The sequence below is a fragment of the Bos indicus genome, chromosome 21, assembly GCF_029378745.1.
Source record: "Bos indicus isolate NIAB-ARS_2022 breed Sahiwal x Tharparkar chromosome 21, NIAB-ARS_B.indTharparkar_mat_pri_1.0, whole genome shotgun sequence".
NCBI lineage: Eukaryota > Metazoa > Chordata > Mammalia > Artiodactyla > Bovidae > Bos > Bos indicus.
In genome coordinates this window covers 33,885,512-34,166,691 of record NC_091780.1, presented here as the reverse complement: position 1 = coordinate 34,166,691, position 281,180 = coordinate 33,885,512, and the positions used below count along the sequence as shown (strand labels likewise).

The window sequence follows — 281,180 nt, the reverse complement described above, 5'->3', positions numbered from 1 at the left end:
AAAAAATCAATGTCTTCTACCACATTAACAAAGCAAATGAGAAATCATGTATGATCACGTCAACAAATGCAGAAAGATAATCTGACAAAATTCAACATCATCCATGATATAAAAAAGGAGCAGTGGCATCTATAAAACAATTATAGATAACATCATATTAATGGTGAAACAATGAATTCTTTCCCCCGAAGACTGGGACAAGGCAAGAATACTCTCACCGGTTCTGCTTCTTATTCAACATTATATTACAGGTGTTAGCTACTGCAATAAGAAAAAGAAATAAAAAGCATAAATATTGGAAATGAAGATGTAAAGTTATTTTTATTTGTAAACTTTATTGTTGACTGTGCATGTAGAAAACCCTAGGGAACGTACCCCCCCACACACACACACACAAAAATCCTACTATATGAAACTTTAGCAGGGCTTCCCAGGTGGCACTAGTGGTAAATAACTGTCTGCCAATGCAGGAAACATAAGAGACACAGGTTCGATCCCTGGGTCGGAAAGATCCCCTGAAGGAGGATATGGCAACCCACTCCAGTATTCTTGCCTGGAGAATACCATGGACAGAGGAGCCTGGTGGGCTACAGTCCATGGGGTTGCAAAGTGTTGGATACGACTGAGCGACTTCACTTTCACTTTAATATAAAAGTTAAAACAAAAGCTACTGGGGTGGGGAACAGAACACCTAAGTGACCTTAGAGTAGAGAAAGATTTCTTAGACAAAACAGAAATAAGTAGTACTAATCATAAAAGAAAAAAATCTGATGAATTAGATTTCATCAAAATTTAAAAGTCCTGCTCATCAAAAATCATCATTAAAGAATACAAATTGGAAGAGGTGTTAAAAAAAAAAGACGCTGGGAGGCAACTAGAGCAGTCTATTTAAGAGACAGTGGTAAGCTGTAATAGGCAGAAGCAATGGAGAAGGGAATAAGTTGAGATTCAAGACCAAGACTGATACAGGTGATGGTCTGAATTTGGTAATGATTTAATATAGTAATAGGTAACAGAAAGGGGGGGGGGAATCACCCTTAAGAAAATAAAAGGTGAATGCAACACATGTAATCCCACAGCTTTTACACACATACCATCATACTGTGTAACAATAGCAGCAGCTAGTATTTATTGCTCATTTACTATGTCTCAGGACTGAGTTAAAACTTTAGGGGCCTTCTTTAGGGCCCTTCAATCTTCATGACAACCCTATGAGACAGCTACTTTACTAACCCATTTTACAGATGGGGAATTTACAACAGAGAGATTATAATGGATATTTACACACTTGTAATCAGAGCAGAAAGGCAGCTTCTTAGCATATTCTCCACGTGTATGTGCTATTCCACCGCATTCACTTATCAGTTTTTCTCTCAATGGACATTTAGATAATTCAATTTTTCACAATTATAGTTAATGCAGCAAAGATCAATTTCATTCAGTGCTTACCTTGAATAATTTTCTCAGGATAAAGCCTCAGTCAGTCAAAAGGTAAAACCACCTAGGTTTGATTACAATATACCATAGTAGAAAACTATCTTTTTTCCAAAACAAATCATTTTCAATTTTTTTTCAAACGAAATCATGCTCTGGATGGGTTAAGATAATCATACATTTAAAACAAAGGTACTGTAAAAAAAAAAATTTAGGGAGGTATTCCATATAATCTAGCCCCATTTCAACATCATCCCAATGAAGGCTACCTCCAAGGATCAAGCATTTCAAGAAAACTCCCAGATTTTTGATGGTAAAAAGATGTTTCTGCCCTCTATTATAACCACACCAAAACAAGAAAAGAAAAAAGGAAAGCCACAGTTAAGGAGAAAATATTCCCAACAGATAGGATCCAGAATATATAAGGAATACTTACAAATAAATAAAAAGAAAACATCAGTTTTTTAAAGCAGGCAAAAGAAGTTATACAAATAGTCAATAAACATACGAAAAGCTGTTCAACATCATTAGTTTATCAGGGAAATGTGAATTGAAACACAATGAGACACCCAAATGTCCAAGATGGATGAATGTATAAACACTCCATTAAAATAGAGTATCATTCAGTCTTAAAAAAGGAAGGTTCTGATATATGTTACAACATAGAAGAACCTTGAAAACATTAAGTGAAAATGAAATAAGACACAGAAGGACATATCTTGTATGATTCCGTTCACACGAGGCATCTAGAACAGTCAACCTCACAGGGGCAGAAAGTAGAATGGTGGCTTCCAGGGGCTGGGAGAGCAGGAGATGAAGTGCTACTATTCAAAAGGTACAAAGTTTCAGTTTGATATGATAAAAAAGTTCATGATGGTGATGGTTGCATGACAATGTGAGTGCACTCAATGCCACTGAACTGTACACTTAAAAACTGTTAAAATGATACATTTTATCATTTTGTATGATAAAATGTATACTTTATCATACAAAATGATAAAATGTATACTTCATCATACAAAATGATAAAATGTATACTTTACCACAATTTTTGAAAGTGTTAGGTTGGGAAAAGACCACCATAGATACTATATCCACTGCTGCTGCTGCTAAGTCGCTTTAGTCATGTCCGACTCTGTGTGACCCCATAGACGGCAGCCGACTAGGCTCCTCTGTCCCTGGGATTCTCCAGGCAAGAACACTGAAGTGGGTTGCCATTTCCTTCTCCAATGCATGAAAGTGAAAAGTGAAAGTGAAGTCGCTCAGTCGTGTCTGACTCTTAGCGACCCCATGGACTGCAGCCTACCAGGCTCCTCTGTCCATGGGATTTTCCAGTACTATAGATCAAAAATGAAAGCACCAAATGTCTGTGATAATGCAAAGCACTGGAACAACTCTTAACTGCTGATAGTGTAAAATGATACAAGCACTCTGGAAGAGAGGTTGGCAGTTTCTTATAATATTAAATATATATCTGTGACCCAAAATTTCCTTTCTAGGATTTACCCAGGAGAAATAAAAACATATATTAACAAAAAGACTTGTACACAAGTGTACAAAGTACCTTTATAACAGTCAAAAATTGGAAACAAGGAGAAGAGAGGAAACAAATCATGGTATTAACTACACCACAGAACACCACTTAACAATAAAAAAGAACAAACTACTTACTCGACTAATACAAGGTAGATGATACTCAAAAACTGAAAGTCACACAGATACATTTATATGAGTCTATTTATAAGAATTTCTACAAGAGTAACTATAGTGAGAAAAATCAGAAGTCTTCCACCTATAGGTCAGAAAATTGACTAGAAAGAGGCAGAGGGACTTGTGGGGTAATGAAAATGTTCTTTGTTTTTACTGATGCAGTAGTCACAAGATTATACACAGCTAGCAAAATTTACTGAATTGGGCATTTAACATTTGTGCATTATTCTGTATGCAAGGTATATCTTAATTTTTTTAAAAAAGGAGGGAAACTACATGCAGCCAACATAACCTGTATAGTATGACACAGAATATTTAGTCATTCCTTCAATAAGAAGAGGTTAATTTCCCAGAAAGGTTTTCCATAAAACATAAAGACGAAAACTCACACACTGGATAATGCCGGCAAAGATTTCTATTAGGCATCTCATAAATGTCCAAAACCAAATTTTTAATTTCTTTAGCCTAACACTCAACATCCCCCAATTTGTTCCTTCCCAAGCTTTTTTCACTGCTTTTCAGGTGGCTCAGAAGTAAAGAATCCACCTGCCAAGGCAGAACATGTGGGTTAGATCCCTGGGTTGGGAAGAGCCCTTGGAGGAGGAAATGGTTACCCACTCCAGTATTCTTGCCTGGAAAAAACCCATGGAGAGAGGAGCCTGGCTGGCTAACAATCCTTGGGGCGGGGGGCGGGGGGGGGCGTGTCACAAAAAGTTGGACACAACTGAGCCTCAAGCTTTTCCCATCTCAATAAATGGCATCAACATATACTATACTGCTTATACAAAGGGGAAAAAAAGTCAGGAGTTTTCTTGATTCCTTTCTTTGTCCTTCGTCCCATACATTCATCAATAAGTCCTATTGTCACTACTTCAAAGATAAGTCCATCTCTCTCCATCTCCACTGCTACTTACCTACTCTAAGTCACTATCATCTCATAATTGCAGCAGTCCCCTGTTATATCTCTGCTTCGACTTCTGCCCCTCTAATTCTTTCTCTACACTGCAGCCAGAGCAAATTTTAAAAGGTAAATCAGTTGTCATGATTCTGCTTAACTTCCTTTCCATAGACTGCAAGCCCTACACAATCTCATTTCTACTAACTTCTACAGACAAATTCCCTGGTGGCTCAGATAGTAAAGCGTCTGCCTACAATGCAGGAGACCTGGGTTCGATCCTGGGTGGGGAAGATCCCCTGGAGAAGGAAATGGCACCCCACTCCAGTACTCTTGCCTGGAAAATCCCATGGACGGAGAAGCCTCGTAGGCTACAGTCCATGGGGTCGCAAAAAGTTGGACACGACTGAGCGACTTCACTTTCATAGACAACTTCATCTCTCACCACTCCTTTTCCCTGTTCTCCAGACAAATTGACCTTATCACTGTCCCTTAAATACATCAAGCTTGTTCCCTGCAAAATTCTGCACCAGGTATTTTCAGAACACTCTTTCCCCAGTTACATGAATGGCTAGTTCTATCTCGTCTTTCAGTTGCCTTCGAAAATGTCACCACACCAAAGAGGCCTTCCCTGGCTACCCAATTTAATGTGGCTAAACTCTCTATCACTCTCCAACACTTTCTGTTATAATTTCAAAATGACTCACCATATGAATTATCTTATTTATATTGTATGTGTCACCCCAATAGAATGGAAGCTCCAGGAGGGCAAGGGACCTTGTCTGTTTTGTTCAGACAATAAGATTGCCTAGAATGGAAAAGGAACTCAGTAAATATTAATTCAATCAAAGGAGACATAATAAACCTGACAGAAGTTAATCACTCAAAATCTAGAGTTATCTAAATATCTATATCTAAATGCCTTAGCTCTCCTTGGAAATGGTTCCAAAAACACAATATCCCTAAGCGTATTCTATGTGAAATTCTATGTAAGATATGAAACCTAACACTGTTCTACACACAAAAGGAAGTCAGCAAGCAGCAGGTGACATAGGGGCTTCCCTGGTGCTTAGCGGTCAAGAATCCACCTGCCAATGCACCAGACCCGAGGTTGACCCCTATGTCAGTAAGATCCCCTGGAGAAGGAAATGGCAACTCACTATTCTTGCCTGGGAAATCCCATGGACAGAGGAGCCTAAGAGGATACAGTCCATGGGGTCGCAAATAGTCAGACACAACTTAGCAACTAAACAACAATAACATACAATATTAAGCATAAAATGAAACACTGGCTTAGCTGTTCCACAAAAAAAAGAAAAGAAATAGAACAGCATTTTAAACAGTTTTCAAATATTAATTTCAGAAATATATCTACATAAAACATAAGTCTAAAAAAAGAAAAATAGTAGAAATATATTTAAAGGAGCATAAAAAGCACTCCTTCAGTTAAAAAAAAAAAAAAAGAGGACTGTCTCATTAGAAACACAAAAATGTAAAGACAAACTCCGGTAGTTCTCTATTTAACTGAGCAAGTATCACAAAACTATGCTGACAGAACAGACAATAAAAGAAACACTGCATCAGCAGGGTCATCCATAATTTTTTTTTTTACTACAGAGTATTTCAAACATATACAAAGGTAGACAGACCAGCATAATGAACCCCACATACCCCTCACTGAGTTGCAACAATTATCAATTTATCTCAAGGAATTTAAGAAATCAAATGAATTTCCAATGCAACACAATTTCCATGACACTGATGACAGAAAAAGGCACAAAACACCCATGATTTTATGCTTACTTTCCCGTTCCTGACTGACCTTTGTCTACTTAAAGCCACAAAATTATGAAGTTCCTTTCCTATCATTTATACTCCACCATAATCCTACTCTGATGCTTACTTTAGATTGATGCAAAACGAAAAGCTGTAACTGGAATTTTAGAAATGCCAGAAATCAATCAGATGGGAGAAGACTTCTATTTCTCCATTCAACATATATGTTTAAGACACTCACTACACATACAAGTTTATATTATGTCAATAATAACTAATAAGTAGGATTTTTAATAGTTTTAAAGAAAATTTCTTTATTAACTGAAAACAGTAAATCTAAAACAAGTGGAGTGCCAACATATGGATTTCTAATCAGATGAACACACTAAGGGAGAACACACCCAAATCAAGACACAGTATTTTGGACACCCCAGAAGGTTCCACTGTGCTCCCACAAAGGTAGCCATTATTCTGATATCTATCACAAAAGAGTCATTTACCTGTTTTTGAACTTCATATAAATGGAATCATAAAAGTTCTCTCAAAGCGTTGGCTTCTTTTGCTCCATGTTACATCTGGGAGACTCACCTTGTTGCATGTAGCAGCAGTTCATTCTCTCTCGTGGCTATATAGTATTCCATTACATAACTATGCCTCAAGGTATTTATCCATCCTGCTCCTGAGAGACGGACTATTTCCAGTTTGGGGGCCATTATGAATAGAGAATTAAACAGTTTTGTATATGCCTTTGTAGTGGACAAATGTACCCATTTATGCTGGGCATATTACGAAGCAGTAAACACAGGTTCAATCCCTGGGTTAGGAAGATCACCTGGAGGAGGAAACAGCAACCCAGTCCAGTATTCTTGCCTGGAAAATTCCATGAAGAGAGGAGCCTGGCAGGCGACAGTCCATGGGTCGCAATGAGTTGGGCACGACTGAGCAATAAGCACACTAGACACAGGCTGATCCTGCTCAAACACTATTAGGATTTCCAGACTACCAAATGTCGCACTATGAGACACTACCGAATCACTTTTCTTGTAAGAAGCCTTTAGATAACAAAGTCAGGTAGACCGAAATGGTCTTCCACTCATCATGCAATTCAAGTAGTTGTCAGAAATGATTCAAAAGCAATCAGCTGATTACAGAGCTACAAACTTTCATCTCATCCACATCTGACAGAACTCTTCAGCATTCAGATCCAATCCTTTGATCTGCTAAGGACAATTAAATCGACAATTATGGATAAGTGGTTAGTTACGGATTTCTGAAAAACTAGATATCTATGTAGAAACGTGTCTATAGAATCAAAAGCTTGGAAATGACAGAGATCTTGAAAGAAAACATCTACTAGTATAATCCTAGTACTAAGTCCCTATCTTCCACAAAAGGCAGCATAGTGAAAAGCCATGGACTTCTGAAGTCACACATTAAAGGCCAGAATTATGAGCAAATTATCCTAATCTGAGTCTCAACTGTCTCAATTATAAAATGGGAAGTAGAGTTGACCCTCGAACAACATGGGCTTGAATGGTACAGGTCCACTCAAAACACCTATTTCCTTCACCAAATACAACAGTACTACATGATGGGCAGTTGCCTGAATGTGAGATGCAGAACCGCAGATACAGAAGAACCATGTATAAGGAGGGCCGACTATAAGTTATTCTCAGATTTTCAATTTTGCAGACAGTTGGAGGCCCTGGCCCCCAATTGTTCAAGAGTCAACTGCATACCAATTAAATGATCTCATAGAACCATTGTGAAGATTAAATGAGATAATCTATATAATTTTTACCATATACCAAATTTTATTTCAAATGTCTCTCTCTCTTTTTTTTTTTTGGTGTAGCTTGCAGGATTTTTGTTCCCTGACCAGGGATCAAACCCATGCCCCCTGCAGTGGAAGAGCAGAGTCTTAACCACTGGGTCACTAGGGAAGTCCTACAAACACCTCCTTTTCACAGAAGGAATACTGGCCAAATAGGGGATTCAAGTCATGGCCCTAGAAAATTATACCATGAGGGTCACCTTCCGTCTCACCTGAACAAAACTACAAAAATGCCTAAATTACCTCTACAACATCTTGGAAATGAAGTCTCAATCTTCAAAGTGGAATACACACATCTTTAGGAGTACACAAAGACATGCAAGCAAGGGAATCAACTTCCACCCTACTCTATCATAAAGCTGATCTGCCCAGATATCAAATAAAGACTTTCAACCATAAAATTTATTACTTTAAAACTGGAGTCAGAAAACTACACCCATGTACCAAATCTGGCCCACTACTACCAAAGCAGTACTGGAACAGAACCTCGTACAGCTCTCTGCTTACCGTCTGGGGCTGTTTCTGCACGTCAATGAGAGACCTGAGTAGTACTAACGGGGACCGCATGGCCCACAAAGCCTACCAGCAAGCCCTTTACAGAAAAAGTATGCTGACTCCTGTTTTAGGATACAATTCTGTGGGGTGCATACAAGTTCAAGAAGAAAAATAAGAAATGGACAAATTCCAAGAAGGATAAAATTACCAAAACTGACTCAAAAAATTTAAAAAAATCCAGACAGACCTACACCAAGTAAAGAAATTGAATAAGTAGTTTTAAAACCTTCCCACAAAGAAAAGCCCAGGCCCAGAGGACTTTGCTGGTAAACTCTATCAAACGTAAAGAAAGAAATAATTACCAATTCTACATAAATTCTTTCAGAAAACAGCAGAATAACATTTTCCGACTCATATTATGAGGGTAATTTTACTCTTGATACTGAGTCCAGTCCAAAGACATCACAAGAAAAGGAAACCTCAGACGAATATTCCTCACAAAAATTTTTAATATCAGCAAATTGAATTCAGTAATATACAGAAAGTAGGATACACCAAGATTCAACAGAATCCATTCTAGGAACACAAGACTGGCTTAACATCTGAAAATCAGGTAACGTAATACACCATTTATACACAGCCATATCTTCGAGGGCTTTTATATATAAAAAAGGTTATCTATATACTTTTAAAGCGTCAAATTACTATTAGATTTAGAAAACTTTGTATTTATTTTTCAAAAGTCAATATTTACAACCTAACAGAAATTACATACTAAACCATTTTCAATTAAATGTTTAAATTACTTAAATTTAAGATGACCCTTCCATTTCATTAAACTACACTGGGCAAATATTGAGATTAACCAGATGATACTCTCTTCACTTCATTAGGCAACAAATTTGATAAGAACACTCTTCAGATAAGGCTTCAAATACATACTGCATATAAAAAAGTGACAGACCCTCAACATCGATCACCAAATTCCCAGCTGTAATTGTATCCATAAACAAATTCCTACACACAGATGCCCAAAGTCATGACGTCACCTAATTTAACCACAATAGGGCAAATCTCCCACCCCATCTCACCCACCAGGTCACCAGAAAAGACTCAAATGCCTTGCCAAAATTCGGACACATTATCATTACAGATATTGTACTCCTTTCGGATACTAATATGGACGTCGTGTCCTGTTGTAGTTGATAACAGAAAAATGCCGTATCTTCCACCTTGCATTACTTACGAATCTTGGACTCTCAAGAATCTTAAACTTCTAGTCCAACGTTTTTCAAACTACAGGTCTTTAGCAGTCAGACCCATTACAGGTCAGAATCAGTTTAGTGAGTTACAATCAACTTTTTTTTTTTCTTTCAATGAAATAGAAAATGTCAGAGGGTACCACATACATAGAAGGCAAAATTTTATTTCCTGTGTACACACTCTACGCATGCAGGGGTCACAAAGAGTCAGCATGCAAAATACATTAACTGTGGGTCATAGGTCAAAAAAGTTAGAGACACTCTGTTAGTCCCACAGTCCTCAAGAAGGCTTCAACAAAAGATTCTTAGTACTCCAAGAGTTATGTTTTTTGTAACCATTTCCAATTCATACAGAGAAACCAAAAAATAGGAATTCTGTGCTCAGTACACTTAATCTTCCATTCATAAATAAAAGACTAGAATCTATCTGAGGTTTCCAGTTGAAACAGTGACCTGCTCAGAGGCAGTCACTTAAGTTTTGATGGGATTACGACCTTTATTTGACAGAGCGCAAACTGAAATCAGTTCAGTCTGTGGCTAGGAAAGAGAACAAAAACCAATCTGGTTCTCGAGATCCACATCTGTAACGGCAGGAGAGGGCTGTTTGGACTCCTTCTACCTCTGAAATTGGGAGGTTTGTTGACAACCAACTGGCCAAGCAGGTGAGGACTATGCCTCCCCCACACCAAAACACTTGAACCATTCAACAAGTCAATTACTGATCAACCAATATCACACAAAGAGTACTGATAATAAGAAACTAAGACTTACACTAACAACAGTAAAGAATCAAGGGGAAGTAAGTCTCCAGGAATAGCAGAAGCTGCCCCCTGCCAGTTATCACTAATTTCTCAGCCACCCTCTCCTCTCAGACTCCAGTTCATCTCCGCCCGCCCCCCACCCCCACCCCCGCTATCTGTCATGGATGTGGTACTCGCGTTCTTCCCTGCCACCGTTCTCTACTGTGCAAAAGGAAACACGCAGGGAGCAATGAGGGGGTGGGCTGCAGGAGCCATTAACGAAGCTAAACTAAGAGCCTAGGCCGCTAATGCCTCACACCTCCCACAATTCCTCGACTGCTGAGAGTCCCGTTCCCTCGACCTCCACCTCAAACCATACCCCGGAGGCAAGTCCTAGTAATGGGTCCCCGCGCACCCGAAGCAGCCCCCATCTCGAACCCACCGCTCTAGAAGTCTGCAAGGCCTGGAAGCACGAAGCCTAAAAGCAAACTCTCCGGCAACCCCGGAAGACCCCTGCCACGAGCGCCCACCAGCCACCCGCCCCCCCTTCGCGCCTACCTCTACGCCACCGAGCCTACGCCTCCTCGGTTCACCACACCAAGCCTGCCCCGAAGCACCGCAAGACCCTGAGACTAAGGGTCTTCTTCACACCCACCCCCACAGCCACGGCCGCCGCCGGAAGCGCCTTGCGTCTCCACGCCACCGTCGTGAGGTCACTTCCGGCGCGACGCTTCAGAACCCGGGGGCGGGACGCCCGGGAAATTTGAGAATTTGGAAACATTAACTACTGGGACCAGCTTTGTGGCCTTCCAGAACCGCGCCTGCTGGGCCTGGTTCCCTGTGCCCCGGCTACCTATATCGGGTGGAGTCTGGGTTCGAGTTGGAGTCCTGCCTGCGTCCCAGGCTCGGTTGCTGGGGAGCTCTCTTCCCTCTCGTAGTACTGATGGAAAGCTCCGACTTTCCTTCCAGTTCCTCTTATGCTAATCGCCGAACCAGAGCGGAAGACTTTGGCTAGGAGACTGCCTCTGTTCTCATGGCCCCTATCCTCGATCAGTTGCAGCTGTGGGATGCAATTAGTAGGCCCCCGTGACGGATTAAAGGAAAAAAATATTCCCTTCGTGGTCTTCGTGGTTGATCTTCAAAGTTTATCAGCTTCAGCTCGTTTTGGGCTTAGTGTCAGTCAATCTGTGCTTGAATACCTTTCCCCACTCCCATCCCTAGTACTCAGTACATGGGAAAGTGCCACTCTCCTTCCTGTGGCATTTTAGAGTCTCGGTCGCCTTGATTTTGAAAAAAGCAGCCGTTTAGGATCAAGACTGAATGTAATGAGGAAGTTTATAGTTGGCAAGGTCGTCTTGAAGCCTGACACCTGGTTTAGGAACCACTGCTTGAGCAGGCAGCATAGAGGAGGGCAGGGGTTCCAAATTTGGCTGTGCAAAATAAGTCGAAGAACTTTAAATTTTTTTCTGTTTTCAAGAACTGTCCCTTTCCTTCCTCCGACACTGAAGATTTTGTTTTAGTAGGTCTGGAGAGTCCATGGCATCTGTTATTTTAAAGGTTTCTTCCAGTCAATTCTTAGCAAACCAAAGTTTGGGAACCCCTGGTGTATCAGACTCAGAGTTGAGTCTTTGCTCTACCTTTTCTTTTTAATTATTATTATCATTTTACAAAGGAGCTGTACCTCTCTGGAAATAATAGCTAACAGTTACTGTGAAATTAATGAGATTTGCTGACCATGATTGATATTCCACATACACACACCCAAAAGTTTGTTAATTTTCTTGTGCCTCCCTTTGGTTATGGTTCTATGCACATGTGCTACGTCGCTTCAGTATAATCCACTCCAAATTATTTTTTAAACGCACAGGAGAATCAAACTTTCATCTTGTTCTCTGTAGCAAACACTGCTGTAACCCCAGAGGTCAGTTGGATATTATGCCTACTCTTGCATCCCCATCACCTTGCACTGCTGCTGCTAAGTCGCTTCAGTCGTGTCCGACTCTGTGCGACCCCATAGACGGCAGCCCACCAAGCTCTGCTGTCCCTGGGATTCTCCAGGCAAGAGCACTGGAGTGGGTTGCCATTTCCTTCTCCAATGCATGAAAGTGAAAAGTGAAAGTGAAGTCGCTCAGTCGTGTCCGACTCTTAGCGACCCCATGGACTGCAGCCTACCAGGCTCCTCCGTCCATGGGATTTTCCAGGCAGGAGTACTGGAGTGGGTTGCCATTGCCTTCTCCGATCACCTTGCACAGTGCCTGCCAAATAGTAGGTGCTGAAATAAGTGTGTATTGAATGAATGAAAGGATTGTCCAGAGATCCTCTGTATAGACTTTCCCTGGAGTTCAAACTGGGAGTCTCTAGTCAGATCTGAGTTTATCAGCCACTAAACTTTGGAAAAGATCAACAACTGCCTTAATTCTACTAAATGAATTGCTCTGCTTAGAGAATTCTGCTGTATTGTTTTGGAACTTTGACCTCATGGAAAGATCAATCACCCAGACTTTTAAGTTTCTTAAAGCTTTTAAGAATTATTGAGTTTCTCCTTTGATCTACAGAGAATGGCAAATACATTCAGAATTGGAATGGAGAATCATTGTTTCACACAGTTTTACACAAATGGTATGTTTTCTCAGCAGAATTGGGGATGTTCATTAATTGCACAAAAAATTCAGATTAAAGATCAGCATCTTATAGAGTTAGGGAAGCCAGGGAGTCATGCTATAAAGTCCTTCCAAACTCCTTGTCCTTGCTACAACCACCATGTATACAGACTGACTCAGTGTGTTAAAACTGAACGCTAATTGGGACAAGAAATACACATGATGTGCCTGAAACATACTGTTGTACAAGATAGCAAATAAGCTATCAAAGACAACTACATTTTTGTTAAAATAACTCAATGCCAACTTGAAGAGGCTCCCATTGGTCAAAAGTAGGACAGTTTGGACATCAATAATAACAATAGAAATTCATCAACTATATTAAGATCCATGTGTCACTAATGATAATTTTTGAAAACTTAATTTGAAACATATTTAACTGTACACCTGGTGCTCTCACTCCTATTCAAAAGAAATGAAAAATCTATATTAAAAAAAAAAAAATAGTACACGAATGTGCTTGGCAGCCTGAGAGTGGCAGTAGGCATTACCATCCCAGGACAACATTTTGGCATCCAGAAAAAGTTACATAGAGTTTGGAAGAGGAGGAATCCAGGCTGATTACAACAGAGGCACTTTTTATGGTTATACCCATTTGAGGATTATCATCTGCAAAAACAATGCTAGAAATTGATTTCAGAACTCCTCTATCTTATAGCAATTGATAGCATATAAAATTGCTTATTAATAGCATAGAGAAACAGTATTTTTTTTTAAGTACAGAGACTTTCCTGGTGGTCCAGTGGTTAAGAATCAGCCTGCCAATTCAGGAGATAAGGGCTTAAATGATTCCAGGTCTGGGAAGATTCTACATGCTGTGGGACGACTAAGCCCATGCACCACAACTACTGAGCCCACATTATAGAGCCTCATGCTCCACAGCAAGAGAAGCCCACGCAATGAGAAGCCCACGCACTGCCGCTAGAGAGTAGCCCCTACTTGCCACAACCAGAGAAAGCCCACACACAGCCATGAGGACCCAGCACAACCAAAAATAAAATTAAAATAAATTTAAAAATATAAATAAAATTTTCATTCCATAGTTCTTTGATTGGTTCAGTAAACATTTGTAGAGGAGCTGCCTACTAAGTGTCCTGCACTGTGCTAGGTACTGGGATAGGAATAAAGCACTGCTTTCAAGGTGCTTACATTCTAGAAGGAAAAACAAAGAATTACAGATGAGCATGATACAAAAGCACAGAGCACCAAGAAAGCACATAAAACAAGGAAGTGGGAGAAGCAGACACAGACAGGGGAGCACAGGGTTTCCTAGATGTGACATCTAAGCTGATGTACAAAGGATGAACAGGGATTAATTAGGTGAAACTTGGAGAAAGATCATTTCAGTAAAGGGAGAGTTACATAGAAGGCCAAGGAAATGTGCGTTAGCACAGCCCACCAGGGAAACACAAGGAGTTCAGCTTGGAAGGAGCATAAATGTAAAGGGAGGAAATGATGATAGATAGATCCAGAAAGTTAGACAGGAGCCAGATCCAAGAGAGCCTTCCATGCCATCAGGAGCTTGGATTTATGCCAAGGGCAATGGGAAACAAATGCAGAATTTTAAGCAACGAAATACCCTGGAGAATGGAGTTATGGAGAATGGACTTAAGAGAAACAAAACTGGTGGGAGTGATATCAGATGAGAAATGGCAATAATTCACACTAAGGCATTAGCAAGTCAGGCTGATAAGGAGAAGACAGTTTATAAAGATGTTTAGGAGAAATAGAATCAATGCCTAGGTTTATGGCTAAGACAGAAGATTGTTTGATGGTGCTGTTTGCTCAGATACTGAACAGAAGAGGATGACGATCTTATAGATAAGCAGTAAAATGATAAATTCTGTTCTGCTTATGTTGCGTTTAAGGTACTGTGGGAGCAGCTGAAATCCTTAGATTTGGGACACTGGCGGCCTTGTCCTTGACTCACTCTGGAGGTAGCTTCCACTCTCATTTTCCTTGAGCCAAGACTTTTCTGTGGTGTTCAAGTGACAGACTGCTCAGAGCTCACACCCCTCCTTCCAGACCTGCTTCATTTTGCCTTCGTAAAATTCCCTAACTGTCTCCCAAATGGCTCCAAGCCCACTTTCAGCCTGTAGACAAGCCTCTTCCCCAGGCCTGTCCTCCTGATTGTGAACCTCACCATCATACAAAGTCCCCAAGCCCAAGGAGTAGCCAGAAATGGGACTACTTGGGAGGAGTGAGGCTGAAGACTGGAAATTCAGGCTGAGATGAACACACCTGTGAACCTGAGAAACCCTCACCATAGAAGGGAGCAGGAAGGAAAGAGGAGGGGGATAGGGACCTCTGTGTGTCCTCTGGCCCTGGCCATGCGCATGCCAGGAGTAGGTCATTTTACAGTCTGGAACGTGTGGCCATCTGGTGGGAAACTGGATATATAGATCTGGAGCTCAGGAGAGAGATACGAGGTTTAGAATTCATCAATAATCAGGCAGTAATTGAATTTCCAATAATGGAGTATCCAAGAATAACACATAGCATAAAGAGGGTCAAAGGCCAAAGACAGAACTTCAAAGCACACCAACATTTACAGGATACACACAGGAAATAAGTGTTTGGGGGATAATGTTTTGTAGGTAAAACCAGTGAACAGCACCCACTTGCCTTTCCTGACTATAGGAAGGAGAGATTGTTTTAACAAGACTCGCTTCTGCCTTAATGTGCTTTTGGCCACCCTAACAGTCTCTATCAAGGATATCAACCATCAGAGAATTAAACAAAGTCTTAGGTCAGTAACAGCACAATACTCATCTATAGTTCTTGACTTGACAGTACCTGTCATGGAGTTCTAGAATGGTAGAGATGAAAGGAAACCTTTGAAATTATCTACTTCATCCCCCATTGTATGGGTAAGGGCTTAGCAAATTAATGGTGGATTCAACATTGGAACTCAGGTCTCCATGACTTATATGTAGGCAGAACATGTCCCAGTCTGCCTAAAACAGTCCCAGTTCACCCCTGTTACTCATAATAATTATTATCACCTACCTTTATCCTTAAATATGTTCTGGTTAGACAAAAAATTCCATAGTCACCTTATTTATATAGCATAAATTTTAGGGCCAAGCAAGCATTGCTATTTATTTATATGATTATTTATCTTTTATGTGATCTCAAAGGTTTAAGTGTCTTAAACTCTTACACATCATTTTATAAGTGAGGTAACTAGCATGTGAAAACAGGTTCCAGACCATAAAATGCCAAACAAAGATCAAGATTAAAAATAAAAACCTTAGATTAGGCAAGAGTTTCTTAAATATGACACCAAAAGCCCAACAACAAAAGTCAGTCAGTTCAGTCACTCAGTCACATCCAACTCTTTGCAGCACACCAGGCTTCCCTGTCTATCACCAACTCCTGGAGCTTGCTCAAACTCAGGTCCATCAAGTCAGTGATGCCATCCAACCATTTCATTCTCTGTTGTCCCCTTTTCCCCCCGCCTTCAATCTTTCCCAGCATCAATGCCTTTTCCAATGAGTCAGTTCTTTGCATCAGGTGGCCAAAATATTGGAGCTTCAACTTCAGCATCAGTCCTTCCAATGAATATTCAAGGTTGATTTCCTTTTGGATTGACTGGTTTGATTTCCTTGCAGTCCAAGGGACTCTCAAGAGTCTTCTCCAACACCACAGTTGAAAAGCATCAGTTCTTCAGTGCTCAGCTTTCTTTATGGTCCAGCAACAAAAGTAAAAATAGATAAGTTGCACTTCATCAGAACGAAGGGAAATTGGGGCTTTGACGGACATATCAAGAAAGTTAAAAGATGTCCCATAGAATAGAGGGAAATATTTGCAAATTATATATCTGATAGGGCTATAGTGTCCGGAATAAATAACTCTCACACCTTAACAACAATGAAATGAACAACTCAATTTAAAAATGGGCAAAGTACTTAATAGACAACATCAAGTCTATCATGGAAGTTAATGGGAAAATGGATTTATCTCATAGGACTTTGTCTCACCCTCAAACTTGTAAATTCCTCATTTCATTAAACAAGAACTCCCCAAAGAAATGAATCCAGATTTGACAAGGGATAGTTTTGCATTTTGGCTGAAATCATCTAAGAATTGCCTTCCCCTTCTATCTCATTCTGATGAAATAAACTCAGGAATCACTGCAGATGAGGTTGGACTTGGAGGATCATCCCAAGGAGTCTGTAGTCAACCCCTACCACTAGAAACCTCTCTCCCTCAATGCAATGTCCTCTCTCCTCCTACACCTCTCCCACCACACCCTGTAATCCTTACCATGTCCTTGGTTTTCTCTTTTAAACTTCTTTCCCAGTGTCTAAATTAGAAAGAATTATCTTAATTTTTTTAATGAGTCAGGGATAGATATTGAGCAAAGAACAGAGGGCATCTAGAGCTGTGGTGGATAATAGGGGAAGGTGTGTTGCCCATCTGAAAAGACGTTCAAGAAGAGAACAGGCAGCAACTGTCGCTGGCCAGGCCCCAGCTTCACCTGAGGCCCCTCCTAGCTCCAGCCGTCAGCCTCTGTGTCCTCCCCTTTCTTCCATTTCTGGGATCCTCAGAGAGAAACCAGCTCAGCAACAATTGGCCTTTTCAGATGCTGCCACTGAGTTGCCACTTCTTCCTCCAGTCCTGGGGCTTTCAATAGCTTCAGGAACATCAGCTTCACAACTCTCAGGTTCCCAGGCAAGACTAAGGGTTGCGTGCAGACACACTCGTGATTTTCCTCATCTGGTCCTGCGAGCCAACTATTAAAATGTTCAGGAGAGGCAATTTCACTGTGCAGACACATAGGTGGACCCAAAAGAAGTAGGGGAGGAGGTTGGATGGGAAAGCCTCCCAGCTCACCAGGTCTAACAGTCCACAGTCAGGGCTTCCTTCCAGGTTTGTTGAGCTCCTGGGGACTTAGAAGCTAGGTGTCCTCCCCAAGCATATTTCAAGAATCAGACTACTGTGCAGAATGTTTACGAGTTCAGGACACTTGTGCGTGTCCCCCATATCTCAAATAAGTGAGCACTGCAAGCTGTCTATCTTCTTGCTCTCCTCCTCACTACCACTCACCTCACAGCCATATCCTGACACATCTGATGCTCCCCTTGCAAGGGAAGTGTTAGGAAAAGAGGGAAGTAGATGAATAATTTCACATACAGGGTAAAAACATTTGCAAAAAGTGATAAACCCAAGAATGCTCTGTTTCACAAGTTTGCAATTTCTTTTTTAAAATGTATTCATTTATTTACTTGTGTGTGCCAAGTCTCAGTTGCAGCATGTGGAATCTTCAATCTTTGTTGCAGTATGTAGGATCTTTTTAAGTTGTGGCATCGGAACTTCAGTTCCCATGCAACTTCAGTGGCAGCATGTGGGGTCTAGTTCCCTGACCAGGGATCAAGTCCAGGCCCTCTGCATTGGGAGCATGGAGTCTTAGCCACTGGACCACCAGCGAAGTCCTTCTTTCTTTCTTTTCTTTTTCTAAAGTAGATTGAGAGTATTCTGTGAAGGAACCACCAAGAGATGCTCAGGAAAAGTCCCAATAGGGAAATATATCTTTACTCATCACCCAATCCTTTGGAAAGATCAGATAGAGGTGTGAACAAGAGAAAAGTTAGCCCAGAGAGGAAAACAAGATGCTCCAAATCACCCAAAAAGTTATCAGAGAGGGTCTGACTAATGAACAAGTATTTATGGTATGCTAACCATGTGCTCAGCCCCAAAGCTAGAAACTGGGATGGAGGCAACAAAGAAATAGGCCTGCCCTAAGGAAGCTTATTGGAGAAGGCACTGGCGACCCACTCCACTCTATTATATTCTATTATATTCCTCAAGTCTTCTGTCTGCTTAGCCCATGATCCTGGTATATTCCTTGCCAAAACATAGACCCCTATACTCTCAAGCTTAAAGAGAAATCTGATAGAGGTTAATACTGTCTGTGCCATTCTAAAGCTTAGTGGACATTATGGAGGCAGCTGTCTTAGGTCGGTCAACTCCAGGGCCCCCCTGGGAAGAGAAGCATCCACTCCCCAGTGCCTCCTCCTTCTACTCTCCTCCAGCTTTCCACCACAACTTTCTGTCTTGTGTCTCCGACACTACAACTATTCCTACCCCTCCTCACATACAATACCACTAACCTTTATGTTTACTTTGCTAACTTATCAGATCATATCCTCCAACAACATGACTTTCATATCTACCACTTTGAACTCGGCATATTTCTAATATACTCCACAATACCACCAAGATATTGCTACAAACTCCAAAAAGTTCAGATCTGTGTTTGGCTAATGCTATATAAATGGGAAACTTAGTTATGGCCAGCCCACAAGGATTCCTCTACCTGTGTTCCTCCTTTCTTATCCCCATAATAAAAGGCTTTCTATGCTGCTTAGCAACTCATGCCCTGCTCTCTAAGGTTTCTATTATCATTACTACAATGTTGCCTTAAAATGATGACAAAAAGCCACAGAATCAATTGTTCTGCATTTTCTTAAATTCCGTATCTTTCTATTTGGCATCCATTGGTTAATTACATTAACTGTGTTTTCTTCAGAGAAGGCTATGGCACCCTACTCCAGTACTCCTGCCTGGAAAATCCCATGGATGGAGGAGCCTGGTAGGCTGCAATCCATGGGGTCGCTAGGAGTCGGACACGACCGAGCAACTTCACTTTCACTTTTCAGTTTCATGCATTGGAGAAGGAAATGGCAACCCACTCCAGTGTTCTTGCCTGGAGAATCCCAGGGACAGGGGAGCCTGGTGGGCTGCCGTCTATGGGGTCGCACAGAGTCAGACACAACTGAAGTGACTTAGCAACAGCAGCAGTGTGGCCTCACCAGCTTTACCATAATATATCCAGTATACACATTCTTAGAATAGGTAAGAAGTATCTCATTTTGTAGTTAAGAAAATGTAACATGAGGGGACTTAAGTCACTTACTGAGGATCATACAGTAAGTGAAGGAGCTGAGGTTTGAACTCAATTCTCATGACCTGATCTTGGAAAAACCTTAAATTGTAGTTTAGAGGTATTTTCCAAACCCTCCTTATAGTATCATTTGACATTTTTACCTCAGAGTCTTAAAAGCTACTGTACAACCACTATTTTGAAAACTGATTCATCAAATGACATTGCAGAGATAACAAAAAGATCAGTTATGGGATCATCTCCATATAAATACACCTGATGACACCTGGACAGACAGAAGGAATATACAGAGCTGTGAAGATCTGGGGGCCTAAAGCAGAATATTGTGGTCTTTTCTTCTGTTAGATTAAAAAGGTTCAAAAGGGAGACTTTAAGGCAATTCCCTGATGGTCCAGTGATTAGGATTCTGCACTTCCACTGCCAGGGGTCAGGATTTGATCCCTGATTGAGGAACTAAGATCCCACAAGCCACATATGGCAAAAAAAAGAGGGGGGGGGGTGGTTAAAATGGACAGACATGGTGCTTCTTATCAGTCTCAAGGGTATGATATTAGAAATCATGTTCCTTGAAATTATATCAACATCAAGTACAGTGCTAAGGAATATTGTTCTTTTAAATAATAAGACCCTGAGAAATTTTGCTGTTGAAAGAGATGGTTGGATGGCATCACTGACTCAAACTTTAGTTTGAGCAAACTCTGAGAGATGGTGAAGGACAGGGAAGCCTGGCATGCTGCAGTCCATGGGATCACAAAGAGTCAGACACAACTGAGCGACTGAACAAAAGCAAAATCCTATCAGGGAAAGAGAAAAATAACGTTGGAGGAATTACAGTTTCCAATTTCAGTACTTCCTATAAAACCACAATGATCAAAACCGTGTGTGCTGCCATAAAGACAGACATATAGGTCAATGGACTACACGTGAGGGTCCAGAAATTAGTCCATACATCTCTTGTCAATGGATTTTCAACAAGGAAAGGGGAATGACTACTTAACACACCAATGTATCTATGTGATACATTATCTAAAGCAATGTAATGCTTCAATAATAAAGCAATGTAATTTGTTGGAACTATTACAACCAACTAGTCTTATTTCCTCAATATAATCAACCTGTATTATATACTTTCTTACATTAAAGTTATTAATTGTGCACCAATCTGATCCAGAAATTAATTTCCATGAATGAGCCTAATCATAATGGCAGCTGGTAGCAAGTTTAGTAGAATACACTAATAGAAGAGACCTCATCAGTATATTTGGATAGACAAATGAGAAATCCAGCAGTAAGTTACATTTCCTGAACTAGCTGCTGAATCTAAAAAAAAATGAGCTATCTCTATATAAAAAGTCAAGTTTTCTGACCATTAAAATGAAAAATAGTGAGAAAAATTAAAAATAGTTAAAAGAATTAAAAAGCTTCCCTGGTAGCTCAGTCGGTAAAAAATCTGCCTGCAATGCAGGAGACCTGGATTCGATTGTTGGGTCAGGAAGCTTCCCTGGAGAAGGAAATGGCAATCCACTCTAGTATTCATGCCTGGAGAATCCAGTGGACAGAGGAGCCTGGCAGGCTACAGTCCATGGGGTCTCAAGAGTCGAACATGACTAGCGACTAAACCACCACCAAAAGATAGTGGTGGCTACCAAAATCAGTAGCCCTTTTCATAGGCATGATCTTGATTGAAAGGTCTTGCAGTTGAGGTGTCCACTTCCATGAAGTCCCTGCCTCTGGACTACAATGGTCCTGCATATCCTGACTTGGTCATTTGGTATATTCTGACAAGTGTTTGTGATGAAACTTTTTGATGTTCCTTCAAGAAGACTGAGTTTTGATCTATAACTTGGAGCTGGGACCTTTAGGTAAGTGCAAGGAAACAAAACAGAAACTACTTGAGCATGATAAGACTGAATGGCTCTAGTTCATTTATTTTAATACTCAACTATACTAGGATGAGGAAAGCAGAATCTCTGTTGAGAATAATACACATAAATCTATAACGCTTTCATCAGCCGTTTATGCCATTAAGTATTTTCATGATTGTCCCCCTTTACCGGTGTTGTGTTATTATTGTCACATGTTTTCATGTTACTAATCGTCAGGGAACGTTCAACTGTAAGGAATCCAATATGTTGTACTTTTCTTTCTTTGTGTGTCGTTTCTCCAGGATTCTCTGTTCCTTATCAGTGCCTATTCCGGGAACGAGTAGAGCTGCATGCAGTTCTCAGGACTGAGATCATGGGAAAGGGTACCTGCTTGGATTCCTTTCAGTAACTCCCTTCAATGACTCTTTTCAACATCAGCGACCTTGTATGTATTAGACTATTTTGTTTCAATTGATGGGATTTCATCCTTTGTAATGGCTGAGTAATCATTTTACTAAAGATATATAAGCCTGCATTTCTGCTAATAAAATACCGTTGTTCCACTAGAGACTTGGGTCCCCGTGTTGTTCTTTCTTTCTCTTTCTCTCTCTCCCTCTGGCTAATTTTCTAGAGCGTAGAAACCTGCCAAGCTCACTTTCCTGCCTGGGTTTTCAAGACCTCTTTGAAAGGACGCCCTGTGCCTCCGTGAGCAGTACAAGCCCTGTCCTAGGGCTTTATTGGTTCTCTGCATAACCCAGGGAATACTAGTCTCTTTCTTTTGCTTTCTTATCATTGACTCCGGACCACCAGGTTCCGGTCCATTAGAGGACCGCAACAAGTGGTGCCCGAACAGGAAGGAACCTGGTATACATGACATTTTGGACGGAGTGACTCGGGACCTGTTGAGGTTGGGACCTATTGAGGTCAGTAAGTACTAAGACAACGGTCAAACGGCTGGAAAGCCCCATCATTTTTCTACTTTACTTCATCATTTATTTAAAGTTCAAAGACTTTCAGTTTCATGCAAACAAATAGCGGCTTATCTCCAAATGGTGGAAAACTATCTTGACTGTAATAATTGTAGTCATCTTATTCTTGCTGTTTGCTTTTTATGTCTGTAACTATTAATGATTAACTATTATATTATTAAATATTATTTAATAAATTATTATTAAAATAAACATATTATTTATTATAAAACAAATAAATTATTTATGTATTTAATAATATATAATTATAAATATATAATTATTATATAATTATAATAAATATACAATAAATATGTTGTTTATTATAAAAATAAATAATTGTTAAAATAAATATATTATTAAATATATTATTAAATATTAACTATTATATCTAAATGGCTTAGACATTTAAGTTACAAATGATTATTCATGCTCCTGCAGTTTCCACTGCCTCCTCTAGCTATTACTCAGGGCCCCTAGATCAGAGACCCTCTATATAAAGATAAGGGGAATATATTGCCTCAACAGTTTAAGGCCTATGCCCCTTCCCAGCAGGAAGAGGTTATAAAATGATTTCTCCACACCTTTCCCTGACAACCATATTCTCCTAAAAACAGGAGAAAATGAAAGAGTCAAAGCTTAAGCAGACAGGAGTCCAGGGCCCTATAAAAAAGAAGCAAACACTCTTACTCCTGCTTTCCTTAAGCTCTGTGCAACAATGTATCTTACGAAAAACTGACCTTTCTTTAGGTCCAGAACTAATGATTACACAACACAAAGTCTTACTCATAAAAATGCTTTTCTTAGGCTCTATGTTAATGATTATAATTGTAACAAATCTTGCCTAAAAACTTGTATCTCAAGACTTGTACCCCTGATTGCATAGCAACAATATATCTTGCCCAGAGATTATCTAGAACCTGTTCTCCCTGGCTAATCTTATGCCAAAGTTGTCTCTGGATGTATGTCTTGAGAAAGGGCCTAATAGAACTCTTACAGCATTGAGGTATTCTTTTTACCTATTCTCAACAACTAATTAAAAAATATATAAGGTCTCACTTAAACTAATGAGACAAGTACTCTTTCTACCCCCTTTTTGATATCTATGACAGAAGCTTTCTCTGTTCTTTGAGACGATAGAAGCTCAAATACAATGCCCTCCTTTATTGCATGAACAATTAAAAGAAGTTACCCGTGAAGCCTGAGATCAAATTACTCCTCAAGGAGAACCTAAAGGTAGTTACACTAAGATATTACAAGGACCTAATGAAACCTATTGGAGAAGGAAATGGAAACCCACTCCAGGGTTCTTGCCTGGAGAATCCCAGGGACGGGGGAGCCTGGTGGGCTGCTGTCTGTGGGGTCGCACAGAGTCGGACACGACTGAAGCAACTTAGCAGCAATGAAACCTATGCTGATTTTCTAGCTACACTAAAAACTGCTATTTCCCATAGTGTGATTGAAAAAAAAAAAAAAAACCAATATACAACTAGAAAAACTGCTTGCATATGAAAATACAAATAAAAAATGTCAAAAAGCTATAGCTCCAATTTGTGAGACTGGGACTATTATTGATTATTTGAAGCCTTGTCACAATCTAGGATCAAAAACTCAAGAAATGCAAATGCTGGCTGAAACAATGGCTGCTTACTTTAAAAGGGGAAATAAAAGATGTTTTACATGTGGAGGTAAGAACCATTTAAAAAAACACTGCCCTAAGAAGGCTAATAAAAAACCTTCAAAAATCTGCCCTCGCTGCAGTAGGAAAATGCATTGGGCCAAAGATTGTAAATCTAAATTTGATATTAAAGAAAAACCTATTTCGAGAAATTCCAAACAGGGGACCCCCCCAGGCTCCCTTCAACAAAAACCTGGGACAAATTCCATCTTCTCCCTCAAACCCTCAACATCCGGCAGTGCTGCGGTCGATATACCAGCCCTAAATGATTTTCTCCTTTACCCGTGAACAGTCCCTCCTAAAATACCTACCGGACTTTTTGGTCCCCTGCCCTTACAAACCTTTGGTCTTTTACTTGGCTAATCTAGTTTGACTTCTAAAGGAATTACTGTTCACCCTGGAGTAATTGATTCAGATTATAAAGGAGAAATTCAAACTATGATGTCATCTCAGATTCTATGACAATTCAAAAAGGGGGACTTAGGGTAACTTCTTTCAATTCAAAAAAATTGCTCAATTACTTCTTTTACCTTACATTTCTATTAACTCCTCTGATGCTGTACAGTTAGACAAGGCTGTGGTCCTTGTGTGATTAGATGTGAAGAAAGCTGAGCGCCAAAGAATTGATGCTTTTGAACTGTGGTCTTGGAGAAGACTCCTGAGAGTCCCTTGGACTGCAAGGAGATCCAACCAGTCCATTCTAAAGGAGATCAGCCCTGGGTGTTCTTTGGAAGGAATGATGCTAAAGCTGAAACTCCAGTACTTTGGCCACCTCATGCAAAGAGTTGACTCATTGGAAAAGCTTCTGATGCTGGGAGGGATTGGGGGCAGGAGGAAAGGGGGACGACAGAGGATGAGATGGCTGGATGGCATCACTGACTCGATGGACATGAGTTTGAGTGAACTCCAGGAGTTGGTGATGGACAGGGAGGCCTGGCGTGCTGCGATTCATGGGGTTGCAAAGAGTCGGACACGACTGAGCGACTGAACTGAACTGAACTGAGTGCTGTACAGACAGGTGGATTCGAAAGTACAGATCAAAAATAATCGTTATGGACATCATTGGTATCTAAATATGCCTGACCAAATACAAATATCAAAATTAATGGTAAAAGATTTTCTGGCCTCCTCAACGCTGGATCTGATATTACTATTATATCCAAACATTTATGGCCCAAATCCTGGCCTATGCAAAAAATCACTTGCCAAATTGCCGAAATTTCTCAAACCAAAGTACAAGAGGTTTATCAGAGTACTCGAATTTATCCATGTGAGGGGCCAGAAGGCCAACCTGCAACATTAAGACCTTATGTGATAGATACACCCCTTAATCTAATAAAAAAAGATTTACTTATGCAATGACAAACTCGTATATACATTCCACATTTTTCTTACGGGCCACTGCTCATTTAACAAACAAAACAACTATTAAAATAACAAAAAAATGACAAGCCTATTTAGACAGAGCAATGGCCCCTTACAAAAGAGAAATTACACGCTGCTAAAAAAATTGTGATTTCCTGACTTTCTTGTTATTCATTATATAGATGATATATTGTTTTCACCTCCATCCGTTTTAAAAACTCAACACATGTTTGATATAGCTCAACAATGCTTAAACAACTTTGGGTTAATCATTGCCCCTGAAAAAATTCAACCTCTATGCCTTACCAGTACTTAGGATTTGTTGTTAATAGACAACATATTACTCCCCAACTAACACAGATTCGTACTGATAAATTATCCACCTTAAATGATTTTCAAAAACTTTTAGGCAATATAAATTGGATTAGGCCCTCTTTGGACATTGCTAATTATCAACTAACTAATCTATTTAATACTTTAAGAGGAGATCCTAATCTAAATAGCCCTCGATCACTTTCTCAAGAAGCATGAGAAAAACTCTATTTAGTGCAAAATAAACTACAAAAACATTTTCTTACCCGCATTAGACTAGATTTACCTTTAAAATCATTTGTACTCCCCTCTCTTCATTCTCCCATGAGACTTCTTGCCCAACAAAAACACCCAATAAAATGGATCTATACCCATTTTAGAAAAATAAAGTCACTTAACACCCTACATTGATTTAATTGCTCTAATCATTATCAATGAAAAAAATAAGACTAAAACTCCAGTTGGTTCTGATCCCCATAAAATTGTAATACTTATTAATAAATCTCAATTCAAAAATACATTACAAACTTCTACCGATTTCCAAATAGCTTTTCTAAAATATTTTGGGAAAATTTCATTTCATTATCCCTCTAACAAGCTATAAAATTTCTTCAAAAATTCTAAATTTATTATGTCCCACATCATCAGCCCACACCCTATACCTCAAGCTAAAGTTCTCTATATAGATGAGACTAAAAATGCCAAAGCCTCATTCTGGTCTCTCAAAAAATATAAAGTCTTTTATACTAAATTCCATTCTGCTCAACAAAACAAATTATATGCCCTTATTCAAGTTATTTGCCTACATCCCTACCCCATTGATATAGTCTCTGATTCTTTATATTCAGTTTTTGTATTAATAGAACTGCCATACAACCCAGCAATCCCACTGCTGGGCATACACACCGAGGAAACCAGAACTGAAAGAGACACATGTACCCCAGTGTTCATCGAAGCACTGTTTATAATAGCCAGGACATGGAAGCAACCTAGATGTCCATCAGCAGACGAATGTATAAGAAAGCTCTGGTACATATACACAATGGAGTATTCAGTTCAGTTCAGTTCAGTCGCTCAGTCGTGTCCAACTCTCTGCGACCCCATGAATCGCAGCACGCCAGGCCTCCCTGTCCATCACCAACTCCCGGAGTTCACTCAAACTCATGTCCATCGAGTCGGTGATGCCATCCAGCCATCTCATCCTCTGTCGTCCCCTTCTCCTCCTGCCCCCAATCCCTCCCAGCATCAGAGTCTTTTCCAATGAGTCAACTTTTTGCATGAGGTGGCCAAAGTACTGAAGTTTCAGCTTTAGCATCATTCCTTTTAAAGAACACCCAGGGCTGATCTCTTTCAGAATGGACTGGTTGGATCTCCTTGCAATCCAAGGGACTCTCAAGAGTTTTCTCCAAGACCACAGTTCAAAAGCATCAATTCTTCGGTGTTCAGCCTTCTTCACAGTCCAACTCTCACATCCATACATGACTAAAGGGAAAACCATAGACTTGACTAGATGGACCTTTGTTGGCAAAGTAATGTCTCTGCTTTTCAATATACTCTCTGGATTGGTCATAACTTTCCTTCCAAGGAGTAAGCGTCTTTTAATTTCATGGCTGCAATCACCATCTGCAGGATTTTGGAGCCCCCAAAAATAAAGTCTGACACTGTTTCCACTGTTTCCCATGAAGTGATGGGACCAGATGCCATGATCTTAGTTTTCTGAATGTTGAGCTTTAAGCCAACTTTTTCACTCTCCTCTTTCACTTTCATCAAGAGGCTTTTAAGTTCCTCTTCACTTTCTGCCATAAGGGTGGTGTCATCTGCATACCTGAGGTTATTGATATTTCTCCCGGCAATCTTGATTCCAGCTTGTGCTTCTTCCAGCCCAGCATTTCGCATGATGTACTCTGCATAGAAGTTAAATAAGCAGGGTGACAATATACAGCCTTAATGTACTCCTTTTCCTATTTGGAACCAGTCTGTTGTTCCATGTCCAGTTCTAACTGTTGCTTCCTGACCTGCATATAGGTTTCTCACGAGACAGGTCAGGTGATCTGGTACTCCCATCTCTTGAAGAATTTTCCACAGTTTATTGTGATCCACACAGTCAAAGGCTTTGGCATAGTCAATAAAGCAGAAAGAGATGTTTTTCTGGAACTTGCTTGCTTTTTTGATGATCCAGCAGATGTTGGCAATTTGATCTCTGGTTCCTCTGCCTTTTCTAAAACCAGCTTGAATATCTGGAAGTTCATGGTTCATGTATTGCTGAAGCCTGGCTTGGAGAATTTTGAGCATTACTTTACTAGCGTGTGAGATGAGTGCAATTGTGCAGTAGTTTGAGCATTCTTTGGCATTGCCTTTCTTTGGGATTGGAATGAAAACTGACCTTTTCCAGTCCTGTGGCCACTGCTGAGTTTTCCAAATTTGCTGGCATATTGAGTGCAGCACTTTCACAGCATCATCTTTTAGGATTTGAAATAGCTCAACTGGAATTCCATCACCCCCACCAGCTTTACTCAGCCATTAATACATTTGAATCAGTGCTGATGAGGTGGATGAAACTGGAGCCTATTATATAGGGTGAAGTAAGCCAGAAAGAAAAACACCAATACAGTATACTAATGCATATATATGGAATTTAGAAAGATGATAACGATAACCCTGTATGCGAGACAGCAAAAGAGACACAGATGTATAGAACAGTCTTTTGGACTCAGTGGGAGAGGGCAAGGGTGGGATGATTTGGGAGAATGGCATTGAAACATGTATAATATCATATGTGAAATGAATCGCCAGTCCAGGTTCAAGGCCTGATACAGGATGCTCGGGGCTGGTGCACTGGGATGACCCAGAGGGATGGTATGGGTTGGGGGGGGGTGTGGGAGGGGGGTTCAGGATGGGGAACACATGTACACCGTGGTGGCTTCATTTTGATGTATGGCAAAACCAATACAATATTGTAAAGTAAAAATAAAATAAAAGTAAAACGGAATTACCTTTAAAAAAAATAAATAAAAATTATAAAAACCTCCACCATAAATTCCAATCAACCTATTATTCAACAACTTTTTTTTCGAACTACAATCCATTATTAAAAACCACACTTCTCCCATTTATATTACACATATTCGAACACATTCCTGTCTTCCCAGTCCTGTGACTCATGGTAATGAACAGGCTGATAAACTTGTTTCCTTTGCTACTCTGAAAAACAACATGCTCTGGTGCACAACAATGCTGGCTTCTACACCAGCTATGAAAAATCCCATACCGCCAGGCTAAAAAATTTATTAATAATTGCTCTACTTGTAGACCCCTACATCTTCGACCCATTGCACAAGATATTAATCCTCGGAGATTACAACCTAATGAACTGTGACAGATGGATGAAACTCATTGCCCTAAACTTTTTCCTTCTTCTTTCCTACACGTCTGTATTGACACAAATTCTTCTTTTTCTGGGCCACACCTCTTCGTGGTGAAGCTACACAACACATTATAACTCACCTATTAGCTTGTTTTGCTACAATGGAAACCCCTAGTTCTATAAAAACAATGGCCTGCCTATATTTCAAGTTATTTCAAACAATTTTTACAAACATTTTCTATTAAACATATTACAGGTATTCCTTATAATCCACAGACACAAGACATAGTCAAACGAACACATCACACATTAAAACTACAAATAAAAAAATTAAAAAAGAGAAAATACACGGGAACACTACTCTCTTCCTTATCTAAAACAGACTTTACTAGATTCCAACATAAGCTATTCTTTGAACCTATAACTATTTGTTAATACAGCTTTATTTGTTTTAAATTTTTTAAACTTACCACAGGGAGATATCGTGACAAGAGTAGAAAAACATTTTGAGGAACCGAAGGACACTTCTCTTCCTCTGCCCATTTGGTACTAAGACGGGTTAACTAATCAATGGAAATCTGGGAAACTAATCTTACAGGGAAAGGAGTATGCTTATATTTCTCCAGATGGATCCAAAGAAGTCAGTTGGCTCCTTCTTCAGAAGATCTGCCCCCAGGAAACCACTGTTGTTCAAGATAGAGAGGAAAAGACCAAATCCACGGAAAGAAAAAATTCCAGTACAAGCCATGGCAGCTTTAGAGATTTCCAAAAAACCCACTCGACGTCATCTACCTCATGATCTCCCTACTTGGGGACAGATGAAAACCCTTACTAATCAAGCTGAAAATCTGATTTCTCAACAGGGAATACCTCGGAGTCCTGAAAATATTTTTGTTGCTATGCTTGCTTTGCTTGCTTTCGCTTCCCCCCTTGAGCTGAACTAACTAATCATACTTTCTGGGGTTACATACCCAACCCCCCTTTATCACATGTTGTAGAATGGACAGAAAAGGGACTGATCGTATCAACCAATGATTCCATACATATGTCTTCTCCCTGGAGCCTGAAAGGGCCCTCACACCCTGAGGAGGAGGGAAGACTAATTAATATTTCTTTAGGTTATGAAGTCCTTCCTTTATGCATGGGCCCATCGGAATTATGCATTAACATTAGCCAACTAACTTGGGCTTTCATCCTGCCTCCAAAAAAGGACTTTCGGACATTGCTTGGATTATTTATTGCCCTTTCTTTTTATGAGAACCATGTCAACACTACTGAAACTCTAGGGAAAGGACAAAAAAACATTATTCAAAGGGTTTACTTATAAGAACTTTAAGTATATTCCTGTTCACTGGGACAGGTGTCAAGACAATTAGGAAAATTAATGTTTGTGGCTAAGCACACCATTGTCGATTGGGGACCCCACGGTGTGTGGTTATCTAACTGTTAAGATGATATTAACGGTACTGTGTGTGACTATGCCGCTCAAGTAGCATAGAAAGTTACTAATACTATGATGGAACATTACCATGACAAAGGACTTCTTGGCTGGCTTGACGGTGAAATGGCATCCCCTCATTCTCGAATCATCCTCAATAAACAGATTGGGCCTGAACAATGGGACATCTGGAAACTTGCTGCAAGCACTGAAGAACTTGGGACTTGGACCAGACATTTCACAGGACCAGTCTTAGTCTTAGTAATTATTTCTTTCGCTATAATCAATCATATTTCATACAAGCTTGTGTTCCCCTTCCTTTTGTTATAGCTATAGGAAACTTACAATTCAATAAGATTTTACATTCTGTAACTTGTATAAATTGCAAACTCCTCTATTTCCTTAAGAAATGAATCCCTTTTTATTCTTTGATCTCGAAGTAATTTGTGGTTACCAGTAAATCTCCCACGGCCCTGGGAAGAAGGCCCCATAGCCAGGCTTGCTTCCCCGTTACTTACTAAATTACTCCAACTGTCTAAAAGATTCATTGGATGGCTGATTCTTGGCATTTGGGGATTAATAGCTATTTGCACCACTGCTGCTGTTGCTGGCATTGCTTTACAAACTTCAATTCAAACACACAATTTTACCCAAAATTGGACCAAAGATGCTTATACTATGTGGGTCACTCAGGCTCAGATAGAGGAAGAAATTCAAGATGAAATACAAGAAGTAAAAACAGCCATCAAATGGGTTGGAGATCAATTAATAGATTTACAAAAATGGGCTTTGCTATAACGTGATTCAAATTCTACTCAATTTTGTATTCAGATCAGATCAGTCGCTCAGTCGTGTCCGACTCTTTGCGACCCCATGAATCGCAGCACGCCAGGCCTGCCTGTCCATCACCAACTCCCAGAGTTCACTGAGACTTTGTATTACCCCTGTTCAGTTCAACTATAGTGCCTACAATTGAAAACAAATCAAATTTCATTTGCAAGACTTACATGATAATGCTTCCTTAAATGTACAGTTATTATAAAAAGAAATCTTTGAAGCCTTCTCTAAGAGTCTGCCTTCTTCCACTAATTTGGAAACTTTACCTGAACAACTAGCTGATCAATTATCTGGGCTAGACCCTCGAGGATGGTTACAGAGCATTATACATAGTATTAGATCTGAAATTGTAATGCTAATAATTGTCCTAATGGTTATATGCGTATTATACTGATGCCTTTCAACTAAAATTCTCCAAACTAAACAAACTCATTTGGTCAGGACCTTTTTCACTAAAGTATCTACGGTCACTCCCAATTATGAAAAAGTAAAAGAGGGGGAATTGTCAGGGGACGTTCAGCTTTAAGGAATCCAATATGTTGCATTTTTCTTCCTTTGTGTGCCATTTCTCAAAGATTCTCTGTTCCTTATTAGTTCCTATTCTGCGAATGAGTAGAGCAGCACACAGTTCTCAAGACTGAGACCATGGGAAAGGGTACCTGCTTGGATTCCTTTCAGTAACTCCCTTCAATGACTCTTTTCAGCATCAGCGAACTTGTATGTATTAGACTATTTTGTTTCAATTGATGGGAATTCATCCTTTGTAATGGCTGAGTAGTCATTTTACTAAAGATATATAAGCCCGCACTTCTGCTAATAAAATACCGCTGTTCCACTAGAGACTTGGGTCCCCGTGTCGTTCTTTCTTTCTCTTTCTCTCTCTCCCTCTGGCTAATTCTCTGGAGCGTAGAAACCCGCCAGCTCACTTTCCTGCCCAGGCTCTCAAGACCTTTTTGAGAGGACGCCCTGTGCCTCTGTGAGCGGTACAAGCTCTATCCTAGGGCTTTATTGGTTCTCTGCATAACCCAGGGAATACCAGCTTCTTTCTCTCTTTTGCTTTCTTATCATCGACTCCGGACCACCAGGTTCTGGTCCATTAAAGGACTGCAACAACTAATTAGCATCTTTTTGTTTCAGCTTGAAGAACTCCTTTTAGCATTTCTTTTGAGGCAAATCTAGTGATTATGAACTCCCTTAGCTTTTGTTTGTTATGAAAAGTCTTTATGTCACTTAGGGCTTAATATAAAATAGCAGCGAACGTGATTATATGCTATCTGATAATATAGCCATAAAATTAATAAAATTAGTTAATAACATTAATTGTATTTTTAAATTTAAACTTTAAATAATATTGTCACCCAACATTGTAGTGTATGACTAAATCTTTACATGTATCCATATAATAATGTTACTAAGCAAAAAATTTTAAATATGATAGGAAAAGGGGACTTATAACTAAGGGAAAATTATGACCTATAATAAATAATAATCTTTGTCCTTTGTTTACTATTCAAGCTTAAACAGAAAGATGCTAATTAGTAAAAAATAGACTGTTAAATCTATAAGATGCTCTACGTCAGCCTCATGGTAACCACTAAATGAAAAGCTACAGTAGATTCAGAAAAGATAAAGAGAAGGGAATCAAAGCATACCATTATGGAAAATCATCAATTCACAAAAGAAGGCAACAAAAGAGGGAAAAAGGACAAGGGATATACAAAGTAACCAGAAAACAGTTTTTAAGATTGCATTAGCAAGTCCCTGTGTGCATGCAGGCTCAGTTGCTTCAGTCATGTCCTTCTTTTTGTGACCCTGTGGACTGTAGCCCACCAGGCTTCTCTGTCCATGGAATTCTCCAGGGAAGAATACTGGAGTGGGTTGCCATTTCCTCCTCCAGGGGATCTTCCTGACCCAGGAATGGAACCCAAATCTCTTATGTCTCCTGTACTGGCAGGCAGGTTCTTTACCACTAGCTCCACCTGGGAAGCCAATATCCTTATACTACCTGTCAGTTACATCTCAATAAGGCTGGGGGGAAAGGTTAAGCTTTATAAAGGGTAACTGTGTTTGGATGTAGCCAAAGAATAAGAAAAAGCTCTTATCTTAGTACGTTTGTTCTAACTGTCCTTTAAATGCTAATTTTCTTGGGTAATCATACAATTGTTTGTTGTTATTGTTTAGTCGCTAAGTTGTCTGACCCTTTGTGACCCCATGAACTGTATCCCTCCAGGGCCCTCTGGCCATGGGATTCTCCAGGCAAGAACAAGCAGTGGGTTGCCATTTCCTTCTCCAGGGGATTTTCCCAAACCAAGGATTGAACCCACATCTCCTGCATTGGCAGGTGTATTCTTTACTGTTGAACCACCAGGAAAGCCTTATTTATTTTATAATGAATAGTAACTTTCAAGAGATCAAATCAGTTATAGATCGTAAAAACTAAATTTGTTACTTAAAACAATTAATACAATGTTAAAAAATATTAATAGGAAAAATTACCAGAAAAAAGAAATTTTTAGAATTTACATAGATAGCTCCATTTTTTAATTATTTTTTAAAATTATTTTTAATTGGAGGATAATTGCTTTACAATGTTGTGTTGGTTTCTGCAGTACAACAATGTGAGATGCCTCAAGTTTTTGAATTTTTTTAATTTTTATTTTTTTTAATTATGAAAGTCCGATAACACATTTACAGGAGACTTGGAAAATACAGAACAAGGTTACATATAGTCCCACTATACATTACAATTCTAAGTAGATAAATTAAGATTTTTAATTAGAGTTTCAATATCAAAGTCTCAAAAATTAATAGAATAAATATACAGAGAAGTAGAAGGATATAGTCGGAGAAGGCAATGACACCCTACTCCAGCACTCTTGCCTGGAAAATCCCATGGATGGAGGAACCTGGTAGCCTGCAGTCCATGAGGTCGCTAAGAGTTAGACATGACTGAGCGACTTCACTTTCACTTTTCACTTTTGTGCATTGGAGAAGGAAATGGCAACCCACTCCAGTGTTCTTGCCTGGAGAATCCCAGGGACAGACGAGCCTGGTAGGAGGCCGTCTATGGGGTCACACAGAGTTGGACACGACTGAAGCGATTTAGCAGCAGTAGCAGCAGAAGGATATAGTAGACCTAAAAAACACTGTGAACCAATTCAACATAATTAACATTTATACAGTTTTCACAGAATCAGTTCAGTTCAGTTCAGTTGCTCAGTCGTGTCCGACTCTGTGACCCCATGAATTGCAGCACGCCAGGCCTCCCTGTCCATCACCAACTCCCGGAGTTCACTCAAACTCACGTCCATCGAGTCGGTGATGCCATCCAGCCATCTCATCCTCTGTCGTCCCCTTCTCCTCCTGCCCCCAATCCCTCCCAGCATCAGAGTCTTTTCCAATGAGTCAACTCTTTGCATGAGGTGGCCAGAGTACTGGAGTTTCAGCTTTAGCATCATTCTTTCCAAAGAACACCCAGGACTGATCTCCTTTAGAATGGACTGGTTGGATCTCCTTGCAGACCAAGGGACTCTCAAGAGTCTTCTCCAACACCACAGTTCAAAAGCATCAATTCTTCGGCGCTCAGCCTTCTTCACAGTCCAACTCTCACATCCATACATGACCACAGGAAAAACCATAGCCTTGACTAGACAGACCTTAGTTGGCAAAGTAATGTCTCTGCTTTTGAATATGCTATCTAGATTGGTCATAACTTTCCTTCCAAGGAGTAAGCATCTTTTGTTTCATGGCTGCAGTTACCATCTGTAGTGATTTTGGAGCCCAGAAAAATAAAGTCTGACACTGTTTCTACTGTTTCCCCATCTATTTCCCATGAAGTGGTGGGACCAGATGCCATGATCTTCATTTTCTGAATGTTGAGCTTTAAGCCAACTTTTTCACTCTCCACTTTCACTTTCATCAAGAGGCTTTTGAGTTCTTCTTCACTTTCTGCCATAAGGGTGGTGTCATCTGCATATCTGAGGTTATTGATATTTCTCCTGGAAATCTTGATTCCAATTTGTGTTTCTTCCAGTCCAGCGTTTCTCATGATGTACTCTGCATATAAGTTAAATAAACAGGGTGACAATATACAACCTTGACATACTCCTTTTTCTATTTGGAACCAGTCTGTTGTTCCATGTCCAGTTTCAACTGTTGCTTCCTGACCTCCATACAAATTTCTCAAGAGGCAGATCAGGTGGTCTGGTATTCCCATCTCTTTTAGAATTTTCCACAGTTTATTGTGATCCACACAGTCAAAGGCTTTGGCATAGTCAATAAAGCAGAAATAGATGTTTTTCTGGAACTCTCTTGCTTTTTCGATGATCCAGCAGATGTTGGCAATTTGATCTCTGGTTCCTCTGCCTTTTCTAAAACCAGCTTGAACATCAGGAAATTCACGGTTCACATATTGCTGAAGCCTGGCTTGGAGAATTTTGAGCATTACTTTACTAGCGTGTGAGATGAATGCAATTGTGCAGTAGTTTGAGCATTCTTTGGCATTGCCTTTCTTTGGGATTGGAATGAAAACTGACCTTTTCCAGTCTGCCAAAATCTATCGAACTATATCAAAGTTTTGAGTGAATATAAGTTAGAAATCTAGCATTCTATTCATACTAAGTAACTGGAATCAAAATGTCACATTTTTTTTAGCTAGGCAAAAATTCATAAACTTTCCATAATATATATTATATTCTACATAATATGTGTGTGTGTGTGTGTGTGTGTGTGTGTGTACAAAAGCTGTTTACTACGCCTGATAAAGACTTAAGAAAGAACAACAACAACAAAGAGATGGAGAAATAGGAAAACAAACTAAATGAAATGGGAGCTCTGAATATGAAACAAAAAAGGTGAAACAAACTAGATAAGAGTAAAAGATCATCAGATAGTCCAGTTGTTTTTAAACATGGCTGCTCATTAGAAATACATTTGGAGCTTTGGAGAAGAATAGCAATACCTGGGCATTTGTAGTTTTCAAAGAATTCCAAGATAATCTGCTATGCATCTGGATTTTAAAAAGTGATTACAAGTTTTTCTATTAAATTATAGTTTTACTGATATAGAATTCTATTATTTTCTGTTGACCAATCATGACACAATAGTGTTAAGCGAATAGTTGCATAATCACAGTAGTAAAAGATGTTTATCAGTTTTCACAATCAACAACCAGACAAAAAATAAAAGGTCATTACAATTGCAAGCCATAATGGGAACATGATTAACCTAACAATATAAAATAATTACACACAATTTGGGGAGTTAAGTAGAGTGATGAGGTAAATGAGTGACCTGTATTTAACCCTAGACAGCATATTAAAAAGCAGAGACATTACTTTGCCAAGAAAGGTCGGTCTTGTCAAAGCTATGGTTTTTCCAGTAGTCATGTATGGATGTGAGAGTTGGACCATAAAAAAAGCTGAGCACCAAAGAATTGATGCTTTTGAACTGTGGTGTTGGAAAATACTCTTGAGAGTCCCTTGGACTGCAAGGAGATCCAACCAGTCCATCCTGAAGGAAATCAGTCCTGAATATTCATTGGAAGGACTTATGTTGAAGCTGAAACTCCAATACTTTGGCCACCTGATGTGAAGAACTGACTCCTTGGAAAAGACCCTGATGCTGGGAAAGATTGAAGGCAGGAGAAGGGGACGACAGAGGATGAGATGGTTGGATGGTATTGCTGACTCGATGGACATAAGTTTGAGCAAGCTCTGGGAGTTGGAGATGGACAGGGGAGCCTGGTGTGCTGCAGTCCATGGGGATGCAAAGAGGCAGACACAACTGAGCAACTAAACAACTGACTACAACTTATTAACCAAGGCCATTAACTTAATTATTCCCTTTTTTCCCCTTTGGAGTTCAGCTTCAGCTACAAAGACAAATTTTTTTTTAAGTCTTTAAAGAATTAACGTATTTAAAATGCTGTATGTTAAAATCTTCTCTTTCTTTTAAAAATTCTTTGAGTTTTCTTATTATATATTCACATGAGTCTGTAACAGATAACACAGAGCTCTTACGGATTCTAAGGGACCTTATAATCTGATTTAGTAGTTTTTTTTTCTCTCTCTTTTTTTTAAATGTTAGATTTGTCTAAATGGATTAGATATTCCTAAAGTGTACATTAAATGAAAGCCTTTCCAACAAAAAGACTTAAAAAAACTGAGTTATTTTCGTTTTTGTTTTGAGGAAGATACTTATAAAATAAGACTCCACCTGCCAATGCAGGAGACACGAGCTCAATCCCTAGTCCAGGAAGATCCCATATGCCACAGAGCCCAGGGTCTAGGGCCCACAAGTCACAACTACTGAACCCCTGCGGCTGGAGCCCGTGCTCCACAACAAGAGAAGCCACCTCAATGAAAAGCCCACGCACACAACAAACAGTAGCTCCCACTCGCCACAGCCAGAGAAAACCCTTGCAAAGCAATGAAGACTCGGCACAGCCGGAAACAGATAAATAAATAAGTAATTTTTTAAAATCCACAAAAGTTCCCTAAAATGACCACTGTGATTCAAACAATCTTTTTTAAATTAATTTATTTATTTGGCTGCATTGGGTCTTAGTTTCAGCACATGGAATCTTCCATCTTCAGCATGCAGGATTTTTTAGTTGTAGTATGTGGAATCTAGTTCCTTGATCAGGGGTCAAACCCAGGCCCGCTGCATTGGGAGTGCAGAGTCTTAGCCACTGAACCACCAGGGAAATCCCTGATTCAAACTATCTTTAATGAAAAATTGCTATTTTAACCAAACAGGCTTAGGAATTAGGGTTACAAAGAGAAGTAGCATGAAGCAAGAATTTAACCCAAAGGAGTTTGAGGTAAGCTGCTGACAAACCCAAATAGGTACGGGAAGAAAATAGCATGATTAGAACAAAATATGGATGTTTGAACCTAGCACACAGCTGGGAAGTACCATACTGGTGCAGAGATCTCTGACTTCACTTCCAACAGCCACCATGTTATCCTGTAGCAAGGCTGTGGAGGAAGAAATACCATATTCCTGCCACCAAGGCACTGCTTTTCTCCAGACAAGACATAGAATGCCCAGCACTATTTGTCCATGAGTCTGATGAAGCTACAATCATTAAGATTGCTAGATTCAGCAAATAAAAACACAGGATGCCCAGCTGAATTTAGACTGCTGTAAATAATACATTTTTTTAAAGTATAAGTATGTCCCCAAAGTTATTAGAACTCTCAGGAGCCAGTGTGGAAAGGGACTTATTAGGTCTGTGCCTCTATTCCCTAAAAAAAAAAAAAAAATGCTCCCTTATGACAATCAGAGCAAAATTACCAAGGAATGAGGAAAAATCATTTGACAAATCAAGTAAAAGTAACAGAAGACAAACAGGTTTAGTAAAAGATTGCCTAATGCTTTCCAAGTATTAACCAGAGCGAGAACCACAAAGGAGCCTAGGATATCCTAGGATAACAGAATACAGCAATGAGAACTCAGCAGAAATATGTGAAGCTCAATATTGTCCTCAAGACAGACCCAGCAACAAACCAGAAAATAATCAAAGAAGGGTATACAATGAAGGGCTCTATTCTATCTGAATAGAGGGCTTAAGCATGGAAGGTTCTGTGGAGTTGCCACGATGTGAGGGCGTTCATTCTAATGAAATTTCCAAACTGTTAAAATAAGCAGATCAGCAGAAAGAGTAAGTTGAATTTATTTAACTTGCCAAGCAATAGAGTTGTGCGTTCATTTGGAAATACCATCTTTCCCAAACCTTTCAGCCAGGACTCTAACTGTTAATATTACCCTGAATATGCAGAGAGAATTCTGATCGGCTCTTACACCGAATATGAACAGCTTCAACATTCGGTAAGATTGTTGATTCTGGCCTCCTGGTCCATTCGTTAAATTGAGATATACATAATATGTATACTGTAATAGTCATCCCTGTATTTATTTGGATGAAGTAGTATAGGCTTTTTTCTAACTGTTACATTGAAATATAGCCAATTAACCATGTTGTGATAATTTCATGTGCACAGCAGAGCAATGGAGCCATACAGATACACGTATCCATTCTCCCCTAAACTCTGCTCTCATCCAGACTGCCACATAACATCAAGCAGAGTTCCTTGTGCTATACAGGAAGTCTTGTTTCTGCCCCTTTAAAGTGTGCAATTCAGTGGCTTTTACAATCTATATTCACAAATGTGCAGCCATCACTGCTAATTCCAGAATGCTTTCCTTACCCAACAAGAAACCCTATATGCATTAGCAGTCACTCTCCATTCTTCCCTCTCCCCTGGCAACCACTAATCTACATTCTGTCTCCAGGGATTTGCCTGCTCTGGATATTTCACATAAATTGTATCAAACAATATGTGACCTGCATATAATGTGTGCTCTGGCTTCTTTCACTAAGCGTAATGTTTTCAAGGCACATTCATATTATCTCAAAAATTAGTGATTCATTCCTTTTTATGGTGAATAATATGGATATATCACATTATCTTATCCTTTCATCAATGGTGAACATGTGAATTGTTTCCACTTTTTTAGCTGCTATGAATAACACTGTTATGAACATTTATGTGCAGATTTTTGTGTGATATTTTGTGTAATATTTTCACAACAATCATGTAAAAAATTTTAAGAATGTTAGGCACAACTAAAAATGGAATTTCTGGGTCATATGGTAATTCTATGTTTAATCTTTTGAAGAACTGTTTTCCAAAGCACCTACATCATTGTACATTTTCATAGTGATATATGAGTGTTTCTTTTTATGAACACTATGATATATGGACACAAGCCTCCATAATGAGGCAAGCACAGATTACTCAGGAGAACTTCCAAGAGGAATAACTGATTCCCTCTTCATACATACTCTGCCAGTTACAGTTCCTTGAGTGGGAATAGCACAGCTAAAAAATGTTCAAAACTTGTCTCTGATGGACCAGAAATCATATAGGACCCTACTTCTGCTCTGAAAGCCCACAAAATACTCTAAATCAATTAACAGGAGTTATCATGGACAATCATATACCCCATGGTTTTCTCTACTCCACCAAGTCAACACTGCTACACTTATGCAAATACTACAGGGCAAACAGAGAAAGCAACCTGATTTTCTGAAATAGATCCAGTTGAATTCTGGGATATGTTTTGATTTCAAGTAGTTAATAATCTAGGTCCTTGGCTTCCAGACCTATCAAGAAAACTAATAGTCACCTTGATCTTGATAATTGCCTATGTTCCAATACATAACAAACAGCCTATCCAAAATCTAAGTACCACTGAGGCACTACTAGTAGGGCAGCCATTGTCATATAGATGGGCCAGTTCAATGATTGATTGCATTCAGTGATGTCCTTCCTAATTAGCAAATTGATCTTAATCAGCAAAACCTTGGCAATGATGAAAATCTGAATATAATGTAGGTATGTCCTGAGACCTAGCTTTGTCTCTTCTTGACCAAAAAGGAGGATGGAGAAAGAGCAGCTCCTGACAGCTGGAATTGATGTGATACTCCCAGCTAGGCCACAAAGTATTATTACAGGCTGTTCTGGTGCTCCTAGGCCATTTTGTTCTCCCCTTCTCTGGTTCTTTCCTCACAGAACACCAGTCCCATACAGGTTATTCTGAGAACATATAAAATGAATTCTTCATAGACACACAAGTAGAATGACTTCAGGAAGGAAAGAATAGGGAGTTATTGCTTAATGAGTATAGAGTTTCAGGGTTCTGATACTATGGATATGAATGATGCTGATGCCTTCCTAACATTACAAATGAATTTAAACACTTAAACTGGTTAAGATGGTTGATTTGAGCGTAAGAGACATCAAGATGTGGCCATAAATGCATTCAGTTCAGTTCAGTTCAGTCGCTCAGTCGTGTCTAACTTTGCAACCCCATAGGCTGCAGTACACCAGGCTTCCCTGTCCTTCACTATCTCCTGGAGCTTGCTCAAACTCGTATGCATGGAGCTGATGATTCCATCCAACCATCTCACCCTCTGTCATCCCCTTCTCCTCCTGTCTTCAATCTTTCTCAGCATCAGGGTCTTTTCCAGTGGGTCAGTTCTTCCCATCAGGTGGCCAAAGTATTGGAGCTTCAACTTCATCATCAGTCCTTCCAATGAATATTCAGGACTGATCTCCTTTAGGATGGACTGGTTTGATCTTCTTGCAGTCCAAGGGACTCTAAACAGTCTTCTTTAATGTCACAGTTCAAAAGCATCAATTCTTTGGTGCTCAGGTTTCTTTATGGTCCATCTCTTACATCCATACATGACTACTGGAAAAACCTTAGTTTTGACTAGACAGAACTTTGTCAGTAAAATAATATCTCTGCTTTTCAATATGCTGTCTAGATTTGTCATAGCTTTTCTTCCAAGGAGCAAGCATCTTTTAATTGCATGGCTGCAGTCACCATCTGCATTTTGGAACCCAAGAAAATAAAGTCTGTCACTGTTTCCCCATCTATTTGCCATGAAGTGATGGGACTGGATGCCATGATCTTCATTTTTTGAATGTTGAGTTTTAAGCCAGTTTTTCACTCTCCTCTTTCATTCTCATCAAGAAGCTCTTTAGCTCCTCCATAAATACATTATGGATCAGTAACTCATTGATGTTCACTTCTGCTGCCTTCCAGACCACTGAACTTAGCCAGGATCAAATTCACAATAAATCGCCTTCTAATCTCTGAAAAAAAAAAAAATGGTCAAGATGGTAAATTTTATGCTATGTATATTTTAACAACATTGTTAATGGGAAAAAAAACAAAGCTACTTTATAATTTTGTCTAAGCGCAAATAAAAGCAAGGTCACAGTGCTACCCACCAAATAGCCTATTGTCCCCACTTTCTGACAACATCCAGTCTAGATGTTGTCTAGATGTAGTCCCCTACATCACTCCACAAAGCCCAAATCATTTAATTCTTTCCTAACATCCTTTTATTGAGATCCTCCAGTTCCCCATGATGTGTTTTCTCTCTCACTGTGATGAATAAGAAACCCAGCTTGCCTAACTAGGTGTGTTCTTGGTGGCCTTTGACTGAAGGGCACTGACAACACATATAAATTATATTTCTGTTTGGTAAAAACCAACACAATACTGTAGAGCAATTATCCTTCATTAAAAAATAAATTTTAAAAAGTTAAAAATTCTATTTCTAAAAAGCAATGAGCAATACAAATTATTTATATTATTTCTTTCATTTTTTAAAACAAGCACTCTTAAACCACACTCAGGTTAAGAAATAGAACTTTAGTGAAGGACAGGGAAGCCTGGCATGCTGCCGTCCATGGAGGTCTCAAAGAGTCAGAGAGGACTTAGCGACTGAGCAACAAAAACAAGCCTTCTACATATCCTATTTCAATTATAATTCATTCCCTCCCTGCAAAAGTAACCATTTTCCAAACTATTATAGTAATTATTTCCTCATTCTTACAAGACTTATAGCCAAGTGTGTATTTCCTAGACACCATAGTTTAGCATCGTTCATTTCTAAAAATCCAATATGTTGGGACTTCCCTGGTGGTCCAGTGGTTAAGACCCTGTGCTCACAATGCAGGAGGCCTAGATTCGATCCCTCATTAGGGAACTAGATCCCACATGCTGCACCTAAGACCTAATGCGCCCCCCCCCCAAATTGATGTCTTTTAAGTCGACAAGTTTTCCTTCCATCTGCTTCTTTTCCTTACTCTTTTTCAGTTGAAGACCCCAGGGCTTTTGACCTGTAGAGTTTCCCAAAGTCTGAATTTTACTGGTTATTCCCTGATATTTCCATTCAGCGTGTTTCTTCATCTCCTATATTAATTGCAAACTGGCAGTTGGATGCAGACAGTTGACCAGACTCTGGTTCAGTCCCTTGGGAAAGACCGCGGCAGTACTGGCTTCTTTTACCAGGAGGCACATATCTGGTTTTCTCTCCTTTTATGATGCTGGCATTTGTTGGAAGCAGTGGCGGATGCAAAATAGTGACATTCCAATTCCATTGTTTCTTTTTTTTAGCATTTTATTTTGTATTGGAGTATAGCTAATTAACAATGTTGTGATAATCCAATTCTATTAATTCTTTTTCAATTATCAATTGGAATACTTTCATTGAGAGATGTTTCTTCTTGGGGTGAAAGGTGGAAGGAAGATTTAAGAGGGAGGGGACATACGTATACCTATGGCTGATTTATGTTGATATATGGCAGAAACCAACAAAATATTGTAAGGCAATTATCCTCCAATTAAAAATAAATAAATTTTTAAAAAGAGATGCTTCTTACATACTATTTGGTTATCTGCAAGTATAGTTCATATAGGAAACATAGGATGAATGCTTGATTCTGCTTTTGTTTTTCATTTTTTAAGGTAATGAATTGGTTTTTCTGAAGATAAACAACTAGTCTAAACAGATATGTGTATATGTGCATGTATATATATGTCCTTGTAGACTCATGGATTCAAAGATATTTGATAGGTTTTCATCCAGGGCAATTTTATTATTGACAGTCAAGTTGTCCAATCTTTGACCTGTTGGAGGCTCTTCTGTTGGGCTCCTGCTTGGCTTGATCAACTTGATAGTATTTGTGGCTTCTTTGCTATCTGATATGAACAACTGTTTCAGGTCATCTTTTACATTTTCTGCCCTGGTTCTGTAACCAGCATTTCTCCAAGAAGCCTTGGATGGTAATTTAAGCATTCAGGATGCTCACTGTTGAGTTGGTCATGGTTTCTAACATTTAGAAATATATATACATAAGATATATTATATATAATATGAAATGAAGTGAAGTGAAAGTCGCTCAGTCATATCTGACTCTTTGCGACCCCACGGACTATACAGTCCATGGAATTCTCTAGGCCAGAATACTGGAGTGGGTAGCCTTTCCCTTCTCCAGGAGATCTTCCCAACCCAGGGATTGAACCAGGGTCTCCTGTGTTGCAGGCAGATTCTTTAGCAACTGAGCTATGATGTATAATACATAATACATATTACATATATACAATGTATTTTTTAAATTAACCTTTTGTATGTTCAATGTGTACCTCCTTAACCCACAACACTCTATAGTCTCAAAATAAAAAATACTAATATTACCATTACCAATATAATTAGTGAGAACAGTTCCATAAATTGTTGTGCATATGCTGTCTCCATTCCGCCCCTTCTTTAGAATAAAGATTGGTATAGATTTTCTTTTTTCCACTGTTTCAGCTATTTTAAACTGCATAATTTGGTGGATTTTAGTATATTCACAAATTTATACAACCATCATCACTACCTAATTTCAGAATATTTCCATCAAACCTAAAAAAAATCCTGTACCTTTCACTCTCCCCACCCCCTATCCCCTGGCAACCACTAATTTATTCAAAACTTTCTGTCTCTCTGCATTTGCATGTTTTAGACATTTCATATAAATGGAAACATGCAATATGTAGCCTACTATCTCTGGCTTCTTCACTTAGCATCATGATTTGAAGGCTCATTTATGTTATATCATATAAGCTTTTTTTTTATTGATTTTTTAATTGATTCTTGGCCATGCTGGGTCTTCATTGCTGCACACGGACTTTCTCTAGTTGTGACAGTGGGAGCTACTCTCTGATTGTGGTGCATGGGCCTCTTGCTGTGGTGGCTTCTCTCGTTGCGGAGCACAGGCTCTAGGGCGTGCAAGTTTCAGCAGTTGTGGCGCAGGGGCTCGGTAGTTGCAGCTTGTGGGCTCTAGAGCGCAGGCTCAGTAGTTGTGGCTCAGGGGATTGGTCGCCCAGTGCATGTGGAATCTTCCCCAACCAGGGATCAAACCTGCGTGTCCTGCATTGGCAAGTGGATTCTTATCCACTGGGCCACCAGGGAAGTCCTATAAGTTTTTTTTTTTTTTTTTAAGTAAAAAATAAATCAATATAAGAATGATTGGATGCTAAGTTCCTCATCCTCCTATATAAACAGGGTTGCCCCAGCTGACTTCAGCTCCTTCCTGGAAGTAGCCTGAAACTTTTGATGAATGGGAGTGCTTTCCTGACTGAAAGCACAGTGCATGAATGGCAACCCCTGGTCACTACACAGTGCTTCAGGAAGAAGGCTGGGCTGGGGTCCCAGCACGAGATACATCTCCTCTAGGAGTCCCTTAACCAGAATAGCTCCTGACTATGTAGGTCCAGGGGCTTCCCTGGTAGCTCAGCTGGTAAAGAATCCATCTGCAACACAGGAGAGCCTGGTTCGATTTCTGGGTTGGGAAGATCCCCTGGAGAAGAGATAGGCTACCCACTCCAGTATTCATGGGCTTCCCTGGTGGCTCAGATTGAGCGTCTTCACTTTCACTTTTCACTTTCATGCATTGGAGAAGGAAATGGCAACCCACTCCAGTGTTCTTGCCTGGAGAATCCCAGGGACAGAGGAGCCTGGTAAGAGGCCATCTATGGGGTTGCACACAGTCGGACACATCTGAAGCGACTTAGCAGCAGCAGCTGGTGGCTCAGATAGTAAAGAATCCGCCTGCAATGTGGGAGATCTGGGTTCAATTCCTGGGTTGGGAAGATCCCCTGGAGGATGGCATGGCAACCCACTCCAGTGTTCTTGCCTGGAGAATCCCCATAGACAGGGAAGCCTGGTGTGCTGCAGTCCATGGGGTCGCAAAGAATCGGACACGACTAAGTGACTAAGCACAGCATAGCATGTATGTCCAGTCTCTGTCCCTACTTGTTACCACTACGACTTGAGTGTTGAAATCTGGGCCAAAGTCAGCTTATGGAACCCGATGATCAAACACCTTGTTCTCCATCTGTGACCAGCCATGGGGTCTAATATAGTGCAGGACCTGAGCCCGGTATGGCTAGTGAAGAGCAAACAGACCGTGATTTCTGAGCTGAGACCCGCCCCCCACCCCCTCCAATACAGTGACCATAGTCTACCTCTTGGACTTGAGATCTACTGCTGTGAGACCCAAGTGAGTCTGCCTCCCATCTTTCAAGGAGGGCCCTGTGCATATATCCCCAAGACCTGGTCACCTTTCCCAGCACCCACTCCCCTGCCCACCCAGCCTGCTCTGGCTCTGTGCTTCACCCTCCTGTTGTGTATCTGGCTGTTATAGACCTGGTCACAATGAATTGGGGTCTTCTCAGTTGGCTCTAGTGGTAAAGAACCCACCTGCCAATGCAGGAAACATAAGAGATGTGGGTTCAGTCCCTGGATTGGAACTCTGGAGGAGGGTATGGCAACCCGCTCCAGTATTCTTGCTTAGAGAATCCCATGGACAGAGGAGCCTGGCAGACTATAGTCCATAGGGTCACAAAGAGCCGGACACAACTGAGGCAACTTAGCACGCATCCACGGACAATGAATTGGATGATGTGTTAATGAGTTAGTTCCCCTAACCAGCTTAGGAGGCTCTTGAAGGCACCATTTTTTCATTCACTTTATCTCCCCCAATGCCTGCTTCAGAGAATGTTCTTTATCAATGTGTGATCAGTTAGAGAAGGAGGAAGGCAGTGAAGTGACAGAGTCTTGTGCCCAAACCAGACTGCGAGCTGCCTGAGAGCAGTGGCTTCTGAGAGCTCCTGAGAGCACTGCCTCCTCCTCCCCCTCTGTGTCCTCCCACAGCAAAACCCAACACGAGACTAGGCTCAGACTGGGCACATAGATGCCTTCATTCAAGATTTTAAAAGTATCCACCAATAAGGACTTCTGAATAATATCTTTATTTAGCTCAGGTAGATAGATATTTCCTACACATTTCTGGATACCAGGGTTAGAATTTTCTTCATGGCTCTCAATAAGCTGCTCTTAAGCTCTCGTATATGGTAAATACAAACATGCAAGTACAATACAGGCTAAAATGAAAAGGTCCTTGTATACAAACATTTTTAAAAGACTTTTAAACACAGGGTATATTGAAAGGAGATGCAGTAGAAGGTAACTCGATTACCACCCCCCTCCCTCCTGATCCAGTCCGTACCTGGATTTGGGCCCTCCCTCTGCTCTCTGCTTCTGTTAGACACAAGTCCTCAGCCCTCCCTGGACAGGAACAGGGGCCTCACAAGACCAGGTGACAGCCCCACCCCTGCCTGCAGAGAGGAAGCTCATCTCCCAGGCAGAGTGTCCCAGACCCTAGTGGTCAGATTGCTCAGCCTTGTTAAAGCAGGGAGACCACCTCCATGTCAGTATTCTGGACTGCCTCTCCCCTTCAGTCTTGATGGCTTCCAAATGTCAAAGAGATTGGTCAGGCCCTGGTGGGACCTGCTCTGAATGTTTACCAAGCCAGTCAGCCTCCATGGAAAGCCAACCAGCTTGTGGGCCAGGCCCAGGGGCTTCCCAAAACCTCTTTAGAGGTTTCCAGAGGCCTGAGGACCCTCTAGCCCTTCCAGCACAACTTTGGAAGGGCTCCATCAGCTCCTGTGTGGCCCCTGATGTGTCCACTATCTGTGGTCACTGTGAAGAAGGACAAGTCCAGGGTAGGGGGCAGGTATGATCCCTCAGGCTTGCCCACAGCTCAGACAGCAAAAAAGTCAGCCCGACAATGTCTGTGGGTTTTAGGCTCCCCTGGGCTAGGCCCCTGGCCTGGCTGCCCAGACAGGGACAGGGCTGTCTGTCCCCCAAGAGCGCATGGGCTGTCTAGGCTGCAGGGCTGCCTGTCCCCTAAGAGCGCATGTGCGCCTGAAAGTGCTCACAGCGGGCGTGCTTCATGGTCAGCCCGTACACGGGGGTCATGTCCACCTTCACACCCGGGGTCACACAGAATTCCACCTGATGCAGCAGGATGGCCAAGAAGAGAAAGACCTCCAAGCGGGCAATGGTCTCACCGATGCACTTCCGCTTGCCCAAGCCGAAAATAATCACCTTCTCACTCAGTACTTTGTTGATGGTGCCATCAGCAGTGAGAAACCGTTCTGGCCGGAACTCAGATGGATCCTCCCAGAGCTTCCTGTAATCAGAGAGAAGCAGCTGAAGAGGCAGCCTGGGGACTCAGAACCATCAAGCGGGTTGAGCCCCAGCTGAAAAGAATAGGGTTCAGGCAAGTGGCCCAGAGACAGCAAAGTGTGAAGCTCAGGAGTGGGGGAGCTTTCCCTGCCCCCTCTCAACTTACTGGTCATGGTTGATCTGCCACTGGTTCACAAAGACACAGCGCCCCTTGGGGATGTAAAAGCCGTTCAGATTGCTGTCTCTTGTGGTACTGAGGAGGGAGGAAGCTCAGTCAGGCTCAGACCCACAAGCAGATCTCCCTGCCTCCCATACCCTGTCCTTCCTACCACCCTGATCAGGTACATGAACTGAAGTAAGGCCCAGCATCAGACAGCAGCAGATCCACGGGGCCTCACCTGTGTGGGATGGTGAAGGGGACAAAGGAGGAGTGTCGGAAGGTCTCCAGGATAAAGGCCTCCAAATAGGGCAGCTGGGGTCTGTCAGAGAGCCGGGGCCGCCGCGCCCTGCCAATCACTGTGTCTGCAGAGCACAGAGGACCAGACAGGTCAGGGGCCATGCAGACCTTGGCTGGGCCTCCTGCCTTGAGTGCTCTGAGGGAAGCCACCACCTACCCAGCTCCTCCTGAATCTTTTTTTGCACCCTGGGGCTTGTCACCAGGTACAGGAGGCTCCAGGAAAGGGCAGTTGTGACTGTGTCAAACCCTGGCCAGGGAAGAACAGAGGGAGAAGTTAGGTGCTTAGTGGGTCAGGGCAGCTGGCCATAGGAATGGTATAACAGGGTAATTCATACCGGCTCCAAAGAGGTCTATGACAACATTAATGATCTTCTCATCCGACAGCTGGATATTGGCATTCTCGTCCAGCCTCTTGTCCTGACAGTGCTCAATCAGGCTGTCTGTGATGTCCCGGATGTGACCCTGGGTAGGGAAGGCCCACAGGTAAGGAAGATCCCAAACCCAGAACTGCCTCTCCATCCAGACCTGGTCCCTTCCCATCCCTAGCATCTTCGTCCAAGAGGTGACCACACCCCCCATCCCCCACCCCCCCAGCTTCTCTTGTCTCTCCAAGGCTCTCTCCTGACCCAGAATATTTGCCTCCCCAACTCGAGGGACATTTGACACAGAGTCTAGTAATATTATCATCTGCACATGCCCTTTACACCTTTCTCTCCCATGAGGCCAGAAGACCAACTCTTTAACTCTTCTTGGTTCCTGCCACAACTAGCCCAGGGTCCTGCATGGACTGGCTATCTACAGTAGATACTGCTGTGTAATGGAAAGTTAGAGGAGCTGGACAATAAAAAGTTCTATTTTCCTGCCAAGGATGGAATCCCCTCCATTACTGGCTTCAAAATCCCAGGCTGAAGGCCTGTGAGAGCTTGCCAAATTCCACTCTGCTCCAGCTATCTCTGACTCCTGACCCCTGACTCTACCTGCTCCCTACCACCCACCTGCCTCTCCCTAGTCTATACCTTCTCAAACGTTTTATAGTGTTCCTTGACTATCTTCTGTACAAAGACGTAGAACCTCTGATTCAGGTCCTTGAAGAGGTCCAGGGCAGTGTTGGGCAGGTAACGGAGGACAGGGATGAAGTCAGATGGGTTCCCGGAGGCAGTTATCTCCCCAAACTCATTACTCAGGTTGACGAGGCTAAGAAACTCTTGGTCATTGTGGTCATAGCGCCGGCCAAAGCATATGGCACAGATGACATTGGCCACTGACACCACTATATACCTGTAGGGGTCAAAGCGCCCAGGCCCTGACATCAGCTCTTGGAACTTGCCCAGGAGGTACTTGGCCTCCTTGTTCACATGCTCTTCCAGATAGCAAGAGGATGAGGATGCCGGGTCTGAGGCAGTGGAGAAACTCTTCAGAGCATTCTGGGCCAGGCGTCGTCGGGCAGCCCACACCGGTCCAGAGTCTGGGTTGAAGGTCATGCTCTGGCCGTTAGTGATCAAGGTGAAGCTGTAGAGGTCGGGCCGGCCCTTGAAATCATCGCCCTGCCGCACCAGGGCCTGCCGGACGGTGTCCAGGCCGCTGAGCACCAGCACGGGTGTGCAGCCAATGCGGATCTGCAGCACGTCCCCATAGCGCTGGCTCAGCTGCGACAGGACCACGTGTGGGTTCTTCCCCAACATCAGCATGTGCCCGAGCAGGGGCCAGCCCCAGGGCTCCGGGGGACTCTTCAGGCCTTGAGGGACCCGAGGCCGCCAGGTCCTGACCACCCAGAATACCAGGCAGAAGACGGCAGAGGCCAGGAGAAGTTCTGTGGCCGAGATGGGGATGGGGAGTCCAAACACAGAAAACATGATCCACGTAGATTCCAAGGTGGCTGCTGAGAGGTGAGATGGGAGGAAAAGGTCAATAGATCTGACAGGTGGATGGAAGGAGCCAGTGTCCTAAAATGTCAGCACACCAGTCAAGTAAAGGGAAAACCTTATCCAAAACTGTTCACTGGGCATGAAATGGGAGAGGAGATAGGAGAAGCTGTTTGTGGAGCTGCCAACTCCATACCAAGAATTTCAGTCATTCTTCATTCAGTCCTGGCCACAGCCTTTTTGGTAGGCAGCACTGAGACTCAGAAAAAGTACATAACTTGCCCAAAGTCACACAGCCAGCAACGACAGAATCCAAACCCAATCCCAACTTGTCTAATTCCAGAACACCTTACCTGCCATACCAATCTCAGTGTCAGTCTGTGATTTCCATAGAATACCTATACTATTATTTATTTCATATTTTTCTAAAATCAACTTTAAATCCACCCACTTAGCACCATTTCACACAGTAACATCTGTGTGAAAATACAGGTTTGTTTTTTCCCCTAACATATATTAAAATAAGCACATAATTGATGTGTATCACCCAATTCCCCTTGAGTATTACCCACCCAACTTGGGACAACACTACCAAAGAACTAAGGATCCCCTCTTCTTCAGCCTCATTTCACATTTGGGGAAACTGACCTCCAGAGGAGGCACTAACTTGGCTAAAGGCACCCAGCTCTCAGACAGAGCTAGGACTCAGACCTCTTGGGCAACGTTCCCTGGGAAGATTCAAGGCCCAGTCTTCCCTGTTTCTATATTCCTGTCATAGGCACCTCTCTTTGAAGAGTGGTCAGATCAACTGATGGAAAGGAATCTTCTCAGTACCGTCAGTTCTCTACTTTTCAAAGCCAGGATCTAGGGAATCTGGCCAGACACCGGGACACAGTGGGGAGGGAACAGGGGACTGCCCCCTTTCCTTACTGTCTAAGCCACAGTGCCCTTAGCCCCAGCTCTCTGAGCTCAGCGGACTCACAGTTAAAAGCAGCTGGAGGCCAACTAGATTGAGGCTCCCAGTCACAAAATTCCAGGCCAACGTTTTCACTGGGCTCAATTCTCAATGAATGAATAGTCTGGACCTCCCCCGTTTGCCAGTCACTCAAGAGCTGTGAATAAATGGAAGGATCCTACCAGGCAAAGGCTGTAAGAAAACTCTGGACTGGAATATGAGAAACTAGGAATGGAGCTAAATTTAACTGACACTGACACAATACTTTCTCTCTCTAGGTTCAGTCTAGAAAGGGTGTGCAAATTCATGGACTCCTCTCTTCGAGGCATGGGGCTATGACAGGGGCATCTTACTGATGCCCTGGACTGGAGGTCAGGAGACAAGGGTTCCAGGTTTTATGACATGGCCTTGGATTGGACAGTTAGTTCATTTTACCCTTCTGGGCTTCAGTCACATCACCTGAGAGAAGGGATGGGACATGATCTCTGATTCAGGGTACTCAGCTCATCTCAGATAAGAGAAAACTCAGATCTTTCCTTTGAGGTTAAGCATAGTCTGACTAGTGAAGTTTCCCTGCAGAAGAGCCACCCGAGATGGGGAGGTTTATGGTTCCTACCTGAACTACTATAGCTGTTTGTCTAGGGAGGCTTCCTGAAGGAGCTGAACCCCAAAGCACACTTGAGTCCAGACTCCTTGAGTGAACTGGGGACACTTCTAGGCCTTGGCATGTCATGAGGTCCCCTTCTGCACACTGGGTGCTCCAAAGACCCCTAGCCTTAGTAAGATGATAGGAGGCCAAGAGAGGTGTGATTGCTGAGTTTTCGGGGTCAAGTTTTCTGCAGAGGGCAGTCTCCCACACTGATCCACCCCCAGCAAAGGCCAGAGAAGATAGTGGAACAGGGAAGGCCCCTGGACAACGCCCAGGACTCCCTCTCAGATCAGCCTCCTTTGTCCAGCCAACACCTCTCAGCACTGACAAGCTATGCCTCAGGAGGGTGGCCCCAGCCAGGGGCAGCTTTTGGATAAGGCAGGGTACAGCTGGTAAGAACCCAACTTGCCTCCTTGGACACCCTGACCACGAAGAAGCCTCCTCCTCACAGAGCCTGAAGGAGTGCTGTACTGATCCCCAGTCTCTCACACTTACATCCTATTCCAACCTTCCAGGTGACCTCCATGGGGAAGCCCCCAGGCATTCCAGGAGTCAGTAGGGGATGAGCTGGAGCCTAGTCCTGGAATGCTGAAAGGGGAGCAGTTCTGGTGCTACCCATGGAATCTTGGGTAAGTCCAGCCCTTCCCCTGGCTTCGGTTTCCCCACGTAGTGAGGGAAGCTGGACTGCCTCCTTACTAAGGACACTCATAGCCTCCTTTTTTTTTTCTTTTGAGGTGCTAGACCAGGAAGACATGGAAGCATCAAAATTTTCCTTTTGGCGGAGGGAAGCGACAACCCAGAAACTCCCAGCACTCACCTGTGGCTGTGAGGGGGTGCAGAGCTGGGCTGGGAAGAGTGGTCTCTGGAGCCAGGGACCCCAAAGAAGATCAGGGAAGGCTCCAAGGAATTGTCACCTTCAGAGTGAGGGTGAAAGCAATGCCACCTTTATAGACGGCTTGGGCGTGTGGCCACGCCTCCCGGAGCGCGGGGATGGGGAAAGAGGGAGGGGCAGGGGGGAGGAGAACTGGTCGCTTTTGGAAGCTTTTGGACGGAGGAAGGAGGGGCAAGAGAGGACGCTGGGGGATAGGTTAAGAACCAACTCTGGGGATGCCTCGATAAAGTGCTGGCTCTTAAAGGGATGAAGGCTAGGGACCCTTGGGACTCTCAGTTCCAAGGTACCCCTGGACAAGCGCAGAGCCCAATTGGGGAGGAGTTTGGGGAAGAAATCCCATGATAGCCCAAAAGAGGGTATAGGGGTGCTCCATCCCGGGGCACGGGGACCAGTCACCCTCATTTTTGCACGCACTGAACACTGGGAGTGATTCCTCCTCTCTACCAGCAGATAGGAACCAGGCTGGTATGCAGGGGCGGAGCTGCCCGGTGATGACCTCCTAACCCCTGTTATTGAGTCCAGGCTCGCGTGAGAAGCACGGCGACCCCAGCCCCGAGGTCACTAGGGCCGGAAGGCCAGAGGCGCCGATGGGCTGGCCCCTTTCCCCAGAGCCTCCCCGACCCCCAGAACCTCCAGAGCCCGGACGAGTAGAAGTCCGCGCTCCCTGATGGAAGGTCCGGAATGCGGGAAGGGATGGAGAATGTGCAGCATTGCTGAGAGCGCACTAGCTGGACGCGTTGAGCCGCCCCTAGGATCACTCAGAAAACCAAGGGTACTTCGACCCAGAACCCTCGGGCCCTCGAGGTTCCTGGGGCTATTAGCGCTTTGGCAGGGCAGAGTAATCGTGCGGCGAGCGGATCTCCCAGCGGAGGAGGAAAGGGTTAGAAGGAGGCCTTGGGGGTGGGGGTGGAGGGCAAGAAAGGGAGCTCAGGGACTACTAAAGGGGGCGGGGAGGGGTGGCGGGCGCAGATGCCTCCCCAGGCTAGCGTGCCTGTGTCTGGTACATCCCTCCAGGGGGCAGAGGTCACGCGGCCCATCCCAGCCCCACCTGGCCGGGGGCGCGGTGCCCAGGAGTTGCGTGAGAAGGACCCGGAGGCCGGCGCAGCCACCCAGCAGCCCAACTCCCTGGCCCGGCTCGGGTCCTGGCACAGTCACGCGAGCGCGGGGGGGGGGGGTGGGGGGAGTCGGGGGCGGAGCTCTTAAAGGGCCAGTCTCTAGCGGAGCGTGGGGGCAGAGGTGGAGCAAGACAAGCCGCCGAACCCTCGTGGGTGCGTGATTGGATGGGTGGTAGGGCGGTGCAAAGGGCCTAGGTTTGCGTGCAGAGCTGAGCTTTGGCAAACAAGCGGGCGCCTGAGTGTGTCCATAGTTTTGGCCCACGCCTGTGGCGGGACACGCAGCCCCAGCACCGCCTGGGTCAGCTGGTCTGTCCCCGCCCCTGCCGAGCCTTCCCAATGTAGGATGTCCAGGCAAAAAAAAAGCTTGTTTAGCTCAATCTGTCTCCAACTAACTACATCACCCGCCCTCCGAGCTCAACCGCGCTCCCCAGCCCTACAAATGGCACTGCCATCCGCTGGCCCATGCCAGAAAACAGAGCCTCATCCTACCCACTCACCTCTCACTGCAGTCAGATGCCACCTCGGGCACTGCACGAATAAATATTTACCAAACGCCTACTATGTACCAGACACTGTTCTGGATGCCAGCGACTGATACAGAAGTGAACAAAACTGACAGCCTCCTGCTTCCCTGTAGTTTACATTGTGGGGCACGGGGGATGAGAGGTGAGGCCAGAAAATGCCTAGAGAGTCTCAGAGGATGAAAAGTGCTCTAGAGAAAAATAAGACAGAGAAGGGGTAGGAATCATGTAGGGGCAGATTGCAATTCAAAGGACATTGAGGAAAGGACACCCAACCCAGGCAGAAAGGGCAGACACCCAGCCAAGAATCAAGGCACACAGGTATCTGGAAGAAGAGTGCAACTGGTAGAAGAAACAGCAAGTTCAAGGCCCTGCACAGTGGTCCTTGAAAGAAGGAGCAGTGCCAGGGGCACTGGAAATGTGCAGTGTCCTGTGACTGGGGAGTTCTGGAATTTGGTGGGAGTGAGGATGCTGAGGGTGGGGAACAGCCCTGCCCTAGATGCTGGGAGCACCCTGCTGAGAAGGGACTTCCTTTGTGTGAGATAGAGGCACTGTGAGGTCTGAGTCAAGGAAGATCACTGGCTAACATGCTGGGAACAGACTGAGGGGTAAAGGACCTGTTTCTCCACTTTGATTTCTGTCCATCCTCATGCAGGCCCCCATCATTGCTCCCAGAGTACTAATGACCTCCAGCCTGGGTACCATCTGACTTTCAGTGCCTCCAGTTCCTTCTCCAACCTGTGGCATCCCAAGTGTCTTTTCAAAGATGAAAAATCTCATTCCATCACCACCTTGCCCCTCCAGTAGCTCCCATCTGAATAGAAACCAGAATCTTTTGCAGAGCCTAACAGGAATGCCCACTTCTACTTTGAATCTTTCCTACTTAAAGCCTCAGCTAAGACATCACTTCCTCTGAGAACACTTCCTGGATCCTTTCCACAGCAAGTTAGATTTCTCCTGGTTTATTTCCAGCATTGCTTCATGGTAATTCTCAGAACATTTGATTCTTGACAGGACACGGACCCAAACTGTCACTCCATCCTCCATGCTCTAACACAGAAAATCAGCCTTGGGAAATTGATCTGATAAGCCAAGATCTTGCAAGATATTAATAACAGGTAAAGGAGTTAAATCCATCTGTATTAAGGTGCATGACCAGGGTGTTGAGCCCAAAGTGCTAATGATATAATGGTGGAATTTAGATAACAGAATAGGCAGGAGACAGGGAGGTATTGCTAGACTTCAATTCTGTCCAGCATCCTTCTATTCATTTCATCTTTGCATCTCAGGCTCTGTCTGAGAATTTTTGCAGTACCCGAGAAAGGTCTATCCTTTACACCAAGTAGGAGCTAGAGCCACAGAGAGTGGAAAGAATTTATGTGGAAGCTGTGGCAAGTCCACTTCCAAGTCCATCACCTTGCTCTGTAGCCCAGTCTCTCCTTTGGCTCTCAGAGTCCCCAGCAATTCTGTAGCTCTAGAGAATCATCCCAGAGCTACTCTGCTGGCTCAGGGGTAAATAATCCACCTCCCAGTGCAGGAGACACAGGTGTGATCCCTGATTCAGGGAGCTCCCACATGTGGCGGAGCCTGTGTGCTCGAGCCAGGGAACCACAACTACTGAGCCTGTGTGCCTCAACTACTGAAGCCTGGGAGCCCTAGAGCCCATGCTCCACAACAAGAGGAGCCACCACCGTGAGAAGCCCATGCACTGCAACTAGAGATTAGTCCTCTCTCTCTCCCCAACTAGAGAAAAGCCTGTGCAGCAACAAAGACCCAGAATAGCCAAAACGAATAAATAAATAAAACTTAAAAAATAAAAGAAGACTCATGGCAGCCTGCTCTTCACAGCTGAAATACCATCTGCAGAAAAACTCTTCTCTTGGTAAAAGATATGTTGCTTTCCTCACATTTCCAAGGGATTTTTTTTTCTTTTTTTCTTTTTTTTTTGTGGCCATGCTGGGTCTTCCTTGCTGTGCACAGGCTTTCTTCTGATGTGGCAAGCCTGGAATACTCTCTAGTTGCGGTGCTCTGGCTTCTCTTGTTGAGGAGCACGGGCTCTGGGGCATGTGGACTTCAGTAGTTGTGGCCCATGTGCTCAGTAGTTGTGGCACACGGGCTTAGTTGCACCTCAGCATGTGGGATCTTCCCAGACCAGGGATCGAACCTGTGTCCCTTGCATTGGTAGGCAGATTCTTAACCACTGGACTACCAGGGTCCACCAGGGAAGTCCTCCAAGGAACTCTTGATTCCAAAGAAATTTTAGCTAATTAAGCCAAGTCCTGTCCCACTTCTTGGCTGGAGAGACTGAAACCAGAACAAAGAAAGCTGAAGGACAAATGACAAATCAAAGCAGAGCCCAGGCCCTTGCTTCCAGGCCAGAGCTCTTCCCAATTTGATTTATTGTCCCAGACTACCAGCAAAGCCCCAGGGGGCCAAAGGTAGACAGGCTCAGTGCCTCAGTCAGAATGCCCCCCTCTCCCCATCTTCCTGGACAAGAGTCTAATGCACTGGGGTTATGGGAGGCCCTGCGCTTCTCATCACCAAGCCTGTCTTGGAGAATAGCTCAAAAGACAGAAGGGGGCCCACAGGGGACCGGGGCAGACAAAGAGGGAGACAGGCGGGAGGTTAGAGGACCTTGACCTGGAGTTGAACAGCCAATCCTGGGTCAAAGTTTGTATGCCTTTGCGTGAGAAGCTCTTTGGCTACAATTCCCTAGCAATCGATACTAGGAACACAGAGGGAAGGGTGGGCAGTGCAAAAAGGAGGGGTCTCTGGGCTAGACACAGTTGAGGGTTTTGGCCCAGCCTAGCCTGGAGTCTTCAGTCAGCACTGCTGAGGGCTGTGTGGTCAGGGGATGAGGAGACAACCAGACCCAGAACGAACTCACTACCCAGTGGTGGCAGCAGGAATCACACCCGAACAGAGCCTAGGCTAACTCTGCAAATGCCACAGGAGCTGTGAGAAGGCTGAGGGCCCTAGGGGTGAGCAAAGGAATAGAGAGGCGTCCTGGAGTATGAGGAGAATAGGAAGGGCACCCCTGGCACGAGGCAGGGCCGTAACTTGAACAAAGCATGGGAGTGGAAGGTTGGTGTGAGACAGTTTGAGAAAAGTGGAGTTTAAGTGAATATGGAGAAATAGGATTTGTCTTCCAATGTGTCTTCACCCCACCAAGCCACCCACCACCCTACCTGAGATCCGAGCCCTAAGCGCCTTCCTCTCTCCTACCTGTGCCCAGAAAGACAGAGAGATTCAGTCTGCAGGATCCAAGGCTCAAATGGGGCAACCCCTGGCTCTCTGGCTCTTTGCTGCTCTAGTCAGGCTAATGATACTTATCTATTTAAGGTTCTCTCTTTCATTCTCAAGAGAGTCTTGGCTTGGGGCTTCCCTGGTGGTCCAGTGGCTAAGACTCCAGGCTCTCAATGCAGTGAGCCCTGATTCGATCTTTGGTCAGGGAACTAGGTCCAACCAGACCCTGCATGCTGCAATGAAGATCAAAGATCCAGTGTGCCACAACTAAAACCCAGCACAGCCAAATAAATAAATTTTTTTTTAATGAGTACTGGCTTGGACATACATTATATGGTTACCCCAGTCGATAGTAGAAGACCTGTGAGGGGTTTTGTGTGCCCAGCATCCATTCTCTCTTCATCTGGAAATATCACTTCATTTGTCCTTTGGGGACCACCCCACCCCTACTCTTAGCTGATAGGCTTGGTGGAACTAACCCCATCCCAGGCCCGTAGGCTAAAACATGACTCAGGCCAAGCCACTGAGAACCCTTTATGGGAGTTTTCATGAAATTGTTGGAAAAGCAAGGTTCTCTTTCTGCCAGAAGTGGCTAAGCTGGTTAGAAAATAATTCTGGACCTACCAGTGGCCATTTTTAAGAAGCCCATTAGAGGAAAGCAGAACTGAGGGATGAGGGGAGGGAGGAAAAGAATTGATGACACTGAGCAATGAGATCCAGTTATTCCTGAAGCCAGGGAAGTTCACCATAGAACTTCTCTGTTATGTGAACTGATAGCATCACCACCTCTCCCATCTTCTCCTTTCTCCCCTTTTCCTTCTTCTTTACCACTTCCTCTTCTTTCTCCTCCTTCTCCTCCCCCTCTTCATCTTTCTCTTCTACTAGGAGTTGGGTTTGGGGGCTTGCAACTGAAAGGATTAGAGCCGAAACCTGCAGGCCAGAGAGGCTTACCCAACAGTGCTCTCTGAGTGATTAAACCTCAACATTTGAGGCAGATCCAAGAAGTCCTGGGCAGGTTGGACAGAATCCTAAGAAGTTACTCTTATCTAACAGCTTCTGTGCCAACGGGTCTGCCCCTGTGCCAACAATGCCTCCATCAGCAGCATTGTGAGAGGCTAGTTTTATCTCCAGAAGGCCCCACGATGGAGTTGAGGAGTTGTTGGCTGGGGAGTGTCTGGAAAGAACCCACACTTAAGGCAGAGACCATCAGATGAGTCTGTGCCATCTCACTGCACTAGGGGCAGAGTTCATGCCCTGCTGGCCGGCTGACACCCTCCCTGGCCGGGAGACACCCTGGGAAGGAAGGTGCCCTATTTTCTCTCCCAGCTGCTAGCTGAGAAAGAGATACCATCCTTTCCCCAAGTTAAAGTTTTTGAAGACTCTCAGAGGAAACAGTCCTTATAATGGCCCGCAAGACCTTTTCAGCTGTGGCTCCCATGGCCTCTCTGACCTCCTCTCCTATCCCTCCCCCTTCCCTGGCTCACTCCTCTCCAGGCACCAGAGCAGCCTGAGGTTCCTAAGACACTCCAGGCAAGTCCCTCCCCATATCTGTCAAGATTAGTCCTTTCAGGAAACAGAGGGCCCCCTCAAACTGAGTCATTGAGGAGAATTTAATAAAGGGACCACTCACAAAGATTCGAGGTTTAGGGAAATCAGTAGGACAATGCAGCAGCCCAGGGCAAGCAACAGCAAGGCCAGAAGTGATGGGAAGAAGGAGCAGAAAACAGAACCCAGAGAAGGTGGCTGTGGTAAGGCTATGGAGAGGAGCTGGAGCCTTTGGGAGAGTTGTAGATGGCATGCCAATACCCTACAGGGAGAGAGCCTAAATACTCTGACCTCATTCCATTCATACCCTCTGATGTCCTGCTGGTACCTACCACAGACTGAACCTAGCTAGAAGCCAAAAAGCAGAGGGTCCATGCCTGTAGCCCACGGAAGTCAGTCCTCGGGGACTGAGAGAAGAAGGGTGGAGAGTGGTCTGGAGAGGCAAGTGGACAATATCAACATCCGGCCTTTGCTTCTGCCGTTCCTGCCACCTAGAGACGCTTTCCCCCCAGATCCTCATATCTTACTTACCCGAATATCATTCTCAGTATGCCTTCCTTGGCCATCCTATGTAAAACTGTTACCCTGAATCATAGTCTCCATCCCTCTTCTTAACTTGCTATTTATTCGTAGCACTTGTTTGACAGGTCTGTGGCACTGAACAAACTTTGAACATATTATGTAGGGACTTCCCTGGTGCTCCAGGGGCTGAGACTCCATTCTTTCAATTCAGGGGGACCAGGTTTGATCCCTGGTCAGGGAACTAGATCCCACGTGTGGCACAAATAAGAGTTCACATGCCGCAACTAAAGATCCCAGATGCTGAAAGATCCTGAGTACCACAACTAAGACCCGGTGCAGACAAATAAATAAAAAATAATTTTAAAAAATACAGTAGCTCCTCCCCACATGTGGCTGCTGAAAATTTCATACCTGCTCTGTATTTTACTTCTCAACGCTCTGTATGGTGTATATTCCTCAACTGAATGTAAGTGTCTGCAGAACATGCACTTTTGTCTGCTGTGCCCAATGCTTCATCAACAGCAAACTGGCACATGGTGGATGCCAAATAAACATTTGTTAAATAAATGAATTGCTGTGGTTGTTCAGTCACTAAGTCATGTCTGACTCTGTGACCCCATGGACTGCAGCCTGCCAGGCTTCCCTGTCCTTCACTATCTCCTGGAGCTTGCTCAAACTCATGTACATTGAGTTGGTGATGCCATCCAACCATCTCATCCTCAGTCGCCCCCATCTCCTCCTGCCCTCAATCTTTCCCAGCATCAGGCTTTTCCAACGAGTTGGCGCTTCGCATTAGGTGGCCAAAGTATTCGAGCTTCAGCTTCAACATCAGTCCTTCCAGTGAATATTCAGGGTTAACTTCCTTTAGGATGGACTGGTTGGATCTCCTTGCTGTCCAAGGGACTCTCAAGAGTCTTCTCCAAGCACCACAGTTCAAAAGCATCAATTCTTTGGCATTCAGCCTTCTTTATGGTCCAACTCTCACATCCATACATGACTGTTGGAAAAACCATAGCTTTAACTACATGGACCTTTGTTAGCAAAATGATGTCTCTGCTTTTTAATATGCTGTCTAGGTTTGTCATAGCTTTTCTTCCAAGGAGCAAGTGGAAAATGTCAAACCTCCAAATAGGAAAATATGTCAAGTTTGAAATGGTAGTGACCTGGTAAGATTCTGGGTCTTGTTAGGCAGGGCACCTAGTCCAAAATGGCTGGCTGAATGGATCCCCTCTCCAAAGCCAGGTCCCTTCTTCAGTACCTGCCAGATAAGTGCTAGTCATCCTGTTGCCAGGAGACACATGATCAGGCATGGTCCTGCCTTAAGAAGCTCATCTCAGCCTGGCCCAGCTAAGGCATCTGCCTCATGCCACCTTCACATTAGCCCAGGGCCAGCATCTGGACTGCATCTCACTGTTGACCACATGGCCATGATCACCAGGAGTCCTTGACTGCTTTCAGTTTCGGAGTCGCCTGGTTCCTCTCAACAGGTCTCGGCTCCTCTCCCTACAATCCGGCTCCACCACAAAAATCAGAAGAGACCAGGCACCATAGCTACTCTCAGCAGAGAGAGCTCTGCAGGGTTGGGACAAGAGGGCTCCATATTTTGATGGGCGGGGAAGGGCTGCGACAGTGCAGACCTGGGGACACTGCCCAGAGAAGGGGCTAAGGGATACCCCAGAGGTTCTCCAGGTACAAAATAATGGAGATAAAGGCAGATCTTCTTTTTCCTTTTTCTCTTCTTCCTTCAATAATATCAAATATGATTAATTTAGACCCACACTAGATATCATAATTTGACTAATTCTGCTCTGGTTGGCAGTTGCCTTTATTGTTGGGAAAATGTTTGCTGAGCCAACAAATTGTGAAAACAGCCTTGCAGGGAAATGTTTGCACTAGTGTACTGAAGGGCAAGTTCAGCAGCTCAGGGGACTGTTCTGTTTCCAAGTTAGAGATGCCCTTTTACATATAAACACAGAGGTTTGCTGATAATGAATGTTCTAGTCCTCTCATCAAAGCAAGGTCTCCAAGGACCCTGCTTCATCAGCCAAGTGCTCCTGGACGTGCTCACAGTCTTTGCCAAGAAGGTGGCCCTATTCAGACCTATCAATGCACAGCCTGGCTGTCCTACCAGCCCGTCAGGCCATTTTGTTAACTTTAGAATCCTTTCCCAACTGCTTCTCAACTTGTCAACACCCAAGAGCCCTTCCCTCCACTTTCATTTTCCTCCTTCCCAGCACCCTCCCCACCCCAATTTTATCTAAGTATCCTCCATCTTTCTTTGCAGGGTTATGTGCTTCTGGGGAGGTGGGCCCCAGGGAATGGGTCTTGGTTGGTCTGAACCAGTCATTGTGGCCCAGTTACCTTGGATGAATCTGTAACATGATTCTGGCCAATATTATGTTGTAGAGATCTGGTGGGACTAAACTGAGGAAAGATTTCCTCACTCTTGCCTAGAAAATCCCACGGACGGAGGAGCCTGGAAGGCTGCAGTTATGGGGTCGCAAAGAGTTGGACATGACTGAGCGACTTCCCTTTCACTTTTCACTTGCATGCATTGGAGAAGGAAATGGCAACCCACTCCAGTGTTCTTGCCTGGAGAATCCCAGAGACAGGGGAGCCTGATGGGCTGCCATCTATGGAGTCACACAGAATCAGAGACGACTGAAGTGACTTAGCAGCAGCAAAAGGGATACATGACAAGAGATGCACTCTTGTCTCTCTGACCCTTGTCCTGTCTGGATATTATGGCCGGAACTTTAGCTGCCATCTTGCAATCCTAAGGGAGACAGCTTAGGGGGAAAACTGATATTCCAGGGATGGTGGAAAAGAAATTTGCAAAGAATCATTTTATTATTCGAGTTCCTTGCAAGAACAGAAACCATTCAAACTAGATCACTGAGAAGAGTTTAATAATGGGATTCTTTATAAAGGTGTGAACAGGGTATAGAGAGACTAACACAGGATATTGTGGTACCATATGACTTGTAGCAGAGAGGAGCCTTTACTGTCTTGGACCTGAAGGGGCAAGAAGAAGGATCTGTTTCTGGAATCCAGAGGGAGAGACTGTAAGTAAAGGAGAGCTACCTGACAGCAGCCGTGGCCTAGCATGGTGACTTTGCAGGGAGGGTCTGGAGAAAAAATACCCCAACTTCACTCTCCTCCCACCCTCCCATTTCATGTCAATACCTCCCATTGACAGAACCCAACAAGAAGCCAGAAGATGGGAAGCCCATTGACATAGTCCACAGAGATCAGCCTCTCAGTGTATAGAGCAGGGCGGAGAAGGGGCGGGGGTAGTGAATGTGGAGGTAAAAGAGGATTTTCAGCACAAGCTGGGTCTGCAATAATCTCATTCATCTGTTTGTTCTCTTGTCATTCTCCTCTACAAAGACAAGATCTGTCTTATTCTCTGCTGTAAGTATCCTCCTAGAACAGTGGCTGGCAACATAATTTATGCTCAAAGACTACAGTTGGACATCCACGATGTAGCAGGCACTGTACTGAAAACTGAGTGAATGAGAACACAGTTTGTCTCAAGTTGTTCATAGTCTAGAGAGAGCAAATGAAACCAAAGTGATATGGCACCGTGGTGTTTGTGCCACGAGAGAGCTATGCCCAATGGAGGAGGATCTCACCCAGAATAGGGTTCGGGACACCCTGCAGCAGGTGGACCTGGAGCTGAGTTTTGGAGGATTTGCTTTAATGGAGAGATGAGAATGTTTTGTCATGCCTGCATCATAGTACTGCAATATAAGTAATCGTTTCTAACCTGGAAGCAATTAATTTCCATGACCGTGTTTGTTGGATGGGGAAGAAGTGATTGGGAGGAGGGTAGGGCATTCCAGGCAAAGGGAACAATGCCCAGAGGCAGAAAATTAGGAGAATTCTAAGAGTTCCTTCTGACTGATGGGAAAGATGCGTGAGAGGAAGAGTGTAATGGGAAATGATGTGAAAGAAGTGAGTAGGAAATGACTCACATGCTGACCTAAGGAGTTTGAGTTTGGCTTCTGAATGTCTTAAGAAATCAGTACTAAGGGATTTTACATAGGAATATGATGCTAAAAGAAGAAGAAAGGAGTATGGTGCTAGAGATAAAGAATTCACCTGTGCAGGAGATACAAGAGATGCAAACTTGATCCCTGAGTTAGGAAGACCACCTGAAGTAGGAAATGGCACCCCACTCCACCCCATCCCAGTGTTCCATGGACAGAGGAGCCTGGCGAACTACAGTCCATGGGCCCGCAAAGAGTCGGACATAACTGAGCACACACACGGATTGCTGCTGCTGCTGCTGCTGCTAAGTCACTTCAGTCGTGTCTGACTCTGTGCAACCCCATAGATGGCAGCCCACTAGGCTCCTCTGTCCCTGAGATTCTCCAGGCAAGAACACTGGAGTGTGTTGCCATTTCCTTCTCCAATGCATGAAAGTGAAAAGTGAAAGGGAAGTCACTCAGTCGTGCCCGACTCTTAGTGACCCCATGGACTGCAGCCTACCAGGCTCCTCCATCCATGGGATTTTCCAGGCAAGAGTACTGGAGTGGGTTGCCATTGCCTTCTCTGCACGGATTGCACAGATGCACAATTTCAGAAAGTTCATTTGGGTAGCAGGATGTAGGCTGGGTAGTAGGGATGGGATGGGAGGAGCCTAGAACCATGCCCTCCAATACAGTACTCACTCACCACTTACACTTCAAATTGAACAGAATTAAAACTTTGTATTTCAGTTGTACCAGCCATTTCAAGTGCTCATCAGCCACATGTGGCTGGTGGCTACCCTACTGAATAGCACAAACATAGAGCATTTCCATTATCACCGGAAGTTCTGCTGGAAAACACTGGCCTAGAGACAGTGAGACCAGTTAAAGACAGTGGGAACCAAAAGTGCAGGCAGGAAGTGGCACTGAGAGTCACCTCCAGGCAAAGCCGCAGTAATGGAGAGAAGGGGTGTTCAAGCAGTAGAACCTTGAGAGTTTGGTGGGAGGTGAATAAGAGAAGGAGTCTATGAGGATTCCCAGGTTTCTGGCTAGGGTGATAACCCAGAGAGAAGGTGTCTGGGCAGGGAGGTTGACAGACAGCATCCATGTGGACATGTTGAGGATGCTGGGGCCTCTGGGTGGACACATGCAGCAGGTGATTAGATGTCCAAGACTGAAGCTCCCGGTCTTTATGTAATAGATTATGAGACACCCTCCCCCTTCAGCTTTAATTATTTGCCTGTGTTTCCCACAGCACCTGTGTCCACCAAGGTCTTGCCTCTCTGCCAGGTCTGGGCACAGAGATAAATGGGACTCAGCCTCTGTCTCTGAGGGGCCCATAGTCTGATTTAGGGTTTAGATTAAGTGATGATCTGGCCCCAAACTACAGCTCTTAGTGGCCAGAGCCACGTCGGAGATGAGAATGGAATGATGAGGGTCACAGAGGACTCGCCCACAAGAAGCAGGGGGAAAGGCTGCCAGTTACTGCATTCTGATCATTGGCCAGGTTGGTGAATGTGCACTAAATAAACTTGTTAGGTGACCCACAGGTGCCCATTCCCTCACCCTAACCTGAGCCCCACCCTGTGTCTCCCTAGACTCCTCTCTGGATAGTCAACTCTAAATCACCCTTCTCTCATGATAACCTCCCGATTAGCCCTCTTCCCCACCCCATGCTCACTGAACCGCTTTTCTCCCATACTCTAGTTCTGGGAAAAATTACTTAACATCTTCAGGCTTTCATTTCATCAACTGTAAAATGAAGCCAATAGCAGTACCCACCTCACAGTGTTGCTGTGAAGCTCAGATAGAGATGGCTGATGTTAAGCATAGAGCACAGAGCTTGGGGCATAGTGGGTACTCAGTAAATTTCAACTGTAAGGATTATTATTTACAAGTTCCAGAAAACCAATGCAGGAAAATGCCCAAAGTTGTTTTCACAAAGCTCTTAAACAGGTTAGCATTCTTACTTGAGAACACTAACCCTAATTCAACAGATCTTTTTCAGGATACATGCTGTGTGTCATGCCCTGAGCTAGATACTAGAGATCTGAAGAAAAGCAGAAGCTACCCTGACCTTCAAGGAGCTCACAGTTGAAGGGGGAAACAGCATGACAGGTGCTTATTGAGGAGGGTAGCATGAGGCCTGTGGGAGGTCTGTGGGACCTCAGAGGAGGGGGTTGAACCCAGCCAGCATGGGGCAGCTGAACAGGGTATAAAATGAGGGGCAGGTATAGAATGGATAAACAATAAGGTCCTACTGTATAGCAAAGGAAACTATACTCAATATCCTTTGATAAACAAAAATGGAGAAGAATATTAAAAAAAAAAAGTATATATACGTGCCAGCCTGGATGGGATGGGCGGGCTTGCAGGAGAATGGATACGTGTGTATATGTATGGCTGAGTCCCTTCACTGCTCACCCGAAGCTACCAGAATATTGTTAATAGGCTATATTCCAATACAAAGTAAAAAGTTCAAAGTTTGGAAAAAAGAAGGTAAATGTGTATATAATTGAATCACTTTGCTATACAGCAGAAATTAACACAACATTGTAAAGCAACTATACTTCAACCTAAAAAAAGATGAGGAGCCAGAGAACACAGGATGGGGTGCAGCTGACAAAGGGATCAACACGTGGAGAAAGACAATGGAAATGGGACCAGAACGTGGTGGCAAACAGAGCCAGAGAGGGCGAGCAAGAGCTGCCGCTGAAGCCTTTGGCTGCCAAGCACGGGAGTCTGGTTTTTATCCTGAAATCTATTGGGAACTTTGAGGGGTTTTAAAAAGGGAAGTAGTCAACACACAGTCCAGAAAGGCTAGAGTCAAAAAGATTAAAAGCAATCCAGTAGTGGTGAGCATGAGAAGTAAATTGAACCCTCAGTCACAGCCAGTGGGAATAAAATTGGTTCAACTATTTCAGAAACTTGTTCAGTGCTAGGATCTACTAGCACAGAACTCTAGTGCAAGCCTGAGTTAGCCTAGCCTGTCGTCTAGCATTTCCACTCGTAGGTCCATAGACAGCAGAAATATGTACAAAAATATGTGCGAGAGTGTTCACAACAGCAGGGCTCATCATAGCCCAATATGGAAAACAAGCCAAATGTCAATCGACAGTTGAATGGATATGGATACCTCATTGTGTATTTATATGAGGACTCATTACGTGTATTCATATTAGAACACCATACAGCAACGAGAATTACACCCAACAATAACACCCGATATCGTGGCTGAATCATCTAAAAAAGAATAAATGACAGAAGCCAGAAACCAAAGAGTACACAGTCTGCCGAATCATACACTTTAAAAATGTTTGAAATCATAAATTTCATGTTTTATATTTTACCACAGTTTTAAAAATGAAAAAATTCATGGAATTGTACAACATATAGACTGCATCTTAAATGTATCACACTAATGCAAGAAGTTAATAATTGAGGAAACTGGAGGAGGAGGAGGCATATTGGAGCTCTCTGTTCTTTCACCCAACTTTTCCACAAATCTAAGACTGCTATAAAAAATGAAATCTAACAGGCAACCTTGATAAATCTCAAAAATTTTATGTTGAACAAAGGTAAAACTATTCTATGATTTTAAAAATTCATAAAGTGGTTGCTTGTGGGGGTAGGCAAGGGAGCTGATTGCAAAGGGGCACAAGGAAAGTTTCTATTGTAATGGAAACATTCTTTATTTTGCCTTATATATTGGATTGGATACATGAGTGTACCCCATATCAAAACCTCAGTGAAATGTTCACTTATCATCCTTGTATCTTACTATAGGTAAATTATACCTCAATCAAACAAAAATAACAATAAACTCAATCAACAACAACCAAAAAATGAAATTTATTAGTTTTTATAAAAATTCCATGCCAAAAAAGTACACAGCATGATTTCATTTACATGAAAAACAAAAACAGACACAGCTAATTTATGCCATTAGGAATTGGGGTCATTGTTCCCCTTGGGGAAGGAACATGGGAACGGTTTCTAGGGTGCTCCTAACATTCTGTCTTTTAATCCGAGAACTGACTACATGATTTTTGTGAAGTCTATAAAATGTTCATTGAGTTGTACAGAGTATTTGCACTTTTCTGTATCTTATAATTCAATAACAAGTTTTAAGAAATTACTTAAAAAGATAAATCATCTCTTACGCAGTGGTGGTGGTTTAGTCACTGAGTCATGTCCGACTCTTGTGACCCCATAGACTGTAGCCCGCCAGGCTCCTCTGTCCGTAGGACTTTCCAAGCAAGAATACTGGAGTGAGTTGCCATTTCCTTCTCCGGGGGATCTTCCCGACCCAGGGATCAAACCCAGGTCTCCTGCACTGCAGGCAGATTCTTTACTGCCTGAGCTACCAGGGAAGTCCAAATAATTTACGTAGAGATTCCATCCTCAGGGAGGGGAGCAGAACCCCCAGTCCTTATATGTGGACTACCCATGTGACTTCCTTCCAAACAGCACAATATGGAGACCGAGGATGAGTGATGTTCCCGTGGAGAAATCTGGTAAACTCTGCTTCAGTCAGCTGATCACTACGAACATCAACCTTCCTGTCAGGTTGACAGTATGTACCCTTAATATGATGTGATGAAAACGGCCCTTTTCTCCTGTGGTCTTCCTACCAACAGCCCATAAGCCCAGTCTTACCTTGAGGAAAGCATCAGACAAATCCCAATAGCTGGACATTCTACCAAATATCTGTCCAGTTCTCCTGAAAAAACAATGTCTGAAAAACATTTCAACCAAGGGAAGCCTAGAGAAACAATGACTCTGTGTAACATATCTTCCTCCTTGATGAGATCTGAGAACAGGAAAGGACAAAAGGACATTAGGGAAAAAAATGAAAATCTGAATAAAGTATGACTTTAGATCATTAGAGAGAGAGAGGAAGGAAAAGACAGGAGGAGAGAGAGACAGAAATAGTTGATTTCTACTAAACCTACCCTAACCTCAAACCTCAATCATTTTATAAGAGTGAGCTAAACCCAAAGCAGATACAAAGATAAAACAGCTTTCCTTTCCTCTCAGCCACGATCCTCCAACAGGCCTTGTGCCTTTGTCAGATTCCCCAGCCTTGCCCTTTGACATCATCACAGGTTGATCTCACAGCTTTCTTGTTTTTTAGGAATTAAAAAGTCCAGTCAGTCCTAAGTAAATCAAAATGCTTCTCACGTGAAATTTCTGGTTTGTGGGAAGGGGAGAGACACACTCTCTTTCTGCACTTTCTTTCCCCACTCCCCTACCCCGGTCCCCACCATGTCCCGACCACCCCCCATCATCCCACCTCACACCCTCCTCACCCCCGACTAGGGAGAGGAAAGAGGGAGGGTGCTGGAAGATGAACCAATCTCTTTCTGTTTGGCTGGTGCTGTTTATCTTCTCTCTTAGCTCCAAACGCCCTTGTGTGTAGCAGACATTCCACTGCCAGCTTTTCATCGAGTGCCTTTTAGCCCCAACGTGTCCTCCTCATCAAACAGTTCCTAGCACAGATGCTGGACTCTGGCTGACCTCTTGCTCACCCTCAGCTTATTCTCACAAAGTACTCTCCGTAGCCTGTCACTGCTGGGGTCCCCTCCCCTCTGTAGCCAGGTCTCATCCATGCAGTTCAAGTCCAGCTCCCTTCAGCATGACCACCCAGCCCTTAGGAGACTCACATGCTGGTAAGGTACCCTGCTTGGGCTATGCAGGCTGCCCTCTGCTACCCCTGTCATCACAGGCTGCTCTGCTCAGCCTTCGTGTCCACAAGTCTCCCCCAGATCCAGGGACACATGTCAAGCAGGTGCATGCTGTGGGCTGGGGCACAATCTCCTGAAGGTTAGCGTCCCAGCTCTAATGCACTGCTATGTGCTGCGCTTAGTCACTCAGTCGTGTCCGACTCTTTGTGACCTCATGGACTGGAGCCCGCCAGGCTTCTCTGTCCATGGGGATTCTCCAGGCAAGAATACCGGAATGGGTTGCCATGCCCTCCTCCAGGGGATCTTCCCAACCCAGGGATCGAATCCGGCTCTCCAACCCAGGTCTCCCACATGGCCAGCAGATTCTTTACCATCTAAGCCACCAGGGAAGTTATGTGACCTACAAAAAATTGTATAACTTCTTTGTGCCTCTTTTACCCCATTGTAATCTGACAATAGTATTAATTTGCACTTCACAGGATTACTGGGAATGTTTTCTAACAAATATAAAGCTTTTACAACAACACTGGGCCCATAAGCATGGAGTGCTGTAAAGCGTGTGACAGACACACAAAGGCCATAGGTTCCTCACCCCACTTCTGCCCATCTGCACTTACAGCGGAGGCATTCCCTTCCCACAGGTATCCCGCTCTTAGGGTTTGAGTCTCCTGAACTCCTTCACTTGGCTTTGTGAGCTGGGGGAGGAGAGAACCACCAGGGGACTCCTTACCAAGCAACAGCCCTCCACCTCAAGGATCCCTTTCCTACCGTAGACAATCACATACCTTCTCAGAGAGCTGACATCTGTCCTGTCTACTCTCTCCTCTCTATAGAGATAAACAGATGGTTGTATATTTTTGAAGAAAACCATTTAAAAGTAAACTGCAGAAATCATGCTGACACTTCATCCCCTAAACATTATGGTATTGAGAACTTCCCTGGCAGTCTGGTGGCGGGCCCGTGGCAAGCCAAAAACAAAATGAAACAACAAACACCACCCCCAAAAACCCTTATAATATTCATTTCCTAAGAATGTTAATCTCCTAAGAATATTTTCTAAAATATTCCCCCACCTAATCATGATACTAGGCTTGTACCTAAGAGAATTAACATTAATTCCATAATATCATCTAATCTCCAATCCTTGTTCGTATGTCTTCAGTTGTTCCCCTAATGTCTTTTGTAGCTTTAAAAATACACTTTTTAAAATCCAGTGTCCAACATGTTTCACATACTGCATTTGGTAGTTGTGTCTCTTTAGTCTCTTTGCTCTAGAAAACGCCCCATCTTCTTTTTTTTCTTTTCTTAATGAAATCCACCACTTTGAAGATTCCAAGCTAGTTGCTGTGAAGAAGAGCCCACAGCACGAATTTTCTTCATCCACTTTTACCATCTCTCACCAAGAGGGAGGAGGCTGAGGGAGCTTCTCTTTAGAATATATGATCCTCACCATCTCTTGTTTGCAGATTAAGGACCCAGGCTGGAATTCAGAGGTGGCCAGAACATTGTTGTTCGGTTGCTAAGTCATGTCAGACGCATTGTGAACCCACAGACTGCAGCCTGCCAGGCATCCCTGTCCTTCACTGTCTCCTGGAGCTTGCTCAAACTCATGTTCATTGAGTTGGTGATGCCATCCAACCATCTCATCCTCAGTCATCCCCTTCTCCTCTGCCCTCAATCTTTCCCAGCATCAAGGTCTTTTCCAATGAGTTGGCTCTTCACATCAGGTAGCCAAAGTATTGCAGCTTCAGCTTCAGCATCAGTCTTCCAATGCATATTCAGAGTTGATTTCCTTTAGGATTGACTGGTTTGATCTCCTTGCTGTCCGAGGGACTCAAGAGTCTTCTCCATCACCACAATTCAAAAGCATCAATTCTTTGGCACTCAGCCTTCTTTATGGTCCAACTCTCACATCTGCACATGACTACTGGAAAAACAATAGCTTTGACTATATGGACCTTTGTTGGCAAAGTGATGTCTCTGCTTTTTAATATGCTGTCTAGGTTTGTCATTGCTTTTCTTCCAAGGAGCAAGCGTCTTTTAATTTCATGGCTGCAGTCACCATCTGCAGTGATTTTTGAGCCCAAGAAAATAAAATCTGCCTGTTTCCATTGTTTCCCCATCTGTTTGCCATGAAGTGATGGCCAGAACGTGCCTATGCTTTATTTGGTTTCACAGGTTGTTGGAGGGGCATTACAGGAGCCTGCCCTACTGACAAGCCTGGATGGAGTGCCCAGGCAGGGGCCTTCCTCCTGAGGACAATGGGAAAGTGGTCTGGACTAGCCCAGAGGGCTTTCACTCCTGGCACCCTGTCCTGCCCATGTGAGAAGGAAGCATTCCCTCCTGACTCTGGATCCTGAGAGGAGCTGGATCTTCCTCCCCAGGGACATAGCACCTATCCCCAGAAGAGCTGCCCCTGGGCCCTGGGAGGTAGGTGGAGCTGGGTTTTGTGGCCCAAGGCCAAGAGCTAATTCTTTCAACTTTTTTCGGCCACTCTGCTATCAGGTGACCAGGACAGCAGGGCCAATCTGAAAGGGGTGCTGTTTATAAAAGTCCCTCATCTGGGGCCAGAAGCTCTGGATCAGCCCCCACAATCCTGCTGACCTCCAGCACCTGCCTCTACAGGTACCTTTCTCGGGCACCTTTCTTAGCCCTTGGGATCCCCCGATATATATCCGGGGAACCACTCGAGATAGAGGGATGCAGGGACCCTGGGTTAGGTGTAGGAAGCCTGAGTTCTAGTTCTTGCCGCCCAGTTCCAGACTTCAGTTTCCCCAATGTTAAATGAGAAGCTTAGACTGGGCCTTGTCTAGGGACCCTTAGTGTGACAAGTGGAGAGGTGGGTAGGGCTCCCCACCTGGCAGGAGGATAGCCCTGGCCTGGCTGAAGCGCAGCCTCAGCCTTCAAGACTATGGGAGGAGGATTTCCCTGGTGGTCCAGTGGTTAAGAATCCTCCTTGCAATGCAGGGGACGCAGGTTCAATCCCTGGTCAGGGAGCTAAGCTCCCATACGCTACAGAGCAATAAGTCCACACACTGCAACCAAGACCCAAGGCAGCCAAATAAATAAACATTTAAAAGCGATGAGAGATGTGAGAGACTTCCCTGGTTGTCCAGGGGTTAGGACTCTGCATTTCCGCTCCAGGGGGCACAGTTCAATCCCTAGTCTGGGAACTGAGATTCCCACATAGTGAGCTGCACAGCCAAAAGAAAAAAGACTGGGAGAATGAGGATTTGTCCTCTCTTTTGGGTCTTAATAAGGAATGGCCTAGGGAAGACAGCATCAAAAGCCATTTGCATGAGCCCTGGGACCTTGGTCTCATCAGTGTTGCGAAGAGGGGAGCAGCTCCCTGTTCCCAAGGTATGAGGAGGTATCAGCAGGAAGGGTCCCCAGGCAGGTTCCCTTTGGCACAATGCCCAGCATACACCCTGCACTGGGGTTCGCAAGAGTGCTTCCCCGTTTTGAAGTGATCACACCGGCCTCAGAATTGGAAACAGGTGATGGGCAGAGGGGAGGGCCAGGGCTGGGAGTTCAGACACTCACGTTGGGAAGCTCAGGGCTCCTTTCCAGGCCTCAGATTCTGTGATGCACCATGGATGAGGTCCTGGGATGCAGAACCTACGTAATTTACTGGATGTAACTCAGTCTTTCTCAATCTGTCTGGCTGGGAACCAAGGAAAGAATGTGAGCAAGTGCTTATTGACTGAATAAACAAGTGAATGAATGGCTCCATCTCGCCCCTCCTTCCTCTTCCCCTGCAGTAGGTACAGATGGCATTGTCCCAACTCAGTCCCTTCTCAGCCATGGAGCTTCTCCTGGCCTCTGCCATCTTCTGCCTGGTATTCTGGGTGGTCAGGACCTGGCGGCCTCGGGTCCCTCAAGGCCTGAAGAGTCCACCGGAGCCCTGGGGCTGGCCTCTGCTTGGGCACATGCTGACATTGGGGAAGAACCCGCACGTGGTCCTGTCGCAGCTGAGCCAGCGCTATGGGGACGTGCTGCAGATCCGCATTGGCTGCACACCCGTGCTGGTGCTCAGCGGCCTGGACACCGTCCGGCAGGCCCTCGTGCGGCAGGGCGATGATTTCAAGGGCCGGCCCGACCTCTACAGCTTCACCTTGGTCACTGATGGCCAGAGCATGACCTTCAACCCAGACTCTGGACCAGTGTGGGCTGCCCGGCGACGCCTGGCCCAGAATGCTCTCAACACCTTCTCTGTGGCCTCAGACCCATCTTCCTCCTCCTCCTGTTACCTGGAGGATCATGTGAGCAAGGAGGCTGAGGCCCTCCTGGGCAAGTTCCAGGAGCTGATGTCAGGGCCTGGGCGCTTCGACCCCTATGGCCATGTGGTGGCATCAGTGGCCAACGTCATCGGTGCCATGTGCTTCGGGCAGCACTTCCCCCAGAGCAGTAAGGAGATGCTCAGTCTGGTGGAGAGCAGCCATGATTTCGTGGAATCCGCCAGCTCCGGGAATCCTGTGGACTTCTTCCCTATCCTTAAATACCTGCCCAACCCGGCTCTGCAAAGGTTCAAGAGCTTCAACCAGAGGTTCCTGCAGTTCGTGCGGAAAACTGTCCAGGAGCACTACCAGGACTTTGACAAGGTAAGCCCAGGGTGCAGGTGGTATGAGGGCACCCTAGAGTCTGGGTGTGGCCCCACTCCCCCAGCACCAAGGCACCCACACAGCTGGGGTGTGGCCAAGGCCCAGGAAGTCTCTGGGACACCTCGGACCAGCTGTGTGACCTGGAGCCAGTCCCTCTCCCTCTCTGGCCTCAGTTTCCTCAGGCCTACAGCATCCTTCTCAGGGCTGCTCAAAGCCCCAGAGAGGTAACCCCGTGCATGGGGCCCTGGCAGAGCCCGCAATGTGGGGTGCTGTTATTAGGAGAAGGCTTTTGTTTTACAGGAACCTGAACCCTGACAGAGGCTAATTCCCAGCTCACATGTCACTTTGCTTCCCTGTACTCACACCAACCTCCTCCTGTGAAATTGGACCCCTGGAGTTATTGAGAGGAAGGGTCAATGGAGTATGAAATGATACTTTAAGCCCTACCTAGGGCTGCTACTGAGCTTCCCAGGTGGTGCTAGTGGTAAAGAACCCTCCTGCCAAGGCAGGAGACGTGAGCTCAATCCCTGGGTCGGGAAGATCCCCTGGAGGAGGGCATGGCAACCCACTCCAGTATTCTTGTCTGGAGAATCCCATGGACAGAGGAGCCTGGTAGGCTACAGTCCGTACATGACTGAAGCGACAGCACACACAGCTACTGCTGTGAGCTCAACTTCCTGCCCAGAGGCCAGCAGCTGGGGCCAGAAAGGATGGGACAAGGGGCTCCAGCCTTCCACCCCAGGAGTGCTGGGGTGACCCTAAACTTATGCCCCCTCAGAACAGCGTCCAGGACATCATAGGCGCCCTGTTCAAGCACAGTGAGGATAACTCCCGAGCCAGCAGTCGCCTCATCTCCCAGGAGAAGACTGTCAACCTTGTCAACGACCTCTTTGCGGCTGGTAGGAGCCAGACTCTTGCCCCTCCATCCCTCAGTGCCTGATGCTCACCCCACAGCCCTGCCCAGCCCTGGGGTCCATCAGATAACCCATCAACCACAAGTCAGGTGGTACAGGACGCAGAGACCAGGCCCAGGCTCAAGGTTTGAGCCCCAGAGGTACCACCAACTCCCGGTGAAAACCCAGCCGAGTCCCTCTCCTCCTCTGGGTCAGTTTCCCCATCTAAACAATAAAGGCTTCTTTAGTCTATAAGTCCAGGCCCTTGTAATCCCAGCAGCTAAACTTAAAAGCAGTTACTCAAGTTTGTGCAGAGGAGATTCTGCCTCAGCCCTTAGAAAAGTCAAGGTGAGGATCTTTGGGGAAGGAAGCAGAGAAAGACAGTGCTTAATACATACTTGGTGGGTGCTTGGTAAATACTGCCTTCTCATTCTTGTCTTCCTTTCTTCCTCACCATGCCCCATGTTGTCCAGGGTTTGACACCATCACAACAGCCATCTCCTGGAGCCTTATGTACCTTGTGACAAATCCTAAGATACAGAGAAAGATCCAGGAGGAGCTGGGTATGTGGTGTCCCCCAGCCCTCTGGTGGAGGGAAGCCTTGGGGTCCAAGGTCATCTGTACAATCTACATACAGCTGTTATGTGTCTACTAAGCCCTGGGTATGCGGTGGTGCCCATCCTTGCCTAGAAGATACTGGAGGGTCACTGGGTCTCAGACCTGTAAACTTGCATAGTACCACGTAGGGTGATGCCTGGTATGAACAGGGATGCAGATGCCATGGAGCAGGGGAGACAGCCCCTAAGCCTTGTCTGTCCTCTGTGCTCTGTAGACAAAGTGGTTGGCAGGGCACGGCGGCCCCGGCTCTCCGACAGACCCCAGCTGCCCTATTTGGAGTCCTTCATCCTGGAGACCTTCCGACACTCCTCCTTCGTCCCCTTCACCATCCCACACAGGTGAGGCCTGCTTCTTCTGCCCTCGCATCCCTGAAGTCTTTGCCCTCTTTTCCCTCCTGCTTCTCAGCCCTGGCCTTGGCATCTCCTTCCTGGCTATGACACCAGATTCCTCCCAGACCTTGGCTTCTACTCTGCCCCAATCCAGTCCAAACATGATCAAAGTACCCAGCTCTCAGAAAACCAAACTCTGACCTCAGCTCTCATTCACCTCCACTCACATTCCCTCCTTCAAGTATGCTCAACCCAGCCAGGCTAGCCTAACCACCCCTCACGAACATGAACCGGCCAGCCTCCAATTTTGCTTGTGCTGGAGCTTCTGCTTGGAATACCTTCTACCTCTTCTCCGGCTACCAGAATCCTATCTTATCCTATTCTAACACAAACTTCCCATCCCCTAGAAGCCTTTCTTGACTCATCCAGCTGGCATAACCTCAGTCTGATATTTTGTAAGATTTAGAGCCATTTGTGCTATAGGATTAGGTCCTGGGACGTTAAGAATGTCAAGAGAGTTAGCAAGCACTTACTTCAGTCCATATGTTGGTCTAGTTATTCCCAGAGGAAGAGGCCTAACTCCTCAGCCAGACTGGGAACTCCCCAGGACTGGCCCAGACTCCCTGCTATTTAGCTCCGGAGAATGGCCAACGGTAGAGTTGGCTACAGACAAAAGTTTAATAAACATTTGTTGAAGAGCAGGACCTGAGAAAGGGGAAGAACCATTTCAACCCTTCTTTGCTCCTGATATTCCCTCCTAGTATACAGTGGGGAGACCACGGTGGGCAGGCTGATGGAGTAGGGTGGAGGTAGGCGCAGGAACCTCCTAAGGTGGGGGAGGGGGCCTTCATCCTGGAGACCTTCCTACCCTCCTCCTTTGTCCCCTTCACCACCCCCACAGGTAAGGACTGCGTGTTCTGCCCTCCCACCCCTGTAGTCTTTGCCATGTTTTGTCCCCTACTTCTGGAGAGAGAAATTAGGAGTTTGGGATTAACGTATATACAACTATTATATATAAAATAGATAATAACAACAAGGATATACTATATAGCACATGGAGGCATATTCAATATCTTCTAATAACCTATCATGGAAAAGAATCTGAAAAAGAATACGTGTATATCAATTTACACAATTGATGTATTAGTTTTGGATGTGATTTGTTTCAGCAAAGTTTCAGCAAACTTTGAAACAAACTAATTTGTTTCAATTAGTTTCAGCAAGGTGATCCAGTTTTACAGATAAAATTAGGAGTTTGGGATTCAGTTTTACAGATAAATTGAATCACTTTGCTGTATATCTGAAACTAACACAACATTGTAAATTAGCTATATGTCAATTTTTGGACTTCCTCAGTGATCCAGGGGTTAAGACTCTGCCTTCCAGTGCAGGGGATGTGGGCTCAACCCCTGGTTGGGGAGATAAAGTTCCACATGCCACAGGCATGGGACCAAAAAAAAGTTTTTAAAAGATGCCAATAATTATATGTCCATTTTTTTAATGGTTAAAAAAGAAACCCTTCCAGAGACACACCTCAATTTTCCAGCCCCTGAAACTGACAGAGCCCTCTTCCCTCCTTAGCACAACAAGGGATACGACACTGAATGGCTTCTTCATACCCAAGGAACGCTGTGTCTTCATAAACCAGTGGCAGGTCAACCATGACCCGTGAGTACACATCCCCCACTGGAAAATGTGTGATGTTCAGCAGTCAGGAAAGCCGTTCGGCCCCCTAGGAACTGGTTACACAATAAAGGAATGCTGCCTCGATGGCTAGTTAGCCTGCTCTAAGGCGTAAAATGTAGGTCCATGTTTCTCACTCTAGTGCATTGACTAGGAAGTTGGTTATAGATTATGGTGCTCTGTACCCCAACGTTCTGCATCGGGTGGTAAGGTGGAGTACCTCAGGTGATTCTGATGTGAATAACTTAGGGACTTCTTTGGATAATCCCACTTTAGTCGATAAGTAGAAGAATCATATAATTTACCATCCAAACTAGGGCCCTTCTGAGCATAAAAAAAGATGCTATCGATAATTACTACAAAACCATAAGCATAAACGAGGATGGACTGTTGGTCCCCTTTGTATATTGAGTAGGATAGAGATGGACAGATGTTCCTTCTTTGAACTTCTTTTAAAGTATGATTTCTTTAAAATAGCAAGTTACTATTAAAAAGCACTATTTCCAAGGCTGGTGATTTTAGAGAGAGCTATGTAAAGAAACAAGCATCAGAAAACAGTTTGGCTCCTTTCTCCACTCTCCTTTCCTTGCTCTATTAGATCTATTCTAACACAGAAGTCCCCCCCACCAGGCCTTTCCCCTGAAGGGTCTCCCCAACCCAGAGATTCCACTTCCTCTGTTCATCTTGCAGGAAGCTGTGGGGGGACCCATCTGTGTTCCGGCCAGAGAGATTCCTCACGTCTGATGGCACCACCATTGATAAGACGGCAAGCGAGAAAGTGTTACTCTTCGGCATGGGCAAGCGCCGGTGCATAGGGGAGGTCATGGCCAGGTGGGAGGTCTTCCTCTTCCTGGCCATCTTGCTGCAGCGGCTGGAGTTCAGCGTGCCACCAGGTGTGAAAGTGGACCTAACCCCCACCTATGGGCTGACCATGAAGCATGCCCGCTGTGAGCACGTGCAGGCACGGCTGCGCTTCCACATCAAGTGAAGAAGTTGCTGGCGTTCTGAGGCAGAGGGAAGGGAAGGGTGGGGGGTCACTGAGGAACCTTGTTTCTTTTCCTTTCTTTCTTTTTAATTAACAGCTATATATACCATACAATTGTAGGCCAGCTATACTTCAAAAAATAAACAACCTCATAGAAACAGAGATTAGATTTGTGGTTACAGTGGGGGAGGGAAAATTTGAATGAAGGTGGTCAAAAGGCACAAATTTCCAGTTATAAGGTAAATAAGTACTAGAAATGTGATATATAATGTGATTAATATAATTAACACTACTGTACATTATATATGAAAGTTGTTAGGAGTAAATCCTAAAAGTTCTCATCACAAGAAATAATTTTTTCTATTTCCTTAATTTTGTATCTATTCAAGATGATAGATGTTCAGTAAACTTATTGTGATAATCATTTCATGATGCTTATAAGTCCATCATTATGCTGTACACCTTAAACTTACAGAACGCTATACATCAGTCATGTCTCAACAAAACTAAAAAAAGAAAGGGGCAGAAGACACAGATAGACAGTTCTCTGAAGAAGATATGCAAAGGGACAAGTACATGAAAAAATACTCAACATTATTAGTTATTGCATGCATGTGTCCAATTCTGTGTGACCACAAGGACTGCAGCCTGCCAGGCTCCTCAGTCCATGTGATTCTCCAGGCAAGAATCCTGGGGTGAGTTGCCATGCCCTCCTCCAGGGGACCTTCTCAATCCAGAGACCAAACCCATGTCTTTTATGTCTAACCTGCATTGGCAGGTGGGTTCTTTACCACTAGCGCCACCTGGGAAGCCCTATTAGTTATTAGGGAAATGCAAATCAAAAACACAACGAGGTACCATTTCACACCTACTAGAACGGCTATTGGAGAAGGCAATGGCACCCCACTCCAGTACTCTTGCCTGGAAAATCCCATGGATGGAGGAGCCTGGTAGGCTGTAGTCCATGGGGTCACTAAGAGTAGGATACGACTGAGCGACTTCCCTTTCACTTTTCACTTTCATGCATTGGAGAAGGAAATGGCAACCCACTCCAGTGTTCTTGCCTGGAGAATCTCAGGGACGGGGGAGCCTGGTGGGCTTCCGTCTATGTGGTCTCACAGAGTCAGACACAACTGAAGCGACTTAGCAGCAGCAGCAGCAGCAGCAGAATGGCTACAATAAAAATTAAAAACTAGACTGTTATTTGGGAATCCCCTGGCAATCTGCTAGTTAGGATTCCATGCTTACACTGCACAGGGCCCAGATTCTATCACTGGTCAGGGAACTAAGATTGTGCAAGCTGTGCAGTGTGGGGGGAAAAAAAAAAAAAAACTAACCTATGATCATATGATCACCTCAATAGATGCAGAAAAAGCATTTAATAAAATTCAACATCCATTTTTGATATTTAAAAAACTCAACAAAGTAGATATAGAGGGAATGTACCTCACATAATAAAGGCCATATATGATAAGCTCACTGTTAACATCATACTCAATGGTGAAAGCTAAAAGCATTCTTCTAAGATCATGAACAAGACAAGGATGCCCACTCTCACTACTTTTATTGAACATAGTGTTGGAAGTCCTTCCCAGACCATTTAGACAAGAAAAATAAATTAAAAAGCATCCAAATTGAAAAGGAAGAAGTAAAACTGTCCTATTTGCAGATGACATGATATTACATTTAGAAAACCCTAAAGACTCCACTAAAAAATTACTAGAAATTATAAACAAATTCAGTAAAGTTTCAGAATTCAAAATCAATATGCAAATATCTGTGGCATTTCTATACACTGATAGTGAACTATTGGAAAGAGAAATTAAGAAAGCAATCCCACTTACAATTGCTTCAAAAAGAATAAAATATCTACAGATAAATTTAACTAAGGAGGTAAAAGAAACCCACTTAAAACTGGACTTCTTCCCAATGGCTCAGCAGGTAAAGCATCCACCTGCAATGCAAAAGACATAGGAGTCAAGAGTTTGTTAAGCCACTCCAGTATTCTTGCCTGAAAAATCCCATGGACAGGAGCCTGCTGGGCTATAGTCCATGGGGTCACAAAGAATCAGACACGACTGAGCAACCAAACACACATGCAAGCACACTGAAAACAATAAGACACTGGTGAGAGAAAGTGAAGAAGAAACAAATAAATGGAAAGATATTCTGTGCTAATGGATTGGAAGAATTAATATTCTAAAATGTCCATACTTTCCAAAGCAATCTACAGATTCAAGACAATCCCTATCAGAATTCCAATGGCATTTTAAACAGATACATAACAAACAATCCTAAAATTGGCATAGAAGCATAAAAAAAGATCCTAAATAACCAAAACAACTTTGAGAAGAAAGAATACGGTTGGATGCATCATAATCTCTGATTTCAAACTGTATTACAAAGGTATAGTCATCGAAACAGTATGGTATTGGCCTAAAAACAGACACAATAGAACAGAACAGAGAGCCCAGAAATAAATCTATGCATACATGGTCAATCAATTTTTGACAAAGGAGTCAAAAATATCCAATGGGGATAGGGTGGTCTCTTCAACAACCAGTGTTGGGAAACAGGACAGTCAAATGCAAATGAATAAAATTGGACTGCTATCTTACACCACACACAAAAATTAATTCAAAAGGGATCAAAGATATATCCATAAGACCTGAAACCATAAAACTAGAAGGAAACATAAGTGGTAAGCTCCTTGATATTAGTCTTGGTGGTGATTTTTTGGGTTTGAAACCAAAGGCAGTGGGAACAAAAGCAAAAATAAACAAACAGGACTACACCAAACTAAAAAACTTCTTCATGGTAAAGGAAACCATCAACAAAACAAAAAGGCCGACTGACAGAATAAGAGGTGTATGCTAAGTTGTTTGAGTCATGTCTGACTCTTTGTGACCCCATGGACCATAACCTGCCATGGGATTCTCCAGGCAATAATACTGGAGTGGGTTGCCACGACCTCCTCCAGGGGATCTTCCAGCCCCATGAATCTGTAATTATATACATTATATATATATTAATTATCCATATATTATATAATTAAAATTTGCAACAATATGAATCAATCTTGAGGGCATTATGCTAAATGAAATAATCCAGACAGAGAAAGCCAAATAACATATGAACTCACTTATATGAGAAATCTAAAAATAAAGACAAAGTCCCAATACCCCAAACAAACAAACAAAAAAACAAGCTCACGTATCTAGAGAACAAATTGGTCATAGCCAGAGGTAGGGGTGGGGACAGGGGTTTCATAATGGGTGAAGGATGTTAAAAAGTACAAACTTCCAGCCATAAAGTAAGTAATGGGAATGTAATGTATAGTATTGTAACTTTAGTTAACAATAGTATTTTGAATATTTGAAAGATGCTAAGAGAGTAAATCTTAAAAGTAATCATTACAAGAAAAAATTGTAACTATGTGTGGTGACTTATGTTAACTAGATTTGTGTGGTGATCATTTTGCAATATATACAAATAGTGAATCATTATGTTTTATATCTGATACTATAATAATGTTATATCAATTATATCACAATTTAAAAAATGGACATTAACATGTTGGTGGGGACCTGGAAAAACTGTAACCTTTGTGCATTACAAGGATGAATATAAAATGATACAATCCCCGTGGAAAATGGTTAGGCAGTTCCTCAAAAAGTTAAGCATATAATTACCATGTGACCCAACAAGTCTAAGGTATTTATATAAAAGAACTGAAAACAGGTGTTTGAACAAAAACTTGCATAGAAATGTCCAGAGCAGCATTATTCTCAATAGTTAAAAGGTGGAAACAACCCAAGTGTCCAACAACAGGTGTACGGATAAATAAAATGTGGCATCAACATATAATGGAATGGTATTCAGCCATGAAAAAGGAATGGCATTCTACAATATGTGTAAACTTTGAAAACATTATGCTAAGTGGAATAAGCCTGGTACAAAAGGACACATATTATATGATTCCACTTACGTGAGGTATCTGCTGCTGCTGCTGCTGCTAAGTCACTTGAGTCGTGTCCGACTCTGTGCGACCCCATAGACGGCAGCCACCAGGCTCCGCCATCCCTGGGATTCTCCAGGCAAGAACACTGGAGTGAGTTGCCATTTCCTTCTCCAATGCATGAAAGTGAAAAGTGAAAGTGAAGTCGCTCAGTCATGTCTGACTCTTAGCGACCCCATGGACTGCAGCCCACCAGGCTCCTCCGTCCATGGGATTTTCCAAGCAAGAGTACTGGAGTGGGGTGCCATTGCCTTCTCCGACGTGAGGTATCTAGATTAGGCAAATTTATAGAGAAAGAATTTTAGAGGTCACCAAGGGCTGGGGAAGGGGTTGGGAAGGGAAGAATGGAGAGTTACTGTTTAACAACTGCAGAGTTTCTGTTTGGGATGATGAAAAATTCTAGAAATGAATAGTAGTAATAGTTGCATCATGAATATACTTAATGCCACTGATTGACACACAAATAGTTAAAATGGTAAATTTTGTTATGCATATTTTACTACGGTTTTAAAGGCAAGTAAAACATAATAAAGTATTGTGTTCAATAAAAGAAAACAAGGATAAAAGCCATGAAAAGACACGGAGGAACTTTAAACACATATTGCTGACTGAAAGAAGCCAATCTGAAAAGGTTACCATTTTTATGAATCCAACTATATGACATTCTGAAAAAAGTAAAACAATGGAGACAGTAGCAGATTAGTGGTTGCCGCAAGTTCAAGGATAAGAAGGTGGCCGGGAGGAGGGGGAGATGAACAGGAGGAGCACAGAGCGGTTTTAGGGCAGTGAAACGATTCTGTCAGTGCCATAACGGTGGGTACACGGCATTTGTCTCGACCCAAAGAAAGTACAAGAATGAACCCTGTTGTAAACTATGGATTTTAGTTACTAGAAATGTATCAATACTGATTCACTAATTGTAAAATGATTACGATTATTGCAAGTAATACAAGATGTTAGTAACAGGGGAAACTGGGAGCAGGGAAGGCAGGTACACGGGCACTCTCAGTACTTTAAAACTGTTCCAAAAATGGCCTATCAATTAAGAACACAAAAGGCAAGTAGTCCAACAAAAATATTGCAAAAACATTAGGGAACAAAGGCCCAGGCTGTCCCCTGTCTTCATGGGGCCCTGGGGGAGGTGCACTCACCATGCTCATATCTGTAGTTCCAGAGCCCTCTCTTCCCATCCAATGCGCCAGTGTTTCCACCTGCAAAATGGAGGCAGAGAGCAGAATTACTTCCATCTTATAAGAGCACTCTCTTCTAAGTGCATACTAAGTTTTCTTTGGTCTTCACAAAATGAGAGACCTATGCACTATTTTTTTTTTTAATGTTTATTTATCTGGCTGCACCAGGTCTTAATTTCGGTATGCAAGATCTTTAGCTGTGGCATTCCAGATCTAGTTCCCTGACCAAGGATGGAACCCCGGGCCCCCTGCATTGGAAGTTTGGAGTCTTAGCCACTGGACCATCGGGGAAGTTCCTGTTCATTATGTTTCATATGTATGAACAAGGCCCTTCACACACACACACACACACACACAAAAATGGATACAGAAAAACAGAACTTGAGGATGCTAAGACTTGGTCTTCATCTCTTCCCACACACATCTGAACTGACCACCTGCCTCCTTAATGCCCCTCCAGCCCGAGGCTCTTTCCAAGGACACATCTTTATACTTGAGAGACCGACTGGGTATAGTGTGACTCCCTTGGCGGGTTAGGGAAAATGATGGAAGAATTCTCAGGGAGGGTCCTAGGAGGTAGAAGAGAATGACAGAGAAGAACGGCTGTGCCCACACAGCTATCCTGAAATAGCTTCATCCACATGGGCAGTCGAGTGAGTTCTGCAAAGTGAATCCTCTTTTCCTATTGCCTCTTATCCCTGTATTAGAGATGTATTCTGTAGGAAAAATAGCCACTAAATAGTTCAAATTGAAAATTTAGTAAGAAGATGGCTCAGATGGTGACCAGTCCCTAGGTGTCCTAGGAGGTCCTAGGAGGGACTTTACTGACTTTTGATCCTGCCAGCACCCCTTTCCAACTAGCCCATATACTTGACTGCTGGACCTCACTTCCTACCGCTTCTGAGCGATAACCACAAGGACTACGGGCTAAGCTGCAATGCCACCTTCGGCCAACAGGACCACTACTACCTAACACACGCCATCTGCACTCTTGCTGACACGTTCCTTCAGTTAATTTTTGCCTTCTTTGTTTCTAATCAAGATTCAGCCTTATATGTCCTACAAATTGCAGTTCTCTGAGATGAGATGACCCACTCCAGTGTTCTTGCCTGAAGAATCCCAGAGACGGGCGAGCCTGGTGGGCTGCTGTCTATGGGGTCGCGCGGAGTTGGACATGACTGAAGCGACTTAGCAGCAGCAGCAGCAGCAGAGATGAGATGAAAACAAGCCAGACCTCATTTCCAAAGTGTTCATCCAGTGGCTGAATTGCCCCAACCTTCTGGAAATAATCATGGCTGTCTGCGGTTTTGAAGAAAATAATATAAGAGTAAAATCAGGACTTCGCTGGTGGTCCTGTGGTAAAGAATCTGCCTGCCAATGCAGGGGACACGGGTTTGATCCCTGGTGTGGGAAGATCTCACATGCTGCTGGGCAATAAGCCTGTGCACCACAACTACAAAGCCCGCGTGCCTCGAGCCCATGTTCCGCCGCAAGAGAAGCCACCAGTCAGGAGCCCATGCGCTGCAACTACAGACTAGGCCCCACTCACCGCAACTAGAGAAAACCTGCACACGGAAATGAAGTCCCAGCACAGCCACAGATAAATAAATTAATTAATTAAAAAAAAGAAAAAGAACAAAACCAGCCAGATTCTCTGTTAAAGTCCTGGAGGAAGAAAGCACCTCACTTGAGCTCCACTTGTCTGTTTCCAGGCCTGTCCTCACACCCAAAGCAAACTCCTCAAGGAAACCTCTGAGGAAAGCCAGCTCACCTGTCAGACGAAGGAGGCATAGCTCTGCCCCAGGGAGTTGTGGTCCGAGGGAGAGGACAGTCCTATCCTGGGAACCTGAGACCCGTTCCTGCATGTCGCAAGCTGAGGAAGGAGACAGCAGCCCTACCGGGGGGCTCCAGTCTGAGGGGGAAATGAGCCTGCTCTGCAAGGCCCAGTCTAATAATTGGGCTGCAGCCCAGGCCTGGGAATCTCAAGAAACACCTCCCTGTCTGAGCAAGGAGATGGGCCCTTGCTCTGGGAGCTCCAGTCTGTCAGGGACATGGTCCTATCCTTCTGGAGCCTCTAACTACTGGAAAACTCCACTAAGGCACCCTATCGGCACACGTTCAGTTCAGTCTCTCAGTTGTGTCCGACTCTTTGTGACCCCATGGACTGCAGCACACCAGGCCTCCCTGTCCATCCCCAGCTCCCAGAGTTTACCGAAACTCACGTCCATTGAGTCGATGATACCATCCAACCATCTCATCCTCTGTTGTCCCCTTGTAAAGACCCCCAACAAGCAACAAACAGACACTACCATACTTTGCCCATCCAAGACTCAGTCAAGGCCCAGCGGCGGTCACCCTAGGTCACTGCCCTGGCTGGCTCCCTGTGGTCAGAAGTTGGCCTGAGCTTCTCACGCACACCTGGCCAATCTTTAACTCACTTGGGCTGACTTAGGGTTCCCTTCGTGCCAGGGCCAAAGGAGCAGAAATGGGACGTGGAGACTTTGCCCCCCATGCACCTTCTGCCTCCCACAGCAGGCTGGAGGCAGACTGAAACAGTTCTGTCCTGTCCCTGTCTGGGCAGGCCCTGGACATACATCATCCCAGGTTGTTCTCACAAAAACCTCAGAAGGCAGATACTGTGACCACCCCTTTAGAGATAAGGAACACAAGGCTCAGAATTGGTGGGGGAGGGACTCAGAGCTGGGTCTATTCCCCTGCCTCACCTCCTTAGCCAGGACTGTCTGGCTAGAACAGGGCAGCTCAGAAATGCAATACGATCATTGAACCGTGTGAAGAGTTGGAGAGAAAACTGGGCTGGAGGATTAGGAGCCCTGAACTCAGGTTTTAGGTGTGGTAAATTTGGGCAAGTCCCTCCCTTTCACTGGGCCTCTGATCCCCCATCCTCAGCCAGCTCTGAGGTCTTACCATAAACCAAGATCAGGCCACTGGCAATGATCCCTGGTCTGCTATGGGCAACATCCCACGAGAATCTGGCAAACTGCGGGGTGCAGGGCACTGGGGAAGGGTAATTTGGCAAAGATGAAATGGGGGGAAGACCCCTATACTGGGAAAAGCCCTGGGCTGGGAATTTCATGTCAGCCTAACAGGGGAAATTAAGTGATTTTTCAAAGTCTCCTATCTTGTCCAGTTCAGACTCTCAACTCCTTTTATCAGAGGCATCCACCCCTAACTAGCACTTTCCTTTACATAACTCAGTTCATGGGACTTCCCTGGTGGTCCAGTGGCTAAGTCTCCTCGCTGTCAATGCAGGGGGGCCAGGTTCCATGCCTGGTCAGAGAACTAGATCCCATCCCTGGTCAGAGAACTAGATCCCATATGCTGCAACTAACCGTTCGCATGCCTCAAATAAAGAGTCCTCGTGCCACAGTGAAGATCAAGGATCTCAAGCGCTGCAACTTAGACCTGGTGCCGCCAAATAAAACTTTTTTTTTTTTTAATTAAAAAACAACCCCTCAGTTCAGGTTCTTGAGAGAGGAGTTTGATTGAACCACCCATTTGTCAGTCAGCGTTGGGTCCCCTCAGAACAGAATCTACCTTTGGTCCAAATAGTCACAGCACACCTGCCGCCTTGGCAGGTGGACCCTGCAAACCAGGCCCAGGAAAGACAGTGGCATAGAAAAAAGCTAGCAGAGCCACGTAAGAGACCCCGTTTGTCATCTTCTCCTGCCCTGCCCACTCCTCCCCATGCCTTTAGTGCAAAGCAATCTTACCCTCACCCTCAGTACTCCCTGAGACTCCAAAAGGCTGGGTTTCTTGGCAAATTGGAAAAAAAAAAACACATCACTATTCTTTTTTTTTTTTTTTACTGTGGTGTAGTTAATAAAACTGGAGTAGGAAATAGCAACCCGCTCCAGTATTCTTGCCTGGAAAATTCCATGGACAGAGGAGCCTGGCAGGCTACAGTCTGTGTGGTCACAAAGAGCTGGACACGACTGAGCTCACACACAACCAGTTAGTAAAACATAACTATTCTTATTGTTGGCCCAGCTCAATCCTTCTCTGAAAAGGAGTGTGACACTAGGGTGGGTGGTCCTTCCTGGTTCCTCCTTCTCCTCAGGGTGACCTCTGCCCAGGATCCCCTTGGTCCCTGTGCAAATGAACCCAGTCACTAGGAAACCCTCCCACCCCAGATCTGCCCAGATTAGTCTTAGTCCAAAGGCAACTTGCTGCCCAAGAAAAGATGTTCCAACTGACAGAGAAATCTGAGGAGGGAGCAGACTTCTGAAAGAAGGGTGGTGAGTGCACCATCTGGGTAGGGGAAACCAGAGGCTGGATTTTCGTACTGCAAACTTTATGTAGTTCAAAGAGTCAATCCCTGAGTCAGCCCTCCACCTTAACCCTGGCATTGGCTCCTCTCTATGAGAGGGGGCTGCCACCAGAGGTCATTCCTCCACCCTGAGCTGAGTTCTCCATCCCTTAATGATACCCTCTTTCAAAATGTGCTCCCCAAGACCCTGCACTCCGGTTACCCCTCGACCCATAACGTAACACCTGATTCACAAGATGCCCCTGAAATTGGGGACATAATTCAAGGATCTGTAGCTGTAGCAGCAACTCTTAGGCTGTGCAGGGGAGGGGATATTTTTGAGTGGGGAGCCTGCCTAACGTGGTGCTAGAAGTAAAGAACCCACCTGCCATCGCGGGAGACATAAGAAATGTGGGTTCAATCCCTGGGTCAGGAAGATCCCCTGGAGGAGGGCATGGCAACCTACTCCAGTATTCTTGCCTGGAAAATCCCATGGACAGAGGAGCCTGGGGGGTTACAGTCCATAGGGTTGCACAGAGTTGGACATGACTGAATCAACTTAGCACGCAGCGCACCTGCCCAATGCACCTAACCCTCACTAAGGGGGGAGGCAGCCTCTGGCCTCCCTTGAGGCCACCTGCACTCTCCCTTTAGGTCCTGTGTGCCAGCGACGTTTCTAGTATTAGAAACATGGTGATACTCAATATGCTTCCCCAGGTCAACCCTTCGCCTCTGCACCCTCCCACTCCTCCTGGGCAGGTAATTAATAAGAGTCTGATCTCCAGCAAGGCCTGGGAAAGGGCGAGGGGATAAGGCAGGAGGCTGGCTCACAGAAAGAAATCTAAATCTCAGCTCCCCCACACACCCTGGGCCAGTTGCATAACCTTCCCAGGTCTATATTTTCTCAACTTGCAACTGGAGATAATAATCCTACCCCACAGGGCTGGGGAGGAGATGGAGTGTATAATACGTCAGGTATTAAGTCAGTGCTCCACACATACATGCACACACACACCAGGAATACTGGGAAAGTCTCAGGCAGGACTGAACTCAGGATCTGGATGTGGCTTGAGCAGCTGTGTGTATCCCAGGCCCCATATGAGTGAGCCAGCATTCCTGGGACCCCGCACCCTCTCAGAGGTCTTGCCAGGGCCTGGGCTCAGCCTACTTCCTTCCACTGCTCCCCCCACCCAGCAGCTGGGGAGGGATAGGGGTGCTGGCGTGCCAGGGAACAATGGGCCCCCAACCCCTTCCGGCCCATTGCGTGAGAAGGAGCTGCGGGAAGGAAACTCACCTCCCAGTGGGACTGGCCTCCTCCGCCTTGATGTCTGCCCTAGGGAGGGCTGGAGACCCCCCATGCTGCTCAAGGAGGGGGGGCACCTGTGTACTCCAGGCCTCTCACTCTCAGTACATTCTGTTCCTGCACCTGGACTGGCCACCCCTACCCCCTTTCAGAGGCATTCCTGCCCCCCTCCCCAGGGGCTGGGCTGGGTCCTCCTGCAGGAGTCTACGGCCCTGTTCTCATTCATCTCTGTGGCCGCAGTGTGGCCTGGCTAGAGCAGTCCCAATTGGTAAGCGTTGACAACTGATTGAGTGACTGAACACAAGAAGCCAGCCGAGGGATGGTCAGGGCCCAGGGGCTGAGCCAGGAAAGATGGAAGAAAGAGAAGGCTCCAGCTCAGGGCTCAGCCAAAACTCTTATATTGCAGACAGAGATGAGGTCAGGGCCCCAGAAAACCCCACAGAGAATACAGGGCACACTGCTGGGGGAGCCACGGATGTTCTCCCTGGAAAAGCCCTTCTGGTCCTCGGGGTTCCATTGATGTAGCAGCATCTTCACTCACACCCCTGACTTCTCCTTCACGCACGATCACCTTCACTCCAGTATGCCCAGTGCCTCCACCCTCAGACTAGGAGCCCTCTGATATGGGGGTGGGGGGCTCTTCCACTGTACCTGACCACACCTGGCAGGATATCTCAGAGGGTTCACACCTGACGGGCTGCTGACCAGAGGCTCTGGACAAGACACACCCTGTCCAGGCCTCCGTGTCCCCACGTGGCAGCCAGGGGAGTCAGTGGACTGGGTGGGACTGTCCGCAGAGCTGGGCCCTCCTGGCCTGGCTATGGGGTGGGTGCTATAGCCCAGCGCACAGCTGCGTCTGATTTGCATCTTGTTCCATGACTCCTTTTGGACACCACGACCCACCAAAGCCCTGGGCAAGGTCTTGGCTCCACCTGTCCAGGCAGGCAGCATCACCCAGTCCAGATTTCCATGCTCTCAGGTGTGACCACTGCCAGCAAGGGGGAGGAGCAGAAAGGCACTTTGCAAACCTGCCTGATTACCCCACTGGCCGCCTCCCCACATCCACCCCCACCTCTGAGGACGTGCTAACCTGGGGCCTGAGAGATTCCTCAATTCCCACGGCAGGAAGGACTCTCAAGCATGCGAGCAAGCAACTCCCGTGGCCCTGGGGGCACACCTGCAAACACACGCCTGGCTGCAAGCACGCACATACCCGGCTGGCGTGCTGTTGCAGCTGAACGCACACCTGGCAAACTCAGGCACGCGTATGCACCTGGCACGCTAGGATCGTGCTGGCCCGTGTGCGCGCACCACGAGAGAGAGGGTGCCCCCACACGTGCAGCCTTATACACCCCACAGGGCTAGCTCTGAATTGCATGTCCACCCTCACCCCACTCCCCACCAGCCTACTGGTACTCCTGGCTGGGCCACCCCCCCAGGAACTCCATCTTATTGTGGACCCACACCATGCCCACTTTGGAGGTTCAGAGAATCCTCAGGGTGTGACTTGAATCCCGGTGGGGCCCAGGGATAACAATAGGGTCTAGTGCTGAGTAACACATGATACAGCAGTGAGTTTTTGTGCCCAGAAATGCTACCAGTTCAGTCATTCATTCATACAAGCTTTTACTAAAAACAAGTTTTTACTAAATTTCCCCACTGATTTCAAATCAATGGGGAAAAGATTCATTATTGCATAATTGGATACCTCCCTCCCTTCTAACACCAAAATAAATTCAAGTGGATCAAAACTAAATGCTGATAATAAAAACCATAAAAGGCCAGAAGGAAACATGGAATTGACTTTTTTTAAAATAAACTGGGAGTGAGAAAAGCATTTCTAAATTTGACATAAGTTCGAAAGCTTTACAAGGAAAGATTGATCCTACTACATAAAAAGTAAATCATTTCTATGTTTTAAAGAATCATGAACAAATTCAAAAGACATACAACAAACGTGTGCTGGATCTCTTCCATTTTGCCTCTCCAGACCCCCTCTTTATCCACCTCAACCCTGCTCTCTGTCTTGTGAAGCTGACCTGCAGTGGCCTGGGCCACAGGCTCCCTTGCCCTCTGGTTTCTAATTGGGTTCCTGGAATGGAATCTCCAATGGGAGATGGAGAACCTGTACTCTAAGTCACCCCTCTCCAACAACTCTTTCCCTGGGACTCCAGCAACAGGTCCCTCTAGTGGTATCCTTCAGGTGTCACCCTGCTTATTGAACTTATATGCAGAGTACATCATGAGAAACGCTGGGCTGGAGGAAGCACAAGCTGGAATCAAGATTGCCAGGAGAAATATCAATAACCTCAGATATGCAGGTTGACATATGCAGATGACATCACCCTTATGGCAGAAAGTGAAGAGGAACTAAAAAGCCTCTTGATGAAAATGAAAGAGGAGAGTGAAAAAGTTGGCTTAAAGCTCAACATTCACAAAACGAAGATCATGGCATCCGGTCCCATCACTTCATGGGAAATAGATGGGGAAACAGTGGAAACAGTGTCAGACTTTATTTTTCGGGGCTCCAAGATTGCTGCAGATGGTGATTGCAGCCATGAAATTAAAAGACGCTTACTCCTTGGAAGGAAAGTTATGACCAACCTAGATAGCATACTAAAAAGCAGAGACATTACTTTGCCAACAAAGGTCTGTCTAGTCAAGGCTATGGTTTTTCCAGTGGGAAAAATGTCATATATGGATGTGAGAGTTGGACTGTGAAGAAAGCTGAGAGCCAAAGAATTGATACTTTCGAACTGTGGTGTTGGAGAAGACTCTTGAGAGTCCCTTGGACTGTAAGGAGATCCAACCAGTCCATTCTAAAGGAGATCAGTCCTGGGTGTTCATTGGAAGGACTGATGCTAAAGCTGAAACTCCAATACTTTGGCCACCTCATGTGAAGAGTTGACTCATTGGAAAAGACCCTGATGCTGGGAGGGATTGGGGGCAGGAGGAGAAGGGGACAACAGAGGATGAGATGGCTGGATGGCATTACAGACTCGATGGACATGAGTCTGAGTGAACTCCGGGAGTTGGTGATGGACAGGGAGGTCTGGCGTGCTGCGATTCATGGGGTTGAAAAGAGTTGGACACGACTGAGTGACTGAACTAAACTGAACTACTGGAAGAACTCCCACCATTCCCTGCCTGAGGGAGTGAGAAAAAGGTGCTCAGACACGTCCCACTCTGTGTGACCCTGTGGACTGTAGCCCGCCAGGCTCCTCTGTCCATGGAGTTCTTCAAGCAAGAATATTGGAGTGGGTTGCCATCCCCTCCTGCAAGAGATCTTCCCAACCCAGGTATCAAACCCACATCTCCTGCATTACAGGCAGATTTTTTTACCACCTTAGCCACCAAGGAAGCCCCATTCCCTGCCTATACCTTTGTAAACAATCCCTTATTAACCCTTCCCCAAGTTAACCTAGCGCTAGTGATAAAGAACCTGCCTGGCAATGCAGAAGACATCGGTTGGATCTCTGGATCAGGAAAATCCCCTGGAGAGGAGCATGGAAACCCACTCCAGTATTCTTACCTGGAGAATCCCATGGACAGAGGAGCCTAGTGAGCTATGGTTCCTCGGGTTGCAAAGAGCTGGACATGACTGAAGCAACTGAGCACAGCACACAAATTAACCTAACTTGAGAATTCCATCTGTTTCCTCCTGGAATGCTGCATGACATACAGAAAAGAGAATAGCGTCCTTAGTATGCAAAGAGGTCCAACCAACCAAAAATCCAATAAAAAATGGACAAAAACATGATTAACAGAAGAGGAAAGTACAAATAAATTTTAAACTATAAAGAGATGCTTATAAAGTAGTGTACTTCAGTTCAGTTCAGTCGCTCAGTCGTGTCCAACTCTGCGACCCCATGGACCGCAGCACACCAGGCCTCCCTGTCCATCACCAACTCCCGGAGTTCACTCAAACTCACGTCCATCAAGTCAGTGATGCCATCCAGCCATCTCATCCTCTGTCATCCCCTTCTCCTCCTACCCTCAATCTTTCCCAGCATCACGGTCTTTTCAAATGAGTCAGCTCTTCACATGAGGTGGCCAAAATATTGGAGTTTCAGCTTCAACATCAGCTCTTTCAATGAACACTCAGGACTGATCTCCTTTAGGATGGACTGGTTGGATCTCCTTACAGTCCAAGGGACTCTCAAGAGTCTTCTCCAACACCACAGTTCAAAAGCATCAATTCTTCGGCACTCAGCTTTCTTCACAGTCCAACTCTCACACCCATACATGACCACTGGAAAAACCATAGCCTTGACTAGACAGACCTTAATTGGCAAAGTAATGTCTCTGCTTTTGAATATGCTATCTAGGTTGGTCATAACTTTCCTTCCAAGGAGTAAGCGTCTTTTAATTTCATGGCTGCAATCACCATCTGCAGCAATCTTGGAGCCCCGAAAAATAAAGTCTGACGCTATTTCCACTGTTTCCCCATCTATTTCCCATGAAGTGATGGGACCAGATGCCATGATCTTCGTTTTGTGAATGTTGAGCTTTAAGCCAACTTTTTCACTCTCCTCTTTCATTTTCATCAAGAGGCTTTTTAGTTCCTCTTCACTTTCTGCCATAAGGGTCGTGTCATCTGCATATCTGAGGTTATTGATATTTCTCCCGGCAATCTTGATTCCAGCTTGTGCTTCCTCCAGCCCAGCATTTCTCATGATGTACTCTGCATATAATTTAAATAAGTAGGGTGACCATATACAGCCTTGACATACTCCTTTTCCTATTTGGAACCAGTCTGTTGTTCCATGTGCAGTTCTATACCTCAATAAAAAAGAGAAAGAGAGAGATGCTTGGCCTCACTTATCAGAAAAGAAATATAAATTATATATAATTTTTTACCAATAAGATTGGCAAAGGTAAAATATTAATACATGGTGTTGAAAACAGGCACTCATATTCATTTTGGTGAATTTAAGTTAAAAAGTAAACCAGTAAAAAAGAATTTATTAGTTTCATTAAAATTTTGAAAGAATATATATTCTTTGGCCCAGCAATTCCACTTCTAGAAATTCATCCTTCAGTTAAGTTCACACAAATGACAATAATATGTTCAATATCTTTGTTGCAGGATTCCAGTAATTCTAATAATCTGGAAATGACTAAATAAATTACGATGTGTGTGTGTGTTAAGTCACGTCAGTCGTGTCCAACTCTTTGCGACCTTATGGACTGTAGCCCACCAGGCCCCTCTGACCATGGGATTCTCCAGGCAAGAATACGGAGTGGGTTGCCCTCCTCCAGGGGATCTTCCTGACCCAGGGACCAAACCCGCATCTCTTATGACTCCTGCATTGACAGGCAGGTTCTTTACCACCAGTGCCACCTGGGAAGCCCAAATAAATTATGATAGATCCATACAAAAATAATATGCATGGCATGGAAGATTCTCCAGAACAAAATATCTACTTTTGTTACCATTTGTTTTAAAGCAGTATACTAAGACATGGGGAGAAGATCCTTGAACATCAAGGATGTTCAAGAAAAAGCAAGCCTCTTCTCAAAACAAAGTAACAGATGTCCATCGGCCATGTGTTTGAGAGAGATTTTATCCTTTTGTAACTTTAGAATTTTGTATCATGTGTATAGATTTCCTATTCCAAAAAAGGAATTTATATCATATTGATTGAATATGCACTCGGGGCTGTGCTGGGTAGGGGAGACATGGCTGTGAACAAGATCAGCATGGTTATTTCTGTTCTTATAAAGCTTATGGTCTAGTGAAGAAACAGACACTAAAAAAAGGAGATGCAAGTAAATAACCAATTACAAGTTGCAATGAGCGTTATGAAGAAGAAGCAAACATACTATAAAGAGACAAATAAGGATGATGACTTTAGGTGGGTCGACCAAGGCAGGTTTCCCCCAGAAGACAGAATTAAATAAGAAGGGAAGAGAGAAAAAAAAGAGAGTTCTGGGCAGAGGGCCCAGTATGTGCTAAGGTCCTGAGGCAGGGAGGGGCTTACCATGTGCCCGTGGGCAAATCACCACCCGTCTCAGGGAAGGCACAGCCTCACAAGTGAAATAATCCCATTTTAAGAGATGGAGAGACAGACGCTCAGAGAGGGAAGACGGTTTCCCCAGGAAGGCTGGCGAGACGGGATGGGCACCTTGATCTTTTGAGTCCATGGACTCTGCTATTCTCAGTTCACTTAGGGACTTTTTCGCAGGATCACAGAGACCAAGAGCGGAGGGAAAGAGGGAAAGAAGTTGGCCACTCCCCTATGTCTTTCCACCATCTCAGGGATGAGGGAGGGGAAAATCAGAGACTTCACACACGTGCAAGCATGTACTCACACAAGGCGTGAGCACCAGGCACATCCCAGACAGCTGAGCGGCTAGCCGACCGTGGACCTCAGGCCTGAAGCCGGACACCTGCCTCTACCTGAAATTTGAAATGTGCCTCTTGTAAAACGCTCCTTCTTGGTACTTACCTGGGTGATCCAGTGGTTAAGAATCACCTTCCAATGCAGGGGACACGGGTTTGATCCCTGGTTGAGGAACTAAGACCCCATACGCCACCAGGCAGCTGAGCCTGGGCCTCCATAACCAAGCGCTCGGTGCCACGATGAAAGATCCTCCTGATGAGACAAAGACCCCACATGCTGCAGCTAAGACTCAACACAGCCAAGTAAATATTTTATTAAAATAAATAGAAAGCTGTCTCTTTTGTGCACAAACTTCAGGGCACACATGCACGTGTGTCATTGTGTATTTGTAAGCTCACGTGTGAGTATTCGTGGTGTGTTTGTACTGAGAGCTACTGAAAGACAACATCCAGTTCCTATTTTCCTCACTGTGTAATAATTTAATCAACAATCTTATGGGGCACACTATATTATTTAACCCTTTTACAGATAAGGAAGGGCTTCCCTGGTGGCTCAGCAGTAAAGAATCTGCCTGCAGTGCAGGAGACTGGAGTTTGATTCTTGGGTTGGGAGGATCCCCTGGAGAAGGGAATGGCAACCCACTCCAGTCTTCTTGCCTGAAGAATCCCACGGACAGTCCATGGGGTCACACAGAGACACCACTGAAGCGACTGAGCAGGCACACACAGATAAAGAAACTGAGGCACGGATCATCACATAAATTGTCCAGCAAGTAAGTGACAAAGACTGAAACCCAGGGGTGTGGGATGGCAAAGCCCGTGCTGTTAGTTCAACAGTAGATAAATGTGCAATGAATAAATGAATAAGTGAGCCTTATGGCACAGAAGGGAAAACTGAGGTCTAGATGAGCACCTAGCAAGCTGATGTGTGCAAGGCTAGAAACCTAGCCATCACCTTCCCAGGTGCAATCACCCCCCACAGGAGCCACCTCCCTCAGGACTGCAAGATAGTGTCTCGCTCCTGCCAGGTTCCAAAATAGTCCAGCAGGCAGGAGGTGGGAATGGGCAGGATCTCCTCTTTGTCATCCTGGGATGTGTCTGAGCTCTCCAGTCCCTCTCCTGGACCTGCAGCCCAAGGGAGTCCTGGCCGTGTCTGCCCTGCACCCCCAGGGATGTACCAATGATGTGTCACAAGTGTGACCCTCTCCCCCCTCCTCGCCCAGAGAGGGCCACAGGCCCCAGGCCCCACCCTGAGGGCAGGTGGAAGTCCCTGTGCTTCCCCACAGCTGTGCCTGTGCTAAGCCCGTGCTAAGCCCCTGCAGAGCCCAGGGGAGCAGCTGACCTGGGAAGAGGCCAGGAGCTCTGAAATTCGCACACTCATCACACACAGGCCTGCTCCCTCCCACACCAGCGTCCCCTTTTAGCCTCCATACCGCACCGCCCCCCCTCAAAAAAAGGCCTGTTTCCCTGCAAGGAGAGGTGTGTAAGCCCGAGATACTGGAAAGCCTGTACCATGATCTGCCCTCCCAGGGGATGATGTGAGGGACCCAGGACAGGCTACAGCCCACAGCTCAATCCGGTGCCTGAACCATCTGAGGTCAGCACTGCCCCCCTGGGTTCCCCTCCTCCTGTGCTCCTCCCAGCACCCGTATGCTTACATTGTCTTTGCCTCACGGGAGAAATGCGTCTCTAATGCCAAGCTGGAAGGCTTCCTAGACACTTGCTACAACTGTTTTCATCAAATTCTGCACTTTTCTCCCCAGTAGCTGGACTTACTGTTCAAAGGAAAGCTTCTTACGCTTCCCCATCTCCCCATCCCCACCAAACAAAGTCAGGCTTGTGATCCATTGGGAAGAAAGTTCTCCACCCATCTCACAGCTGTCCAGTTCTGCATCCCTCTTCCTGCCCCCCAGATGTTAGATCGGGTTCTGGCCCCATGTTCCTGCTTGGAGCTGGAGCAGCAATAATGCATTCTGGCCTGACCCCTCGTGGCCACTCTGAGAAGCACATGCTTCCCGAAGCCACTGACCCTCACCTGCAGTCCTGGGAAACCCCATGCCAAACAAATAGAATCTCTCTGGTAGTTCAGACGGGGAAAGAATCTGCCTGCAATGCAGGAGACCCAGACCCAATCCCTGGGTTGGGAAGATCCCCTGGAGAAGGGTATGGCTACCCACTCCAGGATTCTTGCCTGGAGAATCCCATGGACAGAGGATCCTGGAAGGCTACAGTCCACAGAGTCACAAACAGCCAGACACAACTGAGCAATTAACACTAACTAACCAAGTAGGGAAAAGTGAGTTTATTTCACAAACACAGCTTCAAGACAACCCTCAAGTCCTTCCTTCCCAGAACTTGTGGAGGATCCACCGAGAATGGCCAGAGGATTCTCCTCCCCACCACTTCCCCATCACTCCCTGGCCCGGTCTTCAGAGACACCTAAAGTAGAAATTCCTTGTCCAGCTTCCTGATGGGAGTGCACCTCTGTTCTCTTACTTCCAGAGACAGGGAACTCACTTCTCCAAGGCTGACTCATCTTTTCTGATCTGGAGCCCCAGGAACACTGATGGTGTAGACCCACCCCTGACCTCCCAGGACTCACACTGCCCACCCCCCTGGAGCCACAGGTGAGCAAACAAGGACCTCAGGTGCACAGAGATGGGCATGCCCAGTGCTACAAGGACCTGCACACCCCCTACCTCTTCTCAGGGGTCTGGTGGTCTAAGGAATTTAGGCCCGGAACCTTGGAGACATCTGAATCTGGAGGCTAACTGCTCTCCTAATTCTGCTTGAGAATCAGCCGAAGCCCCCTGAGCACTCGCTCTCTGCCAGGTCCCTCCTGAGGCTCTGCCCTGCTTAGTGCTTATGACACTGTGAGGTCAGAGCACGTGTGTTCACCGGGCAGATGGCGGTGGGGAGCAGAGCCAGAGGTTACCTACCCAGGACAACACGGCTAGTGATTTGCAGAGTCCAGACTTGACCTCGGCCTTGCTGGTGGCTCCTGCAGAAGACCCAGCTTCCAACGCATGACACCTGGACCCAAGCCAGGCCTGCTGAGAAGGTTTGGGCCAGTGGCTGCTGTCTGGCTTTTTCACGTGGGGTGCTGGTAAGGGACAGCCAAATCTGGTGCAGGTGGGGGACAGTCAGATCTGGTGCTTCTGGGTGACAGCCACTTCTGGCTGCCAGAATTCTCCAGAGCCCCCCACCTAGAGTGTTCTGTGATTCCAAGGCCATGACCATGTTGGCCCCAGCTGCCTGGACTGACCTGGTCATTGCTGATGCCCCTGAAATTCTCCCAAATAACAGGAGCAACGCAAGGTCAGGAAGGAAGGCATGCTTTGTTGAATATCTATGGTATACTGTATGCCGAAGCCAAAAGTTCGATCCCAGCCTGCCCCCTCATGCTCCTCCCTTCCAGCCCTACCTCCAACAGTGCCCCCATCTTGGAGCCCAAGGCCATCCCACCCAGACCATCCTGCTCTGCACTACCAGCTCCTCCGTACCTCGAGGGTGGACTGGCAGGCAGGATGCAACCATCCCCCCGCCCACAGCTCTCTACGCCTTCACTGCTAAACAGACGCCTGGGGACTCTGGAACTGCTGTCAGAGAGCTCCCTCATGGGGCAGGATAGAAAGCCCAGGCTTTGGGGTGGTTCTGCAAATCACCTTCTGCAGGCCTCCCTTGCCATTCGGATAAGATCTAGACACTATTTTCCTTAAGGATAAGGATCAAATGAAATCCAGTGTACGAACACCCAGAATACAGTACATGTTCAACAAGGCATCCCTTCCTCCTGGTATTTGGGAGAATCCCAGGGGCATCAGCAATGCTCAAGCCAGTCCAGGCCCCTGGGGCCAGCGTGGTCATGGCCTCAGAATCACAGAACACTCCAGATGGGGGTGGCCCTGGAGAATTCCGGCAGCCAGAACTAGCTGTCCCCCACCAGCACCCCATGTGAAAAAGCCAGACAACAACCACCGGAGGAGGTTTCTGGAACAGCTGGATTCTGCCCCTCTGTGAAGAGATAACCAACCCGTCCATGCTTTCCAGACATGGCTTTTTCTCCTCCATTTCTAGTCGCTATGGGTCATCTGTCCTCATCTACTCTGGCCTGCCCTACTCAGAGCCCGCCCTGTGACACTCTCAGTTGGTAGGGGTCAGCTGTGGCTATGGCGCCAGTTGAACCCGGGACAGTGTCCAGCCCAGGCTTCGAGCAGCCAGCTTTTCCATAGCAGACTCCTGCTCTACGGGCTGCCCTGGGGCTGTCGGCCAGAACCTTGAGACTTTGCTCTGCCTGAAGCCCTGTCCCCTTTCCCTTCCCCTTGGGATCTGCACTCTGGCCACCAGGAGGCGCTATTCCCCCTCAGACCGGATAAGACCACAGGCCAGCATCATTAGAGACCAAATTCTACAAGAGGGCAGAAGGCAAGTAGTCATGGCGGGGAATGCGTGGGGAAGACAATGGCCTTTGTCTAATCGCTGCTATGAATCTGGCACTTCCCACGCAGGACCTTACCTCATCCTCCAGCCGCCACGATGAGGGCGGGGTCAGGGGGCACGGGGCAGGGTTCTGAGTCACAAACAACAAAAACCGTCCTCCGGCTAACAAGCAAAAAATAAACGTGTTCACCAAAATAACAGAATCTCAAAGAAGATAACCACAAGGAGACAGCCAGCATCAGGCCTCCAGTGCGGTTTGAACAGGATGCTGTCCCCAGCCTCTTGGCTCCCAGCTGCAACTGAAAATAACCTCCAAGGGTCCCTGGTATTTGTGGTACTGCTCCCCTTTCTGCCACACCCTCGCCCTAGCTGACCTGAAGCCTCACATTCTTTCTGCACCATGAAGGATGTAGCCAGCTCCTCTCAAGTTTTGGTCCTATCGCTCCAACCTCCATCAGGCACTCAAGACTCAGACAGGCTGCCTTTCCTCTGAGATTGCCACACTCACCGCTGACTGGCCACATGGGTGGAGGACTGGGGGAGGCGGGCAGGGCCAGCCATCCTGCCTGTAGCTGAGATTGGAGTTCCATGGCCTCAGACAGGGGGAGAGGAGTCTCTGAAGACAAGAGGACTATCTCTACCAGCTGAACTGGCTTCAGCTGGAAAGAGATGTGACCTGGAGCTCCAGGGGGCTACCTCTATGTCAGAAGAGTACCCCTGGAGACCCAGTGGTTAAGAGCTGGGGTCTAAGAAGATGGGCTTAGGGGAAGGACAACAGGGAGGCAAGCAAGAGCCTTCTTCTTGGGACTGGAACCCTGAGACCTCCAGCAGGAATGGTAGCCAGAGACCCCACGGAGAATTCAGTTGCCCATTTACTCATTCAACATGCATTTACTGCTACAAGCTCTGTGTGCCCCATGGAGAGGCAGGACAGGGACTCCCCACCTAGCCACCCACTCTGCAGAAAAGCCAAAGGATAGGGACATGTCCCTCCAGGTCCCCTGGGGCCCCATCTCGGTCTCAGCTTCTAAAACCTCCTCAGCTCGAGGAGAATCTCCTCGCTGCCCAGTTTCACCACACCCTTTAGTCAGCTCCCTGATCTCAGACACACACACAGTGGTTTATTTACAGGTACAGCACCTGGCAAGATTTGCATGTGATTTGCAAAAGCTTGACCTGAGGCTCACCAGCACCCAGCTGTTTGCAGCCCCAGCCAGGCCAGCCTCCTGCTCCAACTCCTTGCCCACCCTCAATCTAGGCCAAGTTTCCAACTTTTATACTGTGAAGACCCAAAACCCCTTTTCAGCTTTCCCCAAACAGTTCCCAGGAGGAAGCCAAAACAACACCAACTGGGCTTCCAATCCATGAGGCTGAGCCTGGGAACCTCTGGGTGGAGGTTGGTCCAGCTCAAAGACGACACTTGTCAGGTGAAGGGCTTCAAAGATAGCCTTGAAGGGGAAACACCAAACTTTAAGAGGCTTTCTTAGGACTCCGGTTACCAAGAGACTCTTGTTCCGACTCTTTGCCACCCTATGGACTCTTTGCCACCCTATGGACCATCCTCTGTCCATGAGATTTTCCAGGCAAGAATACTGGACTGGTTTGCCATTTCCTTCTTCAGGGGATCTTTCCGATCCAGAGATCAAACCCTCATCTCTTATATCTCCCGCATTGGCAGGCGGGTTTTTACCACTAGTGCCACCTGGGAAGCCCTGGTACCTGAGAAGTAGTAAGTACATACATCTCCAGTATTTGATGAATGGATGCAGGAGGGTTACGGTTCATGAGCCATTTTGAAACTGTAGGCTCGGGAATAGACAAAAGCCTCGGGAAGCTGGATTGAACACTCAGAGGGCAGCAGGAGACAGCCGGGACTACACAGCTTGTTTCCTGAATCAGAGAAAAATATTCATCTCACCACCAGTGAGTGCAAGAGTGCCTGGGGCCACAGCACTGCGCTAAGTGGTGAACTCTCCTTCATCCCTATTTAGCATCACAAGGGAGGTGAGCCTCTCATCTTAGCGATGAGGGAAGTGAGGCTCAGAAAGTTTCTGTGACCTTTCCTTTAGGTCACACCGCTGGGCGGGAGTGTGACCAGGACTCTAACGGAGAAGCTGTTTAAGTCAATTGGGTTAGAAAGGCACAATGGCATCCCGAATTCTCTGTCCCCTACCCAGGGTCTGGTGACTAAGTTCACTCATGGAATTCCCTTCAGTTTTCTTTTCTGCAAAATGGAGAGAGTAATGGTACCTACTTCTCGAATACATCACAAGGATTAATTGACACTTAAGACACGTAAAGAGGCTTCCCAGCTGGTGCTAGTGATGAAGAACCCACCTGCCGATGCAGAAGACATAAGAGATGCTGGTTCAATCCCTGGGTTGGAAAGATCCCCTAGAGTAGGAAATGGCAACTCACTCCAGTGTTCTTGCATTGCTCCCACTTGGGTAATCCAGGATAATCTTTAAAAGGGGCTTCCCTGGTGGCTCAGATGGTAAAGAACCCACCTGCAATGCAGGAGACCCAGGTTGGATCCCTAGGTCAGGAAGACCCCCTGAAATATAGGAAGTGGCAACCGACTCCAATATCCTAGCCTGGAGAATTCCATGGACAGAGAGCGCCTGGCAGGCTACAACAGTCCATGGGATTGCAAAGAGTCGGACACAGCTGAATGACTAACAATTTCACACTTTCAAGATATGTAAAATGCTTTGGACAGTGTCTGGCTTATTGTAACCCTTACATTAGTGTTAACTATTATTGCTACTTATTAAAATTCATGTCATGGGCTTCCTCAGCAGTCCAGTGGTTAAGACTCTGCCTTCCACTGCAGGGAGCATGGGTTCCATCCTGGTGGGAGAACTAAGGTCCCACATGACATGGGGTGTGGCTGTCCCCCCCCAAAAAATTCGTGTCACTCATTCATGCAGCCAACATCTGAGCACCATGTTGCAGCCTCCAGCGGCAGACCAGAAAACCCACACAAAGCGAGCAGTCAAGGCTACAAAGCTGAGAAGAGGGCCCACTGAGGGGCCCTGCAGAGGGGAGCAGTCCAGGCTTGGGATTTGGGGAAGGCTAGTGCCGCTTCCTGGAGGACAATAAGTCAGTCAGTTCTCCATCCACGAGCAGAAGTGACCTTTTAAAAATGCAAACACACAGCTGAGGCTATGAGGAAACCCTCAAAGAGCAGGGTCCCTCTGCCCCAAGGTGGACACAGGAGGCCCTGCAGACTCTGGTCACTGGCCTCTCCTCCTGATGCAGCCCCCCATACCCTGCCCCTCAGCCCATCCTGGCCTCTTTCTGCTTCTCCCAAAGCTCAGCCCCTTCCAGCTGCAGAGCCTCTGCTTCTATTATTCCCTCGGCCTGCCTTCCAAGCACCTCTCTTCCTGCAGAGCTCACCTGAGAGCTCAGGTGAGGAGGGCTTCTCTGCTATGTACCTGCATACACCTGCACATCCCTCCTAGCAGCAATAACTCTCATCACCCTGTTTAGCATCTGTGGACAGAACATTCCAAAGCCAGGGACCCCAGAGAAAAGAAACACGTGCCATGGGGAGGACACCAGACAATTTGCAGAAATCCCAGGTTCCTTGACCAATTCATGCCATGAACTTAGCTCTGCATCTGCCTACTCCAGAGGGACTATGAACTGGGGAGCCCAGACCCATGACCTTCGAGGTCAGGAGACCAGCCAATTAACTCCTGTGTTGTGGTTGGGGAGGCCCTATATACAGGCTGCCTCAGGCCACAAGAGAGAGGTCCTCCAGCTTCCAGTGGCCTTTGGTTGGGTCACCACCACCGCTAATACCACTAAAGCCAAAAAGCCACCAAATCATCACTACCAAGATTTCTGCTACTATCATAGTAGAAATAAAGAAGCTTCCTTAAAAATTCCCCTAAAGCAAACTATTACAGTAGAGAAGAGACATTAATCTGACATTTTAAATGCTTGTGCATAGTAAGTGTCCAGTAAATGTTAGCATCATCATCAATAATAATAACAAAGTATCAGGCACATGTGACAGCAGTCATGAAATTAAAAGATGCTTGCTCCTTGGAAGAAAAGCTATGACAAACCTAGACAATGTATTAAAAAGCAAAGACATCACTTTGCAGACAATGGTCCATATAGTCAAATCTATGGTTTTTCCAGTAGTCATGTATGGATGTGAGAGTTTGACCATAAAGAAGGCTGAGTGCCAAAGAGTTGATGCTTTCAAACTGTGGTGCTGGAGAAGACTATTGAGAGTCCCTTGGACAGCAAGGAGATCAAACCAGTCAATCCTAAAGGAAATCAACCCTGAATAGTCATTAGAAGGACTGATGCTGAAGTGGAAGTTCCAATACTTGGGCCTCCTGATGTGAAGAGTCAACTCATTGGAAAAGACCCTGATGCTGGGAAAGATTGAAGGCAGGAAGAAAAGGAGGCAACAGAGGATGAGATGGTTGGATGGCATCACCAACCCAATGGACATGAATCTGAGCAAATTCCAGGAGACAGTGAAGGACAGGGAAGCCTGGTGGGCTGCAGTCCATGGGATTGTAAGGAGTCAGACACTACTTAGCAACTGAACAACAGCAACATTGTGGATGCTCAGAAATGGTAGTTCCCTGGTCCCAGGGGGACGGAAGTTGGAGGCCATTGGCAGCTGCCCACCCCGCTCATGCCCAGGGCCTCCACCTGTTCACAAGGAATCAGAGCTACAGGAGATCATCAGGTGCAACCCTTTAGTACAGATAAGAGGGGGAACCGAGGACAAGGGGAGAACTTGTCCAAAGTCAGGAGCCAGTCTGTCCCTGGAAACTGGATCTCCCGGGCCAGTGCCACCTATTCTGGATAAACAAGCCGAAAGAGGGAGATTTGCAATATGTGATGACTCTAGGTTCAGGTGGGTAATGCTTTCGCTCAAGGACAGCTTTGTGAGGGTGGGGACTCAGGCCCCTTGAGGAGAGCATAGGGCTTATCTGGAAGGTCAAGGCTTTGCCTCTGCATGAGGTAGGTATAGCTTCTTGCTTGATAGAGCCCACAAAAGCCGCTGTGGGTCAGGAAGGGAAAGAGGTCTCAGGGGAGGCCCATCCTGGCCCCTGGTCCCCTGAGCCTTTAGCAGCTATGGCTATCAGCCGGGCCACCCTACCAAGTGGTCCCTGATGTTGAGATAGCCACTGTGGTCACTTGCTTTCTCCTGGTCCTGCCCTTCCCTAGGCCTCTCAGCCCCTAGTGCTGATTCAGTCTCCCCAGCCACCTTCCAGGGAGGCCCTTTTTCCATTGCATCTACCTCTTGATCCACCCTACAACAAGGAAGTGGCATTCACACCAGGCCTGAGTGATACCAAAGCCCATGTCCTCTCCACCTGGTCTCCCTGCCTCCCCCATGTCCTTAGGTGCCGGTTCCTGTTGGTGCCACCACCAGGCGTCCTCACCAGTGACCACTCGTCCACAGCCTCTTTCAGAGGATGCTCACTCCCCCAAGGGCCTGGCGGGAATTCCTAGCTCCCAGTGGGGATGGTGATGATAAGACTGAAGATGGGCTCCTAAAGCAGGAGGGCCAGCCTCTGCAGAGCCACCCAGAGGTGCTGCCAGCAAGGGAAGCTGCTGTCAGTGAGCTCAGCCTGAGCACCTGCTCTGCAGGAAGTCGAAGGGGACTTTGCTGGAAATCTGCCTTTAATCTTGGCTTCCTGTTTTCTGCCCTGGGGGACCGCCCAGACCTCTGAGTTTCAAACTATTTCACACCAGCTTCTCTAAACTGTCAGCTCAAAGTAGAGAGGCTGGGGGAGGGGAGGAAGCAGGGTGGAGGGAGGAGAGGCCCTTCCTCTCCCAGCGGATCCTGGATCCTGGGAGCAGAGCTCGTTCTACCCATAAATTTGCTTAAGCTTGGGACTTCTGGTGACTAACCCAACTTTGCATTGAGCTAGTGTGGTGGTCTTGTGTCATCGAACGCAGCCAGAAATCCTGAGCCCTGTTCCCCACATCCAGGGGTCTCCAGCCTGCCTTCTTTTCTCCATTTTCCCAAGGTAGGGACAAGTAGCCCAGCCTGGCAAAGCTGGCACTTGAGCCTACCTGGCAGGGAGGGGGCTCCTCCTAAATTTCCCCCCATCCTAAAACCCGCAGATTCTTCTCTCATCAGTTCCTTCCCTAGAGTCTGCTGAAAGGGGAGGCTGTCTGGTGCCCAAGGCTTTGGAGGTCCTCAGACTGGAACCCCAGTACTGGGGGTCAGACTCTGGGAAAGTTCTTCAGGGTTGAGCCTCAGTGGCTTTGTCTTTAAAACATGGCTCCAAACGCCAACTTGACATCTCCCCATCTCATGGATGTCCTAACCTCAGCTTGTCCAAAATACAGCTCCTGAGCGCCACCCCCAGTCTGCCCCTCTCCCTGGCCCTCCCTACCTCAGCAGAGCACCAGCATTTCCCCGTGTTTCAGCTGTACTTGATGATCAGGTCCATTTTCCCCTGGGGCCTCTGCTCTCCCCAAACAGCGCCATCACCAAAACTGCCACGTGGCTGTCCCTTGTCCGCTGGGGCCCAGGCCCATCATCAATGGCCCCACTGTACAAAGCCTCTGCACTGGTCTCTTGACTTTTGCTCAGTCGTGTTACTCCCCTACTTTAAAATCTATCATTGGGTCCACATTGCTCATATAATAAAATCCAAACTCATGTAATAAAACCTCTTCCCTACAACACCCTACCAAATCGGGCCCCTTCCTCTCATACAACCCTCCTCACTGGTCTTGTCACCTTGATCTTCTGGCTGTCCCTTAAGCCGTTGGGCCCTCTGTGTCTCTCCATCATCCCCAAACCACGCTGTCTCCTCCATCAAACATTCATTGCCCTTAAGCCAGTGTCAAATTATCCTGCTTATTTATTGATCCCACCAGGCAAGAACCAAGGTGGTCTCCTCACCCCTTCAACTCCTGCATCCAGAAGGGTGCCAAGCACTTAGTAGGTGCTCAGTAACTATTTGAGTGAGGGAATGAATGAACGAATGCTGTTGAACTTGAAAGTGAACTGGCTCTTCCGCCATAGGATAGCTCTGTGGGGCCTGTGCTCGTGTATGGATTTGCCTCCTGGGCCAGGATTCAGGGAAGTTAACAAATCTATTTCATTTCTGCTCTGAAGAGGTGGAGCCAGGATGCAAATACAAGTTTATTTGACTCCAAAGTTCACACTCAGGCCACAGCAAATCCACGGGAAGAAGTCAAACATGTTTGGCGGAAAGGAAGAGAGACTGGTGACGAAACTGGAATGAGGGATCCTCACAGCCCTTTCCCATTTTGCCAGCTGATTCAATTGGGGGAGGGGAGATGTCAGTCAGGTTGACCCTTCCCAAAGCTTTTGCAGAGCTGTCGAAGTGCTTTCCTTTAGGCTGAGGGGTGGCCCCATCCGGTCCCACTTTATCATTCCATCTTGACCTCAGAGGAAAGAAAGGGAAACCAACCAAATTGAGTGCCCTCCCCACCCCCCACCCCAAGGCCTTTATCTTGCTGAATCTGCACCATCTCTCTCTCTTTTTTTTTTTTTTGCACCATCTCTTGCAAGAGAGGTGCATTTTGAACTTGATCTTATGGAGGAGGAAACTGAGCTCAGAGACATTAAGTAACTAGACCAAGGTCACACAACTAGGAAGTGGTTCAGCTGAGATTTAACTTTACTGTGAGAACCCCAAATCCATGCTTTTTTTCTATTACACCACAGCTGTCTCTAAGACTTACTGGACATCTCAAAGGGCAGTGGTGTGACTACACTTACTTCCCTCCTTGCAGGGCTGGCTTCTTACTGGAAACTGGCCCAGGGGTGCATTGGGTCAGAGGGCCATCCTGTGGTTTGTCCGGGGAGGCACACCCAACTCAGCTCTGCAGTGTCTTCTCAGCTGGCTCTCCCACAAGGCCCTTGACTGTCCCTCTCACTCCCGAATCCCTCACTTCTCTTGAATTTCACCTCCTGTACACCTCCTTTCCCCATCACAGAATGACCTTCTCCTGCGCCCATCCAACCCTCAACCTACCTTCAGGAGCCAGTCCCTAGGAAGTGCCCTGCCTCCCACCTACACTGGAGTCTCTGGTCTCTCCTCCATCCAGACCGCCCCCCCTCACCCCCAACTCTACACTCCCCCCCCCCCCCACACACTCACTGTCTGCTCCTGAGCTCAGAGCCCATCACACCCTGTCCTTCATTAACAATAATATATAGGAAGAAATGAAACCTAGCTAAGGGCTGAGTAAGTGCCTGCCACTGCACACTAAGCACTTTAGGCATATTAACTCATTTCCTCCCCATGGAACCTTAAGAAGTTGGTGCTATTACTTTCCCCATTTGGTAAACTAGAGCACAGAGAGGTTAAGTAACTTTCCCAAGGTCACATAGTCACTGACAACTTCCTCATTGCCTCCAGGCTGAAAACAAAGTCCAAGAAAGTCCCATAAGGCCTTTTGGATCTCTGTGCTCTGTGGCTTGAGGGGACCCCATCTCCCACGACTTTAGTGGCTTGAGGGGACCCCATCTCCCACGACTTTACAGGACCTACCCTGCAAACTTGCAGCCATGCTAAGCCATTTACAGTTCCCAGAGCCGTCAGGGGGCTTCCCTGGTGGCTCAGACAGTAAAGAATCTGCCTGCAATGCAGGAGACCTGGGTTCCATCCCTGGGTTGGGAAGATGCCCTGGAGGAGGGCACGGCAACCCCTCTCCAGCATTCTTGCCTGGAGAATCCCCATGGACAGAGGAGTCTGGTGGGCTACACTCCACAGGTCGCGAAGAGTCGACAAGACAGCACAGCGCAGCACAGAGATGTCAAGTGCTTTCACCTCTCCCGACCTTTGCCCATGCTTATTCCTTCTGCCTAAAGTCCCAGCTCTATCAAGTCTCCCCGTTAGCCCTCCCCTCTTTTCTGCTTCCTGTGAGCCTTGTACACCACTCCTTCACTTTTATCAATTATTTCCTAGCGCTTGTCTGTTGGCCTGTCGGCCCTGGGAACTCCTTGACAGCCACCAAGCGGCCCTGCGGGTAGACTCCAGAACAGGGCCTGTCACATTGGCAGCGCCAGGAAATGCTTGTGAACGGATGAATGCTCCTGCGGGTGAGGGCCCCTGTGCACAAACAGATCCGAGCAGAGGGGCCGAGGCCTGGCCTCCGTCGCTCCTACACTGGGGAAGGCTTGGAGGTTGCTCTAAGGCTGGCTGGCCGGACCTCCCTGAGGGACCTTCGGGAGCCTCAACGCGGGCGGGCAGGCGGGGGCAGGGCGTGCGCGCGGACACACCCCCCGCAGTGTCCCCGGCGCCCGGCAGGGGGCGCTGCTCCGTCGGCCCACGCCCCGCCGCGCGCCGGGCCGGCTCCCTCGCGCAGGCGCGGTGCCGCGGGTGGAGGATCCGGGCCGCGCTTCCTCTCGCCAGGCCTGCGAGCTTCCTCCCAGCCGAGCCCAGGGCCAGCCGAGCTTGGCCGCTGCCGCCGTCGCCGCCGCCGCGACCGCCGCCGCCCTCCCGGTCTCGCCCCACCCCGCACCCCGCGCGGAGGTCTTGCTGGGGTGGGGTCCGAGCGGGGCGGTCTCCCGGCCGCGCCGCCGTCGGGGCCACCCCCCCGGCCAGCGGTCCCTCCCGCCCCAGCCAGCCTGTGGCCGCCGGAGCCTCCGGGGCGTGGAACGCGGGGACCTTCTGCGGCGCCCCGAACCAGCGTCCGGGGCCGCCCCGGGCAGCCGGCGCGACGTCCCCGCATCGAGCCTCGGTGGCGGCGTTCGGAAGCGGAACTCTGCCGGGGCTGCGCCGGCTACATTGTTTCCTCCCCCCCGACTCCCTCCCGCCCCCTCTCCCCCGCCTTTCTTCCCTCCCCGACCCGGGCCGCGCGGCCATCCCCCTGCCTCTGTCTGGCCGTCCCTCCTCCCCCTCCTCTCGCACCCAGACCTCTTTGTACCTCACCACCCGGGGACCCCTGCGCCCCTCCCCTCCCCCCTGGCCGCATGGACCGTCCGGCAGGCCGCTGATGCTGCCCGCAGCGAGGTGGCCCGGACCGCAGTGCCCCGAGAGAGGTGAGTGCCTGGCGGGCCGGGAGGGGAGGTGGGCGTCCGGGTGCTTCCCGGAGGGAGGCGGGCGGAGGTCGCTCGTCCCGCTTCTCTTGCAGCTGCCGTGGCGTCCACACCCATCCCCCACCTCCCTTACCCCCCCCTCCTTCCCGGGTTCGAAATCTCCCGGGAGTCCCTGTCAGCCGGACTGGGAGGGGAGCGCACGAGGGAGGTACTGCCTTTCCAGCCCCACAGACTTGTCTCAGGCCACCCCGAGTCTGTCTTCCCCCCACCCGCTTCGTGGGTGCTGGCTGGAGCCTGGAGGGAGGGGGTCAGCATGGACCAGGGCCCTCGGAGAATGGGCGGTTTGCCATTCCCTGCCCCGGGCCTCCCTGCAGGTTCCTCGGCCTGCCTGGTTCTGACCCCTCCCTCATTCCCCCCCGCGGAGGCCCTGCTGTCTCCAGGAAGCCCAGGGCCCAGCCACCTTCCTTGAGCCTCTGCCAGAGGTTGAGCCTGTCACCCTGAGCCTCCCAGAAGACTAGGCCTAAGCCAAGGGACCTCTGACCCTAGGGTGGGGAAACTGGGCAGGGCCTGTGTCTTGTGTGGAGGTGACACTGGGCATTATTAGGACCATGCCCCCACCTGCTGGCAGCCTTGTCAGCCCATTCTCCCAGGCTCCTCAGGGCCCAGGCCAGGTGTCAGGAAGGGGCGTGCCCAGCCATCGGATTCTTGAAGCTTAACTAGGGGTTCCTTTCCCCTCCCTTTCTGTAGACCAGGGAACTGAGGCTTAAAGGGGGAAGTTGCTGTCCCCGGCCTCTGGCAGAGTTAGGTTGTCGGTCCTCTCATTCCCCCCACTCTGCAGGGCTGGACTGCTATGGGCAGAGGGAAACGATACAGGTACCTTTATCCATGAGGGACATAAGCCCCCCAACCTGGCCATGGGACCTTGTGGGATGAGCACGTGCTCCCTTATAGAGGGCTGGAGAGAAGCGAGAGGGCTTCCGGCCTCAGCACTGCCTTGTCTGGGCTCAGGCAGCATCGGCTCTGCCTATGGGGTTTCCCCCTGCTGTCTGAGGCTGGGTCCCACTCATGGGATGTGGCGAGTGCGTGGGGGCACCCGTGGGGTGTACCCCTGCTTCTGAGCTCAAGCAGTCCAGTGGGCTGTCCTGACTCAGCCCTCCTGTACACCTTTGGCTTAGCTAGTGACTAGGATCTGGAGGGAAAGACAAAAACCCTGTAGGGATCACGCTACCGCCTTGGCATCAGAGCATTGTCAGAGTGGGGACATCCAGATGGTCTCTTCCAAGCTCCCCACACCCTAATGGTCCCAGTATCTTTCTTGGTAGGGGCCCCAGCAGGAACAGGGCGAAGGTGAAAGGAGGGAGATTGGGAGTGTGGCAGGATCCTCTTGCTCCTAGAGGTGTGGGGGTCCCCTGGAGGATACAGGGTGGTGTTTGGGGCCCCGGGGGCCACCGGCAGGTTTATCCTGCTCAGGTCTCTGCCCTTGATTGCTGCTGTTTCCGGTTGCCCTGACAGGCACAGTGGAGGGTTCACAAATGTGGTGGGTCTGTGAGGTTCCCCTCACCCAGCCCTAACTTCCTTTCCAACCCGAAGGCCTAGGGCTGAAACCTGACCTGGTTGGATGCCTGTGAGCTGTCAGGGGCAGCCCAGGGTCCCGAGGCCCTCGTAGAAAGGGTCTGGCTTCAGGAAGCGTGTGTGCAGGGATTCACTTTTTCTCTGGCGAGCTTGGTGTCTTCCTCCCTGCTCTTCTGTCTGCGTTGGACCTGGGACTGAGAAGGACCGAGAGAGGGTCTCCAGCATCACTGCTGAGGGTACCAGGCTCCTAGGGGTTGAACCATCCCAGAACAGACAAGAGTTCGGGCAGAGACAGCCCCAGGGCCCACAGTGTGACGTGGCTGCCCCCTGATCGTCCAAGACGGCTGAGGTCCACCTCTTGGCTCCATCTTTGGGCCTTGGCTTCAAAGAAATAACCCAAAGGTGCTTGATCTGCGAAAGAGAAGGTAGGGAAGGACCCTCGTGTGTCTCAGGGGCTGTCCCAAATCAGAAAGGCCATTCCTTGAAATCCCAGACACCAGGACCAGAGCTAGGGGACAGGCAGGTCCCCAGAACGCAAAGCCTGAGTTGCTTATGAGAAAACTAAGTGTGTAGGTATGTAGTGTTGGGGTGCTTAATTTAGAAAGTAACAAAACAGCACTACAGACCATTTAGAGAACGAAAAACTCACCCACTGTTTCTTCCCCAGTGCTGTGGCTGTTAGTATCTTGGAGTTCCCAGCCCATCTTTCGCTGATCTTTTTTTCCTTCGTCGCTGTTGTCATTTGGGTGTGTGTGCCTTCACACCTTTTTTCATTTAATACTGTATCTGGGCATTTTCTCATGTTGCTACACAGTCTGTAACTTTGCCTCTAAAAGGCTACGGAATATTCCGGACGGCTCTGCCATAGCGGCGATACTCCAACCCTGTTCCCAGGTTTGTGCACTGTTGTTGCCCGTCTGTCGCTGCTGTAACTGTTGTTACTACAGGCCCCCATAGCCGCCGAGGGTATTGGAGAGAGTAGGCAACTTGGCACCCAGCCAACAAGTGACTCCAGGCCCAGCTGTGCCATTGAGGCCGGGGTAGAGGGATCTTGGGCAGGTCATCCTTGGAGCCAGATTTCCTTTATATACACAACAGCAATCCCTACTTCAGAGGGTAGTGTGCGGACACTGAACTAACTAACCCAGGGACTGGAAGGTGCCTGGCACAGCCCCTGGCGTCCACTAGATGCTCTGTAAGAAGGGTAGGTGTTGTTGAGAGAGTGCCCACAGCCGGCTGCCTCGGCATGTGCAGAAGACGCCAGGGCCAGGGTTGGCTGATGGCTCACCTAACCGAGGGTGGTCTCTGCCCAGGGAGCCCTTCTGAAACCCTGTGTTCAGAAACTGCTCTGGCCAGTGTCCTGTCGCCCCTCTCTGCCTTCCACCCGCCCCATCACCATGTGGAAGATGGGCTATGGGTTGGTTTCTGGGGCCTGGCCTTACCCCTTCTCCTTCTGTTCTTCCAGCATCAGAGCTGAATGAATGAGGCCTCTTCTCTGAAAGCCTGGCTGCCTCCTGTCCCTCAGCTTCAGCTACTTCCTAGGCTAGCCCCACATTTCCCCTGTAGAGACAGGGACCTACTCCCTAGGAAAACTTGAGTACTGGGCAAGGAACTCCAGGCATCCTGAGCCTCAAGCCAGGGACAGCCATGCCAGCTGCATCCTCCCACCAAGCAGCTGAAGGAGGGAAGAAAGCCGGGGCCAGGGGCCACAGACTCCAGAGCCTCCCAGCTGGGAGCTGAAGAGAACATAGATGGTCCACAGATCACTGGGAAATCTCGGGTGTTGGCAGCCCTCTCTCTGGCAGATGCTGCCCAGGTCTAACCTGAGTGTGTACTGCTGTGACATTACTTGCTTCCTCTTGTTCTGCTTCTGTAGAACGGGGGTGGGGGTGTGCCTTCCTAGCGCCACCCCAGGGACACTAGGAGGAAACCAGTCTCAGATCGGCACCCCCGGGGCCTATGAGACCATAGCCCAGATGACCAGCATGGCTCAGGAACAACGTAGGCAGAGGGCCCTTCCCGAGGTGGCTCCTTCAATGCAGAGGGCTCCCTGGTGCCTGACCTCAGGCTCCGGCCGCCAGACTTTTGCCTTTGGAGTGTCTGCCTCCTGCCTGGTCTTGGCGCAGGGGAAGTGGGCATTACAGCTGCCCTCCTGTCCCACAGCCCGGGCTGGGATGAGGTCACAGGGTGCGGTCCTCTCCACGATGCTGGCCTGGCTGGCGTGAGCACTTTGGGTGTTTCTCAGTGCCCCTGTTTCTTGGTTGGGGACAGGATGGGTGGAGGAGCAGGCCACCCCTCCATCCCAGGCAGGGAGCACCGCCTCCCCTCCTCCTCTCCTCTGGGTCCCTTCATCCAAGGGCTGGAAATAGAATCCGCTAAGTAATGATTAAAGTCAAATTCAGACCTAAAAATAAAGAGCTGGTGAGGAAGAGCTAGTGTGCTCCCTGTGTGGCTTAGGGGAGAAGCAAGCAGGGCAAGGCTGGCTGCAGAGGGCCAAGCCCTTCTTCCCAGGAGAGGCCAGAGCCCGCTGCGGGACCAGGAGTACTCCACTAATTGGGGGAGGGTCCCTGGCTTCAGGCATACCGCAGCCCATACCAGTCAGGGCCATAGTGGCAGAACCAGGGAGAGAAATCCCATTTTTCCCATGGGCAAACTGAGGCCCAGGAGGGCCAAGTGGTTTGTCCACTGACTGTCCAGGAGCTCCCCTTGGCAGGCCCCGGGAAGCTGGGGGCCCCCCTGTGCAGCCCAGCTCACCCTTCTGCCTGCTCAGTTTCTCTTCCTGGTTTTGAGGTCCTGTGATGAACGTGGCTTCTCATCACACACCAGCTCTGAACGCCTCGGTGGGGCTGGGCCTCCAACCGCAGCTTCCCTCCGCCTCCCCCTCCCCTTCCGTGCCCTGGGCCTCCAGACACAAAAGAGAGGCTGCCTGGCGCACCCCCCACCCCCTGCCGGTCTGCTCTCCACATGATTGGAAGCCCTGCCCCGGTGGGTGAAGACCTGGGTGTCACCTGACACCTGCACCCCCTGGCTGCTGCTTCTCAGCCCAACCTCTGCTCCTCACCCAGGCCCGGACATCTGTGGGCCTGGCCTGTGCTGGCCATGCCACAGGGAGAGTGGAGGGGAGAGGGAACCGTCAGAGCCCCCTGCCAACCAGTATAGGAGCCCAGGCTCAGAGAGGAGTCAGCTGGGGGAGGCCTGTGGTTCTAACTTCCTGGCAGGGCTGGGGGGAGCTCAGAAGCTGGGGATCTGCGTAGGCTGGAGCAGCCAGGAGGACTTCCTGGAGGGGCAGGGCCATGAAAATCAAGAAGCATTTGAGAAAGAGGTGGGTGGGGGCAGAGGTCCTTGGCCAGAGCCCTTACTCTCTAGGGCTGCTGACTTCTCTAGCTGCTGTGTGGCCCTGGACAAACTCTTGGCCTGTCTCTGCAAGGCAGGATATGGCACAGATGTAACCCGTGCTTCCCAGAACAGGAGGGCCGGCCGGTCCCCCCTCAGCTGCCCTCCCGCACCTGTCTGTCCAGGACGTCATCGGTCCTGCCCAAGGAGAGGGTGGAGGGTTTGCTGACCAAGTTCAGGCAGGCCTGAACTCAAACCCTCACTCTCCCCCTTGGAAGCTGGGTGATCGTCCTCAGCTGGGTGCCTCCTCTGTCAAGCAGATGAGGGGTTTTCTGAGGGTGAAGTAACGAGGGCAGGCTTGGGTCAGCAGGCTCTCGCTCCGTGCTTTCACTTTTACAGTCCATCCCGTGGGGGAGGGTGTTGGTAGCCCTTCTTCTCCTTCCCCTGGGCAGCATGGCTGTATGTTCTCTGAGACGGGGAGACCAGAGACGGGAATCTGGGGGTCAAAGTTCTAGGCCACTCACCGGCCACTGGGCCACAGTCTCCCCACGTGTAAGGTGACTAGGGTGAGGGACAAGGACAGTCTGGTTTTCAAGGGTTCGTTGGAGACCAGTGCTGAGAGGCCATATGTAAATGTAGTCAAATGAAGATGCAAAGACCACAGGCTGTGCCGAGGGGTGTGGCGGAACTGAGGTCTGGGTTAGGGCCCTGGGGAGCCCTGGAGTCCCCCCCTGCCCAGCGCATGTAGGTAATTAGGCTCCTGAGCGGTAATTAGAAACCTTTCTGGGCCAGGAGTGACAGCCTCCAGCCACAGCAGTGCCTGGGGGAGGAGGCACCCCATTAGGCTTCTCTCCTCCAGCCCCCGCCTCTCCCAAACCGCTAGACGGGATTTCCGGTCCCACTGAGCCACTGGGGGGCAGGAAAAAAGCCTGTGAGTTGCTGTAGTTTGGTTTTTAACATTTTTTAGCCATTCGTCTCACCCCTCCCTTTAGGACTGGGGAGCTGAAGGCTGAGGGAGCCCTGGGGTGGGGGGTGGACCGCACACACCAGAGGCAAAGTGAGTGGGACCCTCCTTCCAGTCCTCTCCTGACCCCCAGGGAGGTTCAGGCCTTTCAGGGGTCTTGTGCCCAGTTCTGCTGCTACCCGGCCCTGAGACATTTTGTGTAGTGGGTATGCTGAGGGCTCTGGGACCACCCGTCCAGCTTAGTGGGAACCAGCCCCTACCTCCACCCTGGTGTGTGGCCAGGGGCATCACAGTGCCGTCAGCCTGGGTGCCCCTTGCAAAACCAGAGGCGGGGCTGATTGTGCAGCTGCCAAACCAGCTCAGCTGCTGGCGTGCCCCGCCCTCCTCAGGTGCTGTCCTTTGCTGGGGTGGGGGGTGGGGGGGGTGGAGGGTCGCGCCCAGTCAGAAACAGCGCTGCTTGTGTCTGCCCCATACCTGTCAGCGGCTTCCAAACTGCCTGGGTTCAGAGCCCCTGTAGACCCCACCCCGCGCTTCTTCATTCTCAGCTAACCCTCTGCGTACCACGGTTTGAAATCCGAATCCTGGCCTGATCTAGCACAGTCGCTTCTACCTGAGATCACCTGAGATCCTCCCAGTCCCCTGCTAACACCACCCCCCCAACACTCCGCTTCCCCAGTGGCCCCGCCCCCTGTCTCTCTCGCCTGCTGAGGCATCCCTTGCACACCTGGCCGTCATTGACTGACCACCTGGCAGCTCGGAGATCAGCAGCAGGGCTGGGCACCAGGGAGAGAAGCCGAGTAGCATTCTTGGGGTCCCAAGGGCAGGACCCTCCTGGGCCCTTCCCCTTCCTGGCCATACTGACCCACCACACGTGGGGCTGGGCATACAGGGAGGCTCTTGAAACGATGGCTCGAAGAACGAGAGGGCAAGGTGGACCGGCTTGTTGCCTCCAGCGGGCTGCCCCCGCCCTGCAGCGACTCCAGCCGGGTCCTATGGCTGGACCAGAGTCTCTGGGGACCGTGGCCCCCGAGTCCCCCCCAGGTCTCCTGTGCACTTCCCTTTTCAGTGGGTATTTTTAGCTGGGTGTAAACAGTTACTGAAGGCTCCCACGCCCCACTAGGCAGTGGAGTTTTGGTGAGGGGGGCAGGGCAGGAGCCCCTTGACCTACTCTGGCCCTCAGCACGTGCTTGGCTCTGGGGTCTACAGCTGCCCCAAAGCAGGAAGAGGGCAGTTTCTGGGCTTCGCCCCTCCCTGGCAGCCTGGGCTCCCAAGAAAGCCTGCCTGAGGCTGCGGCCACTGACCTCAGTGCTTGGGCACAATGCCCAGCCTGTTCCCGGGACCCCAGCACAAGGACTGCTGGGAGCAGGGTTTGGGGCAGGAAGTAGGAGTGAAAGCCCCCTGTCCCCCAGCTCTGTGGGGGTGGGGTGGCAGCTGCTGTCCTTTTGGGGTTAAATATAGTCCTGTCGGTTGTGGGACCACAGTGTGGTGCAGCCAGCCTAGCTTCCCCCTGTTGTTTGTTGGTTCCTTCATTCATTCAGTACTCAATCACGGCCCAGCCGCTCTGGGCCTGGCCCCTGCTAGGACGTGAGTCAGCCTGGCTTTACTCCTGCAGGGCTCCCAGGCCAGGGTCGGGGAGGTTCTCACTGGACCGTGAGACGTGAGAGGCTCTGGAGGCCTGGAGCAGCCAGCCACCACAGCCAGGTGACCATGGAAGACTCCTGGCATAAGTCAGTTTCCAGAAGTTGTTTATTTTCTTACTAATCGCAATTTTTGCTTTTTTTCTTGTTTTTTAATTCACTAAGTCATGTCTGACTCTTTTTCGACCCCATGGACTGTAGTCTGCCAGGCTCCTTTGTTCGTGGGATTTAGATTCTCCAGGCAAGAATACTGGAGTGGGTTGCCATTTCCTCCACCAGGGGGTCTTCCCGATCCAGGGGTTGGACCATATCTCTTGTGTTTCCTGTACTGGCAGGTGGATTCTGTACCACTAAGCCACCTGGGAAACTCAGTCATAATTTTTAGGGGGGAGGTAATAGATACATGTATGGATGTGAGAGTTGGACTGTGAAGAAAGCTGAGCGCCGAAGAATTGATGCTTTTGAACTGTGGTGTTGGAGAAGACTCCTGAGAGTCCCTTGGACTGCAAGGAGATCTAACCAGTCCATTCTAAAGGAGATCAGTCCTGGGTGTTCATTGGAAGGACTGATGCTAAAGCTGAAACTCCAATACTTTGGCCACCTCATGTGAAGAGTTGACTCATTGGAAAAGACTCTGATGCTGGGAGGGATTGGGGGCAGGAGGAGAAGGGGACGACAGAGGATGAGATGGCTGGATGGCATCACCGACTCATTGGACATGAGTTTGAATGAACTCCAGGAGTTGGTGATGGACAGGGAGGCCTGGTGTGCTAAGATTCATGGGGTCACAGAGTTGGACACGACTGAGCGACTGAACTGAACTGAACTGAACTGAATAGATACATGGGCTTCCCTTGTGGCTCAGCTGAAAGAATTCACCTGCAATGCGGGAGACCTGGGTTCGATCCCTGGGTTGGGAAGATCCCTTGGAGAAGGGAAAGGCTACCCACTCCAGTGTTCTGGGCTGGAGAATTCCGTGGGCTGTATAGTCCATGGGGTCTCAAAGAGTCAGACAGGACAGACAAGTGACTTTCACTCACTCAATAGATACATGTTGTTAAGAAAACAAATTAAAGAACAGACAGCAGATATACAATGAAAAGGAAGTTGCCCTGAACTTGATCCTCACTCCTCCTTCCCCCTCCCAGAGATAGATAACCTCTGTTATCAGCTTCTTTTGTCTTTTAGCGATAATCTGTGCATTTCTGAGGTCAGGGATGAATGGTATGTCCTTTGGAAAAATAAGGATTGTAATATACCATGGATGATGTCCTGCACCTTGCTTTTTTTTTTTTCCTCCAGTCTTTGAGTTTTTCAGACCTACCAAAAAGCTAAAATAATAGTATAATAAATACCCATATGTGGGCTTCCCTGGTGGCTCAGATGGAAAAAGAATCTGCCTGCAGTGCAGGAGACGTGGGTTCAGTCCTTGGGTAGGGAAGATCCTCCGGAGGGTGTGACAACACACTCCAGTTTTTTTGCCGGAAGAATCCCATGGACAAAGGAGCCTGGCAGGCTGCAGTCCATGGGGTCGCAGAGAATCGGACACAACTGAAGCGACTTAGCACACACACACAAATACCCATATATACTTCACCCAGATGCACCGGATTTTAACAGTTCGCCACATTTGCGTTACCTCTTCTTTTGTGTACTAGACATATGTATATACTTTGTTTTTTTGCCAATTTGAGTGTGAGTTTGCAGGCATCATACCTTCCTCTTCTAAGTATTTTAGCACAGATCTATTATATAATCACAGTACCATGATCACAGTTAAGAAAATTAACGTTAATTCCATCATATTATCTAACGTTTTCATTTTTCAAGGTTGTCCCCAAGTGACCTTTATAGCTATTTTTTCCCTCTGATCCAGAATCTGATTCAGAATCACTCATTGAGTCTTGCTGTCGTGTGTCTTTTTTTTCTTTTTCAGCTTTATTGAGATATAATTGCTATTTAGTGTTATGTGAATTTGAGTAGTGTACAGTGTGAAGATTTGATACAGATGTATGTTGTGATACGATTACCACAGTAAGGTTACCCCCTAACACACCCCTCCCCTCCCATAGTTACCATTTTGTTGTGTCCTGTTTCTTTGGTGTCCTGCTTAATCCAGAACATCCCCCAGCCTGTGCTTGTTTGTTTTGTCTTTAATGACCTTGACTCAAGGCAGGCCGGATATCTGGGCTCCCTAATTGGAGTCAGGTTAAGCGGCTCTGCGGCCGTGGCACAGAAGATGCCATGCCCTGCTCAGGGCGGGAGGCACTCTGTATGCTCCTCTCCTCATTGGTGCCGCTCCGTTTGATCACTTGGTGAACGAGGCATGGGCCACATCTCGCTGTGCTGGAAGTGGTCTTTCCTCTCTCTGGTTAGTCTGGAGCGTGGTCCCCAGATGCCATGTCACTGTCCTGCACCCCTAGCAACATGTCCTTCATGATCTGAGCTGGTTATTTGCCATTTCTACTTACTCTCTCACGGGGAGGCTTCTGTTTCAACACCTTGAGATCCGTCTTGGCCCTGTCTCAGCTGGCCTTTTTCCCTTTGGGGGATATCTGGTCATTTATTTACTTGGTTCCTTATTAATGGACATAAAGTCTGTCTCCCAGCCTCTTGCTACACCCATCAGTGCCGCAGGGACTGTCCTGCTACGTGTTTTTAGGCACCTGTGTAACCCCAAAGGTTGAGTGGAAGTTCCTTGGGTAGAGAATGGGGAGGGGTGGAGAGGGAATGCCAAGGCAGGGAGGCAGAGTCCTAGGAGCTGCAGGTGATAAAGGGATCTGGCTCACGTGCTGAAGAGCCAGTGAGTCCCAGAAAGCTCAAGGGACTTCCCCAAGGTCACAGAGCAAGTTGGTGACAGAGCAGGAACCAGATTGAGAGCCCATGCCTCCCAGGACACTGTTCCTGCACTTCTTCTGCAAAGCTGCCTGAAACAAGGTTCAGATAACCCTGGCAGGGCCCCTCTGTGCCTGACCAAGGCTGGATCAGAGGCCACGGTTTTTAGCGGCCCCTCCCAGCCGCTGACTCTTGGCCTCTGACCTGGAGGGGGATAGCCCATCTGGACCCTCAGGGCCCTAAGGACAGGGTCGTCCTGGCCTCATGACTTCGCCAGGGAGGAGCCATCAGAGAGTATCTGCAGCTCCCTCCAGCAGGATATCTGTGTGAAGAAAGCAGGCTTCAGAGCAGCCCTGGAAGCTGCAAGGTTGTCACCAATCCATTGTACAGGTGGGAAAACGGAGTCCTGAAGCCATAGCCAGTTGAGCAAGGGGAAGGCTAGCTCACACCTCTCCTTTCCTGATTGTCCTCTCCAAAGCCAGACCCTCGAGGAAGCCCCCCTGACCTCTCTGGGCTCGTCCATCCCCCTGAGCACTGCTCACTTCTCCCTGTTCCCTTGCACTCTCTTCTCTAGGCCAGGGTGGTCCCAGCCTGCCAGCAACTCCATAGACATGTGTGGGCACGTTAGGCAGAGGGCACCAGGCATGGGGGTGGGATGGCCTGCTGGCTCAGGCCTCTGACACCTGTGTGAGGCAGGATGCTCACTGGAGGTGTAGCCTCAGGTAAGGCCACTTGCCTCTTGGCCTAGCTTGGCATCCTCACCTGTAAAATGGGAATAATAATAGCCTTTCTCTCAGTTGTTAAGAGGATTTGATGAGCCATAATGTGTCAAGGACAGCCTGGCACAGAGTAAGTGCTCAGCCAACATGGCCTATTATTATTTTTATTATTATCCTCAAGTCAGTGGGGAGGTGGCGGCTGCGGCAGCTGCAGGCCGGGGAGAGAGTGTTTGCAAACTGACAGCTGAGAGGGTGACTAACGGCGCCTCAGCCTCCGCGCCCTCTGTGGAGGGAGGGGGAGACATGGGGATGCGGAGAGCTGGCAGAACCCCTATGCAGAAGGGCTTGCAGGTTGAGGACCCAGCCAACCACAGAGCGACCCCAATTCAAGTTCCAGACCATCACCCCTAACTAGTGGTGTGCCTTAGGGCAAGTTGTTGCAAGCTCCTGAGCCTCGGTTTCCATTTCTATGAAATGGGGGCACGAGGAGCTCGTGGCTCCCACAGGTGGTTGTCGGGAGCCCGAAGTTGCTTCCTGTACTCATGGTGGCCCCGTCGTGTCAGTGTGTGTGTGTCTAGGGGGATCCGGTCTCCCTGCCCAGACGGCAGAGGCTGCCGCTCTGGCCTCGGGACAGGAAGCACTGTGTGTTCCGGGAGGAAGGGAAGCCCTTCATCCCCAGGCGCAGGAGGTTGATGCCAGACACTTCCAAGTCTGGGGGCTCAATCCACTCCCTCCACAGCCTGCTTGGGGGTGTCCCATCCCGCCTTCGGAGTGCGAGATCCGAAGATCAGAAGGGTTGAGTTTCTCGCCTGTTGTGTACTCGTCAGAGCCTGGTCTGCCTGACCCTTGCCCCAGGAGTGGGGCCTGGAAGCAGTGGTGGTGGTTCCCCTGGCTCCTTCTGGTCGCCCAGACCACACCCCCCCTGCTTAGGCCCCAGGTCCCATGGCCCTCAGAAGCCAAGCTTGTCTCCTCACCTGGAATTTGAAGCCCCACATCCCTGCAGGGTCTGTGCCCCGCGGGCCCAGTACTCACCATCCCCTGCAGCGGACAACGGGGTGCTCAGACCATAGGATCTGTTTCCCACCCTCCCTCACGATGGGCTTCCAGCCTGGGTGCCCCTGCCTTTCCAAGCCCTGCGACCTTCCAGGCTCAGCTCAGCGCTCCCTCCTCCAGGAAGCCCACCTGAGCTCTGCAGTCCTCACTCCCTTCACACCCCTAGGCACTTGCATATAAATGTCTTCTTCCACTGCTCATGAATGTCAGCCAGGCCCCAGACCTTGTCCGTCACATGAATGAGCCTGGGAACAAGGCACATGGAGGCGTTTCTCTTCTGACACACCATAGGCATGGGAGAGCCACTGGCCCTGCCTAAGCCTCAGATTGCTCATCTGTCAGCAAAGAACAGTAGTCCCATCCCTCTGCTTCCTGAGACAGGTACACGGCAGCTCTGGGCTTTGTGTGGGAAGATGATGGTTGCAGAAGGGGTGCTGAGCTGGGGCCGCAGAGAGTGTGTGTGCAGGACGGGGCTGACTTGCTGCTCTGGGGGCATCAGGTTGGCTGGGGTCGCTTTCTTGGGGGAGTCCACTGTATTGAAGTCAACATGTACACCAGAAACTACACCAGTCTCAGGGCACAGCTCGGTGAGTTGCCAGAGCTCAGCTTACCCCCTTGCAGTCAGCTAGCCGTCTCCTCCGAGGTCTCCATCCTGCCCTGGGAATCCCCTGATTCTGAACCTGATTCAGATGGGATCACACGGCGTGTGTGCTTCCTGCCTGGCGTCTTGGTCAGCACGACGCTTGGGCACGCGTCAGTGTTGGTCCATGGTGGCGGTTGGTTCACGGTTGCTGCTGTCCGTTGTTGTGTGAACACACACAGCTTATCTCTCACTCCCGGCGAGCATCTGGGCAGTCCCCAGTGTGCACTTTGTTCAGACCAGGCTCCCGTGCGCTCTCCCAGGCCTGTCTTGGCAACACCTGCCCTGCCATCTCTCGGGTGTGTGCCCGGAAGTGGGGTGGCCAGGCCATGGAGCTGGCTTACATTTGATTTCAGAGATTCTGCCGGGGCAAGTTTCTGTAGGTGACAGAACTGAGAGGCCCACAGAGGACGAGTGACTTTCCCCAAATCCCAAGGACCTCAGTGACCTCAGCCGCCCTCAGTGACCACCCTCAGTGGCCCCTCGCAGACCGCTTAGCTGATATCCCGCCATGGGCTGGCAGGGCAGGTGCTACTCACCCGCTGTGATTTGTGGCCTCTGTCGGTCATTCTGTGGGCTATAAGGCCACAGTGGGCTCAGGGTTGGGGGTCCTCGGCCCTTCTCTCCTGCCCAGTGTCCGCAGCCTGCCAAGAGTGGAAAGGGCAGCCCTTGCCCCAGACCCCAGCTCCAGAAGCCACTGGCATCTGTTCACATTGCTGTGGGGAGGGAGCAGGATCTCAGTGACAGAGGCGCCGTCTCTTCTCACAGCTTCCCCTCAGCCCCCACTTCTCCCCACAGCTCTCATGGTACCAAGTGACAGGTCGGCCTTCCTGTGACACGGGGACGCCAGATCTTCTAGGAAGATGTCAGCAATTCAGGTACTGCGGCGATGGGGGTCTGGTGTGGCGGGGGTCCCCATGGCACCATGGGGTGCCGAGAGGGGAGAGAGTGAGAATGCAGGTCGATGCTCTCCCCTTCTCCCCAGCCCTGGCTCTTAGCAAAGTAGAATTCAGATGCAGGCACTCAAGATGGGAGCCCAGGGGGTGAGACTCAGCTAGCAGGCGCCCAGCGCTCTGTGGAGGAAGGGCGCCTCACCCAGGCTTGTGGAGGCTAGGAGAGAGGCTGTGGCCTTGCAGGCGTGCAGGCAGGTGGGTGGGGGTTGCCCCGGGCTGCACCTGCCCACCTGCTGCCTGCCCTGCAGGCTGCCTGGCCATCCGGTACAGAATGTATTGCCAAGTACAACTTTCACGGCACTGCTGAGCAAGACCTTCCCTTCTGCAAAGGAGATGTGCTCACCATTGTGGCTGTCACCAAGGTAACCAGGGACCTCACACCCCCACCCACCACCCACCTCTGGGTTTTTGCTCCCCTGCAGGGGTGGGTGAGCCTGAGAAAGTGTCTGGGCTCCCCTCTCCCTAGGACCCCAATTGGTACAAAGCCAAGAACAAGGTGGGCCGTGAGGGCATCATCCCAGCCAACTATGTCCAGAAGCGGGAGGGTGTGAAGGCAGGCACCAAGCTCAGCCTCATGCCGTGAGTACCTCCAAGGAGCGATCAGAAGCTCCAGTCTGGGAGGGAGGAGGATGGGAGCCCTGAGTCCCCAGGAAGAGAGTCAGGAAAGCATGAAGGCAAGGGTAAGAGCTGGGATGTCCATGAGGGCCTCTCAAGAGGAAGGGCGTGGGTGCAGACCTCAGAGGGGATGAAGGGTGGGAAGCAGAGGACGAGGGCCTCAGTGCCTGTCTGAGCCACAAACTCTGAGGAGGCACCAGCCAGAGGGAGGGCCTTCAGGACGTGGAACCCAGCACTGCCCTTGGGCTGCCACGACCCCAGGCTTGGCCTCCCTGCAGCTGGTTCCATGGCAAGATCACGCGGGAACAGGCAGAGCGGCTCCTGTGCCCACCAGAGACAGGCCTGTTCCTGGTGCGGGAGAGCACCAACTACCCCGGGGACTACACGCTGTGCGTGAGCTGTGATGGCAAGGTGGAGCATTACCGCATCATGTACCACGCCAGCAAGCTCAGCATCGATGAAGAGGTGTACTTTGAGAACCTCATGCAGCTGGTGGAGGTGAGCGGGGCCCCAGGGCCAGCTGGGTTCCGGCTGCAGCCCCACCGCCACTGGCAGGGTGACCTTGGGCAGGTCCTGCGGCCTCGGCGAGCCTGCCTTTCCCTGCGCCTCTGTAGAGCCCCTGTCGTGTGCCGGGGTTTATCTCTGAGCCCACAGTGCCTCCACGTGGAGATGGCACCCCAGTATGTAGGCCAGGAAACAAAGGTTCAGAGCAGTTAAGGGGCCTGCTGCTGGTCACACTGCTGTGATTTGGAGGTGCCAGGACTAGATCTAAGTCTTCTGATCCCAGAGCTAGCTTCCCTCCAGCCACTCAGAACTGTCTGCCCAACCATGTGTGTATAAGCATGTCTCCTCGAGCTCCACCTTGGTGGCCCCCTTGTCCGGCAGTTCCCAAGGCCGACTCTGCCCCAGGCAGCCTTCAGATGCCTCCTGCACCCACCCTCAGCACTGTCCCCGCTGCTGGCCTGACTTGGGGCAGGGGTCCTCTGCACACCTAGCTAGAGGCTGAGTCAGGGCTGTTGGTGAGGCCAAGTGATAGCAACAGCTGGTGTCCGTCCAGCACCTGGGGTGTGGGGTGGCGTGGGAGACAGGCTGTGTGTCTGGGCCTCCCTAACCCTGCTAGAAAATGGGGAGCCCTCCCTCCCCAAAGCAACTCGACTGGGTGGGACCAGCCTCTGCTGCCCTCTGGTGGTCAGATCAGAGTGGTGCACCGGTGGTGCACAGGGCCCGGTCCTGAGGGGCTGCCCTGCGCCCTGCAGCACTACACCTCAGATGCAGATGGCCTCTGTACTCGCCTCATCAAGCCAAAGGTCATGGAGGGCACCGTGGCCGCCCAGGATGAGTTCTTCCGCAGTGAGTGCCACCCCCACACCCACCCCTCTCTTGCCCACCCGCCTCCTCCCCCACCCAGGCTTCCTGGCACAACCCCCATCCCAGAGGCTCTGGAGACCTCCAGGGAACCCACATGTCATAGTCCAGTCTTCCTCTGCTGCGACCCCTGCTCTGACTTAACCCCCGCTCCCTGACCACCGCCTCCCGCCCCCCTGTCACCTCCCACCCAGGTGGCTGGGCGCTGAACATGAAGGACCTGAAGCTGCTGCAGACCATAGGGAAGGGGGAGTTTGGAGGTGAGCCGGAGAGGGTGGGAGCCCTGGGAGGGGCTGGTGACTGTGGGGAGTCCAGGGAACAAGCCCCAGCTGTCTTCGCAGACGTGATGCTGGGTGACTACCGAGGGAACAAAGTCGCTGTCAAGTGCATTAAGAACGATGCCACTGCACAGGCCTTCCTGGCTGAAGCCTCCGTCATGACGTGAGTTGGGACAGGGGGTGGGTGGGGAGGTCGCCCCGGAGCTGGGAGGTGATGGGTTGGCTTGGCAGGCTCTGACCACCCTGTCCCGCCATAGGCAACTCCGGCATAGCAACCTGGTACAGCTTCTGGGCGTGATCGTAGAGGAGAAGAGTGGGCTGTACATCGTTACCGAGTACATGGCCAAGGTGTGTGCCTGCCCCAAGCCCCCCACCATACCCTTGGGCCCATGCTCCCTCAGTCCCTGCTCTCCAACTGAGCTTTGAAGTCACTGGGGCTTGGCTTTTGTCCTGGCTCATCATTTATTCACTGGAGGTGACCAATGGCATGACCATTCCAGGACCATGGAAAAGCTGTCACCTCACCAAACTTCAGGTCCTCGTCTGTGAAGGGAGGTAGTAACAAAGCTTTCCTCAGAGATTTATGAGAATTAAGAGACAGTGCATGAAAATTGCTGAGTGCAGTGTCCAGCGTGTAGGATCTGATAATCTTTCAGAAGTGATGCCCTGACCTTTCCCCTGCCCCTTCGCTCTCCTCACACCTCCCGTGAGTGTCACCGTTTACCCAGCCCCAAGTACCCTGAGGTCTGGAGGGCAGGTCTAACCTATTCGGCCTGTTGGTCTGTCTGTCCTGCCCCAGGGGAGTCTAGTGGACTACCTGCGGTCTCGGGGTCGGTCGGTGCTTGGCGGAGACTGTCTCCTCAAGTTCTCACTGTGAGTGAAGCAACCTGATTGGGGGTGGGGGGAGCTGCCCTGCTACGGGACCCCTGCCTGAGGGGACGTGTGGGTGGCTCACCCCCAGAGACGTCTGTGAGGCCATGGAATACCTGGAGGGCAACAACTTCGTGCATCGGGATCTGGCTGCCCGCAACGTGCTGGTGTCTGAGGACAATGTGGCCAAGGTCAGCGACTTCGGCCTCACCAAGGAGGCCTCCAGCACCCAGGACACGGGCAAGCTGCCGGTCAAGTGGACAGCCCCCGAGGCCCTAAGAGAGAAGGTGGGCGGGCTTCTCCTCTGGGCCTGAGCAGTGGTGGATGGGGTTCCTGGTCACCCCCACCCCCAGTTCCCAGGATCTGACACCGCCTCTCCCATCCACATGGCAGAAATTCTCCACCAAGTCTGATGTGTGGAGTTTCGGGATCCTTCTCTGGGAAATCTACTCTTTCGGGCGAGTGCCTTATCCAAGAATTGTGAGTGTGGGCACTGGGGCTGAGACTGGGGCTTGGAGAAAGGGGAGGGTGGCAGGGTGGGGGCCCTCACTGGGCCCTGCCTCCCCCATCTGAGGCCTGGAAGCTGCAGACCTGCCCTGGGGTCCTCTCAGGGTGCCCCCGGGACCTGGATCTGAGACAGAACTAGGGGTGTCATGGAGAGGGGTGCTAAGTAGGGGTCCCCTCGGGGTCAGGCCTCGCACCGACTCACACCACCCCCACCTCTGCACAGCCCCTGAAGGACGTCGTCCCGCGGGTGGAGAAGGGCTACAAGATGGATGCCCCCGACGGCTGCCCACCTGCAGTCTACGAGGTCATGAAGAACTGCTGGCACCTGGATGCCGCCACGCGGCCCTCCTTCCTGCAGCTCCGCGAGCAGCTCGAGCGCATCAAGACCCACGAGCTGCACCTGTGACTGCGGCCTCGCCCGGGCCGAGGGCCTGAGGGCCTGCGGGCCTGCAGGGACTGAGCCGGAGAGACTGCGGACCTCGCACCCCCGCTCACTGGGCCCAAACCTGAACTGAGCCCAGCAGGAGGCCGCTGGGCCTCTTTCCTGTCCCAGCCCGTGCGCCCTCTGGCACCCGGAGACCCCGCCTAGGCCTGGCACCTTCTTTCATGGACCCACCTGTGGGGCTTTGGGAGCCCTGCCCTCGGGCCCGGATGGGAGGAGGCTGAAGAGCCGGGGGATAGACGCCCTACCGTGGTCAGGCTCCCCCTGGCCTCCCATCTCTCGCCTTCTTAGAGTTTTATTCCTTTTCTTTTTTTGAGATTTTTTTTTTCCGTGTGTTTATTTTTTATTATTTTTCAAGATAAGGAGAAAGAAAGTACCCAGCAAATGGGCATTTTACAAGAAGTACGAATCTTATTTTCCTGTCCTGCCCACGAGGGTTGGGGAGACCAGGCCCCTCTCTAGGGCCCCATCGCCCCGGCCCTGTTCCCCCCGCCGTGTCCCGTGTCCGTGTCGCCTCGGTCGCCCCGTGTCTGCGCTTGACCATGTTGCAGTGTTTGCATGCGCCCGAGGCAGACGTCTGTCAGGGGCTTGGAGTCCGTGTGCCGCTGCCGCCCACCCACCTGCCTTGTGAGATGGAATCGTAATAAACCACTCCATGAGGACCCCGCTGCCCGGTCTCGGCGCTTCATCCACCGAGCCTGCCTATCCCACCCGGCCCCCCATCCCTGTGCCATCTTGTCCATCCCCCTGTCTCTTGTGAGTGAGGCTGTGCTTGCCCTGTGAGGGGGGCAGGGTGGGGAGCACTGCGGGGAGATGTAGCCACCGCCTTGTGTCAGCTGCACGAGCGAGTGTCCTGTGTCTGCCGTGAAGGAGTTCTCACCACCTGCCTCCCTCAACGTCCTGCTGCCAGGCAGGCCTGGCCCTGGGGCCGTCCTGGGCTTGGGTCCCGCCCGCCGGCATCCCAACTGCCTCTCCTGCTGTGTTGTTCAGGCCCACAGTACAGGGAGGGCTGGAGCATGGATGCGGGAGAAAGCCAGGCCTGATGTGCCAGACATGGGCTCCCCTTGGTAGGAGGCAGGATAAACGTCTCGTGCCGATGAGACGTGACCGCGACGGGGAGGCTCTGAGCTGCTGGCCGTTCTCACAGCTCCCCTGAGACGGGGCATCGCTGACCCCGCCCCATGTGCGCCCAGCCCTGCGGGGCACAGATGGAGAAGGCAGACTGGCCCTGGGTTCTGCAGGGTCAGTGCAGAGCCTCTGAGGGTTCACGTCATTCACTGAGACAGGCAGCTCGTGGAGTGTCCCCTTGTCCTTGGGGCTCTGACCTGTCCTCTCCCAGCCTGCAGGACCTGAAATCCAGGCCGTTCTGACTGTACAGGACGCCTCGGGGCTGCTCCTCAGCCCACTGTGGTCGGGCCCCATCACCTCCCGCAGCTCAGTGCTGCTGCCTCGCCTCCCCCAGTTTGTTTTCTCTGCACACAGCCAGATGCATTTTTTAAAAAGCCAGACCATTCACTCAACAACACACACTTGGATCCCTGCAGTGTGGTGGGACTAGGGTTCAGCAGTGAGCAAAACGGACCCTGTGGAGTTGACAGTTGGGAAGACGATCACATAGACAAACTGAGAGGTGCTGTGGAAGAAACGAGTAGCGTGGGAATCAGACCTTATGTGTAGGTCAGGGAGGGCTTCCCGGAAGAGGCAGCATGTAAGCTGAGATGGGGAAGGATGAGTGAGAGGGTGGGTAGCAGCATTTCAAGAGGGAGGAGCCAGCAGCTTCCCTGCTTCTCAGAGGACACAGGAGAGGAAAACAGTCTGCTGTTGGGGTTAGCTGCAAGGAGGTCACTGGGGACTTTGGCAAGACTGAAGTTTGGTGGGGGTGGAGTCCGGATCACCATCACAGTGGCTAGAGGAGGTGCAAGGACTGCAGGAAGGTAGACAGTCTGTGAAGGAATCCAGCTGTAATGAAGAAAGGATTTTTAAGGCAGTAGAGGCTTAAGCAAATCTGACTGCCAAAGGGAAGGACGTTTACCTCGGGATCGTGTCCACATACTGAGAGGGAGGTGGACAGTAGAGAGGGGAGGGCACAGTAGTGATTTCAAGTGGGAGCTTGCCAAGGGCGAGGTTGGCAGCTGGAATCCAGAGCATGAGGGGCAGTGGGTCTGCAATGGGAGAGGGACCGTCCTGGTGAGTTGCCGAGGAGAGGCTACCACACAGTGGCACACTGGTAGACAACTGTCACTCAGGCCTAGGGCCGGGGTCGGGGCTGGGGGCTCTGATCTAAAGTGTGCTGGCATCCACTGTGCCCAATACCAGAGTGGACTTCACGCTCCCAACCTGACTTTGCTGAAAGCGGGGATCTGGGTGCCTTTTGATGATCAGCTCTCACTGACTGGTCCAGAAACCAGCTCAGGTTCAGAAAGCTCCAAAGATGCCCGTGGCCATGGGGTCACAAGAGGGGCCAAGCAGATGACATAACGGAGAATTGTGCCAAGTGTGACAAGCAAGAGTGAAGGGACGAGGTCCGGCTGATGGGGCCCTGTGGGAGTGCGGGCGCAGGGGCCAGAGATTCCACCTGGTGGGTGAGCCCCCTCCTGCCCCCAGTCCTTCATTACTTCTCCACCCCTTCACAGTTCAATTCCCCCCCTTTCTTCTCTCTCACCCTTCGCTGTGCTCTCCTGGCCGCTGGCACATCATAGACGAGTGAGAGGGTTTCTCCCCCAAGGCGCTCATGGACCTGGGGGAACCTGCTCAGAACTCAGTTCAGTACCCAGAAATCTGGTGGGCGTCACACTGCCACCCAGGCCAGGGAGGCAGAGGACAGAGGGAGCTTCTCAGACAGTGGGGGACCGTCGGGGACAGAGAGGGAGGGTGATCCTGCCAAAGGAAGGGCACTGCCTGGACAAAGGGAGTGAGCTGAGAGGCAGTTGAGAGGCTTAAGTGTGGCCAGGGCTAAGGGGCCAAGGGATGCAGTTTGGGAGCAAGTGAGGCTAAGGAAAGCGGGGCCTAGACCCCAGCTGGCTTTGCAGGCCCCGTGAGAAGTTTAACTCTATGCAAAGATGACCAATAACAACAGGATTGGAGGCAGAGTTTGGCCAGCTCTGCATTTTAGAGAGATGATTCTGGCTGCAGTCTGGCTAGAGTGAATGGGGACAGGGAGATGGTGGGAAGGCTGACAGGCCAGGCGGGAGGTGACTGATGGAGGCCTGGGCTGGGGGACCTGGTAGGAGGTGGAGAGGAAGATGAACGCAGGTGGTGTTTACTGAGCTGAGTTCTGCCCCTCTTTGTTCTAATGGATGCATTATCTCATGTAACCCTCCAAACAACCCTTGGAAAGAGACACTATTATTATCTCCAGTTTACAGATAAGGTATGTGAGGCTTGGAGAGATTAAAGCGTCAGGTAACAGTTTGAGGCTGGTGGGAGCAATTGAAGAGCTTACCAACTGCTGAGGAGCAGAAGGGGCCGTGGAAGGGTTCTGGGGACACTCCAGTCTCTGGCTTGGTAAGGTGGGTGGTGCCACCCATGACACCCCAGCCCTGGAGGAGGATGTGCTGGGGGTTGCAGAAGAGTTTGGTTTGGATTTGTGGCCTGGGAGCCTTTGTGACATCCAAGCAGAAAGGTCCCCTCCAGAGTTAAATGTTTATTTGGGCCTGTGACTCCAGGAGAAGCTGGGCTGAAAGCAGAGATTTGGGGATCGTGGGCACAGAGAAGGTGTCATGGTGTGGACGAGCTTGGCCAGGTAGCATGTGGAGCCTTTGGAGAGATGGGAGGGACCAGGAAGGGACAAGAGTGACCAAGAAGCAATTCCTGGGCTGGCTGGGGGCAGCAGAGAGGCAGGTGAGCGCTGGGGTGGGGGTTCTCAGAGCAGGGGGAAGGGAGGGGTGTCCACAGCGTTTCACGTTGCGGAGGCTGTTTGAGAAGTGTCCACTGGGCGCAGAGAGTGGGCATCGTCAGGCCTTGCTGGAACAGTTTTCATGGGGCACCGGGGTGGGGCGTGCAGGAGCTGGGAGCACTTAGGGGGCGGCAAGGAAGCAGGGCTGGAGGGGAGCCCACATTTCCACAGCTCGGCTGCGAAAAGGAAGGGGGAGAAGCGAGTGGAGGTGGTTGAGGGCTCAGTGTAGAGAAATGAAGTTCTTCTTTTAGCATGTCCTAAAATTTTCCATTTGCAGCCATGGTTTTAATTAACTTGTAGAGCTTCAGTATCTTAATTCTACTGGGGGTTTACAAAGTACAGTAAAACTTAAGCTATCCAGAATTCTTGGAGCCACTCTGGAAAACCAAAATTTATTTGGATGAAAATATTTGAGATACAGGATTTTTTTTAGCTTTTAAAAAAAAAAAAAATCATTTGGCTGCTTCAGGGCTTAGTTGCACCACGTGGAATCTCTTGTTGCAAGATGCAGGCTTCTCTAGTTGTGGCACGTGGGCTTAGCTGCTCTGCAGCCTGTGGGATCTTAGTTCTCCGACCAGAGATCGAACCCACGTCCCCTGCATTGCTAGGCAGATTCTTAACCACTGGACCACCAAGGGGAGTCCCAGGATTTCTAATTTTTTTTTTTTTTAGGATTTCTAATTTTTTACAAACTTCTTTCATTATGGAAATTATCAAACATATAAAAGTAGAGATTAGAATACAAGGAACCCTCACGTCCCTACTACCCAACTTTAACAGTTATCAACTCAAGGCCAATTCTCGGCCATGCACACCCTGTTCCCCTCCTCCCACCCAAGTTCTAGGAGATTTGGAAGTAAATCCTAATGTTATATCAATTCATCCATAAAGCTTTAGTATATTTCTCCAGAAGATGTAAGACTTTAAAAAGACATTCTACCACAACCCCATTATTATTCCTAAAAATTCTAACAAGAATCCCTTAATCAAATATCCATTGATCAAATTTCCCTGTCTCATTTTTCCCATTACAAGGTCCATGCATTGCATTTATTTGCTCTGTCTCTTAAGACTCCCTTTCTATTTTCACATAATTCCTTTCTTTTTTTTTTATTTTCACATAATTTCTTTGTTGAGGAAACCTGGTTGCTCGGAGGCATGAGCGTCTGGAATATCGGAGAGAGCTGAGAATCACGACAGTGAGAGCAGGACAGGGAAGGATGGGGGGCGGTGATGGCCAGACAGCAGGGACAGCCATCCGTGGGAAGGAGCCAGGACGCCGGGGCCCACCCCAGGCAGGGAGGAAAGTCAGAGCTGCTGGGGGTGGCTCATCCCAGTGATCCCCCTGAGGCCCTGCAGCCACAGGGACAGAAGGAAGGAGGAAGGATGGCCAGAGCTCAGGTTGGCAGGAGGTCAGGCTGCCTCATCAGGCTGGAGGTAAAGGGTGGGGCAGGGCCTGAGATCAGGCTTGGAAGGAACAGGATGTCTGTGCTGGGGAGGGAGGGAGAGGACAGTGCCAAAACCCCAGGTTCTAGGCCATCCTGGCTCCTCCCCACCTGGCCCTGGCCCAGGAGCCCCTCCCTATCCTCCCAGCTGCAAATCTACCCTGGGGCTCGGATACTAGATCCCTTCGCAATGAGGGTGGTCCGTGGCCTGGATCCCTTGCTCTGCCTTCTCCTCCTTGTACTCCTGGACCCCCACAGCCCCGAGATGGGCCATCTGCCTCAGCGAAGATTTGAGTACAAGCTCAGCTTCAAAGGACCGAGGCTGGCATTGCCTGGGGTTGGAATACCCTTCTGGAGCCATCACGGAGGTAAAATGTCGGGTGAGGACCAGCCATTCCCAGTGTTCCTCAGAACACTGGAGAGGCTGACAGGCTCTGGGTGGCCATGACAGGGTGGGGAGTGGGCCTGCCAGTACAGCCACTGCCCAAGACGGGGCCAGGCCTGGGGCAGACAGTGCCAGGGGCCCCAGGACCCCCCAACCCCGACCTGTCTCCTGCTCCACCTCCACAGCCCCACCCCTACCTGTCCGCCTCAGCTTCTCCTCTCTGCCTCTCCCCTTCTCTGCCCTGGGACTTCTCTCTCTCCTTCTCTTCTTACCTCTCCTTGGAGAAGCCTTCACCACCCTGCCTCATGGACCTGTGCACATACACACACATGCTAATAGGCTGAGTCTCGGACTCACAGACGCAATGCAGCTTGGATCTGCACAGCCGATCCTCTGGTGCTACACTGTCAGGTTGGGGCTGTCCAGGAGACCTGGGGCAGCCTGGAGGGAGGCAGCCACGTGGCCAGCTGTTTCACCAGAGAAGGCCCCAGCCCTGCCCTGTGTGTGTGTTGGGCGGAAGCAAGCATGAGAGCATCTTAGCCCATATGTTGTATTCAAGGCCTTCCAAACCCAGACCTACAAAGAATGTGTCTTTTACTCCGTCTTGTTCTAAAAAGATTTTTGAGGACTTATATGGACCTATGCAACTAAGAGGAATTTAAATTAGGAGTGAGCCAGAAGAATGAGACATAGTGTTAGGACTGAGGCATGAAATGAGTCCAGGAACATGGCTTGCTGCCAAAAGATATGCTGTTAAGCCTGCCCACTCTTCAGAGTTGAGCCATGAACCTGGTTTAGAGCCTCCTAGCAGCCAAACCAAAGAGAGAAAGCAGATCCATTGTGTATTTTTGTGTCTATGAGATGTAATGTCTGAAAAACAGCATCATTCCTGAGACTAGAGCAAATATCCCTTTAAGAAGACAGGCCTTCTTAGCAGGTCTAGGCCCGGTTCTCCCTCACAAAGCCCCAGGAGGTAAACAAAGGAGGAAGCTGTTCCCCATAGCTCAGAGCAGGCCCTGCCTCAGGCCCAGGATGGCAGGACCACACTCATTGTTCTGGGCCATGCCAAGTCTGGGGTGTTCCAGGACATATGGGGGAGCAGAGGCACATTCTTCAAGGTCACTCAGAGATATGCTCACTGTCCATTCACTCATTCATCCTTTTATCTGACTCACCCCCATGTCCTCTGTGCCCCGCCCAGAGACACAGGGCTGAGTCAATTTCGAGGATCCTGCAGTCTGCAGTGAGGTCCCCTGAACAATCCACCGGAGGCCCAGCGCAGAAGTGGGGCAGACATGGGCAACCTCTGCCTCCTGCATGCCACTTCAGAGGCGGTGGTGGCTCCCAAGGGCTCCAGCCCTCCTGGCCTTGCAGCCTCTGAGCCTCCCTACCCCCAGCTCTGGCCGCTGCTGAGCAAACAGGCTGGATTAGCAGTCTCCAGGACATGCTGGCAGGGTCTGGGCCCTGGGCCAGGTTCCAGGCTGGCAGGCCGCAGGGGAGTGGAGGCAGCTGGGGCAGGGCCTCTGGTCTCCCTTCTCCATTTCCTGCCAAACCTGCCTCAGTTTCTCGCTCCTTCCTTCCCTCTCCCCCCATCCCACTCACATCAGTGGTAATTCTCACACTCACTCCGTCCCTCACGGCCAGTTCCCACCTCTGCTTTCGTGCTTTCCCCACCTTGGGATGCCCCCTAGGTGCCCCCACCAGGAAGGCCCACCTCTGTCTGGACATACCCGTGTATCCACAGCCTGGAGTCCTGGCCCTCCGCCTGGTTATTCTCTCAGGGTGCTGCTCCCCTGTGTTCGTGGTCTCCGGCCTGTCCTTCCCCTCATAGGCCTCTCTTTCCTCCTCTGAGAAACACAACGCTCCCATGCTCACTTGCTCAGTCATGTCTGACTCTTTGCAACCCCGTGGACTGTAGCCCGCCAGGCTCTTCTCTCCAGGGGACTCTCCAGGCAGGAATACTGGAGTGGGTTGCCATTCCCTTTGGACACAAATCTCTCTCATGGTGGAAATGACTTGTATTTTGGAGTCAGAGGGAGCTGGGTTCCCATTCATTTAGTTCCTTAATTTTTCTGAGCCTCAGCTTCCTCATCTATAAAATGGGGCCTTGGGACTTCCCTGATGGTCCCATGGTTAAGACTCTAAGCTTCCACTGCTGGGGTCATGGGTTCGATCCCTGGTTGGGGAACTAAGATCCCCCGTGCCGTATGGCCAAAAATAGTATAATAAATAATTAAAAGATAAAATGGGGCCCTATAAAAGCAAGCTGCACAGACTTGCAATGAGGCTTATGTGAGAATGCAGGTAAAGAGCCCCATGTATGTCTGGAGACTTCATTCACCTTCCCTCCCCCTGGCAGAGACCCAATCCCCACTTCTTCGGTGGATTCCACTGTCTGACCAGCCAGCTTATGACCTATTGGCTGTGATGTTCCCTCCTTCCTCCTTCTGGAGCCCAGTCTAGACCAGTGAGAGAGAGTGATGGGGGAGCAGGGGCTGGTGGGGCCCAGGCCCTGAGCTGCCCTGGCCCGCAGATGCCATCCCGGGCCTGGAGGAAGTACGGCTGGCCCCATCCATGCGGAACCGGAGTGGCGCCGTGTGGAGTACAAACCCCGTCCTCTTCCCTGCCTGGGAGGTGGAGATACAGATGAGGGTGACCGGGCCGGGGCGCTGGGGAGCCCAGGGCATGGTAAGTGGTCCCCACGAAGGTCCGGCAGAAGGGTGGGTCAGAGGAGCTGGTGGTGAGCCCGGGGTTCCAGGGTCCTGCAGCGACCCCTGAGCTGAGCAGCTGCGGACCCACAGGCCGTGTGGTACACCCGGGGCAGGGGCCAGGTAGGCCCTGTACTGGGGGAGCCAGACTTGGGGGACGGCATTGGGATCCTCTTCGACTCCTCAGCCCAAGATCCCCAGGTGAGTGGTGGTCTCCTGCCCGTCGTCCCGCCCACACCCTCACCCTCCGCCCTGTGCCCGGGTCTCAGGCTGCTTGTCCCCTCCCACACAGAACAGCCCTGCCATCTATGTGCTGGCCAGAGACAGGCACACTCTCTACGAGCCGCTTGGGTAAGGGCCCGCCTGGGTTGACCCCTACCTCATTCCTGGGCTGCGAGGAGCTCGGTGGTCCACACACAGAGAGCCCCCCTCCTAGGGCAGTGCCTCCTTGCTGCCCTCACATCTGAGCTGATGACACTGCCCAGGGCCCCCCTCTCACTAGGTCCCAGCCAAGCCTCCTCCAGGGCCTGGGACCAGGGTTGGCTTGCTCTTCTTGGGAATTACTCCACGGAGTCCTCAATTCACTGAACCCAACAGCCCCAGGGCAGCGGGGGTAGTGAAATGACGCAGAGTGAGGCCCGTGGTCAGTGTTTTCACTCCCATCATCTCCTCTTGACACTCTTGAGAAGTGGGGATTGTTAGGCCCCAATTACAGGTGAAGACGTTGAGCCCAGAGAGGAGAAGTGATTTGCCCCAGGTCACACAGCTGTGCCCGGAGCTGAGATTTGAGGACAGGCTTGCCGGTCGAGGGTCCACGCCCTTTCCCGCACCAGCTGCCTGCCTGCCTGCCAGCACTGTCCCTTTCTCTCCGATGACGTGGCTCCCCATCCCTCTGTAGCCAGCATGCCTCCTCAGTAGCTGGGCCAGTTCATCAGTGTCTCTTAGCAAACATCCCTCTTAGCTCATAACAATTAGAATAATTGCTAACATTTACGACCTGAGCTTACTGTACGCCAGGCACTGCGCCAAGCACAACCCTCATAACAAGGTTATGAGGTAGTTCCAATTATTATTCTCATTTTAAAGATGGAGGAACTCGGATTTGGAAAGGTGAGGCAACTTGCCCAGGGTACAGGGGCTCAGAGGGCAAACACACGCCCCCGGGGCCCCGTCCCCTGCTTGGTGCTGCCCCCTCTCGGCCGAAGGCGGTGGTGACGGGCTCGCTGCCATCAGAGCCTCTGTGTGTCCATGAGCCCAGACACACTCAGGATGTCTCAGCACTCCTAACTCTCTGGACCAGCTGCTTCACCCCCGCGGGGAGGCTGGCTGGTCATATTGTCCTTGGCTGCTAGGGTGGGTCTCGTGCTGTCTGTCCTGCTATGGGCCAAGAGTGGCAGAAAGGAGAAGAAAGAGAAGCCGTACCCAGAGGGAAGCCAGTGGGAGACCGTGGAGGCGGTGGTGGGCCTGGGGAATTGTGGGTAGAAATCCCACTGTTGGCCCAGGCTGAGCCCTAGGGAAGCGTCTCAGGGCGGGCCTCGGCCTCTTCTGTGGATTCCAAGTCCCAGCGTTCTGCCAGGCAAGGCTCGCTTTCCCGCTCCTCTCTCTTCTGCTGCGAGAGCAGAATACAGCAATGGAGGCTGGAGCTAGACCAGTACCACTGGGGGCGGGTGGCACTGCAGGCCTGGGCAGCACGGCCTCTGGGACCACCCCTACTGGTTAGGCCTTGGGTCCTGTGTGGCCTGGCTGGATTCCAAGTGCCCACAGGGATGGAGGCAGCCTGCTGCTGGGCTCCTGCCGCCAGGACTTCCGGAACCGGCCGTACCCCTTCAGAGCACGGATCACCTACTGGGGGCAGAGGCTGCGTGTGAGTCGTCCCTCCTGCCTTTGTGGGTCTACTGGGCAGGAAGTGCGGGTTACAGGGCTCAGAGTTCTGTGGATTCCCACGATCCCACAGACACACCTGTAACAGCACACGTGGTCCCTGGCACATGCAGGCAACACCCATAGGGATCCCTGCTCTCTACACAGACTCCTAACTTGCCCCCAGCACATTCCTGGGAGAGCTGGCACAAGCCCAGGTGTGCGAGCCCCTCCACATCACTCTGATTCCAAGCTTCCCGCCCGCCTTCCGGGTCAGGGAGCCAGTGAGTCAGGTGGGGACACTGCCTCTGCTGGGGCTGGGGGAGAGACGGGGCTCCCCCTGTGAGGGCCTCATGCCCTTTGTGTCCCTCAGGTGTCCTTGAACAGCGGCCTCACTCCCAGTGACCCAGAGGAGGTCTGTGTCGATGTGGGGCCCTTGCTTTTGGCCCCTGGAGGTTTCTTTGGGGTCTCGGCGGCCACGAGTATCCTGGCAGGTGAGGGCCTTCTGGGCAGAGGAGTGGTGCCCACTGAACACCCCTTCTAAGAAGCACTAGGGTGGGCCAGCCAGTTCCTCACTGTGGGACACAGGAAAGCCACAAACTCTCTCTGGACCTCTGTTACCATCTGGGGAAGGTCGTGTCTGCCTTGCAGAGTTAGATGAAAGTCTCAAATGAAGTAAAACACGAGTCACTTCCATTTCACTCTTGGCTCCACAAAGGTCCCTAGCTGGGATCTGTGGGGCAAGAGGAAGAGGGACAGCCATGGGGGACATCTAGGAAATGGAGCAAAAGGATGTGATGTAACAGACAGCCTGTGGAGGAGGCTGCAATCAGAGAGCAGGGTGCAATCAGAGGTGGCGTCCTGGAATGCCAGGACTTCGGTGTTTAGACTCCAGGCGCTGGGGAGCCATGGCAGGTTTCTAAGGAGGAGAGTGACGTGGTCAGAGTCATGAGGAGGAGGAGGAGGCCCCTGTGTGGTTCTTCTGCCAGTAGCAGCCAGGCTCTGGGCCTGAGGGTATTGCTTTGCCTGTGGCCATGGCTCTAGGTCAGGAACATCCAGTTTTCCCATTCACTGGGGGTCCCCCTCTACCTCTCTGTTGGAGTCAACCCTCACAGCCCACCCGTCTGCTCATCTGATCCTCACACCTTTCCTATGAAGAGACGCAAGATGAGGATCAGAGCTGCTCAAAGTCACCCAGATCTCTTGCCTGCCTGGAACATAATGGAGGCCGGGGGTGAGGGCTGAGGGAGTGAGTTCCCTTCCCTTCGCTACCCTGCTTTCTAGATGACCATGATGTCCTGTCCTTCCTGACCTTCAGTCTGTGGGAACCGGGTCCAGAGGTAACGCCGAACCTGGGCCTTCCCTGGGGGGAGGGCTGGGGGAGAAGCAGCCCAGTGCTCCCTCCCCTTCCCGGATGCTCTGCTCACGTCCAGCTGTCAGACCTGTCATTCCAACGCTTATCTCTACCTGCTTGCAGAGCTCTACTCAGGCCAAGCCTTGTGCAGGGAAGTGCTGGGGGCCAGAGGTGACCCAGAGCCAGGCCCTGTCCTCAAAGAGCTGTGGGAGCACTGAGGGGTCCTAACCAGCCAGGGGAGCATGGCAAAGATGAGCTTGAAGGAACAGAGGGAGTAGCATAGACACAGGCCTGAGGGAGCTGCTGGGGTCTGGGCCACAGTGGGAGAGACGGGTGTAAAGATTGGCAGTGCAGCAGGGCTGGGAGGACTGGGCCAGGTGGCTGAGCTGAGGGAGAACTAGGTGTGTGTGTGAGTGTGTGTGCATGTGTGTGTGTGTGTGTGTGTGCGTGCGTGTGTGGCGGAGGTACGGCAGGGCTGGGAGGACTGGGTCTATGCCAGGGTGGCTGTTTGCTCAGGGAGGGGGACAGGGCTTGAGGGAGGCCCTGTGGGAAGACTCCTCTGGGTTTGGGGCCTGAGTTTGTGTCTTCTTTCTCCAGCCTCCCTCACAGCCCTTCCTGGAGACGGAGCAGCTCCGCCTGGCAAAGCAGCTGGAAGGGCTGCAGGCAAGGCTGGGCCTGGGCACCAAGGAAGACATGACTCCAGAGCTGAACTATGGAGTCTGGGAAGAGGGTAGGGACCCAGAGAACAGGCAGGTGGGCCAGGGACTCGACTGAGGGTCACAGTATCCTCTTCCGTTCAAACCAAGAGCCCTTTAACCAGCGGGAAGGGGGCGCCTGAGGAGGCTGTATCTAAGCAGGCTCTGCCCCATCACCCAGACACATCTTTCCAGGGGAGTCCTGGAGGCAGAAGCCACACGTTTCTGCCCCTCCAAGGTGGCTTCAAAAGACAGGCTCTGTTGCCCACCCCAGCGGCCTGCCTGCCCCCACTCTGCCTTGATCCCCAGGGGAACAAAGCTTCGGCCTGGAGGAGACACTGCACAGACACAGCCAGATCCTTCAGGCCCTCCAGGGCCTCTCCAAGCACTTGATGCAGGCTGAGCGGCAATGGAAGCAGCAGCTGGGGTCCCCAGGCCACATCAGGCCTGAAGGAGGCTGGGTGAGTGGTCCTTCGAGCACCCAAGGGTCTGCCTACAGGCCCTGAGAAGCCGAGCTCCATAGGCACCAGATCTGATGGCACCAGTGAGCTCTCTCTGTCCAGAAAGAGGGGCAAGCACTACCCGGGAACTCATCTCCCCCAAGGTCTGGAGAGATAGGAGTGCGTGCATGCGTGCCTAGTCACTTCAGTCGTGTCTGACTCTTTGTGGCCCCATGGACTGTATCCCACCAGGCTCCTCTGTCCATGGGGCAAGAATACTGGAGTGGGATGCCATGCCCTTCTCTAGATCTTCCCAACCCAGGGATCGAACTCGCGTCTCTTGTGTCTTTTGCATTGGCAGGTGTGTTCTTTACCACTAGTGCCACCTGGGAAGCCCTGGAGGGAAAGGAGGGCAGGGGTGAAATGCTGCAACTGGCAGGGTGGCATGGATCTGCGAGGCAGGGGAGTGAGGTGGGGGCTGGGGGGCTTGGCACAAGCAAAGGCCCACAGAGCCCATGGCTGGGGCTGGGGAAAGGAGTTGCCAGGTATTTAGATGCGGATCTCTAGACAAGTGACAAAAATAGACTGGGTGCTTATTTGCATGTAGCTCCACATGTGATCTGATTCACATACGCTTGCTTAATGCTCAGATGCACCAGAAGCCTCGTTTCCCCTCCACTGCCATCCTGGCTTCTCCCCCTGGGAATCACGTCCCATGGCAGGCCCAGCCTGGGGCCTGAGAGCTGAGCTCAGTCAAGATGTTAGACGCCCGGCAGAAGAGGCCAGTGGCTCCTGTGAGCTGGGCTCTGGCAGCTCGAGGTTTGAATTGTGTCCTCAGGACAGAGCAGCTGAGGACAGAGCAGCCCAGAGCAGCCGAGCCTGGGCTGCTGGAATAGGGCAGAAGGGAGGCACCAGGTCCTCCAAGGCCACGTCTCCCTGATCCTACTGCCAGGCCCAGGACTCCCCCTGCCAGGCTCCACCCACCCCTGAGAGAGGTGGCTCCCTCTCCAGGTCACTGGGCAAGATGCCAGCCCAAGCACTGGGAGTTGACTGGCTGGGACCCGGGTAGGGGGTGGGGATGGGGAGGGAGGGGGAAAGGGGACTTCTCAGGGAGAAGGGTTTGGGAGGAGGGGAAAATCAGAAGCCCAGATGCAAAAGGTCAGATAAACCTAGTGTATCCCAAATGAGGGCCCAGGTAATGGAGTGAGGCCTCTAGAAGGAAGAGGGCTGCAAATCCCCAGGGAAGGTGAACCCTTCTCAGAGGGGCTGTGCCCTGGGCCCTAGAGAAGAGGCTGGTACCCCTGCAGGACTCAGCCAAGGTCAGCGCCCTACTCCTTGGACAGCGGACTCTGCTGCAAGACCTGCAAGAGATGAGGTAAGGGCACCCAGAGAGGAGGGTCCTGGGGGAGAGGGAAGAGGAGTCCCCACCCACCAACTTGCTTCTCTGCCGGAAGACCCCCCCATCAGTCCTTTAATGCTTTCATCATCTCCTGAGCAGCAAGCACAAAGCCTGGAAAACAGGGAGGGGTGTGGGGCAGAGTTAGGTTTGTTGAACTGAGCTGAATTTAACTGAATCAAGTTTAAAGTTTTGAAACTCCTGGTTTAAACACAACTCCCTGAGACATTCCCACCCCAGGGAGGGTTAGTAAAATCGAGCCTTCCTTCAGTGATAGCTTCTGGAAGGAGGGGACATTTTGAGGAGGTTCTTGGAGGGAACACAACCAGAAGCAGGCCCAGTTGGGGGATGGGCAGTCCCTGACTTCATTTTACCCCCCTCTGGCCCCTTAGCATCTCACTCTAGGCCCAGGCCTCTGGAGTTACCCATGGAGCCATAGGGGCAGGGGGTCACCTTGATGCCATGGGAGGAGAGGGGCTTCAGGCCATATGCTGTGGCTGCACCCCAACCCCAGCCCTCCTCTCTACATCTAGATTCCCTGGGGCTGGGAACATGAGGAGGAAGAGAATCTAAATCCCTGGGGGCCAGGGACGGAAGGCATAGCCCAGGGAGCCTGGGGTTGGGATGGACAGCTTAAGGGAGATGCTTCTCTGAGCTAAAGTGTCTCAAGGAGAAGCTCTGGGTTGGGGGGAGGACCACCAGTCCCCAAAAGGGGCCTTATGGGTGGTGCCTGTTCCTCACCCAGGTGCTGCCTTTGAGGATTATGGGAAATCCATAATTAGGTACTTTGGGTGCAATCAGAAGGGATAATGGGTTCTCTCCCTCGGTTTCCACTCTGTATCAGGGATGCAGCTGCTCACATGGCCTCAAGAGCCCAGGTCTTCTACCTGCCTGTGGGCACCAAGCATCATTTCTCAGAGCTGGCCCAGATCCTGAGCCTCCTGCAGAAGGACCTGCGGGGCCCAGCGGTGAGAGGGACAGGAGCGAGGACCACGGGGCTCAGCCTCCTTCTAGCACTTCCACAGCCCCAGGCCCCTCCTGCCTTTGCCCTTCCCCCCTGGGACTCCTGTCAGGCACACCTGTGTCCGTGTCTGTGTGTGCATGCACACGGGCATGCAGGCACAAGGATTGCATCTTCTCTCTGCCTTCTCTGCTCTCTGGAGAGTCCCACAGACTGTCAGTACCAGCAGGGCCCTGGAGATCACTTGGTCCAACTCCCACAATGACCAGAAGATAAATGGGAATAGGCTGTGCCCAAGATCATTCAAAGCTTAGTGGTGAAATCCGCTCTTTCCTGTGCCCTACTCCATCTTGCTCTTTTCCTTGCCCTCTCCATCACCTTGTCTTTTGCTCTGTATTTCTCTCTCTCACTTATCTCTAGAGCCTTCGGTCCCCTGAAGATCCCAGGTCCCAGGCCCTCCTGGCTGTTCCCACAAATAGGGACATAAGACCTGGGGTGGGGAAGCAGCTTTGTACCCTGCCCCCTCTGCGAGTTCCCTGGATGAGAGCCAGGGTACCCCAACACTGAGAGAGGGAAACAAAACCCCACAGTGGTCCAGATTCCAGGTCCCCTCCCTCCTTCTGAGTAAGAAGCTGATCTAAGATCTTAGAACATCTCTTTTCAGAGAGCAGCAGCCAAGGACCCTCGCTCACCTGGCAGGTCCCCAAGGGTTTCCTCGTGCCTGCAGCCTGGCATCTTCCTGTTCTTCCTCTTCATCCAGACTGTAGGCTTCTTCTGCTATGTACACTTCAGGTGGGCATTCCCATGCGCAGGACTTCCCACACCTACCTGGCATCTCTTGGGTCTGGACCACAGAGATTCAGTTTGAGAGAGGGGATACTAAGATTCCAGTGGGGAGATCCACATGACTTACCAGCTGGCAAGGAGCACTGCCCAAGTTAGGGCCCATTTTTTCCATAGAGATGTGGACTACCTGCTCAGCTGCTGGTCCCATCTGAGTCCTCTCTTCACAGAATTCACTCTCTAATGTGAGAAACTGACAAGTAACTAACAGTCACATCCTTTGTGATCAGGGCCATGATAGCAGGAAGCTCAGGGGCTTAAAAAGTGCTTGAAAAAGCACTAGAGCCAGCTTGGGGAGATCAGGTAATCACATGGAAGGGATATTTCATATGGATCATCAAGGCAACTAGGAATGTTTCAAGCCCAACAAGATAAGTAAAAGCATTGATGTAGAGGAAACATCATGAGAAAAGACGTGGAAGCATGAAAAAATATATATATATATTTTGGAGAAAAAGTGGCAAGTTCGGTACTGCTAGAGCTAAATGTTTGTGAAACTGGGCAAAGAGAATTTAAAAGTTTGGGGGCATGTCACAGTTTATGCTTGATGAATGTTTGTAAACGAGTAAGACATTTAGAGATGTAAGATGTGCTAAGGAGCTCAGAAATGGGGCAGTCCTTGTCGGTGGTTTTTCAAGACAAGGAATCAGTGCAGGCTGTGATGGTCCTGGAGGAGGAGTGGAGTATGCTGAATTTCAAAAGCAGAATGGGAGAGGAGATGGCCTGCAGCTGTGCAGAACAGCAAAGGTATGAGGGTGGAAATGATGACAGGCTTATGTTACACAGGAGTGTGATGGTAGTCATAAGGCTGGAGCCACCTGGACAGAATTTGAATACCAGGAAGAAAGTGTGGTACTGATGGAGCAGACCAAGGTGTCATAGAAGTTCTCAGAGCAGGGGGTGCTGTGGTCCAGGGAGTGTAGGGTGGTGAGTGCAGTAAATATAAAGATCCTGGTCTCAAGAACCCAGAAGGGAGAAGCCCAAGTGACTGTCTTCTCTCCCTGGCAGCAAGCAGAAGCTGGACAAGGGCCTTCAGGACTATTTGTCCACATGCAGCCTTCCTCTGAGTTCTACACCACAAATCCCTAGGGTCTTGGGGGCTCTTCGGAGGCAGCCCTTCTCCCCCAGCATACAGGCGTGACCTCCTTCAAAGCCCTGATGAAATGTCCACTTCTCATCACTAGGAAGTCAACATGTACCTGGGGGTAGAGGGTTTGGCTGGTGTCTTCTGCCTCTGGGTACCTAGTTCCTACCCACACCTTAGCTTTTGGGGACATCCACCCTTATTAAAGGCAATTTCTCGCTTCCCATGCTTTGATGTGCTCATTTACCTTCCAGTATCACCTTAATCTCTGAAGACTTCAACTTCTTCCAGATGGTCACTGGGAGTGGGCTCCAAGCAGGCAAGGAGGCCCAGGGCTGGCTTGACTGCCAAAAAACCAGATACCCCATAGGCCTGAACTCAGGACTATGGTGGGAGATGGCATCACTAATGTGTATAATTCTGTCCCCAAATTCACCCAAAACAAGGAAGGGTGCCTCCAAGTGCCCTTCCTGGTCCAGCCCAGCCAGCATCACCAATGAACAACTCTCTCCCTTCTCCCTGGAGCTCCAGGGGTCAGCAGGGCAGGCGCGTGACCGAGAACTCTGAGAGGCAACCAATGGAGCCATAATTGGGATTCCCCACTCTCTGGTCTCCCTCCCTTTCTCAGCATCAAGCTCTTTGGGCAGCTGCTAGGGCGGCAGGTTGGAAAGAAGGTTGGGGCAGAGCCCAGGGCTACTCACACCTCCCAGCTGAAATCCTGGTTATCAGCCATCCGGGGGAGAAGGAAGTAGGGATAGCAGGGTTCTGGGGCGCATAAAAGCACAAGTCATTCCCCTGGGGAGCGACCCCCCCCCCTTTAACGGCAGCCCCAATCCGTTGTCAGCAGTGCCCAGCGGAGCTTGGCATGGAAGGAGGCACGTTGGGGAGGCGGGAGTGAGGCGCGGACACGTGGTCCAGTCTGCTCAGCCCCGTGCATGCCCCCCGCCCCCTGTGAGGAGGGGTTTGGGGCTATGGAGGCGGGCCCGGGCAGGGGCGGGCGGTGGGCGGTGCAGAGCGTGGGGCGCCTGCCTGCGGCGGGAGCTGTCCCTGAGACCTAGTGCTGAAGTAGGAGCGGACGTGCCTGGGTGCCCGCCGCGTGGTAACCGGCGCCCGGTGCCCGGGTCAGCGAAGACCATGGCGTTCATGGTGAAGACCATGGTGGGCGGCCAGCTGAAGAACCTCACTGGGAGCCTGGGGGGCGGCGAGGACAAGGGGGACGGGGACAAGTCGGCCGCCGAAGCGCAGGGCATGAGCCGAGAGGAGTATGAGGAGTATCAGAAGCAACTGGTGGAAGAGAAGTGAGTGGCATCCCTTCCTGGCTCCAATGGCCCTCCCCATCCCCCAAGAGGCCCCCGGCCCACCCTTAGGGCAGTCTCAGACCCCGAGCCCCTCCCCTACTTTTCCAGACTAGGTAAGGGCCGGGCCCTCTAGGCTGCCCCCAGAGCCACCCCATGTCTAACCTAGAACCCCGCTCCACTTTTACATTTGGGCCCAGAGGGAGTGGGGGCAGGGGCGACAGGGGCCTGAGACGATGTGGGGGCACGTGCATTTCTGACGAAACAAGTAATCCCTTAATCCGATCTGGTCTCAGCCGTCTGTGTCTTCCAACTGGAGCTCCTCTCAGCCTGAGGCTCAGAGAAAAGCGCTGCAGCTGAGGGAGAATCAGTCATGGAGACAGATCCTGAGATGAGGGCACTCTTGTGTGCGGACAATGCTGGGACAGAGATGTACCTGGAGTGGAGTTAGGGGCTCAGCTCCACACTAGGCTGCTTGGGTCAGATCCTGGCTTCGCTTCTTTTTTGCTGGGTGACCCTAGGCAAGTTCCTTAACCTTTCTGTGCCTCAGTTTCTTCTTCTGTAAAATGTGGGTGGTGATAAAACATGCCGTATATGTTTATGAGGGTTAATACTTAATGCACATAAACCCCTTAGCAAGACACCTGGCACATGGCAAACCATTAAATGTTAGCTATTATTTCACTTAATCATGATAACAGTTTTGTGAGCTGCAAAATCTTATCCTCATTTTACAAAACGGGAAAATAAATGATTTACTCAAAGACAAAAAGTGGTAGCTGAGCCAGGATGCGAACCCGTGTCTGTCCCAAATACTTTTCCCCACACTGACACAACCTGTCAGAAAAAGAAAAGACAGACCGAGTCAGATGCCACCTATGTTAAGGTCCGGAAAGCCAGACAGACGTGCCCTGATAGCTGCATCGGGCGACGTGTGTGGAGGCAATAAAGGGCACTGTGATACCAGGGAGAGACAGTGAAGATTGATCTTGGCTGGTCAGAGCACCCAACATACCGGCCGGCGCGGGTGGGAGCCAAGTAAACTTCGGCTAGGACATAGAGACCCTTCCCGCCGCCTTCCTCGCAGGCCCCGCCCATTTTCTCAGCCCCGGCGGTGATTCCGCCCCCGGTGCCCCCACAGGATGGAGCGGGACGCGCAGTTCACGCAGAGGAAGGCAGAGCGGGCCACGCTGCGGAGCCACTTCCGAGACAAATATCGGCTGCCCAAGGTAAGCTTAGGACCCTGGGCTGCAAGACACATCCGGGACCCCGAGCTGTGGGCTCCGGACCCCTTTGCCGTACTCCTGGCACTGCAACGCTCAAGGAGTGTTTGATTAAATTAACGATTCTCTCACTCCTTCACTCATTCACGGTTAATTAGTGCCTGCCAAGGGCCAGGGCTTGATGCTGACAGGTAGCCCAGTCCAGATGGGTTTGTGTTTCTGGAGTCAATCCAGGCCCCTTCTCTCCTCCAACCCCCACTCACCCAACCCAGAGTCAGGCCTAGGCAGATGAAGAGTTGGAAGGCAGTAGATTCTACCTCAGGGGTAAAATCTCTTGGCACTTCTAAACACCCAGGGAGGGAGGTGGACAGAGAGAAGGCAGCACCTTCTGTGTGCTTGATCTTCATGCCCTTACCTAACCCTTCAGTAACTCTGCCAGGTAGCTACTACCCACATCTACAGATAAGGAAACTGAGGCTCAGAGAGATTAAGGGACTTGGCTATGGTCATACACAGCCAGAGAGTGATGGGAGTGGGAAAAGAGATCAAGCCCGTACGTGCTGAGCCTGCACTTGCTCCCAGACCCCTGGTTCCTTCCAAAGTATGAAGTCTGTCTGCAGATAGTAAAGTACCCCCTTGATTGCCCAAGTAGCTAGGAGGATGTCTCCTCTAGGCTCTGCAGCATCAGATGATCATGTAAGAGTTCTGTTCCTGTTGCCTAAGGAGGGAACTGAGGCACAGGCCACTCCCCCTGCCCAGAAGCTAGACTCTGAGGAGAAAAGGAAGCACAGGCTACACCTGAACTTGATCTTCCACTTGAATTGGAGGATTAGATATGTGAACGTCATATTCACTCATTCAGTACATGTTTACTGAGCCCCTGGCTGCCTCTGATTTCCCACAGGGCACTAGTCTTTTGAAAATCTCTCAAAGGAAGACTCAAACTCAGCTAGGAATGGATCATTCCTCAAATGCTTGCACTAAGGGTATAAGAGAAACAACTCTGCCATCAGAGAACTCTGAGTCCCCTAGGAGAGAGAAGACTTGGCTGTAACTGAGTAGGACATAAAGTGGAAAGCCAAAGAGCCCCCAAAGGGACAGGGAAGTGCAATGAACATCAGTAGGTAGGTGCTGTGCAAAGAGGACACAGACGTTGGAATGAGGGATACAGGTTTACATTTAGCTCCCCCACTTCCTAGTGCTGTGACTTTGGGCAAATTACTAAAGTTATCTGAGCCTCAATTTCCTTATTTGTAAAATGGAGAAAATAACACCTACCTCACAGTGGTGTTGTGAGCATTAAAAGCACTCAGCTCAGTGTCAGCCATGTGATAGGTGTTGGATGAATGGAATCCATCACTGTGATGGGTAACATTCTTCAGTGTAGTTAATGACAGTCAACACACAACTTAGCTGACTCAGTCTGACTCCGAAGTATTTTTATGTTGTCATTACTCACTGCGCTAGTGTCTCACCTTCAGTATCTCAGGGTGAAGTCAGGCCGTGTGAAAGGGCAAGGTCTCCATATCCAAGCGTCAAAAGCTTGATTCTGGTATGGAGAAGGGGGGCTGAGTTCACTGGAACCTGGAGTTCCAGAATCCTGGGGCCTGGAACACAGTCCAGGCTCCTCCTTGCCCCTCAACTCTGAGTCCCCACAGACCTGCAACCCCATCGCACCCCTTTCCCTCTTCCCTTCAGAACGAGACAGACGAGAGCCAGATCCAGATGGCAGGTGGAGATGTGGAGCTGCCCCGGGAGCTGGCCAAGATGATTGAGGAGGACACAGAGGAGGAGGAGGAGAGGGCCTCGGTCCTTGGGCAGCTGGCCAGCCTCCCTGGCTTGGACCTCGGCTCACTCAAGGACAAGGCCCAGAGCACATTGGGGGACCTCAAGCAATCAGCTGAGAAGTGCCACATCATGTGACTACTTCCCCTGGGGTTACCCACGGGGGTGACCAGAGGGCTGGGCCCACACAAGCGCTGAGAGCATGTCTCAGCTTCCAGGGACCCATATCCCATCTTGGCTTTGTCTCCCTGCCCCAGGCCAGCCCCAGGACCCTTCTCATCCAGGGCTCCAGTCTGCCTTCTGCTCTCACCCTCTCCACTGGGAGCAAAGTTCCCATTCCTCACCCTACCCCTCAGGACCCACCATCCCTACTCAGCCTGGGAAGGTCTCCCAGGATTGTAGGAATAGACCTGACCCTCTCTGACCATGGCCCCAAGTTCCTGCACACAGGAGAACCCATAGAGGGACACACAGAGGGACACAGAGATCCTGGTGTGCTCAGAGGGGTATGTCACAGATGCATCCTGGCACACAGAGACACAAACACGGGCCAGCTCCCCTGGGTGCCTAGCTCCTCTAGACACCAACACTCAGATATGCTCAGGGGAGCTTTAAGCAGACACTCACAACAGACAGGAGGCCTGAGTTCAAGTCTCCACATTTACTCTCCTTAAAACCCACCACCCTTTCTGGGCCTCAAGTCATTGTCTATACAACTGGAATGGACTGGGTGATTTCTAAGACTTCCTAGCTTGGCCTCCCTGACCCTTGAGAGTCAGTCCCACACCCCTCCTTGGGTAGAGCAGCAGCTGCAGCCATAGTCTCAAGCGGCTGCCACTGTGGGCTCTGGCTCTTGGAAGCTGAGTGATGCTATGTGAGGGGCTTAGTGCCAAGGATGAAGCTGGCACTGAACAGTAGCCCAGGAGGCTCCAGGCCATCTCTGGGCCCAGGGCCCAGCCAATTTCTTTTCTGTTCCTGTAGAACTCTCCCTGGATTCCATAGCTGGATTTCCTCTCTTAGTTCAGTGAAAAATAAAAATTCCAAATGACTTGCCTATTTCACTTCTTACTGACCTCCAGGAGTCTCAGGTTTCACAGGCCCCTAACCTTGGCCTTGGAGGGGTATTCTCTACCTCCTCATCCACAGCTTCATAGGAGTGCCAGCTCCTATAAGATACTCAAGCAGTCACCTAGATGGGCTGCACCAGGGAAGGCAGGGCCTCTGGGGCATTACCTGAGCCTGCAGGAGGGGCTGACTCAACCACAGCTGTCTCTGGCACCTGTGCCGATCCCCTTCCACATCTTGGCCATCGAAGGTGTAACAAAACGAAGGCAGGGCAACTGGCTTCCAGCCCAGGCACTACTGTGTGACTTTGAGCAGGTCCCTTTCCCTCTCTGAGCCTGTTTCCTCCCTCGCTGTGATATTAAGAGCCCCACTCAATAATAACAACACCTGTTTCACAGGGTGGCCATTTGTAAAGCCCTTGGCACATGGACCATATCAATAAATGGTAACTTGTTCTTAAAAAAAAAAAAGTGTAGAGTCCAAATCTCATCCTGCTCACCTATGTGTGTGTCCCGAGGGTGGGGGTTATCCAGGAGACCAACCAGGAGGCTCTGCAAGCAGGCCATCTCAGAGGCCTGCGAGGAGCAAGGTGCTACAGGCAGATCCTGGTGCCCCTGTTTCACACAGGACTGTAGAGAAGCCAGCCAAGATTTATAGGCAGAAGAGCCATCTTGGGGTTTGGTTTCAAGGGCAAAGCTTCCATTAGGTTCCTTTGTAAAATAAGAACAAGAAACATAAAACCTGTGCAGTAGGTAATGTGGGGAGGGAGAGGTGGGAGAGAAAGAGAGGACGATGAGTTAGGATGGGAGAAGACCCTATGGAGCTTTAACTAACCAGCCCAAAGAGAACAAATCAAACCACCAAGGAATAACAACAATCTCCATGAGCTGGCAGTTTCGGTTGTGGGGGCAGGGAGGGACGCAGGCCCCGGATCTGGGCAGTGATGCTCAGCTGTCACGCTGGGTCTTCTCTCTTGAACACCCCAGGGAAAGGGGCCTGGGCTGCCCCCAAGGAGGGTCATGGGACAAAAACCCCTCCTGACCTTCCTGGAGCTGGAGGAGACCAAGTTCTGGCCCCAGGTTGTGGGGGGTGGGGCATGGGCCACCTCGGCAGCATCAGCAGCAAGGCCCACGTCAGCACTCCGCCCTCCAGGGGCCTTCTGCCTAATGGGACTGGACAGACCCTTTCCCCTCAGTGGTTTGCAGGACCAAAGCGAAAGAGCAGGGATGCGGGCCGTGGGGAGGCCGGGGAGTGAACACTCACTGAACCCTCACAAAATGGGCTGGCTGGGGCCTGGGGTTAGGGAGTGGGAGGGGGCCGAGCCCCCATTCTGGCTCCTTGCTCACAGCCTGAGAACCCTGAGGGGCCCTGACCTGTCTGCCTGTCCCTGGAATCGAGGTGGAGAGGGCAGTGAAGGCTCTGGGGCTCAGGCAGAGATGGGCAAGGAGGGTGGGCTGAGGGGTGCACAGGCTCTGCTCGCCTCCCCACCTCGCTCTTCCTTCCCCTGCTCTCTGAACTTCCCTGTCAGCCCACGGCCCTCTCATCTCCAACCCTCAGTCTCCTTCCTGGCTCTCACCCACCCAACACCTATGCCCTCAACGTGAGGCTGACCTGGCCGAGCTGGAGTGCCCCCTGCATCTGCCGCACGCTCAGCCCTCAGCCCCGCAGTCCTCCCATCCTGCTTCTACTCCCACTTAGACCATCACTTTCTTGATGACTAGTCCATCCTCCGGGTGTGATGTGACAGCCACAAAGCCACTCACCACCAAAAATTTCCAGACCGATGCAAGTCCCACCATTAGGGCACCATAGTTTAGGGAAGGTATCATTCTTCTCCCGGCCCCTCCCTCCTGTTCTCTCCTTTCTTCCTTCTCACCCCGCAGGCAGTCTGAGGATACAGGACATGCTGACAGGTGATAAGACAACCCCTCCAACCCCCTCACTCTTTCAGGAGGAAGACAACAGAGCTGGCCGGCCTGCTCCCTCTCACCCCCACCCTCAGGCTCTCTGGCTCCAGAAACAGGGGACTTCAGGGAGATAAGTGGCGACCCCTGGCCCCTGCCAGGCTCAAGCCCCCTTCTGCCTTCACCCCTGCAGACAGCCCAGGCCTGGTTCCCAGAGGGAGGAGGGGTACAGAGAGAAATGACTTTCTGGAGGCCAGTCGATCTCCAGGGAGGAGCTGGAGAGGGTGGTGATGGGTTTGGAGTTGAGAGGCTCTTCCCTTCCCCCAGTGGCCATATGGTCCCTCCTCCAACACTGGAGGCCCCGGCAGGGGCAGGCAATGGGACATCTGGGGGATGTCCATTTGCTGAGCCCGAGCTGCTGGCAGTGCCTACTGACCCAGCTGACTCCTGAGGCTGGGCTGGGGGTGGGGAGCCGCACATGAGGGGAGTACGAGGGAACCATGGAGCCTGCTGCCCCGCCTCCCACCCGGTGCCTGCCAGAAATCGCTGTTCCCAGAATCCGTGTGAGGCTTGGAGCAAGGGAGCCAGGCTGGGCTAGGTCTGGGGAAGCAGCAACGCTGAGGCTGCCTTGTCTCTAACCAACAAGAACCGTGCCTGTGTCTGTTCGATCATGACTGCAAGTCTGTGTGGGGTCTGCATGGGTATGTGAGTGTTTTTGTAGATGTCTGTGGCCTGTGGCCTGTTAGTATCTGTGTATGTGTGGCGGGGGTGGGTGTGAGTTGCTCTGGGGAAAGTGCCCCCTTCTTTCACACCCCAGCCTCGGGGTCAGGCCACCTCCCTCTTAGGGAGGGCCTGGATGGTAGCTGGCCTCTGAGGACAGCAGACCTTCTAGACGGCGTCCCTCAGGAGCCGAGGTTCTGTGTCCTCCTCACCCTAGCTGGTCAGGCCGGCCAGACGCCTGGGTCCCTCAACCTGCTCCAGAGGCCCATCTGCTTCTCCCGGGGCTGGCCCCTTGGGTGACAGAGGGCCCAGTGCTGGCTGGGCTGGGGGACTTAGTGGAGGTGAGGGCACGGCAGGGTGAGCACCCAGAGGCTGGGAGGGAGAGGTGGCCTGCCCTGTCTTGGGCACTCTCAGAGTGTTAAAGGTGAGAGATGGAAACTCTTGCTCCTAGGGAAAAAAACTTATTAAAAAAGATTAGCATATTTCCCACAGGCCTGTCATTTAAAGAAAGTCCTGGGGAGCCCCACCTCCTCTGGCTGGGCCGCCTCCCCCCTTGGCAGGTGGCTTAGACACCTTCCCCAGGGCCTCCTCCGCCAGCCTCTGGCTTCAGGTCTTTCTTATACCCAGTGCCCCCATGGGGGCCCACTCCCCTCCACAATCACATGTAGAATAGTATCAGACCCCTGTCCTCAGATCGCCAATGCAGACATCACAAATAGAAACTGGGGCCTCCAGGGCCAAGCTTTTACCCCATTATCCTTCTATTCGATTAGTCTTTCACAAACCCCATCCTTCCTCATTCCCACTCTCCCTCCCATCCATTTCTCTCAATTTATCCCCACAACTGGATCCATTCATTCTCCTCCCTCCTTCTCATTTTACTCAGAGGGTTTTCTGTCCAGCCCACTCCCAAAAATAATCTGAATGCATTCCTCTGAAAATAACATTTTTTTAATTCTGTGTGCCAGGCTCATTTAATCCTCGCAGGTTCCCACGGGGCATTTACCTTCATCCTCATTTTACTGAGAAACAGGCTACTCAATGGGTCCCAAGCTTCAGAGCCACAGATCAAGGCCAGGAGTTTAGCTCTGCTTCCTGCCTTCCAGGTCACTGCTCCACACTGCCACCCAACGGTCAGGCTTCTGGAGAAGTTAGCCCTTTAAGGGAACTCGGGCCTTGGTGGCTGCCCAAGGGGGCGAGCTCCATCTCCCTAAGTTCCCAAAGATGCTCCTCCCACCCGAGGGTCGGGGGAGGGCTGCTGGAAACTACCCCAACTTGGGGGGCCCTGGGAGCTGAGCATGAGCACAACACACCCTAGAGGATGCCCTTTCCCTAATCTGGCTCTCTGACCCAGGGTGAGAGGGGGCGGAGACACTGGGTCCTGTCTAGGACGAGCAGTGTGCAGCACAGACATTCAGCAGAATCACTGTGGTCACTGGGCCCTTCTCCCCGTGCAGACAGGAAGGGCCTTCCCTGGGCTCTGAGGCCTGCGCTTGCAGCTCCCCACTGCTCTCCTGGACGGTGGGAGGCCTGGTAGTAGGTCAGCCTGGCTCTCCCGGAAACCCTGGGGCTGAGGGCAGGGGGCAGATGTGGCTTTCACTCCCCCCAGCCTATGACCTCCCCCAGCCTCCCGCTCCACCCAGCTTTTCCTGGAGCCCCTCTAGCCCCAGCCTGTGAGCTGGGGCTCTCTCTGCTGTTTTTCTCAAGGCAAGAAGAGAAGAAGAAATTCAGAAAATAATTTAATAGAAAAACAATGAATTATATTCTTTACACCCAGTCTCCTATAGGGAAGGCAGACAACTCTTGCCCCAAGGAGGCATTTAAGGACAGAAGGATTAGAAATCACTAACACCCTCTCTGATTGTTTAGAAAAGAAAAGGCTAAATAACTCCAGGTAGACATATTCTTTCCAGGTTAAAGACACTTTGTTCTCCTGGAAGCCCACGCAGGGGCTTGAGGAGAGAGCGACAGTGCCACTGGAGAGATGGGGAGAACCCAGGCCGGGAAAGGGGAGGAGCTTGCCTGGGGTCACACACTGGTGGAGCAGCCGTGTCAGACCCAGGGCCAGGTCCCTGGATCACTGGTTCCCCTGGGGCCCGCATGCCTCCCCGTCCCAGGCCTGGACCAGCTCTGCGGTCAGTACCGGCATTCCTCAGAGGGATGAAGGTGGGAGGGATGAGGACTGAGGACCCCTCCCCTTGTGCCCTCCAGACCAGGGCAAGAACAAGGCATGGGTTTCTCAAATTTGCCCCATCTCTACCAAAGATATTGTTTTCATGCATGAAGGATAATCTTAAAATATCGAGAGGGTAGGCCGGGGTCAGCTCCCGGAAGACTGGTTGAGCTCTGCAGGGCTGAGTGCATATGGTGGGATGGATGGTCCCTGAGGGGTCTTGGAAGCCCTGTTCCAGTGCACAGAGGGAGGTGAGGCTCCCAGGAAAGACAGGGGTGGGTACAGCTGCCTGCTGGCAGGGAGTGAAAAAAGCAGGAGTGCCCTGCAGAGGGCCCTGGCCCTCATCTCAGAGCAAAACCAGAAATCAACAGGCTCAGCGCCCAGCAACCACCAAACAAAAGTCACGTGACAGAAACACACTTCTCCAAGAGTTCTCCCCACCCCAGGCCAAGGCCCCATGCTCCCGGCACACACCACGGGCTCTTAGACTCTCTAGGAAGTTAGAAGTCGCCCAGGGGTGCTGGGGATCCTGTGGTATGCGGGGGTCCCAGAATTGGCCATCCAGGAAGCCTGCTCCTTAGTGTTGCTGAAGGCCACAGAATTCTGGGGGCCAGCTGGGGTGTGTCTCCAGTTCCCAGTGATCTGTCCGATCATCCTTCAGGGTCACTGCAGAGTACAAGCTGCGGAGGGGAAGTGGGGAGCGTCAGTCTCGGGTCTCCGGCAAGAGAGGCAGAATCTAGGGCTGCCCCAGTCTTCATCCCTCCTCAGGTGAAGGGTCAGACCCCAGGGCAGGACTCACAGCTACGAACAGACTCCGACAGCCCCTCTTTGTCCAGGGTCTCGGCTTCCCAGTGAGACTCTTTCATCTGCAGAACATAAAGGACAGACTGTGAGAAGAGGCCTTCAGACAGTAACGAGAGGGAGTCACAGCACAGGGAGCAGGGGACAGACAGCCATGGGCAGAGAGGAACAGAACGCACAAAGCTTCGCCCCAGTGTGGGTCCCCACATGCCCACCTTGACCTGCTCCTTCAGGTACTCAGCCCGAGCCATGAGATTCTGAACCTGCCAAGGGAAGACATGCCCAGGGACGCGGGGTGAGGAGAGGCCTTCAAGTCAAGCTCCTTCTCACTCCTAATGCTCCCTGGGATCCTCTGCCTCATCAGAACAACTTGCCTGAGTCCTTCTCTGCCCCTTCCTCCAGAAGCCTCCTGACTGCTGCTCAGTTCCCAGACCCTGCCTGTCCCTCTGCCCTGACCCAAGCACCTGAGCCCTGATGACGTGCACGGGAGTCACCAACTTAGCAAGTCTGTGAGGTTTGACTCCCAGACCTGGGGCACCTTGAGGGAACCCAAGGAGGTCCCCACACATGGAAGCAGGGCAAATGGGGAAGAGGAACCCCACCCCCCCATCCCCACCGACCCTCCCAACCCCAGTGGGCACCTCAGTGTGAAGCAGCTCCCGCCTCCGGCCTGAGGGCTCCGCTGCAGAGAGAGGGAGGGTGCGTGGTGAGGGCGGGGTGGCCAGGGGCCGTTGGGGAGGTGGGGCTGGGGCCTTACCTGCCAGCAGCAGCAGCAGCTCCCCCAGACTGTGCTGGTACAGGGCCAGTGCGTCCTGCTCCCCGCCAGCCTCTTCCTCCTGCAGCCACATGGACACTAGGTCGTCTAGGGGGACGACCTGGACTCCTCCTGCCCCGCCCAGACCCCTCCCAGCAGCTCCAAACCTTGGCCATGGCAGCCGAAGCCACTTCCAGGGCAGCCAGGAGGCGCGGCTTGTCCCGGGCCATCTCTGGGATGAGGGGCAAAGATGCACTGTGACAGGGGCCGTCTGCTTTCTCACCTCAGGACACCTACCTCCACCTCCCTCCCCCTTGGGCTGGAGGGAAGTGGCCGGGGAACTGGTGGTCAGTGGGGGTCAGGGCCTACCTCTGAGCAGGTCTCGGGCAGAGGTCCCTTGCCTCAGCAGGGCCCGATTGGAGGAGGAGACAATGGCCTTGAGCTCCTCAGCCCGGGATACATACTGCCCTACCTGCTGGAGGGCAAGGGGCTGAGGAAGGGCTGTCCCCCACTGCCTCCCTCGCCAGCACCCAGCTCCAGGTTCTCCCTTTGGGTCCTCAGTGATTGCCCCAAACTGCAACATCAGTTGCAGGGGCCAACTGAGGCCAGCCTGAACCCCTTCCTGGGGAGGGAGGTTCCTCTAGGAGAGCCAACCCCCAGAGGCCCTGGGACCCCTCCCCATGTCCTCAGGGGACTCTGATCACCTTTGCCTTAATTGCCTCCTTCCGCTGGGCATCCACTTCATCTGCAGAAAATGGGGGTTTAAATGAGGCCTCTGAAGCGAGGAGACCCCTGCCTCACACCAACCCCTCTGGAATCCCCCAAAGAAATGAGTTCCAGGTTTCTCCACTGTCTTGTCTCCCACAAAATTCTGGAAGAGGAGCTGCTTCTGGTACCCAGCCACTGTGGCTGTGGCTGACCCTGTCCTGCCACACCCGCCTGGCACTCACAGTGCAGGGCGGGGACGAAGAAGTCCAGGGCCTTGCAGTAGAGAGACAAGGCGGCCGCAGCGTCCCCCTCCTGGTCCTTCTTCACAGCCTGCACCACCAGGGCGGTCTGCGGGAGGGCAGATCGGGAGTCATGCCCACTCCCCACACTCACCGCAAGGGGTCATCCATACCCTGAGCCCACCCTCTGCCTCCTGCTGGGCAGGTCACCTGGTAACCACTGAAAGGGGTCGATGAAACCCCCCACCTGCCCTCAGCCCACCCGTCTCCACTGGCTGCTCACTGCTCGTCCCAGGCTCTCCCCACTGGGCATGTGCTCCAGGTCTACCCAAGGGTGGGCGAAGAAGTCCTGGAAGGAGATGCGGCGGCTGGGGTCCCGCTCCAGGAGCCGCTGCAGCAGATCTCGGCAGTCGTGGGAGAGTTGGGGCCGCAGGGGGAGCTGCGGGGGTAGGGGTGGAACAGATCACACTCAGCTCTGGCACCCTGGCCCCCAGCCCCCAAGGCCTGTCAGGACCACCCTGCCCTGGGGGGCCCCCAAGACACACACTGACAGATGGAGAATATGAGGCAAGGAGGAAGAGTGACAGGTCAGAATGTGACAGCCAGTGAGAGCCAAGCCTCCTCCCCAGGCTCCTGTCTTTGTGGTCCTATGGACTGTAGCCTGCTAGGCTCCTCTGTCCATGGGATTCTCCAGGCAGGAATACTGGAGTGGGTTGCCATTTCCTCTCCAGGGGATCTTCCCAACACAGGGATGAACACGCATCTCCTGTGTCTCCTGCATTGGCAGGCAGATTATCACTGAGCCACCTGGGAAGCCCTTCTCCCTGTGGGGAACCTGAAACAGGCTGTAGGGCAGGCCTTTTGCTCCCCACTTTGGTTGATCTGGGTCACCGGGACTGCATGGAGCCAACTGTCAGGCTAGAGCGTGCCCAGCTCCACAGTGGTGGCCTGGAGCCCACACCCCAGTCTGTGCAGGTGGCAGTGAGCTCTGCCACCTCAGGGCCCTGACTCCCGCTGCGCCTCACAGTTTCGAAGGCCCTGCTAGACCTACCTCAATAACCCGGTTGCTCCGGATCTTCTCTTCCAGCTCTGAGAACGACCTGGAGGCAAAGGGGGGCTGCCCGAAGAGGGCTTCTGTGGAAGGGAGGCAGAGGGCAGGCTGGGAGGGGATAGGGTCAAGCTGGGCCTGGCCCACTCCTGGAGAAGGGCCCCAGACCAGGCAAGTCAGTGTTTTCATTAAAACCCTTCAGGAGTGGCCCAGTGATGCTCTGACTGAGGATGCTCTGACAGTGCAGGCCTCCACGTGGGGGCAGGGGACAGAGCTCTCACCATACAGGATGACCCCCACAGACCAGAGGTCTACACGGGCATCGTACTGCCGCTGACACACCATCTCGGGAGCCATATAGAGTGGGGAGCCACGAAGCACGTGCTTCTCATCCCGGGGGGACATGTGCTGTGCAAAGCCAAAGTCTGCAGGCAAGAGGCCAGGCAGCAGGCTCAGTTTCTGCTCCTGCTTTACAGACTACCCGTGGGTTCCTGGGCGGGATTCCTCCCACCCTCTAGACTCACCAGGATTAACCCCACTTCCCTAATTTGCTCATGTCGTTTCTCTCACTACAAACCCTTCTACCTCCTTGAGGGCATATACTCTACCCATCCTGCACAGCCCCCTGCACACCTTTTCCCAGGAAGCCCACACCAATGAGGATAAGGGCTCACTAGGGGTTGACCTCTCCCTCACTGTCCTACTCAGCTCAGTGGACCTCTCTGGCCTCCAGCTTCAAGTCAGTTCTCCAAATTTTATCAGGGGCCACAACTACCCCTTTTCCCACTCCACACTTTCCAACACTGCCCCAGACTGAGTCATAGTCGGTGATGGATAAAGGACTAAGTCTGGTCACACTTTGAACCCTGACCCCACCCAGGATATCACATTGCTGGAGTCAAGCATCGGTAGCCTGAGAAAGGCCCTACCTTTTGGTGACGGGGCCCGTCCCTGGACATCCCAGCCTGTCGCTGTCTGATGACTCGAGGGCTCCATGAGAACCAGGGCTGCTGAGCGAGCCCAGGCAGAAGGAGCCCTCTGCACACCACCCTCCAAACCTCCACACCTTCCGTTCCAGACTCATACCTGCCAGTTTAAGGTGGGGCTTCTCCAGGGAGCTCAGCAGAATGTTCTGTGGCTTCAGGTCCAGGTGAGAGATGTTCCGTTCATGTAAGAACTGCAGGGCGCTGGCTAGGCAGTAGGAACCGTGCAGAGTGACAGGTCAGAGAAGCCTCTCTCCCATCCCCTCTCTTACCTGCCTGCCCAACCCCAGTTCTGGCCTGGTCTACCAAATGCTTTTTTTTTTTTTTTTTTTTTTTTGCCTGTGCTACATCTCAGCTGTAGCATGTGGGATCTAGTTCTCTGACCAGGGATTGAATCTGGGCCCCCTGCGTTGGGAACGCAGAGTCTGATCTAACCACTGAACCACCAGCAAAGTCCCTACACCAAATGCTTTACATACAAGCACCAGGCTCCCCCCCAACTGCTAAGACTTTGCCTCACGCCCACCTCGAGTGACCTCCTTCCTCCCTTGTGCTCCTTCACAAGTCTCCCCTCCTCCTAGAAGCCTCCCTAGATGTCCCAGCCCTTTAGGCCCTTGCTCTTCTCCTTGGCAAAACACTTGGGTCTTCAGAATGCTCCATGAGGTCTTTATGTTACTGAAGATGTTTCACGTGTGGAAGCTGGTACTCCCCACGGATGGGACTCCTCTCCATCTCTCTCACAGCATCCTTAAGCCAGGGATGGGCAAAACGAAGGGTGGGCCCTACAAATCCAAGCTGGGATAGCAGGCAACTGCTAAGAGTGTCACAACTCTAAGCCTGGGGCAGGGGTGGGGTGGGAGAGCAGAGATCATGGGAAGGGGCATCAGGCTGGTGTCAGAGGCTTTTACCCAACTGCTGCATGAAGACCCTAGCCACCTTCTCAGGCAGAATCCTGCGGGTGTGGATGAAGCGAGACAGGTCACCTCCTGCGCAGAACTCCATGATGAGGTAGATGTTGTCACTGTCCCACTGGGGTTAGAGGCAGAGAGGAGGCTTGAAGAGAGTGGCCCTTCTCAGCCCCCTTCGGTGGTCACCCCATCCCAAGCCCACACCTGGAAGTCTTTCAGCTGTACAATGTGGGGGTGTCGAATGCCCTTGAGGATCTCAATTTCTGTCAGGAGGTTTTCCACGGATGCCTTGTTCAGACTCTTCTTGGCCACACACTTTATGGCTACCACCTCCCGAGTATCCTTCTGTGGGGACAGGAGATTCAAGGGCTCTGCCTTGAGAGGACCAAGAACCATGCATGGCCAGAAGGCTCTGGTCCCCTCTGCCCTGCTCCTCCTCTCTCGGCCTACCCACTCACACCAGCATCCAGGTTGCCCAGCTGCCCTCTCTCAGGCCAGTAAGGCACCCAGATTCTGGAATCCTGGCTTCCCCACTAGCCTCTCTGCTTCACAATCCCTTTCATTGTATTCTAGAGTGCCCCTGCTAAGGCATGTTATTCACTGTTCTAAACTGCCCACTCTGCTTCCTAAGTGGGTCCAGCCTTCTAGAACCCTGCCCCAGACTCCTAGCCCACAGGTATCCTCCCTGTTTGGAGCCTAGTCTTCAGCCACTAACGCCGAGGCTCCATCGAGGTCTTCACTCGTCTCTCCGCACAACAGCGGTGTTTATTTGCTTTGAAGACCTATCTGCGGCGGTCACCGCACACCTCCTCCACAGAAGGTCAACCTGGCACAGGCCAAGCCGTGCACCCTTAGCTCACGCCGTCTCAACCTCTCCCCGTTTCCCGGCCCGGGCTTGCTTAGCGTCTGGCGGGCACCAGGGCCAGAACCTCAGAAGTTCTCGAGCCCCCAATTGCTGCCTCGCACAGAAGCCCCAAGGCGCCCCGCACCCACCTTGGCGTAGGCCTTGTACACCGTGGCATACGTGCCACTGCCCAGGCGCTCAGTGAGAATGAAGCCGTCCAGTCGCGGGGGGCCCCAGCCGGACCCCGCCATCCCGACAGCCCGCGCCCGCGGCCGGGCGCTTCCTGGTTCCCGGAGCCGGGGTTCCGGCCAGGAGCCGAGAGGGGAGCGCGCGCGCCGCGGTAGGACCGGACTCCACACTGCCCCGAGCGGCGCCCGCCGGAAGTGCAGCGAGGCAGGCGGGGCGGGGCGCCGGCGCCCGACCGCCCCGGCGCCCCTCCCCTCCAGGTGCGGCTCCTGGGAGCCTCCGCCTTCACCTGCACAGGAAATCAGATGACTCGCCAGTACCCGCAAGATCCATTTGGAGATACGCAGGTCCTCGCGGGCCTAACGGGAGTTAGCAGAGGTCACCCGGGAAATCCCATGCAGGCTAGACAGCATCTTATTAGATCGCCCATGTGAATGGGATAGGAGAGAAGCTCTATCTAAGACGTGGATAGGGTGTGTTCAAAGAGGCCCCTCTCCTCCAAGACCAGCAACTGTGAATGTGGAAGTACTGGAACAAGAAAGTACCATGGAAGAGGACAAGCAATCTCAGTAAGGGGCTCACACCCAGGGGTGAGGGACTGAGCCTGCCCAGACTGGCCAGGGAGCAGAGTGACCAGACACAGCATCTTCATCTTCTCACCTACGGCTGGCCTGCCTCAGTCCCTACCCTACGGGGCACTCCCAACTTTCCAAATACAGCAGACATCAGGACCAGTATTGTCTGAAAATGTCTTTTGTTTTTATTTAAGGACAAAATTGAGACATAACATATACATTTGTACACGGAGAAAAAAAATACCAGAAAGGAGTTTACAAAACCTTGGTCACTGCCATCATCATTCAGTGGCTCTGGGGCTGTGTCAGCTGGCAGCTTCGGGGCTGCCTCTGGTTAGGCCCCAGATGCCCTGGGTTGGACAGCTTTTTGAGAAGTCCCCTCAGTCTACCCACCCACTCCTACCATCTCTGGAGCACAGGATACAGGTTTTAACCTTGAACTCCTAAGCACCCATTAGAGTGACACAACTCCTGGGGAATCCCCAGGACTAGTGGAAGGTGATCTAGACTCTACTTGGGGAATACGGGAGAACCCTGGGGGATTAGTCTGGAACCCTTAAAAAGGTGGCCTGAAGAATGAAGTTCTGAATTCATTCCCCTTGCCCTCCCTAAGAGTCATACAAGCTAGATACTACTGATGGTGGGGGGCAGGGATAGGCAAGAATATGAGGCCAAGCTAAAGGGCAGCTGTCCCTCAGAAAGAGGAAATCAAAACGAATAGGGCCAAACCACACCAGGACAATCAGACCCACCCTAATACAAGACTGCCAAAAGCTGGGCAAGACAACTTCGGGTCAGTGTCCTCTATCCCTCTCCATCCCCAAATCCTAACCAACCCCATTGCACATTCAGTAAGTCTAAAGAGGGAAGGGCTTAAGAAGGGCCCCAGAGGGCACCACGTACTGCCCACATCGGGAGGATGCAGGGGCCCTAGAGGGCTACGAAACAAACATGGCCTGTTTGTTAGAAACATAAGGCAGGACAGAGGCTGGAAGCCCAGAGTTCACCCTAGAGTGATCTGAGGAAGAGCCCAGACTGCAGTTCATCTAAAGGGGAGCCCTTAGGAGGCTCCCAGAGTCTGAGCAGGAGGGAAGGGCAGGACTGTGGAAGTGACAGGCTGGGTCCATGAAGCCAGATTCCCGTCAGGCCTGCTGGGGAGGAGTGGAATCTCAGGACTCAAGGTGGTTGGGCCCAGTACAGCCAGTGATCCCAAGTGTGTGTGTTTGTGTTTGTATGTGTGTGAGTACATGTGTGTATCTGTGAAGAAGAGAACTTCAGTCCCATTGCTTCCAAAGATACAAAAAAATCCTATCAAACCACCACCAGAGAAGAAAAGACAGCTTTTTTTTTTTTTCTCTTGTGTAGAAAAAAGTCCCTGTCCCTCCCTCCCCTTTCCTCAGGTGGAAGGGAGAGATGGTTGCTGAGGGAGGAAGAAGAGCCATGGGCAAGACCCTCCCCAGGTCTGTGCTGGGCATACCCAATGCTTAAGGCACCCGTGGAAAGTGCAGCTCAGAAGGCAGGTGAGAGAGAGAAGGCCAGGGCAGAGGGAGGAGTCAGGAGGACTAATTCCCCTGGAACGCTCCTTGGGCAGCAGATGAGGCGGCACTGCGGAAGGTCCTGCTACTGAAGATGCCCTGGGAAAACTCCTCCTGGGCCTGCTGGAAGCTGGCCCCTGTCCTGCGGTACAGGGAGTGCACCTGCAGAAAGAGGCTGTGGTGAGAAAAGTCCACCCGCCTGGGGGCCACCAGCTCATGGGCCCAAGGCAGCCACCACGGACCCCAGCCTGTCTGACCTCCCACCCAGAGCCTTGGAGGAAGCTGCTGGAGCTCTGAGGACCCAGGAGACACAACTGCTGTAGTGATGAACATCCCCCATGGAGAAAGCAGGAGAGAGGTGCCTACCCCAGGGGCTGGGGCTTCCTTGGGTTTGCAGTTGGCCCAGCACCCACCACTCACTCACCCGCTTCAGGAGGAAGAGTGAGAGCACGGCACAGAGGGTGAAGAAGCCAGCCACCACCATCATGATGACCGACACAGCCAAGTTGTGCTTCATCGTAGACAGGGCTGCAATCCAACCACTGCAAAGGCAGAGGAGGCCGGGGAGAGCACAGTGGGATTGGGCCCCAGAGCTCCCTGTGAGGGGCTCTTCTCCAAGTGGCCACTGTGTGCTGAACACCACCCGGGCATCTCTGGGCAGCACAGAGCCCTATGGGCCAAAAGCCTGGCCTGTGAGGCCAGGCCTCTGTAAAGGCCACCAGGCCCCATAATGCCCATAGGGAATCTATGGGCCATGTGAGGCCTGGAAGGGAGGATGTGGCTGCTGCTTTCACTGTTAAGAGTGACGGTGGGTAGAGCCCTTTAGGGGACATGGAAAGCCTAGGGCTGCTCACTGCAGAGGGCCGTCCCTCTGGGAAGGAGGATCATTAGCCAACCCACTTCATTCATCCTCTCACCTCAGCTCCCCACCCTGCAGCCCAGGAACAGCCCTGCTGCCTCCAGCCAGTCACCTCTCCTTCCTGAGCCAGTGTTCTCATCTACCAAGGGGACAGCCTCACATTTTGATTTTAAAAATTAATACAAAGCTATAGCTATCGAAACAGTATGGTACTGGCATCAGGATAGACATATATTATAGATCAATGGAATAGAACTGAGAGTCCAGAAACAAATCTATATATTTATCATCAACTGATTTTAGACAAGTGTGCCAAAACCACTGAATGTTGAAGAATGGCCTCTTCAACAAATGGTGCAGGACGGCTAGATATCCACATACAAAATAATGAAGGTGACCAACACAATAGTGTAAAGCAATTATCCTCCAATTAAAATTACATTAAAAAAATTAAAAGGAAAAAAAAAAACACAATGAAGGTGCACCCTATTTCCACCATATAGAAAAGCTAACTCAAACCTAACAATAAGAACGAAAACTATTAGATCTCATTACAATTAAGAACCTTTGTTCATCAAATGATATTATCAGAAGTGAGAAACAACACACAGAAAGGAGAAACTTTATACATTATATACCTGACAAGTAGCTATGCAGCATCCTGAATATATGAAGAATTCAACAGACAATCCAAATACTAAATTAGAAAACAATTTGAATAGACATTTCTCCAAAGAAAATATGCAAGCACATAAAAGATGGCCAACATCATAATCGTTCAGGAAAGAGCAATCAAAATCACGAGTTACCACACTTCTAGATTGGCTATAAAAGAAAAAAGGAAAAAAACAAGAAAGGAAAATAGTAAGTGTTAGGGAGGATGTGGAGGAACTGGAATCCTCATACACTGCTATTGAGAATGTAAAATAGTTTGGCCTGCACTTCCCTGGTGGTCCAGTGGTTAAGAATCCACCTGCCAACCCAGAGGACACAGGTTCAATCCCTGGTCCAGGAAGATTTCACATGCTGTGGGGTAACAAAGCCTATGCGCCACAACTACTGAAGCCCGAGCGCCCTAGAGCCCAGGCTGCACAACAAACAGCCACTGCAACGAGACGTCCACACACCATAACTAGAGAGCAGCCCCAACAGGCCCAACTAGAGAATGCCTGCAGCAACAAAGACCCAGCACAGCCAAAAAGAAAGAAATACAATGGTTCAGCCACTGCAGGACAGTGTGGCAGTTCCTTAATAAATTATACATAGAATCACCATACAACCCAGCAATTCCACCCTCGGATACATACCCTAAAGAACTGAAAGCAGGTACTCAAAAACCTATACACAAATGTTCACAGCAGCACTATCCACAACAGCAAAAAGGTGGAAACCCAAATGTCTATCAGCTGATGAGTGGATAAACAACATGCAGTATCTCCAAGAACTATGGAATATTATTTAGTCATAAAATGTAATGAAGTACTAACATGAACCTTGAAAATATGCTATGTGAAAGAATGTGAAGTCAAGTGGGCCTTAGAAAGCATCACTATGAACAAAGCTAGTGGAGGTGATGGAATTCCAGTTGAACTATTTCAAATCCTGAAAGATGATGCTGTGAAAGTGCTGCACTCAATATGCCAGCAAATTTGGAAAACTCAGCAGTGGCCACACAACTGGAAAAGGTCAGTTTTCATTCCAATCCCAAAGAAAGGCAATGCCAAAGAATGCTCAAACTACCGTACAATTGCACTCATCTCACACGCTAGTAAAGTAATGCTCAAAATTCTCCAAGCCAGGCTTCAGCAATACGTGAACCGTGAACTTCTTGATGTTCAAGCTGGTTTTAGAAAAGGCAGAGGAACCAGAGATCAAATTGCCAACATCTGCTGGATCATCGAAAAAGCAAGAGAGTTCCAGAAAAACATCTATTTCTGCTTTATTGACTATGCCAAAGCCTTTGACTGTGTGGATCACAAGAAACTGTGGAAAATTCTGAAAGAGATGGGAATACCAGACCACCTGATCTGCCTCTTGAGAAATGTGTATGCAGGTCAGGAAGCAACACTTAGAACTGGACATGGAACAACAGACTGGTTCCAAATAGGAAAAGGAGTTCGTCAAGGCTGTATATTGTCACCCTGTTTGTTTAACTTCTATGCAGAGTACATCATGAGAAACGCTGGATTGGAAGAAACACAAGCTGGAATCAAGATTGCCGGGAGAAATATCAATAACCTCAGATATGCAGATGACACCACCCTTATGGCAGAAAGTAAAGAGGAACTCAAAAGCCTCTTGATGAAAGTTAAAGTGGAGAGTGAAAAAGTTGGCTTAAAGCTCAACATTCAGAAAACAAAGATCATAGCATCCGCTCCCACCACTTTATGGGAAACAGATGGGGAAACAGTGGAGACAGCATCAGACTTTATTTTTCTGGGCTCCAAAATCACTACAGATGGGGACTGCAGCCATGAAATTAAAAGACGCTTACTCCTTGGAAGGAAAGTTATGACCAACCTAGATAGCATATTCAAAAGCAGAGACATTACTTTGCCAACAAAGGTCCGTCTAGTCAAGGCTATGGTTTTTCCTGTGGTCATGTATGGATGTGAGAGTTGGACTGTGAAGAAGGCTGAGTGCCAAAGAATTGATGCTTTTGAACTGTGGTGTTGGAGAAGACTCTTGAGAGTCCCTTGGACTGCAAGGAGATCCAACCAGTCCATTCTGAAGGAGATCAGCCCTGGGATTTCTTTGGAAGGACTGATGCTAAAGCTGAAACTCCAGTACTTTGGCCACCTCATGTGAAGAGTTGACTCATTGGAAAAGACTCTGATGCTGGGAGGGATTGGGGGCAGGAGGAGAAGGGGACGACAGAGGATGAGATGGCTGGATGGCATCGCTGACTCTATGGACGTGAGTCTGAGTGAACTCCGGGAGTTGGTGATGGACAGGGAGGCCTGGCGTGCTGTGATTCATGGGGTGGCAAAGAGTCGGACACGACTGAGAGACTGATCTGATCTGAAAGAAGCCAGGCACCAAAAGCCAAATGTTAGGCTCAGTGGTAAAGAATCTGCCTGCCAATGCAGGGGACGCAGGTTCAATCCCTGGTCCAAGAAGATTCCATACGCTAAGGAGCAACTAAGCCCGTGTGCGCCACAACTACTGAGCCTGTGTTCTAGAGTCCAGGTGCCACATCTACTGAAGCCTGTGTGTCTAGCCCATGCTCTGCAACAAGAGAAGCCACTGCAACGAGAAGCCCACACACGCTGCAACTAGAGAAAAGCCCATGCAGCAATGAAGACCCAGCACAGTCAAAAATAAATAAATAAATAAATTTTTTTGTTTAAAGCCACATATGATTTCATTAAAATGAAATGTCCAGAATAGGCAAATCCAGAGATGCATAAACAGTTTAATGGTTGCTATGGGCTCAGTGAATGAGGGAATGAAGAGTGACTGCTTAATGGGCATGGAGTTTCCTTACAATGTGATACAAATGTCACAGTGTGATACAGAATTAGACAGTGCTGATGTCTGCAAGACACTGTGAATGAACTAAATGCCACTCAATTATACAAAGTGGTTTAAGTGGTAAACAAAATGACAGATTTTATGTTATGTGTATTTTATAATCAGTAACAAAAAAGGGAGGCGGGAGGACTTCCACCCAATCGTGGGTGTTCTGAGGTGAGATGAGAAAGTCACCGGGAGGCTGGAGGCCTCGGAGCTCAACCAGGCAGACCCAGGCAGGGCAGTGAGGGGCGGAGCAGGACCAGAACTCAAGCCTTCTGGCTCCCAGTCCAGGGTGTAAACAGCAATTGTTAATCACAGTCTTCTACCAGGATCTCACTGAGGGTAATGAGTAATGAAACTGGGTCACCAGTCAAACAGAAAAGGGGCCAGGTTAGAAATAGCAAGGCAAGAAGGCAGAGGAGAGGAGGAAGGCAGCATGCACTGAGTGTGAGGTGAGTCACCCCTCCTCGCCACTCTGGACTTGCCAGCTCCACTGGAGGGCGGGGACCAAAATAGTGCAGCCCTTCCAGGCTCAGGCTTTCAGCCAAGTGCCAGCCTGACCTTTCTGTAATGTTCCCTGTGCACTGGAGCAGAAAGGAAAACATCAGCCATCAGCTTTGCTCTTTGAGACTAATTCTGAGCTGAGAATTGCAGCAGCCGGGACTCTCAAGCCAACTGGATGCTCAAGGAGAGCAGCCTGAAGGAGCAGATCCTCCAGGGGTGAGGGCTCCACCTCCTGAGGTTACAGGGCCTCCAGAAAAAGTCACAGCTCACAGTTTGTAAAGGCCAAGACATCCATCGGCAGCCGCCCAAGCCTTGGGGCTCGTCCGGGGCCTGTGGGAGCAGCCGCAGGCTCTAGGAGGGCCCGGCAGGAGAAAAGGACAAGGGCGCCCTGCAGTGCAGGACACAGCCCTGAGAGCCTAAGGATTCAGGCCAACTCCACCCACAGCACTCTGGAAAGGGGTGAGCAAGGCGAAACAGTGAGTGGCTACCGGGGAAGAAGCGGAAGAAGGCAGACCCCTGCTGACCCATCACCCCTCTCCCAGCCATGGTGGAAGACGGGTCATCGGTGGGGTCTTTCTGGGAGCAGGGGAACAGGGCCTAGTCCCCTCTGTGCTGCCCCACGTCTCACCTGTCCCCAAGGCTAGGGATGCCGATCAACTGGATGATGTAGATCCCTATTTGACAGAAAAATACAAAGAAGAACACGAAGAAGCTGAAAGAGTTGTCAGACCTGTGGAGAGAGGGGGAAATGAGAAGTCACACAAGGGCTTTGGGCTCAGACCTCAGCCTTCTCACTTGCCAGGATACCTTCCTCGCTAAGAGACAGGAGGAAGGTGCCAGAGCAGACAGAGCTCCAGGGGTCAGCCACACTGTCCATGAGGACAGGGACACACAGACACCCCCGTAATCAAAAAGGTCTTGCCTTCCGCTGCCTTCCAATTTAAGGGGTCAATGCTTGAGTGCTTACAGAACTTGTAAATAAAGTTGCTCACCCCACGGACAATGTAACAAACCTAACAGTCCATTTCCTGAAGTTATCTCCATTTCATAACAGGTAAGAAAATCTAAGACTGTTATAAAGATAATAAAACTTTAAGAATCAATCTGTAGGCCTGGGCGGAAGAAAAGACACCTAGGGAGTAGGGAACACCAGATAAAACTGGTGTTTGAGAACTTCCATCACGCCCTGGAGGGCTAGAATACAGTGAGGGTACAGGTTTTGCCTGCTGAGTACATGGGAGGGTTTGGCCACTGCTCTGCCCCTTCTTTCCCAGGACCTGCTGGGCTCCCTGTCTCTCCTCCCTTCTCTCTTCACTCCCTGCTGGGCTCAACTAGGAGTTGAGCATCAACTCCTAGTCTCAATTCCAAAAGTCCTAGGGGTCTGTGAGGTGGATTCATTCATGTCCACAGTACTGACTCTAGGGCCACCGGTCAAATACTGGCACTCATCGAGGCTCAAGGGTTACTGGGGAGGTAGGGGGAGGGGCAGACATGAGCATGGAGGGGTAAAGCTATTGAGAGCTTATCTCACTCTTATCAGACTCTGTCTGGCTATCACAGACACACAGCCTCTCCCCGGAACTAAAATCCCAATGAACCAGACAGACTGGGAGCAGGGGGAAGGCAAGGAAGGCTCTTGATTTCCTCTCTGGGTCTCCCGAGCCTGGTCCAAGGACAGGGCCCAGAGCAGACCTCTGGTACAACAGAGGAGAAAACAGCTGCTGATCCCTGCCTGTTCTCACTAAGGGTGGGGATCGGAAAGTGAATTTCCCCACCATTCCATTCCGCTCTAAGACTGGGAGGGGGCCCCAGGGCTGATGGGCTTTGGCCTGCTACCTGATGCCAGCCATATACTACTCACCCCTGCCCAGCCCCACTCACCTGAAAGCCTTATAGATGGGTCGATACCAACAAAGGAAGGCACAGGGGGTGAAGATCACAAACCACAGGATGGAGAGGCCGAAGTCTACTCCCCTGGAGGTGTCGACTAAGAACCAGGCCAGGCAGGCAAGCAGGTTCAGAAACAGAGTCACTGAATGCACTGGGGAAGGAGAGGTGGGGAGAGAGAGGCTTGTGCCAAGGGGACCGAAGGCCTCCCCACTGAGGCAAACCATCCCCTGAAGAGGAAATGAGGTCCACGCTGTGAGAGCAGCTGCAGAAATACTAGAGGACCTTGGTGTATACACAGGCAGGGTGTTCTGAGACCTTAAAACCAGGGAATCTTAAAACTCAGGTATCTGAGGAGTGGCAGTGGAGGGGCGGATACAGATACAAGGGCTGAGCTTTGGGGAATGAAGTCTTTCAGCAGGCTTTCCCCTGGTTGTGGACAGCCCCCAGTGGAGCTACAAGAAGTCTTCTCTCCTTGCTCCTCATTCCTAGGAACCGAGAGGACCATGGGGAGGAGAGGCCTTCCCCTAAGGAGGGCTGTTCAGTGCAGAGAGCTCTGTAGGAACTCTGAAGCCTCCGGCTAGTCCCACCCTACCTGATACGGGGTCTGGACAGGCCCTTGTGGGGAGGTTCCCAGGACAGGCAGCAGACTGTGGGGAGCCAGTTATGTGGGCAGAGACACCCCTCAGCCCAGCCCAGAGAGAGGCTGCAGCCTGCCAAGAGGAGCAACCAGAGCATAGCCAGCACGCTCGAGTCACAGCCCACTTCACCCTGAGCTTGAAGGGGCAGAGCAAGACTCACACATCCAGAGATAGTAGAGCATCTTGCATATCCGCTGGTAGTCGGCAGGGATCTCTGTGGAGAAGTCCTGATAGAAGCAGGGCTTGACAGGGCACCACACGGGCAGGGGCGGCCAGTTGTTCTCTCTCACTGCATGGGAAGAGGTGAGGAGGTGAGCCCGGCCTTAGCAGCAGCGTGGCGGGGTGCACATGCGGGCCCAGTCCCTGGGCCAAAGCAGGGCTCCCGGGGGGTGCCAGCAGACGGGGCTCAGGGTGTATGGATATGGAGTGGGATGGGGAAAGAGGACCGGACACAAACACCCCTGAGCTCACTCCAATACAATGGACCCCAGATGCACTGGGAAACACAGAGCTCGACGGCCTAAGTGATTACTTTTATTAACCACCAGACCGTAAGCACAAGGGGGCATCATCATGGGTAAGGAATCCTGGGACCAAGGCTCCCACTCGAAGTAAATTCCAGAGTGGGGAAGGAGTGAAGAAATAACCTACATCCATTAGGACCAAATGGCAAGTCTCCTGACCTTCACCTTACTTGGCGTTCCCCAGGACAATGCCGTGACAGAGCTCAGCAAAGCTCTGAGGCTGCCCTGGAACAAGCGGGCTCAGGGAAGTCCTAAGCCAGGCAGCACGGCCTCCCCTACCATGTAAGTTGGCCACCGTGTTCTGAAGCTCCCGCTCCTTCCGTTCCAGCTCGGCCGCTTTCCTGTCCAGTTCTTCCTGCTGCCGGAGCAGGCTTGCCTGGGCTGCAGAGGCCACAGCCTGGAGGGTGCAGAGGAGGTGGAGGGCAGCCAGACACAGAAGACAGTGAGACAGTGTCGGTCTGAGCTGAAGCCAGAGAGGCCGTGCCCCACGCAGGGAGGGCTCAGGGGCAGTCCCAGGCCCAGGTGTCATGGGTACCCAAGACCACCATGGAGAGGCCGAGGTGACCTGCCCCCCACCACCTCCACACCACCTCTGGCCCCTTAGCCATCACCAGGGTTCTCCTCTCCCTTGTATCCCTCAGCTTGAAAGAGATGGGAACTATCCCCATATTGGAGTCAGGCAAAGTTCAAAGTGACTTTTGAGGTAACAGCAAAGGGAAAAAGACTTCAGAAGAGACCAACCTATAGCTGGAAAGCCAGAGACTCAAGCCTCATTTGAAGAACATGGAATGTGCGTGCATAGGTGTGTGTGTCTGTGTGTGTGAAGGGGAAACAGTGCAGACCCGCCAGCAGTGAGAGAGGAAGGGAGATACTTGAGGGCAGCCTTGTGCGCCCAGAGCCTCGGGATCTATATTTAAGGACTGTCCTCCCACCCAGGAGCTGCCCAGAGGCACAACTGAACTGTGTGCCCCAGTACAACCCAGCAGCCCTTTAGGCTTGGCTGTGCTTGGCCTTGCTTGCACAATGTGCAGAGTTCAAGCTTTATCCCTCTCCAGGCAGAGCAGGGAAGGCGCTAGGAGACTACACATAAGGCTGAACAGAGCTGGGCTTGGGCACGGTGTTCCAGCCTAGGGCGCTGCTCCCCTTGTTGGGACCTGGTTCCTCCTGAAGTCTACAGTCCTCCTTAGGGAACAGGTATCAAACTGGTCATCTCATGGAATAATAAGGCAGGCATTCCTGCGCATGCGTGTGTGAGCACATGCAACACACACACACACCTCTCCCTCTTTAAAAGGAATTCTCCAAAGGGCCACGGCTGCCTTCAAGAGGTAAATTTTTTGTTTGTTTGTTTTGGCGGCGGGGGGGGGGGCGGGGGGCGGTGCGGGGGGAGTCTTGGCTCCCTGGCCAGGGACTGAACCCATGCCTCCTACAGTGGAAGTGTGGAGTCCTAACCACTGGACCGCCAGGCAAGTCCCAGGAGGTAAATTTCAGGCAGTGGGGGCAGAAGCAGGACCAGAAGTGGCCACACTAGACCACACTGGGGTCTCAGCCTCCTCTCCCCAAGTCTGCAACTTCAGCTGAGTAGGCCCAGGTCCCTATAGCCCACCACCCAGCTGGACAGAAGTCACTCTTGCCTCTGAGTCTCGCCTCACCTCCACAGAGCTCTAGGGCCAGGGGTGGGGCCCAGGGGCCTGGGCAGGGGCCGCACGTTCAGAGAAGTCCAGTCAGACGACAGGAGCAGCCTGGGGCCCACTGGCGCCCACAGCCCAGCTTGGCTGGGCTCTGGGCACCTTGCCCTCCCTCGTGCTCATCTACTCTTCGCCTACCTTTGGCAGGTTTCGCAGGTAGCTGTCTCTGAGAATACTATCTCCTCCTAGCAGCATCTGCCTCTCTGAGAGCTCACTCACTGCCAGGAATCTGGTGGGCAGGAACCTGCTGGCCTGTCTAAGCAGGAGCTGCAACACACAGCTCCACTGTGGGCCACGCTCACCAGGGGCCACGAGGAGCGGGCGGTGGGGCTGGGAGGCACGGAGGGGAGAGTCGGGCCCAGAGCACACAAGGCTCAGAGTACTGGTGGAGGGACAGAGGAGCGCAGGAAGGCAGGCGGGAATAAATGAGGTTTAAAAAAAAAAAGGGAGAGCGAGGGGAAGAGAGATTCTGGGCCCTGGGGAAGAGAGAACGAACCAAAGGCCGGAGGAGGTTCTGGAAGGACACAATAGGGGTAAATGCTCTTCCTGCCACCAAGGAGCCTGGCCTGGTGAGTACAGCTTATTTTGGGTGGTGGTCATGGGGTTGGGGGAGAGGATATAGTTGGTAGAGCAGACCCTCCACCTGCAAGTGACCAGCTCCCAGGAGATGACCCAGAGGGCCCTGGAAGGGGAGCCCGGGAGGAAAGCCCTCTGCCCCTCCTCAATCTCGGGGCTCAGCCACCAGTCTGGGTGTGTCCCTTTCTGGAAAGGAGAGGCCAAAGGGATCTTGTCAACGGTACCTGGGGGGTTGGCTGGGTGGGCTCCACTGAGGGTTGGAGAACTGCCGGCTGCGAGGCCCCGGGCATCTGTGAGACAGGAACCGTCGTCGCTGCATTTGTCTGCGTGGGGCAGAGTGGAAGAAGGAGGTGAGTGGGCCTCCCCCAGTTGGCCACGTGGGGACAGACTCACAGCCGGGAGAGTGATGTGCCCTTGCCTGTGAGGGGCGCTCCCTCTGGGCCTGCCCTGCGCCTGCCTTTGTAGCTTCGTGGCCAACAAGCCTCAGGTTCTGGGCAATGTGAGGCCTAACCCAGGACCCTGGATCCAGACCTTCCCAACACTGCCCGGCCCTCCTCTTCGGGGAGCGCCCCAGCTCATGGATCCTGAAGGGACAATGGATGGGTTCCTCTTCCGTACCCCACCCCCCTGAGTTCACATTAGGACTGTCTCTTTGAGGAACAGAACTTCTCTGTCTCTGCCAAGTCACCTTACCCAGAGATGCCAGCACCACCCAGAGAACCCAGAGACTCAAAAAGAGGGCATGCCCACCAACCTCTGAGAAAGGGTTGAATTCAGCCAGGCCTCCCTGTGGGGCATTGGTCAGCTGGGTCACAGAGGGATCCTGAGAAGGTGAGAAAAGAGTCATCAGATGCTGGGGAAAAAGGAGAGTCTTGGTGATGGGGAGGGAGACCACCGTCTCTAGGCCCCTCCCAGGGCTACCTGGCTGAAGTAAGGCTGTTGATGGCCCTTCCTAGAGTCCTGGAGAGCCTCTCCTGAAGGCTCCTGTACCCAGCCCCTGCCATACCACACCTGCAGTCATTTCTCCCTTGCTGGAAAAGGAGGGCTGCAGCCCAGATGACTTGCCAGAAGAGACCCAGAGCAAGGTTTACATTCTGAGGCCCAGGAAAAGACAACACAGGTGTTCCCTTTGGAGCCCTTGAGAAATTCAAAATGTTTAGGGAATTCCCTGGTGGGCCAAAGGCTGGGACTAGGTTCAATCCCTGGTTGAGGAACTAAGATTCCCTAAGCCATGCAGTATGGCCCCCCCTCAAAAAAGAAAGGAGATTTAAGATGGTTTAGCCTGAAAACTAGTCCAAGCAGTATTCAGGCTGAAGTAAAGCAAAGTGAAACGATGTGTTAGCACGTGGGGAAGTCTACTAGCTTACAGTCCGCTTCTGAATGGACCTGACTGCTCTGCGGGACCCAAGGGAGCCAGCAGGGTCTTTTTGGTTTTTTGGGGGAAAAAAAAAAAGAAAACTGTACCCACACAGCATGTAGAATCTTAGATCCCTGACCAGGGATTGAACTCTGGCCCCTTGGCAGTGAGAGCACTGCGTCCTAACTACTGAACCATCAGGGAATTCTGGCACCTGTAGGTTTGACTCCAGAGGGGGGTTGAATATAAATGTCCCCACCACTTTATGGCTGCTCTTTACTGGTACTGGCCACTTGCCAGATTCGGCTCCCTCAGATCACTGTTTCCTGGAAAGGGGAGTCATCTGGGACCCACCAGCCTGCAGGGAATGGATCTGGTGTGCCTTGCGCACGCAGGCACACACACACACACACACACACTGACTGCTTAGAATGAGTTCCTCTAGGATTGTCTTGATTGTCTTTTTTCCTCTAAATTATTTTTCTTTAAATTTAATTTTCAGTTTTGAGTCACTTGGTTGACTGATGAATCAAATGATACTATGGTTTTACAGGTGGTCTTCCAGAGATGCCAGATGGGATCAGCACAGCTTAGGTACCAGTTGCTAACACCTATAAAATAACCCCCACCTCCTAGAGGAGACTCACTTAAGAGTTCTTTGGATTTCACCCTCAAAATAGCCAAAGAATTCAAATGATAGGTTATCCCAGAAAACCTTGTGCAGTTAGTGAAACTGAGGGTGTAACTAAGAACACTCAGAATACCGCACGCAGTTTACGTGGGGTGGACCAGCGTGATTATAAAATGACAGTGATTAACGTGTACACGCTCTGTTAGGGAAGACTAAGGGGAAACAGGTATTCAGCCTAGAAACACATTTCTCAGTGGATTTCCTATGAAGTCAATGTGTCTTGAGTTTAACTTTGAAACAAAGTTAAAAATGTTTTTAAAAAATAAAGTAAAATAAACTGGTTTAAAGTATTTACCTTCCGGGAGGGTTTGTTTTTTTGGTGGGGGAAGTGGGTGGGGGAGGGTGGGTAAATAAGGTGGTATGAATGGATACTTTTCACTTTATAACCTTTCTATACTGTTTAGTTATTTTTATTATTTTACAGAAAGCATTTATTCCTCTCATTTTCTAAAGGACAATTTAAAGTTCTGGAACAAAAACATGCTGCTGGCTGCCAGTGCTGATTTTATTAAACCATGCACACTTGCAAGGAATACAGATATGAAGGACTCAGCTGAAACGCCAAGAAAATGATGTTTTGGGATTTCCCCCCCCCCATTCTTTTAAAAAAATCCAAAAATGTCCTCAGAACACAGCCTTTCTCCAAGTTTTCATCCTTACGTTTCCCAGAGGCCAACCCTTCAGGCTGAGGGCCTCACACAGGGCTCCCTGCCATTCTCTCTGCCAGTGCTGGCCTGGGGCCGGGCTGGGCACCTAACGCAGCTCCTGCACACTCGCACTCCCTTCCCTTCCCCACACAGAACAGGTATGGGGCTCAGGTCCAGCCCAACAGCGATGCCTCTGGGAGAAACAGCTGCCCCCAGACTCTGCCAAGGCCCCGTTACAAGGCCTCAGCGAGGCTCCCCTGTCGGCACACCTCACCCGTAGTCTCTCACGGCTCATCCAGATGCTCCTGGCCTTCTTGCCCAGCTTCCCTTCCAGCAGCAAGCCTCCACAGATTGGATTCTTAAACATATATTCATGGTAGACAGACTCTCAGAGAGCCAGTCCTCAATTTTCAAACATAGAAATGGATATTCGCCACCCTGCAGGTCTGGCTCCCTTATCTGAACATTTATACAGCCAAGGGTCAGCGCTAAACATGCCTCTCTCTCTTTTTTTAATATCTATTTATTTGGCTGTGCCGGATCTCAGTTGTGGCACACAGGATCTTTGGTGTGGCAAGTGGGATCTAGTTCCCTGACCAGGGATGGAATCCAGGCTCTCTGCACTGGGAGTTCAGTCTCAGCCACTGGACCACCTGGGAAGTCCCAGAACGTGCCTCTTTCACACATTCTGCCATCTTCGCACTGAGGCCATCAGGCCCTAGAGGGCAAGCCTGTGTCTGCAGGGCCCCAGGGCCTGGCCCAGAGCTGGACACACAGCCTCAACCCACTTCCTGTCTCCCTCGCGTCCTTTCTGCTGGACACCATCCTTGCCAGGTGGCTCCTGCAATTTGGACAAAGTGACAAGGTGAGGCTCGAGAGGCCAGTTGGAGGAACTGGCCTTGAGGTTTTTTTGTTGGCTGAACGACTAGCAGATTTCTCCCAGAATTACTGGGCTGGCTTCCTGCAAGAAGGATCTAGGGCTCAGTATCTGTTCCCTTTTCAAACTCCGCAGACATCAAGTCACAGCCCAGTAAGTGAGCTGAAGTCACTGAAATCAGATCCACCATCCAAGGGATGAGTTACTCGAGTCTGTCACTACAGGACAAGGGCAGAGGGGCGGCCGTGGTAGCAGTGTCAGGAGCCAGCATACCCGCTTGGCTGAGGTGTACGCCTTAAATAGGCAGCCTCCATACCTGTGAAGAGATGTCATTTTCTTACCAAGGTTAGCCAGAAGAGGATTCCGGAGGGTGGGTGGACTGATCACCCTGTCCAAACTGACCCCTCTTCTTTCTCAACAATCTGAAGGACTTGGCCCTGGACCCCTGATCAGGCTCACCACAAACAAATCCTGTCTCCTCTAGCAGGCTGTAAACTGCAGTCAGGTGCCTCTGTGTCTAGTTCATACTTCTGGCTCCTAGTGCTTGGTGGAGGGCCTGACGCAAGAAGAAGCTCAGGTAATGTCTGGAATAAGGACTGCAGGCGGACAGCCCTTCTCTGCTTTCTCTACGAGGTGCTACCCAAGTGCCAAGGCACAGAGAAGGGGAGGGCCGCCTGCATCAGAGCGGCAGCCCCAGGGCCTAGGAGGACTCTGCTTGGGGAAAGGAGCCTGGAACACTGGGAGACATGGGTGCTTTCCATCTGAGGAGACTAGGCACTTTCTGACAGATGTGTGTGGTTTCAAGAGAAGCTGAGGCCCACTGAGAGAGCAAGGGAGGAGGAGGGACGGACACGGGAGCCGACACGCAGACTGTCTACCACGCACAGGTTCATCACGCAATGATACTGCTGCTAGTCATCCCAGAACCAGCCACTGTGTCACACCACCAGAAAAGAAGGCTCTACCAGCCTTTCTCAACTTGGTTCCTCGAGAGAGTCAAGCCCCACTGCCCCAGGCCATCCACTGTCTGCAACGACCTGCCTTCTTTCCTGTGTATCAGAACAGTCCTGGTGATGTTCCATCCTTGGGAAAATGGAGAAAACAGTAGTTCCAATCAGCTTCTGTGTTCTGCGGCTCAGCTGAGAGGCCCTGGCTGAGAAAAGCTACAGCCTACCTCCTCATTCAACCTTACAACCATCCTGTGAAGGAGGAGTATGAGGATGAAGAAAGGCCCAGCTCAGAGAGAGGAAGTAATTCCTCCAAGACCTCAGGGACTGTAGTGGTTGAGCCCAATTTTGAATCCAAATCTGTCTTTCTCCAAAAACACAAGTGGTAAACCTGCGTGGGCAGAGTCTCCCCAAAGCCTAGCTCAGGGGCTGACCGATGGAAGATGCTCGGTCAACATGGGGTTGAGGGGTCAACCAGGACAACTGGGTCTGCTCGGCTATTTGTTCCTGAACTTCAAAGCAGTCCTTCTGGGTGAACACCCTTGGAAGGACACTGGCAGAGAATCTTGTGAGTAAGGACCACACTGACTGGCCTGAATGAGGACCCTCAGCTTTCCCCTCGAGTCACAAATAAGCCAACAGCAGGAATCTTCCTTCCCACTCACCAAGCCTCAGCCAGCTCGTAAGTGGGTCAAGCATTTAAAAGCATGTGAAAGCTAAGTCTCACCTACCAAGAAGTAAGCTGACACCCCCTCAGTGCCCAAAGGACTCAACCGGCTCATGCCCTTGCCTGAATTTATAACAAGAAGAACGCGCCTGGTCTCAGTTCCTTTCATGCAGTGAGCAGCCACACACAGGGTGAGGGACACACCAAGAGGAACAGAGTGCAGCTCCTACCCTTCAGGAGACCACAGTCTGGGAGCTGAGACAAGCACACAGCACGAGTGACCATGGGAGGGGAGAGGAGGCTGGGCGGGCTCGGAGGAAGGCGAGCACAGGCCTGGTCAGGCAAGCTCAGGCCATACAGCTCCAGGAAAGGGGGCACTGGGTGGAGCTGGGCTGTGAGGGGCTGAGAAAATGAGGCGGTACAGCTGGGCTGGAGTTCTGCTGCGGCGGCGGGGGGAGGGCCTTGAAAAACATACTTGTTTTCACTGGTTTGGCAACCCCTCTCCATGCATCTCCCAGGTCTCGGCTGTGCTTGAGTTTACTGCGACTTTTCCTTGCTTTCCCACCCTCCACTCCGCCCAGGCTCTCAATGTGAGGTTTATTTCAGGCTTCAAACAAACACATTAAATAAATACCTCATAGACTAAAAAACAAAAACAAAACTTGGCCACTCCCTCTGAGAGGCCAAGAGTCACCACTACTTTGGATCGTCTGTGAAGTCCTGTTTGCTTTAGTGACAAGGCTGCGTGTCACAGCACAAGAAGGAGCGGTCACCCCCACGTTGGCCGGCTCGGTCCCAGGCAAACGAGGCGCCACGGTTAACCTTGGTTTCTCTGAGACAGCCTGAGAAGCCATCCAAAGGAAACATGACAAAAACATGTGAAAATCTGCATCTGCGAAAGTATCCACTGCGCTGGTATTTACAACAGGGGGGAGAAAAGCAGGGGACAACTTAAATACCCAGCGACAGTGAGCTCCAGTGCATTTTGGTACACATCCCCTCAATGGCCGAAACAGTCACTAAAAATCACAGTTATGAACACAGGGCAGCAATACGGAAACAGCTCGGTTATACGAGTATCAAATGACGATTCTGTCAGAAGTACTCGTAACACAACACACATCAAAACAATGGCTGCAAAACACTAGTAGAAACAGGGATGGTTTATTTTGTCTTTCAAATTTTCTATAATGTGATTATGTTATGTTTATAATAAACAATGTCACGAACCTCATTCCATAGTTCATCAGGCACTCTATCTATCAGATCTAGGCCCTTAAATCTATTTCTCACTTCCACTGTATAGGGCAGAAAGTGAAGAGGAACTCAAAAGCCTCTTGATGAAAGTGAAAGTGGAGAGTGAAAAAGTTGGCTTAAAGCTCAACATTCAGAAAACAAAGATCATGGCATCCGGTCCCACCACTTCATGGGAAATAGATGGGGAAACAGTGGAGACAGTGTCAGACTTTATTTTTCTGGGCTCCAAAATCACTACAGATGGGGACTGCAGCCATGAAATTAAAAGACGCTTACTCCTTGGAAGGAAAGTTATGACCAACCTAGATAGCATATTCAAAAGCAGAGACATTACTTTGCCAACAAAGGTTCGTCTAGTCAAGGCTATGGTTTTTCCTGTGGTCATGTATGGATGTGAGAGTTGAACTGTGAAGAAGGCTGAGTGCCGAAGAATTGATGCTTTTGAGCTGTCGTGTTGGAGAAGACTCTTGAGAGTCCCTTGGACTGCAAGGAGATCCAACCAGTCCATTCTGAAGGAGATCAGCCCTGGGATTTCTTTGGAAGGAATGATGCTGAAGCCGAAACTCCAGTACTTTGGCCACCTCATGCGAAGAGTTGATTCATTAGAAAAGACTCTGATGCTAGGAGGGATTGGGGGCAGGAGGAGAAGGGGACAACAGAGGATGAGATGGCTGGATGGCATCACTGACTCGATGGACGTGAGTCTGAGTGAACTCCGGGAGTTGGTGATGGACAGGGAGGCCTGGCGTGCTGCGATTCATGGGGTCGAAAAGAGTCGGACACGACTGAGCGACTGAGCGACTGATCTGATCTGATGTTAAACAAATACATACACACTTCTTTTTTAAGAAGAGAGCCTGAGAAGCCATCAAATGAGCAAGGTGCACCCTGGGGCCTCCCTCCCTGCCACAGCAGTGATGTACAGAGGCTCCCAGGAAAGAGAGGCCAAGTCCCTGGCCTGGCGTTGAGGCGCTCCATGGCCTGGCACCAGCTTTCCTCCAGGTGCAGCCTGTTCCCCATCAAATGGAGCCCTCTGCCCTCTCCTTCCACCGCGGTCTATCTACTCCCTACACAAACCATTCCAACCAGTGCAGGGTGAGGGCACCAAGAAAAGGCCTTGGTTCCTGCCCTCAAGAAGCAAATAGGACAGAGAACACAACAGAAGCCAGGGCAAGAAGTGACAGCATGTGACCAGTGCTGAACAAGGGCATGGGCAAAGGGCTCACAGAGGAGGGAGCGAAGAGGCTGTCGGAGACTCAGGGAAGGCTTCTCTGAGGTGGCATCTGGGCTGGATCTCGAGAGAGGAAAGAAATTAAGCAAGCACTCAAGAGGGAGAGGAGAACAGCATTTGCAAAGACATGGGGTCTTTAAAAAGACCTTGCATACATTCAGTGAGAAGGATCAGGAGACTACAGAGCAAAGTGTTATATACAAAGAGAGAAGCACCAGGGACCCAGCCTGAAGATGGCTGGGCCAGACTGCAGGCTGTGGCAATGGGGGCAACAAGAGATTGTGCAAAGCCTGTGTGCTTAGTCATATCCAACTCTTTGTGACCCCGTGGACTGTAGCCCACCAGGCTTCTCTGTCCCTGTGGGTTGCTATTTCCTTCTCTGGGGGATCTACCCGACCCTGGGATTGAACCTGTATCTCTTGCGTTTCCTAAACTGGCAGGTGGATTTTTACCACCACTCCACCTGGGAAGCCCTCAGAGATTGTGAGCAGTGATCATCTCCGCCAGCAGTGAGGAGACTGCAGTGCTCATGGAAGGAGGATGGCAGGAAGACTGCCTGGGACACAGAGTCCACATGGGTGATAGTGAGGCTTGAGCTAAGGGATGACACAGAGGATGGAGAAGAGGGAACGGGCTCCGGAGACCCTCCTCAGGTAGACGCTACGGGCTTGACCACTCCACAGGATGGTCGGGGTATAGAGTTACTGCAAGACAAGGACACAGGGGAGGGGAAGGGAAGGGAAGGGGTGGAGTGACTGAGGCTGCCAGCTCGGGGGACCAGCAAACAGTGCCACCACTGAGCAAGACAGGCAGTCATGGGAGAAGAGAAACAGGATTTTCAGGAGCAGGGGTGTGGGAGCAGGGAGAGGATCTGGGAAGGTATTGATTCGCATCAGAGAGATTGATAAAATGCATCTGGGTGGAATGGGTGGAAATGTCCAGGTAAGAGCTGGAAATACTGGTTTGGAGCTCAGAAGATGAGGGCTAGAGCTCTGGATCTGAGCCCACTGGAATGTGGATGCTACTCTGAGGCCACGGAAGTGGGAGGACTTACTCGGAGAGGTACACTGAGAACAAAGCCAAGGACAGAACTCTAGGACACCCTGAAATGCAGGAGACAAGAAGAGAAAACAGGCAGAAGGAGGTGAGAGTTATTAGTATAAAGAGGCCAAGGACAGAGAGAACTTCCAGGAGACTGGTCAGAAAAGCTGGTGCACCACAAGCAGCGGACCCACAGATCCCAGAGAGTCCACAGTGAGGTGGCGCCTGGGGGCGTGGAGCTGAGAGTGTGCGGAAGTGACTTAAGTTGGTGCTCCTTCACCTGGAATACCTTCTCGTGCCATAGGCTTTCTGCTCCCAGGACCTCCTACCATAGGACTCTGCCCCGTTCTCCCTCAGATCCCTCACAGGTCCTTTTGGCAAATTTTGACTGCCCTTATCATGCCAGGGCATGCTGTCATGATCAGTGAGCGTTTCTTAGCTCTCCTGTCAGATTAGAAGCTCTAGCAGGCCATGTGCCCATTTATCCTGGTCTCCTGCACAGGCCCTCAGAGCAGCAGTGGCTCAGTGATGTGCATGAACGTGTCAGCATCTCATAAGAGCACTGCTGGACGGGTCACACCTTTCGAATTAATGTGCACAGCACTCTTCTCTGGACCAGCAGCAAGTACCCCTTGTTTGTCCTGGTTAAATATTACCGTTTCTCTGAACCCAGGATTGTCCTACTCCAAGTGGCTCCAAAGAAAACTTAATAGACAAGTAGGGTCAAAGTTCAGCTGTATCACTGGCCAAGGGCTTTCTAACACCCAGACTACCTCCAGGTGCCAACCATTAAGGCAAAAATCCCTCCCCACCCCAACCTGGGCAGCTGCCTGGACTCAGTTAAACTGTATGAACCTTGCCATTTTCAAGTTTCTTGAAACAATGCTCCTGTTCCCCAGGAAAGTTCTACCAGGTCCAACTGGGGGTTCTGAGAATTCCCAAAGCTGCAGTCAAACTGAAGTCCACCCTATCAGGGGAAGTGACACAGCCCTCAGTGTCTCTGCAGGGAACTTCATGTGACTGTTCATGCCCAAATCACATTTCTGCCATCACTTTCTCCTCCCACAGGAGAGAAATGTCTTAAATCCTTGGGAAGCAGCCATACCACCAAGATTATCTTTTAAGTGCAAGGAGACAATGTGTGAAAGTGATATGGTGTGATTTGGCGACTCACGAATGCTGAAAGGTTTTCTCTGTTTGGAACCACCAGCTAGTCCACTCCCAGATCAATGTCGACTGCCTGGGGTAACCTAACAGAAACACCAAGCGGCAAAGCAGCCCAGGCACTTGCTGGGGTCCGCTGATTTTCAGTGGACTGCTGAAAGAGAAAATGGGGAGGACAACACCCATCTGGAGCCCTCAACCTCTTCATCATCCAACAAGACTTTCTGAGAAACTTTTGGGAACAGACATACTGGAATTAGTAGAAAGCAGAATACCCAGATGGTACACAGCAGATGCACCATAATGCACAGAGGGATTAGGGAGTGCCAGGGGAGGTTGGGAAACCAGCCACTCTCGGCTTGCACTTTCCTGCTTCCTCCTAGGAGTTTGGTAAAAAACCTCTGCTGCACTCTTGTGACAACTTTCCACTTACAGTCCGACTCTGCAGGAAGTTTTCTAATAATCCCACTATAACTGTACACAAGGAGGAAGTCATAAAAGCCCACAGCCACAGTTCAGGTGGGGATGGAACAGAGTGAAGATAAAAAATATGTATAAGGAAGTTAACCTAAAAGCACACCAGGAGCTTCAGGGGATATTGCAAGAATTAGAAGAAGGATTCCATGGTTGCAAAACTCTGAGAAAGGCTGGATCAAACAAAGTGGAGCAAATATCTTTACTGCAGGATTTCTCGGAGCCTTTAACAAATGAACAAGCCTGGTCAACCTTCAGGAAAATGATTCCTGACTTTATTTGACCACAGAACCCTGAGCACCTTTCAGGACTGGCATTACTCAGAAAACATGCTATGTTAAAATATCATCTAATGCAATACAGGAGATTTCCTGGTGGCTCAATGGAGGAGAGCCCACCTGCCCGTGCAGAGGACAAGGATTCAATCCCTGGATCTGGAAGATACCACATGCCATGAGGCAACCAGGCCCACGTGTCAAGCAACTATTGAGTCTGCGCTCTAGAATCCATGCTCCTCAACAAGAGAAGCCACCACAATGAAAAGCCCAAGCACCACCACAAAGAGTAGCCAACACACAGCAATAAAGACCAGAGCAACCAAAAATAAATACATCTTAACGAAAAAAAAGCAAAATACAATCCATATTATTCCACCCCCACACACTGAAAAATAACAAAAAAGCTCACCTAATTTGTTACTTTCACCCTTACCAGTACTCTCATTTTAAGAATGGTAACAGTGGTGATGATGTTACATTCTTTCCTTAGCTGGCCTAAGTAACTGCCAAGGCAGTTAAAAATCTTAAGAACAGCACTATCCAGAGAAGAAGGCCCAGATCTGAGTCCCTTCCTGCTTCAATTAGCTAGTGACTCTGGCCATGTCCCATCCTCACTGCATTCTTGGTTTCTCATCTCTAAACCGAAAGGGTTAGAAGAGATTTCTGAGGATGTTCCCAGCTCTAAAAATCCACCATGGAACTCCGAACACTAAGTATATTTTCATAAACCACCATGGAGAGAAGGGGGAAAAAAAAGACTTCTGAAGGCCAGTTAGGTGTGACAGTTTCTGAGTCTATAGCCTCTCCACATTCTCTCTTCTGAGCTCTGTGCCAACACCCTAAGTAAATGAAGCTGGGCTCACACCCAGCCCCGCAAGGTCTGTGCCTTCCCAGTGTCCCAACCCTGGCAGTCAGAAAAGCAGAAACCACCATCACAAGGAGAGGGAGGGCAGCTCTCCAGGAAAAGAAGTTTGGGGGCCTCACACCCAAGGCTCCTTCTCCCTCCACAGCTGTGTGCCAAGAGGAAAAACCCAGCCCAGAATCAGGAGGAGCAGAATTGCAGCCAACCGGCTCTCGCCTTCCCCCACAGGCTTCCCCACCAGATGTTACTCTTTACAGGACCACAGCTGCTTCCTGTCCTGCCATACCCTGGGGCTGCCTGATGTACAGACTGTCTTGCTTCAATGTAGAAGTTACTTCTTCCACAGTTTGCACAATCATTTCTGGGGTTGGAGATGTGGTTTAAGACTTTCAAGCTGCTACTAATATAGGGCAAAATTCAGGCCAATTATCTAGCCCACTGCTAGCACTGAGGACAAGCTCTCGGCATCTCTGGATATCTGACTGCCTCTTTCAGATAGCAGCAGATATTTGATTTCTGATTCTGAGAGTACAAAAAACAGAAAGAAAAAGGCACATGATTACACAGCACACATACCAAAATGCTTCTGAAAGTGAAGTCGCTCAGTCGTGTCCTTGACTCTTTGCGACCCCAGGGACTGTAGCCTACCAGGCTTCTCCGTCCATGGGATTTTCCATGCAAGAATACTGGAGTGGGTTACCATTTCCTTCTCCAGGAGATCTTCCTGACTCAGGGACTGAACCCAGGTCTCCCACATTGTAGGCAGACGCTTTACCGTCCGAGCCACCCGAACTCCAGTATCATGCAGCATTTTTATAACTAAAGCAAAACAGTTATCTGAAGACAATGGCACAGGAAAAGAAAAAAAAAATGCAAATGTTCTTTCTTTACTCAAATAGAGATTACTGCCTTACATAAAAGATAAGGTCCTCCAAACAGTTCTGTCAAGAAGCATGAAGCTACTAGAGGAATGTTAGGAATTCCCTGATGTTACCAAGCTATCAAAATTTGCCTCAAGGGCTCCCACTGGCTAAGTCACCTTAAACCAAGAAAGAGAAGTAAACCGACATTCATTCTAGTCTCCTTTGTGTTTATTCTGACCCTTGAAAGAAAGGATTCAAGGTGGAAAAGCTCATGCTGTGTCTTGCAGGAAGGACCCCCTCCAAGGACTTCCCCTACACCTGCAGGAAACTTTAAAGTTGCCAATGACCAAAATAAAGAACAAGCAGGAAGAGTTCACATGCCTGGTGACATCCTGACAAAGCAGAAAGCTCGAGACTCATAAATCACTAGTCAGCACAAGCAAGCTTCCCTAGAACTGGTTTTGAGCATACACAAAACAAGAGGCACCGGAGCTTTGGAGTTAAAGGAGTCCCAACCCTCCATCGTGGAAAAGAATACCCCTATGCTCTTTGCTCAAAGGCGGGAAGGTTTCGGCTTTTAAAAGGAAGTCTCTTTTTCCTTGGGCAATTGTTAAAAGGTCTGGCCAGCTCATAGATCAGTGCATCTCATCTACCCTGTCACCACACACAGGTCCATCAGACCAACATTCCTTGCACTTCAAGCCCCTCAGAGGCTCCTCATTTCTCCCCCGTCTCTACCCTGGGCTCTCTCATCTAGCCAGAGCCCAGTCCAAACTAGATCCATGGCCAAGGTGTGAAATTGTTATCAAGGCCATAATTCAACTTGGGTTACCAGCCTTCCCTTTCTGACAAATCTCAGGGGCTCTCCTATATCTTATAGACTAGTTGGCTGTGTGTGTGTTGCGGGGGATGGTCTTTGGATTTTCTGACATTTCTCCATCCCTCTAGAGGCTTCCACCTCATTACGTTGCTGTCACCCTCTCTCCTAAAGTGACTCAAGGCTAGCGTCTCCTCAAGACTGCGGGATGTGGTAGTCACACTTTCCCCTCAGGTGAAGCCGCTTATCTCCCTGAAGCTGGGGGCTTCCCTGATCCTGTCTGCGCCAGTCCCCTTCCCCAGCGGTATCCAGTTAGAAGGGCTACGTTCCCGGGAGCTAGACAGTCCCACCCTTTTCCCAGAGTACAGCGCCCCGCCCCCTCCGCTGTTCCACCTGCTGCTAGTCCCGCCCCCCAGGCGCTACGATAGGACACCCCTAGAAGCCCGCTCTCCCATTGGGCAGAGAGCCCGTCCCTCCTACGCCACGTCTCCCGGCTCTGGCGAAAGAGGCCCGGGCGGCGGCCTTTGGGCACTGGACAGAGCTGTAAGATGAGGGCTCTACCTGGAAGGGGTTTACGTCCACTGGGTCCGCGAAGGGGTTGGTGTCAAAGGACGACATGGCGGTCAGGGGCCGACGAGCGAGCTCCGAGAGCGCTTCTGCCTCCGGGCACCCAGACCCAGCGGCGCTCTCCGTGCAGGCCCTCCACTTCCGGGAGCTAGGCAGCCGTTCTGGCGCAGGCGCAACGTCCTCCCAGAGGGGCGTGGTCGTATGACATCACAGAAGTCCGCTCCGCCCTCCTGCCCAACCCACTGTGGAGCCTGGTGGGCATTCGCTTCCGTCCGCTTATTCCTTGTGTCTGTGCTCCAGTGGTCGGCGAGTCACCGAGGAACTTGGGAGACGGAAGAGTGGCTGGAGCCGTTCCCAGCTGCGTCTCGTTCAGATAGGTTACAACATTGTGTTAGAAACTCCTCAAAGTAAACTCCCAAAAGTGGGGATGGAAACTTAACCCCTTCAGCTTTCTTGGAGGTCAAATTTGGGAAATACGCTCTGGTTCAGGTAGGGGACAGGAGTTCCAGCCAACGGGGGGAGTGGGGAGTGGAATTCCCGACCCAGAGGACTTCACCAAGCTAGGAAAGGGTTCTGTTGGTAGGGGCCGAGCAGAGAGGATCTTTTCGAAAGAATGGACTGTGCAGCTGTCCCCCATACTAGCTGAGCCCTGCCTCTCTTAGGCCTTGACCCCCGATGTCAAATTTTATCGCCTTAGGCTTGAGGATCCCTGAGCTCAGACAGGTTTAGGGCCTGAGCTGGGATTAACCTGGGCATCCAGCATTTATTAAATGAATGAGGGAGTTCAGCAATAGAGCCATCAGTATATGGGAAATGGCTGACTCATTCCCCACAAACTCAAGTTATTTATTCATGTCTTTGTACATTTCTGCTGTAACTGAGTCCAGCCACTCCTCCATACCTTCCCCTGGACGAGTACAGGGCTGCTAATTGGTCTTTTGTTGTTCATATTGTAATCAGAGATCCATTCAAATGGGGCAAAATCACTACGGAACTTTGTTTAAAATCTTTCAGTTATTTTCCATAAAGATCCACATTCTTAGTTTGACCTCTAAGACTTGTAATATCTGCCCTTCACCTATCAATCCTTCCCATTCCTTCTTGTGCCTTCCCCTCCACTACACCCCACCCCTGAGCATCCCAGCCCTCCTAGTGGCTTTTCAGGTCCTCAAAATTATTTGTTCCTTTGCCTGTCTCAGGACCTTTGTACTGGACTCTCCCTCTGCTTGGTATGCTCGTAGCCCATGCCCTCATCATCCCCTAGTTAACTCCTACTTATTCTTCAAATCCAGGTTTATGGATCTCTTCCTCAGGAGTAGCCACTCTTCAGTATAGATTATACCAGCCCCTCCCCCACAACAGAAACCCTGTGCCTTTCCTTCATAATACCTATAGCAGATTTGTAATTACATATGTGTAAAGATGGTTATTTATGTCTGTTTCTCCCACTAGACTGTAATCTCCACAAGGGCAGGAATAGCATCTGTTTTGCTCACTGTTGTATTTCTGGCACTAACATAGTACCAAGCAGATACCAAGCAGATATTTCATAATTATGAAATATTTACTATTTACCTCATCCACTTTTCTGAGGGTCCAGCTCAACTTTTTTTTTTTTTTTTCCAGGAAACATCCTCAAGTGGAAGAACAGGAGGGATTTATGTTTGTGTACCCTTAGAAACTTCTTACCCCTAACCCCCCATGGCTACCTCTCCAATCACAGTGTAAGCACACTTGTGTTTCATCTTTACTAGTGACACAAAACAGTTCTGTGATCAGACATACAGGGGTTTTTTTTCCCCACACTAATCAATTTTCTGACACCAGTTGGATGTCATTCAATTCAGTTCTGACACTATCTACCTGGATTTTGCATCAGATCCCACAGCTTAAGTACACACTCAGTCCCACAAGACTGCCCCCACTCCAGAGACCAATTGCAAATCCCAGGCTGTCATCACTTGTACTTCTGTAAATCAAGGTCCCCATCACCCCCCTCCTTAGTTTTAATAATTTGCTAGAATGGCTTCTAGAACTCAGAGAAACACATTTACTGGCTTATCATTAGGTTGGTGCAAAAGTAATTGCCGTTTTGCATTGTTGAACTTTGCCGTTTGATACTGGAATACATTCTTAAATAAATGTGCTTATGTTACATCATTTTAATGTGCTTTTCTCGCTTAATGTTTGTATGTGTGTGTGTTGGGTTTTTTTTTTTTTTTTTTTGCTAATGACATTACTTGCTGCTGCTGCTAAATCACTTCGGTCGTGTCCGACTCTGTGCGACCCCATAGACGGCAGCCCACCAGGCTCCCCCGTCCCTGGGATTCTCCAGGCAAGAACACTGAGTGGGTTGCCATTTCCTTCTCCAGTGCATGAAAGTGAAAATTGAAAGTGAACTCGCTCAGTCGTGTCCAACTCTTAGTGACCCCATGGACTGCAGCCCACCAGGCTCCTCTGTCCATGGGAGTCTCCAGGCAAGAGTACTGGAGTGGGGTGCCATTGCCTTCTCCGCATTACTTGCTATGTATTATTATTTTAGACTAGGGAAATGCTGTTAGAGGAAAAGCAAATTTAAGTGATTTTCTGACTTGAGTTCAAAATGGGTTGTAAAGTAGCAGTTAAAACTCGCAACATCAACCGTGCATCTGGCCCAGAAACTGCTAAAGAATGTACAGTGCAGTGGTGTTTCAAGAAGTCTTGCATAGGAGACAAGAGCCTTGAAGATGAGGAAAATAATGGGAGGCCATTGGAAGTTGACAACAACCAATTGAAAGCAATTATCAAAGCTCATCCAACTACATGAGAAGTTGCTAAAGAACTCAGTGTTGACCATTCTCCAGTCATTTGGCATTTGAAGCAAATTGGAATGGTGAAAAACCTCAATAACTGGGTGCCTCATGAGCTGACCACAAATCAAAAAAATCATCATTTTGAAATGTTGTCTTCTCTTATTCAACAACAGCAAACCATTTCTTGATTGTATTCTGACATGACGAAAAGTGGATTTTATAGAACAATTGACAACGACCAACTCAGTGGTTGGGCCGAGAAGCTCCAAAGCATTTCCCAAAGCCAAATTTGCACCAAAAACAGGTTATGGTCACTGATTAGTGGTCTGCTGCCAATCTGATCCACAACAACTTTCTGAATCCTGGTAAAAACGTTACATCTGAGAAGCATGCTCAGCAAATCAATGAGATGCACCAAAAGCTGCAATGCCTGCAGCTGGCATTGGTCAACAGAAAAGGGCCAATTCTTCTACAGGACAAGACTCAACTGCATGTCCCACAACCAATGCTTCAAAAGTTGAACAAATTGGGCTAGAAGTTTTGCCTCATCTGGCATATTCACCTGACCTCTTGCCAATCGACTACCACTTCAAGCATCTCGACAAGTTTTTGCAGGGGAAAATGCTTCCACAAACAGCAGGAGGCAGAAAATGCTTTCCAAGAGTTCATCGAATCCCAAGGCATGGACTTTTACGCTGCAGTAAACTGGCTCCAAATTGGGAAAGGAGTACGTCAAGGCTGTATATTGTCACCTTGTTTATTTAACTTACATGCAGAGTACATCATGCAAAATGCCAGGCTGGATGAAGCACAAGCTGGAATCAAGATTACTGAGAGAAATATCAATAATCTCAGATATGAAGATGACACCACCCTTATGGCAGAAAGTGAAGAGGAACTAAAGAGCCTCTTGCTGAAAATTAAAGAGAAGAGTGAAAAAGCTGGCTTAAAACTCAACATTCAAAAAATGAAGATCATGGCATCCAGTCCCATCATCCCATGGCAAATAGATGGAGAAACAATGAAAACAGTAACAGACTTTATTTTCTTGGGCTCCAAAGTCACTGCAGATGATGACTGCAGCCATGAAATTAAGACACTTGCTCCTTGGAAGAAAGCTATTGCCAACCTAGACAGCATATTAAAAAGCAGAGACATTACTTTGCTGACAAAGGTCCGTCTAGTCAAAGCTATGGTTTTTCCAGTAGTCATGTATGGATGTGAGAGTTGAACTATAAAGAAAGCTGAGCACCAAAGAATTGACGCTTTTGAACTGTGGTGTTGGAGAAGATTCTTGAGAGTTGCTTGGACTGCAAGGAGATCCAACCAGTCCATCCTAAAGGAAATCAATCCTGAATATTCATTGGAAGGACTGATGCTGAAGCTGAAACTCTAATACTTTGGCCACCTGATGTGAAGAACTGACTCATTGGCAAAGATGCTGATGCTGGGAAAGATTGAAGGCAGGAGGAGAAGGGGACGACAGAGGATGAGATAGTTGGATGCCATCACCGACTTGATGGACATGAGTTTGAGCAAACTCCAGGAGTTGGTGATGGACAGGGAAGTCTGGCATGCTGCAGTCCATGGGATTGCAAAGAGTCAGACATGACTTAGTGACTGAACAACAATGTGACTTAGAGTTCACAATCTGAAACAAATTATATTTGCATCAGCCTAATATATAGTAAAGAAGGTGATACAGGATACAGATGAATGCCTAGTTGAAGAGATACATAAGACAAGGTCTGGGTTCTGAGTGCAGGAGCTTCTGTTCTTGTAAAGCTGGGGTTTGTCACCCTTCTGATAAGGCGATGTATTCACCAATACTGAAGCTCTCTAAACCAGCAGTTCAGGATTATTTTTTTAAATAATATGACTTAAATTATTTATTTATTTATTTTGGCCGCACTGATTCTTTGTTGCTGCAGTCGGGCTTTCTGTAGTGGCAAGTGGGGACTACTCTTCTTTGTGGTGTGCAGGCTTCTCTGGCTTCTCTTGTTGCAGAGCATGGGCTTAGCTGTGCCGCAGCATGTGGAATCCTTCCGGATGAGGGATCGAACCCTTGTCCCCTACAGTGGCAGGCAGATTCTTTACCCTGGATCACTAGGGAAGTTCAGTTCAGGGACTTTCAGTTCAGGGAGGTGTCATCATGCAGGCATGATCAACCCTTAATTCAATCTCTCCTCTCACTATAAGATAGGAGATGTGGCTGAAGATTCAAAGCTTCTAATTGTGGCTTCATCTTTCTGGTGACCAGCCCCCATCTCAGTGCTATCCAGAAGCCCCCCAACAGTTGCCTCATTAGGACAAAAGATGCTCCCATCACCCAGGAAATTCCAAGGGATTTAGGGGTTCTGTGTCAGGAACCAGGGTGAAAGATCAAATATTAGAACAAAAGATGTTCCGAGTAGTCTCACTGCTTAGGATATTACAAGATTTTAGGAGCTCTGGCCAGGAGGCAATGATTCTATGACAGTGTGACAGGCAGCATGCAGAGATCTTTGCCGTCTGCAGCCTGAGAGGAGAGCAGTCCACACAACACGGGGCTGTCCTGCCACCACCTTGTCTGCCCAGCCTAGGACATTGCTGGACCAGGAAGAACGAATGGAATTCTATTCAATGTATCCCCAATGTGAACCTTGTCCACCCATTTATCTCTGAAGACCGCTGGGTTCTGTATGCTTCCCTGTGGAAGAGACATCAAGCATTTATTCACCCGTTAACTTATTCGACAAGGGAGGAGGTATAGCAGATTGGAACTCTGTGCTCTTGAACCTGTTACCTTTTGGACATCCATTCTTCTTATCTCAAAAAATGGGGCTAATGACAGTACTTATCTCATAGCGTTGCTTCCCATGTGGCTCAGCTGGTGAAGAATCTGCCTGCAATGCGGGAGACCTGGGTTGGATCCCTGGGTTGGGAAGATCCCCTGGAGAAGGGAAAGGCTACCCACTTCAGTATTCTGGCCAGGAGAATTCCATAGACTGTATAGTCCATGGGGTCGCAAAGAGTCAGACACGACTGAGCGACTTTCACTATCTCATAGGGTTATCTTGAGAATTCTTGCAAAGGGTTAGCTTAGTATTTGTGCATGTGTGCTAAGTTGCTTCAGTTGTGTCTGACTCTTTGCGACCCTACAGACTGTAACCTGCCAGGCTCCTCTGTCCATGGGATTTTCCAGGCAAGAATACTGGAGTGGGTTGTCATGCCCTCCTCCAGGGGATCTTAACCCAAGGATCGTCTCAACCCACATCTCTTACATCTCCTGCATTGGCAGGCAGGTTCTTTACCAGTAGCACCACCTGGGAAGCCCTTTGTATTTAGTATATAACAAACAAATGTTATCTGCTATTACTGCTTGAATGTCAGCTGAGCACTGGCAGAAATGTGAAGCTGAATTAGACATATAGTCTAGAAGAAAGCAGATTATCACTAGATAATAATATGTGATCAGTTCTATTAGATCTAGACAAGCAAGAGTTAAGGGTGAAAGGTTCTAGGTTCTCCAGACACCCTAGTTTCCCTTCTAGATATATTTTTCTGTATGTGGGGAGGGTGGGGTGAGGTGGGTGCTCTGTCCCAACAATCTAAGTTCTCTCTTCCCTGTGAAAAATACTGTGAGGAAAGAACTCTAACGTTACTTCAGTGGTGGTGGTGGTAGGAGATGCCCCAAGAAGCCCCTGTGCCCAGACTAATCCCTCATTCTTCCCCGAGAAGGTCCATTTGGCTGGGCGAGTGGGAATGAGAGGAAGAGAGGTATTCAAAGTCAGGAGGTAGGTGAGATGTGCTGCTTGTATGGTTCGTTTTATTATTCCTTAGTGTGTGGTGACGCTTTCTTTGAAATGCAGGCAGATTTATCTGAGCCAGGGGACTCTTGCTGCTGCTGCTGCTAAGTCACTTCAGTTGTGTCCAACTCTATGCGACCCCATAGACGGCAGCCCACCAGGCTCCCCCATCCCTGGGATTCTTCAGGCAAGAACACTGGAGTGGGTTGCCATTTCTTTCTCCAATGCGTGAAAGTGAAGTCGCTCAGTCATGTCCGACTCTTAGCAACCCCATGGACCGCAGCCTACCAGGCTCCTCTGTCCATGGGATTTTCCAGGCAAGAGTACTGGAGTGGGGTGCCATTGCCTTCTCCAAGGGGACTCTTAGGGAGGTCGTTATCAATAGCTAGGCAGAACATTGCAGAGAAAACAGTGGCCTCTCTTTCCCCTGGACATGTATGGTAGAGGCATGGGAATCAGTCGGGTTGGGTGGCAGGTGGAAGAGAAAGCAGAGTCAGGATTACAGGCCCTCACTCCAGGTCCCCTGGTGCTTTAGCTGCTGTGTTCCTGGGATGCCCTCTTCCTGGGCTGTTGACTGACGAGGCCTGCATGTTAGAGCCTTTGTCTACAGGATACAGCAAGATTATTCCATAGCCAAGATCCAGCCCAGCCTTTGCCATGTAGGGCTCCTGGTGACTTCCCTTGACTTCTGTGTATGTGGCTTGTGAGCAACTCAACCTGGAGGAGGAGCTAGGGTTCTAAGTCCTGCAGTGGAGTCCTTAGGGTGGAGAGAATCAGAACAGCACTAAGCACTGACTGCCTTCTGGAATCACATCATCCCATCCAACCCTCCAACAAGGCTTTCAGTCCAGCATTATTATTCCCACTTTACACACGAAGAAACTGAAGCTCAGACAGATTAAGGGCCTTGCATGTGACATTTACCATCATCACCAAGCATCAGTGAGTTCCTGCTTAGATCATAGCAGTGCTTTGCTCAAATCTGCTAATGAAAACCTGACATCCTCATAATAGTCTACAAAGAACTGCCCACTGTCTTTCCTCTCTCACCACCACACTTCCACCTTTCCTGCTCACTCTGCTCCAGCCAGTCTGGCCTCTTTGCTATTTACTCTGAAAATGGCAGGCACATTTCCACGTTCCCACCTTAGGGCCTTTGCTATAGCTGTATCTTCTGCTCAGAGCATTCTCTCCTCCTCACTTCCAAGTCCACAGTCAATTCTCACCTCAGTGAGGCTTATCTAGGCAAACTTTTAAATTCTACTGGCTGCCTTCCGCCTCCACCCACACCCCTTACTTTTTGTAGCACTGACTTTTCAACTTGCTATGTGATTTACTTGTTTATCATACTTGTTTGCTGTCTTCCCTTCACCAGAATGTAAGCTCTGCAAAGACAAAATAGTTCTTATCTTGCTCTTCCATGTGTCTCTAGCCCTCAGAACAGTCTGTGGCATTTATCAGGTTCTCAATAAATATGCTATTATCTAGGCCTGGCAAGCCCGAAAGCCCCGAGCAGGGCACCCAGTACTTCACAGCCTCCTGCCCCGCAGGCTAGGAACTGGTCACTACTTTGTTCCTGCCTTTGTCTCCACCATGATTTCTGCGAAGCCGCTCCACGTGTCCATCAGCTACTTCTGCTAAGTCGATTCAGTCATGTCCGACTCTGTGCGACCCCATAGACGGCAGCCCACCAGGCTCCCCCGTCCCTGGGATACTCCAGGCAAGAACACTGGAGTGGGTTGCCATTTCCTTCTCCAATGCATGAAAGTAAAAACTGAAGGTGAAGTCGCTCAGTCGAGTCTGACTCTTCGCGACCCCATGGACTGCAGCCCACCAGGCTCCTCCATCCATGGGATTTTCCAGGCAAGAGTACTGGAGTGGGGTGCCATTGTCTTCTCCGAAGTGTCCATCACTTCATGGCAAATTGATGGGGGAAAAATGGAAACAGTGGCAGATTTTATTTTCTTGGGCTCCAAAATCACTGCAGATGGTGACTGCAGCCATGAAGTTAAAAGACACTTGCTCCTTGGAAGAAAAGCAATGACAAACCTAGACAGCATTTTAAAAAGCAGAGCATCACTTTGCTGACAAAGGTCCCTATGGTCAAAGCTCTGCTTTTTCTGGTAGTCATGTATAACATGTGAGAGTTGGACCATAAAGAAGGCTGAGCACTGAAGAATTGATGCTTTTGAACTCTGGTTTTGGGGAAAACTCTTGAGAGTCCGTGGGACAGCAAGGAGATCAAATCAGTTAATCCTAAAGGAAATCAACCCCAAATATTCATTGAAAGGACTGATGCTGAAGGTGAAATTCCAATACTTTGGCCAACTGATGCCAAGAGCTGACTCACTTGAAAGACCGTGATGCTGGGAAAGATTGAGGGCAGAAGAGGAGGGCGACAGAAGATGAGATGGTTGGATGGCATCACTGACTCAATGGACATGAGTTTGAGTAAGCTCAGGGAGTTGTGATGAACAAGGAGGCCTGGAGTCCTGCAGTTCACGCGGTCGCAAACAGTCTGACAGAACGTAAGAGACTGAAAAAGAACAACAATAAATATGTGTCCGGTGAAGGAACGAGCAAAAAAAATGCTGAGCCCTCAGAATGCCGGCTGGAAGGCTCTGTACTGGTGGGGGTTCCTTCCGAGAGCGGGAGTGTGGGAGAGGGATTCAGCCTGCCAGCAGTGGCCACACCTGGCATTCAGACGTCCGAGAAGGAGAGGGAAGAACTACATTTCCCATGAAGCTCTGGGCGCAGGGAGGCCGAGGGTGCTGCCGGGAAAGATATACGTGCGAGAAGACCTGTCGGAGGCCTTAAGGATGGCCGCTCAGCGAGGTGGGCAGTTGACTGGGGTGCCAGCGAGAGTGGGGATGGATTGCGCCCGACCCTTCCTGACCTAATACGGCAGGTCGAACTCCGCCCCAGCCCCTTGGGGCTCTGCGGAAAGATGAATGGGCGCTGGAAAGAGGAGGGGGCACCCGCGATGGGGATCGAGCCCTTATTCCAGCCCTCGAAAGGGGGTTTTGAGGGGAGACGATTCCGCATGGGTTACTTCTAGACTGGGTGCGGTGGAATAGGTTCCTCCCACGACCTCCGCGTCACCGTCACGCAGTTATCTGCCTCAGGTCAGCAGGAGATCCTTACTACCCGTCTTACAGACGGGAACATCGAGGCATGCAGAAGAGAAGGGTCTCAACTCACAACATACAAACCTCTTATTTGACTCTATCCCTCAGATAAAACCCTCAGCTAAGGTCTGGTTCCCCCGGGACAGGAGGGTCAGGCCTCAGGAGTGGAGTGGAAACTAACGCTCTGTCTGTACCCCCCCAGTATTCCCACTTTCCTGTGTAGTGCAGCAATATGCCTGGGGAAAGATGGGTTCCAACAGTGAAGTGGCCCGGCTGCTGGCCAGCAGTGACCCACTGGCCCAGATCTCAGAGGACAGACCATATGCAGAGGTGAGACCCCGGCTGTATTTCAGCCTACTCGACCAGCGGGTGGGAGGAAGGGACTCCTCTATCAAAGGGGCTGAGGCAAGTCTTGTGAATCTGAGGGGAAGGGGAGACAGCAAAGGGAGAGGAGGCCTTCTTAGGGCTTCAGATCTGTGCAGGTTGATGAACCCAGATGGCAGCACAAAAAGAAGTGAGGTTTTGTCATAATAGACAGGAATTTCCAGTACCCTCCTTCCTTCCCCAAGGAACTCTCAGCACTTACTGAATTTTATTTTCTTGAAGTATAGTTGATTTACAATGTTGTGTTAATTTCTTCTGTACAACAGAGTGACTCAGTTGTGTGTGAATGTGTGTGTGTGTGTGAAGTCACTTCAGTCGTGTCTGACTCTGCAACCCTATGAACTGTAGCCTGCTAGGCTCCTCTGTCTGTGGGATTCTCCAGGCAAGAATACTGGAGTGGGTTGCCATTTCCTTCTCTAGGGGATCTTCCTGACCCATATTCTTTTCCATTATGATTTGTCACAGAATATTAAATATAGTTTCCTGTGCTATACAGAGGGGCTTCCCAGATGGTGCCAGTGGTAAACAGCCTTCCTGCCAGTGCAGGAGACATAAGAGATGTGGGTTCAATCCCTGGGTTGGTAAGATCCCCTGGAGGAGGGCATGGCAACCCACTCCAGTGTTCTTGCCTGGAGAATCACATGGACAGAGGAGCCTGGTGGGCTATAGTCCATAGGGTCACAAAGAGTCTGACAGGACTGAAGCGATTTAGCACACACACACGTGCTATACAGTATGACCTTGCTGCTTCTTATTTTATTTTCTATTTTTAGCACTTACTGAATTTTAATTCAGCCCTCCTTGACAATTATAATTTTTACTTTGACTAACTGACTTTTTTAATAACCTAAAATACATAGTTATCCTGCCCATTTAGTAAAGGAAAAGCCAAAACACAGGAAAGCATTAGCTTCTACTTCTGAGATTGGAATAAATGAATGTTAACCCCTCACAGAGCCATTTGAGAGAGCTTTTCAGTGATCTTGACAGTGTAGGTTTCGTTCTCCTCACTGGACAGATGAGAAAACTGAGACCCAGAGACAAGAAATTGAAACTAGCCCAAGCTTCCGCAGCTGGTTGGAGGCAGAGCCTCAACTAGAGCTTGAGTCTCCTGACTCCTGGTATTCTGTGGTCTGCTGCACTGGGTATGTCTGTGATGGTATGAACATTTATACCCAGTCCCAAGAGGCCTGTCTCAGGACTTGGCTGCCTTATGGGGAGCACAGGATAACGGAGCAGGGCAGGCCAATGGGTGGTGCCAGGTTCTGCCTTTGTCCCTCTTAAGTTTCCTGTTTTTACAGCTGTGGATGGGGACGCACCCCCGGGGAGATGCCAAGATCCTTGACAACCGCATCTCGCAGAAGACCCTAGGCCAGTGGATTGCTGATAATCAGGACAGCTTGGGTTCGAAGGTCAAGGACACCTTTAACGGCAAACTGCCCTTCCTCTTCAAAGTGCTTTCAGTTGAAACGGCCCTGTCCATCCAGGCACACCCGAACAAGGTACAGCATCAGAGTAGGGCACGGAGGTCAGGTTAGAGAAGAGCTTAAGAGTGCAGACTCTTGTACAGCTTTTACTTCTGCTTTTACCCTGCCCATGCCAGGCTCCAGCCCAGAATTAAATCCGAGCCTGACAACTCCCAGTTTAGCTCTGCAAGGCCTATTGCCAGTGACACATGTGGCAACGAAGTTCTAAGCGGACAGCTGACCAGCCTGTGCCATGGCAGCTTCTCCAGGCTTGTTCCTCGCTCCCCTCAGCAAACCCCAACCCAGCCAATTCATATCTGCCCTATTTCCACCTGACTGTCTCAGAGTTCACCTTCCAAGGCACAGCCTAGTCACGGCCTTAATTCCATCCCTGTGGTCTTTCTACACAAGCCTGTGTGTGAGTCTTAGCTTAAGCATTTGTCCAAACGTCATGAGCAAAGAAGACCTAGAGAAGAGAGAGACTTACCCAAAGTTACACAGCTTGTTAGTGTCAGAGCTTGGCTTGGTATTTGGGTCTTCTGGTTCATAGTCCTCTTAAAGTCTGCCCCAGCTCTACCCCAGAGTTGATCCATGTGCCTGCCTTGGGTTGGCTGAACCCTGAGTTTCTGAATTATGCCTTGACTGAGCTCAGTGCCAGAGGCAGGAAGCTGACTGGGGAGGGTCAAGAACAAGGGCTGGTAGGAACTGGTGTCTTGCTGGGTGACGGCTGCACCTAAACATCTTCCTCTCCCTTGCCCATCCCACAGGAGCTGGCAGAGAAGCTGCACCTCCAGGCTCCACAGCACTACCCTGATGCCAACCATAAGCCAGAGATGGCAATTGCCCTCACCCCCTTCCAGGGCTTATGTGGCTTCCGGCCAGTTGAAGAAATTGTGACCTTTCTAACAAGTAAGGTTGGGCAAAATGCTAAGAGCCTGCATACTGGACCTAGGATGCAAGGGCAACCCAGGGCAGAGCTGGAGGCTGAGAACAGAGGCTGAGTATCCCAGGAACTGAAGGGCTGGTTGGCCTCATGAATTTTTAAAAAATGATTTATATATGTATTTGGTTACATCAGGTCTTTATTGTGGCAGGCGGGATCGTCACTGCATCAAGCGGAACCTTTCATTATGTTGCACGGATGCTCTAGTTTGTGGCATACAGGCTCCAGGTTGCTCAGGCTCAGTAGTTGCAGTGCTCAGGCTTAGTTGCTCTGCCGTATGTAGGATCTTGGTTCCCCAACCAGGTATTGAACCTGCATCCCCTGCATTGCAAGGCAGATTCTTAACCACTGGACCACCAGGGAAGTCCCATGGCCTCATGAATTCCTGATGTTCCTGGGGGAGGCTCATGAGACCAGGCTCAGGTGTGGTTGCTGAAGGCTGGTCATGAGCAGTAAATTTTCACTGCGAAACTTACATAGCTTTGCCTGGCTCCTTGGTTAGGAATGAGACGGGGAGGCCTCCTCCAGCTTTCCACCGTTTGCGGGTTCCATCTTAACCATTCCTGATGCGGGTCCTGGCCTGACCTTCCTGCAGAGGTGCCGGAATTCCAGTTTCTAATTGGAGACAACGCAGCAGCGCAGCTGAAGCAGAGCCTGAGCCAGGACTCCGAGGCTGTGACTTCTGCTCTGCGGAGCTGTTTCTCCCACCTGATGAAGAGCGAGAAGAAGGTGGTGGTGGAGCAGCTGAACCTGTTGGTGAAGCGGATCTCGCAGCAAGGTGGGTGTCTTAGGCCTGAACGCAGTGCCCCTTCCTGGGCCCCTGGTACAGTTACTAGGCTGTAGGAATAGGGTTCTCAAGCCCTTTGCTTAAGTAGAACACCAAAACGGTCTGACTTAGATGGCCTGTTAGCAACTTAGCATTTCTTTCCCAGCCTTTATGGAACAGGGCCCTGCTGCTTCCTACCTGGTAATCTCCTTTAGATGAGTGGAGACAGGCTGGTCTGGAAAAGTACTAGGCTGTCTCTCACCTGGGCATTCTGAGATTTCTCAGCCCTAGATCTGCTGTCCAAAGGGTTTTATACTTTGGAGCTGGAGAACAGGAAGGAGATAAAAGGATCCAAAAACCTGAATTCCTGAGTTCTCAATCAGTAGATCTTTTCTTAAATACCTGCTCTGGGCCCAACCTTGTGCTAATAAGGAGAGTTCAGGAAATGACTTTGATGGGTGTGGTTGTGTCAACTTTGGGTTTGAGAGTTAATACAAGCAGTAAAGAGCAAGGCAGAAGACTCTGCTAGGAGCTTATATGGCACACATGATGAGCTCCAGCTCATTCTCCACTCTGCTTTTAGAGACACCCCCACCACACACACAGTTAAGGAAACCCAGCTCACCGCCCTCCCCTCCTTCCCGCAGTTCCCAAGCATTCCCTCACCACTCTAGCCCAGGCTGAGCTCCTTCTCCCCTGGTCAGCCTGGGACACATTTCGACCCTTGCATCCTGCCTCATGCTCTCTGGGGTGATCAACCATCACTCTTTGCCTGGGACTGAGAGATTGTAGTGTTAAACGGAAAGGCCTGGGCTAAGTGGGACAGTTGGTCACCCCACGGAGAACCCTTGGGTTCTCTCCTAACTAGATTTTAAGCTCCTAGAGCAGTCTCAACCAGGGGACACTGGAAGTGTGGAGGTATCTTTGGTTGTCAAACCCGGGCTTGGGGTGCTAGTGGTGTTTTGTAGGTGGGGGCCAGGGATGCTACTAGACATCCTATAGTACATAGGACGGCCCCCACAACAGTTACCTGGCCTCAAATGTCAGTAATGCTGAGGCTGAGAAGCGCTGTATAAAGGACTACACTCTAGCCCTTTTAGTGCCCGGTAGAGTGGTGGGCATATCAATAGTCAAAATGGGGAAATGGCATCTGTGTAGGCTGGAGTAGCAAGGAAGGCTGGCCCCACAGGGTGGGGGATGTGACTAGAACATGCCCACCCGTTCCTGGATTCCTGGACCAGGGTCTTCTCTAGGACTCTCTCTGGGGGGGGGGGGGGGGGGGGCGGGGCAGGGGGGGAGACGTGAATACCCTCAAGGGTTGCTGAGTAGCCTTGGGGTGCTCTGTGCCCCTCAGTGGCTGCTGGAAACAACATGGAGGACATCTGTGGGGAGCTCCTGCTGCAGCTGCACCAGCAGTACCCGGGTGATATCGGATGCTTTGCCATCTACTTCCTGAATCTGCTTACCCTGAAGCCGGGGGAGGCCATGTTTCTGGAGGCTAACGTGCCCCATGCCTACCTGAAAGGAGGTGAGCCGCATTTCAGCAGTGAGCCCCACGGCCCACCCCCTCAGGCCTTGTTTCTCCATCTGGACAGAACAGGAGGTGGTAGTTGAGGAGACTGCCTTTAAAGTCCCATCCAGCTCTGAGCTCCCAGGGCTCCTGGGATCAGCAGGGAAGTGACCAGTCGGGATGATGAATGCCAGCTCAGTGCTGGACACTGGTTGGATCCTCACACCATCCCTGTGAGCTCAGGACACCCTCATGTTAAGCCCTGTCAATATGTGTGCCAACCGCAACTTGAATCCAAGCCTATATTGGATCAAGGCCATTGTTCTCTCCCCCGCATCATAGTGCCTTCACACGTCTATCGCATCTATGCAGAGATTTTGTTAAAAAACACATTGCTGCAAAGGGGTGTCACACTTTTATAGTTGGCTGCTTATCCACTTGTAGACAAGGTTCTTTAGTAAAAGGGGAGAATACAATGTCTCCAGAGGGTTGGAGCTCCCCCAGGGGTTAACATGACTCCCCTTGAGAGTGGTGGGTGACATCACCTGTTTTGGGTATCTGTTATCTTAGCCCATTCTCATAGAAGATGCTGTTCATACAGTTTCATCTAATGCTGCTGGGAGCTCATGGCACTCAGGTTAGAAAGCCCAGCCCTGGAGAGCCAAACTCCAAGGCACCCTTAGCACATGCCCACTGTCTGTCCCCAGACTGCGTGGAGTGCATGGCATGTTCAGACAACACAGTGCGTGCTGGCCTGACACCCAAGTTCATCGATGTGCCAACTCTGTGTGAAATGCTCAGCTACACCCCCAGCCCCAGCCAGGACAGGCTCTTCCCTCCAGCACGGAGCCCGGAAGACCCCTACCTCTCTATCTATGATCCCCCTGTGCCAGACTTCACCGTTATGAAGGTGGAGGTGAGTGAGGGCTGTGGTGTTTCTTGTGTGGCATGTAGAACCCTGGCAAGGCCACCGTGTGGGGTATACCTGGGGCTGGGCTTCCTTTCTGCCAAGCTCAGGTGGTGGGCAACTGCCGCAGGGCCTGCCTGTGCCTCTCTGTACAGGGACCAGACTGGCCTTCGTGCTGGTGAAAGCCTGAGCAGCGGGGCAGGAGGCAGCAGAGCTCTCCCTCTCACTACCCTTGGGGTGGTCCTGGGGGCCCTGGCAGCTCACAGCAGCTCAGACCCTGCTCCGTCGTGTCGTTTCTTCCTGCCCAGGTACCTGGCTCTGTCACTGAATACAAGGTCTTGGCCCTGGACTCTGCCAGCATCCTCCTGGTGGTGCAGGGGACAGTGACAGCCAGCAGCCCCACAGCCCAGGCAGCAATCCCCCTGAAACGTGGTGGGGTGCTCTTCATTGGGGCCAACGAGAGTGTCTCACTGAAGCTCACTGTGCCTAAGGACCTGCTGATGTTCCGTGCCTGCTGCCTGCTGTAGAGGCCACAGCCTTCCTGGCTCTCCTCTGCTAGTAATCCTACATCCTGGCCAGCCTCACCGCTGCAGACCCAGCCCAGATCCCTTCCCTGCTCTGGGCTCTGTGGGTACACCCTGAAAGACTGGGGGAGAAGACCTTAAAGGTGGTGACTCCCGAGCAGGCCGAGGCTGAACTGTCTTCTTCCTGGTAGGAGGGGCCCATGTGAGGACTGAGAGCTGATACTCCCCTTGGATCTCGCCACACTGGAGCCAGGCTCTCCTCAGAGCTCAAGGAGAGCAGCAGCCCTGTCCCAGCCTATGGCATTAGGCAGACTGGTGAGATATAGGATTAGCTCAGCAGCAGTCACAGCAAGATAGGTAATTAATCTGTAAGAACATAGGGTTCCACAGTGCAGAGGGAAAAGCGTAGCCCCTGTGGCCTGATGCCGCTCTGTTAAAGCAATTAAAGATCACTTGTTTGAGGTCTGTGGGCTAAAGAGCACTCAGCCTTTGCCATTCCAGTCCCTGAAGTGGGCTGAAGGAGCCCTCCCTGGATGTTGTCTAGTTTTTGCTGTATTCCAGTTTCAGCTTCCTGAGGTAGGCAGAGGCGTCTATGGGACAGGCAGCCCGCTGTAGCCTCAGCGGCAGCTTGCAGGCAGGCCTCAGGCCCTCTAGCCCTGCAGACAGTGGAAGGTGTGTCTAAAGAAAGGAACTGTCAGTGCAGGATTCTTCTCCAATGTTTTAGTTGGCTTTAGGGCGGGGATCAGGCTCTGGGAGTTGGTGATGGACAGGGAACCCTGGTGTGCTGCAGTCCATGGGGTCGCAGAGTCAGACACGACTGAGCGACTGAACTGAACTGAGGGCAGGGGCTGGGCTTCCCTGGTAGCTCAGCTGGTAAAGAATCTACCTATAATGCAGGGGACCTCAGTTCGATTCCTGGATTGGGAAGATCCCCTGAAGAAGGGATAGGCTACCCACTCCAGTATTCTTGGGCTTCCCTAGTGGCTCAGACAGTAAAAACTCCGCCTGCAATGTTCAATCCCTGGGTTGGGAATATCTCTTGGAGGAGGGCATGACAACCCACTCCAGTATTGCCTGGAGAATCCCCATGGATAGAGGAATCTGGCTGCAGTCCATGGGGTCCCAAAGTCAGACATGAGTGAGTGACTAAGCATAGCATAGAGCAGGGATCATCCACTAAGATCAGCAGGCTGGATCTGGCCACGCCCTTTCTTTGCATACCATTCAGCTGCTTTCAGGCTACAGTGGCAAAGCTGAGTCGGTGCACCAGACTGTATGGCCTGCAAAGCCAAAAGTACTCACTGGTCCTTCACAGAGAAAGGTTGTCAACCACTTCTTTAGAGCACAGTCAGTCACTGTAGAAGTGGGGACTGAAGGACAAGACAATCCAACTTGTGTTGTGAAGAGAAACCTAGTTCCTTTTTTCCTACGATGGCAGGAAGAACCTACACGGGCATCTACTCTCCCTGTGCTTACCCTCTAGAGGTGGGACACCCTCTGCAGGGGGTTGTATAGCTCTGTGTTTTGTCACTGCGGTTTCTGACTGGCAGTCTTAGCTCCTGTCATCCCAGACTAAGCAGACACCCAGGCTAGTGGCTCCTTCCTGTTGGTAAGGGATTAGTCTCACACAAAAGGATCTTTCTGGGCCATTGCCCACATTAGACCTGTACAATGGAATTCCAGGAAACTACCTACAAAAAATTTTAGCCTATCTGTTTTGGGGGTTTTTTGCCTCCAATAAGTTTTCTTCAGCTGAAAAAAATCAAGCAAACAATACCTCCCATAAACCGAAAACAAAAAAACCTGAGAAGGGTCTGCCAAAGGGAACTCATAAAGAGAAGTGATAAGGTAGCTCAGTGATAAAGAATGCACCTGCCACTGCAGGAGACATGGGTTCGATCCCTGGGTTGGGAAGATCCCCTGGAGAAGGAAATGGCAAATCACTCCAGTGTTCTTGCCTGGGAAATTCCATGGACAGAGCAGCCTGGTGGGCTACAGTCCATGGGGTCACAAAACAGACATGACTTAGCGACTAAACGATTCCATCCGTGGTCTCCAATGAGGACTGAAAATGGCACCCCCTGGGAACAGGAGAAAGGAGGGGTGGCCCTTGGCAGAATGGTCGCAGTTAGAACTGTTAGGCTACTTCTTCATTTCAGAATTCAGAAGGGGCAACGGCCATGGTCTAGGCTTTTCTTAAAAATCCTGTTGCAACACAGAGACAGCTCAACAGAATGACGGTATTTATTTCTACAAACTTACAAAGCTGTAGAAGCCTAAGCCAAGAGTTCTGTAAAGGCCACGCAGTACCGCTCCTATGCATGAGGTAAGCCATCTCCCGAGTGCCATCACCTGCACGCCACCCCAGCACTCTTTTATTAAGGCAGTTTGGTTCTAGACACCTTGGTGCTTTTATTGGTGACTTTCTAGCCCATGGCTTCTTAGCCCCAAGCAATTGACCATTTCTACCCTGCCTTGCTCTATGACGTTTCTGCAACTTTTTCTACAAAGGTAATGCCTCCCCCTCAGGGTCAACCAGCCCTGAAACATTCCAGGGAGAGGTGTAGCCAATACACCAGTGTGGCTTTATAACAACAGCCATTGGAGGGTCTTGGTATTGGGGGCCCACTGCCATCCTCACCCCCAGCAGCTGTCAAATACTCTGTCCCAGTGAAATGAAGTAAGAGGCCGGGCAAGTTCCCAAGTCAGGACCACACCTCAATCCTCACTACCCTACCCCTGTCCACTCCCATTCAGCTCCATCTGGTTCTAGGTAAGGCAAAAAAAAAAAAAAAAAAGGAACCACTGAAAAATTTCAGAGGCCTGGTACAGCAAGAGATGCAATCTAGTAGGGGTCACGGGAGATTATGCCTGTCCTTGCTATGTTCAAACTGGGGGCTGACTGTAAAGCCCAATCTTGAGTATCCACTGTGGTCAGAGGAATCTGGATGCAACAGAATGGCTCTCACTAGGGTGGAGGGCGGCCCTCTGCAATGGCAAGATTATCTCCTTAGGTTGGGTTGGGAGGGATAGCTGGGGAGCTTCCACAGGTCCCTCCTCCTTATCCTGTCAGCCTATGTCAGGGCCCACACAGCTGTGCAGTATACATCTCACCATTGCTGCTTCTCAAGTGTAAAATGTTAAACAAATGAGGGAATTCCCTGGTAGTCCAGTGGTTAGGATTCTGAACTTCCACTTCAGGGGCCTGAGTTCCACCCCTCCCTGGTTGGGGCACTGCTGCTGCTGCTGCTAAGTCGATTCAGTCGTGTCCGACTCTGTGCGACTCCATAGACGGCAGCCCACCAGGCTCCCCCGTCCCTGGGATTCTCCAGGCAAGAACACTGGAGTGGGTTGCCATTTCCTTCTCCAATGCATGAAAGGGAAAAGTGAAAGTGAAGTCGCTCAGTCCTGTCCGACTCTTCTCGACCCCATGGTCTGCAGCCTACCAGGCTCCTCTGTCCATGGGATTTTCCAGGCAAGAGTACTGGAGTGGGGTGCCATTGCCTTCTCCAAGATCTCACAAAACAACAAAAAATCCAAATGGGAAGGCACTTAACTGCTCCTGCAGCTCCCTCTGCTGGTAACCAAAAAGTGCAGGCTTCTGTGGCCAGCTCCAGAACCTTCATTCAACCTTAGATCAAAGACTGGTGAAGATATTAGCTAAGACCAAGGTGAAGAATGGCAACCAAGGAAAGAAATTTTGTCTACCCGGTGGAGTAGAGTTAGTTTTCTCTAACTAGGGTTGGACTAAACAAGTTACTAAGCTCACACAGACACATGGACCAGTTGGGAATGCTCAGCTTCCAAGGATTCTGGAAGCCTTGATCAGGCTGTGCCATCAAGCAACTTGTCGTACTCTCTGCCACAGTCATACAGGAACAACTGGCAAACATGTAACCCATCTTGGAGCTTGGAAGAGAAGAGAATATGGAATTTCCTGAACTGAACTGGCCCCAAATAGTTAAATTCTTTTTCCACAGACTCCCAGCTGCAAGCCATAAAGTGCTATTTTCTGCCTCCATGCAACACCAGCCAGCACAGCCTGGGCACAAAAGCTCCCTTTTTCCCTCCACAGGGCATCATGACAAATACCAATCAAGAAGTCTGCAAGTTTCTCTTCACCAATTTTGTCACTCAGCATAAGAAACAGAATTCCTGTGTTCCTGCCCTTATTAAAGCAGTTTCTCCAAATGCTACTCCAACAGCAGAGAACTGCAGAATTCCACCTGTCACCCTATGACCCAGATGGGGGCCTCTGGCCTGAGAAGCACCAGGTTTGGGGTAACTGCAGTCACTGCCTTTCCCAGAGGGTCAGTGTCTCCAGTGATCCTGGGGTTGACATCAGTAGGTTCCCACTGCACTCTGTGACCAATGCAGGGTCAAGAGGACTCTGCAGGCATGGTGAGCAAGACCTGTCCTAGAGGGTTATGTCTACTGGAGAGTACAGGATGAAGAGGCCCCAAGACAGCACCAGCAGCAGGAGCATGTTGAGGTCATGGGCTTGGGAGGAATTAGGTCCAAGTCCTCATCATCTGGAATCTCATCCAAGTGATACCCGTCCTGGAGCAGCTGCCGGCTCACATCCTGGTTCACCTGCTAAGAACATGAGAAGAGAGAACTATAAGCCAGGCCACAAGGCAGAAATAACTGCTGCCCCCAAAGCAGACCCACATCTCACTGGAGCTTACTGTCCATTTCCTCCTGTCCGTGCTCCACCCTCAGGCCAGGCCTGCACATCCCTGGACTACAGGAAGAAGTGCTAACCTTTTCCTACCTGTCTCACCCAGCAGGGGCTGGGGGACATCCAGGGACCTGAGCCAGGACTGTCCAGGCTGCACTGTTACATGCCCCCAAGGAAGCTGCCCTCACTCAAGAATCCCAAAGCAGGTGATATGAGATTCGAGATTATGTCTGAAAGTCAAGCCCTGACCATTACCACTGTGAACCCAGATTGGTTCCTATGAAGGTGAAGATTATGGAACAATTGGTACCAGTACAATGGGGTAGACGGGTGGAGGAAAATGGGTTAGAGCAGAATAGGGTGGGGAACAGCTGCTTCTGCACTGCCAGTGTTTCTCTTTGATGCCAACAGAGCTCATTCCTTGCAAAGTAGAACCTGTCAGCCTGCCTTCACCAGTTCCACCAGTTCCAAATGAGACTGGGGAGTGTAGGACTTCTCTGGCTCTTGGCTTATTTTTCTTTCCTTTGTTCTAACAATCTTAGGCACCTAGATATTCAAGGAGGATACAATTTGCAAACTGTATTCTCTGGCAGAAACTCGGGGTGGCCAAGGGTTTCCAGGAACATGAGGAAGAAATACCAGTGGTATATAGTCAGGTCCCCAGCACTTCACCTCTGTCAAAAGCAGTAAGCCACAGATGCCAGAACCTTCGGTCTCTGTTTTAGTCTGGGACAGTCACTTGTCCAAAAGGCCAGCCCAGGAGTATCTATCTCAGTCACAGTTCCCACAGATGGAACAAAGGAGGAACAGAATTTGTCTGGCCTGGAAGTAAGCAAGCTTGAGGATGGAAAGGGGAGGGACAGGAATGCTGATCTCAGGTAAAAGATGATCAAAAGGAGGCAGAGTAAAATTACTCTGTCACTGGAGACAGGACTAAGACCACTAAGTCCAAGCTGCAGGAGACTTTTCCAATTAACAAGGAAGACGTCTCTATGAGCTACCTGAATTGTGTGTGTTGCAGGGGAAGACAGGCAGCAAGGTTTCTTGGAGGTAGTACCCAATTACAAGAAGCATTCAAATAAGCATTTAGCTGGGATTTATCAAGAGGATTCCTTTTCTAAGTGGTGGCCTGGTTTAGACTTGTGAGGTCATTTCCAGCCCTAAGAGTCTCTGGGGATTTCCCTGGTGGTCAGTCCAATGGTTAAGACTCTACACTTCCAATGCAGGGGGTGTGAGTTTGATCCCTAGTTGGGGAATGAAAATCCTATATGCCAAAAAAAAAAAGTTCTGTAGTCTCCTGCGGGCCTCCTCGGTGACACTAGTGGTAAAGAACCTGCCTGCCAATGCAGGAGACATAAGAGACTCTGGTTCACTCCCTGGGTCGGGAAGATCCACTGGAGGAGGGCATGGCAACCCACTGCAGTATTCTTGCCTGGAGAATCCCACGGACAGACGAGCCCGGTGGGCTATAATCCATAGGGTCGCAAAGAGTCAGACACAAAGAGACTTAGCATGCAGCACACACATAGTCTCCTGGACTTTCAACAGTCCTCTTCAGACACCTAAACTTCTGCTAGGGGAACAGGGTAGAGTAGAAGACTGGAGAACACATGGGAAGTCTGGTACAGTGCCATGCATATAGCAGGAACCAGACAAGCGTTTCGCAGTGGCTATGACACTGCCTGCAGCCTGGCCCCGCCACAGAAAGGTGCTCTGGACTTGCCTCTGCAGAGGAATACCCGGAGGAGTATCTGGATTCCAGCTCTCCATCACTAGGACAAGAGGAAGACAGTCAGTTCAGGGAGATGCCTGCGGAGCACAGCTGCAAGCGGCAAGGTGCACAACATGTAAGGGGGTCTGGAGGACTTGTGAAGCAAAGACCACACACCACAGAACTCAAACCCATAATCTGCCATGAGTATCAATGGCTCCTTCTTGGCTCCAGCAGGGAGAGTCACTGTCACTAATAATGCAGACATAATAGGACAGGATGACTCCCCCAGACAAGGTTGGTGCTTCACATCCAAGAGCAGCAAGGTCACCTATGAGTCCTCTAAGCAAGCCATCCCGGAAGAGACAGTGCTCTGAAGCAGCAGCCCTGGAACATGCACAAAAGGTCTTGGAAGAGACAGGGAAAAAGCAAAGCAAGTTGTCTGCAATTTTTATCCAAGGCACTCCCCAAGGGGTATTTCCAAGGACAGCACTTACCTGTCAGAGTCGAGGGACACCAGGTTTTCATCTGGACTCTGACTAAGAGCAGTGTAGCCCTTGTTAAACTTCACTGACCTGAGGGGAGATGGGGGAGAGACCAAGCATAGATGCAGTGCCAGCATTTCAGAAGGAAAGCCAGCGTCCTCACCCTTATGGGGAAAACAAAAAAACTGACTGCACTACTCCTGACTATCTTCTACCTGGACAGCCACCACTGCCTGCCATGTATCCATGCACTTCCCCACACCGCTCTCCCTGCTGCTTCTGAGGATAAGCACACCTCCTCTTCTAAGAATCAGGAAAAGCCCGATCTCCCCACCTTTTTAACCTGAGGACAGAAAAATCAAAGTCCTTAGGCAAATTCCTTCACCTGCTTTAGCTCAAGCCCTGGTGAAGGTCCGATCCAGCCCTCAGTGCTTACCGTTCTATTAAGGAAAAATCACAGTCCTAGCTGTTCCCACACTGCTCTCCATCCTCACTCCTGGGGACCCCAGCCACTACGCTCCTCCCTAATATAGACAGTGATTGACCCTACGAACTGACAAAACTCATAGCAAGGCTCTTTCCTCGACACCATCACATCCTGGAAAGCAAAGAAAAGGTCTTTCCTCTTTCCATTTTTAAACAGTGAATCCGACAGGCCGGCGTCAGGGGAATGACTGGCTCGGCTTTAAACGTGGGTACTCGGTCTCCCAGCCTGAGCACTAGGGCCTACTGTGAAAACGCTTGCACAGAGGAGGTGGCGCCTGCTGAGACCTTTTCCCTGAAGAGTCGGGGCGGTTCGGCGCGGCCCCCAGCATGCCTTTTCTCCGCAGAACCGCCTTGGCCAGGTCCCGGTGCTTCTCTGGAAGTCAAAGGGCCCAGATCAGCGGGCTCATCCCTATTCCGCCGTGTCTCCCAAACGCCAGGAGCCCGCTCTCCGAACAGATTTTCTGGTGCGGGAGCGGGCTGCAGTTGCCCCTCCGGGGTCGCCCCAGCGGCGCTCCGGAGCCAGCCCGGGAACGCGGCAGCCCGCCCAAGCAGAGACCCCTCCCTCATCGGGCCGCACTCACTCAGCTTGGCCTGAATGGAAGGCGCACGCGCCACCATGTACGGGCCCCGCTTCTCCACAGCCGCCGGGATCCGCTCTCCCAACCGGGGGGCTCCAATGCCGCTTCGCCCGGAGGGCAGCCCCGCAGCTCCCGTCCCGCTGGGCCGGGGTCCCGGGATAGAGGGCGCAGCATGCCCATCGGGATCCGCGGTCGCCATCGCCTGGCCACGCCCCGCCGAGTCGCGAAGCCCCGCCTTCTGGCTAACCAGCCGCCAGACGGGAGGGAGGCGGTCCCTCCTGGAGCAAGATGGCGGCGCGCAGGCGTGGGCCGTGCCCACCCGAGCTTTCTGGCCCCTCCTGCTGTGTGATTGGCTCAACTGTTCCGCCTTTCCGGGGGTTGGGTTGTTTCAGTTCCTCCGTTCTGGCACTGGCTCGCCTCTCGCAGTCGGCCTGAAACTGGTGATGTCAAGCCAAGTTCTGTCTCTGGTCGAAAGTAAATATCAGTATTTCCGGGGAGCTGCGGGTGTGCGCCCGCACACTCAAAGCCCTGATGCCTGCGCTCTCACCGCAGTGTCTCCGCAGTGGTCCTCTCGCCACAGCCGGAGCACCCCAAGGGCGGGCGAGAGAGAGGCTGGATTGAATCGGAAAGCGAGCGGTAGGAGAAAGGGAGTTAATAACGCCCTTCTCCAGAAGATGAAACAGGTCGGAAAGGTTCAAGGACCTTGTGGAGGTTACACAACTAGAGGCAGTTCCTTGGCTGATAGATATAACACCAAACCCTCGTTATTGCCAGCACTGCGCAATGCCCGAGACCTTGGATGAGGCCTGACCCTAAGCCTCAGTTTCCACGTTTCAAAATGCAACCAACATCAGTACCTGTCTTATAGCGATAAACAAGGACAAAACAGGACTTGGGAAGAAAACCGAAAGTGCGCTGAGTTTGTGTCGGGGCACAGGACTGTCATGGCTCTTGACGTCTCTGGTCCCCAAGGGCTTTTGGCTGGCTGGAAAGTAGCTCTAGATCCTTGTAGTAATTGCCAAATCTCATGAGGCTGTCCCAAGGCTAATTTACTAGCTTTCACAGGGTAAGTCAACAGTGTGCAACTTACGAATCCCCAGGGCCACCCAAAGAGTGGAGCGGGAGAGTGCCCTAGATGGGCTAGGAGAAGCACAAAGGAAAGGTAACTATTTTGGTAGATTCCACCGCTGTTTTTAACCTCCAGAAACAATCATTTCATATGGTTTGACTTAATATTTAATCCTCCTGACCTCCCAGTGAAGCACTGTTACTCCCATTAAGCAAATGAGAATTAGATTTGGTCAAGTTCACCAGTAAAGCGGTAAACCTAGAATTTGAACCCAGCTCTCTGTGGACTCTGAAGAGATGGTTTTTCTCATAGTTGTCTTGTTAAGTTGATGGAGACCTACCAAGGGGCCAAAGAAAATGTGATCAAAACCCTCTTGATGTCACAAAATCTCTAGGAACTTGTAGGGAAAGAGTCTGAGTGCTCTCATCCATGACACTCCTGGGTCTCCTATCCTGGCAATCCAGCTAATTGCCATGTGGTTGAATATGGGCCCTGAATACAGATAACTTGCTCTGCCATTTATTGGTAAGTTAGTTAACTCTTTACGTCTCAGTTTTTTTAACTGAGGAATGGGATAATAATAGTACCTATCTAATAGAATTATGAGGTTAAATTGTAAAGTGCTTGGGACGGTATTAGCATATAGTAAGTGCTCAAGAAATGTTACCTCATGAAGCTTACACAGTGTTTTAAGGATTTAGGGTTTTATTTTCTCAGTTGGCTTTACATGCTTCCAGACAGACCACCTTAATGATATTTTTATCCCTTGTTTTCAGCACAAAGTCATAGTACTACATATTTGTTGAATGAATGTCCTATTTCCCTTCTTAACTTTTAGTCAATTTAATCATAGAACTTTGGGGCTGGCAGGAATCTTGGAGATTATATAGTCTAAATTCATTTTATTATGAAGAAATTGTGATTACCCAACTGCCTTGATCTGGGTGTGGCAGTTCACTTTTTCCGCTTAAGATATTGTATTCACTAGGAACCTAAGAAAAATGAATAACTTCCCATTGCCCAAAGCGAATAGCAAAGATTAAAACCTAGGTTGTAAGGGGGTAAGTCTCCAGGGCAAGAACGGCTGCAGCACACGGGGCACAAAGCCTGTCTTCCTCACCCCAGCTGCTCAGACTCTAACCTACAATGTCTATGCTGGCTTCCCTGCAGGACTGGAGATCTGTAATTCTTCCGTCAGCAAAGCTTTATTCATCTATATGTCAGGTGCTATGAAGATCTAATGATGAACAGGACAAAAAAAGTACCTCTTAGTCTCTGATTCTCAGTCTTCTTTCTTTTATTCTTTGTTGTGGGTTGGGGGAGATTCCTGGCTACTCAGAGTTAAGACTCCTACCCTCATTCATGCCCCCATGGAGCAGTCACATTTACGTTTGTTTGTTTTTTTTTTAATATTTATAGAAGTTTTAATTGTGAAGCAAAGAGATGGTCTTAGATGGAGTCCACAGGGGGCTCTGGAGTATGAACAGTACCACTAAGTTAAGCCCAAGTCACATTCTTTATTTTTGACTCCAAATCATGGGAATCCTACCCATCGCCCAAGTTTTCTGGTCCTGGAACAGATGAATCTTTATGATCAGTTGAGAATACTAGTTCTGCTGTCCAGTAAAATTTAATTCCCTCATCTAGACAAGAATCTGGGATTAGGTATAGAAAAGAATGGGAGACAGTGGTGAATTTATTTTTTATTGAGGTATAATTGACCTCTAACACTGTGTTGATTTCAGGTGTACAAAATAATGACTTTTAAATTGCCAATATCCGCTGGATCATTGAAAAAGCAAGAGAGTTCCAGAAAAGCAAAGCATCTATTTCTGCTTTATTGACTATGCCAAAGCCTTTGACTGTGTGCATCACAATAAACTGTGGAAAATTCTTCAAGAGATGGGAATACCAGACCACCTGATCTGCCTCTTGAGAAATTTGTATGCAGGTCAAGAAGCAAGAGTTAGAACTGGACATGGAACAACAGACTGGTTCCAAATAGGAAAAGGAGTTCGTCAAGGCTGTATATTGTCACTTGTTTATTTAACTTATATGTAGAGTACATCATGAGAAACGCTGGACTGGAAGAAACACAAGCTGGAATCAAGATTGCCGGGAGAAATATCAATAACCTCAGGTATGCAGATGACACCACCCTTATGGCAGAAAGTGTAGAGGAACTCAAAAGCCTCTTGATGAAAGTGGAGAGTGAAAAAGTTGGCTTAAAGCTCAACATTCAGAAAACGAAGATCATGGCATCTGGTCCCATCACTTCATGGGAAATAGATGGGGAAACAGTGGAAACAGGGTCAGACTTTATTTTTCTGGGCTCCAAAATCACCGCAGATGGGGACTGCAGCCATGAAATTAAAAGACGCTTACTCCTTGGAAGGAAAGTTATGACCAACCTAGATAGCATATTCAAAAGCAGAGACATTACTTTGTCAACAAAGGTCCGTCTAGTCAAGGCTATGGTTTTTCCAGTGGTCATGTATGGATGTGAGAGTTGGACTGTGAAGAAGGCTGAGCGCTGAAGAATTGATGCTTTTGAACTGTGGTGTTGGAGAAGATTCTTGAGAGTCCCTTGAACTGCAAGGAGATCCAACCAGTCCATTCTGAAGGAGATCAGCCCTGGGATTTCTTTGGAAGGAATGATGCTGAAGCTGAAACTCCAGTACTTTGGCCACTTCATGCGAAGAGTTGACTCACTGGAAAAGACTCTGATACTGGGAGGGATTGGGGGCAAGAGGAGAAGGGGACGACAGAGGATGAGATGGCTGGATGGCATCACTGACTCGATGGATGTGAGTCTGAGTGAACTCCGGGAGTTGGTGATGGACAGGGAGGCCTGGCGTGCTGCGATTCATGGGGTCGCAAAGAGTCCAACCGACTGAGCGACTGATCTGATCTGAATCTGTACACATTGTGAATGTATACAATGTGTATACATTATATACATTGTGATAACCACAATTAGTCTAGCTATATTTTGTCTCTTTTTTCTTATGATTAAGACTTCTAAGATCTATTATTTTAGCATCTTCAGTTCAGTTCAGTTCAGTCGCTCAGTTGTGTCCGACTCTTTGTGACCCCGTGAATCGCAGCACGCCAGGCCTCCCTGTCCATCACCAACTCCCGGAGTTCACTCAGACTCACATCCATTGAGTCAGTGATGCCATCCAGCCATCTCATCCTCTGTCGCCCCCTTCTCCTCCTGCCCCCAATCCCTCCTAGCATCAGAGTCTTTTCCAATGAATCAACTCTTCGCATGAGGTGGCCAAAGTACTGGAGTTTCAGCTTCAGCATCATTCCTTCCAAAGAAATCCCAGGGCTGATCTCCTTCAGAATGGACTGGTTGGATCTCCTTGCAGTCCATGGGACTCTCAAGAGTCTTTTCCAACACCACAGTTCAAAAGCATCAATTCTTCGGCACTCAGCCTTCTTCACAGTTCAACTCTCACATCCATACATGACCACTGGAAAAACCATAGCCTTGACTAGATGAACCTTTGTTGGCAAAGTAATGTCTCTGCTTTTGAATATGCTATCTAGGTTGGTCATAACTTTCCTTCCAAGGAGTAAGCGTCTTTTAATTTCATGGCTGCAGTCACCATCTGCGGTGATTTTGGAGCCCAGAAAAATAAAGTCTGACCCTGTTTCCACTGTTTCCCCATCTATTTCTCATGAAGTGATGGGACCAGATGCCATGATCTTCGTTTTCTGAATGTTGAGCTTTAAGCCAACTTTTTCACTCTCCACTTCCACTTTCATCAAGAGGCTTTTGAGTTCCTCTACACTTTCTGCCATAAGGGTGGTGTCATCTGCATATCTGAGGTTATTGATATTTCTCTCCCAGCAATCTTGATTCCAGCTTGTGTTTCTTCCAGTCCAGCATTTCTCATGATGTACTCTGCATAGAAGTTAAATAAGCAGGGTGATAATATATAGCCTTGACGTACTCCTTTTCCTATTTGGAACCAGTCTGTTGTTCCATGTCCAGTTCTAACTGTTGCTTCCTGACCTGCATATAGATTTCTCAAGAGGCAGATCAGGTGGTCTGGTATTCCCATCTCTTGAAGAATTTTCCACAGTTTATTGTGATGCACACAGTCAAAGGCTTTGGCATAGTCAATAAAGCAGAAATAGATGTTTTTCTGGAACTCTCTTGCTTTTTCGATGATGCAGCGGATGTTGGCAATTTGATCTCTGGTTCCTCTGCCTTTTCTAAAACCAGCTTGAACATCTAGAAGTTCACAGTTCACATATTTCTGAAGCCTGGCTTGGAGAATTTTGAGCATTACTTTACTAGTGTGTGAGATGAGTACAATTGTGCGGTAGTTTGAGCATTCTTTGGCATTGCCCTTCTTTGGGATTGGAATGAAAACTGACCTTTTCCAGTCCTGTGGCCACTGCTGAGTTTTCCAAATTTGCTGGCATATTGAGTGTAGCACTTTCACAGCATCATCTTTCAGGATTTGAAATAGCTCAACTGGAATTCCATCACCTCCACTAGCTTTGTTTGTGTGATGCTTCCTAAGGCCCACTTGATTTCACATTCCAGGATATCTGGCTCTAGGTGAGTGATCACACCATCATGATTATCTGGGTCGTGAAGATCTTTTCATTCAGTAGGTTGCCTTTTAATTTTGTTGGTTTCTGTTGCTATGTAGAAGCTTTTAGTTTGATGTAATCCCACTTGTTTATATTGGTTTTTGTTGCCTTTGTTTTTGGTATTAAATAAAAAAATCATCACCAAAGTGAATGTCAAGGCGCTTACCACCTATGATTTCTCCTAGGAGTTTTATGGTTTCAGGTCTTACATTTAACTCTTTGATCAAATTTTAGTTAATTTTTGTGTATAATGGAAGATAGTCACGTTTTATTTTTCTGGGTGTGGTTGTTCAGTTTTCTCAAAACCGTTTACTGAAGAGATTTTCCTTTCTCCATTGCATATTCTTGCCTTCTTTGTTGTAAATTAGTTGACCATACATGTGTGGGTTTGTTTCTGGGCTCTGTATTCTGTCCCATTGATCTGTGTCTGGTTGGTTTACCAATACCATTCTGTTTTGATTATTATAGCCTTGTAATATGGAAAAGGAAATGGCAACCCACTCCAGTGTTCTTGCCTGGAGAATCCCAGGGATGGTGGAGCCTGGTGGGCTGCCACCTATGGGGTCGCACAGAGTCAGACACAACTGAAGCGACTTAGCAGCGGTAGCAGCAGCAGCCTTGTAATATAGTTGAAATCAAGGCACATGACGTCTCCAGCTTTGTTCTTCTTTCTCAAGATTGCTTTTGCTGTTTGGCGTCTTTTGTGGTTCCACACAAATTTTAGAACTCTTTGTTCTTTTCTGTGAAAAATGCCATTGTAATTTTGATAGGGATAGAATTGAATCTGTAGATTGCTTTGGGTATTATGACATTTTACAATATTAATTCTTTCAATCCATGAACATGGAATATATTTCCATTTATTTTTGTCTTATTCAAATTCTTTAATCAACATCTTTGTTTTCAGTGTACAGGTCTTTTACCTCCTTGATTGAATTTATTTCTAGGATTTTATTCTCTTTGATGCAGTTGTACATGAGATTGTTTTCTTAATTTCTCTGATAGTTGGTTGTTGTTTTTTTTTTTTGTATTTTGTATACAAAAGTTTTTTTCTCGTGCAGATGATATCACCCTTATGGCAGAAAGCGAAGAGGAACTAAGAGCCTCTTGATGAAAGTGAAAGAGGAAAGTGAAAAAGCTGGCTTAAAACTCAACATTCAGAAAATGAAAATCATGGCATTCGGTCCCATCACTACATGGCAAACAGATGGGGAAACAATGGAAACAGTGACAGACTTTATTTTCTTGGGTTCCAGAATCACTGCAGATGGTGACTGCAGCCATGAAATTAAAAGATACTTGCTCCTTGGAAGAAAAGCTATGACCAACCTAGATGGCACATTAAAAAGCAGAGACATTACTTTGCTTACAAAGGTCTGTCTACTCAAAGCTATGTTTTTTCCAGTAGTTATGTATGGATGTGAGAGTTAGACCATAAAGAAGGCTGAGTGCCGAAGTAATGCTTTTGAACTGTGATATTGGAGAAGACTCTTGAGAGTCCCTTGGACTTCAAGGAGATCAAACCAGTAAATCCTAAAGGAAATCAATCCTGAATATTCTTTGGAGGGACTGATTCGGGACCTGAAGCTCCAGTATTTTGGCCACCTGATGCGAAGAACTGACTCATTTGAAAAGACCCTGATGCTGGGAAAGATTGAAGGCAGGAGAAGGGGATGACAGAGGATGAGATGGTTGGATGGCATCACTGACTTGATGGACATGAGTTTGAATAAACTCGGGGAGATAGTGAAGGACAGGGAAGCACTGTGTGCTCCAGTCCATGGGGTCACAAAGAGTCAGACATGACTGAGCAACTGAACTGAACTGATACAAGATTTTGTATATTGATTTTGTATCCTGCTACTTTTTTACCTTTCTTCATTGTCTTGTTCCTGATATTAGAAGAAAGCTTTTAGCTTTCATTATTGGATATGATATTAACTGTGAACTTATCATACATGGCCTTTATTACATTTGAGGTACATTTCTTCTATACCCACTTAGTTATTTTTGTTTTTTAATCATAGGTGTATGTTGAAATTTTCGGGGGGGGGGATGTTGAATTTTGTCCTATGATTTTTCTGCATCTATACATGATCATGCAGTTTTCATCCTTTATTATGTTAATGTGATGTACAATAAGTCCCCTATATGTGAACAAATTCTGTTCTGAGAATGCTTTTGTAAGTCCAATCTGTTCTTAAGTTCAACAAAGTTAGCCTAGGTCCCCACCTAGCACAATTAGCTATATAATACTGTACTGTAATACAGGGGTCTCCAATCTCCAGGATCTAATGCTTGATGATCTGAGGTGGAGCTGATGTAATAACGGAAATAAAGTACACAATAAATGTAATGCACCTGAATCATTCCCAAACCACCCCTCCACTCCCAGTTCATGAAAAAATTATCTTCCATAAAACTGGTCCCTGGTGTCCAAAAGGTTGTGGACTGCTACCTAGGTTTATAATACTTTTCACACAAATAATACATAAGAACACACACACAAAGCATTTTAAATCTTACAGTACAGTACCTTAAAAAGTATGCCAAACACATGAAGTAATTTACTGATTGGACATGCGACTGCATGTTCACATCTTTGAAAGTGTGCAACTTCAATGTTCATATGTGGGGAATTTACTGTATCATGTTCATTGATTTGTGGATATTGAACCATCTTTGTATTCCTGAAATAAATCCCACTTGATAATGTTGTATGATCTTTTCAATATATTGTTGAATTGTTTCCTACTATTTCGTTGAGGATTTTTGCATCTGTATTCATCAGGGGTGATCTTTTTATCCTGCTACTTCTTTCTGAGGCTTTTTTCTTATCTCAGCAGGTTTCAGACTTTAACCTTCGATAAAGGTTAAATAGTAGACCTTTGATAAAAGGCCTACTATTGGTGGAGCACAGGTAAGTGACGGATGGAGCCTATGAATCTGCAGGTCTTTCTGGGTTTTCAGGTCACCAGCCTCACCTTAATCCCCACATTAATGCATGTCATCTCCCTCTAGGGAAGGTATTTGCCAATCCTCATAGCATCCTCATATGGTACCGCCATACCTACTTCACATATGTATAAGGAGTGAGGCTGCAGGGACTGACTGACTTGAACAGGCCACAAAGTTTATAGGTAAGAATTGAATCCTTATCTGCCTCAAAAGCCTGACCTCTTTTTATATCGGTCAGATGTATGTCTTTAATGTTATGGACTGAATTGTGCCCCCACCCACCCAAATTTGTATGTTGAAGCCCTAAACCCTAGGGTGCCTTTATTTTGGAGCTACAGCTTAAAAGGGGGGTGATTAAGGTTAAGTGAGGTCCTATGGGTTGAGCTGTAGTCCTGATGTCATTATAAGAAATATAATGGGAATATAACAGGGAATTCGCTAGCAGTCTAGTGGTTAGGACTCTGTTTCCATTGAAGGGAGTATGGGTTCAATCCCTAGTTGGAGAACGAAGATCTTGCATGCTGCACAGCATGGTTAAAAAAGACAGACACCAATGTATACACACAAAGAAAAAGGGCTTTTGAGGACCCTGAGAGAAGGCAGCTATCTGCAAGCCAGGCAGATGGAACTCATCAGAAACCAACACTAATGGCACCTTGATCTTGGAATTCCAGCCTCCAGAACTGTGAGAAAATATATTTTGTTTTTGTTTTTCAGCCACGCAGCTTATGGGATCTGTTTCCCAACCAGGGACTGAACCTGGGTCACAGCAGTGAAAGTGCTGAATCTCAACCACTAGACCACCAGGAACTCCCAAACTTCTGTTGCTGCTAAGTCACTTCAGTTGTGTCCGACTCTGTGCAACCCCATAGATGGCAGCCCACCAGGCTCCCCCGTCCCTGGGATTCTCCAGGCAAGAACACTGGAGTGGGTTGCCATTTCCTTCTCCAATGCATGAAAGTGAAAGTGAAGTTGGTCAGTCGTGTCTGACCCTCAGTGACCCCATGGATTGCAGCCTTCCAGGCTCCTCCATCCATGGGATTTTCCAGGCAAGAGTACTGGAGTGGTGTGCCATTGCCTTCTCCCAAACTTCTGTTAAGCCTGTGATATTGATTTGGCAGCCCTAGCACACTGATACAAATAACATTCTCCAAATTTTTAGAATCTACTTCCAGAGCTTAATACTTGCTCTAACATACTTTTTTTTTTTTTGGCTGCACTGGGTCTTCGTTGCTGTGTGCAGGTTTTCTCTATTTGCAGAGATCAGAGGCTACCCTCTAGCTGTAGCACATGGGCTTATTGTGGTGGCTTCTCCTGCAGTAGAGCACAGGCTCTAGGGCACATGGTCTTCAGTAGTTGCAGCACAAGGGCTCAGCAGCTGCAGCCTGTGGGCTCCAGAGCGTGGGGCTCAATAGCTGTGGCACACAGGCCCAGCTGCCCCACAGCACGTGGGGTCCTTCTGGACCTGAGATTGAACTTGTGTCCCCTGGGTTGCAAGGCGGATTCTTAAAACTAGCGGATGACCAGGGACACTGCTTGTTTTCTTAAAAACATTTATTATTTGGCTGCACTGGTTCTTAGTTGCAGCACACAGGATCTTTAATATTCGTTGTAGCATGCTGGATCTTTAGTTGCAGTGTGCAAACTGTTAGTTGCATATGGGGTCTAGTTCCCTGACCAGGGATCAAACCCGGACCCCCTGAATTGGGAGCTCAGAAGCTTAGCTACCAGACTACCAGGGAAGTTCCACTAACATGATACTTTCAGAATTAAAATGCTGGGCAGAAAGCTAGTCATAAATAAAAGCATGAGCACCACTGTGGAGAGCCAAGGCTGGCACAGAATCGTCATCACTTCTGTTCTGAACAAACTTTCCAAACGTAGGAAAATGATGTGCAATTGGGCCAAATGAACTTGCCTTTTCAAAACACAAAGATGGACTCCACTTGCTGCTAAGGACAAGCGCTCTGGCATCTGAGAAACAGGAGAAACTGCAGTGGTAGCTAGCAAAACTAAGGGATGGCTAGGCTTAAACCATTTACCGAAGTACTATGATTATAAAAATGACTGTAATAAGACCTAATCTTACTAAACTTCCTTTATAAGCCTGCAAAGTTGCTCCCATTTTCAGATCATAAAACAGAAGCACAGGAAGGTGCTTATCCGTAACTTATCCATAGTCATATAACTGCTATACAGTAGAATCAGATTTGAACATTAAGTCTGAATACAAACCCACCCTATTGCTACATTGTGTTACCTTCCATCAGCTGATGGGTAAATGTAATTTAAAAAAAAAAACCGCTAGGACATACAAACATAATATCCTTCTTGAGGGGATACAATTGGAATTCCACATCATCTATATAGTACTCCCTTATCCATGGGTGGATTCATTCCAGGACCCCTAGTGGATGCCTGAAACTGCAGATAGTACCAAACCCTGTAAAAACTGTTTCTTCCTATACATACCTATGATAAAGTTTAATTTATAAATTAGCCATAGTAACAATGACAATATACTATAAGTTATGTGAACATGGTCTCCGTCTCCCTTAAAATATTTTATTGTACTAATTTAATGCCTTTTCCATTTTAACTAAGCACTAATTTCTCACTGTGGCTTAAACTTTCGCAGTTTGAGGTTCAACAGCAAAACTAGCACACAATTTTTTTCTTTCTTCACAGTATCACGGATTGAAGAGTTCTTTGTCTAGCTCTTAGCTACCTCAGCACAGGACGTTTTTTTCTTTCCTTAAAAGGAAGCACTTTATAGGTTCTCTTTGACATATGCAAATTGGCAGTATTACTACTCTTGCACTTTGGTGATATTATTGTAAGTAAAATTTCTTGAACACAGGTACCATGATACCATGACCATCAATCTGACAACTAAGACAGCTTCTAAGTGACTAATGGGATGGAGAGGGAAGGTGAGAGATTTCATCACACTACTCAGAGCAGAGTTCAATTTAAAACTTATGTTATTTATGAAATGTTCCATTTAATATTTTCAGGCTGTGGTTGACGAGTAACAAACTGCAGAAAGCAAAACTGCATAGAAAGGGTGGGGTGGGGGATACTACTGTATTCTTGTCAAAAATGTTTAACTGGATTTAAAAAATAAAAATATTTAATTGGCTGCATCGGGTCTTAGTAGCAGCACGTGGGATCTTTTGCTGTCATGCGGGATCTTTCGCTGTGGCCCAGGAGTCCATGGGGCTCAGCTTAGTTTAGTTGCTCCATGTCGTGCTGGATCTTTACTCCCCAACCAGGTATTGAACCCACGTCCCTTGCACTGATTACAAGGTGGATTCTTAACCACTGGACCACTAGGGAAGTTTAACTAGATTTTAATGAACACCCAGTAAGATGCAGATGCAGGACATTATTCTACTCCAACTGGCCTGGACTCTTCAGAAAAATGAATTGTATGTATTTTATGCCAAAGTTCTTGAAGCATATTAATGGTACTGTGGTTACTTAGGAGAAATCTTTCAGTTCAGTTGCTCAGTCGTGTCCGACTCTTTGCAACCCCATGAATCGCAGCACGCCAGGCCTCCCTGTCCATCACCAACTCCCGGAGTTCACTCAGACTCAACGTCCATCGAGTCAGTGATGCCATCCAGCCATCTCATCCTCTGTCGTCCCCTTCTCCTTCTGCCCCCAATCCCTCCCAGCATCAGAGTCTTTTCAAATGAGTCAACTCTTCGCATGAGGTGGCCAAAGTACTGGAGTTTCAGCTTTAGCATCGTTCCTTCCAAAGAAATCCCAGGGCTGAGCTCCTTCAGAGAAATTTCTCTTAGATGTTGCTTAAGTATTCAGGGTTAAAGTGTCATGTCTGCAACTCACTTTTAAATGACTGAGGGAAAAGTGTACATAAACTAGAACAAAACAAATGTAGCAAACCATTAACTGCTTTGAAAATTCTCAAAACAGAAAGTAGGGAAAGAAAAAGCTAAAGATCCCATTCTGTTAGGATAGAAGCCCTACCTGTCATCAAGTTGTCTCTCTCCTATTCTAGCACCATCTAAAAGAAGACAACCATAAATAGTTAATTTATTTCACATCTCTACTTCTTAAAAAAAGGGGGAAAGAAGGATCTTTCTTGTAGGGAATCAGCCTTTCATAAAAGGTCATTTGTATTAAACCTTATCAAAACTGATTTTACTTTTTTCCTTCTTTTCGGCTGCACTGCACAGCATGCAGGATCTTAGTTCCTTGACTGAGGAGACCAGAGATTGAATCTGTGCCCCCTGCAGTGGAAGCACAGAGTCTTAACCGCTAGACCACGAGGGAAGTTCCCCAAAACTGATTTTACTAACACTTCCTTACATGGCTTTAGGAGAGAAGACATCAAAAAAAAAAAAAAAAGAGAGAGAGAAGACATCAAAATTTCAACCTAATATTAATCCAGTTCACCTGATGAAGCAGTCAAACTGGCTGTACTAGAACTCACTCAAACCTAGAACCTCTTTACCCAGCAGCTGGCTTCCAGTATTATGGCATCTAAAGTAAGACAAAGCTTCCCTGGTGGCTCAGTGGTAAAGAATCTGCCTGCCAATGCAGGACACTCAGGTTTGACCCCTGGGTCAGGAAGATACCTGGAGAAGGAAATGGCAACCCACTCCAGTATTCTGGCCTAGGAAATCCCATGGACAGAGGAGCCTGGCGAACCACAGTCCATGGTGGCACAAGAAAGTCGGACACAACTGAGTGACTAAACAACAACAACAAAGTAAGACAGGATTGTGTATTTTATTCTCTCAAGAAGGAAAACCATTTACTCAGTTCTTTAAGCAGAAAGCCTCCAAATCTACCACAGCAAATTCTTTGATGTCCAAGGCTAATACTATACTGCTAGGGAAGAAAAGGTAGGGAAGATGAGAAGCACTAAGGGGCTGGCTTCTACAGAGCACATCCTAAAGATTATCTCAATGACTACTTTAAAAACTTTATTTCACCCATTTTTGGGAAGGTACACAATTTGACCTGTACCCACAGACAACTAACCCTCTAAGCCCAGAGTACTTGCTGGCCCTGTCAACTAGAAAATTCTACACTGGATTTCCCCAGTGGTTCAGTGGTTAAGAATCTCCCTGCCAGGGCAGGGGACACAGGTTCGATCCCTGGTCTGGGACCATCCTACATGCTGTGGAGCAACTAAGCCCATGCACCACAACTACTGAGCCAGCATGCTGCAACTGCTAAAGCCTGTGCTCCACAACAAGAGAAAAGCCTCTGCTTGCTGCAACTAGAGAAATCCCGCACGCAGCAATGAAGACCTTACACACCCAAATAAATAATTTTTTAAAAAGAAAATTCTATATGAAATTATTTTTTAAAAAAATTTTAGCTAATTTACCAGCAAGTGCATCCAAATATGTTAATGTAGCTGACTCATGTTGGATGGTTTCCAGAAAACTGAAGCAGTTCTCTCAGCATATAATGTGGCAACCAAACAGTGAAATCAATGACACTATAATAATTTTTTTTTCCCCTGCCTTTCAATGCAAACACATGAAATACCTAATTTCAGTTCAAACTCATTTCCCTTTTATTAAAGTCCAAGTTACATTACACGGTTTGGTACTCAACAAAGGAAAACTTGTTCGAATAAGGTAATATGTTATCATCAGTATTTCCAGGTGACTTTATAATCAAGTAGCATTATCAATAAGTCCTTGGGAAGTCCATCTGTAAGAGAAAACATGAAAAATTAGCTGGGAAATAAAGAAAAGATAGAAATCTTACTAAAAATAACCTCTAGAGCAACAGCCCAAGGAAATCGCTGCCTCTGTGTAGTCTCTTGTGCCCTTTCTTAATCCTGCCTAAAATCAACACACCAGCTACTAGCTCTTTGGCTTTTCTGTTGTTATCCACCTGGTAATTATTGAGGTAGTATTCTTTTCTAATCAGAAAAGTATTGGGGAGCTGCCCTCTTAAAAATTTTTAAGTGAAAGAAATACAATGTTACTGCAGCTAGAAAATATCCTATATAACAAAGATCTTCTGGACTCCTTCAAATAATACTCGATAAATGAAAGCCTTTTCACATTTCACAAAGATGTGCTATCTGGCTTCAGGGAGGAGGAAAAGACAGTGGTGATACAGAGATGGACAAAGATAAAATTAAGACTCTTCTTTCAAAGCAAGCTGTAAAAAGAGATCTCAAAATTGAATTCAAAACCTCAGGCATTTTCTGCTCAGTCTGTGGTAGGAAGATTGAATGTAGGTATTCTTTAAGATTTTTAGAGTGTAGAATTAGGTGTTCACTAATGGTACCCTAACCACGCTCACGGTTTCTTTATCTTGTGAGGATCTGATACTAGCTTTTAAAATAATTTTGGGTCCACTTTTACTGAAACTAAGATAGCTTAGTTCCACCTTTTAAAAATAAACTTCTTACTCTTAGGAAGCAAATCTTCTATTTAAGCCTCATTATTTACATCTGAGAAATAAGACAATGGCCTTAGTAAATGCTTTAGTATTGCAATGCCTACAAAGGATGTGTGGCATAGTAAAAACAATGGACTCTGGAGCCAGACTGCTGCTGCTGCTGCTAAGTCGCATCAGTCGTGTCCAACTCTGCGTGACCCCACGGACGGCAGCCCACCAGGCTCCCCCGTCCCTGGCATTCTCCAGGCAAGAACACTGGAGTGGGTTGCCATTTCCTTCTCCAATGCATGAAAGTGAAAAGTGAAAGTGAAGTCGCTCAGTTGTGTCCGACTCTTAGCGACCCCATGCTGCCTTGGTTTAAATGTGGGTTCCTCTACTACTTATACGACTTTGGACAAGGTGCCTCATTTTCCTCATTAGTAAAATAGTAAAATGGGAATAAGTGTAATAATAGTAAGTACTTCACAGGACTGTTCATGAGGATTAAATGAGTTTATAAAGCACATAAAACAGTACCTCATACATAATAAGAGTTATACAGACTATACGTGTTTGTTAAATAAAATCAATATAAGCGTTATTACTTATGTATTTTTTTCTGTTTTACAAAGGATTTTCTGCATACTGCTCACTACCCGGCAATCTTGTAACTGGTTTTATTACCTAGTCTGTATTTTCCACAAGGTATCAAGTTTGTATTATCAATGAATATTACCTATTATATTTCAACTTGGGCACACAATAACAGAAGCATCAAATTAATAAAACCCTGATATTAAAAATAAAGATGTATAAAAGCATGCATGATGAATACCTGGTATGTAGTGGATTACCTTAATTGAGGAGAGGTTAAAGAGCTGGAATTAGGAAAAAGGTACAGAGAGGGCTTTAACTCTATGTGAAACCTCTCATTTCTTGGGGGAGAGGGAGAAACTAAAGCAAATATGGCAAAAATAGTATCTCAAAATTTGGGTATGGTTACATTTATTCCCTATGCTATTCTTTACCTTTGAAATATTTTATATTATATAGATTTTAAAGTAGGTTCTTTAACTTGCCTTTACACCAATAAAAGAACAATTATAACAACCAGAAACAACAATTCTAATTCTTTAAATTAATCATCACAGGTACTCTCTAAGCTCACAGCCTCTATCAAAGCCATGAAAACGTCTTTCTCTGAGAATACTGTAATGCCACTCACTCACCCCTCCCTGGATCCTTTCTTGCCTTATTCAGGTATACCTTACCCATGGGGTTTACACTTTGTCAAGGCCCAGTTCCTCTGGAGTGGAGATTCCCAGTTCATTCAAAGTTGGTCTAAGTTCCTGGATGACATAGGGGTAGATTTCCTTATGAGGTCCTGCTTTGTCCTGATGGCAAAGAAAATATTCACATTTAGCTCCGAAAAGCTGTCTCTATTAACAAAATGAAGCTGAAAATGCTTTCAGTCATATGCAGAGGCTAGCAGCAGAGAATATAAGTCACCTACTTTTAAGTTAACATATTCGTTCAAAAGAGAGAGCAACTTACATAGGCACTATTCAAGGTAGACTGTTAAGACACCTGGAGACTAAGACTACTAAATCCAGGGGGAAAGAAACATTTTAAAGCCTTGAGTTACTGGAAAAGAAGGTGGTGATGACAGAATTTTGTGATGGCAATTAAATGTGCCCAGCAGGCAACAGGAATAATTAAGTTAACACGAAAAAAGTTTCTTAATTTGCCTCAATTTGAGACCCTAACTGAATTAACTACTGGTGCTGAATGGCTTGATAGCCTACAGAACCCTTAATTATCTTACCCATTTTAGATAAAGTATTGTCATACTTTCCCTCTTACAGACCTTGCATTTCTTTCCTATAGAATATACAAGTCTTTTCATGGAGAGCTACATGTAGAGAATACTTATTTCTAAGGCAAGAGAGCTTTGAGGAATACTTACCATAACATACAATTAGACCTCTATTGTCACAACATTCTTCAGAGACAAATATTAGAAGGTCAAATAGACTAAGACAGTGTCAAGTTATTATATTATTCTTCTGTCTAACAAATTCTAGGTCTCCTTAAGTGTGTTTTTTAAATTATAAAATTCTTATTTAAAGTTGGTCTAAGTTTTAATAGAAAAATTAAAAACTATAATCAAATAAGAGAGAAGAAAGTATATATCCTTACATTTTGATCATTGTCTCTATACTTTTTAATAAAAAGGGGATACACCACAAAAAATTATTTCATAATTTCCTTCAATTAACATGAATATCTTAAATGTTAAATACACTTCTACAGCATTAATAATAATCTCCTCTGGGAAGTCCCATTTTAAGAAGCCACTGGCAACACTTAATTTCATATCACAAGCAGCACAAAGATAAACTGCAATTCTTAATTATTTCCTTAAGATAAATTCTCAAATGGGATTGCTGAAATTCTAACAAAATAAATTCCTGAATAAATTCTCCCAAATACTCTCCAAAGAGAATATAACCACAATGTACATTCCCTCTAACTATGTAAAAACTAATTCCAGGTATTTTAACAAATTCAAAAATACAGAATACGCTAATACCTAATCAATAGTCCACCTACTTCCAGAACAACCTTAGCATTGTTATTTCACTGACCTTAACAACTTCTAGGATGCGAACTGCACTAGCAAAATCATTTAAACGTCTGCATGCCCGCAAAGCAGCATCAATGATTTTGGGCTCTGGAACCAGGTCATAGCCAACAAGTGTGTTCATCCCTGTCAAATTAAAAAGAGGGGTCATATCAATCTGGAATATCGTCACTTAAACTACAATTTAGTTACCCATACTCTTTTATTGAACCATAGACATGTGATCTTATCTGTTTGATCTGCTAGTTTTTTTTTGCTCTACCATATGGCATGCAGAACTTCCCTTCCATGGATCAAAACCTATGCTTCTTTCAATGGAAGCGTGGAGTCTTAACCATTGGACCACCAAGTAAGTCCCTGGGCCTCTATTATCTCTGCTGCTGCTGCTGCTGCTGCTAAGTCGCTTCAGTCTTGTCCGACTCTGTGCGATCCCAGAGACGGCAGCTCACCAGGCTCCCCCATCCCTGGGATTCTCCAGCCAAGAACACTGGAGTGGGTTGCCATTCGCTTTAGTCGTGTCCCACTCTGTGCCACCCCATAGACGACAGCCCACCAGACTCCTCTGTCCCTGGGATTCTCCAGGCAAGAATACTGGAGTGGGTTGCCATTTCCTTCCCCAATGCATGCAGGGATGCTAAGTTGCTTCAGTCGTGTCCGGCTCTGTGCAACCCCATGAATAGCAGCCCACAAGGCTCCTCTGTCCACGGGATTCTCTAGGCAAGAATACTGGAGTGGGTTGCCATTGCCTTCTATTATCTCTAAAATAAGATAACTGGGAATTCCCTGGTGGTCCAATGGTTAGAACTTGGCATTTCCACTGCCCGGGGCCTAGGTTTGATCCTTGATTGGAGAACAAAGATCCTACAAACCACGTAGTACAACCAAAAAATAAGCTTGAGAGTGATTTTAAATGCAAACACTATCTTCAAAATTAGCTGGTTTCTTTTCAAACAAGACGGTCATTTTCAACTCATATCTTTACCTCTTAGTACAGTGTATGTACTTTGACTGCTTTAAAATAGATCTGACTGAAAAATAATCTAAAAACAACCAGGGAAATACTTAAGGAGAAAGTAATGAAGCCCAAATGAGGACTTTAAGGCGATATAGAGAACCATTAGTGCAGAGTCATAAACATTCAACCAGAAAATACTGGGCATGATTACTTTTGGCTCTGCACAAAATGACACATCATAAAATTTAAGATTCTCTTAATGGGAATGCAGAACAGTTCTTTTCATTACTTCTACTCAAGATTATCCAATAAGAATTTCCCTAGTTGCAGCAAAATGGAGTCATTACATGCCTGTGGAGAAGTATGAAACACTTAGGTTTCTGGCTTTTATTAATTTTAAAATATTAAAACAAAGGACACCAGTGACTGCGATGCTACAATATAGTCATAGAATGAATTCTTCATCTGATATAAACTGCCTACACTTAAAATTATCTATCAGTCTACTAGCTTGGTTATTATTAATGCTACTTACTCATGTTAAATGCACATTTACAAATTTAGGATAAACAAGTTCTAGCTTACTCTGATAGGACACTTACTCAGGGCAAGACAGATAAATCACAACCGAGAATAAAAATAACAAAAATCCCAAACTATTACCAAGAAGGGAAGAAAACCAAATGACTACTTAAATAAATTATCTATTTATTCAAAGTTACACAACTGCTAAATCTTGCTCACCTTGGCCTATCTCTATAGCAGTGATGATTTTGTCCCTTAGGAGACATTTTTGGTTGTCACAACTGGGGGTTTGTAGGGGTGTTAGCATCTAGTGGGTAGAAACCAAGGATGCTGCTAAACATCCTACAATGCAAAGGACAGCCCCTGCAACAAAGAACTGTCTGGCCCAAAACATCAACTGTGCCTCCTTCAAAACCCTGCTTTACAGGAAACACGTACTCTGGAAACTATAAACTTTCCTAATTGCAAGATGCATAACAATACCTAGTCTACATGATACATGTTTTTTTCAAAATACAGCTGACCCTTGAACATGGGTTTGAACTCTACGGGTCCACTTACACAGAGATTTTTTTCATAAATACTACATGATCTGAATCCATATACGGAGAACCTTGGACTCAGAACTGTGGGTCAGAAGGGCCAACTGTAAAGTTGTATATGGATTTTCTATGTGCAAGTGGGTGTCAATGTCCCTAACCCCCACGTTTTTCAAGGGTTAACTGCAGTTACTTTTAACAAAGTAGTGGAAGACTGCACAGCAGTTCATAATTCTGTATTAAAATAGACACATATGCCTGTGTTCCAATTACCTTTACGCAACTCCCAAGCATCAATATCTGGCTTATTGAAGTATGTCACCCAGCGAGCATCAAACTCCTCGTCTGTCTCATGTGACCCATGGGAGTAGCAGCGAAGTGACTGGACAGCTACAGGGGAGGAAGAACAGTAACTTCAATGTACAGAAGTAGGACTTGACTGGTTTTTTCCTTTTTTGGGTGTGTCTTAAAATACACACAAAGTCTACTATCTTAACCATTTCTAAATGTACAGTTCAGTGGTATTACATTCATTCAATGCCTTAGGTTTTGAATCAGCTATGCATGTCATGGTAAAAAAATTATTCACCAGGTCAAATGAAATAAATCTTACATACTGATTTGAAAAAAACATCTTAAAAAACTAAGCACAGAGGGACTTCCCTGGTGGTCCAGTGGTTAAGGCTCTGAGCTCCCAGTGCAGGGGGCCTGGGTTCGATCTGTGGTCAGGGAACTAGATCCCACATGCCACAACTAAGAACCCGAGTGCTGCAATGAAGATCCTGCATACTGCAACTAAGACCCATCACAGCAAAAAAAAAAAAAAAATAAGCACTGAAAAGTAAAACAAAAAGTACTACAGATGTATGTTTATGCTCTTCTCACTTATGTGTAATGCTGGTGTGTAACTGTTAACAGTGGTTATCTCTGGAAAGAAAAATTTTCTTTATACACTTATTTTTATGATAAACAGTATTAATTCCTAATTTAAAATAATGTTCATTCTTGGGAATGCCCTGGTGGTCCAATGCTTATGACTTTGTGCTTCAACTGCCCAGGGCCTGGGTTCAAGCCCTAACTGGGAAACTAAGATCCCTTAAGTTGCACAGCCAAGAAGTAAGTAAAATGATATCCATTCTATGTTTTTTTTGGCTGTGCCATGTGGCATGTGGGATCTTAGTTTCCAGATCAGGGAGGAACCCGTGCCCCCTTCAGTGGAATCACAGAGCCCTAACCACTGGACTGCCAGGGAATTACCTCCATTCTAGTTATGAAGCAAATTTCTAACATATATTTTCTTAATTTAAAAAGTCACAATGAGAAGCACATGGACCACAAGTGAAGAGTAGCTCCCACTCACACAACTAGAAAAAGACCGCTAGAAGCAATGAAGACCCAGCGCAGCTAACAATTAAAAAAAAAGTTCACTTACACTCAAAGAAAAAAGTTTTATTAGATTTCTAAGGAGTGAGATTTTTAAATATAACACTATCAAGGAAACAGGACACCCTTAGCACTCTGCTCCCGATCAATATACCCTTTTCCAGCACCATATGAAAAGCCTTTCATTTTCAGTTTCTGCTTGTAACTGGACAGTGAATTGGGAGTTAAGAAATCTAAATTCCTTCTGAATAGCCTCTGAATGGAAAATCCCATGGATGGAGGAGCCTGGTAGGCTGCAGTCCATGGGGTCGCTAGGAGTCGGACACGACTGAGTGACTTCACTTTCACTTTTCACTTTCATGCATTGGAGAAGGAAATGGCAACCCACTCCAGTGTTCTTGCCTGGAGAATCCCAGGGACAGGGGAGCCCAGTGGGCTGCCGTCTCTGGGGTCGCATAGAGTCAGACACGACTGAAGCGACTTAGCAGCAGCAGCAGCAGCCTCTGAATGGGGCAGGAGGTGGGAGAAGGAATTTTTACCTTTGGGTTTTAGGAGGCAGCAGAGCCTAGTGGTCAGATACTTCTAGGCTCTTAACTCTCTTGTTAATTAACTCAGGTTTTATATTCCTTATCTGTAAAATGCAGATACCACTACCGTAGCAGCTGCTAAGTCGCTTCAGTCGTGTCCAACTCTGTGCGACCCCATAGACGGCAGCCCACCAGTCTCCCCCGTCCCTGGGATTCTCCAGGCAAGAACACTGGAATGGGTTGCCATTTCCTTCTCCAATGCATGAAAGTGAAAAGTGAAAGTGAAGTCGCTCAGTCGTGTCTGACCCTCAGCAACCCCATGGACTGCAGCCTACCAGGCTCCTCCGTCCATGGGATTTTCCAGGCAAGAGTACTGGAGTGGGGTGCCATCGCCTTCTCCCTATCTTAGCAGAGTATGATGATTAAACATGAAAGCCAGGTTAACGTTTTGCCTAGGGCTTAGTAACCTTGTAGGTATGTACTCAGTATAGCTTTAAACTAATCCTTATCTAGAAGTGTCTTAATTGATCTATTTATAGAAATCATAATTCCTAAAAATAAAACATTCTTCAAGTTGCATCTCTTATTATATGAATTTTAAGAGCTTGGTATAATTTCTAGTTATTTTTAAAGGCTTAAAATATCAAAAACAACCTTTCAGCCCACCATCACCCAAAATTTGTAAACCATCTTTCAAAAACTAAAGTTATCCTTAACTGAAAAAAGTGCAAGTATATAATTGAAGTATAAACTGTTAAGCAGTTCCTTATCAAGTTAAATATACACCTACCAAACACAGTAATTCCACTTCTAAGTATTTACTCAAGAAAAATGAAGTATATAATTATCTCCCTAGAGGCAACTATTAAGTGTACCTTCCCAATCATCCAGTAAATTGTTTCATGATAACGAATTTCTTTTGCTCACTGCTGGGCACGGATTTCAACTAGATGACTGTGGTTTTGTTTTCTAAATGTGAAAAAGATGACCAACAAATGCAAATCCTAGTCAGGGAGATCAATGGATCACCTTCAGTGATTTGTTCACCTTCCTTCTGAGAGTCCCAAATTACAAACTGATTGTATTAAAAAACAAAGACAGTGCATGAGACAGCTATTTAGAAAACCAAGCAAGCACTGGGAACACACACAGATCCCAGGTTGAGGAAAACTCACTTTCCCAATGGTTTACATTATATTCCTTATTCCAGTCATAAGTAAAGCAGAATCTATTCTTCTAGTTATGGACATGCTTAACATTCTGATTTTTAGGTAAATTATATCCCTCACACCACCCCCTATGTACAGCATTTCCACCTAGTTTTGAGGCTTGTATGGTAAACTATTTTGAAAAACAGTTACTTGGTGTTTTTATATAAAGGTTCCAGAGTAGAAAAAGAGAAGCATCTGTTAAAAAACTGGGACATTTCTAGGGCTACAATCTAAAAATCTATTTCTAACACTGCTTTTTGGCATTCCGTTAAAAAAGTTTTTTTTTTTTTTTTTTTTTAAGCAAACATATTTAGAAAAATTAAGTGGCTCATAATTCCCTTCAGTAACTAAACAGCTCAGACAAAGCTCAAAGAACAGGCATTTTGGTGGTGGTGATTCTAAGGCATAATGGAAAGAACGGACTAATGTAAAGGGTACATAAACAAGCTCAAAGACAGCTATACAGAAGTACAAGGTTTAGGGGCCCAAAAGCTGGAAATCTATAAATGTGGGAGTGGTGCAGAAAAGGCTGGAAGGTAATTAAAAATGCTACTTAAATTTAGCCCTCCACCAAGAAAGAGAAAGCAGAAACTCCTCCCACCTTTTCAGAGCCTATCAGGGTAAGGAATAGGGGTGAGGACTGTGTAACTCTTAAGGGTTGGCTGGAGACTCTAGCAATTATTCAAAATATTTAATTATCTAATTCAGTAGTTATAGGAAAACAATTCTGTTACCAGGTGGAGGCTGAAGTGGGACAAAATATTAAGTTTGGGTTGCTACTTATTTACAGCAAACTTGAAGCTCCCCAGGTTAACCCCTCCAGAGGCTATCCAAGAATCTTAAGCCTTTCTGACTTTTAATTGCATGAAATTTCTTCAGTCTCATGATAATAAACCTCACCTATAATATGCAAAAATGAAAGGCACTATAAAAATAAAGCAAATATGTTTCAAGCATTTGTGCCAGGAAAGGTGTTGAAAGTTAACATTATCTCATTTAAACCTCACAACTATTAAATAGTATCCCAATTTTAGACTTAGGCAACTGAGTCTTAGGGTTTAACTAACATGTCCAAGGTCACACAGCTAGAAAGTAGTTGACATGAATGTAACCATGACTGCCTCCTTGTGGCAAATATTTAGGTTTATGGGACAATTATGCTTAAGAGGGCGGCTAGAGATAAATCAGTTTGTCTAACCTTAGCAAGAGTTTGAGTTCATACGTTTAAATATGCATGCTTAGGGGCCAAATTTCTTAATGTAGCATATACTACCATCATGGGCCGAAATCAAAGTGCAGTTAAAATAATTAAAAGTGCTAGACACAAAGTCTCCAGGAACAGACATAACAGGAAGGCAGAACAAGAAACAGGAATCAGCAGAACATCTTATACTCCGCAATCAGGCTTCTAACCGGAAGCAAAAACATAAAGCTTCCCCATATAGGCAGAACCCCCTATTTCTGGGTCTGTGATATCCAATTTCTGAAATAAGAGCCTTAAAAGATCTATCAAGTCAGTCCCTCTTCCAGGTCTCAGGAAATAACTACACACGTCGATATATCGTAAAAGTTTAAGAATTAGAAAGTGGCACGGCAGTCTCTAAAAATACCAGAATGGTCTGGTTAAGTGACGGACAAAACGCTAACCGAGACACGTCTGATAACTGTCGTACACGGAAGTATAACGTGTTCTCGGAAGACGCTGGGGGCAGCGGTGCCGGGGACCCCGGAGGGATCACCCCCGCCCCTACCCTGAGCTCAATGTCACCTTCGCCGAAGCGCTGCAGGCCGGCGGTGGCCACTCCTAGTCAGGTGGCCGCAGGGTCAGCGCCGGGGCACGGTCACGGCCTGGGGACCGAAGGGGTCCGGTGGGCACGGGAGGTGCGCTGCGCCCCCTCCTTGGCGCCCACAGCAGGTCCACATTTGATCGGTCCGCGGTGCCCGCACCAGGAAGTCGCGCCGAGGGGGGCCCCGGGGTCGCGACCTCGAGTCCTCCACAACTCGAGGCGGCGGCGAGAACGGCAAGCGGTCACCAGGTTCGGCCGCCGGCCCGCAAGGCAGGAGCTAGGCCTCTGGGAGAGCCTGCCATCGCATGGCGGCGGGGGCCCAGGTCACCGCAAGGACACGCGGGCGCGGACAGCGGCAGGCGGGAGCCTTACCGGCGGCTTGGCCGGGGGCCGGAGTGGGGTGCAGGAGGCCTCGAGGGCTGGCCCGGGCGACTGCGGCTGCAGCTACAGAGCAGCGGCGGACAGCGGCGCCTAGCATGACGGCGATGGCGGCGCACAGGTTAAGGCTGAAGAGAAGCCGGGTGTGAGCCCACGACCGCTCGGGAGCTCGTGGGGGCCGTACTCACGCACCGACGCACGGTGGGCGGAGCATAAGGGTCCGCCCACTGCGGCGCTCGCGCCTTGGCGGAAAGAAGGCGTCACGCGGCCACCGGCGGGCTACGGCGGCGCGCTGAGGACAAACTATTTCGGCGCCGCTTCCCCACGGCTCTCTGGTCCCTTGGAAGGCAGCGGCCGTTGTGGAGCGAGGAATAGAAGGCAGGGAAAGAGCCGTCAGTAGACAGTAGCGCGGTTCAGATCCGGCTCGGGAGATGACTCCTGCACCTCAACATGCGAAAATAACACTACAAATTATAATTTAAAAATACCTTCTTTGCTCTTTCTTTCCCAGGTTTGAGCCTAAAATAAGAGAGTGGGACAGAACGACTGCCTTCGTATAAAGGACTTTATTGGTAACTTTTCTTATATCAGAGACCCGCAAGCATTCAGAGTCCAATCACTTAACAAATGGGCTCTGAAATTAGATTGCTTGCCGGCAATCGAGGCTCTTTTCACCCAATTCCCAGTTCCAGCACTCACCTGGATATTTCTGGTGACATACCCTCCTCCAGTCTCTACAGGAGGGGGGTTGATTAAGTTGCAAGATTTTTTTTTTTGCGGGGGGGTGTGCTTCTGGTCTTAGTTGTGACACGTGGGGTCTTCCGTTTCCTCATGCAGGATCTTTTGTTGGCCGGGGAGAGGACGTTCTAGTGGCACTCCCGTCTCTAGGGTTCGTGGGCTCAGTAGTTGTGGCCGCTGGGGACTTACTTGCTCTGCAGCATGTGGTATCTTAGCTCCCCAACCAAGGATTGAACCCTCATCCTCTGCAAGGCGGATTCTTAACCACTGGGCCATCAGGGAATTCCCCAGTGCCGACTTTTAACATCTAATTTGGCCTCATTAACTGCATTCTGACCTTGAGTTCCTCAGCAGCGGGATCACTTTCCCCAGGCCTGAATTACCTAGCTGCCATGCAGTGTTAATGAGACAAGTCTGTTGTCTTGTTATCCCTCATTCTCTATCCCTGGAACTACTGAGGAAAGAAAAGATGGGGATTCAGGCTTTGCTTGCTGACTCGAGGCCCTGTCTCTAGGGTCTCAGCAGATAACCCTTTTCTGCTTCCTCCCTAGCAGTATGGCTTTAAGGGATATGAACCTGGCTGGGAAAATGATAAAAAAGCTTTTTAGAAAGCACTGTCCTCATTTTCTCCCACCAAAATATTGAAAAGACACCTGGGGAAATATGACCTCTTTGATTTCAAATAGTATTCATTCAATTGCCAAGCACTGGATGCCCAGGAGACGGCAGGGCTCTCATGATTGAGAAAGCACTAGAAGGGACTTCCCTCGTGGTCCAGTGGTTAAGAATCTGCCTGCCAATTCAGGGGACATGGGTTCGATCCCTCCTTTGGGAAGATCCCACGTGCTGAGGAGCAGCTAAGCCTGTGGGCCACAACTACTGGGACCCCAGTGCCTAGAGCCAGTGCTCTGCAACAAGAGAAGCCACTGCAATGAGAAGCTCAAGCACCACGAGGAAGAGTAGCCCCCATTTGCCTCAACTAGAGAAAGCTGGTGGGTGACAATGAAGACCCAGTGCAGGCAAAAATATAAATAATATGTTTTAAAAATAAAAAGGACTGGAAAAAGAATCTAGAAAGAGGTGGATATATGTATATGTGTAACTGAATCACTTTGCTGTGCAGCAGAAGTTAACATTGTAAATCAACTATACTCCAATTAAAAAAAAAAAAAGATAAAAACTTGAGAAAGAAAGCAATGAGTTGGGAGTTCCCTGGCAGTCCAGTGGTTAAGATTCAGTGCTTTCACTGCTGTGGTCTCGGTTCAGCCCCTGGTGAGGGAATTAAGATCCCTCAAGCCTTGCTCGGCTCAAAAGAAAAAGAAAAAGCGCTGGCTACATGGCACTTGAATCCCAATCCCAAATTGTAAGGTGCTGTACTTGTGTTTGCCTGCAGTACCTTAGATTGGCTACTGTAATATTTTATGTTTTCGTTGTTTTCAAAAACAATTATGATCATAATTAATTTTGTGCCACTGCAAGCTACAAACTATTTATTATCCCATCTAAGCCTCATAACAGTGTTGTGAGGTGAGTATTTACCCCTATTTTATGGATGAAGGAATAGATTCAAAGGACACTTCCCCAAGAATCACATAACTGATAAATATCAAGAATAGTGCTTACATTTGAGCCCAGGTTTGTCTGACTGCAGAAATTTTCTTTCCCCACTACCCACAAAGGTAGACTTTGCTGGCTTCACAGCAAATTCTGAACCCCCTGCTACCTTGAAGGCAGTTCTAAGTCCTTATGACCTGTATTAGTTGTTGTTTTGGTTATGCTGGATCTTCATTGCTGTGTGTGGGCTTTCTCTAGTTGTGGTGAGCAGGGCCTATTCTGCGTTGTGGTGCACAGGTTTCTCATTGTGGTGGGTTCTCTTGTGGGGCACAGGCTCTAGGGCACATGGGCTTCAGAAGTTGTGGCACCAGGGCTCAATGGGCTTTAGTTACCCAAGGTATGTGGAATCTTCCCAGACCAGGGATTGAACCTTTGTCCCCTGCACTGGCAGGCCGATTCCCATCCACTGTGTCACCAGGAAGTCCCTGTATTAGCTTTATTATTGCTGAATGATAATTTACCACAAACTAACTTTAAAACAATACCCATTTATTATTTCTCATTTCTGTAGGTCAGTTATGCCTTCATAGCATAACTGATTTTTCTTCTCAGGGTCTTACAAGACTGAAATCAAGATGTCAGCCAGGTCTGCGGTCTCACTTGAAGCTCAGAGTCCTTTTCCAGGCTTGTTTAGGTTGTTGGCAGAATTCAGTTCCTTGCAGTTGTAGGACTAAGTGCCCATTTTTTTCTTGCTGTCAGCCAAGGATCACCCTCAGCTCCTAGAGGCCACCCTCAGGGCCTTACCACATGGATCCTCTGTAGGTCCCCTCACAGTACCACCGTTTATTTCTTCAAACCAACAGGAAAGTATCTCTGACACTTCACCTTCCTTTAAAGGAGGCCTCATCTGATTAGGCTTCAGGCACATCCAGCATAATCTCTCTTTTGATTAACTCAAAGTAAATGGATTAGTACTAATCTTGAGAATGATATATCCCATCACTTTCACAAATTCAGCCCTGTTTATACAAGGCATGTACACTAGGGGACATGAACCCTGGGGGCCATCTTTGAATTCAGCCTATTACCTCACTTAAGTCGGGAAGCCTCTGCTTATTCCCAAGTTCTTCTCCAGTTGTGCCCCTGCAGCCCATTCTGTCTACTTCCTCCAGGATAGGTTTAGACCAGATATCTTGGTTCCTGCCCAAGGCTGTCAGGGTCTTTTGACTCTATCATCTTCAGCCCGAAATCCTTTGCTATCCCAATGGAGAAGCAGCAGCTGGACTTTGATATCTCAGGGATGTCATCATCATCAGTTGATCAGCCTATCAGCTTCCTGCTGCAGCAGAGTCTTCCTCCTGAAAGAGTTGTGATGAGGCATTTCCTCTGATGTGTGCAGAGGGGAGGAATTATTGAGGACCTTGTACAGATACAGACATTGTTCCATCATGTGACTTTCTAGTAAAGTGAAGTTCACATGCAAGAAAAGTTCTTATCTTCTCTGGTGGGAATTAAGCATGCTTTGGGGAAAAAAAAATGAATCCTGTCATTTCAAGGCTGGAAGTAGCTTGTGGCTCTTAGTCTGACTGATCCTATGTTGCTTCCATTCCCAAGTCCCCACTTGGGCACTTCTAGTGATGGGAATCCCAACACTAGCCTGCTTCAGAAAAGGAGATGAATGTGAGAGGGCACCCGAGAGAATGACATTCTTGCTACTGTTAAATTACAGCTCTGCTGCAGGGCCTTAGGCAAGGTATTCCAATTACCTGAACCACAGTTAATTCATCTATATAATGATAATAATGATGGAACCTACTAATTTGTTATTGAGAAAATTATATAACATAGTGCGTGTAAAATACTATGTCCTGCCTGGACATACCTCAATAAATAGAACTCAATAAATGGTGAGTGTTGCATTTTTCTGTTGTAAATTGTAGAAAGTTCTTTTCCCAGGGCATGGCAGGTTGTGAGACTAGGGACAAGGCATGGAGGTGGAGTGGATAAACACACCACATGGATCACCTGGGAATCAGGGAGAAAAGGTGGCAGGAGGAGGTAGCCTTCAAAGGTGATCCTGCTCGGGGATCCAGTACAAGTGCATGCATGCGTGCTCAGTCACTTCAGTAGTGTCCAACTCTTTGCAACCCCATGGACTGCAGCCCGTCAGGCTCCTCTGTCCAAGGGATTCTCTGGAAAAGAACACTGGAGTGGATTGCCATTCCCTCCTCCAGAGGTAGCCTCCCAATCCAGGGATTTAACCCATGTCTCTTATGTCTCCTGCGTTGGCAGGTGGGTTCTTTACCACTAGTGCCACCTAGGAAGCCCATTGAATATAGATAGGAGAGCTCTAATAGTACTTTTTCATAATTAATTAATACTTATTATGTAATTTCCTAAGTTATTACTTTTATGATAACATCATTAAAGGATATAATTTTTGATTGAAATATAATTCACAAACCAGAAAATTCATCCTTTTAAAGTCTATAATTCAGTGTCCTTTTATTTGCTATGTTGTATAAGCATTATCATTATCTAGTTCCAGAACATTTTTACCATCCCAAAGAGAAACTCCATACCCAATGGCAGTCACTCCTCATTCCCTGAACCCCACCAGCCCTAGGCAACTACAGATCTACTTTCTGTATTTATGGATTTGCTTCACTAGAAATTTCACATAAATATGAATGTCCTTTGGGGTCTGGTTTCTTTCACAGGGCTTCCCTCGTAGCTCAGCTGGTGAAGAATCCAACTGCAATGCAGGAGACCCTGGTTCAATTCCTGGATTGGGAAGATGCACTGGAGGAGGGATAGGGTACCCACTCCAGTATTCTAGGGCTTCGCTGGTGGCTCAGATGGTAGAGAATCTGCCTGCAATGCAGGAGAGCTGGATTCGATTTCTGGACTGAGAAGATCCCCTGAGATGGGAACAGCTACCCACTCCAGTATTCTTGCCTGGAGAATCACATGAACAGAGAAGCCTGGAGGGCTACAGTCCATGGGGTTGCAAAGAGCCAGGCACAACTGAGCAACTTTCTTGCACTTCATATAAAGTTTACAAGATTCATCCATGTTGTAATAAGTTCTTCATTTCTTTTTGTGGCAGAGTTATACTCCATTATATGGATATTCCACATTTTGTTTACTCATTCATCAGTTAATGGACATTTGAGTTTTTTCCACTTTTTGCCTATTATGAACAAGGCTTCTGTGAACATTTGTGGGCATATTTTCATGTGGACACATGTGTTCCATTATTTCCATTATTATATCTAGCAACAATATATGGGTCATAAGGTAAGTCTATGTTTAACTTTTTGAGGAACTGCCAAGCTGTTCCGAGGTAGCCTGCATCAACATTCCCATCAGCAATGTATGCAGGCTCCATGTTTTCTGCATCCTTATAATTTTTTTTAAACAAAGAAAGCTGAGTTTTTGTAGTTGTCTGAACTGGACCTCACACCCTCAGTTTCCTGTCAGGACAAAGGGCCCAGGGCTGGGATGCTTTGTGTTCTGAGTCCACTAGCTGCTCTCTTAAAGGTTTTTTCCTGTGATGGGGATTTAACTTTGGGTCTTGCTTAAGAATGAGTGTGCCACTCCTTCTAAAAATTATCTCACCGACTAGTCAACCTTGATTAACCATCAAAATCACTCAAGGATCTTATTGAAATACCCATTTCCAGGTCCTTTCTGGGAGATTCTGACGCTGTTGCTTTGAAGTTCAACCCCAGCAATCTGTATTTTTAAAAAATTGTGGGATAATTAACATATAACATGTAATCTACACATTTTTTTCAGTTGTAATGCAAAGTCTATTTTATTTAGAAATCAATCAGTTTATACCAATTAATTTATAACAGCAATCTATATTTTTGACAAGTGCCCTAGGTGATTCCAATGAGTAAAGATTGGGAAGGTTGGTATTATCCCCACAGCAATCTGGCCCATTTTGCAGATGAGAGAGCTGAGGCTCAGAGAAGAATAACTTGCTCTAAATCAGAATCAGCCTCATTTCTTGCAAAGCCTATCATCTATTCAGTATGACACTGTTCAATATGATCTGTTCACATTTGCTAGCAGAACTCTGAAAAGAGCCTTTCACCATGCACGACTAGACCTTAGCAAACACCCCATATTCCTTTTCCCTATTCCCACTGAAGGTGGTGAGAATATTGTATTAGTTTCTTATGGCTGCTTTCATAAAGTGCCCCAGGCTGGATGATTTAAAACAGCAGAAATTTATTTTCTCAGTTCTGGAAGCTAGATATCCAAAATCAGGATGTCTGCAGGACCATGCTGTCTCTGATGGCTCCAGGGAGGACTACATTCTATACCTTTCTCTTAGCTTCTGTTGTTCACTGGCAGTCTTTGGCATTACTTGGCTTGCAGCTGCATAACTCCAGTCTTTGCCTCCATCTTCACATGCTGTTCTTCTCTCTATGTGTCAGTCTGTATCTTCTCCTCTTCCTATAAGGACATATTGGATTAAGGACTCTTCCTATTTCAGTATGACCTCATCTTACATATTAATTACACCTGCAAAGATCCTGTTTCCAAATAAGGTTATGTTTACAGGTACCAGGGGTTAAGGCTTCAAAATACCTTTTGGAGGGACACAATTCAACTCACAATGTCTATGATAATCAACAGGAGTCAAAAACAACACCAGAATCCTCCAGTTAGGCCTAAACATGGTGACCCTTAGCTTTTTCAAAAAGAAGATAGAACCCAAAGGTCCATATGGTGGGGATGGGGGACTTTGGCCACTTTCTGGGGATGGACAGTTAAGGGCTTTGATGTGGTGTCAGAACAGTTCAGAAATCTCATTCACCCAGTCCTTATTCACTCAATCAACAGCTCTCTGTGGGATTCCTGCATTCCAAGAGCTAGGTAGGGAGCAAGGCAGGCAGGATCCATTTAATCACGGCTTCTGGTTTACTGGGGTAACTGACAACCAGAGGTTCACACTAATGAGGGCACAACTACAAACTAAGGTAAGCTCCGACAGGAAGAAACCCAATGTCACCAAGGAGACCTTCCTGTGACTGTATTTCGTCCTTCCCTTTCTTCAATTACCCTTTTCCCTGGGAAACCTGTAGGTATTTCAACATCTCAGTGAAAGAGGGGACTAGAGCGTCCCTAGTGGCCGATATGGGCATAGCAGTGATCCAAACTGTAGAACAAATCGAGTGGGGGCTGGGAGATGAAGGGAGCCAGGCGGGAGTGTGTGGGGACTTCCTTTAACTGTGCAGTGAACATGTTCTAGGAGATTCATGGCCAGTGGACAAGAGCTTTAAAGCTTTTACCAATTTGAAGCTGCGGACCCCTCTAACTCACCCCTCTTCCCTACCAAAATCCATCTATTGTTTGGTCCATCCTGTGATGCCAGGAAGGCAGGCTAAGTTCTGGCCAAGCTAGGGTTAAGCCACAAAGAACAACCCTCCTCTATGCTGGCTGTAATGGCAATGAAATCCTACCTAGCCTGGGTAGCTCTCAAATCTGACTCCATCTCTGGTCCCACTACCAGAGCTCCGTCTCCTACCTCCCTGCAGTATAGCAAATGCAGTCAGGCCCCTTCCAATTCACCTTCCACCTACACTGGTGCCAGAAGGATCCTTCTCAAACATCAACCAGACTAAGGTGAGACTTCCTTGGTAGTCCAGTGGCTAAGACTTCCACTCCCAATCAGGGTCCCCAAGCTCCAGCCCTGGTCAGGGAACTAGATCCTAAACATCACAACTAAAGATCTCGCTCAAGTCCTGCAACTAAGACCCAGTGCAGCCTAAATAAGTAAATGCTTTGTGCTGTGCTAAGTCGATTCAGTCGTGTCTGACTCTGCAACCCCATGGACTGTACCCCATCAGGTTCCTCTGTCTATGGGATTCTCCAGGCAAGAATACTGGAGTGGGTTGATGTGCCCTCCTCCAGGGGATCGTCCCAACCCAGGGACCAAACCAGAGTCTCTTATGCCTCCTGCATTGGCAGGCATGTTCTTTACCACTAGTGCCACCTCAGAAGCCAAATATTTAATAAGTAAATATTAAGAATAATATTAAGAATAATAAGAAGTAAATAAATATTTTAAAAAATAACAATGGAATATAACGAAAAGAAAAAAGACCAATACCAAAAAAAAACAATGGAATATAATGAAAAGAAAAAAGACCATTGCCTCCCTCCCTTTCTTCAGGGAGGCTCCTTGTGACCTGGCTCCCAGCTCCCACCTGGTATTCCAGTCCCACCTGCTTTGGCCGAGCTTTGTTCAGACACTTGTAGCTGCCTCAGCACCAGATGCAGCATCACCTCTCTGCCTGGAATTCCTTGTCTAGTCCTGTCCAGCTGTCTAACTCTGTCTGGTCACTGCTGAGCCAGCTCCATCAGTACCTCTGAGTGAATTAAGTGCCTCTTCTCAGAACTCCCTTCTCCTACTATTACTGCATTGTGCCATGACTTTCTTTTCCCTCTTCCCTAGACTGGGATATCCTGCAGCAGAAACTGTGTCTGATTACACTGTGATTCTCCCCCCGACTCCCCACCCAACCCTGTGCTTAGATTGGCACCTGGCACAACAATGAAGTCCCTCACGGTCCAGCTGGCGGCCCACTGCCCATATAACCACATGCTCTGGCCTTAGATTATATATATTTATGCTCCCAAGTGGATTCTGATTGTGTGACCAGATAGTTTTGGGGGTGTGAGTCTTCACTGCCACCCCTAGCTGGAAGTGTCCCCAAAGGAGGGCCCAGAAAGCTCTTGGATAGAGGTCCTACTGGAAAGATGGTGTCTCACAGTGGGGCAGGGCACTCCCCACTCCCTCCCATTCTGCCACGAGTCAGTTCTTGAAGTGAGCTGTCTCTGAGGTGCTCCCGTGGCCACCCCCTGCTTTATTCCAGCACTTCTCAGGTTCCCACCTCAGCCTTGGAGTTGGGGGTGGATAGGGGTATCTGTCACCTCTTGGGTCAGCAGGGCCAGAGGATCTAGTAAAGCAGGGGTGGGGAGCTCATTCATAGATGCTGGGTTCCATTGCCACTCGTGAGCACATATCAAAATCCTGGGAACTGAAGCTGCTGGGATGGAGTAAAGGTGCAAAAAAGACAGCCAGTTTTATAACCCACTTTCTAGCATGGGAGGCAGAAACGCAGTCCACCATGTGAGCAGGGTAACACTCTGAAGGTGGGGAAACAACATGCCCCTCTCCTCTCCACACCACAGGGTGAGTTTCTAGGCTGGAAGGTGACTCACCTGACCCAAGACATCTTCAATGAGAAAGTCTCTGCTTGCATTGTCCTGGTGACCCAGCAATCAGGACTTTAGACGCTAGTGATCTTGGAAAGTTGACCCTCTTCCAGAACCAAGAGCAGTCTCTCCTAAGACTCTACCATGCAGGACCTCTTCTGCGTTGTATCATTTAAATTCAGATGCGGACGCCCAGTGCCAGCCCAGGGCAACCTTGTTGTCAGGACAGTTTACATTCTCTCCACACTTCCTGGGCTGCTCCTGAGAGAGTCAGACTCACACACCCCAATCCCTTGGCTCTCCCCAGGGACTCATCAAGAACAAGACATTAGGGAGAGCAGCCCGTGCCAGTCTCTTTGACAGGGCCCACCTATCCAAAGCACAAGCAGAGCTGGGGGGTGAGGGTGAACTCCCTGAAGAGCCCCTTCTATCAACTGCAGAAACCTACCTCTTGTTACCAGCAGAAGGATTTATTTCAGCTTTTTGCCTACAAAGTGACTTACATATTTCCCCATCTCTTCCTTTCCATAGATGCTGTCAAGTTGCAAGGGGACAGGGTCTGCTTCTATGATCTTGGAGCTATATGCCCCTCCCCCTCATATTTGCTAGAGTGCTTCCAGTACACAGCACTCCTTCCACCCTCCCACCTGACTTGGAGTTGGGCAGAAAGGCTTATAAGGCTGTTATCTCTCAACAGACAGCTGTGCAGGGCCAGAGGCAGCAGCTTATCAGGGAGCCTGCAGTGATTCACAGCCCAAGTCCCAGCTTCTCTGCTGAATAGTAATTTCCAGCAGTGGATTTGTGCTCAGTCTCTCCTCCCCCTCTCCCAAGGGTGTGCTGTCCTTTCTCAGAGAGAGAGAGAGAGAGCGCAGTGAAGGGTAGATTCTATCCATGGGTCTGGGGGGCTCTGTGCCAGCCGTCTGGTAGGGCTGTTTATTGGCAGGAGGCTGCAGACTTAGGGAGCCCAGTTGGGTCTACCACCCTTGGCAGTGACCCCCAGGATAGTTCACTGATGCTCACTTTCCTCCCCCTTCCAGAAAAGCAGTATGCTGCTCCCTTTCCCTTAGTGGTAACACATAAGGTGACAAAGGTCCCCTTCTGGCCACAAGCCCTGAAGCTACTGGAGCTAGCCAGGAAGGGCTGAGAAAGAGGGAGGAACCAGCCACTGGGTAAGGTGCTCCCGGCACCATTTCAAAGCTGTCCAGTTTCTGTGCCTGACCCTTAAGACTCCAAAAGCTAAGGATTCCAGGCTGGAGGGGACTGAGACACAAGGGGGCAGACCAGAGCAGTCTCTACACAGGCACGTGGTTAGGAAAAAACCCAGGGACAGAACCATTTTTGTGTTTGTGTTATTGGAAGCAAGACTCCAGCTGTGGGGCTCAGGGGAGGTGGCATGGAGAGTTCTGTCCTGGGTCTCTCCTTCTGGGCCAGCATGGGGAAAGTGGGATGTTAAAAGAGCCTATGGAGACGTCCCTGCCACCATGATCTCAGGATGCTCCTTAAAAGCAGGGAAAGGAAAACTAGAAACTGTCCTGGGGTGAGGGGCAGAATAGCCCCTTATCCCTTGCCACTCAAAATCGCCCGCCCTCAAGCAGTGGCTTCCAACCCTTTGCCCTCTGCTGACAATGGTGGGGTGATTCCAAGAGCTTTCCTCAGCTTCCACCTTCCTACCCCACTTCAAGAATCCTACAGGAACCTTTAACCCTTGGGGTTAAAGGCTCAAGAGTCCCATTGCCCACCATTCCCTCCCTGAAGAAGGTCCCCGTATGGTTCAGAAAAGCTGAAGGTGTCGTCAGGCAACACAGGTGGAGGAGCAACCCCACGACGAAGCTTCCCTGGGGTTCCCCTCTTGTCGCCTTGGGGTCTATACTGCCACATTGTAGGTTCCAGAGTACCAAGGCATGAAAGGCTAGAGATGCGTCTCAAGGTCGAAGCTCGGGGGTAGGATCCAGCCCGTCCAGGTGGCCCAGAGGCCGGAGTTCTCAGGCGGTCTGTTCCTCTTCAGCAGCACCTGGCTCGGGTTGTGACCTCTTCGCGGAGCTCTCTCCAGCAGCAGGTTCCCCTAGACTCCTCTTGGACGTCGGAGCAGTTGGCTGGGACGAGGGGCCGGGATGGGGGTTCGGCGGCTGGTAGCCGGGTTGGCGCGGATCCAGGGCATCCTTGGAAAGTAGGATGGCGAGGCTGGGCACGTTCTTAAGTACACTGAGACTGGCGGCTGGCTCGCCAGGCTTCTGCCCCGGCGTGGGCTCCGGAGGGAGGCTCTGCCACAGCTCGCGCACGCTCTGGTAGCGCAGCCGCGTGACCTGATGCAGACCCGCCAGGCGGCGCTTAAGGATCTCGGCACACGTGACGGTTTTGGTGGTGGCTCGACCGCAGCCGCTGAAGACGATGGCGCGCGTGGCTGGCTGCGCCATGCTGGCAGTGGCGAAGGCCAGCAGGTTCCGGATCTTGCTGCCCTCCTTGACCCGCATATGCACGGCGCCCGGCGCCAGGTCGGCGAAGGGGCCTGAGCCCGGGCCGCCCTCCTCATCCCCGCTCCCCACCGGCGCCTCCTCGGAGCGCACCTTACGGAAGTTCTCCATGCGCCGTCGTTGCGGGGACGTGGGCTTCGCCATCGGGCCGCCTCAGCCCCGGGGCTGCATGTCGGTGGGTCGCGTCCGGCAAGGGCCGGCAGGGGTAAGGGTGCGGGAGCGGCGTGGACGCTGGCTGGCGGATTGGGACGGTGCGATCCTAGCCTTCCTCTTCTCTCCACTGGGCGCTGCTCTACTCGGCGATCTCGGCGCCCTGTGCTACGCGCCTTTAGTTGTGCCCCGCCTCAGAGCCTGGGAGCCCCGCCCCTGCCGCCGGGCCCCGCCCCCTACCCAGCCCTGCCGGCTCGCGCCCCAGCCGCCCCAGCCTCCCCAGCCTTTCGCCTGCATCCACTGTGGTCCTCGGATACCCGGGTTTGGGAGGTGCGCGCACCGCGGGGTGCCATGGCAGTGCCAGGGGTGACCTGCCAGCTGAAGTTTCCCTGTAATCACCATCAGCCCTACCTGAGCCTACCTTCATAAACCTACAACCTAAATAAAAACTGCGTTTGCTGGGCAAACGCCGCTTCAAGCCGGGTCCCCGAGCCCTTTCGCGGTTTAGCTGAAGTCCACCCACCCCTTGCCCGCTCCCAATGAGAGATTTCAAAGCGGCCTTCTGGGGACTGGGACCTCTTTCTCCCACTCCTAGAGGAACGACACCCCCACCCCGACCCCGTCCCTTCGCTCCCGAGCCGCTCTTCTCGCCTGAATGACAGCCTGCGCGCTGTCAGCTGAGTGTAGTAGGCGCTGGCTCCGTCTCCGCTCCGCGCCTGCCCTCGACGACTATGTCTCGGCATGGTCCTCGCAGGGCAGCCTGAGAACTGAGGTCTCAGCCTCGCCGCGCCTGACCGGAGCTGAAGGCTCCCAGACACCCCCGCACACCCGCTGGGGTGTGCGAACTGAGGCTCTGGGCCAGGCTGTCCCCTGGAATGAATGGGACGAGAACGATGAGACCCGGCTCTCAAGAGGAGTTAAGCTCCCTCCGTCCATTGCTGAAAGTCAAGTATTAGAGCTGCATGCCCTACAGTAAGCCAGACATTGTCTTCAGCTCGCGTGGATCCCCCTTCTTCTCAGGTGGAATTTGCTGTTAGTCAATCGGGCCCCCTGGGACACAGTGGGGTCCTTTTTCAGAAAAGAGACTGGGTAAAAGCAGGTTTTGAGGGAGAAGGGAGGTAGCTGGGAAACGGATCTCTGGGACCTTATGGTGTTACTGGGTGCCCTTCCCCGGGAACTCCGCAAGACCGAGGGAGTGGCCCGGGATCTCTTTCCAGGAGAGATGAACAGTGAAGGGAGAGACGAGATTGGGCTTTAAAGGATTGCTGATGAGAGAGAGAGGGTTTGTGAAGGAGCTGTATTCTTCCTAGAATTGCCCTAGGGCCTCGTCCTTCATCCTTCCACCCCTCGCGCACACAAAGAACTGAAGGCGGGCGAGACCTGATCCGGGTAGGGATGACTACGACGGGGCGTGGCGGGGTGGAGCCCTGATAGCTGCGGCGGACAGGAAGCCGTTGAAGTGCTGGGGTCACCCCAGTGCCCAGGCGAGCTGGTGCTCAGTCTCGAGACGGGGCTGCTGGGGTCCCTCTCCTCTCCTCCAGGCTGCTTTCGCCTTCTCAGTATCTCGTATCTCCTAGCGCTCGGCCCTGCTATTTGGGACCCAGGACTGACTCCAATACGGCCCTTTGGGAGTGACTGGAGAGCAGGTGGACTTTTGAGCCCCAGTACATGAATGACCATCCTCTTCTCGGATCTCCTGCTCGCACGCTGGGGAGAGAGGCTCTGGAGGACGCTGTCGGCTCGGAACCTGTGTTTCTGGCCAGTCCCAGCTCCGGCGGCCCCACCCCCGCCCCGAGGAACAGCCGTAGGAGTCGAAGGGCAGCAGTCTGGTGAAGGCAAAAGAGTTTGCAGCCCTTGACGAGGCTCAGGGGTACTCAGGTTCTGTAAAACTGGGGCAGTTGTGGGCCTTAACGGGCATCAGTTTCGTTGCTGCTGCTGCTGCTAAGTCGCTTCAGTCGTGTCCGACTCTGTGCGACCCCGTAGACGGCAGCCCACCAGGCTCCCCCGTCCCTCCAGGCTTGCCGTTGCCTTCTCCAATGCATGAAAGGAAAAGTGAAAGGGAAGTCGCTCAGTCGTGTCCAACTCTTAGCGACCCCATGGACTGCAGCCCACCAGGCTCCTCCGTCCATGGGATTTTCTAGGCGAGAGTATTGGAGTGGGGTGCCATTGCCTTCTCCTAAGAAAAAGTCCCCAAACCGCTGAAATCTAAGTCCGAACCGGTTGGTTACGGAAGAAGAGAGCTCTCCATCCACGGGGGTATGTAAGCCTAGGCTGAACGTTCACTTGGAGGGGATTAATCAGGGGTCTGCAGTTTGGAGGAAGGGGCCTGGGAGCTCCGAGTTCACGTCTGTTGAGGATGAGGCAGTTCTGCATTCGCCCGGGTTGGCCCTGGAAAGCCTCGCACCGCCATCCCCCTCCGCTGCCGCCAGCTGGAGAAGACTCGGTTCACTTCGCTCCCCAGTCAGTGAAGGGAGGCTGCGGAAAAGGCCCGCGTCCCCTCCCGTCTCTCTCCTCCTCTTCTCCAGCTCCCTCTGCAGCACTTAAAATGTAAATGTACATCATGATTAGCCGCCGGGTCGCTAATTACCGCTGAAGCCATTCATTACCCTGTCAGCGCGCGTCGCAGCCCGCCGGCTGTGAGCTCCTGCCGGGCCGCGGAGTGGCAGGGCTTAGCGGGGAACGAGGACGGGGAGGGGAGCGGAAAGATTTAAAGCGGGGCGGGGCACTGTGAATGAGGGTAGCGAGGTTGGCAGAGGGCAACCGAGGGCGGGAGAGGGGCCTGTGCGCTGGATGGCCAAGTGCTGGGGTGGGGCAGGGAGAGGCAGAAATGCATTCGACAGTTAGCAAGAGAGACGAAGGAGAAGGAGCAAGGATAGCAGAGGAGAGACGCGCTGTGAGAGAGGAAACGGGGTGAGAAGCGAGGCCCAGGAAGGACACGCCGGGGGAGGCAGGGAGGAACGGGGGAGGGGGACAGGGGGACCCGGCAGACGCAGCTGGGAGGAGAGTAGAGGGCTCAACTCTTGGGAAGGTGCCTAAGTTGAGCATCTGTGGCGCACACTCCACGACAGAAACGTGGAAAGAGAGTCAAGACTTTCTGTCAAAAAAACCTCACAATAGGACCACAAGTTTTTTTTTTTAAGTGTGTGCATGTTTATAGATATAAATGCATTTAAAAATTATTTTTATTTTTTTGTAGTGTGTGCTGTTTTCTAGTACACACTCTCTGAAGCCTCAATTTGTGCCTTCAGAATACAAAGTTTAAGCCTGGAGGTTTGGAACAGACTGTGTAATGAAGTCCTGACCTTGAAGTCTGAGCTTCATTAGCTTCTTTTTGCCTCTGTGTGACCTTGGGCCATTAGCCCCTGTGCCTTGGTTTTCTCAGCTGTAAAATGGGGTAAATACAGGAACCTGCCTCATAAAGCAGTTGTGAGACACCTAACAGTCTTAGAACCTTGGCTGGTAAGTTCTCAGGAAATGTTGGCTGATGTTATTTTTCACATATTATTTGTGATTAAAATAAAAATTAAAAATTTATAAAGGGAGAGGGGAGGAAGAAAGGGAAAGAAATGGGCAAAGCCTTGGAAATAGCGTTTTTCCTTATATGTAGAGGATTAGTGAGTGGCAAAGTGGATTCTTTTCACCTTCCAAGGAGTTGGAGGGGTGACCAGGCTGGAGCCTAAGCCTTGCCAGTGCAGCTCCAGTCCCTCATCTGCAAGGGGACCTTTGTAGCAGTACATCTGCCTCTCATGGACAAGTTACTTCTTACCCAATAGTGGGAGGAAGAAAACCCTTGTTCAGGGCAGATCTCTTCCTCCTCTGTCTCCAGTGGCAGAAAGAGGATGTGGGGCCCCTAAAATCCCTGGTCCTAGTCCCAGTGTGTTCAGGCAGGGGATTGGGAGACAGGAACTAGAAAGCCAGAGCCAGAGGGAGGTCACATTTATCAGGCACCCACCAAGTGCCCAGTACTGGGCCAGGCACTCTCACATCTATTCCCTGATTTAATCTTTAAAATCTTCCTTTTTATCATTGTTTGACAGATGTGGAAACTGAGGCACAGAGAGATTAAGTAACCAGCCCAATATATTTAATACCAGCTAGAAAGCAGCAACCACAGGTATTTCAACACAGGTGTTCTATCTCATCTGTGTGCTGTGAGCATTAGTCCCTCAGTCTTGTCTAACTCTTTGTGACCCCATGGACTGTAGTCTGCCACATTTCTCTGTCCATGGGATTCTCCAGGCAAGAATACTGGAGTGGGTAGCCATTGCCTTCTCCAGAGGATTTTCCCACCCAGGGATCAAACCCACGTCTCCTGCATTGCAGGCAGATTCTTTACACTTTGAGCCAACTTCACCTGAGTATAAGAGAAAAGGAAACTTCCCAATGATTTGAGCTCTCCAGTAAAGGTGTGAGTTGGTGTGGGGAAGAAAGGCAATTCCTACAATGGGGAAGAGGTGCTGGTTATCTATTGCTGCATAAAAAATCACCCCAAAACTCAGTAACTTGAAAACATTCATTATCTTACCCAGTTTCTTAGGGTTAGAAATCCAAGAGCAGCTTATGGGGTGGTTCAATTTCTTGAAGTGAGTAGTATCAAAGAATGCATAGGCATTTCAAAACCATAGCAGAAGGGGTGTGTTTGGGAGGCAAATGCAAGAGAACAGGACTCAATATATTGAAGACATAGGTTGAAAGACTTTGGATCAGAAGAGCTGGATTTATTTGTTTGTTGTTAAGTTGATGCATCATCCTAAAAGATGATACTGTGAAAGTGCTCCACTCAATATGCCAGAAAATTTGGAAAACTCAGCAGTGGCCACAGGACTGGAAAAGGTCAGTTTTCATTCCAATCCCAAAGAAAGGCAATGACAAAGAATGCTCAAACTACCGCACAGTTGCACTCATCTCACACGCTAGCAAAGTAGTGCTCAAAATTCTCAAAGCCAGGTTTCAACAGTATGTGAACCGAGAACTTCCAGATGTTCAAGCTGGATTTAGAAAAGGCAGAGGAACCAAAGATCAAATTGCCAACATCTGACGGATCATAGAGAAAGCAAGAGAGTTCCAGAAAAACATCTACTTCTGCTTCATTGACTACACCAAAGCCTTTGACTGTGTGGATCACAACAAACTGTGGAAAATTCTGAAAGAGGTGGGAATACCAGACCACCTTACCTGCCTCCGAGAAATCTGTATGCAGGTCAAGAAGCAACAGTTAGAACCAGACATGTAACAACAGACTGGTTCCAAATTGGGAAAGGAGTATGTCAAGGCTGTATATTGTCACCCAGCTTATTTAACTTATATGCAGAGTACATCATGAGAAATACCAGGCTGGATGAAGCACAAGCTGGAATCAAGAGTGCCAGGAGACATATCAATAACCTCAGATGACACCACCCTTATGGCAGAAAGCTAAGAAGAACCTTTTGATGAAATTGAAAGAGGACTGACGGGGCGGGGCCCCGTGGGAGGAGGGTCTGGTGGGCGGGGCCTCGCCGGGAGGCCGGCCTGATGGGGCGAGGAAAAAAAAAGAAATTGAAAGAGGAGAGTGAAAAAGTTGCCTTAAAACTCAACATTCAGAAAACTAAGATCATGGCATCTGGTCCCATCAGTTCAGTTCAGTTCAGTTCAGTCACTCAGTCATGTCCAACTCTCCGCAACCCCATGAACTTCAGCAGGCCAGGCCTCCCTGTCCATTACCAGCTCCCAGAGTTCACCTAAACTCATGTCCATCCAGTCGATGATGCCATCCAGCCATCTCATCCTCTGTCGTCCCCTTCTCCTCCTGCCCCCAATCCCTCCCAGCATCAGAGTCTTTTCCAATGAGTCAACTCTTCACATGAGGTGGCCAAAGTACTGGAGTTTCAGCTTTAGCATCATTCCTTCCAAAGAAATCCCAGGGCTGATCTCCTTCAGAATGGACTGGATGGATCTCCTTGCAGTCCAAGGGACTCTCAAGAGTCTTCTCCAACACCACAGTTCAAAAACATAAATTCTTTGGCGCTCAGCTTTCTTCACAGTCCAACTCTCACATCCATACATGACCACTGGAAAAACCATAGCCTTGACTAGACAGACCTTTGTTGGCAAAGTAATATCTCTGCTTTTTAATATGCTATCTAGGTTGGTCATAACTTGCCTTCCAAGGAGTAAGCGTCTTTTAATTTCATGGCTGCAATCACCATCTGCAGTGATTTTGGAGCCCCCAAAAATAAAGTCTGACACTGTTTCCCCATCTATTTTCCATGAAGTGATGGGACCAGATGTCCTGATCTTCGTTTTCTGAATGTTGAGCTTTAAGCCAACTTTTTCACTCTCCACTTTCACTTTCATCAAGAGGCTTTTTAGTTCCTCTTCACTTTCTGCCATAAGGGTGGTGTCATCTGCATATCTGAGGTTATTGATATTTCTCCCAGCAATCTTGATTCCAGCTTGTGCCCAGCGTTTCTCATGATATACTCTGCATATAAGTTAAATAAGCTGGGTGACAATATACAGTCTTGACATACTCCTTTTCCTATTTGGAACCAGTCTGTTTTTCCATGTCCAGTTCTGTTGCTTCCTGGCCTGCATATAGGTTTCTCAAGAGGCAGGTCAGGTGGTCTGGTATTCCCATCTCTTGAAGAATTTTCCACAGTTTATTGTGATCCACACAGTCAAATGCTTTGGCATAGTCAATAAAGCAGAAATAGATGTTTTTCTGGAACTCTCTTGCTTTTTCCATGATCCAGCAGATGTTGGCAATTTGATCTCTGGTTCCTCTGCCTTTTCTAAAACCAGCTTGAACATCAGGAAGTTCACGGTTCACGTATTACTGAAGCCTGGCTTGGAGAATTTTGAGCATTACTTTACTAGCGTGTGAGATGAGTGCAACTGTGCGGTAGTTTGAGCATTCTTTGTCATTGCCTTTCTTTGGGATTGGAATGAAAACTGACCTTTTCCAGTCCTGTGGCCACTGCTGAGTTTTCCAAATTTGCTGGCATATTGAGTGCAGCACTTTCACAGCATCATCTTCCAGGATTTGAAATAGCTCAACTGGTCCCATCACTTCATGGGAAATAGATGGGGAAACAGACTATCTGTAAATATTTTTTTTATTTTCTTGGGCTACAAAATCACTGCAGATGGTGACTGCCACCATGAAATTAAAAGACACTTGCTCCTTGAAAGAAAAGGTGACCAACCTAGACAGTATATTAAAAAGCAGAGACATTACTTTGCCAACAAAGGTCCATCTAGTCAAGGCTATGGTTTTTCCAGTAGTCATGTGTGGATGTGAGAGTTGGACTATAAAGAAAGCTGAGCACCAAAGAATTGATGCTTTTGAACTGTGGTGTTGGAGAAGACTCTTGAGAGTCCCTTGGTCTGCAAGGAGATCCAACCAGACCTTCCTAAAGGAAATCAGTCCTGAATTATTCATTGGAGGGACTGATGCTGAAGCTGAAACTCTAATACTTTGGCCACCTGATGTGAAGAACTGACTCATTGGAAAAGACTCTGATGCTGGGAAAGATTGAAGGCAGAAGGAGATGGGGACAACAGAGGATGAGATGGTTAGATGGCATCATGACTTGATGGACATGAGTTTGAGCAAGCTCCGGGAGTTGGTGATGGACAGGGAGGTCTGCCGTGCTGCAGTCCATGGGGTTGCAAAGAGTCAGACATGACTGAGCAACTGAACTGAACTGAAATGGATGTAAGAGGGGCAACTTTTCTAAGGCTGTTTTCAAGTCTTTGGTCATGGGTGTAAGAGCAGTCACCACTTTACAGGGCTCTCCTGGAGGCTCTGTAAGATTATGGCTGTCAGAGCTCTTTGTAAATTTAACACTGCTAGGCAATGATGCCTGGAGGTGAATGTAGTCTGGGAGAGAGCTCTGCATATCAGAGTCCCTACCCAGGCCAGGTGCCCTTCCCTTAGACTGCGTCCTGGGGCCTGGGGCAGTGGTCTGATTCTAGCTCCCTGTCTCTCTTTCCACCCTAGTCCAGCCTCCTTACCATGTTTCACCTTCATCATTGCTTTTTCCCTTGGGCCAGCCAGGATAGGACCCAGGAGTCCCAACACTGCAAAGTGTCCGCCTGCAGCCCATTCCTGCTGTGTTGGCTCTGATCCCATGGATAGGGAATAAAGAGTTTGCCTTGCCGATCCAGTGAGGGATTCCCTTGGAGACAAGAGCCATTAACCTTGCATGCAATTCAATTGCTTTTCTAGCCAACAGGCCAAGTCACCTAAGTCCTGGAAGGGAGAGGCGAAAGGGGATATGTGGGACTTAGAATTGTTAAAACCACTGGAGTTTCTTCTTTCTCTCTCCAGGAGTGGGTGCCACCACTAAGTCGGTCCTCCATCTTTGTTCCAGATTCTGTATAGTAAAAGGCACCTACCTGGGCAAAGTTAGGTTCCCAGGAGTTCTTGTCCCCAAACGTCTTCCCAAGACCCTGCTGGGATGCCTGAAACCGCTCCCCCCACCCCCATTATTGCTTCCACCTTTAGATCAGTTTTGCCTTCTGAAAATAAGGTTATACTCCTAATTTCAAAGTGGGGATTGATTAAAAAAAAATAAGAGTCAGGATATTTGAGAACCTTGGCATAGGAGGAAGGTATAGAGCTGATAAGGCTTGGAAATAGTTATCAATTATAGCTAATGTTTACTTAGCCACTTACTAGGTGCCAGACACATGTATCAACAGTGAAGCCACTACCCATTTCATAAGTGAGGTAGAGCCAGGTCGATAGTCAGTCTGGCTCCAGAGTCTGTTTTTTCTTTTTTTAATTATTTAATTGATTAATTTTGGTTGTGCTCGGTCTTCACTGCAGCATGGGCTTTTCTCTAGTTGTGGCGAGTGAGGACTCCTCTCTAGATGCAGTGTGAGGGCTTCTCATCACGGTGGCATCTCTTGTTTCAGAGCACAGGCTCTAGGGCATGTAGTCTTAAGTAGTTGCAGTTCCCAGGCTCCAGAGCACAGACTCAATAGTTGTGACACGTGGTCTTAGATGCTCCACAGCATGCGGGATCTTCCTGGATCAGGGATCAAACCTGTGTCTCCTGTGTCGGCAGGTGGTTTCTTTCCTACTGAGCCACCAGGAAAGCCCCCAGAGTCTCTTCTTAATCATGGCACTAGACCATCTACAGGAGGAAGAGGAAGCAGGATGGAAAGCCATCAGCTCTAGGCCTCCTCAAGTACCACAGTGAAGGTTCTGAAACTCCAGGGTAGAATTCTGCTATGTCAGGTGCTTGCCTGGGATGGGGGTGAGGGTTCAGGCACTGGGGCCAGTCTTCCTCCTCCCACTCAGACCTGGGGCACAGCTAGGGTGCTTGGTTTATGCTTTCCCAGAATTTTAACTATACTTCAGGGATGCGCTGAGTTTCTCTATAGCTTACAAAATGCTTTTCTATCTAATAGCCAGGCGCAGCTAGTGGAGTGGTTAAGAGCATGGACTCTGGAGCCCAACTGCCTGGGTTTGAGTCTCAGCTCTGAGACTTGTGAGCTGTGCCCTTGGTCAAGCTATGGGAATCTCTTTGTGCCTCAGTTTCCTCTATTATAAAATGGAATCTATGAGGATGGTAATAGGACTTCTTGGAATTGTCTCATCTTATCTCCCCAAGTACTTCCATGGAATCATCATCTCTCACTTTGCAGATATAGGCTAACTCTCTTGCCTAGAAACTCAGCTACTGAGCACTGAGGCTTGTAGGCAAACCTGGAGGGTGGGGTTTATAAAAAAAGAGAGAGAGAGAGAGAAAAAAAAGAGAGAGAGAGAGAGAGAGAGAGAGAGGAAGGGCAGGATCAGCCCTCATGGGGCAGCCAGAGCTGCTGGGCCCCAGCTGTTTGTTGACAAGCGGGAATGCAGAGCCAGTGGTTTTGTTTTGCTTGTGTGTGATTGAACATTTTCTGCTTCATTTCAATGAGGAGTGGCTGTATCAGCTTTTCTGAATGTTGCATACATAGATCCCTTCCTCCATCACATCCTGTCAGAGTCAGGCTTATAATAAACAGTGTAATTTTGTTGCTGTAGAGGCCCCTAGGATTGGAACACTGGGGAGAAGCCAGAAAATAGTTTCTTCTTCCCTGGACTCTCTTCCTGGCAATTGTTCCTTTCCCACCTCCCCTTGGTGGAGAGAGTAGAAATAGCTTTTTCATATAATGCCCCTGTCCCCCCCACCCCCAGCCTACTGGTCCAGAACAGAGCCGCAAATCAGGCTGGGTGAATTGGGGTTCATCCCAGTGCAAGAAACTGCTTGGTCAAATCCTGTTTATGTCCTGTTTATGACATAAGGGTCTCCTGTCACCACCAGGTAATTAATTGTCTTCCTTTCCCTTGAGCAAAAGATGCAATTAGCCAAGTGTGCTTGCCCTCTATTGTTCTGAAGTAAATCACAGGGCGCCCTGTGCATACTGTCCCAGAAGATAAATTTTATATAATTCAACAAGGGTTAAGAGTATATTTTGTTTGCTGAATTCCTGGGAGAACTGTCTCTCTGCTCAGAAATCACGCATGCTGCTGCTACTGCTGCTAAGTGGCTTCAGTCATGTCCGACTGTGTGTGACCCCATAGATGGCAGCCCACTAGGCTCTCCGGTCCCTGGGATTCTCCAGGCAAGAACACTGGAGTGGGTTGCATACTTGCTTATTAATGACCTGACCAGTGTACCTGCCTGGGGAAAGATAATAGTTGTGATTGGGTGTCAGTAGCTCCCATCATTTCTGCCTCCAGGGAAGCCATGGTAACAGGCAGAGCTCCTCTCCTCCCTGAAGCAGTTGTCCTGTTGTACACACAGATCTTCACTCTGAAATATGGGCAACCCTTTCAGATTCTGCCCTAAAGTTCAAGTGAGCAACACAGGTCCAGTGTTTTCCAAAAACAGGCCCCAAATTTCATATTTCTGTATGATAATATATATTTATTTATTTTCAATTTTTAAAAATTCTCTGGCTGTGCCATGTGGCATGTGGTCTCTTAGTTCCCTGACCAGGGATTGAATGTGTGTCTCCTGTTTTGGAGGTGCAGAGTCTTAACCACTAGACCACCAGGGAAGGCCAGTTTAGGTTTTTAAATGTTGCCAAATGTTTCAGTTAACAGTTCACTTCAGTTGCTCAGTCCTGTCAGACTCTTTGTGATCCCATGGACTGCAGGCAGCATGCCAGGCTTCCCTGTCTATCACCAACTCCTGGAGCTTGCTCAAACTCGTGTCCATCAAGTCAGTGATGCCACCCAACCATCTCATCCTCTGTTGTCCCTTCTCCTTCTGCCTTCAGTTTTTCCCAGCATCAGGCTGTTTTCCAATGAGTCAGTTCTTCACATCAGGTGGCCAAAGTATTGGAGTTTCAGCTTCAGCATCAGTCCTTTCAACGAATATTCAGGACTGATTTCCTTTAGGAAGGTCTGGTTGGATCTCCTTGCAGACCAAGGGACTCTCAAGAGTCTTCTCCAACACCACAGTTCAAAAGCATCAATTCTTTGGTACTCAGCTTTCTTTATAGTCCAACTCTCACATCCATACATGACTGCTAGAAAAACCATAGCTTTGACTAGACGGACCTTTGTTGGCAAAGTAATGTCTCTGTCTAGGTTGGTCATAGCTTTTCTTTCAAGGAGCAAGTGTCTTTTAATTTCATGGCTGCAGTCACCATCTGTGGTGATTTTGAAGCCCAAGAAAATAATGTCTGTCACTGTTTCCATTGTTTCCCCATCTATTTGCCATGAAGTAATGGGACCGGATGCCATCTTTAGTTTTCTGAATGTTGAGTTTTAAGGCAACTTTTTCACTCTGCTCTTTCAATTTCATCAAAAGGTTCTTCTTCACTTTCTGGCATAAGGGTGGTGTCATCTGCATTTCTGAGGTTATTGATATTTCTCCCCGCAATCTTGATTCCAGCTTGTGCTTCATCCAGCCTGGCATTTCTCATGATATACTCTGCATATAAGTTAAATAAGCCAGGTGACAATACACAGCCTTGACATACTCCTTTCCCAATTTGGAACCAGTCCGTTGTTACATGTCTGGTTCTAACTGTTGCTTCTTGATCTGCATACAGATTTCTCTGGAGGCAGGTAAGGTGGTCTGGTATTCCCACCTCTTTCAGAATTTTCCACAGTTTGTTGTGATCCACACAGTCAAAGGCTTTGGTGTAGTCAATGAAGCAGAAGTAGATGTTTTTCTGGAACTCTCTTGCTTTCTCTATGATCCGTCAGATGTTGGCAATTTGATCTTTGGTTCCTCTGCCTTTTCTAAATCCAGCTTGAACATCTGGAAGTTCTTGGTTCACATACTATTGAAACCTGGCTTTGAGAATTTTGAGCATTACTTTGCTAGCGTGTGAGATGAGTGCAACTGTGTGGTAGTTTGAGCATTCTTTGTCATTGCCTTTCTTTGGGATTGGAATGAAAACTGACCTTTTCCAGTCCTGTGGCCACTGCTGAGTTTTCCAAAGTTGCTGGCATATTGAGTGGAGCACTTTCACAGCATCATCTTTTAGGATTTGAAATAGCTCAACTGGAATTAACAGTTAATAGTTGCTTGCTAACAAATCACCTTGAAGTTTAGTGGTTAAAAATAGCAGTTATTTATTGTTTCTCTTGCTTCTGTGTTTTGGCTGGGTGCAGCTGGGCAGTTCTGCTCCATATGGTGTCAGCTGGAGTCACTCACTCGAAGGCATTCAGCAGGGCTGGATGCTTTTGCTCGCATGTCTGGTGCCTCAGATGGAATGGCTGGAATGGGTGGTGATGCTGGCTGGGTCTCTCTCCACATTGTCTCTACCCTAAGCTTATTTTTAGAGTGGCTTGATCCTAAAAAGGTGAAAATGGGGTCTTCAAAGACTCTTAGGGTCTAGGCCCAGAAATTACACATTATTACTTCTTTTGAATTCTACTGGTCAAACCAAGATGCATATCTAGCCCAGATTCAAGGTGCAGGAAAGAAATTGGTGGAAGGTCTAACGTGTATACAGGCATGGGAGCTATCTCTCTGGACAGTCTACCACAGCAACTAACTCATGTCATTAAAACACACATACCTGTATGTGTCCATATAACTGATTCACTTTACAGCAGAAACCAACACAACATTGTAAGTTAACTATACTCCAATAAAAATTAATTTCACACACACATATCTGCAGGCCATAGTGGCCCACAGATGTAACTTCTACTTGAAACTTTTAAGAAATTCACCTGGAAATCCTTCATGACCATGGGTCTTTTTATACTTGCTGCTCCCAGCAAGGAGTGTAGCAAGAGAAGGAGACTCTTGGGCTTTTTCTGGTGTTCCTGAGACCTTTTTTCATTGGAGGAAAAGAAGTCAGAAGCTTAGGCACTGCCCATGTCTATTATTACTTCTTTCTTATTAACCTCCTTTAGGACTACTTCCATCCATGAGCCTGAATCCCAAAGCTGCCCATTTATAACCTGGAGGGAAGAAGACCAAATGATTGATGAGATTTCTTTTAATACCCTAGTGGGTGCATCAGCTTTAGCCTAAGAAATCACTGTTGGGTTTTAATCAGGCCTGTTTTGATTAGGTTGGGGGTTCCCAGGTGGCGCTAGTGGTAAAGAACCTGTCTGCCAATGCAGGAGATGTAAGAGGCATGGGTTCGATCCCTGGGTGGGGAAGAGCGCCTGAAGGAGGGCATGGCGACCCACTTCAGTATTCTGGCCTGGAGAATCCAATGAACAGAGGAGCCTGGTGGGCTACAGTCCATGGTGTCACAGAGTTGGACATGACTGAAGCGACTTAATCATGCTTAAGTCAGATAATCATGATGGTGTGATCACTGACCTAGAGCCAGACATCCTGGAATGTGAGGTCAAGTGGGCCTTAGAAAGCATCACTATGAACAAAGCTAGTGGAGGTGATGGAATTCCAGTTGAGCTGTTCCAGGTCTCCACGCAATATGCCAGCAAATTTGGAAAACTCAGCAGTGGCCACAGGACTGGAAAAGGTCTGTTTTCATTCCAATCCCAAAGAAAGGCAATGCCAAAGAATGCTCAAACTACTGCACGATTGCACTCATCTCACACGCTAGTAAGGTAATGCTTAAAATTCTCCAAGCCAGGCTTCAGCAATATGTGAACCGTGAACTTCCTGATGTTCAAGCTGGTTTTAGAAAAGGCAGAGGAACCAGAGATCAAATTGCCAACATCTGCTGGATCATGGAAAAAGCAAGAGAGTTCCAGAAAAACATCTATTTCTGCTTTATTGACTATGCCAAAGCCTTTGACTGTGTGGATCACAATAAACTGTGGAAAATTCTGAAAGAGATGGGAATATGAGACCACCTGATCTGTCGCTTGAGAAATTTGTTTTCAGGTCAGGAAGCAACAGTTAGAACTGGACATGGAACAACAGACTGGTTCCAAATTGGGAAAAGAGTATGTCAAGGCTGTATATTGTCACCCTGTTTATTTAACTTATATGCAGAGTACATCATGAGAAACGCTGGGCTGGAAGAAACACAAGCTGGAATCAAGATTGCCGGAAGAAATATCAATAACCTCAGATATGCAGATGACACCACCCTTATGGCAGAAAGTGAAGAGGAACTCAAAAGCCTCTTGATGAAGGTGAAAGTGGAGAGTGAAAAAGTTGGGTTAAAGCTCAACATTCAGAAAACGAAGATCATGGCATCCGGTCCCACCACTTCATGGGAAATAGATGGGGAAATAGTGGAAACAGTGTCAGACTTTATTTTTTGGGGCTCCAAAATCACTGCAGATGGTGACTGCAGCCATGAAATTAAAAGACACTTACTCCTTGGAAGGCAAGTTATGACCAACCTACATAGCATATTCAAAAGCAGAGACATTACTTTGCCAACAAAGGTTCATCTAGTCAAGGCTATGGTTTTTCCAGTGGTCATGTATGGATGTGAGAGTTGGACTGTGAAGAAAGCTGAGCCCCGAAGAATTGATGCTTTTGAACTGTGGTGTTGGAGAAGACTCTTGAGAGTCCCTTGGACTGCAAGGAGATCCAACCAGTCCATTCTGAAGGAGATCAGCCCTGGGATTTCTTTGGAAGGAATGATGCTAAAGCTGAAACTCCAGTACTTTGGTCACCTCATGCAAAGAGTTGACTCATTGGAAAAGACTCTGATGCTGGAAGGGATTAGGAGCAGGAGGAGAAGGGGAGGACAGAGGATGAAATGGCTGGATGGCATCACTGACTCAATGGATGTGAGTCTGAGTGAACTCCGGGAGTTGGTGATGGACAGGGAGGCCTGGCGTGCTGCGATTCATGGGGTTGCAAAGAGTCGGACATGACTGAGCGACTGAACTGAACTGATTGCATAACATAATTATATTTTTATAATTGTCTATTACCTGTCTCCTCCCACTAGAATGCAGGCTCTGAGAGGACAGGGACATTGTTTTATTCTCGTCTGCATCTCTAGTACCCAGAACAGTGTTTGATACTCAGATGGTGGTCAGTATTTGTAGAGTGATAGGGTTCTTTGGACATGAAAAAAGCAGCAGCTCACTCCCAGGATGTGGTCTAAAACAGTGGTTCCTAAACTGTGAGCCAGGCATCTTTGGAGGTCCTTGGATCTTGGTGGGAGATTGCCGGCGGCAGGGAGGATCTGTGAAGTGAAACATGTTTTTAACACTCAGTTCAGTTCAGTTGCTCAGTCGTGTCCGATTCTCTTTATGACAACATGAATTGCAGCATGCCAGGCCTCCCTGTCCATCACCAACTCCCGGAGTTCACTCAGACTCAGGTCCATAGAGTCAGTGATGCCATCCAGCCATCTCACTACTGAGACATTATTTGCCTTTTTCATTCTTATTCTCTCATGAATATACAGTGGAATTTTCCAAAGATTGAATGGCGTGATATTGCTGCAATTAAATGCAGAAGCAGACATGGGACTCCAGCTGCCTTCTATTTAGCCAGACATGAAAGACGTCTGCAGAATTGCCAGACAATGCCCTCTGCTCTTCACTGAGTGGGGACACAGTGAGAAAGCAGCTGTCTACAATCTAGGAAGTGGGTCCTCACCAGAACGTGACTGTGCTGGCACCCTGACCTCAGACTTTCCAGTCTCCAGAACTGTGAGAAATAAATCTGTTGTTTAAGCCAAAACAAAACAAGTAATAACACAATGCCACCCTTCTCACTACTTTTTTAATGTGTCTTTGGAAAATATAATTAACTTAAATAAAATTGTGTTTTTTATGTTAACATGCAATTTATTTTCATTATGTTGAATGGATGAACACATAAGTATTTTTAAATGTTTAAGTTATAACAGTGCTGCTGCTGCTAAGTCACTTCAGTCGTGTCCGACTCTGTGCGACCCCACAGACGGCAGCCCACCAGGCTCCCCCATCCCTGGGATTCTCCAGGCAAGAACACTGGAGTGCGTTGCCATTTCCTTCTCCAATGCATGAAAGTGAGAAGTGAAAGTGAAGTCGCTCAGTCGTGTCCGACCCTCAGCAGCCCCATGGACTGCAGCCTACCAGGCTCTTCCATCAATGGGATTTTCCAGGCAAGAGTACTGGAGTGGGGTGCCACTGCCTTCCCCAAAGTTATAACAGTAAATATTGGTAAATGATAGACATTTTCAAAGTTCTATGAGATTAATAATTTTTAAGAACGTAAAGTGGTTCTGAGACTAAAATATTCAAGAGGGTAGGAAGCAGAGAAGCTAAATTGTTTTCCGTATTGCAGAACTAGAGATTGTGGAGCCCATCAGCAGCAGTTCTACAGAGACAGGAGGGTTGGGAGGAGGCAAGGGGTTTGGATTCAGGCAAAAGTTAATGTATGCAAAAGAGTTGAACATCACAGTGACCCATGCACCCACGGAGTCTGAACAAGGCCAGGGCAACAGGGTCTGAGTTCAGGAATGACCAAAAGTATGCTGTGTGCTGTGTGCTTAGCAGTGTCCAACTCTTGCGACCCCATAGACTGTAGCCTGCCAGGCTCCTCTGTCCATGGGATTCTCCAGGCACGAATACTGGAGTGAGTTGCCATTTCCTTCTCCAAAAGTATTCTAGGGATAGTCATGTATGATATTGACTGTTTATTATTGGTCCAAAAGGTTTAATTTGTTTGGAGAAATACACATAAAATATTTTTGTTTTCATAGTCATTTACCTATATAACAAAAGAATAAAGCAGCCAGATCTTTGAAATCAAAGAGTAAAATACTGATTCAAATTAGCTTCAGTTTCTAAAATTAAAAACCAAGCAAGGAAAGTAATAATATATGTCTTATTATATAATGAGCAGCCATAAAATGATCAATTCATGAAAGGAAGGCTGACTTGATAACAGACTAGCTCACAAGAGACAGATGAATAAATCAGACACAAATTGTCAAGGATCTGGCAGTCACATCCTCTAATAATCACACTCATTGAAAATGCCCACGGGAGGCTGGGTAATGACCGCTGTTATAGTTGATGGGTCTTGAGTCGGAGAAAGGAGTTTGTCTTATGACTTATCTGATACCTTTCCAATGAATACCTCTTCTGCTTACATTAGCCAGAGTTGGCTTCTTCGGTTGACAGCCAAGAGCCCTTGGTTGTCTTGTAATCTTCAAGATTGATCAAGGAATCAATGTTGACTGTTTGATCAAGGAATCTTCAACATGCAGGAGATTATTTACTGCCTTGGGAGTGGCTGAAATCACCCAGGGATATGAGTTAAACAATAGTTTAAGTGGACTATAGACAGAGGAATAACAGTTTTGCTTTTTCTTTAGGGAGATGTTTGAAGGATCAATACAAGAAAGGAGTTGAAAGCACTGAAGAAAGAGGACTATTGATGGATTAAAATCTCTGAGGAGGGACTTCCCTGGTGGTCCAGTGGTTTACGACTCCAAGCTTCTACTGCAGGGGGCACCAGTTCGATTCTTGGTTGGGGAAAAGATCCTGAAAGCTGTGTACAGTAGGAAAAAAAAAATCCCTGAGGCAATAAAAAGGGTGGAAATCAGAGTAAAGTTGGGGATGGGGAGTTGGCCTTAGCCTGGAGAGGATGGGGAGACAGTCCCTTAGTTTTGTATAACAAAATACCACAGACTCAGCAGCTTATAAACAACAAAAATTTATTTCTCACTTTTCTGGAAGCTGGAGGTCCAAGGTCACACACAGTTGGGTGTGTGTGTGGGTCTTCTTCTGGGATGCAGACGTTTATTGTACCCTTACAATGGTGGAAGGGGCTAGGGAGCTCTTTGGGGGTCTCTTTCATAAGATCTACAAGGGCTACAGTCCACGGGTTGCAGAGTCGGACACAACTGAGCGACTTCACTTTCACTTTCATAAGATCACTAATCCCTGGTTTCTTCCCCCAAACCTCACCTCCTAATTATATCACATCATGGGTTAGGATTCAACATATCAGTTTGAAGGGGCCCCAATATTCAGCCTATAGCAGCATCTCTTCCTCTGGGAACAAGCAGTAATGAGAAAAGGATAGAGGGGCATCTTAGTTAACTTTTCCCTCTGAAAGAGTAGAGGTTAACCGCTGGGACTAAATGGAGTGGGCACTATTGGGAGGAATTATCCCCGGTAGTGGAGGAGGGCATGGCAACCCACTCGAGTATTCTTGCCTGGAGAATCCCCATGGACTGAGATTGGCTACTGGCAGGCTACAGTCCATAGGGATGCAAAGAGTCGGATGCCACTTAGCACTTAGCGACTTAGCATACACATCCCCAATGGGCTTTTGCAGGTTCCACTTTCGAGGATATCAGCTGATAGGAGTTTATTGAGAAGAGACCTAGGAAAGAAAGCAACACTATTATTGATCATTCATTAATTCCAAATATGTTTGGAGTTTCTGCTATGTGACGGACACTGAAGTGGGTGCTGGGTATATGGCAATGAACAACACAAGAACTGTCCTGGCTCAGTGGAGCTGGCATTCTAGTGAAATAAAAATAGCCCAATAAATGTGCTCATCACCACCTCCATGGCAATGAGTCAGCGAATGAGCCAAACCCCATTGCCTCAGCACCCAGAATGAAGCGCATGGCCCCCTGAAGGTGCCTAGTTGGTAGCAGGCCACTCTCTAGTGTGGCAGACAGTGCTGGAACCGTCCTTAGTATCCGTTCTCCCAGTCTTCCTTACTAATACAACCTTGGTTTTACTGGAAGATACAAGGTGACCAGTTAAAAAACTAAAATGTGTCACACGGTCACTTCTGTGCCACATAGGAGTAATTATGTGACAGTTTAGGACAAAGAGAGATAAATGGAAATTGTTGGGTAGGGCTTTCTGGAAAGCTCATTAAATGGGCGTGCAGACTCGGCTGGCGTGCCCTTTGCTCCGTGCCCTTCTACCTTTCAGATGTCTGCAATGCAACCATGATGGCTGAGGCTGGGGAGACATTGCAAAAGTCTGAGGAAATGGCCAAGAGATTTGCAGAGATTTCTACCCTGAATCTTTTTATTTTTTTTTTCCAAATTGAAGTATAGTTGATTTACAATATTGTGTTAATTTCTGCTGTACAATCAAGTGACTCAGTTATACATATATGGGGCTTCCCTGTTGGCTCAGGTGGTAAAGAATCCACCTGCAATGCAGAAAACCTGGGTTTGATCCCTGGGTTGGGAAGATCCCCTGAAGATGGGAATGGCTACCTAATCCAGTATACTTTGCTGGAGAATTCCATGGGCAGAGGATCCTGGTGGCTATAATCCACAGGGTTGCAAAAAATCAGACATGGCTGAACAACTAACACTTACTTATACACATATACTTTCTTTTTTTTTTTCTGGCCTTGCCACGAGGTTTGTCGGATCTCAGTTACCTGATCAAAGATTGAACCTGGACCATGGCAGTGAAAGCCTAGAATCCTAGCCACTAGGCAACAGGGGAACTCCCTACACATTCTTTTTCATATTCTTTTTCAAATGGCTTGTTGTAGGCTATTAAATATAGTTCCCTGTACTGTACAGTAGGACCTTGTTATTTATCCATTCTATATATACTGGTTTGCAGCTGCTCATTCGAATTCCTAATCCATCCCTCATTCACCCCCTTGGCAACCACATGTCTGTTTCTTTGTCCGTTGAATCTGTTTCCGTTTCACAGATAAGTTCATTAGCGTCATATTTTGGATTCCACATAGAAGTGATATCACATGACATTTGTCTTTCTTTTCCTTTTCTCTATTTGGCTGTGCCCTGCGGTATGTGGGATCTTTGTTCCCTGACCAGGGATGGAGCCCATTCCCCCTGCAGTGAAAGCATGGAGTTTTAACCACTGGACCACCAGGGAAGTCTCTGTCTTTCTCTTTCTGACTTACTTCACTTAGTATGATAATCTCTAGGTCTATCCATGTTGCTGCAAATAGTATTCTTTTGTTCCTTTTTATGGCTGAGTAGTATTGTGGCACCCCACTCCAATACTCTTGCCTAAAAAATCCCATGGACGGAGGAGCCTGGTAGGCTGCAGTCCATGGGGTCGCGAAAAGTCAGACACGACTGAGCAACTTCACTTTCACTTTTCACTTTCATGCATTGGAGAAGGAAATGGCAACCCACTCCAGTGTTCTTGCCTGGAGAATCCCAGGGACGGGGGAGCCTGGTGGGCTGCCGTTTCTCGGGTCGCACAGAGTCGGACACGACTGAGGCGACTTGGCAGCAGGAGCAGTACTCCATTATATATATGCACCACATCTTCTTTATCCATTCATCTGTCAATGGACGTTTTAGGTGGTTTTCATGTTTTGGCTATCGTGAATAGTGCTGCTATGAACACAGGAGAGCGTGCATCTCTTTGAATTACAGTTCATTCTGGATATGTCCCCAGGAGTGGGATTGCTGGATCATATGGCAACTCTATTTTTACTTTTTTGAGGAACCTCCATACTGTTTTCCATAATGGCTGCACCAACTTACATTCCTACCAAGAGTGTGGGAGGATTCTCTTTTCTCCACACCTTCTCTAGCATTTGTTATTTGTAGACTTCTTTTTTTAAATTTTTAATGCTTTTAATATAAATTTATTTATTTTAATTGGAGGCTAATTACTTTACAATATTGTATTGGTTTTGCCATACATCAACATGAATCCGCCACGGGTGTACACATGTTCCCCATCCTGAACCCCCCTCCCCGTACCATCCCTCTGGGTCATCCCAGTGCACCAGCCCCAAGCATCCTGTATCATGCATCGAACCTTGACTGGTGATTCGTTTCATATATGATATTATACATGTTTCAGTGCCATTGTAGACTTCTTAATGATGGTCATTCTGATCAGTGTGAAGTGGTATCTCATTGTAGTTTTTATTTGCATTTCTCTAATAATTAATGATGTTAAGCATCTTTTCATTTGCCTATTGACCATCTGTACATCTTTGAAGAAATGTCTGTGTAAGTCTTCTGCCCATTTTTTGATTGGGTTATTTGTTTTCATTGTTGTTGAGCCTTATGAGCTCTTTGCATGTTTTGGAAATTAGTCCCTTGTCAGCCACTTTGTTGCAAATATTTTCTCCTATTCTATAGGTTGTTTTTCCTTTTTGTTTATGGTTTCCTTTGCTGTACAAAAGCTAAGTTAGATTAGGTCCCATTTATTTATTTATTTTTGCTTTTATTTCTATTGCCTTGGAGGACTGTTCTAAGAAAACATTGGTATGATTTATGTCAGAGAATGCTTTGTCTGTGTTCTCTTCTAGGAATTTTATGGTGTCATGTCTTATATTTAAGTCTTTAAGCCATTTTCAGTGTATTTTTATGTATGGTATGAAGGTGTATTCTAACTTCATTGATTTACATGCAGCTGTCCAACTTTCCCAACACCACTTGCTAAAGAGACTGTCTTTCCCCCAATGTATGTTCTTGTCTCTTTTATCTAAGATTAATTGACCATGGGGATGTGGGTTTATTTCTGGGTTCTCTATTCTGTTCCATTGATCCATATGTCTGTTTTTGTGCCAGTACCATACAATTTCGATTATTTTAGCTTTGTAGTATTGTCTGAAGTCTGGGAGGGTTATGCCTCCTACTTCATTTTTTTCACCCTTAAGATTGCTTTGGCAATTTGGGGTCTTTTATGGTTGGCTATAAATTTCAGTATTTTTTGTCCTATTTCTGTGAAGAATATCATGGGTAATTTGATAGGGATCACATTAAATCTGTATATTGCTTTGAGTAGTATGGCCGTTTTTAACAATATTAACTGTTCCAATCCAAGAGCAATTAATTTCCTTTATTAATGTTTTGTAGTTCTCAGCCAAAAAGTTTTTTTTACTTCCTTGGTCAGGTCTATTCCTAAGCATTTTTTTTTTTTTTTTCTGAGAGGGGTGGGTGGGATGTGATTTTAAAAGGGATTGTCTTTTTGTATTCCTTTTCTGATATTTCATTATTAGTATAAAGAAATGCAGCTGATTTCTATATGTTGAGCTTGAATCCTGCTACCTTGCTACATTCGTTTATCAGTTCTAGTAGTTTTCCTGTGGAGTCTTTAGGGTTTTCTATATATATCATCATGTCATCTGCATATAAGGACAATTTTGCCTCTTATCTTCCAATTTGGAATCACTTTATTTCTTTTTCTTCTCTGATAGCTATGACTAGACTCCCAATACTATGTTGAATAGAAGTGATGAGAGTAGGTATCCTTGTCTTATTCTGGATTTTAGTAGGAAGGCTTCTAGCTTTTCACCACTGAGTATTACATTGGTTACGGTTTTGTCATAAATAGCTTTTATTATGTTGAAATATGTTCCCTCTATACCCACTTTGTCTACCCTGAATCTTCAAGTCGCTGAGCCAACTCAATTATTCCTAGACTTCTCATTATGTAAGGAAAAGACCTCTCTTGTTGAACTCACTGTTATTTGAGTTTTCTGTTACATGTAGCCAAGCTAAATGTACACATGATACACCAAGAATCATGTGCTTGTGACCTGTGGTGGCCATGAGAATGACTTCTTACATCTTTGATGACAGGGAGCACAATTGACCAAGGGACCCAGCTGCTGCGTTCTGAAACCCATCACTGCTTTCGTGCCAGGGCCAAATTTCCCATGGGCTGTTCCTGGCTAATGAATGAGCACAGATGGGATAATAAGGCAGGCCCATTCCTTGGAAATAGAAGGATAATGGGTGGCTTTGGCTGGAAAACTCCCCAATAGTGTTGCTGAACTTTCCTTAAAACTGTACTGAAGTCTAGGATGCTTCCACCAAATTTCGTTCTTCCCTCTTTCCTTCACTCAGGCTCAGACTTGTAGCGTGGTCTGATGTTTCTCCTAGGCTCACCTGGCTCCCTCTTCATTTTCTCTAACAAATCACTCTGAAAGGTTGTTATGTTGTAGCCACATGTTCCAGGAAACAAACTCACTCAGAAGGACAATGCAGATAGTGGAATGCAGTTTATTACATTGGCAGGCCCAAGGCAGAGTCTCCTCTTAGCCAAGGACCCCAACCAGTTTTTGTGAAAACCTTATATACCCTAAGTGTATGTGCCCAAACTCACCTCGCCGAATTCCCTGAAGCTAGTCTGAACAAAGGAAAAGAAAGATACAATCGAAGTTAACCTGTGATTCATATGCCTTAAGCCTAGGTAGTTAACAGTGGACAATTATCAATGGTCTGTGGTCATACTCCAATAAGCATAATAGAATTTATGATTCTATTCAGTTACACAGATAATTAGGGTATTCTTTTGGGCGATGGAGAGTCTAGGTATGAGCCCTGGGGCTCTTCCATCTGGGGGTCTGGTTTTCCAGTTGGTATGTTGTTTCCATAGATACTGAGCATATAGCTCAAAGTCCACAGTCCGGCTCCAGATGGAGTCCTGCTTTCAAGATGGAGCCTGTTCTGTCTGTTTCCTCCTTCAGTTGCTGAACCATGAAAGACGCCAGGATTCTTGGCCTCCGGAGGAGAAGAATTCAATCCGGGGTCAGAGATGAGGTTCGATCGCTCAGAGCTTTTGTGTAATAAAGTTTTATTAAAGTATAAAAGAGATAGAGAAAGCCTCTGACAGAGACCTCAGAAGGGGGAAGAAAGAGTACTCCCCTGCTAGTCTTTAGCTGGATATTATAAAGCTACTAGCAGTCTGCTAACTGGAGAAAGGAAATGTCTCAAAACTCAGAGAATAGCACCAGGCCCCTCACCCAAAACATGCATTGAGATAACATTGGCACCAGGTGAGTCATCCCAGGCCATAAAACGATTGACATGAATCTTGATGAAAAGCATTTTATCTTACGTGTTTTTTTTTTAAACCACAATGAAAAATAAAATTTTAAAAAAGCTTTCTATTTTGGCTCGGGGAAACCACTGTGAAAGATTTGGGAAACTATAAAAACTTGAGTCTTCACTCACATTACTTTGCAAGTATCCTAAAGCTCTTATCTGTGTTATAGACGTGGAAGTCTAGACAATTTGTTATAGGTATGTTCTACAAGAAACGTGGAATTCCATTCAGCAGACCCATACTCAAAGAAAAAGCCTCAGCATTACATCAGAGGATTTTTTTAGTGAACAACTTGACAAAATGATTGAGTGGGGCCTCCCAAGTGGCGCTAGTGGTAAAGAACCTGCCTGCCAGTGAAGGAGACATAAGAGACACAGGTTCGATCCCTGGGTCAGGAAGATCTCCTGGAGAAGGGCACAGCAACCCATTCCAGTATTCTTGCCTGGAGAATCCCATGGACAGAGGAACCTGGCGGGCTACAGTCCATAGGGTCAGACACGACTGAAGCAACTTAGCTTGCATTATATCAAAAGATTGGCAAGTTTAAGTTTTAACTTAAAACACATTTATATGTTTTAAGTTAAAACATGCATAAATACAAACCATTTTTTATGATACTTCTTTTAAACTGACTTTCTTTGTTGTTCAACTGAGAAAGTCCTGGTTTCAGTTGCATCAGATAAGAGGGCTTCTACTGAAATAATGATAGTATATGTGAATTGCTTTATTGCACAATAATTATATGCCCAGTGTAAATGGCTTGAGTATAGCTTCAGCAGAATTATGAGCAGAGAGGAGGGATATTTCAGGCATTATGAAGAGGCTGGTAAACAGAGCTCTGGGAATAATGTCCTTCAAGATTGAAGGACCTGTTTGGCAGTGCTGAGAGGACTGGAAGAAGAGAAGGCTGTAGTCCAAGAGGCAAGAGGGGAGAATGGGATTCTTGAGCAAAACTGTTCTTGGTGATGGATGAAAAGTCCCATGGTGAGGCCATGGGAACAGGGTGGTGGCTGAAGGAGAGACAAAGGTCACTGGAGTGAGGAGGTCAGCTATAGAGGCAAGGCCAGGGTAGGTGGGTCATCCAACGAACTAGAAGGTCTTCTACACTGGCCGCAAGATTGGGCCTGGAGGAGAAATTAGGGGCCAGTGATGTGCTGGAAGCAGCTTGTACTGGCTCATGAGAGCCAAATGTTAAATTTTCAGTTTTATGATCTGGTTGTTAAACATAGCCATTATTAAAAATTTAATTATATTGCCTATAATGAAGTCAACTATATTAAAACAAAGATAGTAAATATTTAAAACTAATCACTTTTTAATACCTTTATGACATTTTACTGCTCATGTTCTTAAAATTACTTATGTTTCTTATCTCTGTGTGGTGGAAATACTATACAATGGTGTGCTATGGTACATCTTTGCTCAACTGTCTCCAGTGACATAATGTTGATAACTCAAAATCAGCCATGATGGAAATATTTACATCACAGGAATTTGAAATTCTACAATTGCAGAGCTTGATTTATTGTTTTGTTGTTTATCTGCACTCACTCATCAATTGCAGCTGTAGGTTGGCTGTAGATACAAGAGTTAAAAACCAATGAAAGCATTCTGTGGGAATCAATTGGCTATATGAATTTTACAATGAGTACTGTATGTTTTATTATGTGTTGTTTATGTCATATACATATCAGTAAAACAATAAATATATGTGTATATTCATGAATATATTTCTCATAAAGAGCCAGTTGTTAAACATTTAGCAAATGTACCTCTGAACTAAGGTCTCATCTCCCTGAGCCTGGCACTGAGGTGATGGTGAGCAATTCATATGGGGCTCTGCTCCTTCCCCACAGCCCCAGAACTCACAGGCTCATGAGGAGTCAAGACATCTAGGTAACAACACAGCACTGAGTGGCAGAGAGAGAAGCAGCAAGACGAGGTATCTAGTCTCGGCAGCCACCCTGAGGCGTGAGACTCATGTGGGCACTCAAAGGACGAGTAGGAATCAGCCAGTCAGACGGACCACACGAGCTAAACCCAGCTGTTGACAGAAACAATGAAGGACAGAAGGCAGGAAGTCTCGGGACACAGGGCATGGTGTGTCTGCCAGAGAGAAACCAGCAGGCTCTGGGGGGCTCCACCTGGCCTCGTGGTACTCAGAGGGTGGAGTCAGGGCAGCTTCTACTAGCAAGGGTCCTCTGGACCCCAGTTCTTAAGAGTAGAATTTCCGGGCAAAGCGGTGGGGTGGGAGTCAGATGAGGGGGAGAGAGGATGGAACAGCATGTGCAAAGGCAAAGAGGTAAAGGGAATCTGAATTCTTAGAGCTGCAGGCAGTGCTGGGTGACAGCCGCAATAGAGAGAGCCTCAGGAGGGTTCTCAGCAGGAGAGTGGTGAGGCTGAGATCCCTGCGACTGCTTGGAGGAGAATGGTTTGAGAGAGTGTCAGGTGGGGAAGCAGTAAAGAATGCAATGTCTTTGAGGAGACTATCGCAGAGGTGATGGAAGAGGGTAGTGGGTATGGGAAAGCAGAATTGATGGGACTTAATTTTCAGGGTCTGGCTTGGGTAACTGAGGTCTGACATAATCATTTTTTAAAGAGTACCCACCAATTATTGTGTAGAATATTCTTCAAATTGGGTTTGTCTGATGTTTTCCTTGTGATTAAATTGAGGCTATGCATTTTGGAGGTAAGAATATCGCAGTCAGTGAAGCATATCAGAAGGTGTACAATGTCAGTGTGTCTTATCACTGATGATAGAGCCAATTTTGGAGGCAGGATCACAGGAGGAGGCACAAATAGGGTGGAAAATATCTGGGGTTCCAGCTTGGGATAGGACTGGAATGCAGAAGAGAATTCAGGCCAGAGACAGAGCTCTGGGAGCCTAGGTTACTGAAGAGGTAGCAGAAGACTTTGCAGGGGGCAAGGTTGCCAGGGAATAAGGTATCAGGCTGAGGAGGGGGAAGGGAGACCATGGAGGTAAAAGCCAGACTGGCTTTGCAATATATTAATATATAACTTTTCAGGCAGATGAAGACTGGAACATGACCTGTGGATTTGGGATCTAGGGACTTAGCCAGTGACCACAGCCGGCGCTTACCAGGCCAGGCCCAGGCTGGGGTTTGTGAAGAGTACTTTCTCTCTGGACAGTTGGCTGAAGCACGCTGGGAGGGGCACTCCTGTTCTAATTCGATGAGTGTGAGCAGTGGATGTTGCATATTCAGAGCTGCTGGCAAGGCTGCAAGGGGTGGTGGTGATGAAAATGAGCTGTGTATAGGCCAGCAGGCTGCCCAACACCCAGCACTTTTAGCTGCCAGCAAAGCAACCTAGCTGATGGAGCATTAGCCCTAGAAGTGTTAGTGGATGCCAAGCGCAAGTGCAGCCGTGGCCGCCCCCAAGTGGTCTATTGGAGGCACTGCCTGTAGAAGAGAAGCCATGAGGGGTGGTCCTTGACCTGGGTTTCACATGTAGGCAAGAGGTTGGAGGTGTGGAATCATCTTTGTTCGCCAGATTCAGGCTGCCTCAGGGATCCCTATTTTTTTTTTTTTAACACTAACAGGCCTTTCAGTTCAGTTCAGTTCAGTCGCTCAGTCGTGTCTGACTCTTTACTGAGTTATAATCAGTAAGTTTTCAGTTTGGTAAGTTTAGGTGCTTTTATATACCTTATAACTATCACCCCAAACAAAATCTAGAATATTTCCACCACCCAGAAATTTCTTTTACATCCCTTTCCTGTCAGTCTACCCCCATCCCCAACCAGGAACCACTTTTCTCCTGTCACATTAATTTTCCTGTTTTTGAACTTCCTATCAGTGGAATCACATAATATTTTTGTTTTTGCTTTTGGCTGCTTGCCCAGTATGCAGGATCTTAGTTTCTGTCTTGAACCTGGGATAACTGCAGTGGAAGCGCTGAGTCCTAACCACTGGGCCACCAGGGAATGCCCCCCTTAGTATGTATTTTTTTGATCTACCTTATTTTGCTCAACATAATGTTTTTGAGATTCACTCATGTTGTAGTTATCAATTGCTCATTCATTTGTACTTCTGATTCCATTGTTTGAATATACAATCATTTATTTATACATTTTCTTGTTGATGCCTGTCTCTGGGTTTTAATTACTACAGATAGAGTTGCAATGAATTTGCAAGTCTCTTGTGAATATATGTTTTTATTTTTCTTGGGTGTATACATAGGAGTAGAACTGATAGATTAGATGGTAACTCTCAGTTTAACTCCTTGAGGAACTGCCAAACTGTGTTGCAAAGCGGCTGCACCATTTACATTCCTTCCAGCCATGTATAAAGGTTCCAATTTCTCCCCATCCCTGTTGTACTTGTTATTATTTGCCTTTTTTATTATAGCCATTCTAGTGGGTGTGAAATGGTATCTCATGATGATTTTGACTTGCATTTCCCTGATGACAAATGATACTGAGCATGTTTTCAAGTGCTTATTGGCCATCTGTATATCTTCTCTGGAGAAATTTCTATTCCAATTCTTTTTCTATTTTATAGCGGATTGTTTGTCTTTTTTATTATTGAGTTGTAAGAATTCTTAATATATTCTAGATGCAAGTCTCTTATCAGATATATGGTTCAAAAGTATTTTTTCCCATTCTGTAGGTTGGGTTGGGGAGGTTCCAGTCTGGCTGGGGAAAGAAGACAAACGTGGGGAGTGAGAAGATGGGAAGGAGATGCTGAGGCGAGAGGCACTGTAGGGGAGATCTAGGGTGAATTCTCTGAGCTTCAAGCTGCCCACCTAGGTAGAGACTGGATTGGACGGACTGCTCTGACATTGCCCTGGCTCTGCAGCAAGAATATGTGTCACTGTATACTCAGCGCTGTGCCATCAGGCATATATACTTACATTAAGTGTCAGGGACTTGGCATTCTGTAAGACCAGGAGCATGAGTGGGATGGAGGGGGAAGAAGTCTCTTTCTTAAAAAAGGAGACTCCATTTTGCAAACTTCCACAGGACTAATGGGTGACCTTGGAGGCAGCCTGATGTGGCCTTAAGAGCCAGTCAGGCTTGGATTCAGATCTTGGGTACAGCTGACACGGCTACTAGTGCTCCTTTAGCTGTTCCTGACGGCTTCCTATATCCTTATTCTAATATCCTTACTATGTATATATTTAATTGTAAATATAGTTTAAATATGTATATAGTTTAAATGTAAATATAAATTTTTAGCAACACTGCATGGCATGTGAGATCTTAGTTCCCCAACCAGGGATCGAACACATCCTCTTGCAATAGAAGCATGGAGTCTCACCCACTGGATCACCAGGGAAGTCCTTGTAAATTCTTTTATTCTTACAGAATGTGAACCCCTGGGGTTTTCTGCTTAAGGGTTTTCTCTGCTCAGAAGGCACACAGGACGCAGAAAAGTCTGAGAATTCAGGAGCAGCCCTCAGCCCTAGTTTCCTCATTCTTTGATAGTACAACAATACAATACAATGGTATTCTTCACTGTGTCTTGGAGGTCCCCAGTAGAATCGGGACCCCCATTGCCCACTGTTCATTATAGCACCCTGAATTGAGTTCCTTTCATTTCTTTGTTTCTACTTTGTCCACTCCTCTACTAGTGCTTTATGAGATCATCTCTCAAGTAGACCAGTGTCTGTTTCTGGGGAAATCCAACCTAAAGATACTGGTTCTTCCACTTCTTAGATTCTATTTTCTTGGGCAGATCATCTTACCTCTCTGAAGCTTATTTTCCTTATCTACAAAATGAGGATAAAAGCATTTCCTTCATAGGGTAGTCATGAGGTTTAGCATCTCACTCAGGTATATTTAGAGCTCAGTAAATACTAGTCCTCTTTTCTTCCCGGTTGTTTATTGTCCTGTAAACAGATTTTCTCCCAGAGATTATTGGGTGGACATGCCTCAGTAAGCCATAGCTGAGCGGGAATGATGAGCAGCCTGGAGCTGGTCCCATAGGTGACTGGATTACTATTCCCAGTCACTTGCTGCCTCTCTGCTGTTGGATTAAACATCCCTACTGTTTGTCATGTCTTGCATCCTCTAAACAGTGGTCCCCAACCTTTTTGGCACCAGAGACTGGTTTTGTTGGAGACAATTTTTCCATGGACTGGGATGGGGGATGGTTTGGGGATGATTCAAGCACATTACAATTAGTGTGCGCTTTATTTCTATCTTTGTTACATTGTGAAGTAATTATACAGCTCACCATTATGAAGAATCTATGGGAGCCATGAGCTTATTTTCCTGAGCTCAGGTGGTAATTCGAGTGATGGGGAGTGACTGTAAATGCAGATGAAGCTTTGCTGGCTCACCCAAAGCTCACCTCCTGTTGTGTGGCCTGGGGATTGAGGACCCCTGCTCTAGAGGGAGCAAGTCTCCCTGTTGCCCATGCTTTAGCCATAGGACGTGCTTTGGTGAGTGGCATGTGAGCTGATGTGACATTTACCACATCTGAGAAGAAGCTTTAACTGTTACTGCGTGGTTTGGCTCTGGCTCTTTTTTTAACTCCTGCCCTCACCATGAGAAAGAGGTGTCCCCAGAGCTTGGCACTCATTAGACACTTACTGTGTACCAGGCATTGTCTCAATTGTTACATATGTCTACACATGTTATTAATAATTCATTTCATTCTCACAGGAACTCTAAGACATAGGTACCATTATTATCATCCTTATTTTACGTTTTTGGAAAACTAAGATTCAGTAAGGGCGACTGCCTTGCACAAACGTACACAATTGGGAAGGGGGAGGCAGTCTGCCTTCTAGGTCCATGTTCCTAACCACTGCACTATGCTGTTTCTCACAGCTGATCAGCAAACGCTTGTCAAGTAAAAGTTTGTTCAGTTCAGTTCAGTCGCTCAGTCATGTCCGACTCTTTGCGACCCCATGGACTGCGGCATGCCAGGCCTCCCTGTCCATCACCAACTCCCGGAGTTCACTCAAACTCATGTCCATTGAGTCCGTGATGCCATCCAACCATCTCATCCTCTGTTGTCCCCTTCTCCTCCTGCCCTCAATCTTTCCCAGCATCAGGGTCTTTTCCAATGAGTCATTTCTTCACATCAGGTGGCCAAAGTATTGGAGTTTCAGCTTCAACATCAGTCTTTCTGATGAATATTCAGGACTGATTTCCTTTAGGATTGACTGGTTGGATCTCCTTGCAGTCCAAGGGACTCTCAAGAGTCTTCTGCAACACCACAGTTCAAAAGCATCAATTCTTTGGTGCTAAGCTTTCTTTATAATCCAACTCATCCATACATGACTACTGGAAAAACCATAGCTTTGACTAGACTGACCTTTTTTGGCAAAGTAACGTCTCTGCTATTCAATATGTTATCTAGGTGGGTCATAACTTTTCTTCTAAGAAGCAAATGTCCTTTAATTGCATGGCTGCAGTCACCATCTGCAGTGATTTTGGAGCCCCCCAAAATTAAGTCTGTCACTGTTTCCCCATCTATTTGCCATGATGTGATGGGACCAGATGCCATGATCTTAGTTTTCTGAATGTTGAGTTTTAAGCCAACTTTCTCACTCTCCTCTTTCACTTTCATCAAGAGGCTCTCTAGTTCTTCTTTGCTTTCTGGCATAAGGGTGGTGTCATCTGCATATCTAAGGTTATTGATATTTCTCCCGCCAATCTTGATTCCAGCTTGTGTGTCATTCAGCCCAGCGTTTCTCATGATGTACTCTGCATATAAGTGAAATAAGCAGGGTGAC

General features: G+C 48.3%; 12 protein-coding genes and 4 long non-coding RNA genes across 29 annotated transcripts in view; 6 read left to right on the top strand and 10 right to left on the bottom strand.

Annotated features, from left to right (window-relative positions):
* The window catches only part of EDC3 (enhancer of mRNA decapping 3), a 55,256-nt gene extending 44,417 nt beyond the window's left edge, over positions 1-10,839 (bottom strand). Inside the window, exons 1-2 of one of the 2 annotated variants that reach the window (XM_019983458.2) lie at positions 10,705-10,839; positions 4,747-4,847 (exon numbers count right to left, since the gene is read on the bottom strand). The gene's annotated coding sequence lies outside the window, so the exon portion shown is untranslated. The remainder of the gene's footprint in view (positions 1-4,746; positions 4,848-10,704) is intronic. The other variant, XM_019983457.2, reaches the window with a different exon arrangement.
* Positions 10,840-47,187: 36,348 nt separating this feature from the next.
* LOC109575587 (cytochrome P450 1A1) lies at positions 47,188-53,323 on the bottom strand. 2 transcript variants are annotated; one of them, XM_019983817.2, is made up of 7 exons: positions 53,166-53,323; positions 49,899-50,761; positions 49,218-49,344; positions 49,040-49,129; positions 48,824-48,947; positions 48,592-48,678; positions 47,188-48,429 (listed from the first exon to the last, which is right to left on the bottom strand). In XM_019983817.2, exons 2-7 carry the CDS (start codon positions 50,733-50,735, stop codon positions 48,144-48,146), a joined length of 1,551 nt encoding a protein of 516 aa, XP_019839376.2. In that variant the 5' UTR covers positions 50,736-50,761; positions 53,166-53,323; the 3' UTR covers positions 47,188-48,143. The 2 variants fall into 2 exon arrangements, with proteins under 2 accessions (XP_019839376.2, XP_019839377.2); XM_019983818.2 differs by having other exon boundaries at positions 49,899-50,758; positions 53,166-53,279.
* Positions 53,324-72,327: 19,004 nt separating this feature from the next.
* Positions 72,328-79,383, top strand: CYP1A2 (cytochrome P450 family 1 subfamily A member 2). Of its 3 annotated transcripts, none has more exons than XM_019983938.2 (7): positions 72,328-72,475; positions 73,612-74,451; positions 75,230-75,350; positions 75,818-75,907; positions 76,177-76,300; positions 77,873-77,959; positions 78,665-79,383. In XM_019983938.2, the coding sequence occupies exons 2-7, from the start codon at positions 73,621-73,623 to the stop codon at positions 78,960-78,962; spliced, it is 1,551 nt and encodes a 516-aa protein (XP_019839497.2). In that variant the 5' UTR covers positions 72,328-72,475; positions 73,612-73,620; the 3' UTR covers positions 78,963-79,383. The 3 variants fall into 3 exon arrangements, with proteins under 3 accessions (XP_019839497.2, XP_019839499.2, XP_019839498.2); XM_019983939.2 differs by lacking the exon at positions 72,328-72,475 and adding an exon at positions 73,129-73,210; XM_019983940.2 differs by lacking the exon at positions 77,873-77,959.
* Positions 79,384-80,133: 750 nt separating this feature from the next.
* Positions 80,134-86,671, bottom strand: LOC109575669 (uncharacterized). The gene is made up of 3 exons (XR_002183270.2): positions 86,390-86,671; positions 84,129-84,188; positions 80,134-80,913 (listed from the first exon to the last, which is right to left on the bottom strand). It is a non-coding gene; the product is annotated as an uncharacterized lncRNA (long non-coding RNA).
* Positions 86,672-107,646: 20,975 nt separating this feature from the next.
* LOC139178216 (uncharacterized) lies at positions 107,647-108,581 on the bottom strand. The gene is made up of 2 exons (XR_011562639.1): positions 108,268-108,581; positions 107,647-107,930 (listed from the first exon to the last, which is right to left on the bottom strand). It is a non-coding gene; the product is annotated as an uncharacterized lncRNA (long non-coding RNA).
* Positions 108,582-110,354: 1,773 nt separating this feature from the next.
* On the top strand, positions 110,355-128,977 carry CSK (C-terminal Src kinase). 2 transcript variants are annotated; one of them, XM_070775383.1, is made up of 13 exons: positions 110,357-110,535; positions 124,084-124,163; positions 124,487-124,600; positions 124,705-124,817; positions 125,132-125,351; positions 126,110-126,203; positions 126,413-126,478; positions 126,560-126,659; positions 126,754-126,844; positions 127,296-127,369; positions 127,458-127,653; positions 127,760-127,846; positions 128,097-128,977. In XM_070775383.1, the coding sequence occupies exons 2-13, from the start codon at positions 124,149-124,151 to the stop codon at positions 128,277-128,279; spliced, it is 1,353 nt and encodes a 450-aa protein (XP_070631484.1). In that variant the 5' UTR covers positions 110,357-110,535; positions 124,084-124,148; the 3' UTR covers positions 128,280-128,977. The 2 variants fall into 2 exon arrangements, with proteins under 2 accessions (XP_070631485.1, XP_070631484.1); XM_070775384.1 differs by lacking the exon at positions 124,705-124,817 and having other exon boundaries at positions 110,355-110,535.
* Positions 128,978-133,740: 4,763 nt separating this feature from the next.
* Positions 133,741-145,607, top strand: LMAN1L (lectin, mannose binding 1 like). 3 transcript variants are annotated; one of them, XM_070775380.1, is made up of 15 exons: positions 133,741-134,023; positions 136,574-136,728; positions 136,842-136,949; positions 137,041-137,099; positions 138,513-138,612; positions 138,982-139,102; positions 139,893-139,948; positions 140,086-140,133; positions 140,560-140,692; positions 140,967-141,118; positions 141,350-141,458; positions 142,382-142,472; positions 143,338-143,461; positions 144,119-144,246; positions 145,306-145,607. In XM_070775380.1, exons 1-15 carry the CDS (start codon positions 133,846-133,848, stop codon positions 145,436-145,438), a joined length of 1,695 nt encoding a protein of 564 aa, XP_070631481.1. In that variant the 5' UTR covers positions 133,741-133,845; the 3' UTR covers positions 145,439-145,607. The 3 variants fall into 3 exon arrangements, with proteins under 3 accessions (XP_070631481.1, XP_070631482.1, XP_070631483.1); XM_070775381.1 differs by lacking the exon at positions 140,086-140,133 and having other exon boundaries at positions 133,745-134,023; XM_070775382.1 differs by lacking the exon at positions 141,350-141,458 and having other exon boundaries at positions 133,750-134,023; positions 142,405-142,472.
* Positions 145,608-146,372: 765 nt separating this feature from the next.
* On the top strand, positions 146,373-150,732 carry CPLX3 (complexin 3). Its single transcript, XM_019983288.2, has 3 exons — positions 146,373-146,679; positions 147,818-147,905; positions 149,598-150,732. The coding sequence occupies exons 1-3, from the start codon at positions 146,516-146,518 to the stop codon at positions 149,820-149,822; spliced, it is 477 nt and encodes a 158-aa protein (XP_019838847.1). The 5' UTR covers positions 146,373-146,515; the 3' UTR covers positions 149,823-150,732.
* Positions 150,733-155,099: 4,367 nt separating this feature from the next.
* Positions 155,100-162,195, bottom strand: ULK3 (unc-51 like kinase 3). 2 transcript variants are annotated; one of them, XM_019983821.2, is made up of 16 exons: positions 161,981-162,194; positions 161,192-161,332; positions 160,988-161,108; positions 160,183-160,287; positions 159,378-159,521; positions 159,100-159,182; positions 158,332-158,487; positions 158,052-158,157; positions 157,806-157,846; positions 157,471-157,573; positions 157,269-157,333; positions 157,105-157,183; positions 156,989-157,029; positions 156,563-156,610; positions 156,346-156,412; positions 155,100-156,226 (listed from the first exon to the last, which is right to left on the bottom strand). In XM_019983821.2, the coding sequence occupies exons 1-16, from the start codon at positions 162,080-162,082 to the stop codon at positions 156,210-156,212; spliced, it is 1,419 nt and encodes a 472-aa protein (XP_019839380.1). In that variant the 5' UTR covers positions 162,083-162,194; the 3' UTR covers positions 155,100-156,209. The 2 variants fall into 2 exon arrangements, with proteins under 2 accessions (XP_019839380.1, XP_070631480.1); XM_070775379.1 differs by lacking the exon at positions 159,378-159,521 and having other exon boundaries at positions 161,981-162,195.
* A 559-nt stretch (positions 162,196-162,754) lies between these two features.
* Positions 162,755-188,236, bottom strand: SCAMP2 (secretory carrier membrane protein 2). Of its 2 annotated transcripts, XM_019983671.2 has the most exons (10): positions 188,057-188,236; positions 175,077-175,145; positions 174,547-174,645; positions 173,885-174,013; positions 172,338-172,455; positions 171,695-171,823; positions 170,888-171,047; positions 169,635-169,736; positions 164,552-164,669; positions 162,755-164,289 (listed from the first exon to the last, which is right to left on the bottom strand). In XM_019983671.2, exons 1-10 carry the CDS (start codon positions 188,111-188,113, stop codon positions 164,155-164,157), a joined length of 1,116 nt encoding a protein of 371 aa, XP_019839230.1. In that variant the 5' UTR covers positions 188,114-188,236; the 3' UTR covers positions 162,755-164,154. The 2 variants fall into 2 exon arrangements, with proteins under 2 accessions (XP_019839230.1, XP_019839229.1); XM_019983670.2 differs by lacking the exon at positions 173,885-174,013 and having other exon boundaries at positions 188,057-188,235.
* A 9,134-nt stretch (positions 188,237-197,370) lies between these two features.
* On the top strand, positions 197,371-204,735 carry MPI (mannose phosphate isomerase). 2 transcript variants are annotated; one of them, XM_070775376.1, is made up of 8 exons: positions 197,371-197,477; positions 197,973-198,100; positions 199,456-199,656; positions 200,388-200,529; positions 201,159-201,341; positions 202,684-202,857; positions 203,547-203,755; positions 204,055-204,735. In XM_070775376.1, the coding sequence occupies exons 1-8, from the start codon at positions 197,462-197,464 to the stop codon at positions 204,271-204,273; spliced, it is 1,272 nt and encodes a 423-aa protein (XP_070631477.1). In that variant the 5' UTR covers positions 197,371-197,461; the 3' UTR covers positions 204,274-204,735. The 2 variants fall into 2 exon arrangements, with proteins under 2 accessions (XP_070631477.1, XP_070631478.1); XM_070775377.1 differs by lacking the exon at positions 203,547-203,755.
* Positions 200,685-201,171, bottom strand: LOC139178214 (uncharacterized). Its single transcript, XR_011562637.1, has 2 exons — positions 201,040-201,171; positions 200,685-200,884 (listed from the first exon to the last, which is right to left on the bottom strand). It is a non-coding gene; the product is annotated as an uncharacterized lncRNA (long non-coding RNA).
* A 1,761-nt stretch (positions 204,736-206,496) lies between the features above and the next one.
* Positions 206,497-212,468, bottom strand: FAM219B (family with sequence similarity 219 member B). Of its 4 annotated transcripts, XR_011562636.1 has the most exons (6): positions 212,215-212,467; positions 211,919-212,006; positions 211,160-211,237; positions 210,840-211,049; positions 210,675-210,723; positions 208,778-208,866 (listed from the first exon to the last, which is right to left on the bottom strand). XR_011562636.1 is itself a non-coding variant. In XM_019983816.2 (5 exons), the coding sequence occupies exons 1-5, from the start codon at positions 212,408-212,410 to the stop codon at positions 208,702-208,704; spliced, it is 573 nt and encodes a 190-aa protein (XP_019839375.2). In that variant the 5' UTR covers positions 212,411-212,460; the 3' UTR covers positions 206,497-208,701. The 4 variants fall into 4 exon arrangements, 3 of the variants coding, with proteins under 3 accessions (XP_019839375.2, XP_019839373.2, XP_070631479.1); XM_019983816.2 differs by lacking the exon at positions 210,840-211,049 and having other exon boundaries at positions 206,497-208,863; positions 212,215-212,460; XM_019983814.2 differs by lacking the exon at positions 210,840-211,049 and having other exon boundaries at positions 206,497-208,866; positions 212,215-212,457.
* Positions 212,469-212,538: 70 nt separating this feature from the next.
* On the top strand, positions 212,539-220,614 carry LOC139178215 (uncharacterized). The gene is made up of 2 exons (XR_011562638.1): positions 212,539-213,277; positions 218,956-220,614. It is a non-coding gene; the product is annotated as an uncharacterized lncRNA (long non-coding RNA).
* Positions 220,615-226,385: 5,771 nt separating this feature from the next.
* On the bottom strand, positions 226,386-237,372 carry COX5A (cytochrome c oxidase subunit 5A). The gene is made up of 5 exons (XM_019983800.2): positions 237,174-237,372; positions 232,167-232,283; positions 229,879-230,000; positions 228,502-228,624; positions 226,386-226,549 (listed from the first exon to the last, which is right to left on the bottom strand). Exons 1-4 carry the CDS (start codon positions 237,277-237,279, stop codon positions 228,511-228,513), a joined length of 459 nt encoding a protein of 152 aa, XP_019839359.1. The 5' UTR covers positions 237,280-237,372; the 3' UTR covers positions 226,386-226,549; positions 228,502-228,510.
* A 6,321-nt stretch (positions 237,373-243,693) lies between these two features.
* RPP25 (ribonuclease P and MRP subunit p25) lies at positions 243,694-249,808 on the bottom strand. The gene is made up of 2 exons (XM_019984043.2): positions 246,717-249,808; positions 243,694-243,941 (listed from the first exon to the last, which is right to left on the bottom strand). Exon 1 carries the CDS (start codon positions 249,323-249,325, stop codon positions 248,693-248,695), a length of 633 nt encoding a protein of 210 aa, XP_019839602.2. The 5' UTR covers positions 249,326-249,808; the 3' UTR covers positions 243,694-243,941; positions 246,717-248,692.
* Positions 249,809-281,180: the final 31,372 nt, after the last annotated feature.

Coding starts and splice junctions, on each gene's coding strand:
- LOC109575587 (XM_019983817.2), bottom strand. CDS start 50,735: ATGTTTTCTGTGTTTGGACTCCCCATCCCCATCTCGGCCACAGAACTT. Junction 48,948..49,039: donor AAAGATTCAGGAGGAGCTGG/GTAGGTGGTGGC, acceptor TGTGCTCTGCAG/ACACAGTGATTGGCAGGGCG. Junction 48,430..48,591: donor TGGCAGATCAACCATGACCA/GTAAGTTGAGAG, acceptor CTCTGATTACAG/GAAGCTCTGGGAGGATCCAT.
- CYP1A2 (XM_019983938.2), top strand. CDS start 73,621: ATGGCATTGTCCCAACTCAGTCCCTTCTCAGCCATGGAGCTTCTCCTG. Junction 74,452..75,229: donor ACTACCAGGACTTTGACAAG/GTAAGCCCAGGG, acceptor ATGCCCCCTCAG/AACAGCGTCCAGGACATCAT. Junction 77,960..78,664: donor TGGCAGGTCAACCATGACCC/GTGAGTACACAT, acceptor TTCATCTTGCAG/GAAGCTGTGGGGGGACCCAT.
- CSK (XM_070775383.1), top strand. Junction 125,352..126,109: donor ACCTCATGCAGCTGGTGGAG/GTGAGCGGGGCC, acceptor TGCGCCCTGCAG/CACTACACCTCAGATGCAGA. Junction 127,370..127,457: donor TGTCTCCTCAAGTTCTCACT/GTGAGTGAAGCA, acceptor GCTCACCCCCAG/AGACGTCTGTGAGGCCATGG.
- LMAN1L (XM_070775380.1), top strand. CDS start 133,846: ATGAGGGTGGTCCGTGGCCTGGATCCCTTGCTCTGCCTTCTCCTCCTT. Junction 139,103..139,892: donor GGCCACGAGTATCCTGGCAG/GTGAGGGCCTTC, acceptor CCTGCTTTCTAG/ATGACCATGATGTCCTGTCC. Junction 139,949..140,085: donor TGTGGGAACCGGGTCCAGAG/GTAACGCCGAAC, acceptor ACCTGCTTGCAG/AGCTCTACTCAGGCCAAGCC.
- CPLX3 (XM_019983288.2), top strand. CDS start 146,516: ATGGCGTTCATGGTGAAGACCATGGTGGGCGGCCAGCTGAAGAACCTC. Junction 146,680..147,817: donor AAGCAACTGGTGGAAGAGAA/GTGAGTGGCATC, acceptor GTGCCCCCACAG/GATGGAGCGGGACGCGCAGT. Junction 147,906..149,597: donor ACAAATATCGGCTGCCCAAG/GTAAGCTTAGGA, acceptor TCTTCCCTTCAG/AACGAGACAGACGAGAGCCA.
- ULK3 (XM_019983821.2), bottom strand. CDS start 162,082: ATGGCGGGGTCCGGCTGGGGCCCCCCGCGACTGGACGGCTTCATTCTC. Junction 159,183..159,377: donor TGTGGGGGTCATCCTGTATG/GTGAGAGCTCTG, acceptor TCCCTTCCACAG/AAGCCCTCTTCGGGCAGCCC. Junction 157,030..157,104: donor GCTGCTGCTGCTGCTGGCAG/GTAAGGCCCCAG, acceptor CTCTCTCTGCAG/CGGAGCCCTCAGGCCGGAGG.
- SCAMP2 (XM_019983671.2), bottom strand. CDS start 188,113: ATGTCGTCCTTTGACACCAACCCCTTCGCGGACCCAGTGGACGTAAAC. Junction 169,737..170,887: donor CCCATCTATAAGGCTTTCAG/GTGAGTGGGGCT, acceptor CTCTCTCCACAG/GTCTGACAACTCTTTCAGCT. Junction 164,670..169,634: donor ATCCCTAGCCTTGGGGACAG/GTGAGACGTGGG, acceptor CTGCCTTTGCAG/TGGTTGGATTGCAGCCCTGT.
- MPI (XM_070775376.1), top strand. Junction 201,342..202,683: donor GAAGCGGATCTCGCAGCAAG/GTGGGTGTCTTA, acceptor TGTGCCCCTCAG/TGGCTGCTGGAAACAACATG. Junction 203,756..204,054: donor TCACCGTTATGAAGGTGGAG/GTGAGTGAGGGC, acceptor CTTCCTGCCCAG/GTACCTGGCTCTGTCACTGA.
- FAM219B (XM_019983814.2), bottom strand. CDS start 212,410: ATGGCGACCGCGGATCCCGATGGGCATGCTGCGCCCTCTATCCCGGGA. Junction 211,238..211,918: donor CCCGACTCTTCAGGGAAAAG/GTCTCAGCAGGC, acceptor ATCTCCCCTCAG/GTCAGTGAAGTTTAACAAGG. Junction 208,867..210,674: donor CCGGGTATTCCTCTGCAGAG/GCAAGTCCAGAG, acceptor TCATGTTCTTAG/CAGGTGAACCAGGATGTGAG.
- COX5A (XM_019983800.2), bottom strand. CDS start 237,279: ATGCTAGGCGCCGCTGTCCGCCGCTGCTCTGTAGCTGCAGCCGCAGTC. Junction 232,284..237,173: donor GGCCCCCGGCCAAGCCGCCG/GTAAGGCTCCCG, acceptor CCTCCCCTGTAG/CTGTCCAGTCACTTCGCTGC. Junction 230,001..232,166: donor TGCTTGGGAGTTGCGTAAAG/GTAATTGGAACA, acceptor TTAATTTGACAG/GGATGAACACACTTGTTGGC.
- RPP25 (XM_019984043.2), bottom strand. CDS start 249,325: ATGGCGAAGCCCACGTCCCCGCAACGACGGCGCATGGAGAACTTCCGT.